The following is a 288,358-nucleotide window of genomic DNA, read 5'->3' as shown; positions in this document are numbered from 1 at the left end:
GACAGAAGCCATGATAACTTAAGACATTCTGGGGCCGTATATAATAGCAGCCAAATCGGGATTCTTAGAGGGTATGTGATCATCACTTCCTCATAAGCATTTTCCATCGTGTATATAAATAAACAACATCTTAGACAAAATACAAATTTAATTGAAAATACATGTACACCTTTTCTTCCCACTTGCCTGTTTGGTCCATTAACCTCATGCTTCCCCTGTGTTATTTTTTATGTAATTGCACTGTCTGAGCTTTGATCTGCTCTCTTTCCCCCTTGTTCTTATGTATTTCCTTTTCATTCCTTCTCTTATATAGCTCCCTCGGTGGTCTATATATATAAAAAAATCATTTTGATATTTGTCTTTGGCACTGACATCTCTGTCAGTGCATTTGCTGGTTGCTTAATGAAAATATTTTTAAAAAATAAAAGATGGCATGAAGTGGCTTTGTTTTTATTGATGCTCTTTTAATAATTGGCATTTATATGTTCAGTAGTTATATAGCTCTTTACCTATAAGTCATCTACAGTGTGCTGTACATAGAGGGAATTCTTAAAATAAAGGATTAAAAAACCATGTCCGACCCTCCAAGCATTGCAGCATTTTTGTCCATTTTGACATCACTTTCCTACATGTTTTTAAAAGCAAATATAGGGAAGATTTGGGGCCAGAAGCAACTGCCATTATTCCATTCAGGAATTTCATGATTCCTGGAAAATAAATGGCGCTAAATATACATATACCTGTGAGAGGTATATTTAATTGGGGTGATGGTTCTCTGACTGTTGATATGATGAACTTTTCAGGAAGGCCAAACAAGCACTTTCCTAGATGTGTCTTAGCAACAGGCCAACGTTGGGTTGGGGCTAATGCCCCAGATAACCTATTCAGCAGGTGGTCTGTGAATGTCCATCATGGATTTTGGTGATGGTGACAGGTATAAGTGTGTTCCTTCATCCAAGCTTGGGAGGCAATTACAGATGAAGGAAGCACGTTTGCAAAACTCAGCTCATCAGGAGAGCAATCCTTGTTGTGCTAATATTCTATTTGCCAGAAACTTAGTGTGTGTGTGTGTGTGTATTCAAAAATGATGTCTCCCACCTGTGGACTGGTGTCATATCCAGTTCACCTTGTCTGCATATCATGCCCCATCCCATCCAAAAGAATTTTCAAGAGTAACAACAAAAGAATGATCATTTTCTGCAGCTCCACCAGGATTCTCTCCCCAGGTAAGCTCACTTGGCGCTGACTCGGTCATCCGTCTGCCACAAAGAAAAAAGGCATATGGTCATTATGGTTTAGCTTCTAGTGTCTGTTTCATTTATTCATTCCTGTGTTTGGGAGAGCAGGTTGGGATGACATTTAGTTTGTCTGCATTGTTTCAGTGAATATTTTAGGATATGATTTTGTATCCTACTTCTCTTGTAAATAGTTTTGGGACTACTCCTTTGGGAAGTGGGAAATATGTTTAATAAACTAAGCGAACCTACATCAAAGCCCACACCTAGCGATGAAATATACACCCTGCATATTTATTACTGGTACTTCAAGCACTGTCTGCTATAATATCTAAACTAAAAATGTACTTCTAGTGTCGAACGTACCAGTCCCTGTTCTCTCAGTATGGAGCTGGATTAACATTTTGTTAAGCAGCCTATTGTAAGAGATCAGCCTTATGGCATCAACATATAATAGCAGCTTTTGTCTTTCTCTGTATGCCTCCATAATTACTTCATGAAGGATATGTACTTGTAGTACTTTGAGAAATGCTATTCTCTTTTCTTCAACCCCTGCCTCTTGCCCCCCGCCTCAAGAGTTACTTACACAGGAAACTCGAGTAACAGTAGTGGTTTCCTTTCTATATATTCTCTCTTTCAGTTCCCACAGTTTGAGCTGTCCCTACTACCTGCATCTCTCTCATACACACACACACACACACACACACACACACATACACACACATACTCCTACCTTTCTTGGGGTATTACATCTAATTTCCTCTCCTTGGTAAAAGAACAACGCATAGGGATGTTGAAAAGCAGTCAGCAAAGCAATTTTCACCTGCTGAAGTAAACTTTGCTTGGTATTTCCTTCTGCCTTTTCTTCCCGTGCCCAACCCGACCTCATTTCCCTGCAGTGCTCAGCACGAGCAGCATCTTGCAGGAGCGGAATGGCTGCTTGTTCTGTGGTGGGAGTTCTTTCAGGACTTGGCAATCTCTCTATTTTAATGATTTGCTTTTGCTGGAGAAAGTAGAGGAGAGGAGAGAGGGTTAACGTTAACACCTCTCAGAATGAGAAACTTTTGAAGTACTGTTTTTAACAATGCCGGCTGAAGGAGGCAGGGACAAGTCCTCGGTTTCATGTGAACCTACGTAACTCACAGTTCCTGAGGCGATATGCAGAATGAAACAACTTTCCTTTGAAACCCATACTTCTCTGAATGTTGTGGTGCAGTTCTCCAACCAAAAGATGCATACAGAATGATGTCATTTACGCTACGTTTTCAGCACCAGGTGAAACAGGCAGTGTCAGGTATTAAAGATGATGGCTACAATTCTCAGTTGAATCATCAATCACTCTTGCTAGGGAACTCCGGGAATTGTAGCTCTTGGGGGGGCCAGGGGTCTCTTAGCAGCTTCGAGCACCTTTAGCAAACTACAGTTCCCAGAATTCTCCTGGATCATAGCGATTTTCTGTTTTTAAAAATGGGTCACAGTTGGTAATACAGGCATTGCACAGACAGCTTGATTTTTAAGCTTTTTCAGGATCAATACAAGACCCAACAACATTCACAGAAAACTTTGGCGATAAACACATATCTTTACTGTTCAGGGTCTTTAATAATTAAGAGTATGTGACTAAGAGTATGTGATAATTAAGAGTATGAGAATTAAGAGTACTGAGGTCCTTCTCGATCCCATTCTGCAGCATCTAGTAAATCATGCTAAAATGGTTTCTTAGCGGCACAACCACAAATGGAGGGGGCGGGAAATCCTCTTTTAAAAGTAAGCAAATGCAAATGTAATGTGCAATAAGAGATTGGCACTACAGTTCTGTGAAGAAAAGCAATGCACTAGAAAAGCACAGCTACGGGAAAAGCAATTTACACCTATATTTTTCTAAACTAATTATAGTTTAGGTTCAAGCCTTGGGTGGTATTCAGTATAAGTTCAAAGTACACCCATTTAAAGGTGTCTAATTTAGTGCTATCAGTTTCAGTGAGTCTACTGTGAGTAAAACTTGGTTGACTACAACCCATTAAATGGGCTTTCCCACGTTCCCCTGGTATTGTTGCAAAAGTCTGTACATTCCTAGGCAGAGCAGCCCTAACTTGGGTGGGGGCAGTTTCAACACTGCAGTCAGAGCCCAGCTGCCTCCTGACCACAATGCAGAGGTGCCTGGATTGATCCCATCTCAGGTGAATGGAGCAGCTTTGGATTTGGCAAATTGTCCATCATGATTCAGCTGGCTGACATCTAGATGAGGCAGCAAAAGAGGACACCACCTTGTCCTTTGCCTCAGGCAGCAAAATATCTTGGGCCTGCCCTGACACAAATAGTACAAAAATAGCACTACTAAAATAGTACCAAAAAATAGTGCAGGGGAAAGAATTCTGCCTCAGCTCCCCCAAGAATTTGTGGTAATAAGCAACATTAAGGGGAAAGAACTGAAAATATGAACCCACCCAAGTCTTCATTCTGTTCTCAGACTCCTAAACACGGGTTACTGATGCCTTTGAAATAGGTGGAAATCATCTTCACATTGCTCATGAAATGGAGGCATCAGCTTCATCTAAAACAGAGCCATAAAAAGGAGGGTCTAAAGCACAAAAGCAGCTAGGGATCTTTCAGACACTTTAATAGCTGGGCAGGAAAGCTGAAAACAAGACAGTATTTTTGTATCAGCTTAAAGGGATACTGTCAACTTAAGTTATAAAACCTCAGAGCATCAACAGCCATGCCTTCTAGAAGAAAAAGAGCCAGAGAAAGCAGCCCATCTTGGTTACTTTTCCATGCTGTCTCCTTGTGGAGATTTATTTGTAAAGCAGAAGTCTCCGTTTCACTTGAAGCTTGAAGAATGTACACAAGGATGACATATTCAATGCAGAGTTTCCCTTGATTTGCAGTATTTATCATTATTAATATCACAATGGAGATAGGATAGAGACACACCTTGTCCATTAAAGACCAATCAGGTCCACATGTAAGAAGGCAGTCCGGGTCATAAGCTGCTTAGGGCTTTTTTGGTCAAAATCTACACCTTGAATTTCACACCAGAACAGACTAGAAGTCAGTTAGCTGTTCTAAGGCCGCTAATATGGTCCATACACCCAGTCCTAGTTAGTACAAAGTATGGCAGCAAGATTACTAACTGTAGTTTCTGAACAGTCTTCAAGGGCAGCACCAAGTACAGTAGTGGACCACCAGATGTTGCTGAACTACAACCCCCATCATATTTAACTACTGGCCATGTTGACTGGAGCTGATAGGAGCTGTAATCCAGCAACATTAGAAGAGCCACAGCTTCCCTATTCCTGCAACAATCTACACTGGACACCCCACAAAATGTAGCAAGGTTCTTGAAATTCACGTTCCCTATTTGCATAGTCAGGCAGCGCTCAGCATGAATTTACAGCCCCCAAACTTTTTCATTTTTACTGTATTATTTGGGAGCTCTGGGTGTTTGACTTGGTCAGCTTTCCTCTCTTACACTTACACACACACACACACACATACACACCCCTCTCCTTATTGTAGTCAGGTGTGGTGGTGGGGTTTATGATAAAAAATGAACTTGTTTTTGTGAAGAACAGGGGGAAATAAATGCTATTTCATTGGAATGCTTTGCATAAGTAGACATCACATTCAGATTTTTTTAATAAAAAAAGAGCACCAGGGAGCACAGTAATTATTTGTGTAGCTTGACAGGGATGGAATGCTAAACTGCTACAACACAAATTCTGTCTGAAGTTAATGACTGCAAAGTGGGATTGAACAGCTAAAATCAACATGATAAGGTCCTGTCCCCAGTTACCACACAGGGTGCATTCAAATGGGTCTCCTTAGAGCTAACAAGGAATAGATTGTGGAAAGATTTCCTACATCAATAGATGATTAAAACATTAATATTAATAGCATGCCCCATAATTCTGCCCTGTGCCACGAGATATTTCAAAACGACAATGCTACAAGACTCACTCAGAGTACCTGCTTAACAATCATGAAAACACAACGTCAGCAGGTGGTTTCATTTTTTATCATAAGAGATACTTGAGGTTGCCCGGGTGTCTGCTAATACCAGTTAGCTTAACACAGCAATTTTCGGAGCTTTGCAGAATTTCGGTGGAGTGTGTTTGCATTAATAAAGTATTCATTGGTGAAGATACTGTAATAGGATTTGCACTATGCAGTTTTAAAACTCTTATTTCATACATTTATATCCTGGTTATCTAAAAGAAATAAAAATAAAGGTGGTGAGTAACACATTCAAACATCACAATCGTGTTAAAACATGCGGCAGTACCCATTTCAAGCCCAATCATAAGATCAAAATATTAGCATATAACTTCAGTATGGAGAAGGGCCTGGCATCTCTAGGCAGGAAGAGGCTGCCTGTCGGAAACCCTGGAGAGCTGCGGTCAATCAGTGCAGACAACACTGCGCAGGGTGGACCACTGGTCTAAGGCAGCTTCCTATGTTCCCAGAAGCACTGCAAATCCCAAGACAGCCATCAGAAGTAAAACATCAGAGATAAACCTGAAAAAATTAAAACTAATCAGCCAAAGGTCTTTTTAAAGACCCCTGACCGTTAGGTCCAGTTGCGAACAACTCTGGGGTTGCACTCTCATCTCGCTTTATTGACCGAGGGAGCCAGCGTACAGCTTCCGGGTCATGTGGCCAGCATGATTAAGCCGCTTCTGGTGAACCAGAGCAGTGCACGGAAACGCAGTTTACCTTCCCGCTGGAGTGGTACCTATTTATCTACTTGCACTTTGACGTGCTTTCGAACTGCTAGGTTGGCAGGAGAAGGGACTGAGCAATGGGACCTCACCCCGTCGCGGGGATTCGAACTGCCAACCTTCTGATCAGCAAGTCCTAGGCTCTGTGGTTTAACCCACAGTGCCACCCACATCCTTTACTTGGGGATAAATCCCATTGAAATGGGTAGTGCTTAGTTCTGAATCAACAGACACAGAAGCATGTGTCGTCTCTCCCCTTCCCCTCCATGTGTGTGTTTATTCTTTCAAAAGCTTATTCCCTCTTCTGGACTTGCTACATTACTTAGCATCTATTGATGGCTAAAGAATTATCACCAGACCATATAATTTGTTTAGATCCCTGCAAGCAGAAGGTAGAAGCTGACTTTGCTGCACCTCCGCACAGATAATTTTTCAAAGCCATCGAGATTTCTTCCGACAGGTGATACATGAACCTGCACTTAATGAAACATGCAAGCTTCAGATCTCTCCCCCCCCCCCGCTTTTCTGTTAAAATCTCTGTTCATCTATCAAAAGCCCTTTTAGTTTATCTACCCTGCTCTCTCCAATTTTATTTATTGGATTATTTATTTGATATGCATTCACTGCCTTCTGATAGATAAATATCAAAAGAAATTGTAAGCTTAGCTTTCAGCAGTATATGCGGTCATTAGGACCTATTGCCCTGACACAAGCTGTTTCTTTTCTTCTTCCTTGGAGATTCACTCCATAGGACAGCGGGGGTTAACCTCTAGCCCACTTTCCCCAAGCCACACCTGTTAACTTGTGGGTGAACATATCAGACGACACAGAGATTCTTCAAACAGCTCTTGTTTATTCACAGGCCAGAACAGAACTGAACTGAAGGGTTCAGCCAGCCTGCTTATATAGAGCTCCATTAGAACGCAACAGTAACCATTTCCTGTAACTATCCAATCACTGAACGCCACTTTCGATCCCTTATTTGCATATGTGGACCTGAACTATCTACAGTATCCCCCTGCTGGCCCAGGGTGAGAACTTCAGTACATAACAACACCCACCTGCCCTACATCTGATGTCATATACGGAGACAGATGTGGGGAACGGAAAGACACAGCTGTCTTAAAAATGTGAGCCCAGTTGCTCCCTAGAAAGCAGCATTCGAGAGGACTTCCGGGTTGACGCGATCGGCTAATGGCGGATTCCCTCCGAGCTCCGGAGGGAATCGGCTCCGCTGAGGACGGGTCTCACCGCGCCGGCGACGCGGGGGCCCTCAGAAACCACAGGTGCGGATGCCTGTGGACTTGGTGACTCGGTGGGCACCTTAAGCGCCCTCCTCGACAGTCGAAGAGCCTTTTTAAAGGCTGCGGAGAAGGTACGAGGAGCGGCGTGGTGCTGAGAGTAGACCGCTACCTCAGCGGAGCGAAGCCGCAAGCCATTGCCAGAGAGCGTCAACTTCCTTCCCGACATTTGGACTGGAAACAAATACCCCGTGAGTAGAACGAAATTCGGATTTTAGAAGAAATTTACCCTTAATCTGGAACGAGCGGGGGGGCTGTGCTAAAGGGAAGTCCGCACCCCCCCTTTTATGCAGATAATCTGAAGCAAGGAACGGAAACCTAAGATCGGATTAAAAAAAATTTTTTTGTGCCTTTTGGGACTGACAAGAGATTCCATTAATTTGTGAGAATAAGCTTCTATCTTTTTATTTAAAGCTGTGCTGGAGGAAAGAGGTGTTTTTGGAAAGTTTTTTATGAACCCCCCCCTCCGGGACCCTGGAGTGTCCCATATCAACTTAGCGTGAAAACACGGGAGTTTGACAGCTGTCAATTGAGCTGTCAAACGGCTGGATCAAGATAAGAACTGTATCTCTATCTCTCTGACTAAAAGGTGTTACATTGAACTAGATGAGATTGGAAACAAAGTAATAACAAGTACAGTGGTGCCCCGCAAGACGAATGCCTCGCAAGACGAAAAACTCGCTAGACGAAAGGTTTTTTCGTTTTTTGCGACGCTTCGCTAGACGAATTTCTCTATGGGCGTGCCTCGCAAGACGAAAACGTCTTGCGACTTTGTTTCCTTTGTCTTAAAACCGTTAAAACCAAGGGTGCTTTGCTTGAACAGCTGCAGTTGCGACTTGACTTCGAGGAGCAACTGTTAGCACGCGGTTTGGTAGCCTTTTCTCAGACTTTGCTCATTTTTGAAGCTTTTCCAAAACTTTTCCAGAACTTCTTCTGCATCCATTTGGTAAGTTAAACTTTTAAAACTTTTTTTGGGGTTTTTGGATTTTGGGTTGGGGTGTTTGGGATTCAAGGACTTGGTGTTGGGGGGGGGGTTTTAAGAGAATCTGGGAACTTGTGGGGTTTTTTTTATTTTTTTTGTTTTTCTGTGACCATTGGGCCATGTGGTTGTTTTTTTAAATTTTTCTGAGTTTGAATTTCTGTGTGCTGGGTGGCTGGGGGAACAGTTGGGGAGGTTTCTGCAGCAATCTGGGAGCTTGTGGGGTTTTTTTTTTATTTTTTTTGTTTTTCTGTGACCATTGGGCCATGTGGTTTTTTTTAAAAATTTTTCTGAGTTTGAATTTCTGTGTGCTGGGTGGCTGGGGGAACAGTTGGGGAGGTTTCTGCAGCAATCTGGGAGCTTGTGGGGGGTTTTTTGGAATTTTTTTGTTTTTCTGTGACCATTGGGCCATGTTGTTTTTTTTTGAAAATTTTTCTGAATTTGAATTTCTGTGTGCTGGGTGGCTGGGGGAACAGTTGGGGAGGTTTCTGCAGCAATCTGGGAGCTTGTGGGGGGTTTTTTTGGAATTTTTTTGTTTTTCTGTGACCATTGGGCCATGTTGTTTTTTTTTGAAAATTTTTCTGAATTTGAATTTCTGTGTGCTGGGTGGCTGGGGGAACAGTTGGGGAGGTTTCTGCAGCAATCTGGGAGCTTGTGGGGTTTTTTTGGAATTTTTTTGTTTTTCTGTGACCATTGGGCCATGTTGTTGTTTTTTGAAAATTTTTCTGAGTTTGAATTTCTGTGTGCTGGGTGGCTGGGGGAACAGTTGGGGAGGTTTCTGCAGCAATCTGGGAGCTTGTGGGGGGGTTTTTTGGAATTTTTTTGTTTTTCTGTGACCATTGGGCCATGTTGTTTTTTTTTGAAAATTTTTCTGAATTTGAATTTCTGTGTGCTGGGTGGCTGGGGGAACAGTTGGGGAGGTTTCTGCAGCAATCTGGGAGCTTGTGGGGGTTTTTTGGAATTTTTTTGTTTTTCTGTGACCATTGGGCCATGTTGTTTTTTTTTGAAAATTTTCTGAGTTTGAATTTCTGTGTGCTGGTTGGCTGGGGGAACAGTTGGGGAGGGGTTTGCAGGAATCTGGGAGCTTGTGGGGGTTTTTTTAATTTTTTTATGACCATTGGGCCATGTTGGTTTTTTTTTAAATTTTTCTGAGTTTGAATTTCTGTGTGCTGGTTGGCTGGGGGAACAGTTGGGGAGGGGTTTGCAGCAGTTGGGGAGGGGCTGGGGGAGCAGTTGGCTAGGGGTTTGCAATTTCTGTGTGGTATGTGTGGCTGGGGGAACAGTTGAGGTTTTTGAAGACTTTGGTGATTTTTTAAGCTTTTCCAAAACTTCTTTTGCAGCCATTTGAGGTTTCTGAAGACTTTGGTGATTGATTGTTGAAGCTCTTCCCGAACCTCTTTTGCATCCATTTGGTTAGTTAAACTTTTAAAACTTTTTTTGGGGGTTTTGGATTTTGGGTTGGGGTGTTTGGGATTCAAGGACTTGGTTCTGGGTTTTAATTTCTGTGTGGTGGGTGGCTGTGTGCTTCTGAATTTTTTGGATTTGAAGCACATCACTGATTTTTTTTTTCTTTTTCTGAGTTTACAAAGGAGCTGTGCTGCCATGGGACCCAAGAAGACTGCTGCTGCAGAGGCCGGCGAGAGGAAGAAGGAGAAGGTGACGCTGGAAATGAAGAAGGAGATCATCCGGAAGCACGACGGCGGAATGCGTGTGACGGACCTCGCCAGGGAGTACGGCAGGAATCCATCGACCATCGGGACCATCCTGAAGATGAGGGAGAAGATCATGGCGACTGATGCGGCCAAGGGAGTCACCAGGATCATGAAGAACCGGCCAGCTGTTCTGGAGGAGGTCGAGAAGTTGCTGCTCATCTGGTTAGAAGAGAAGCAGCGTGCAGGGGACACTGTGACTGAGGCCGTCATTTGCGAGAAGGCCAAGGCCTTGCACGCAGACCTCGTCCAGGATCAGCCAGGAACCTCAGGCGAGCCTGAAGTCTTCAAGGCAAGCAGAGGTTGGTTTGACCGGTTCAAGACAAGATCCGGAATCCACAGCGTGGTCCGGCACGGAGAGGCCGCCAGTTCTGATGTTCCTGCGGCTGAAGACTTTGCAGTGGAGTTCCTGGAGGTTGTGAAGACGGAGGGCTACGTTCCACAGCAGGTCTTCAACTGTGACGAGACCGGGCTGTTTTGGAAGAGGATGCCCAAAAGGACTTTCATCACTCAGGAGGAGGCCAAGTTGCCTGGCCACAAGCCCATGAAGGACCGTCTGACCCTGCTCTTCTGTGCCAACGCAAGCGGCGACCTGAAGATCAAGCCCCTGCTGGTGTACCACTCGGAGAACCCACGGGCCTTCAAGAGACACAAGATTGACAAGGAGCAGCTGAGTGTCATGTGGCGATCCAACAGCAAGGCTTGGGTCACACGTGTGCTGTTTGTGGACTGGGTCAATCTTGCTTTTGGCCCTGCTGTCAAACAGTACCTGCTGGACAACGACCTGCCGCTGAAGGCTTTGCTTCTGATGGACAATGCTCCTGCTCATCCTAAAGGCCTTGAGGTGGACTTGTTGGAGGAGTTCAGCTTCATCAGCATCATGTTCCTGCCGCCTAACACCACGCCACTGCTTCAGCCGATGGATCAGCAGGTCATCGCCAATTTCAAGAAACTGTACACCAAGGAGCTTTTCAGGCGATGCTTCGAGGTGACTGACTGCACCACCATCACCCTGCGGGAATTCTGGAAGGACCACTTCGACATCGTCACCTGCTTGAAGATGATCACCACGGCCTGGAACGGGATCAGCCAGAGAAATTTGAATTGCGCTTGGCGCAGCCTGTGGCCGGACTGTGTGGCACCAAGTGACTCTGATGCACCAGAGTCAACAGTGGTGCAGGACATTGTTGCCTTGGGGAGGACCATGGGACTGGAGGTCACAGAGGAGGACATCAGCGAGCTGGTGAAGGAGCACGACCACGAGCTGACCACCCAGGAGCTGGTCGAACTGCAGGCAGAGGCTGCGCAGGAGTGGGCCTCACTGGAAGAGGAGGAAGCAACTGAGGAACGGCTGTCCTCCGAAAGACTGAGGGACATTTGCCAGAAGTGGAAGGAGGTGCAGACTTTTGCAGACCAGCACCACCCTGACAAGCAAAAGGCACGTGACTCTGGGAACAGTTATGATGCGACGGTCATGTCTTCTTTCAGGGAGGTGCTGAAAAGGCGGATGAAGCAGCAGACTATGGACAGGTTCTTGAGCAAGAAGCAAAGAGTGGAAGAGGAGCCTTCTTCGAGTGGTCCCCCAGAGTCTTAGAAAATGTACTGTACACTTTGTTGATTTTTAAATGTTTTTCTGTCATGTTTAGAAACTTAATTTATTTTTCCTTCAATTTTTGAACTGCTCTTTACAGTATGTGTGACTTTAAAGAGCAGTTAATAAACTCTTGTTGTACCAAATTTGGCTTTGTTTGGGCTTTTTTTGACCATAGGAACGCATTAATTGATTTTCAATGCATTCCTATGGGAAACCGTGCTTCGCAAGACGAAAAATTCGCTAGACGAAAAAACTCGCAGAACGAATTAATTTCGTCTTGCGAGGCACCACTGTAACTATAAAGTAAAGGACTGTTGGTGGGGAACTCTGAAAAATGGCAATCCCCCTAGGGGAAACCAGTGATATTACAATGGCTGTAGAAGGAAAACTACTAGCAGAAATAGAAAGAGCTTTCTTTCTCGTGGGAACTTTACAAGAGCAAGAGATGGTTATGGAAAAGCAGCTTGTGACCTTGATTTCTAAAACAAGCAACCCTGCTGGTGGAAATGAGGAGCTGATCTTGGAAGATTCTACAGCTGAACCAGAAAAAACATCTTTAGAGCTGGTGGAAAAGGAGTCTGGAGGGAAAAAAGTGCAGGAACATGAATTTGTGCAGCCAGGGAACAGAGAACCCTCTTGGATTACAAGTTATGAGAGGAGAAAAGCAAAGGAGGAAGTCCATGGATACTATGGAGTCAAAGTTAAAGGAATAAAGAAACATAACTGGGGCTTCCTCCTCTTTTCTGGCCTTGCTGACTGTGATCTGGGGGAACCTTTGGCAGAACCCTGGCAGCAAACTCGATTGGAATTCGACTGGAGAGAAAGCGAAGAGATTGTGTTAGACATCCCTCGAGACTTGGAGATCTACAAGAAGGACTACCAACATAACAGGCAAAGAGAGACTCAAAGGGACTTAAAAGCCTCTGATGTGAGAAATCCAGGCTAAGAGGTCTACAAGAGGACAGTGATCTGGGAAGGGACAGATACCAGGGCAGGGAGGAAGGGGGGGGGAATTTTACTTCATCTTATGACTCTTGGATTTTATAATTTTAATCTATATTTTAATATGAAAAAGTGGGAATTTATGGTATAAGAACCTGGATCGATCTTAGAAAAAGGATTTAATGTATATAAGAGAAGTAGACAAACAAATTGGACTTAACAAAGGGAATTAACTTTAAGTGTAACAAGATAGGTTTAAGGAGTGAAACAAGAACTTGCTGAATTTTATAGAAGAATTAGGATGCATGGGGGTGGGGTGGGGGGAAGTCAGGGAAACAGGGTTATGAAAAAATCTATATGTTTTTTTCATTTTTCTCTTTTTTCCTTTTTTGTTTTTGTTTGTTTTTTCTTTGTTTTGTGTTGTTTTAAAAATGTGAAAACTCAATAAAAAATTTATAAAAAAAAAATATAGAAAGCAGCATTCGTAATCACAGTCTTTTGAATTTGGTGCCCAACACAATCCCTGCTTGGACTGATTCCACTGAGGAGTTCCGAGTCTAAGCAAATCCCTGCCCAACTGTGGGACTTACTGGTGCCACTGATCAGCTGGATGGCAATGGCTGCAAACACTGCTTCCTTTCCCCATGTGGTTTGAAATCAAACCACGCAGGCAAAGGAACATCTTTCATTTGCGGACTGGCTTGAATTGATGGTGATGTCATGGTGACTTCAGATGCTTGATAGCTGTGCAGCTCTGACTTCCTATCAAAGGGGCCCGTGGGGGTTGGGGAACATCAGGACTGATGCCAGGATCCAGTTCCCATCCCTGCTGCAGGAAGAAAAGACTGAAACTGCATCTCAACATGATGATTTACCTATCGAATAATTTCACCTAAGGAAGAGCAGTTACATTGTACAGGTTTTGGCAGGGCCTGACCCTGCATTTAGGCCAGGTGTGTGGAACCTTGACCCTCCGGATTAATGCTGAACTACAGCTCCCATCAGCCCCTGCAAGCATAGCCAATGGCCAGAGGTGATGAGAGCTGTAGTTTGGCAACATCTGGAGGTCAAAAGCTTCTGCACACCAGTACTAGGCAGAGTATTAGGTAGTTGATTTGGAATGTCATGAAAGAAAAGCAAGAGTCTATTTATTTATTATTTATAATTGTATTTTTGCTGCCAAGGAACAGAAGAGACGTGTGTGGGATTTTCTATCCCCCAAGTACCATCCACCTTGACTATGGTGGGCCCTCATTTGCTGCTCCAATTCAGATAGCAATATGACATGTCTTGGGATGACTCTGCATATTGGGAGATTTGCAGGGAGCTTTTAAATAAGCATGCCGTGCATCCCTGGGCATTGCCTTCCCTCCATTCTGAAAGAAACCGAGTTAGGCATCAAAGAATGGAGGTTCATAAAAGAAAGAAAAGGGAGAAACATCTGCATCAGTGCATACCTAGTGAATTCATAAAATTCGGAGCTCCAAGCCATGAAATCCATATTAAATCCCATCTGGCGTGAATGCTAATTGACTCAACTAAAGGGAAGGAAATGTACAAAGCATCAGGCACAGAAAACAATAGCAGCAAAGAAATGACAGTGTGTCTAATAGATAGCTGTTGCTTGCTCCAGACAATGGGCTGGATGGGTTGGATCCCCCCAGGGTAACCGAACTGTGTTACTCCACCCTGACAACCTAATCCGAGCATATAATAAAGAAACATTACCCTGCTGAAATGTTGCCATGGCAAAAGTGGGTTTTTTTTAAAAGCGCCAAGACTACTGCAGCTCTTACGTTGCCACTGATCCTTTCAGACAAGACATAGGGGAGAGTGAGAGAGAAAGGTGTAGGTAGGGAATTCTGTGCGAACCCACTACCTGCAGTATCTTAGCATTGCAAAAGATTTGGCCGGCAGCACAGTGAAAGCAAGCAAAAACAAAGGTGGGCTTCAGCAAACAAACCTCTGCATTGTTCTTCTGGGTGACTTCACCCGTCACAAGGGAAGATTTTAAGATTGATTGAAGAATTGCATCAGCCAAGGACTATAGCAGAAACTAAAAGTGTTCCACATGCAGTGCATCAAGTAACTGCAACATCGCATGGTAAAAAGCAAGCATAGCATAGCCGAACCACAACAGGCCCCTCGCATCAAAGTGCAGAAATGATGGCAGGCAGCTGTCATGGGAAATTGAGCCATCTGTGGAGTGTGCATGGCTGAGTGATCAGCTGTGATACCCCCTGGTTCAAACCTTGCCTCTGCCAAAAAGTCACTAGAGGGCCTAACTGCAGATTACACACAAGCTCATGTAAGGAAGCCCACACTGGTGTGTTTTTGTTGAGAAAGACAACTTCTGGTGGAATGTTTTGTTTTGTTTTTTAAGTAGAAAAGCAGCTAGGAGGAAGGGCTATTTAACTCTTTCTGCACTGGTCAATTGCTTGCTCCAAATTGCCTCAGAGTTCAAGGTATATCTTTGCATGGGTAAGTAGTACATACCTAGAAAAACCATGGGAGGAGAATGGCATTTTGAAATATACTCGGAGTCCTGTAGTGATTTCATGCCCTTTATTGCAGCTTGTAAAACAGTGATTGAATTGCCCCCCAAACCTCAGGCTTTTATATACATTATTTACACAATGAGTCCCGTCTGATTGGCTGATTCTGCTTCCCTCCTGGAGCCTGATTGGTCTTTTCCTGCAGGCCAATCAGTTGTTGCATTCTACGATCCTACCAGCCTAATAGGCTGATTAACTTCTTCCTGGAGCCGGACTGGTCTTCTCCTGCAAGCCAATCAGTTGTTGCATTCTAGGATCCTACTTGCCTATTGTTCTAGAATCCAAGCTTAGTACATAACACATATGGAGTGAAGAACAGCTGAGCAGAGAAGCAGCTGGCAGGGAAAGGATTAAGCACACCTTGCCACCTACCACTTCTCCCCTCAAACCTGCCCTTCTCCAAAGATGCTTTTATTTGCAAACAGTGGTCATCAGGGCCTCATTACATTTGTATATACCTGCGGGATCAGGCCTGTGGCCCATCTAGTTCAGCATCCTGTCCATACAGTGACCAGCCAGAAGTCCACAAAGAGGACATGAGCACAACAACACGCTTGCTACTTGCAATTTCCAGCACGTAAGTTTCCTTCACAAGGCACTCTTTTCTCTTTGCAATATGTTGATAATAATGCTACCCTATGTTACAGGAGTGTTGTAAAGAGTACTGAGCAAAAGGATGTGAAATACTATTGTGTTCAGTGCGATTATTAAATTTCCCTTTTGCAAAATCCCTGGAAACTGTCAAAGCGGGTACAAGTCACATGCAATGTTTCCTCTTTGTAACATGCTCTGTGGCTCAGCTCTCCCCAACTCATCAGAGCATTTAAGCGTGCAACAGTGTCTTTCCTACCTGACAAACAGGTTAATCTTTAGAGTCCAGGTGGGAAAACCACAAATATAGAAGTGTGAACATCTAAATATTACAAACAAACACGCTTCAGAGGTATTTTGAGCTTGACAGAGATGAAGCAGTTTCGCTCTGAGGCAGGACAAGTCAATGCAAGGGCTCTTGAAGAACCTTGTGGCACCTCAGCAGGCCAGCCATTGAAAATAATGCAACCCACTGATCCAAAAAGGTTGGCAACTCCTGCTATACAATATATGGAAGCACATTCAGTTCAGTGTTGTTTACTCTCAGTATATGGGTATAAGGTTACAGCTTGGCCTGTCTAAGTTTGCATCATGGAACTGTGGGGGGTGGTCTGGACTCTAGAATAAAAATCCAAATGTTTCAGATTCCAGTTCAACACTATTTCCCTTTTTCATACTGTCATTTAAACAGTCATTCCCACATTTGCCAATATGTTGATAGAAATTTATGAAGGGATTTTCTACTTGCCACAAGAAAGCCTCTAAAACCATAAAGCCAGGGATGCCATTCATCTATAGACCTTATCTACGCATGACATAAATGTTATAAATTAAAATGGAACCAATCCATTTTGCAGACCATTTTGGCTAAAGAACAGTCTGTATCCGTGCATATACGAAGAAAAGAGTTGTAAAACTGGTAGGAAAATGCTAAGATACATTAACTTCTGCAAATCTGGTACAGCTAGAACATATTGTGAGATCTCCAGCCAGGTAAGGCTTTGTAGGTTAAAACCAGCACCTTGGATAGAGTCCATAAATGCACCGGCAGCCAGTGCAAGCAAATGAGAACCTTCATGATACAGTGGTACCTCGGGTTAAGTACTTAATTCGTTCCAGAGGTCCGTACTTAACTTGAAGCTGTTCTTAACCTGAAGCACCACTTTAGCTAATGGGGCCTCCTGCTGATGCCATGCACGATTTCTGTTCTCATCCTGAAGCAAAGTTCTTAACCTGAGGTAATATGTCTGGGTTAGCGGAGTCTGTAACCTGAAGCGTCTATAACCTGAAGAATCTGTAACCCGAGGTACCACTGTATGTTCAAAATGCCTAGTTCCCATCAGGAACCTCACTGCTGAATTCTTCACCAGCTGAAGTTTCCAGACTATCTTCAGCAACAGTCCTGCATATAATATATTACTGTTACCCAGATGGGAGGTTATCAGAGATTATGTCATTGCTGCCAGTTTATCCTCATCCAGATATGGCCACAATTAAGCCACCAGTCTTAGCCCTGGAAGCTACCTGTGCCTCCAATGACAGTAATAGATCTAAGAGTATTCACAAACTCTAAACCAAATCCTTCACAGGGAGTGCAGTGCCCTTCAGATCTCATAAATATAGAACCAATAAGAATTAGAAAAAAATTCATTTTTCCTGAACAATAATCAATAATCGCAGCCAATCCATAAACTTCTACTGCAGTGGAACCTTGGTTCTTGAACGGCTTAGTTGTCGAACAATTCAGCTCCAGAACGCCGAAACCCAGAAGCAAGTGTTCCTCTTTTCGAACGTTTTTCGGAAGCCAAATGTCTGATGCGGCTTCCACTCAAGTGCAGGAAGCTCCTGCAGCCAATTGGAAGCCGCGCCTTGGGTTTCAGACAGTTTCAGGAGTCAAACAGACTTCCGGAATGGATTAAGTTTGAGAACCAAGGTACTACTGTATTGGGAGAAGCTTTTCAGCTTGGAAAAGGTGCAATTTCCATGTAGGTTTCTTGCATGACTTCGCTGACAAACTGTGGTTTGTTATTGACAGGTGAATTTGTTCCATTTCATAATCAGTGGTGTTCCACTAATAAAAAGCAATGTGGATAAAACCCAGTTAAAGGTGTTCAGCCTGGAATATCTTGCACACATAGGGAGAAGTGAGGCTTCTGACTTATGCCAGCACTGAGCCTTGAGTACAGGAAGTGCAGACTCATGTTCAAAAGTATACAAGCTGCATGCAGCTTTCCCCCCAAACCACAATCAAAACAGAAGACGGAGGGCTTTGCAGTCATCAGTTTCCACATGCTGATGCCCTGATGGAAGTTTGCTTAGGAGGTTTGCCTATTGATATAGAAAACTGATGAACCCTGGAAAATTGTACAACAGATTCATTAGGGATCTCTATAGTTGATGGCTCCTTGTGGCAAAGAACACAGATGAAATAATACACATCTTCTGCTGGCATTTGCTAGCTAATGCAATATCCACGAAATTACAACTTAAATCCACCAGGACTGTCTGCTCAATTTATCCCTACCCTTCCTATCAAGACCAGCTATAAAATGCACTTCAGTTTCATTTTATGTAGATTCTCTATAATACAGAGCTGTTCAAATAATATTCATAAGGCCAGTTCACACACATTTGCTATCCAGAAATGGTGACAAATACATGCATGGCTGGAGAGCCCAATGTGCTCATTCACTGCTATATGTGGTGATTTTTCCATCCCGTTTTGGAGGCAGAAAGAAAAGGGGATTAGTCATACAGCCATATGGATACCTACATAAACATCTTGCATCATATTTCTGGATGGCATATATGTATGTGAACTGGAGATATTATCTACTGTTAACCCAGCAGCAGGGCTTAAGATTTAGATCAAGGATGATTAACCTGTGACCATATTCCAACTCGTGCCAGCCCCACCCAGCAGGGCTAATATCCAAGGATTATGGGAGCTGTAGTTCCAGAGCAGCTGGAGAGCCACAGGTTCCCCACCTCTGATTTGGATCATGTTAGGGTGTGAAACCTAAGACGCTGGCAAGTTAGCAATGCCATGTGACTTTAAGTAGTCAAGCTCGTTAAGTTGTTAAGTTGCTCAGTATATAAAGAGTGTTTGTTTTCTCTGCCTGTGGGGCGTGAAGCAAAAATGTCTGAAAGCTCCGGAGGTGTTTCTGTTATCTTTCTGCAATAAACCTGTCTTTGGAAAGACAGGCTTCCCTGTGTCGTTATTTCTTTGCTGCTGAGACTCTGAAGCTTGTACTGCAACAAGAATCTCTGCACTGGACTTAATTAATGCTCTGCAAAGAGAACTGTTGCTGGTTGCGCAGCGGAAGCGTTTACTGGACCAGTACACAGACTCTCTTAGATCATTCTCCTAACTTTTGAAACCACACATACAAAATCTCAGATGAAGCCAACATAATTTCTTGGATATTAACATTTGACATTAGAAGTCAAAGGACTTATTCCCCAAATAAATTTTATAATTAGCACAAAGTTCCTTTTTAAAATGCAGGACAAGCAAACGCTGCACAAAAGATTGTGTTTTTATTTAGAGCTATCCGTTTGTAGCTGCTCCCCCCTGGTTCTGGACTCACCACTACTACTCTGAATATGAATACTCATCAGCGACAAAGTGGTTTTCCTTGAACTACTATGATTTTGTTAGGAGCTAATACAGTGTGGTGATTAAGAGACAGACACCAGGGTCCTGTGCATTGCTTACTCACAAAGAAATCCCACTACGTTCAATGGGACTTGGAGTAAGAACCTGAGATTTCTTTGTGAGTAGACAACTCAGAACAATGAGTTCAACACTGCAGTGTTAACTAGCGTCTCCCTAGCACACAGCTTGGAGTGCAAACCTTTGCCAACTTGGCTGGCAGTAAGAGTGCGAAAGATATTAGGCTAAGCTGTGTGATAGTTTGTACCTCAGTGATGAATTCACTAGGCAAATTCACATTAGCTGCTAGTTCTCAACTTCAGCCTTGTAATATGGAGAGAACAATATTGAACTCTGCAAGTTTGTTTTTAACTGGATTATAAAAGGCTGTATGCAATGGTGTCCCTCTCCAGATAGAAGGCTCTTTGACCCAGTAGAAGCTTCCATCAGTGGAACAGAGAGGGAGGTTCTTTTTCCAAGCTCCGCCTACTTCCTACAGCACCTCCCATGCTGTTCCAAAAGATCCCCCAACCCTTTGGAACAGATTGTGGGAGCATAGGGTAACGTGGTATAAGTGAAAATAGCTTTTCTCCCTGCTCTTCTAATGGAAGCCTCTGCTGGATCAGTGGACCCATTGTTGCTTTGACCAGTATATAGATGACAATGATTAATTATTTTAATAGGCCTCTAAAGTAAGTTCAGATTGTGAGTGGAATATTTTTACAGAACTCCATAAGATTTTGCTGGCACCAGGTATTAGTTTATTCTCACACATTTTCACCACTAATCACCATTCCAAACATAAACAAGCATTGAAGCGGGTAAATAATATAATTTTACTGCTCCTTTATGTCCCTAATTTTGATACAAATGAATGATTAAAGTATTATCATTCATGTCTTCATTATACAGCACCTAATAATAAAAATAATAAACCCTACAATAAAAATATATTAAGGGGAACTAATCTGTGCTGAAAGTTACCTGTATGCCTTGGGAGAGAGTAACCATCGACTAAGGAATATAGAAAAGGAAAACCAATAGATGAGAAAAGTAACAGATTCCTTAGAAGTGACCATGACAGGTTTTGTCAATGGGATATTCAGAATAGCAAATTCCGGGATTCCCTCCTGAATAATCTGCTATCTGAATCCAGACCCCTTCAATGTTTGGGCACAGTTCAGTACCACCATTAAACTCCTGACACATAGCCCTCATCAAGTTGATGGCTTGTACAGTCCTGGGAGTATGCAGAGGAGCATGCTTAAACCCTGGATCTTCTTGTGAGCATAAAGTGGACAGTCCATTGATGTCGGGAAGCATGGGAAAGGTAGCTTCTTGTACTTTCCACATCTCTAACAATTGCAGGAATAATTGGGAACGACATTTGCATGTTGAGGTCCCCAAGCCACCCCACGTTAACTCACACTTCACACAGAAATTTTTGTTTAAGGTTTTTGGCATAATTTTGGCCACAGCTTTATTTAAATACACAAACGTGAGTGGTTGCTTAGGCATTGGTTACGACTTGACTTCCGGATTCCAGCGGAAGCCAGTCAGGGAAAACAATATTGGGGATCAATGAAGCTGGGCAACAGACCCTCACCTCTCCCCGCATGCTCCTAGGAGCTTGCGTGGCCCAAACCCGATGCCAGGGATTTGGACGAAGGCATGGCAAGCCCCTGGATTCCTTTCACGGAATTCCCTTGCAGCACCAGCATTGGAGGGGTAGGCACTTACCCCTCCAACAACCAATTTTTTAACCAATGCCTAACCGCAACCTTGCAAGTTGTGACGATTTGCTACGCAGTAGGCAAAAACCAAATGGCACCAACCAATCAGCCAAATGGACAAAATTCCTACCAGGCCCCTGCTCCAAAAGCAGGTGACCCCATGACAGGCATAGCAAGGTCAAGCGAAATAACCCTCATTTCAGGGAGAGTGGGCTGGTGATCTGGTGCACGTATGCAAAAGAGAAAGTCCAAAGCTGTGTGACCTGTATTTAAAACCTTTGTGTCCTACCCCCAAACTGGCAACATGAAAATCTCCCCAGAAACTCAGCTGCCCAATGACTGCCTGCGGCCATCCAAACAGATCTGCCCAGCAACAGTGGGGTGGCCTGCTAGACCCCACCGCAACACTTGCTCTGTTAGGGAGAACATGTTTTCCCATACCTGATGACATCAATAGACTATGCAGCTTATGTTCCAAAAAATACCCTAGATTTAAGCACGGGCCCTCTACTGCTACAAGCCCTCCTGAAAACAATTTCTCCTTATCAGACTAAATCTGACAGGACCAGGTTGGTGGCAGTGCTCAGTGGAAAGCTCTACAATCATAGCACACAGAACAGAACAGAGGAAGATCAATTCCAGAATATCTGACCTGTGGATCAGGGTGATGTGGCATGCCTCTGAAGACCAAATGCAGGAATCAAATAACCTGTTGCCTTCATGACCTGTTTCTGCATTCCCTCCAGATAACTGGCTGCCCACAGTTGGAAACAGGATACTAGGCAAGACAAATGTTGGCCTGATCCAGTGGGACACTTCTTATGTTCTTCTGAAGACATTACTAAGAATCAGCAGCTCCTCTTCTCTTATGCCATCATCCTTCTTACTACTCCTCTTTCTGAGGGAAAAGAGAGGTGTCATTTGAACATGATGTGGAGAATTGGAAGTTAAGGATCTTGGAGGCTTGCTTGCCTGTGCTACCATTCTTTTGTGTGACCTTGAGCAGGTGACTGTTTAAAGTCTTTAAACAGAGACTGCCTTTCCCCCCCTCCTGATATATTTTGAGCAGATGAGAGAGAGAGAGATAGGACAGAGAGAAGCTTTCAAAAATTGGGCTTGTGCTAAAGAGAGAAGAAATCCCAATCAATAAAGCATTCTGTCATATGCAGCTTGACACTGTCTGCCCTTGGGGTTATCAGGCTCACGGATGACAATGGAGCAAAGCCTCCTCAGTTAATGTGATATACGGCATGGGGCATTTATATATTGGTAGATGAGATACTGTTAGGGAGAATTAATGAATCTGTAGCCATGTTTATGTCTAGTGGCCATTAATGCTTGGCTGTGTCTAGATAATTGCAGAACCTCCCTTCCACATCATCAGTGAGGGGATTAATAATTATTCTTTGACTGTAAGCTCCGCAATTGCTTTGTATTTTGCAGGATAGGCTTAGGGTCTTGAACACTGCTTTTCATGCCTCTGCTGTATGTTAGGGGCTTTAACAAGGCTACATGCACACTATATCTTGACAACAAGTTTAAAGCACCTTTCTCCCCCTCAGAAAATTCTGGGCACAGTAGTTTATCCCTCATAGAGATAAAATTCCCAGCACATTTGGCAAACTACAGAATTCTTCAAGGGGTGTAAATATGCTTTGAATGTGTTTTAAAGTTATAGTATGTCTGCAGCACTAGTTTCTCAAGAGGGTGGGTAAAGGTAAAGGACCCCTGGACAGTTAAGTCCAGTCAAATTTGACTATGGGGTGTGGTGCTCATCTCGCTTCAGGCCGAGGGAGCCAGCATTTGTCCACAGGCAGCTTTTCTGGATCACGTGGCCAGCATGACTAAATTGCTTCTGGCACAACAGAACACCATGACAGAAGCCAGAGAACATGGAAATGCAGTTTACCCTCCCACCATAGTGGTACCTATTTATCTACTCATGCTCAAGAAGGGTTAATCTAAATATGACACAGCTTGGGCTGCTTCTGAAAATGGCAGCCACACACCTAGATGCCCCCCCCCTCCTCAGTTAATGTCTAATAACATCACAACATACTGCATTTTTTCCTGCCCTCCCACCGCTATTGTCTGCTGACAGGGAATGGGAAAATGGGAAACGCATCCTGACTTCAAGACATGGGTAGGGTCTACATTGTGGAGTAGAAGTGTTTGTTATATACAGAGCTGCCATTTCAAGAGCAGTCTTACGTTAACAGATCTGGGCAATAAGAGACAGGTGTGTTTCTGTTTTATGTGCTTCCCAATGTAATATTGGGGGCTGTACCCAGTAACAGAGTGTTGGTGGTGTTGCTTACCTGGTTTCCCCAATACAAAGTTCACTGCTGGTAACTGGTGGGGAGGAGGTGTGGGGAGGTGTGAGGAGGTCAGTGCAGTGTGGGCACAGCAGCTTAGCCAGTTCAATGCTCCTGCCACTAAACCTGCACCATGCCAGCCTCACCACTGCCTTCCTCCCTCATATGTTGGGCAGCAAACCTCCACATTTGGAAGGCAGGTAACCAACATCTCCACACCCCATTGGCTGCTACTGGTTGTACCCACATGTGGAGCACTGTCTCACCAGAAGGAAATATTGCACAAGGGTGTTTGCCATCCCTTCATGCTTCCCTTCATCTGTGGGCATGTAACATCAGCCTTAAAGGACACTTCATTTGTGACAAAATGTCTTATAGGGTAGGCCTCTCTGTATCAGAATGAAGATGGTGTGCATTCATATTTGTATGGCGTTCTGAAAGGATCAGTCAGATGTTTTTACTTATTTCTGGCGTTTCAGCAGGTGATTTTTCAGAACTAATAGTACAACCCTTTGTATTCCTACTCAGTGTTAAATGGGGCTTTCTCCCAGGTAAGTGTGTTTAGGACTGCAACCCTGCGGCTAAAAAACTAGCATAACAAAACAGCAGCATTTCATTACCCTGAAGAGGTTTCCTGCTGCATTTTATGCCATCTCACTCTACTACACCTGCAGTCATGAAAAGCACATCATTATAATCTATCCTGAAGTTGATGAAGACAGCCTCAAGACATGGAAGACACCCTCAAGAGATTGCTCCTGCCTGAGCAGAGCAGAAACGTCCATTTGCCTGCTCGTTGGGACAAATGCATTTTGATAACATATTTTGAAGTTTATCCTCCAGGTTATAGCATTTGTATCTTGAGGCGAATAAGGTTGTTAAGAGTTATTGCATCAAGTACTGACTTTTTAAACTTGGGCCAAGCCCTGGTAAAGTATTGATCCTGAGCACATTTATAATTTAAGGTGAAAGAAAGGGTCTATTCCTACGCGAGAGTGATGAAGGACCTCCTGCAGAACAGGATGCAGTGCTGCTCAGGCAGCATTTTAAAGAGGATCCATGAGGGTTATAAAATATTGAGCAGAGGTAGGGAACCTTAGGGCTGCAGGCCAAATGGCCCTTAGAACTTTCCTTGCTATACCCCTCATCATCTCTACACTGTGACTTACTTGAGTACTTTTGCCTGAGCTGTGATAATGCTTCTTGCTTCCCATGAACTGAATGGGACGCGGGTGGCGCTGTGGGTTAAACCACAGAACCTAGGACTTGCCAATCAGAAGGTTGGCGGTTCGAATCCCTGCGATGGGGTGAGCTCCCATTGTTCGGTCCCTGCTCCTGCCAACCTAGCAGTTCGAAAGCACCTCAAAGTGCAAGTAGATAAATAGGTACCACTCCGGCGGGAAGGTAAACGGCGTTTCCGTGTGCTGCTCTGGTTTGCCAGAAGCGGCTTAGTCATGCTGGCCACATGACCCGGAAGCTGTCTGCAGACAAACGCCAGCTCCCTTGGCCTATAGAGCGAGATGAGCGCGCAACCTCAGAGTCGATCATGACTGGACCTAATGGTCAGGGGTCCTTTCCCTGAACTGAAGCTTATTTAAAAACCTGTAGCTTTTGTGTGGCTGGAATGTACCCTACTGTACACAGATTAGAGTCACATCTATTGCTCCACCCACTTTTGCCTCCGGCAACACCCACTGGCATGCATCCCTCCAACATTTCTCTGATAAAAATAGGGACTTCCTATTCAACAACAACAATGACAATTTTATTATTTGTACCCCGCCCATCTGACTTGAGTTGTCCCATCCACTCTGGATTGCTTACAACATATATAAAACACAATAAAATATTAAACTTTTAAAAATCTCCCTATACAGGGCTGTCTTCAGATGTCTTCTAAAGGTTGTATAGTTACTTATCTCCTTGGCTTGTGGGTCGCATAATTTCACACTCCCGGCGTTTCTCTGATGGAAATAGGGGACGTCCTTGTTCAAGTTAGAAGGTGTAACTTGAACAGTCCTAAGAAAAAGCAGGACATTCCGGGATCAAATCAGAAACCAGAATGGCTTCTGTAAACGTGGGACTGACCCTGGAAATCCAGTACTGTCCCTGGAAAATACCCAAACTTAGAGGGTCTGCATCCCCATAAGGTTGCTCATAGGGAATTCAGCCCTCTGGCTGGAAAATAAAGGTCTCCACCCCAATGTAGAACAAGGCAGAAATACAGTATTTCAAGCCACCAGAGGGAGCAGTAGAGTTTACACAACACTTTTGGGAAGAAAGCACTGGAAGGCTGCTGGTCAGTTTCTGCTGTTTCAAAGGCAAAACAGTATTGATCTGCTTGTGAGAGATCAGAGGAATATCAGTGCCTTCATTTGTTTTTACAGATATTATCAGAGCTATGTGCAATCCAGGCCCTCAACAGTAAATCAGACCTCTAACTAAGTACTGCTTTCCCCATACATCATGCATCTAGGTCCCAGTGCAATTGACTCAGACAATACGATATGAGATTATGGGCATAGATGCTCAGCATGCGCACGTAAGCCATACTTCAGCTCCAGATATGTGGAAGTTTCTTTAATGACGGTGGTGATGTTGCTGCTCACAGAGAAAAGGCATCTATACTATTTATGGTTAGCAGATCAAGTAAGAAAAGTCAAACATATTTATAAACATGGTGTTCAAGTGTGCATGAAAAGTGCAGCCGATGTGAGCTGCCAAAGGCAGGCAGCGATGAAAGAGGAGGGAACAATGATGAAAGAAGCAAAGGAAATTGGATGGAACAATTTCCCTACCCACATGAAGGCGGAAAATGTTGCACATGGCAAATAGTTGTTTTTATTCTCCTGGAAGAGTCTTACATTTTAAAATGAAACAAATGGCTCCAATAGCAGTTAAACAGGCCCAGGGAAGGAGGGAGGGAGTATTTTTACACAATGTAGAGGCAAGATGTGCCGCTGCCGGCACAGGAGGGGTGACATTGGCGAGGAGAACAACTGTGAAGTGATAAAGAAAAATGACCAGGGGAGGAGGAGAAAGAGGGTGAGGAGAAATGGAGCAGGAACAGCATTATTTTGTGTAAATGAAATTTAAATAAGAAAAGATGGCACTCGCTCTGATCTTGTCAGGCTAAGGCATTCTATTCCCAGGGCTTAGCGGTAATAAGAGAAATATACATACACCAAGTGCCACCGGCCTGTCTCTTTTTGGGTACTAATAACAGAGCTGCTGCTGCACATTTGTCAGGAAGACAAATAAACTGGGGGAAAGAGTGGCCAAGAAAAATACAACAGTCTATTTAAGTGCATATCCTTGGTGATTGCACTAAGGTAAGAACATATGTAAGAGAAAGTCAGGAAGTTTTTTTAAAAAAAATATGCAGCAGACCTTTGAGAGTTGCCTCTTTCTTGACCCGTCTTTACAGTGTCTGTCAATCTTCCTTTGAAGCTGGGCACGGGATGGAATGTCCTTTGCTTTGTCCTGCAGTTCCTTTGCTGCTGTACAAGTTCCCCCCTGATCTAAGGAGTGCAGCAGCAGATGTCTTCAAAGGCAAAACCACTCCAGCTTAAAGAAAGGAAATGACCTTAGCCAGGACTTACAGGAAAGGCTCTTTGAAAGCTAGGACCTTTGTGCCTAGCTTTTTTTTTCCAGCAGGAAGTCACCAGAACTCAGTTCTGGCACCTCTCAGCTCGGCGCCATTGCCATTCTAAGAGAACGAGGGAGGCATTCATGGTGAGTTCTGGCACCTCTTTTTCTAGAAAAATAGCACTGCTGATCACTATTGCACTGTGTTTACAGTAGCATGCACCATACTCTCCTGAGTATCCAAAAAGTTAAATGGTTTGGGAATCCGCAAGATGCCCACAGGAAGAGTTTCCTGCTGGTGATACCTGGCTGGAAGGGGCAATAAATGCTAATTAACTCAAGGACTGAGTCACTTACAATGCAAACCAAAATAGGTTTTTTACTGCATAATGGCAGAGAGGTCATGAATGCTCTCTGGCCAATAAGAACCCACCACCAGCTGACTGAGTTGTCCCTTGTGAGGAAAAGGCAGTTGTGCTTTCTGAGGAAATGCAAATTTAGACTCAATCCACCCATAGAATAAGAAGTGTGTAGAAACCACTGGCTATTGAAGAAGAAGAAGAAGAAGAAGAAGAAGAAGAAGAAGAAGAAGAAGAAGAAGAAGAAGAAGAATAGTAGTAGTAGTAATAGTAGTAGTAGTAGTAGTAGTAGTAGTAGTTGGGATTTTGTAGCACCCTGCTTGTGGTTAACGCTTAGCTGGAATGAAATATTCAACGCAGCAACAGAGAAATTAAAATAATAATTTATTTGTCAGACAAATAAATGAGAGGCTCAGTGGTATATGGTTACCAAGCTCTGGCCTGCCTCCTGCCATTATGGCCAGCACTTATATTCCCTTAATCCAGCCCCCTTTGCTCCTCCTGGGGCTGCCTCTGTTCAATCAGCCTGGTTGGATTTCCTATTGGCTGATTGCTATAACTAATCACAAAAAGATACACCCATTTCCTTCTATCCTTATAAGGGAGACAAAGAGCTATATATTTGACATATAAGTAATAATATATCTTACATGGAATCTTAATTACCAGCTCACCTCTTGCCCTATTGCCTTCTAAAACAAATGTTTAATCTTACATTTTTATGTTCAACAGATGTCAAGGATCTTGAGTTCACATCAACATTGAAAGATTTCCTTCATTTAAGGTTTCTAAACAAATGCCTGACAACTATATATCAGAAGTGTTCGATGGCGTCTCCTGTCTGGCAAGGGGGGCTAGGCTCATTTGCCCCTCTGGTCTCCTATTGCAATATGACTCTATGAATCTAGCATTTCTTAAATCCTTTGCATAATTACATTTAAGCCAATATATTTAAGCTAATATATTTCATACATTATCATATATAGCTTTTTAGAAGGATAAATCTCCTCAAAGTAAAAGGAAGGAACAGTTTACAGCCTCAAAATAAAAAGTGAAGAAAAAGTCTCTTCCCCTGTTTACACTCCCCCCCTTCTCCAGCCAGTTGTTTTTCAAAACCATTTGCTCTTGGCCTTTCAACCTTAGGAAGAAGATATGGCTCATTTTACTGGGAGGCACATTGGTATTATTTTACTATTTACCCATTCTTAATAGTGTTTTTTCAGCCTTGGGGCAGCATATGTAATTTCCCATCAATGGGGCCCTCTTGTCTTAGGAGAAAACCTCTTGCCAAGGTTTTTTTCTGCCTGGCATGAAACCTTTGAAAATCTAAGCCCATTTAATTTAGGAACCTGATCAAGATATAAGCCAATATAAGTCTTGATTAAAAATGCAGTCTATATTCAGATGCCACATTCCCCCCTTTCAAGCTCAAGGACCTTGCTTACCAAGCGTCCTTGATAGCTTGATCTTCATCATATTCCTGAGGTAAAGCTCTGTATAGGGCCATGATATGAGGTAGAGTTTCATTCGAAATCATCTTGCTAATTGTACTTCTAAAACATGAGATGATACATGGCACCATACATAAAACCATTATTACTACCGTCAAGAAAAACAAGCAAGACAATAATATCCCTTTGAGTCCCGCAACATTAGGTAACCAATTGGTGAGCCATCCCATATCCCATCCTTCCCATGTTTATACTTGGACATGTGCTATATTCTCCATCTTTGTAGCCAACACACGGATTGCCTCACCATTATCAGAAATGTTAAAGCAACAGGCATTCCCTGTCAAGTTCAAGACTCCACATAGGCCTCCCTGCCTGGCAAGTACATAATCCATTCCCATTTTCAGCTGCATAATGGCGGCTCTACTTTCATCCAACTGTTGTGCAATAAGTCTCAAACTCTGGGCCGTTGCATTGGTTACAAGTTCCACTACTGCTTGCAATCGAATTATTCTGTTTAGATTATAAATAGGATCCCGTGCCCCTTGTATGAGCTCACCAGGATTCCAGGAGGCAGGATCATAATAGGCTATAATGCGCTCTGGTGGCCAATCATCAGTACCGCTCCAACTTTGGGTACTTCCTCCTGCTATACGAGAAATATCAGCATTCCTTCGTGTTCGCTTAGCTGAACTAGTGGGCATAATCCACATTGGTGGTAATACCCATCCCAGGAAACAAGTCCCACTCCATTTGGAAGGGAGTTTCTTGTATGCCCATTCTCCACATATCCACCACAACCATCGGGTCTGAGGTTTTTGGTACGTGGAGTACAGAAGGCGAAAATATCAAAAGAGGTAGAGAGTTCACAGTGCAGTATGTTAGATTGCCTTTTTCTGTCACAGTTATGTTCCACACCACTTTCCATGCATAAATAAAAGGAGGTGCACAGGGCAAGGTATTCCGAGTTCGATACGTAGTACCGTTTGCCCAGGTTTGACTATTCTTAATATAATCCCAAGTATAGTGGCAATGAGAAGAGCCTATCATGGTAGGGTCAGCTGCATCTGATGATTTATGCACACAGATTTCCCCTTGCACAGGTATAACTCGTATTGGTTTAGTTGAGTTCCAACCGGGGAAATTCTGTACTTCTGTTTGGTGTGGCATTTCGCTTACCATACCAATGGCACTTAATGGTATTGGTAATAAGGGCATACCTCCCTCTGAATCATCTGGCCCAAGAGAGCAAACAAGGCAATTAGTCCTATTTGCAACATTGGCTATCATCTCAGCTAAGCCTACCCACATATTGTGGTCATGGCGGAATCCATATTTAGCAAATTTGGTCAGATTCATGGACCCTTCCCCTTCCCAAGGGATCAGGATTAATAATAAAATCATGTTGATGTCTAGCATATGCATTCCTTCCACAAAAGATTACCTTATTGTGATAGCAAATAATTATTAGTCCCAATATAATTCCCCCAGTGACAGAAATGGGGAACCACCAAGACCGAAACATATATCCCGAGGATCCCCAATGAGTAATATCACTTATAATTGTTCCACAAGGGGGCAGTCAATCAATTGTATAAGAGAATCTTCCCGTTCACAATTGCTGGTTTAGACGCTCCTCAAGCTTCAGGCGTGCGCAGGTCAGCCAGCTTCCAGGTTGTGGCTGCAGCAGGCCGGTCGTCAAATGTTGCCCGTGACCTAACCCGCTCCCGGTAGGGCTAGATACAGGGGTTTTTGGAGAGAGTCAGTTTTAAAGGATTAGAGGGGTCACCTTTGCATGTCCAACTGCCTTCAGACTTCTTTAAACGAGAGTGATGAATCCAGGGGGTCACCTCAGCTACCTTCACCGCTGTTAGAATAGAGAGCAGGACGGTGTAAGGTCCACGCCACTTAGGTGCAAGTGGATCACGTTTCCACTCTTTCACCCATATGCTATGCCAGTCTGGAGCTGATGAATCGGCTTGGCAATGCTGCACGGCGTGTGCTTGAGGGCCCACCTGTTAAGATAAAAAAACAAACAAACACGGGAGAGAGACAAAAACACGGGAGAGATTGCACTTGTCCCTGTGTCACATGGTCTCCTATTTGTTTGAGGTCAGTTGGAATATCCTGAACAAAGGAGGGCGGCCTCCCATACAGGAGCTCAAAAGGTGACAACTTAAGTCTTTTTGTGGGTGCGCACCGAACACGAAACAGTGTTATGGGTCAGCAAGCACATGGGGATATTAAAGCAGCCTGTGCTTTTCCTTTGCAGGCTTGGCACAGCCCGGCCTGGTCCCTGGGGTGCAGGGCCGTAAGAGATGGAGGCAGGCTGGGCCCTCTCCCTCCTGGGTGAAGCACCTGCCGGAAGCCTCGTGGCAATCATCCCCCCCCCCCGGGGGCACACGCAACAGACACTGGGGCCAACGGAGCGTGGTGGGTTAGGGTGGCAAATGCCTCTCTGAGCTCCGCAGAAAAGCTGAACTTGCACCAGAGCCGCCTCTGACCCACATAATGGGCTATTGCCAGCTTGTATTTTAGGGAGCTGGTTTCTTGTTTTCAGCCTTGCAGCAGCAGTACCCGACTGCACACACTTAATGTGATCTCACAACAATCCTAGGAGGTAGGCCATGGTTATTCCCATTGTAGAAGAGAGGAGAAACGGAGTGATATAATGCCAGCAGTAGTATAAATATGTCCCCATACATGCACCATACAAATAAAGAGTGGACACATAGTCCTACAGATACAACCGACCCTTTGAGGGTGACCAAACTGTTGGTGCGGCCCCCCGATGAATTTGAGTTTGACACCCCTGCTTTAGACATATTAGTGGGCTTCTGGCATGCCCTGCAGATGCCTTGCACAAGTGTCTGGCGGTAGGTAGTAAGCCTGGCCAGGTGAATTGCATTGTTTGGATCCCAATTAGTATCTTCCAAGGGAAAGTTGTCCTGGAGATGATGGTCAATATTATAAATATTTCCCACTCTGGCCTGCTCACGCAAATATATCTGTGCCTTTTCAATTATGTCTCTCCTTTCCTCAGTGGTGAAAAGAGTATTCAGGAGCTGGCGACAATCTGTCCAAATAGGACTATTACTATTGAGGTCACCAAGTCCATCATAGCCTGAGGTTTTTCTGCGAAAGATGGGGTGTTTTCCAATTCATCAGATCTGTAGTTGTGAATGGAATACATTGCAGGGTCGAAGTTCGAGGTGGCCGTGGTCCAGGTTGCCCATTAACCAGCACAGGCTCCTCAAGTGCATCAAATACTCTTCTAAGAGGGGCTACTACGTGACCTTTTTCTTCACTTTGCTCTAGGGGCCTCAAATCATAGGGGATGGTATTTGTCCCAAGGCGTTCTTTTAGCAGCTTTATACGCCTGGCTGTATTGCTTGCTGACCGATTAAGGTCTCCCTGTAACTTCTGTAATAATTCTCTAGGACTTGGATGTACAGGGGTTTGGGGTAGGCAATCAGTTGTTCCACTAAAAGAGACTGTAGATGGAGTTCTACTGGGACTCACAGGTGGAATAACCACTTCTGCTTGGGCTTCATTATAGGACTCCAATGCCTCCTGAAGATATTTATCATAATCTATCAAGGAATCAAGCTCTGTGACTCCACTCCCATTATTCATTCCAGTTTCTTGCCTTGGGGTTACAACTGGTGGAGTGTTTGGATTAGACTCCCTTCGTTGTGGAGCATAGGGTGGAGGTGGAAGCACCTCTTCCTCTGGTCCCTCAAAAATGGGTTTAAGTTTATTTGGCAAGATTCCTTTCCTAGCTTCGGCTTTTACAGCCAATAATTTGCATCGTTGGACTTTGCATTCCCTTATCCATGGAGGATTTTTTTTTTTTTTTAATGTGCTCAGCCAGGAATCTATATATGAAAATTGTTCTGGGCACCCTCCAGTTTCTTTGGTGATGTTAGACCAAAGTTTGCTTACTAAATTTATATCAAAGGTTCCCTGGGATGGCCATCCAGTACTTTGTTTTGGCTACCCTAATTCACATAACGTTCTCAAGCGCTCTGGCGTCATTTTGACTCCATATGCCCCTGAGAAGGCTTTCTTAAAATTATTTAACATACATTCAAGAGGTGTATTTCCCCCTTTGAACCCCCAACTCCCATTGTATGGCCCTGTGAAGTATCCACTCAGTCACTCACACACACGCCTTACTGGGAAACGAAGTAGTACTCACTCCACACTTAGGTCAGCTACACATTGTACTTTCTCACACATGCAATGCACTAGATACTTCAACCACACTCTACCTCCCAATCTTCCCTTTGCCCTACACCAGATCACCATCTGATGTACCCAGCCACCTAGCGTACTCAGTTCCCCTTTACTGAGACGCAGAAGTTTGATCAGGACTTCTCTTCCTCCCAATTAATTGGAGGGCCAAAACCCCTTAGTGCACTTACCCTTAGCTGGTTGCCTGTTTATTTCTCTGGTCCCCCCCGGTCCGTCGCCGTCAGTGGGCAGGGTATCAGACAGACGAGACTTCTGCGTTCCCCCTGGAAAAATTTACCAGTGCGCGCTGGGAAGCAGTTTAGAGATCCTCTCTCTTGTACCCTGTCCAATAGGGCGAAGGGGCTGCGTTCCAGCAGACCACTTATCCGAGTCGCAGGCACCATAAAATGTAGCACCCTGCTTGTGGTTAACGCTTAGCTGGAATGAAATATTCAACGCAGCAACAGAGAAATTAAAATAATAATTTATTTGTCAGACAAATAAATGAGAGGCTCAGTGGTATATGGTTACCAAGCTCTGGCCTGCCTCCTGCCATTATGGCCAGCACTTATATTCCCTTAATCCAGCCCCCTTTGCTCCTCCTGGGGCTGCCTCTGTTCAATCAGCCTGGTTGGATTTCCTATTGGCTGATTGCTATAACTAATCACAAAAAGATACACCCATTTCCTTCTATCCTTATAAGGGAGACAAAGAGCTATATATTTGACATATAAGTAATAATATATCTTACATGGAATCTTAATTACCAGCTCACCTCTTGCCCTATTGCCTTCTAAAACAAATGTTTAATCTTACATTTTTATGTTCAACAGATGTCAAGGATCTTGAGTTCACATCAACATTGAAAGATTTCCTTCATTTAAGGTTTCTAAACAAATGCCTGACAACTATATATCAGAAGTGTTCGATGGCGTCTCCTGTCTGGCAAGGGGGGCTAGGCTCATTTGCCCCTCTGGTCTCCTATTGCAATATGACTCTATGAATCTAGCATTTCTTCAATCCTTTGCATAATTACATTTAAGCCAATATATTTAAGCTAATATATTTCATACATTATCATATATAGCTTTTTAGAAGGATAAATCTCCTCAAAGTAAAAGGAAGGAACAGTTTACAGCCTCAAAATAAAAAGTGAAGAAAAAGTCTCTTCCCCTGTTTACACTCCCCCCCTTCTCCAGCCAGTTGTTTTTCAAAACCATTTGCTCTTGGCCTTTCAACCTTAGGAAGAAGATATGGCTCATTTTACTGGGAGGCACATTGGTATTATTTTACTATTTACCCATTCTTAATAGTGTTTTTTCAGCCTTGGGGCAGCATATGTAATTTCCCATCAATGGGGCCCTCTTGTCTTAGGAGAAAACCTCTTGCCAAGGTTTTTTTCTGCCTGGCATGAAACCTTTGAAAATCTAAGCCCATTTAATTTAGGAACCTGATCAAGATATAAGCCAATATAAGTCTTGATTAAAAATGCAGTCTATATTCAGATGCCACAATTTGATATCCCGCCTTTCATTCCCTTTAAGGAGTCTCAAAGCGGCTAACATTCTCCTTTCCCTTCCCCCACAACAAACACTCTGTGAGGTGAGTGGGGCTGAGAGACTTCAAAGAAGTGTGACTGGCCCAAGGTCACCCAGCAGCTGCATGGGGAGGAGCGGAGACGCGAACCCGGTTCCCCAGATTACAAGACTACCGCTCTTAACCACTACACCACACTGGCTCTGGTATGTGACCTTCTGAACTAGAGGTAAGAGTCACACCCATTGCTCTACCCCCTTTTGACTGGTCCTGTTGGCCTGTGGTCACATCTACAAAGAGGTTGTCCCCAGGAAATGTGGCTTCAGGCTCATTGGGGCTTACATGGTGCCTAGAATACTATCACCATTGTCTTTTCTGTCTGTGGAAACCTCAACTAGAGAACATGGGCACAATTCGAGACCTGGGAAGAAGCAAATCTCATCTCCTTTTCACTTTTTTTTTAAAAAATCTACCCTACCGAGCTAGAAAATATATATGGTAGTCCAACACTAACTGTCCCCAGGAGTGTCTGTGGAGTGGCACATTTACCCAATCCACATTTCAAATAAGAGCAATTTTAGGACCACGGGATAAGACACAAAACAGTTCAAAATCTAGGCAAAGGAGGTAGTTTCTTGCTGTTGAGCTTAACTTCCTTGTAATTTCCTATGCAAGGCAGCTTAGAGTAAACAGAAATTCTGCACTACATTTCCCAGTGATTTATTTTCACATGGGAGTGTTAATGATATCATTTACAATCATAGCTGTAATATTAGTTATGTGTGTTATTAGGGAGCATGATTTATTTTCACAGTCTTAATGATATGTTTACACATATCAATGACATTGTCATCAGCAAGTAATCTGACAAATGACACCAGCCTTTTTAAAAATAAAAATAAAAAACCTCCTGAAAGGAAACATTTAGATAAAATATTGAGGAAACTGCTTAGGAGAGAGCATTAGGCTAACCAGCAGCAGATTGTAATTTTTGAATTAGACTTCTAATATCTTTGTATGTTGAAGGGTTTGTTAATGCCTAGAACTGAAGTTAAAATCTTGAACTCCTATCACCTTCCCTGTCCCGAGCTTTTGGGTCTGCAAGCCAACCCATCTACTAAGACAGTGTTCCCCAACCGTGGGCCTCCAGTTGTTTTTGGACTACAACTCCCATAATCCCTCGCTAGCAACACCAGTGGTCAAGGATGATGAGAGTTGTAGTCCAAAAACAGCTGGAGGCCCAAGGTTGGGGAACACTGTACTAAGACATCAGTCTTTGAGGGGTGGGTCCAAAGAGGACTTAGAAAAGAGTGGGTCCTAAGATGGGTCACACAGTGGCAATTTTTATGGTGCTTTCTAAAAAGTTGTAACTATGGTAGGGAAAAACACAGAAGGGGGGCGAGAGTAGGAGGCAGGGGATAGAATCTAGCATGATTCAACGTGTGGAAGATAATTTTAAGGTGTGGCTTCATCACCCCTGTATGACAAGTTTCCCCTGCAAAAATAATCCATACCATTATTAAAAGTACAGGACTCATCCTTTGTATGTGTGTGTGTACATATACATATATAGGTACAGGGTCAGGTACAGGTAAAGGTAAAAGGTAAAGGACCCCAGATGGTTAAGTCCAGTCAAAGGCAACTATGGGGTTGCAGCGCTCACCTTGCTTTCAGGCCAAGGGAGCTGGTGTTTGTCCACAGACAGCTTTCCCGGTCATGTGGCAAGCATGACTAAATTGCTTCTGATGCAGTGGAACACCGTGACAGAAACCAGAGCGCATGGAAACACCATTTACCTTCCTGCCACAGCAGTACCTATTTATCTACTTGCACTGGTGTGCTTTCGAACTGCTAAGTTGGCAGGAGCTGGGACAGAGCAATGGGAGCTCACTCCATTGTGGGGATTCCACATACGCATAAACATACACATATACTAAAGAGAGAAGGATGGGCATATATAATAATAACAAAACTGAAGTTAATGAATCCCTTGTTGTTGCAGCAGTCAGAGCTGAGACATGTCCAAACTCATTCAAATGAAGGAGTTTTTAAGGATCCAAATTTTGCATAAGAAGTTAACTGTAAAGTAATCATAAAAACTAGAATGTTTCAGAGCATGTGCAGAATGTTTCAGAGCCTATTGGTCTCTGATCAGCCTCAGCTCTTTAAAGGATTATGGGGCAGGAGGTTTCTTGGTCTGAAGTTGTTAATTCCAGGGTCAAGTTTAAGGTCAGTACCATTGAGATGAATACTTTACTGCCAGAGCAATGCATACCACCCCCCTATGCACTGAAGGAGGTTGGGTTAAGAGGAGGTGCCCCTCTGCCCAACACTGTTGCTATCAGTGAAATCACTCTGCCAGCTCAGAGTTCTCCCTTCCACCCACCAAACATGTCAGTGGGCTGAAGTGCCGCCAGCAAAATCTTTGCCTTTTCGTGAGTTGTGCCATGTTTTTATTATGTGTGTACAATTTTGTAACAATAAAATAAAAAATAAAAATAACATGGAATTTAACTTTGACCGTGAAGGGGGGGGAAATGCTAGTATAGTGATACCTTGGGTTACATACGCTTCAGGTTACAGACTCCACTAACCCAGAAATAGTGCTTCAGGTTAAGAACTTTGCTTCAGGATAAGAACAGAAATCGGGCTCCGGTGGTGCGGCAGCAGCTGGAGGCCCCATTAGCTAAAGTGGTGCTTCAGGTTAAGAACAGTTTCAGGTTAAGAACGGACCTCCAGAGCAAATTAAGTACTTAACCCGAGGTACCACTGTACTGTAATGCTCACACTATGCAAAACAGATGGTCCTAATCACAATAGAGATGTATCAGGTAAATGCTTTCAAATTTGGAGAGACCAACGTCTTTGTCCTTTTCATACCTTGCTTTCATTTTGTATAAAAAATATGTAAATTCTGCTTCTGGGTAAAGTGTTGAAGGCTGGTCAAGGAATGAGATGTGCAACAGTGACATCTAGTGAAACCGGTAGAAAAATAGCAAAGATCTATGCCAGCCTTCAGAGGAAATGAGATAATTAACAGCAGAATGTTACCTATAAACCTAAATTGATTCCAGTCCACACTTGCTATTTTCATGAAGGGGTCAATCAAATGTAGGTTGAGCAATTAAAGCTGATTTGGAGCTGCTGCACAACTAACCGTCGTCCCCACTCTACGCCAAAGTGGAGTGTGGGATAACACTTGCTTGATGATACATTATCTAACCTGCTCACTCTCAGTTCAGAAGGAATGCTCAATGAATAGTGAACATCAGCTAACCTCCTTGCAAACGTTGTGCAAAGAAATCAGGATGAATCTTCAAAAGCCCGATCATCTGGAAGCAGACCTAGAAAAAGCACAGTCACCATAACCAGCAGCCAGTGATGAATTTCCCCCTCATAAATCTGCCTAACATCTCCTTTTAAAACCATCTGAGCCGGTTACCATTAACAATTGTGATAGTGAAATCCATGCATTAACTCTGCAGTCTGTTAAGAAATGCTTCTGACTCTCCTGCTAATCATCAACAACAACAATCTTTATTACGGTCCAAAGACCCAACAAAACATTACAAATCAATACAGAGTTCATACAGCCTGCCTCCAGGTTAATCAAGCACTTTGTTTAGAATATAGGGCTCGTTTGTTCTTGCCACCACCGATAAAAACTTTGCCACTGCCAACGTTCTAGCTTTCGTCCGGTCTTCCAGTAGGAACCTGACATAGTGAGCCTCTGATTTTCCCGGGAAAGGCACCAGCAAGGGTAGTATCAGTTCAGCCCCGGCCTGCTCATACTTCGCACAAGGCAACAGAATATGATTTATGGAATCGATGTCTTGAGCACACGAGCAAAGTCTGTCCTGGTAGGGAACTCTTCTCAACCTACCATCCAGCATTGCAGAGGGGAAGACATTTAGTCTGGCCTTGGTGAAAAGCCTTCGATAGTTGGGTACTGTCAGGTTTTTGTTGTAAGATGTTAACTCAAAGACATACCCATATTGAACTCCTGCTGCCAGCGGACTACAGACTGCATGTGATCAAGATCACAAGTCACTGTGTGCATTGTCCCATAATCTTTGCTTTAAAACCTTTTGGGCGCCTTCATAACCCAGGTAATACAGTTGGGGGGGAGACAGACCAATAGAGGTGGCTTTTTTAGCCATGGTTTTCTGCCATTTGCTGACAAATTCCTCATTGGTCAAATGTTGGTACAGACCCTTCCCTAGATTAAACACTGAAATCCTGAGCCAATGTTTTAGGGCAGCCCACCAGGCTCTAGCTGAAATTGGGCATTCACCAGCTTCCAACAGAATTACAGAGTTGGGGACGCAGTTAGATACCTGCAGCAGAGATTGTATAAATTTTGCCTGAAAGCCATCTAGCTTTGGCAGGTCCCCATTATGCCAGACATTTGCTGCATACAGGTGTTGGGAAACGGGCTTTGCGTTGAAAACCCTTAAGGCTGCTGGAACATATTTGCCGCCCTTTGTGAATAAGAATGTATGTATGGCTAGCTTTGTAATCTCCGCCTTTTGGAGGGAGGTTTGCCAATGGTGCTTCCAAGATCCTGTATGATGGAATGTGAGCCCTAGGTAACTGAAGTATTTTACCTGTTCAAGGTTATGGCCATCCAGCAACCATTTAGACTGGGAGAATCTTCTTTCGAAGACTAAAATTTTAGATTTTTCATAATTAATGGATAAACCATTTCCAGAACAGTAATCAGAAAATTTCCTCAACAGATAATTCAAGCGTGGTCTGGAATGCGAGATGATGGCCGCGTCATCAGCATACAACAACAAAGGGGTCCTTCTCATTCCTATTTTTGGAATGTGTCCATCTGGGTCCATTAAGTTCTCTTCTAGATCATTTAAGAATAGACAAAACAATGTTGGGGCCAAAATACAACCCTGTCTCACCCCCCTAGTCATTTCGATGCTGTTCGATAGCTGTCCCTGTTGACCACATCGGACCTGCAGTTTGGTTCCATTGTACAGGGCTTTTATAAGAAAGAGAAGTCATTTGTCCTGCAAAATCAGACTCAATTTGGACCATAGCTGGGATCTGGGGATAGAGTCAAATGCTGATTTCAGATCCATAAAGGCCACGAAGAGCTTACCCTGTAGAGGTCTGGTATACTTCTCAGCTAGGAAGGACAGCATTAGACAATGTTCTGTTGTTGAATGGTTCTCACGAAAAGCTGCCTGGGCTTCAGATAGTATATTATGTTCATTTAGAAAAGTTGTCAGTTTGCGACTGAGGAAACGGGCATACAGTTTCCCAATTATTGAGAGCAGGCTAATAGGCCTATAATTGGAAGGTACGTTTGGGTGGCCTCTCTTAAAGATTGGAACTACCATAGCATGTTTCCAACTATATGGTACCTTACCCGAGTTATTTACTACCGTAAAGAGTGCTGCCAGAAGTGGAGCCCACCAATGCTGGTTTGATGTAATCAACTCAGCTGGGATAAAGTCTTTCCCCGGAGCCTTTCTACTCTTTAGATTCCCAATTAATGTATGGACTTCCTCCATAGTAACTGGCCTCCAATTAGGGAGCAGTGACAATTCTGCCCTGTCATCCTCCTGTAAGCTGGAAGGTGGTTTGGATTTTCCATAAATATATTTCTGAAGTGGTTCTCCCAAACCTGAGCTGGAATGTCACAGCTGGGGGCTGAGGAACTATTTTTCATAGAGTCAGAGACCAGTTGCCAAAAGAGTTTAGTTTCATTGTTTAGTGAGGCATTCAATAGTAGGGACCAGGAATTTTGTTCGGACTGCCTTTTTTTTGAGGCCAAAAGGGCTTTATACTCTTTTTTTATTTTAAAATAAGATTGAGGTAAGTAGTTTAATCCAACATTTCTATAGGCCAAATAGGCGTTCCTTAAGGCTTCCTTCTTTGTGTGGCACTCTTGGTCAAACCAACCGCGCTAATCAAAGGACTGTGCCTTAGTGTAAAACATCTGTATATTTACCAGAATATGCAGTACTGACAAAACCCTGTTCAGGTTACCCACTCTTGAGTTCTGTCAACACCCCAAAAAGGCAAAATAGAGGTCACGGTTAACTAAGAGAGCCAGTGTGGTGTAGTGGTTAAGAGTGGTAGATTCGTAATCTGGTGAACCAGGTTCGCGTGCCCACTCCTCCACATGCAGCTGCTGGGTGACCTTGGGCTAGTCACACTCCTTTAAAGTCTCTCAGCCCCACTCACCTCACAGAGTGTTTGTTGTGGGGAAGGAAGGGAAAGGAGATTGTTAGCCGCTTTAAGACTCCTTCGGGTAGTGATAAAGCAGGATATCAAATCCAAACTCTTCTTCTTCTTCTAAGGAACTAGACTAGAAAATAAGATCTGTAGTCAGTAATTAAAGATAGCTGAGGTTTGTGCATACAATGATCTGATGCTTCACTTCCCTTTTTTTTGGCCTAGTTTGCCTGGTCTGATAAGGTTAATTCTTATCAGGTAAAAGTACAGTGGATAGCAGCACATACCAACTGTAAGGCTAAAGGTAAAGGACCCCTGGATGGTTAAGTCCAGTCAAAGCCAACTATGGGGTGCGGCGCTCATCTCGCTTCAGGCCAAGGGAGCCGGCGTTTGTCCAAAGACAGCTTTTTGGGTCATGTGGCCAGCATGACTAAACCGCTTCTGCCTCAACGAAACACTGTGATGGAAGCCAGAGCGGATGGAAACACTATTTACCTTCCTGCCACAGCAGTACCTATTTATCTACTTGCACTGGTGTACTTTTGACCTGCAAAAAAGGAGGTGCTGGTATTCTGTACAGGTGAGAACTGTCCACATATACACACACTCATGGAAAATTGCTGTGAGAGGAATTTTGTGGTATTTTATGTGAAGCCATATTTTTTACTTTTTTATCATTTTTCTTTCATGTGCTGTGTGTATCGAAGATGCATTAAAAAAAATAAAATCAATCTTCTTTAGGTTTCCAAAGGAAGCTTTTCTTCTAGCTATGCTATTAGGTTATGTACTCAGCAGCTGGTTCTCAGAGCCCTTTCGCTGTTGTATCCGAATGAAGGGAGCATGGACTGGTGGAACAGTTTTTAGAGATTGGATGACCATAATGTAGAGCACACAGAGGAGGGCCTTTGAATGCAGAGTCCTTATCACACAGGAAACACATTTTTAGAAATTTATTCCAGCAGTTGATGGGAATTCAATACAGAAAAGCCCTATTCAGATAACATATGTGAGTGAACACATAAAGATGTCTTCTATTATGTCATACTGTTATTTCCTATCTCAAGTGCCTCGAAGCGTTCCAGTGTCTTGGGCATGGTCTTTCAAGGTAGGGTCATTGCTCAGTAGTAGAGGATCTGCTTTGCATGCAAAGGTTCCAAACTTCAATCCTGGCATGTCTAGGCAGTGCCAGTAAAGAATCCTGTCTTAACCCTTGAGAGCCGCTACCAACCCATGTAGATAATACTGAACTACATGGACCAATGGCAACTTCTTTTGTTCCTTTCCCATTGCCTGCTATTTGATTCTTTTAGCTGGAGATGCCAGAACTGAACCTGGGACATTTTAGATGCACCCTGCTGTTGAGGGATGGTCTCTCACCATGTACACATGGAGGGAGAATGGAACTGAAGCAGCACGTCTTGGTTGTTTTGTGGTCACTTGGTCCCTAAAGCCAATGGCTTGGCTTGGGGGGTGTCCATGAAATATTATTTAATCCCTGTGCGATGTTTGCTGGACCTCTTTGCCTTCGCGTAGCAGATCATCCACCCACCCAACCCCTTTATCTGCTGTGTTGGCCTTGCAATGGACATTGTTGGTTGCCTGTTTTGCAATGGGGGCCTGGTAGGAATTTTTCCATCTGACAGATTGGCAGAGCCATTTGGTTTTTGCCTACCGCGTAGCAATTGTCACCACTTTGTAAGGTTTGGCGGTTAGGCATTGGATCAGCAATGTGTGGGGAGGGGAGGGGTGGCCATCGCCTGCCCCTCCAAGCTCAAGGGTATTCCGTGAAAGGAATCAGGGGTTGGCCTGGGTCTTGTTCAGAACCCCACAGTAGAGGCTAGGCCCATACCAGGACCCCACAGGGGCACCCGGGGTGAGCCTGAGTCAGTCCGCATTGGCGGGGCTCCCCTGGCAGTGTATCACCCTTTTATCAGATTCCCCATGATGCAGGTGGGAGTCTGATATAGTTTGGATAATTCCAATGTCTAAGCCAATACCACTCACATTCTGTATTCAATAAAGTTGTGCCCTAAATTTTGCCCAGTAACGTAAACTAAAATCCTGTGTCACTGTGTCTTCATTTTTTGGGGGGTGGTTGGGGGTCTTGAAGCGCAAATGGGAGAATTACATTCAGTTTGCCTCAGAAAGTGAACCGACCCCATTCACTGTTTCCAAAACAACATGAAAACCAAAACGCAGTCAGCCTTTGAAATTCTCAGTTCTCTGAAGTTTGCAATGCAGTTCTTGAACCAGGTCATGTGTACAAAAATGCATATACAAAAGTAAAGTGTGTGTGAAAATGCATATATTAATGAGAATAAGATGCAAAAAATCCTATAAGGAGAAAATCACAACAAAATGCTGCTGGGTTTTCATGAGGATTTTTTTTTTAAAGTTGTAAACTGATGCAGAAATGCAGAGTGGTAAGATTGTTAAAAATGAGAAATTGAGAGCAAATCAAAATGGACAGATGTGCCATTCCATACCAATTTATGGGGGTTTGTGATGAGTGGCCTTCATGTACCTCATCTTTCTTCAAGTAGAGGTATTTTATTCCCTCCACCCATCCATAATAAACCCTGAATGTGTGCAACCTCAGATATTGGGGTGCTACAATTCAGGTCATGGAGCAGCAGAGGTCAAATGTAAGTAAAACAGGATAAAGGCTCTGACAATTGTTGCACTAGCCCATATTCCATTTTGAGTGTGCCTGCCTAGAATGCCTATGTCTGCTCCTTTTTATCTTGGCTTGACTCTGAGCAAAGGCTCCCTGGGCTTTAAAGAGAGAAGGATTCTGTAGGGAGAAATGCATAAGAAAATGAGCATGTATTATTAAATAGTTCCAACTTTGATCTCCTCTCCTCTCTGTGGGCAGTGTGTTTCATAATTCTACCTGGTGACATTGTTCATTTGAGATTCAGAATTTTCTCCTAACCACACAAACCTTGTTGTCATCTCCCTGTCATCCTGAAATAATCATGCTTTGCCAGAAGGTGTTTTACTCATTGATGCCACACATAACATCAAAACGAAAAGTTCTATAAAGAAAATGTTTACCACACATTCATAAAGCTGCGGAAGGAAGGGTTTTGGGGTGTTGTTTTTTTAAGTGACCAGTTCAAATGTGATAAAGGGAGCCAGCGTTTGTTCACTTACAGCTTTCTGGGTCATGTGGCCTGCATGACTAAACACTTTCTGGCACAACGGAACACCGTGGCAGAAACCAGAGCGCACAGAAATGCCGTTTATCTTCCACCCCAGTGGTACCTATTTATCTACTTGCACTGGTGTGCTTTCGAACTGCTAGATTGGCAGAAGCTGGGAGTTCACATCATCACGCTGATTCAAACCACCGACCTTCCAATTGGCAAGCCCAAGAGGCTCAGTGGTTTAGACCGCAGCGCTACACATGTATACATACATTCATACATGGATTCATACATGGGGCACACAGTCCACTTCCACCAGTGTCCGTGTGCATGTGCAGGGGAGGAGGCCAGCAAGAAAAGGGAAATTAATTACAGGAAGGCACTTACACACATGCTGAGCTGCTCATGCAACATAGATGGAGCCAAAGAGGTACCCTCATGTTAGAAACATAAACAGATCTCTTCTTTATTTGAGAAGTGAACAGGCACAAAGTGCTACTGTGAATGTAGCAATTAAAACTGCAAATTGCAATTTTAAACATGGGTAAATCACTGTAGGCTATAATCTGCAAGCCCCACCCCCCCGCCCTAGAATCACTAAATTTTGGTTTTAGTGATAGGAATTAAAGACTATAACTTGAGGATGTAACACGATTAAAATCCTTGTGGCTTTGACATGAAAGATAAAATGCCTTTTACATGGAAAATATCAAATAGTAAGACAGCATTTGATTCATAGTGGGTCTTTGTGTGTTTGTTTCTGTTACAGATAGCTCACCACAGAACTAAAATAAAATAAATAAAATAAAATAAAAAATAGCAGACTTTTTATGAGACTACATTTATCTTCTGTAGGTGCATATAGTGGGAAGAGAGAGATAGGAGCTATGCTCAGAGCAGGATAAAAACAGATTACAGCTTTATTAAATCAAGAAGCTATGCTAGGGCAACATATCACAGATGTAATATTAAACTGCATGGACAGACAACGTAGAATAGAATTGTAAAATTGCAAGGGACCACAAGGGTCATCTAGTCCAGCCCCTGCAATGCAGGGATATTTTGCCCAATGTGGGACTCAAACCCACAACCCTGAGATTAAGTGTCTCATGCTCTACCAACTGAGTTGTCCCTCCATATTTTATGGACTACAACTCGACCATGACATCCCTCTGGTCCGTCTTGAGGGGCTGGGAACTGGGAGCACTGTCATACAGTGGTTCCGCTCCTTCCTCCTGGGCCGTGTCCAGAAAGTGTGGGGGGGATGAGAGTTCAGACCCCTGGGCCCTCACTTGTGGGGTGCCTCAGGGTTCTGTCCAAACAACCCAAGCTTTTTAACATCTACACAAAGCCGCTGGGAGAGATCATCGGGGTTTGGACTGGGTGTTCATCAGTATGCGGATGATACCCAGCTCTACCTCTCTTTTAAATCAGAACCAGTGAAGGCGGTGAAGGTCCTGTGTGAGTGTCTGGAAGCGGTTGGAGGATGGATGGTAGCTAACAGATTGAGGTTGAATCTTGACAAGACAGAAGTACTGTTCTTGGGGGACAGGAGGCGGGCAGGTGTGGAGGATTCCCTAGTCCTGAATGGGGTAACAGTGCCCCTGAAGGATCAGGAGCGCAGCCTGGGAGTCATTTTGGACTCACAGATGTCCATGGAGGCACAGGTCAAATCTGTGTCCAGGGCAGCTGTTTACCAGCTCCATCTGGTACGCAGGCTGAGACCCTATCTGCCTGCGGACTGCCTTGCCAGAGTGGTGCATGCTCTGGTTATCTCCCGCTTGGACTACTGCAATGCGCTCTACGTGGTACTACCTTTGAAGGTGACCCGGAAACTACAACTAATCCAGAACACGGCAGCTAGATTGGTGACTGGGAGTGGCCGCCAAGACCACATAACACCGGTCTTAAAAGACCTACATTGGCTCCCAGTATGTTTCCGAGCACAATTCAAAGTATTGGTGCTGACCTTTAAAGCCCTAAACGGCCTCGGTCCTGTATACCTGAAGGAGCGTCTCCACCCCCATCATTCTACCCGGACACTGAGGTCCAGCACCGAGGGCCTTCTGGCGGTTCCCTCACTGCGAGAAGCCAAGTTACAGGGAACCAGGCAGAGGGCCTTCTTGGTAGTGGCGCCCTCCCTGTGGAATGCCCTCCCACCAGATGTAAAAGAGAACAACAACTACCAGACTTTTAGAAGACATCTGAAGGCAGCCCTGTTCAGGGAAGCTTTTAATGTTTGATGTATTGGAATATTTTAATATTTTTTTGGGAAGCCGCCCAGAGTGGCTGGGGAAGCCCAGGCAGATGGGCGGGGTACAAATAATAAATTATTATTATTATTATTATTATTATTATTATTATTATTATTATTTATTTTATTATCTAACACAGAAGTGAGAACAGGGGGAAATCAGACTAGTTCTGCCCCCAGTGTCATTCTCGTCACCCTCTAAATCATGGCGGGCAACTACCTGAAGTAGCAATCTCCAGGAGATCATCAGGGGTCTGGGCTAGGTGTTCATCACTATGTGGCTGATACCCAGCTCTACCTCTCTTTCAAATCGGAACCAATGAGGGCAGTGAAGGTCGTGTGTGAGTGTCTGGAGGCAGTTGGAGGATGGATGGCAGCTAACAGATTGAGGTTGAATCCTGACAAGACAGAAGTACTGTTTTTTTGGGGGGGAGAAGGCGGGCTGGTGTGGAGGTCTCCCAGGTCCTGAATTGGGTAACTGTGCCCCTGAAGGACCAGGTGCACAGCCTGGCAGCCATTTTGGACTCACAGCTGTCCATGGAGGTGCAAGTCAATTCTGTGTACAGGCAGCTGTCTACCGGTTCCATCTGGTACGCAGGCTGAGACCCTACCTGCCCATGGACTGTCTCACCAGAGTGGTGCATGCTCTAGTTATCTCCCGCTTGAACTACTGCAATGCGCTCTATGTCAGGCTACCTTTGAAGGTGACTCGGAAACTACAATTAATCCAGAATGTGGCAGCTAGACTGATGACTGAGAGTGGCCGCCAAGACCATATAACACTGGTCCTGAAAGATCTACTCCCAGTACTTTTCCGAGCACAATTAAAGTGTTGCTGACCTTTAAAGCCCTAAATGGCCTTGGCCCAGTATACCTGAAGGAGCGTCTCCACCTCCATCGTTCTGCCTGGACACTGAGGTCCAGCGCCAAGGGCCTTCTTGTGGTTCCCTCACCGTGAGGTTACAGGGAACCAGGCAGAGGACCTCCTCAGCAGTGGCCCTCCCATCAGATGTCAAGGAAATAAACAACTATCTGACTTTTAGAAGACATCTGAAGGCAGCCCTGTTAGGGAAGTTTTTAATGTTTAATCTTTTATTGTGTTTTTAATATCCTGTTGGAAGCCACCCAGAGTGGCTGGGGAAACCCAGCCATATGGGCAGGGTATAAATAAATCATCATCATCATCATTATCCCATCATTCCTGACTTATTGGCCATGCCAATGTAAGTGATAGGAGTTGTAGACTAGCAATGAACACACATTGGGAGGGGCAAAATGATATGAATTGCCCACAACCTGCGGACATTCATTTGAAGGCTTGCAAAGTTGTGCACAGTTGTACAACTGTAACATGTAACACATTCAAACAAACAACTGGGGCAGGGTTTTACACCATGAGCCCCCACCTGTGTTTAGCGTACACAGACTGAAAGCCTGGAAAGTGCTAATGTAATGATGGAAGCCGCCATGATAAGTACCTCTAAATGTGACGGAAGGGGAAGGTGGTAAATTCTCCATATGGTGGCAACGCTGTCACAAGTGTAGCAGGTAGTCCTGAAGTTTCTCGCTTCCTGGAAACGATAGACCAGGCATAGGCAAAACCTGGCCCTCCAGATGTTTGGGACTACAATTCCCATCATCCCTGACCACTGGTCTTGTTAGCTAGAGATGATGGGAATTGTAGTCCCAAACATCTGGAGGGCCAGGTTTTGCCTATGCCTGCAATAGACTTTACAGATCCAGTTAGAGATGAGACCTGAGACATTAAAATTTCTAGAGCAGGAATGGAGAACCTGTGACTCTTCAGAAGTTGATGGATTCCCATCATACCTGACCATTAGCCTGGATGGCAGGAGCTGCTAGGAGTTGGAGTCCAACAACATCTGGAGGTCCACAGTTTCCCCATCCCTGTCCTAGAAGTTCTATAGTGTTCCCCTCTCTGTGGTGGAGAGTTGTAGGAGAACTCAACTGCTGAGGTTTAGCCACTGTTTCTTCTTTCAGGGCAGTGCTGAGCTGTCACTGACAGTATTCCCAGATACTACATATTATCCTCATTCAACAATATATAAATGTTTCTGCCCACATGAAAATGCCTTGTATCTGTCTGTCTCCTGTTTTTCCCCTTCTTCCCTTTTCTCCTAAATTTGCCACATTTATTAAGGCTTTTATATATTTTTTCCTCACACACTGTTTTAATTGAAATTGGAAAATACAGCTCCTTTGAGGATGGGTCGAGCATTGTCTCCAGTTTTACGCAATACTTTTCCCATTTTGTGCAAAGAAGGGTGGTGCATTCCAATTAAACTGCAAGGAAATTTAGGGAGGCAGGACGTAATTACCTTGGAAGTTGTCCAGGATGCAAGCATTAACTCTCATAAGGGGGATTTTAAATCTGTTAATTAGCTAGTATAGGGGAATGTGAATTTAATATAACTTGCTTAAGACATTTTTAATATGGATTTAAAATAGAGCTGACAAGCGGCTGTATATCTAGAAAAGTCTGGCTTAGCATGCCTGCAACAGAGCTAAGGTCTTGCAAGGAAATCTACTGGGCAATATGGCATTTATTTTATTTTATTAATTTGCAAAGAAGCAAAGGGTCTTATCATGAACTGTGCTTTGACCTAACAGACTAGGTTTAGCAAAGGCAATTAACCAGCAAGATGGATTCTTACAATTTGATTAAGATGATGAGAAGGATTTACATCAGACCCTGCAATGACAAAAAGAGCACAGAATGTGTAATCTGTAGCAAAATAAAGGAAATAATAAGAGCATTTAAGAACTATGACTGCCCAGGTTTAGAAAGGAAGATCTGTGTGTCCTAGCAAATGTTCATACATGATAAGTACTCTTGCTTGATCTCCATGAAATTTTCAACAGAAACATTGTGCACCGCATGAGCTGGATGCTCAACTCCTGGAACCCTTCATGTTGTATTGATTGGGAATTGTGCATGAATTTTCATAATTGGACAAATAATCCATAGTTTAAAGATAGATGTTTTGCAAATGCTATATGCTAATCAACATGATTTATGAATAGGTGCTTATATATTTTGGGAATCCTTTGCAGCATAGGCGATGACTACAGCTACAAGTGAAACCCATATTATATTTGCATATTAGCATATTGCATATTCTTCTCCACAACTCCATATGTTGTGACATGAGTAGCAGGGTGCCTCTCCTCCATATCATTCAAGGCAGTGGCTGCAGCAAATTCCATGTTGGAAGGGGAACTTCTGCAGCAGGGAACCTGCTGAGTTCATGTGGGATCCCTGTACAATTCAGAACCCTGCTCTTCCAGGTTTGTAAACCATGTGGGTATTGAAGTTATTAATATTGCGCATATGGAAGCAAACTGGATACTTAAAAACTGACTCTTCTTCCAATAAAAATTGTCTGGTCCAAACATACAGTTCAAAAGCTCTACTACAGAACTTTACTTCAAAACAACTTGCAACAAATAAAAGTTGCATTCAGATAGTTGCATAATATCATATGCTGATCCCAGCACAGGTAAAATATTTTACATTATGAAATATAGTGCATCCAGAGCTAGAAATCAAAATCCTGCTTCTCCTCCAAACAACCTCCATTAGCCTGAGGCTGTTTTCCTAGAGAGAGAATTAGTGCATCCTTTATCTCCTGTGGCTTCAGAACAAAGACTAACACACCCAAGATGGAGACCTACAAATTATATCATATGCACAGACTTATAATAGAATACTTTTCATGTGACTCAGGCAGCAGAGATCCAGCCCTACTAATCATTAACTTCTTAGGCTCTCTGAACCTCTTGTTTAGCTTCAGTGGAAGTTTCCAGGCCAAGCTACATTGTATACATACAGACATATTACAGAATTATTTTCCATTTCAATGTACAATTAAACAATTACACTTAGCAATGGGGCCTACTTGAGAAGGGAAGCCTTCCCTTCTCATGTAGGCCCCCATTGCTAAGTGTAATTGTTAAGCCTTTCCCTTGCAGAAGTTGCCTTCCCTTAATATAGAAGATTGGGAAGCCAGCATCAGGGCTGTGTGGACATCTATTTTAAGGATCATTCTCTATTTGCATGTTTTCCTGTCTAGATGAGCATCCATTCTAATCCAATCTACCATTCAGTGTGTGTATGCATATGCACACACATGAATGGCCAATGAGTGGGTATAACTGTACACTGACTGAAAGAAAAATACTCAAAATATTAGCCAATTCATTGACGTGCCTATTTACCTGTCATGGCTGTGGTACTCAGAGTCAGGGAAGGCTGCAAGGTGCCCTGCACTCATGTCAGGTGCTTTTTTTATTCTGACACAACTAAATACGATAGCTATAGTTATGTTTGACAAAGTGGAAAATGGGAAATGAAAATTCACCTATTAACTTGGTTCATAACAAAATTGCTTCAGAAGGATAATGCTTTCGTGACTAAATTTGGTACCAACTCACTAAGCAGCGACACTTAAGTCTCGGTGTCTTTGTCAAGTGAAACCACAAAAGGCAGGAAATGGGGTGTCAGATTCAAAGATTATTCTCCATGACTGATTTCAGAGAGAGAAAATGACGGTCAAGTCTTGCCCTGAAAAAAACTCATAATTCGGAAGCCCTTCTTGCTAATTCTAAAAGTATGGTGAATAGGTCAGTGGTGAGGAAAAGATAATGAGCACAGCCTGCATATGATTAATGTGCAATTTATGGAGAAATATGTCCAGTTCCCAGTGGTGGCCCCTCCTTAGCCAACTGCCTCCATGGGGGCTTCTGAAAAATCATGAGGCCCTGAGAAGCAGAGACAACTTCTTGAAGACAATAAGGTGTGGGTGTGGGTGTATTGCAGTGCTTTGATTCTTTAAAAAATGTTTAGGGGTACTCTCATTTTGACTCAAGAAAATCACCATTTTATCGTTCAAATTGGGGAAAATAAATACAGTAAATGGACAAAAGTACAAAGATTCACAAAATGTTTAGGGGTATGCGTACCTTTGCGCTGTCTCTCGCTCTCTCTCTCTCTACACACACACACACACAGATATATATATATATATATATATATATGTATATATATATATATATATCACTATCAGACTTTGAAAAGCTGAATCAAGCCCATCAGTTTTGTTGAATTCATTAAACCAAATAGTTTTAACTGGATTTTGCATAGATGTGCAATTAATTGTTACTGTTTTAAACTTTGTTGTGATATCATCTTCCTCAGTAGGTCATACAAACCACTGTTCTGAATAATGCTTTTTATAGGGTTGGGGGCACTGGGGATGAGTTTATGGAGCCAAGAGGGTGCTGGCCAGAAAAAGTTTGTGAACTGCTGATTTAGACCAATGCGGAACTTAGTTCTGTGGCTCTGCACACCTTCTACATCTAATCTAGTGCTCTGCTGCTTTGCCTGTGCTTGCATCCCCACAAAGCAGCCCCCTTTCCTAGGAACTGTCTACCTTTACACTTCCAAACACGCTATTAAGAACACATAAGTGTTTTTCCTTCTGAACCGTCTGCCAACCGTGTGACAAGAGAATAGGCAGCATTTCCTATGCCATGGGAAGGACAAGCAGACTCTCTGCAAGGTTGGCTGTGGAAGTCCAAATCCAGCTGCCTCCCTGCTCAACAGCATGCTTGGGATAATAGTCAATCCAACCCTTTATGTAAGTAATAACTATTGACCACTGTTATGCTTTGATTCATAGAAAAAAATCCCTCTCACTCCGGGGGATTTTCAGCTGTGTGCTTGAGATTTAGTCCTGAAAGTACTTGTGCTGTTTCAGTTGTAGACTTTAATTTCTTTGAGAACCATTTATACATTCAAGTTGACAGTAACACTAATCCTCCATTATCTATTTGATTATCTTCTGCAGAGACTTGCTGTTAACTGCGGGTGACCAAAGCTTCTCAAAATGAAACATTATTGGCTGCTCCTAAGTGTCAAGGAGTCTTAATTTTTTCCCCTTACTAGATGGGTTTCTCATTCATGCTACCAAGTAATTAAGGGTATTAGAGTCAAAATTGCTTGTAACAGGCCTATTCATCCCCGTTTTCACTTGCGCAATCCAATCTTGATTTCTCATCCCCCCACTTTGAACATTTACAAGGCCAGACAAGTGCATTATCTCTGCATCATATTCATTATCAGACTTGACTGGAACAGGTAGCAACATACTGATGTGCATTTAATGAAACTCACATTTGAATGCATATTTCCAAAGCAAGGAAGTGATTTCTTTTCTAATGCTGTCAAGCCAAGTCAGGCGACAATAGTTTCGGGGATGTGCTACAAAGTCCCAACTGGCATTTTGCTTTCATGTCTCGAAAAGCATGTTGTTGTTGTTGTTTTTCTTTTTCATTTTTTGTTTCCTTCTTCACTGATGTCTGCAGTGAGTGAGTCTACTGGTACACTAATTTCCCCCTTCTCCCTCTGTTCCTCTGTGTGTTTGTGTGTGTGTAGCCTCTATCTAACAGTGTGAAGATGATTAAACTGAATCACAGAGAATAACCACAAGTGGCACAGTGGGAAAACTAGCACGTACAAGAGTGTATCACTCATACAATCCCTCTTGTCCTAGTCTTCTATAAACAGCCATGAGGCAAGTTCATGAAGGCAAATTCACAGGCTCAAATGCGAGCTTCTAAATTTAGTACAGTGCAGAATTTCTTAACTCTCCTGGGATAATTAGATGTGGATCATAGGCTGTAATGGTAGGTGACCTGGTTGCTTCAACCCTTACTTGCTAGTAAATATTATTAAAGTGTTTTAAAAAATAATAATACAGTGGATCCTTTAAATTATATGCCTTTTTATTAAACTATAATTACATCTAAATCACAGAAGGTGAACCCATCACCCCCCAGGTGTTGATGCATTTTATATCAGGGATGATCAGAGCTGAAGATGAGCAACATCAGGAGGGCTGCATGTTCCCTCATTCCTGATCCTGTTAAATAGATAAATAAAGCAAAGGTAAGAAAGGGGGATAAAGGGAAGATAAGGGAAGAGTTATCTTTTAGTATTGCTAAATGTGTCCATAAAGTTTGTAAAAATGAAACCTAGAAGCTTGCTGTGTAAGTTACCAGCATGAATGCACCTTGCAAGAAACAGATATGCTTTTTTTAAAATTACAACTTTATGTGACCTCTGGGGTCCGGATCATGGTGTGGTTAAAAACGTTTGGCCACAATTTTGTTCATGAGGAATACCCAAACAATGTAACCCAGGCAGTGTAAATGATCGTTTCAGATAATACAAATGGCAGGTAGGCTTTACTCATTTTTCACATTCAATTCCCCTTCTAAACAGGCATAGAATTAAAGGTGAGTAAGACAAGGGTTATACTGTGATCTGCACTCTGAAAGTACTACATATAGGTGTCTTTGAAAATCACAGCCCTCTTTATAGGAATGAAATGAACCTCATGGCATGGCCTCTCTTTTCAGGAGAGTAACTGATCTACTAATAAATGTCAATCATCTTTCATTTCATCAACCGATACATAGCCAGGCCAGTCTTACTATTTGCAGGCAAAAGAATGAAAATAGAACTAATGAGCTTCATCCACAGAGACCCTTAGCAATGGTGTGTCAAAGATGGCAGCAAAGGAGCCAAAGGCTTTCCATTAAGTTCTGTCCTCTTTGGCCATGGAGCTCTTTGCTTTAGCAATCAGAATTTTAATCTTAATATCGATGTGAGGCTATATCACCAGCACTGATGCCATGAGCTATACGTTTCCCCAAATTCAGACAGAATATATTACATTGAAAGGTGTTTTGTTTTTGTTTGGTTTTTTTAAAAAGGTAAAGAACCCCTGGATGGTTAAGTCCAGTCAAAGGTGACTATGAGGTTGCAACGCTCATCTCACTTTCAGGCTAAGGGAGCCGGCGTTTGTCCAAAGACAGCTTTTTGGGTCATGTGGCCAGCATGACTAAACCGCTTCTGATGCAATGGAAGACTGTGACAGAAACCAGAGCACACAGAAAAGCTGTTTACTTTCCCGCCACAGCAGTACCTATTTAGCTACTTGCACTGGCGTGCTTTCAAACTGCTAGGTTGGCAGGAGCTGGGACAGAGCAATGGGAGCTCACCCCATCGTGGGGATTCGAACCGCCAACCTTCTGATCGGCAAGCCCAAGAGGCTCTGTGGTTTAGACCACAGTGCCATGTGCGCTGTAAAAGATATATTACAGATATATTACATCTATAATAGATGTATAATATTACATCTATCTAGCTTTTCTTCTATACTCTCCCACAGCCAACACTACACTGTGAGCAATCAGCAATTAATTGGTCAAACCAAGAAGAGAATCGTGATGAATATGTTGGAAGGGGAAGTTTTTAAGCAGAGGTTGAATGGGCATCTGTCATGGATGCCATAGTTGTGATTCCTGCATTGCAAGGGAGATGGACTACATGAGTCTCAGGGTCACTTCCAACTCTACAATCGTATGATTCTGTGTTGTGCAGAGTTACTAGAGATAAATAAGAACCTTCTCTCTCTTTCTTTTCGGTAACAAAAGCAGTCAAATGCAGAAGCAGTTGCACAGTGCTCTTTCTTTGCTCCTACCAGCCATCGTCTACTGATCAGTTCAACCCCCCTTGTGTGCCATGAAATCACAGCACTTGGAAAAGGCACAATCCCACAGTCAGCAACAGATGCAGGCAGGTGTGCTGGGAAACGGTGGGCTGATTTATCCCCACAGGTGACAAGTGTGATATAATGAGGTACTGGAAGGGAGCAAAGCTAAGCTCTGAGCTGCAGGCTGACTCATTCCAGGAGGTCTGCTGCCAATACTAGAGTTTTTCCTTGAATATTAAAAACATCCTTTTGGCTCAAAGGGATAAGGCTTAAATTGTAAGTGCAATTTAGGAGAGGGTCTTCTGTCAGACGGTGTAAAGCCCCAGGCTGTCTCAAAACACGAACACATCTGTACTGTCACCCAATTTACTATACATTTTGAAATGTACTTAAGTAACTCTCTTTCACTGTGGTGGTTATAACAGTCATTAAGCACTCGGCACCGGCACTCCTGTGAGTTTGAAGAGTTGCAGGTTATTACCCAAGGGCCCAGAGCACTGCAATATTCAATAAATTGCCTTTTATTACTACATATAATTCTAAAACATTGGGTCCCTTAATGGGTGAGGCAAAAAAGGGCCCTTGTGAGAATTAAAATAAACAAGTCCTCATATTACATTGTAATCAAACCACCTGAATGTAACAAGTCAGTTCCTTTTACACTATAAAGAGGAGGTATCTTCAATCTGTTTTTTGTTCATCATTTGCCAGTGTAGTCTTTCATATGCCTCACTCTCCATGTGTAGCAGAAAGTTTTAGAAAGATCATTTTAAAAAATCTGTTTCCATAAGAAGGTGTCTTACGGAACTGAGGTGTCTTTTCGGTCATGGTTGGTGATGTGGTTCACAGAGGGACCCAATGGTCACCCTTGCAGGGTGACTGAAATGGGGAACTGCAACCTGTAGCTATAATTATTGGTAGAGGCAGGGGAGATCTTAATCAGCACCACGGATAGGGATGTAAGAAGTCTGAGATTTCCATTCAGGTCTGTACCTCCAGTCCACACGGATTCCATTCTGCTGCATTTTCCATTCTGCTACATTATTTGTCACATTGCTAATTAATGTAACTTATATTTTATTATTATTACTATTTTATTTATTTCAATTTATATTCCACATATCCTCCTGATGGAGCACAGGGCAGCAAAAGCATCCATAATAAAATAATTACAGTGGTACCTCAGGTTACATACGCTTCAGGTTACAGACTCTGCTAACCCAGAAATAGTACCTCTGGTTAAGAACTTTGCTTCAGGATGAGAACAGAAATCATGCTCCGGCAGCATGGTGGCAGCAGGAGGCCCGATTAGCTAAAGTGATGCTTCAGGTTAAGAACAGTTTCAGGTTAAGAATGGACCTCCAGAACGAATTAAGTACTTAATCCGAGGTACCACTGTACATATAAAACATTATAAAACAGTTAAAAACATTATCTCATCCAATGATCTCAGAGCTGTCAGGGAAGTGTTTTTCAGCCATCAAATGTCTGAGTAAACAGAAATGCTTTCAAATTCCTTCTGAAAAGCAATAATGAATGAGACAGATGCACCACATAAGGGAGGGCATTCCACAAATGGGGAACTACTATTGAAAAGGCCAAGCCACAGGTCAGTGTCAACCGGGCAACACCTGATGGTGACGCCACCAACCACGACTCACCTACTGACCATAGGGTCCGAGATAGTTGATATCAGGAAATGTCCTCTTTTAAGTACGTGGCTCACAAGCTTTATATACTACACTGAATGCCTTGAATTTGGTCAGTCAGTGCATCCAGGACTGGTGATGCATTGTCTCATTGCACTGCCCCACCTTACCAGCCTAGCAACCACATTCTGCATTAGTTCTAGACCCTCTTCAAGGGCAGCCCCACATATAGTACATTGCAGTAGTCAAGACAAAAGGTCATCAGAGCATGCACAACTGAAGCCAGACAATACTGGTTCAGGAATGGCCATAGCTGGCAAATCAGCCTAAGCTGGGCAAAGGATTCCTAGATACAGAAACCACTTCAGGCTCTAGTAAAAAGTTGGAACCTAGGAGTACTCCCATACTATGAACCTTCAAGGTGAGGGCAGCCCCTCTCAGAACAAGTCATAATTCCCAGACACAGGAACTGCCCACCCACAGCACTTCCATCTAACTGGGATTCAGCCTCATGTAGTTGTCTCCATCCAGACTACCTCTGCTTAAAGACCCCTATCCAACCGCTTCACTGCCTCTCCTAATTCTGATGGAATGGAGAGACAGAGCTGCATGTGATCAGCATAGCAATGACACCATGCTCCAAATCCCAGAATGACAGCTCCCAATGGGTTCATATAGATTTCAAATAGCTAAGGAGACAGAATGGACCCTTGTGGGACCCCAGAGCTCCAAAACCATGTAGCCAAGCAACCATATCCTGGTGCTACTTTTGGATAGTGACCCTGGAGGTAGAAGTGGAACCACTGTAATACAGGACCTCCCACCTCATTGAATTGCTCCAGAAGAACACCATAGTCAATGGTGTTGATGGTGTCAAAAGCCACTGAAATGTAAACTGGATCCAAGAGTGTTGCACTTTCCCTGTTGCTCTCTTCTGATGGTCACCCATGGGGTGACCAAGGATATTTTGTTGCCCAAACAAGGCCAGAAGGAATCTAGATTATCTGCTTTCTGCAGGTATATCTGCAGCTGGCTGCAGCCACCACCCTCTCAGTCACTTACCCCAGGAAGGGAATATGTGAAACTGAACAATAGTTTCCTAAAATGTCTGGAGTAAGGGAGGACCTCTTCAAGAGGGTGCACACACTACCACCTCTTTCGAGTTAAGGTATGTCTCTTTTTGTGGCATTTGGAGGAGAGACCTGGTGGCTGTGGCTATTGGCAATGGTTTTTATTGTGTTTTATGTGTTTTTAAGCACTGTGTTATTTCATGAATTTTATGTAAACCGTCCTGTGGGCTGTGAAAAGGGAGGTATATTAATTTTCTAATTTCACACTTTTTCCAGGAAGCAGATTCCACTGCAATTTCCCAGGCACCAGCTTTCATGGGTTTAAAAGCAGGCTGTAAAGAAGTCGGTCCCTCCCTGCCCCCATTTCTTTCCCTGCAAGCCATTGCAACTCTGCTGAATTTGATTTACTAAAGACATCTAGGGTTTCTGAACAGCTTCTTATATGAGATAAGTGGATTCTCCTCAGGGATGCCCTCTAATATAGATATTGTTGTTAAGAAGTTCAGTGGGAGATAATCCTTGGTGCTCATAATTCTCTGAAAAGATATTGTGACTTGTCGGAGAGACTTGACCTGAAGCTGAGGAATGTGCTGTGAATCATCAAAACAGATCTATAGATTAATAAAAGGAAACGAAAAGTAGCACTCTGTAGAGGAAAGGAAATGCAGTGACTAAATGTATGTGCTGCCACAAAACTGGGCTTCTCAGCTGATTAGAGAAGTCAAATCTGATATATCCTCTGCATCTTAATGGGTTAATCACTCTATTAGTGGTCAATTAAATTTTCACATTACAAAATTCTCAACGTTGGTATTTCTTTACAATACTGATAAGAATGTGAGATAACTTAGTAAATAAAAACTGTCACTCATCGACAGAAGCAAAGGAATTCTGAAGGTACTTTTGTTTTTGTTTTTTAGCTCTTTTTCCTTATAACACTAGGAGAAAAATAGTCTCCCCAAAAAACAACAACCATGTATTTGGAGAGGCAACAGCTCCATCTGGTGTCTGTGATTAATATAAATCAAACTAAAATCTTAAATTCTATTGAGGATATAGGCCACATTTTGGCTACATACTATCAGAACTTTTATAGACTGAGAATCCAATGGGGGGGGACCATCATCATCATCATCACCATTTTTTATTTGTATGCCACATTTCCACAGGTAAAACAATGCTCAAGGCGGCTTACAACATGACAAGATTTACATACAGTGGTACCTCGGGTTACAGGCGCTTCAGGTTACAGATGCTTCAGCTTACAGACTCCGCTAGCCCAGAAATAGTACCTCTGGTTAAGAACTTTGCTTCAGGAAGAGAACAGAAATTGTGTGGCGGCAGCGGGAGGCCCCATTAGCTAAAGTGTGGCTTCAGGTTAAGAACAGTTTCAGGTTAAGAATGGACCTCCAGAACAAATTAAGTTCTTAACCCGAGGTACCACTGTATTTACAAAAGCCATAAACAATAACTAAACCACATCAAAAAATACACAACCAAATGGAAAACAATTTCCACATAAATCAAAATCTAAAACTAAGACCATAGCATTAATATCACAGTTTAAAATGACATAGGTAAAAAATAACAGCCATGTAAACAAAAAACAAAACAAAACAAAACAGAGCCCTCTCTGCCCAGCAGCAGTGGCAGCATCAGTCCTTTATAGAGCCCATCAGGCCCCACCCTGGGCCAGGTGGTGAGTGATAGGGCTGGGCCCCTCAGGCGCTGAGCAGGGGAGTCCTCCTCCAGTAGTTGTTTAGATAGTGACACAATGGTTATGCTTGCAATCACATGGAAGGAAATAACAGGAAAACCTGCTGCAGCAGAATTGCTAACAGGCTTTTAGAGATAAACAGAAAAATCTCAAGGAACTTGGGTATCGGAATTTCATAAATTTAAAAAAATCCAATTTACACTACCAATTTTAACTGTATGCATGTGTTCTGCAAACTTGGAGTAAGATTTATTCTTGCGGAGTGAAAACTTGGCAGGACCACCAAGCTACCTGAAGGAGCGTCTCCATCCCCACTGTTCAGCCCAGACAATGAGGTCCAGCTCTGAGGGCCTTCTGGTGGTTCCCTCACTGCGATAAGTGAGGTTGCAGGGAACCAGGCAGAGGGCCTTCTCAGTAGTGGCACCCGTCCTGTGGAACGCCCTCCCAGCAGATGTCAAGGAAATGATATTCAAGGAAAAACAACTAGCTGACTTTTAGAAGACATCTGAAGGCAGCCCTGTTTAGGGAAGTTTTTAATGTTTGATGTTTTATCATATTTTTAAAACTCTGTTGGAAGCTGCCAGATGGGCAGGGTATAAATAAATCATTATTATCATCATTATTATCATTGGGATGTGCATATATTGGAATGCATGACTAGAGGAAGAGAATTACATAAGCTGCCTGTTTCATGCAGGGTTAGGGAACTAGTGGCCTTACAGACTCCAACTCCCAACAGCTCTGGCCAGTGCAGCCAATGGTCAGAGGGTGCATCCAAACATGGAGGACATTGTGTTACATTTCTTCACTTGTTTACTATTCTGCATGTCTTAACAAACTGTGCCATTCTGCTTTATGGGTGTAATGAGGTGATGTTACAAACCTGTTGGTGGGTGGAATGACCTATGACGAAGGTAGTCTTATTCAACTATGGGAAAAGAGAGTCCCAATGAAATCAGCAAGGGCATCGTCTGATGTGACTGCACTGGGAGTGATGCTGTGCATTTAGGCATGATGGCCAATGATAAAGCAATGTTTGGAATGGGATCCAAAGCATATGACAGTGGGCAAACAAACACATTTCCTTATATTGCCAAAAAGATTCCAGTTTTTGCTTCTCTAAGAAAAACAAGCATTGTGTGATTTCCGTTCTGAACTTTTCACTACTTAGAGAAGATGGGAATAGAACGACGACTTGGGCATGCTTTCTTATGTAAGATTAATGGAAGCAGACCACCCCTCCCCCCAAAAAAGCAGCCATTTTTAAAAAAAAATCTCTCATTCTTGAGGACACTTAAAACCTGAAAACACTTCAAATGAGTCCACTGAAAACTTATGACAAGGTCAGTGAAAAGTCTTGATACAAGTTTATGTTTCTTCATAAGACTTGAAATGCCTGCGTTCTATTCCATCTAGATGTATTTCAAAGCAGAATAACATGCTTGTATGACTAAAGAGATATTTTAGTTGCCCTGTTTGAAATGTTCAATTATTAAAAAGAAAACTTAAATATGGAAATGAAATGCCCTCTTACTAAACAGACACTTCCTTTCCTTTGAATATATTATATAATATGCAGCAGACATAAGCTGTTGACACTTCATGTTGACTTATAATATAATGTGTTAAATAATGTATATTATGTGGGTACAAGTTCTGGCAAAAAAAAAAATAGCCATCTTTAGATATTTATTTAGATTTACAGGCACAATAAATCTTCTCCAGGAAATTCATGCCATCACTCATGCATTAACATGTCACCTTGAGTAATATGGTTCACAGACATCATTTCAAATCTTTTCCGTGTAAAGTTGGTTGAATAATGCAAGAGGATGGCATGGCCCCTTTGATTTGTAGCTTGCACCACTGCTGAAATGGTTTTGACCACAAATAACCAGTTCAATTAACCACAATGCGACTTCCCTTTTGGGACTAGTTCTAATGCAAACCTCAAAATACTTTAGCAATAAGAGGGGCATGTTCTTCATATCTGCAGGAAGAGACACAATCAAAATACTTACTGCTGCAAAAGGTGATGAGGCAGTTATGGACCACGTCCTATATTAGAAACATTGATTCCACTTCACTAAACAGCTTGCTGTTTCCAGCTCTTTCTCATCCTTTACTACTAACAACTTCTTTTACTGTCAGAAACAGCATATTTGTCACATAATTGAAAAATGGCTATCTTGCTTCTCGGGTCTTCCTTTAATGTAGGTACCCTATGTGATATGCAAAATGTATTCTACCTAACCCACTTGAACATTAAATCTACTCTTCTCTTGTCTGCATCTATCTTCACAGTGCTAGAAACACTTAGATGTTGTTTGAAAAAGGAAACAAAGGTGGACTAGGAATCATTTGTGTAATACAGTCATAGAGGCAGAAGAGTTAATCTTGATCGTTCCTCTTGAAAAAATAAGAATACAGTAATGAGCTCCGTGAATGCCAGGTGGTTACAGCCAGCAAGGAAAGGCCATTTTTCCTGCATTAAAAATATGCAACTTCACTTATGCCTGTGCTTATCACTTTCACATGTCCCCATGTGACGGAAATCCAGCTGTCATGAGATGGTGATTAGCATAGAAAAATGACAAGGAAAGCCAGCTATATTTTCATGATGGTAAGAGCAGCTCCTCTGTCTGCCCTTCTCCGATTTATTCTCCTTTGTTCTCTCCAGCCGCATGGCCGTTTGCCAATCTCATGTTACCTCATCCGGTCAAGCTTTTATTGCACCCATTGCCATATAAGGTCATTACATTCCAGTACATTGTAAAGCTCAGAGTGCTGGTCACGAGGTCCGGAGGTACCCTGCAGTATTTACAAGGCTCTGCCATGACTTTATGACTCCCACACCCATGGTCACTGTAGCCAGGTAATAGGTATGCACGACAAAGAGATAAAAGTAATTGGAAGACATCCAAAGCAGGACACCAGCTAGGTTCAGTTTGTGCAAGGTTTAGGAAAGTATGAATTGGGTAAGTTCACCTGAAAATGCAAACTGGATCAAATTTATCTCCCATGGCCTGCAGACACAGCAGTTGTAAGGAGCTATAAGGAGTTGTAAGGAGCAGACAGATCCCATAAAACCTTCAACTCAGAGGTGTCACGCTGATGAGAGAGTCTCCCTTCCCATGTTCACATAATAAGTTAATTCAAGATGTGATGTTCACAAGCTGGAAACAGAACCTGTGAGGCACAAAGCACAATGGAGATCCTGTAAGGAGCTTTGTAGTCATTGTGGGAGAAGAAATCAAAACAGACACTTTCTGCCACGCACTAGGAAATAAAATACAATATAAAATATGTCCCTCAGCTGAGAAAGGGTAAATGGCTTGTCAAGAAAGAAAGAAATCTGAGTTGTGCAAAGCAGTTTCCTTGTAATTCTGTTTCTTCTCAGTTTATGGCAGCCTGCCACCACCTACCAGATCTGCGGTGAACAATCATGCAAAGCAAAATTGATTGTTTTGCATTCCCGTAGCTGCTGCAAAAGCCACAGCACATACAGTAGAGAACCAATATGATGCATCTATGTAGAAAATGTCACATGACACCTTGGTCTGAAGCTGACAGACCAGGGAGGGTTTTAAATAAAAAACAAAACATTAAAATGCCTTTCATCAATTAGATAGCAGAGCAATGTTCCACAATGGGGAAAGCCTTCTCTGCCATAGTGCTTCCCTGTGTTTAGATCCACTCCTAGATAGGGGAGGTGTGCTTGCTTGTAAACAGAATGAATAATTATAGGAGACAGTCAGTCCATGAATACAGGCAGAGACAGATTGTAATTCCACATGTGAGAAGTCATACAAACAGCAAAGACAGACAAAAAACGAGGATCAACCCACACCACAGAATCATTGGAGGTGTGTTAATTCTGGAATAAAATACTGTAGTAATTTAGTACTGGGAAAAGACGACAATGATTTTGGACTCCCGAAAACATACTTACATTCAATTAATCCCACACACTGGGGGAATAGAACGACATAAAACAACTCCATACCTCCAAGGAGGAAGAAGGCCAGGGGTCATAACCCTAACACCCACCCTGAAAAAAATGTTTAGGATTAGCATCCACATTTTAGGTCAAAGGAACTTGAGAAGAGCTCCATCAGATCACAGCAATGAGATGGTAATGTGTACAGATTAGACAGTAATCCAAAACAAACTTTTTAAAAAAATAATAATATAAAATTTAGATTAAATTTATATCAAGTGATATAAGTTTTAAAGCCTTCTTATCAAAAGGTAGGACTTCTGGTGAAAGGAAGGGTGCAGCACCTGTCAATTTTTGTGGGTGTTGTAGGGTGGTCCCTATATTCTTCTGGCATTTTCTAAAACAAACAAATAAAACAAATGCATAATTGCCTATTCATCTTATGTGCTTACATAGATCATGTGCACATACACCCTAATACAAATTCAGGAACAAAATGTTCAGGCAGATAGTGAAGGCTGGGAAAAGAGTGAGAACACAAACGGCCGCACTGGTTGGGCACATTGTACCAGTTTCATAACAGCCAACAATTTACCCAGCACATCAAGAACCAAGCCAATTATTTGGTACTGTACTTTATGAAGAAGAATTGTGTAAACCTTGTATGACATGTGAATATATCTCCATAACTGTAGATTCCTAGCTGTGCTAATCAGTTTATGGGGCTTTACATGTCTGGTGCCTGCCAGATTTTGGGGGCTGCATCTCATGCCAGGCCCAGCTAGCTTGGAAGGCACTAGGCTGGCAAACTCTGTTTTATGGTATATTTCTCTGGACGCTGCCAGACCAAATTTTCACCCAGGTGTGTCCTTATTCTATAGCAGCAAGTGATTTCTCATAACCTTATTTAGGGAAAGAACAGTGATATATAAGCAGGCACTGAGCAGACTGAAATTATATTCTTTTTCCCCCAAGGACAATGTTTGCAAAATTTGTTTATTAGCCGCAAATGCAGAGTAATTGAATTTTGCTTTCCGGTTCCACGTAGCCGTCATCCATTAGTCATGCTCAATTAAAGACATATGTATTTCATATTGTCAGATATCTCTTAGGCCATAGCTTGCATAGCATTGTGCAATAGCACATCTGTCTCTTTACCAGGTTTGGAAATTATTATTTCTGCAGCAGAACAAAACACATTCTCTTTGCCTATGGCTTTTGCAAGATATTTTGTCTTTTCCTCCATTTTTGGATTTTAATATCTATCTTTCTTGGAGCTACTTCATCTTTGTATCATTGCAGCAAGCAATGTGATCTTCGTTGTATGATCAGCAAGTGGCACAAATATGTTTTAAGATAATTGTGCCCCGCCCCCCATTGCTGCATCGTAATACTAAGATGCTAGTTAGCAGTTGCAAGTTGTTTTTTCCACATCCAGACACACATATAACTTCATTTCCCTTTTTACATTTGCATTGGGATTAAATTATTTGGCATCAATCGCATTTTTCAATTAAGTTCTGTGTCATGATCTGGCAGGACGATGGGAAGGAGGAAAAGGATCCTAGTGAGGGGGATAGCTGCGAATGGGACACACCAGGGCAAGCAGGGAATGGGCAAGAAAGTACTCACAGGATTATGGAGGATGGCAAGGGGATGGAGGCTCATGCACAAGAACCAGAGTACAAGGACCCATCACCAGAGTTCGAAGGGTCCCTGTTTCCACGATCATGGCAGGCTTTGAGGTGTAAGGAGCAGTGGGATTGGTGCTCCAGGAGGCTGAGGCAGGCAAGTGCCCACAGCCCAGCTCCCTAGCTGGCCAGGTGGGGGTCGCTAGTTCTGGGAGGTGGTGTGTGATTCCTCAGCTGGAGTAAGCTTGGAACAGGTGAGGGTCATATTCCTTGCCAAGCCCAGGTGCTGCAATCAGCAAAGTACAAAAGGGAAGCAGAGCTGAGGGTCTGCTCAGCTGCCCATATTGGTGAACCTTGACTTGGGTTCTCCTGGATCTCTATGGGACTTGTGCTTTGGGTTTGACTCTGGACTATATCCTGAATGTGGGATTTCAGACTTGGCTACTGGTCCTGGACTGTGTTTCCTGACCTTTGGATTTTGGATTCTGCTTGTGTGGATTCACCCTCAGGCTTTGAACTTTGGACCGCATACTGACTTGCTGCCAGGTAGGCCAGGGGTTCAGGACAGACGGCATCATTTGGGTAAGTGTTATTTTCTTCTAGAAAATAATTCATTTCCTTTGGCAATGGAACATCTTAATGACAGTTATTCAGTGGGCTGTTTAAAATATTTATTGAATTTATTCCTTTCATAATTTTTATTTACATATTTCTATATGGAACAAGAATATATTGTATAGAATTTGCTGGGAGTACAGTCCACATTTTTTCTAGCATACTGTCTCTTTCCATTTAATCAATTTCACCCAGAGTTTCCAGTAATCAATACCAATTTATTTTTAAGACCTTTTGTTTAACCAATGTATTCACCCACTTGATGTCTTGCACTCTGATCCTAAGAATATTTAATGGAAGTTTATCTTCTCCTTGATTTAGTCTAAATATATATTGATAACTCCACCACTGGGTATAATTCTTCCCACTGCCTTTCTCCCCATATTTACTACATCACTAAATAATTTTACAGTTATGCAAATTATAAAAAGCAGCAAGCTTCCTTCATTGGTTTTCTCCCATTGCGATTATAGCAACCTCCTTCTCTCTCTCTCTCTCTCTCTCTCTCTCTCTCTCTCTCTCTCTCTCTCGCCTAATCTTCTCATACCTCAGTCCTTTTCTCTCTGCCTAAAATTCCACTCCCTGGGCCCATACGTTCAGTCCATATGCTTATTCATGATAGTCTTGTTTTTTAATGTCTGTTGACAAATTACATGAAAACTGTGGTTTGGAAATTAGCAAAAAAGTAAAATACCTGGGTATATGGCTCACACACAAAAAATAATCTATTTCAGGATAACTATGTTAAGATTTTAAGGAGATTAAAAAAGGAATTTGGAGATTTGGAACCGATTAAACATCTCCTTTTGGGGACGAATATCTACAATAAAGATGAATGTGCTCCCAAGAATGATATTTTTGTTTCAATCAATTCCAGTGATTGAGGGACCAAGCTGTTTCAGAGATAGGCAGAGGGACATCTGAAGTTTTATTTGGTAAGGGGGAGAACCCAAGATCAAGCACAAACTATTAATTTGTGAAACTGTATGAGGCGGCTTGTCTCTCCTGGATCCGGGAATGGTTGATACTACAAAACACTGATTTGCTGGATCTGGAAGGATTTGATAATCGGTACCATTGGCACACTTACCTAGATTATGAAAAGGTTAAAGTTCACAAAAGCTTCTTGAACCATATGGTTAGAAAATTGCTATACCTGCTTTGGGCTAAGTATAATGACTTGTTAGAGCCCCAAACGCCATGGTGGTTATCCCTGATAGAAGCATTCTTGGTAAAGAGAGAGAGAGAGAGAGAGAGAGAGAGAGAGAGAGAGAGAGAGAGAAAGAGAAAGAGAGAAAGAGAGAGGTAGGTAGGTAGGTAGGTAGGTAATTGGGCAACTTACAAAGATTTAGAGAAGGAAAATAGGCTAGAACTAAAACAACCTGAAGACATTCAAACCCATTTAACAGATTGGTTACAATATTTCCAGCTAAACGAGACATTCCAAAAAGACAAACAGAAGGGCTTTTCCACGGAATTATCAAGACTTGAGAAAGATCTAATTCAAACCAAAAAAAACCACCACACTCTAAAATGTACAGACTCCTCCTAGACTGGGAGGTCAAGGAGGAAGAAGTAGAATGGGCCAATGGGCCAAAGATTTCGGTTACAATATCCAAATGTAAGCTTGGGAAACATTATGGAGGGAGGACCTGAAATTCACTGCGTGCAATGACCTGAAAGAGAATTTCATGAAAATGCTTTACCGATGGTACCTAACACCTGTAAAACTGGTCAAAATGTATAAAACCAGGTCAAACATTTTGTGGAGATGCAGAGAGGCAGAAGACACGATGATCCACATGTTGTGGAACTGTAAAAAAAATTAAGAAAATTCTGGGATATACCGGTAATATATAATGAGCTTAAGAAAATGTTTCAATTTCCTTCTCCAAAAAGCCTGAGGCCTTTCTGCTGGGTATAATGAGTAATGAAATTCCAAAAAATCTAAGGAGAATTTTTATGTATGCAATAGCCACAGCAAGAATTTTAATTGTAAAAGGATGGAAAGGAGGTTCCATCCAGACCAAACTGGATGGGCAGTTAGCAAAAATGACAGCAAGATTGAGATGATACAGAACAAACATTTAATGGAGTGGGATATTTACAGAGTATACTTAAAAGAACATTGTAAAAATCTAAATTCTTTGGCAGGCCTGGATTGACTTCTGCATGAAATTAAGGAATTTTACAAAACCAATATAACTGAAACAACCTAGGAGAGACAATGGAAAGTGCATAGTCGGAAATGTAATTTAGGAACCACATTGGGGTGATCGGAAGTCATGGTGGAATTTGTTGCATGTGAATCAAATTATTATTCTTATGGTAATTTGTATTTATTTTGGATTGTTTTTGTTGATGGTTTTGGTTTTTTTAAAAAAAATAAAGCATTTTAAAAAATAAAAAAGACAATGTTTAACAAAAGCAGAAGATAGAAGATATCCCCTCTTCTTTCTTCATCAGTCATGACCAAAAACTCAGTTACTACATTGCCAGCCTTTGGGGGCATTTTTGGAGCTGCATGGTGTGAAAAAGTGGTTTTTGTTCTATCCATCTCACAGCTTTAGCCACCTTGTGAAAGAAGTAAAGTCAATAGTGTCCAGAGCGGACTATTAGGAATGAGGAAGTGATTGTCCAGATGTCTTTATTGAGGCAGGTGGTCAATGCCAACTTTGATGAATTCTGCCAACATTAATCATATGCATAATCATTGTATTGTGGCACCCAGGATTTTACCCATTGTTCACTACCTGATCTACAATGCCTATTTCATATGAACTGCAATGTGTATCTTTCCTAATGTTTTTATCGGCAAATCATCTCCGATGCCAATTGTTGCTTCAAAAGGCAGTGGCAAGGCACATCCTGGGCTGGGCATTCTTGTTGTTCTGCAACCCTGTTTATACTTTTGAATCAGTAGTGGCAGTAATGAAAACTGTCACTCTTTGTTTCAAAGCAACATTGGCTACTGTTTAATATTCTGCAGCTGGACACAGTTTCATCCAAGGTCACAACTGCAATGATGTCAGCTGGATTATTAAAAAGTGCAATAATTTATCCCTCGTTTCCATTACAAATGTGCTTTGCATACTGCTGGTCTTGAGGTGGGGGGAGGTTGTGTACTCAAAACAACAAGATATACCCACTTAGTATGCTATAATTAAAATTAAAAGATACAGCACTGTAATGCACACTTTTTAGTGTATCTCATATAATGGTTTTTGTGATGGCTGCAGGATCAGTATGGTACAACATGGAATACCAAATGTAAACACAATTTTTTAGGAAGCCTCGCTGATTTCAGTAAAACATATCTCCCTTAGTCTAAGGGTATGTTTAAACAATAGTTATTACCTCTCTTTGGGGAGTCTTGGGAACATGTTCTTTGAAGAGGGGCCAGGAATCTCTACCACTGATGAATCAGCATTCTTTTCAAATTTGGGGAAAGGCTGCCATTTAGTGGTAGAAAATCTGCTTTGCATGCAGAAAATTTGCATGCAGGAATGTCTCAAATCTTGAAGAAAGGCTGCCAGTCAGGGCATACAAGCTAGGTGGGCCAATGGTTTGACTTGATAAAGGCAGCCTCCTAACAAAGACTCTTTTGGGTAAGCATGAAACTTATACAGTGGTACCTTGGTTTAAGAACAGCTTAGTTTATGAACAACTTGGATTATCATGGAACTTTGAAGTGTCAGGCATAGCCCTATTGGCTTTAGCCCAAACGTAGCAGAGTTTTCCTGCACAGCGAAGAAGCTAGTTGCGGCAGTAATGACTAGTCAGCTAGACTCAGAATAACTATTTACAGGATTTATTAAAAAGGAGAAAATAAAACCAGCAGAGTTTCTGCATACAAATAAAAGCAAAATAAATCCTCTCTTTCTCTCTCTCTCAAAACCATACACAGCACTTCTACTCCTAACACACCTCACTCAAACTGAGCTAGCAATCCCTAGTTAAGAGTTGAATGCTGGTCGTTAACCAATCAGAGTAAGCAGTTTCTAGGTCAAGCTGACCTGGGCTTTCTGCCAAGAGTAAATTGACACTGCCTTGAGTTAATTGTTTGAAGCCAGAATCTGCAAGTTTCCCATGAGAATCAATTAACAGAAACTGAACAGATTAAGGGTGTTGCAAACCCGGAAGTAGGTGTTTTGGCTTGTGAACTTTGCCTTGGAATAAGAACATGTTTTGCTTCCTGTTGAGTGTGTTCCATTTGTAAATTGAGTCCCCCACTGATATGGGAAAGCACACCTTGGTTTAAGAACGGGCTTCTGGAACAGATTAAGTTCATAAACCAAGGTACCACTGTACTGATATAAAAGCCCTGTACTTTTAGAGTGTAGCTATGTCCTAAGAGTATCAAACCCCTCTGTCATTTTTTATTTTTTTTAAAGCCTAACAGCCCCTTGCTTGTAATACTGCCAATGGCTGTGCCTCTGTTCTCTGCCCTCAGGTAGGGTGAACAGCACAGCCAGAGGTTTGATGTTTTATTGTGTTTTTAATATCCTGTTGGAAGCTGCCCACAGTGGCTGGGGAGGCCCAGTCAGATGGGCGGGGTATAAGTAATAACTTTTTATTATATTATTATCTCTTCACAGTAAGGTTGACAAAGTCTGTATCTTTATAGGTGAAAAGCAAGGCCACCATCTGTATTTCTTTTATTGCAGGGATATTCCTGTTGAATACTTAAGCTGTTTCTCAGTCCTTCATTACCTTTGCAAAATCCCCGATTCTCATAATCTGATCTTATTCTACTGTCTGCGCCTGTGTACGGAGATTCAGTACAGCAGAGACAAGACTCAATGGGGATAACTTTTATCCATTTAGTTATTTATCTGCAATATTTATTTTTTCCACTTATTATCCAAACTAGTCCACAGAAAATGAAACAATTAAAACATCCCATCACACACAATAATTCAGCCAACTAAAAATTTTAAACGACAGAGGGAACAGAACAGCTGTAATTAAATGTTTAAGCGTGAAGTTCTTCAAAAGGCAGGGATAACACAGCACAGGTGGGGCAAGATCTCTATGTTATAGTAGGGAGTTATCAAATGCAAACTCATCAATGCAGGAACACTCCCCACAGCTGTCCCTGCATGGACTCAAGCCACTAACCTTCTGGTCAGCAGCCAGACCCACTAACCCATTGTGCCACTATTTACCGGTATCAGAAACCTCTTGATTTAAGAATAGGTTGCAAATGTTCACTTCACATGTTTAGATACCCACTTTAAAAGAATACAATGGGTAAACCAACCTTTAGAGTGATATCTCAAAATACAGTAATAAGAAAGAGACTGGTTTACAATAAAGTCATATTCACTGAACTATGTATGGAGTAAAACCCTACTTTTCAATAAATTTCACTTTCTGAGGATATTCCTTTTTAACTGTGTGAAACTGTGATACATTTAATAGCTCCTAGCTTATTTGTTTGCTGTAAGACGTGAGGCATAGGTCTTGGGTTTTGAAAGTACAGAGCTACAGGTTAGAGGTCCAGTGCAGGATTGTCCAGTTTATGCACATCCAATCTATCAACACAAAGCATTGGGGTGTTGTAAGAAAACGGTATAAGATTTACATTACCTTAGTGGCTCAATGGAGCATGGCTGAAATCAGTGGTGGCTCCTCATTCTGTCGAACACAAAACTGGTTCTAAATGGTTAATGTTGGGTTGAATACAGAGACAGCACATTCAGAACTCAGTGTAAAGAAATCAATTACTTGAAACCAAGTTTCACCTCTGAATTTGCGATGTCTCAGGTAAGACTAAATTACAGTGCCCTACTGTGTATGGGGTCAGCATTTTCCTATGAATGCCTTTTCAGCCTAGTGTACCATGGCAGTCCCAGAGACTCAGAGATGTGACAATGTCTGGAGGTAAGAATTAAAACTGTTCTGGGAACTATTGTTCACCTTGCACAAGGGAGTCAATTTGGAAACGGCACAGAATAGCTTTTTCTTTTCTTTCTTTCGTTTATCTTCAAACACAATCTATATTCTCCAGGTTAACAACTTTAGCATCCTTGGTCAAATGTTGCCTGCATTATTTTTTCCGCAGACTCCTTCTTTTTAATAGCTTTGACCAGTGCTTTTTTTCTATTAAAAAAAAATGTTAAGGGGTGCTGTCATTTTGACTCAAGAAAATCACCATTTTATAGTTCAAATAAATACAGTAAATGGACAAAAGTACAGTGGATGCTCTGGTTGCGAACGTGATCCGTGTGGGGTGCACATTCGCAACCCGCAGTGGCGCGTCTGCGCACGTGTCGGTTGCGATTCGGTGCTTCTGCGCATGCGTGACCGCCGAAACCCAGAAGTAACCCGTTCTGGTACTTCTGGGTTTCGGCAGTCCGTAACCCAAAAAAATGCAACCTGACGCTTCTGTAACCCAAGGTATGACTGTTCAAAGATTCACAAAATGTTTAGGGGTATGCGTACCCCTGTGTCCCCTCAGGAAAAAAAGCACAGGCCTTGACCATTCCCATGTATGAATTCCTTATTTCAGTTTATCTCATGAAAGCCTTCCCATAAGCACATGCACTTGGGAGCTGCTTTTTCATTTTATGCTACGCCGCACCACATGCAGTATGGGAAAAGGTAGCTATTTGCTGCCATGGTGCTTACATGTAGCACACCATTAGAAAGGGGTCCCATAGTAGCTGCTGACTATCACTATACATTCAAGAGCAATGTTGTTGCTGCTATTTTAATGACATGATACCCTCTTTCTGAACCTTGGGAGGAAGCTGTCAACAGAACGTTCTGGGCAGAGGAAATACTTCAAGTCCTCCTCTGAGGGATACAATTCCTAGTTAGAGCCCCATTGAGTTCTGGGTCACCACAACAGGATAACTGAACATGCCCCTGTTTATGGCCTAGGGAATATTTTTGTCTGAGGGCCACAGGCGAACAGAGCCAGAGGCAAAGAAACCAGGCAAAATAATATGTATATTGCCTTGGTAGTAGGCTAGGTCCCCCCCCCCCCCGCAACCTCCATTCAGACAACCATGAGGCATTGCCAGAGTTCAAGGACAGGCAAAACCATTCAAGGAGGCAAGTGATGGGGTCTGTCCTGGGTAGAGAGTGGGTGGCCTGGGGATGAGTCCTAATTCAACAGAATTTTTTGTTGAGAAATATCTTGTGATCTCCAAGAAACTTATGCTACAATAAGACTGAAATCCTGTGTACACTTTCCTTTAAGTTAGCTGCAATGAAAACACAAATAAAGCATAAGTAAACATGAGTAAATAGAGTTGTGCTGCACATTTCTTACTACTTCTAAATGTTAATTATTTTGATTTAGATAGAGGATATAAAATTTGCAGAGCAATCCTATTTAGTCTATTCAGAAATAAGCCCTGCTGAGTTCATGGGGCATACTCCCATGTAAGTGTGCATATATACACTTAATGAATAAGCCCCACTTAACTCCATGGGTCAATTTGCCCAAATAAAAATTTATAGGATAGTGCTTTAAGTTTGCTCTTTCTGGAAACCAACTAACTGCTTGGAATAGTAGTACTGCATAGGTAAAGGTAAAGGTACCCCTGCCCGTACGGGCCAGTCTTGACAGACTCTGGGGTTGTGCGCCCATCTCACTTAAGAGGCCAGGGGCCAGCGCTGTCCGGAGACACTTCCGGGTCACGTGGCCAGTGTGACATCGCTGCTCTGGCGAGCCAGAGCCGCACACGGAAACGCCGTTTACCTTCCCGCTGGTAAGCGGTCCCTATTTATCTACTTGCACCCGGAGGTGCTTTCGAACTGCTAGGTTGGCAGGCGCTGGGACCGAGCAGCGGGAGCGCACCCCGCAGCAGGGATTCGAACCGCCGACCTTTCGATCAGCAAGTCCTAGGCGCTGAGGCTTTAACCCACAGCGCCACCTGTGTAATATACCATTAAAGGAACATTTTATATCTGAACAAAAATATAGGTCAGCGCGTGAAAAATAGAAAATAGTATAATTGTTGGTGATCACGTTGGAATTAACAGTATAACACCGTCTTCCTTAGTTGTTAATTTGTGTGAAGACTTTTCACTTTCACTATATGTTAGCAGGCAGTGCCCCCTGGCGGCACAAAATTAATCAAGTTTCATTTTAGTCACTGGGAAGGAAGTACGGGGAAGGCACTAGCCAATTTACAACTAAGGCACACAATGATGTAGTTGTGGGTTTTTTCCCCTTTGAAAGCATGAAACCTTCTGCATTTAAGAGATATATCTTCTCCCATGCAGGCGAACATCAAAGGGACAGGAAAGAACTCCTTGTACCGAGTCAAACCATTGACCCATCTTGCTAAGTATTGTCTACAACTCTCCAGGATTTCAAGGAGCCTCTCCCAACTGTACCCAGAGATGCTGGGAATTGAACCTGGGAACTTCTGCTTGAAAGGCAGATGCTCTGCCACTGAGCAATGGCCCTTCCCCAGCTGCAGGCTTCTAGATTAGGCACTGACGCACAAAGTATTGTTTGAAAAAACCAAGACTCCTTGCACTCTCCTCTGCTCCCTCTTTCTTTCCACCCAGGGCAGCCCTGCCTTCTGGGCCTCAGTGGCGGCAGCCTCTCTCCTCCTCCTCACCTGCTCTCGAGTAGCCACTACAAGCTGCCCAAGGGAGGAGACCACCACTAGCAGCAGCCAGGGAGAGGCTTCCTTGCCGCTGTCACTCAGGACAAACGCCTGCTCATACACTTTCCTGAGCTTAGCAGTAGCAGCAGCACTGGCAAGAAAAATAGGGACATTCCGGGATCAAATCAGAAGCCCAGATGGCTTTTGTAATTCCAGGACTGTCCCTGGAGAATTGGAATAATTAGAGGGTATGGAGTCATGTGTACTAGGCCTAGGATTCCATAATGGGGGGGGGGATTGGATATAATTGTAAAAGAATAATTAAAAAAAAACACTTATTGGGAGTTAAGCAGGCAGGTATACGTTTGCATTGTTAGTCACTTATATCCACCTAATAATTATATGCTGGCATTGGATCTTGCCTTGAGACACACAATAAATGATTGTTGTTGTTGTTGTTGTTGTTGTTTTATTTTATTTATTTATACGTATCTCGCTCACCTGGCTGGGTTTCCCCAGCCACTCTGATCAAAGCAGCTCCGAACAGAATATTAAAAACACCAAACATTAAAAACTTCCCTAAACAGGGCTGCCTTCAGATATCTTCTAAAAGTCAGAAGAAGAGTTTGGATTTGATATCCCGCTTTACCCAAAGGAGTCTCAAAGCGGCTAACATTCTCCTTTCTCTTCCTCCCCCACAACAAACACTCTGTGAGGTGAGTGGGGCTGAGAGACTTCAGAGAAGTGTGAGTAGCCCAAGGTCACCCAGCAGCTGCATGTGGAGGAGCAGGGAATCGAACCTGGTTCAACAGATTATGAGTCCACCACTCTTAACCACTACACCACACTCGCTCTCAGATAGTTGTTTATTTCCTTGACATCTGATGGGAGGGTGTTCCACAGGGCAGACGCCACTACCAAGAAGGCCCACTGCCTGGTTCTTTCCCGGCTACTATGAAAGTACTGTAGCCTACTTTGGTTCTTTCCAGGTATGTAGACCTGGAAGGGCATAGCAAAGCACCATATGTGTCTTGAAGGATGTGCTTCTATCTTTCCTCCCACAATGACCCATGTGGTGGAAAGGGAACATAGCTCAGTAGCAGAGCAAATGCCTTGCGCTGGATAGGTTCCAGATTCAATCCCTGGAATTACCAGGTAAAAGGTTTGTTTAGTAACTGAAGTAAAGAATTTGGCCCGAGACCCTGAGACAATACTGGGCTAAATGGATAAAATGTCCGCTGTGGTATAAGGTAGCTTCCTTTGAAGCGGTTTTATTCTGTACTAGAACTAAACCTGCACAGGCGTATTTATCAATTCTGCAGTTACAGCCAAATGATAGAGGGGCGAACCAAACCGTATTTCATATTCTGTAGTTTTATTTGAATAAAAAAGATGGCCTTCATTACAGCTTTTCCGTTCATATCCTTTCCAAATATCACGCTTTCTGTCTTCAAATGAGAGATGACAGGGAAGAGACAACTTGTAGGATCTGTGCAGGCTTCTGCTATTCTTAACTGACCCTCATCAGGGTGCATCTCATTTTAGCTCATTTTGCGAGAACTGCTTAATGCAATTAGCGAATGCAGAAGACAAAACGAGGCAATGTCACCAGCAAACGGAGAATAAAAGACAAAGCATGCAGGAGTCATTAGCTCTAATGGAGATGATTTAAAAATAATCAGGAAATTCCTCATTCACCGAACACTATCTACATTGGGATGGTGAGGGGAAATGAGGAAATCTAATACTGCCAGCCTGTTCAGGGAATGGCTTTTGAGCTAGTGAAGGCAGAAATGCCTTTATTTCTGATTCTGTGTGATTTTTCTGATTTTCATGGTGTTCCGGTGGGCTTCCCCAGTCCTGCAGAACAAGTTTTCAGAGTATACTGAGAGCTACGGGAATAAGCAGGAGTCAACAAACATCACCTTCCCTTCTCTTACGTTGGTAGATGCCTCCAAAAGATATTCATGGGTTGTCTTTACAAAGGCTTTTAGGCTCTTGTCTGGAAGATCGTTGTACCTTAATGTTGTGGAATTGATGCTTCTGGTTTCCTATGGCAGGCTTGATGGTTTCATCATAATAATAAAAAATATTTCCAAGTAGGGCCGCAGGAAGCTGTCAGTGTTAAGACACTCAGAAGCCCTCTATGACAGAAAAAAGAAAACAAGGTTCAGAATGGAAGAGAGAAAATTCAGAGGTGCTAGAAAAAGAGGAGGAAGAGTATCTGGCCACAAGAAGGCATATGATAATTATACAGTGGTACCTCGCAAGACAAAATTAATTCGTTCTGTGAGTTTTTTCTTCTTGCGAGTTTTTTGTCTTGCGAAGCACGGTTTCCCATAGGAATGCATTGAAAATCAATCAATGCGTTCCTATGGAAACCGCCTTCAGACCAGGTCTGGGGACAGTCTGTTCCCCGACCTCTTCTGAAGGCTGGGGGGGGGGCAAGGGCTTTTCTTCCCACTGCCAGCCTTCAGAAGGCTGTTCTGAAGGCTGGCGGTGGGAAGAAAAGCCCTTCTCCCCACCTCCCGCCCCGCAAGCTCCGGGGACAGGAGGGCTTTGCTGCCGACCGCCAGCATTTTAAAAGCCCCCGGGACAGCGGAGACTTCTCCGCTGTCCCGGGGCGATTTTAAAATGCTGGCGGGCGGCAGCGAAGCCTCCGCTGTCCCAGGGCGATTTTAAAATGCTGGCGGGCAGCAGCGAAGCCTCCGCTGTCCCAGGGCAATTTTAAAATGCTGGCGGGCGGCAGCGAAGCCTCCGCTGTCCCAGGGCGATTTTAAAATGCTGGCGGGCAGCAGCGAAGCCTCCGCTGTCCCAGGGCGATTTTAAAATGCTGGCGGGCAGCAGCGAAGCCTCCGCTGTCCCAGGGCATTTTAAGATCGCCCGGGACAGCGGGGAAGTCTCTGCTGTCCCGGGAAGGCAGGCGGGGGGGGAGCAAAGACTTTCGCCCCCCGCCGGCCTTCAGAAGAGGTCCAGGACCTCTTCTGAAGGTCGGCGGGGGGCGAAAGTCTTTGCTCCCGACCGCCAGCATTTTAAAAGAGGTCCCCGGAGATTTCCCTATGGGCTTTCTTCTTGCGAAGCAAGCCCATAGGGAAATTCATCTGGCGAAGCACCTCGAAAAACGGAAAACTCTTTCTTCTTGCGAGTTTTCCGTCTTGCGAGGCATTCGTCTTGCGAGGTACCACTGTAATCATAATGTTCTGAGTGTACTATCAACCTTCCTATGGGCAAAGGTAGCAGATTTGACTGGTGTGGTTCTTTGTTGTTGTTGCTTTGCATTATCGGCCCAACCTTTTTGCTCTTTGAAATAGGATGCTCACACATTTGGGAGATACAGGGGCATTTTTATGATATGAATTATTATATGCCTGCTTATGCCTAGATACGATTCCCCTATCAGCAAATAAATGACAAAGGGTGCATTAGTTGTTAGAGGAAGAGATGCATTTCACACACATTTTTCCATGTATAAGACTAGGTTCCCCCCCTAAGAAATAATGTCCAAAATTTGGGGGCATCTTATATATGGGGGCCATCTCCTTCCGTTTTCTTAAACTGGAGTCCCCCAAAATACATGGGGGCGTCTTATAGACGGAAAAATACAGGGGGGTGTATAAAATAAAATATCTCCTTTTTATAAAAGGGCTTCATGAAGACAAAGACAGAAAATTTAGGGATGATGGGGGGGGGAAACCCTCAAGTTTTGAATCCTGAGGCAAGTCTAGCTGTCTCACAAATTCATGTTAGATGCGGAGCCATACTTGAAATACGGTGTTCCTGAACTGCTTAAAGTAAAAGATCCAACCACCTTGGTTTGAATTGGTTTGGTAATTACAAGGTTTCTTAATGAGAATTTCCGGCGGGGGGAGGGGAGAGATGCTGGGGGCTTCCGTCATCATCTGAAAGTTCTCACCTAGCTTGTAATGTTGTACGTAGGGGTGGGGATTATCTGCTTTTATGTTCTCTCTACTATACTCTCACATGGGGTAAAAAGAAAAATCACATGTATTCCAACAACAGCTAATGCAAAATTGTCACATTAGTAATTCATCCTTCTTCCTGAGTGGATGTGCTCTGACCTCTAGTGGCAAGAGAGATAAATTATTGAGTTCTATCCATTTCTGCTCATACATTGTGACATATGACATAATACCTGATATGATTCATACAATAATATAATTAGAAGCCATACTATTAATAATCTAAAAAGGTTAATTATGCATTAAATACAAAAATGGCCTGCAGCTTGATTGGCAATGTTCCTTGTTTTCCTTATCTTCAAAACAATAGAGTTGATATTTTATTTTATTTTAATGTTTAAAATATTATTTAAAATGCAAATAAGTAATAATAAAATTACTACTCCTACTCCTATTTACACCCCATTTTCTGCTCTCTTCTCAGACTGCTGTATAACATAACCATGAAACCATACCGTAAAATTATTTAAACACAACTAACAAATATTTTTTTAAAAAAACAACACAATAATACCTTAAAGACCAACAAAGTTAATTCTTGGTATGAGCTTTCGTGTGCATGCACACTTCTTCAGATATCTGAAGAAGTGTGCATGCACATGAAAGCTCATACCAAGAACTAATTTAGTTGGTCTTTAAGGTGCTACTGGAAGGATTTTTTGTTTTTGTTTTGACTATGGCAGACCAACACGGCTACCTATCTGTAACACAAGAATAAACATGCATACAATATAATCCCTAATTTCTATGAAACATTGCTTGTAAACATACTGAAAGCTTAAGAAACAGTAAAATGCCAATTAAACTGAATGAACAAAAATATTTGTCAAAGGAGGGTGGGATATTATCAAGTGCCTTGTTAAAATAAACACCTTTAATTATACCAGTAAAATGAGTCCAATTCTTGCCTTTTTTAAAAGAAAAAAAAAGTCCCCATAGGAATACTATTTTTTTCCTACACAGAGATTATCTCTATTGACAAAGCAATGCACAGACAATAGGAAGCGGAGTGTTCTGGCTTGTCCTTGCCAGATCCATGCATTCAGGGATATGAGCAGAGTCTGCATGCTTACCTGCTGTTACATATAGACTCCTGCCATGTGACCAGGGGTTTTCCAAAGGTCTGAACAGAGCCTACACAAGCTCTCCCCCTGAGACTGGCCATGTTTCATTCTGCTTGCATGTGTACATCTTATTTACATGTACACCACAGTTTCAGGTTAATGTGTCCGCTGGGTCATTTATCACAATCCTGTTTGCCCTGCTCCCACATGATTACAATCCTGAATGTCACAGGAAGAGTCATTTCTGCAATTTATTTCTATGTAATTGTTTTATGTTGCTTGCTCCACAATAAATTCTCCAAGTGACATGCAAAGCATAAGTAAAAGTAATGCATTGTAACAAAAATATATATATAATGGTTCATAAAATGAACAACTGTCAATAAAACAGCAGCAAAAGTGTCAGCAAGAACAAATCGTCGATTGCAGCAATCAACAAACATCACTGTTGTCCTTCACATGCCTGGGGAAGACCCATGTCTTAGAAGACCCCAATGAGTTTATCATAAAAAGTTTATTGTATATGGCATAGAGGCTTGCCTTAGACATGATGCTGTCTACTCTGACTGGCAGAGCTTCTCTGCAATCTCAGGCAGAGGTCTTTCCTATCACCTGAGATTCCAGGAATCCGACCTGGGACATTTCTGAATAATGCAGAACTTGCATTATGAAATATACTCAGAATTATTATTATTATTATTATTATTATTATTATTATTATTATTATTATTATTATTATAACAACCCACAGGGCGGGTGCCACTACCGAGAAGGCCCTCTGCCTGGTTCCCTGTAACTTGGCTTATTGCATTGAGGGAACCACCAGAAGGCCCTTGGCACTGGACCTCAGTGTCCGGGCAAAACAATGGGGATAAAGACGCTCCTTCAGGAATCACATAGTGATTTCATGCTCTATTATTGCAGCTTGTAAAACAATGATTGAATTGCCCCCCAAACCTCAGGCTTTTATATACATTAATTACACAATGAGCCCAGTCTGATTGGCTGGTTCTGCTTCCCTCCTGAAGCCTGATTGGTCTTTTCCTGCAGGCCAATCAGTTGTTGCATTCTGCAATCCTAACAGCCTAATAGGCTGATTAACTTCCTCCTGAAGCCTGATTGGTCTTCTCCTGCAAGCCAATCAGTTGTTGCATTCTAGGATCCTATTTGCCTATTGTTCTATGATCCAAGGTTAGTACATAACATATTAACTTAAAATTGTAAGGATCTAAACAGAGCTCATGATATTTCGCGCAGAGCAAAACTGTATGACTGGCCAGACCTTTAAGAAGTCAGAAAGCTGTAGGGGAAAAGTCTTCTCAAGCCCTACTTCTTTGGTACATCAGTGCGCACTCCCTTGCTAAGGTAGTGTGGGACACACAATGGTACAAATATAAGGGGATTCCTAAGTAAAGCTGACACTGCAGTTCAAACAGTACACAGAGTACACTGAGCTAGCTAGCCTGACACAAAAGATATCAAGGAGAAATACATGCTCTGCTGCACTTCTGTTGTTATACAGCCAATGCATAGTCTAAATCTAAAAACTACTGGGGATTATTAGAAGTCAATCCTGGCAAGTGTTTTAAACAGGCGTTTCTTTTGTTGCTCCTATCTAAGCAAGACAAGAGACTCTATATAGACAGTATTTTGGTGGCACCTCCGGCGCAGTTAAGAATTATTTTCCCCGAGCATCTTGTCTGCTGGAAAATGATCTCACCGCTAGGTGGCGCGCGGCTCAATTACTTTGCAGGTTTGGAAGTCGTCGAGCTCACAAATGTACAGTACTAATGTAGGAACACAGGAAACTGCTTTATAGGAAGTCAGGGCTCAGTGCTGTCGGTGCATCTCCAGGCCACATTCCGGCTTTCAGCTCTGATCAATCTGGCAGCCCAGCCTGGCTGAGTCTGTTGGGTGTGGAGGGCACCAAGTGGGCACAGGCTGTCAAAAATTCAAGGTGGGTTATGGCAGATTGCTTCTCTAATAACTTGAAATAATTGTTTGATTTGCCACAATTTCAATAGTATTACCAGGCAAGTCTAGTTCATTACATCTGAACGTTATTGACTATCTCCAGTAAGCTCTGACCCACAAGGAACTTATAAACCATGTAGGCATATCTATGGGTGAGCCAAAATGTTAGAAATAATTACTAATAATAAAAAGTGGCTGTTTTTCAAATGCCCCCAAAATCTTTACACCTAAATCCAGAATACTAGAATGGCTATGCAAAAGTCCCCAGAGCCCAGTTCCAAGTTCCTTATGTGGCCCAAGTACAGTCATTTATTATTATTTGAAAATGTTATTTATATGAAGGCGAAAGAATGCAGGAAGCAGCAGGTTAGAGTAGGACTATGCAATGGATCAGAAACACTGTGTATAACGGATTAATTTAAATGCTTTTAGAAGAGTCAGCAAGAGGGAACCTGTGATGAGAATGGTCCCTCTGTTCCTAGGAATGTAGGAGCCCACCAAGCTAACCCTATGGAGGACTCACTTTCACGACCTCCACGTTTTATGGAGTATAGTGAAGCCTTGCTCCGACATAACTGTGTAATGTGCACGGACTGCACTGTGAGTCACTCCAAGATAAATGTGCAGCCTTAGGCAGAAGTCCTACTCACACTTACCTGGGAATAAGTTCTGTTCAATTGGGCTCACTTCTGAGTAGAAATGGATAGGACTACACACTGTTGCATTCAGCTATATGCTGTCAACTGCCTATTTTCAACTACATACTCTTAAGTACGTGTTTTTGTGTAGTCCTGAATACTTGAATCTTTTCTAGTGCTTTCCTGAAATTGACTTTCTTGGCCCAAACTTGAACAAGGTGAATTCTTGGAACATGAAACATCCTACAGACAGATCTTAGAATTAACACATCAGGGCATCAAAGGATGGCCGCTTTTGCATTGCTAAAAAAGAAGAAATGCAACACCAGAAAGGAGGGGAGAAGAAGATGTAGATTTGCATTAAAATCATATGAGCTAATTTATGGTATAAATGCAAACATAGAAATAATTACCATAATATAAATAAAACAATATCTCACCAAAGTGCCTCGTCTGCCAACTGTTGAAGGGCAACTTCAAGCCCCACTTTCCTTTCTTATAGTTCTTTAGATCAGACTTGCACCAGACAACACTTCAGATAGAAGATTATTATTATTTTTTAGACTGAGGACTATCCTCTTTAAAGGAGGATACATGGCCAACCTAGAGAATCAGACACATTTCAAAGTGCATAAGGCCCTTGATCAAATATTAAAGGAAATAATCAAAGAAGTGTGGAGCTCCTCCAATACGTCTGGGAGTATATCCAGAGAGACATGCACACAGCAAAGGTGGTTTTGGTGTGCGCTGTTTGGCATTGAAACATTCACCACATCAAGACACAATTCACTCAAGAGGTGATTCACAAGTGACCTTCACCACTGTGCTAGTAAATAAAACAGAACCTCTCTCTACGTACACACATTTTCTTTGCATAGATGAAAATACTCCCCTGGATCGTGGCCACAGGATTCAATCCAGAAAAGGTTTTAACACTCATAAACACAATACCACAGTGGTTGTCAACCTGCAACTCCCAACCAGCATGGCCAATGGTTGGGAATGGCAGGAGCTGTAATCCACAAATTCTAGAAAACACCACCTTGGTTATCCCTGCAATACCACTCAGGCTTTTCATGCTAAACTGCAAGCCACAGTTTTCATCCTGGGAGAAAATGGGCCCTGCATCCTCTTGTTAACAGAGCCACTTCGCAGGTTGTGCCTGTCTCCTCTGCATGAACTTGACTGTGTTCCTACTTCATCTATGTGTTGCAGGCTGAGTTGAAATGTTCCAGAATTTTACCAGATAGCACTTTTGTATACCAATTAATGTGTATCTCTACATGCAGATCAGCACACATAATGTTCTTATGTGCCGCTGTAAATGCAAGTGTGTTGCTGCATGTTCATGCAGCGTACATGTGCTGGAAAACTATGGTCCTGGGCAATCACATCATCCCTCAATGATGCATTCAACAAAATGCTCTTAGGACATCTGTTTTTATTTACTTTTACATTTTAATCAGTTTTCCAACCTGCCTCTTTGCTTACCTTCAAAAAATCCAGGTGACTTGCAATACAAAATAATTTTCAAAAACAAAAAGCAAAAAGCATGAGGGAAAACCTGCAGTATACTCTTAGGTAAAGGTAAAGGGACCCCTGACCATTAGGTCCAGTCGTGGCCGACTCTGGGGTTGCGGCACTCATCTCGCTTTATTGGCCGAGGAAGCCGGCGTACAGCTTCCGGGTCATGTGGCCATCATGATTAAGCCGCTTCTGGCAAACCAGAGCAGCGCACGGAAACGCCGTTTACCTTCCCGCCGGAGCGGTACCTATTTATCTACTTGCACTTTTGACATGCTTTTGAACTGCTAAGTTGGCAGGAGCTGGGACCGAGCAACGGGAGCTCACCCCATCGCGGGGATTCGAACCCCGACCTTCTGATCGGCAAGTCCTAGGCTCTGTGGTTTAACCCACAGTGTCACCCACTAGTATACTCTTAAGCATAGCTAAAATAGCCTGGTCAGTTTTCCTAACCAAATGGCTTCTGGAATAAGATCTTTATATCCTTCCTGAAAACATGAAGGAAGCAGGCTATGCAGATATCCATGCAGATATCCTCAGGTGGCATTGATGAAGTTGCGCTCTCTCTATGAAGGAGACACTAGGTGAAACTCACGGCTCTGTTTCTGCTCAGTATTCCTCTCCTTACAGCAATCCACTAACAGGATAACAATGGCAGCTATATTCTTTATTCTGTGATTTTGGGTGTATCATATTTCAACGTAGCACCATGTCTAGGGAAAAAAATGTGGCTAGGGAAACTGAAGTTAAGAGAAAGGGGAAGGTGAATTTAGTACTGGGTTCATTTCTTGCTCATGTTGTCATCTTGGAAAAATTGCCAATTCAAGACCACATTCAGGGCCATGTATAACCAAATCAAGAACTACACAATGGCATTTCCAGGTCAAGGTCTCCAAAGACGGCAGCCTAAACTGGAGGTTCTGGAATATACAACATGAAAGATAGCAAGAAAGCAGCACACACTATTCTGTTGAACAGGGTAGGTAAAAGAGAAAAGGAGTAGGCAGAAGGCAGATGTTGATACCAGGCGTGGTCAATTTAGAAGGATCATATTAACTTCTAGACGCAGGGACTAACATTGCATTTCCTTCTGCAGATATTGCTAAGGTCTGAGTTCCCAAGATCCAGCCATATCTCTAAGTTTTGGGCTCAGACAGAGTTGGCCAAGCACTTAGCACTCTCAGGCAGCTGTTGTGGCCCAGATGCCTTAGCAGGGTTCATTGCTGTGCTAATCCTGGACCCTCAACGCTAAATTGCTGAGTATGTGAACCACTCACTATTTTACTTATCTTCAGTGCCCCTGGTGTAGCAGCATGCTAGGGCATTGTAGGAAATTAAATGACAGGGACAGGGATAGGTACTAGAGGAGGGATTCATAATGGGTTAGGGAATGAGGAATTCATTTGCTCCACTTTTTTTTGCAGCAGACCAAGCCAATTTGACATCCCTGAACTTACAGTTGCAGATCCAAACTCAACCGTAAATTGGTTTTCAGACTTCTCTGGATTTTGCAATGCTATTTTTCAGCCCCACCCCCTAAAGCGTGTGCACAAAAATACATTTTGAAATGCATACATTTTACAGGCAGATTGTGTGTGCATTCAGAAGCCTACAAGAACAGGATGAAACAGGCTTATTACGGACACCAGCAAAACTGACATGGGATGGATTTAGGTTAGCCTGTCTATTTCTACTACTGTGTTTCAGGGTGATTTGCAGACCCAGCCACTCAGCCCTTACTGCTGAAGCATATAAGCCTGCCAGAGGGCCCACTGATGTAGGAGCTGGGTCAGAAGATGGCACTTTGCTGGGGACCCCTCAAACCTAGATGCAGTCCTAGAAACTGAGTTTCCCACCTGAAGTTCTGGGGTCCCCTAACACAATTTTAAAACACAGTGCCTTTCTGTTGGAGTGGGTTTCCTGTTGCTATTTCATTTCACAATGCAGCATAATAACTTTATAATAAGCAACAGCGATTAACCCATGGAAGAACATAGGCCATGTCAGTAAGGCTGCATAAAGGAGACCTGTGTAATATAAGCATCATGGGTAACATTTTTATGAGCAATTTAAATGTGAGGATAGAGACTTGATGAATCGAACTGGACAAGGCATGTCACGTCTAGAAATTGCATGCAAAAAATACATTTGGGAACAGTCTGAATGGAGCTAGAAACACTATTCAACAGGACTTACGATTTTAAAACTATAGGAGGAAATGCAACCACAAAGTTGAAAAATATTACATGCGTATATGTGCAACTTGGTGTTTAATCTTTTGCACCAGGGTTTGCAGAAAGGGTGAGATCGTTAGTTATTGGCTATATTGCTCTCACCAGCTACTTCTTTCCCCTTTGAATCGTTTCATCTAGGTAGGATAAAAATGAAAATTTTAATTAATTATGGCAATTATATGTTCAGGAAAACATAGAGGAAAAAATGTTTACGATGGGAATAGTGGCATCTGATCCTCACAAGAGAAGAAATGAAAGGTAAAATAGAAATAAATTCCGGGAAAACCAAAATCTATATTAAAAAACTGAAGACTGTATTAAAAACTATTCATGAGCTAAACATGCAGGTCCCAAATAGCATTCTCAGACTGTGTCCAAGAGTAGCTTCAAAAACTGAAGAAGGGACCTGCTTAAAGCAAGGAATATTTTCTCCTATCAAAAAGAAGGCAAACAAGCTCTATTTTTTTAAAAAACAGAACCTTGGAGGTAAGCAAAAGTACAATTAAAAGAAGAAGAGGAGAAGAGGAGGTGAGCTATAGCATTTAGTGTAGTTTCTTTTTGATTCTGCCACACCTTCAAATGTTTCTGTCTTCTAGTTTGTTTTTTCTCTCACTCTGCCTTTCCCCTCCCAAAATTCTGGTTTTGATTTCCCCCACAAATGTCCTGAGTAAAGTTAAAGCTCATTTTCATGAAAGGCATTGTGTGGGTTGTTATCCTATGCATACCTTCCAGATGTCATGGGAATGCTTGTATCACTACTGCTTAGAATGTTGGACCATGTCAACCAAGGGCTAGTTTCATATCTCCACTAAACCAGATCTCATGCCTGTTGTGAGGGTGAAAAGAGGAAATCATGTGCACTGCTCTCAGGCCTTGGCAGAAGGGGATGATTAAAAATGTAATAAATAAATATTCTTATAGCTGCACAAGAAGCCATCCTGACAGGTATTAATCAAAGGATTACAGGAACCTGAAATGGTGCCTTTATTTTGCTTTGCACTCACAAATTTCTATTTTCACATTTGTGAGTGTGAAGCTGTAAACTAAATACTCTTCTTTAGCTCCAGTGCAAGGTCAGGCTCACACAATCTAAAGCATAATTCTTGAGCAGTGCCTGGGTGCATAGCACTTGCTGGTTTCTAAATGGACTGAAAATTATCAAGCTCTTGTTCTTCCTTATCAGTATCAACTAATTCTGTCGGTATAAGCTTCTAAGCAAAAAAAAGGCAACCAGAAGTTATTTCCCAGAGCTATCAAACATTACAGAAAAATGCAACCTGTGAGATAATGATCTAATTCATAGCAACAAAATCCTCATAATTCAAATCTGCCATTCTCTCCTAACAATTCAGAGTTTATGATATACCTCCTTCTTACATAGAAGGTTATCAGTGGAGTCAGAGAAATAAACGAGGAAACATTCCCAAGAATTTCTTGGAACTCTCCTTCTACTAGTTCTTTGCTTTTGCTAGCAAGCCTAAATCAGAAGAACCCTCTTAAAGCATTCTCTAACTCCCTTCCAGTCGGGATTCAGGCCTCATCATGGGACTGAAACTGCCTTGGTCGCACTGGTTGATGATCTCCGGCGGGCTAGGGCCAAAGGTGAGAGCTGTTTCCTAGTTCTGCTGGATCTCTCAGCGGTGTTTGATACCATCGACCATAACATCCTTCTGGACCTTCTTGAGGGGCTGGGAGCTGGGGGCACTGTCATACAGTGGTTCCGCTCCTTTCTCCTGGGCCACGTTCAGAAAGTGGTGGTGGGGGATGAGTGTTCAGACCCCTGGGCTCTCACTTGTGGGGTGCCTCAGGGTTCTGTCCTCTCCCCCATGCTTTTCAACATCTATATGCAGCCGCTGGGAGAGATCATTGGGGTTTGGGCTGGGTGTTCATCAGTATGCGGATGATACCCAGCTCTACCTCTCTTTCAAATCAGAACCAGTGAAGGCGGTGAAGGTCCTGTGTGAGTGCCTGAAGGCGGTTGGAGGTTTAATGACGGCTAACAGATTGAGGTTGAATCTTGACAAGACAGAAGTACTGTTCTTGGGGAACAGGAGGTGGGCAGGTGTGGAGGATTCCCTGGTCCTGAATGGGGTAACTGTGCCCCTGAAGGACCAGGAGCACAGCCTGGGAGTCATTTTGGACTCACAGCTGTCCATGGAGGCACAGGTCAAATCTGTGTCCAGGGCAGCTGTTTACCAGCTCCATCTGGTACGCAGGCTGAGACCCTACCTGCACGCAGACTGCCTCGCCAGAGTGGTGCATGCTCTGGTTATCTCCCGCTTGGACTACTGCAATGCACTCTACGTGGGACTACCTTTGAAGGTGACCCGGAAACCACAACTAATCCAGAACACGGCAGCTAGATTGGTGACTGGGAGTGGCCGCCAAGACCACATAACACCAGTCTTAAAAGACGTACATTGGCTTCCAGTATGTTTCCGAGCACAATTCAAAGTATTGGTGCTGACCTTTAAAGCCCTAAACGGCCTCGGTCCTGTATACCTGAAGGAGCGTCTCCACCCCCATCGTTCTGCCCGGACACTGAGGTCCTGCACCGAGGGCCTTCTGGCGGTTCCCTCACTGCGAGAAGCCAAGTTACAGGGAACCAGGCAGAGGGCCTTCTCGGTAGTGGCACCCTCCCTGTGGAACGCCCTCCCACCAGATGTAAAATAGAACAACAACTACCAGACTTTTAGAAGACATCTGAAGGCAGCCCTGTTCAGGGAAGCTTTTAATGTTTGATGTATTAGAGTATTTTAATATTTTTTTTGGAAGCCACCCAGAGTGGCTGGGGAAGCCCAGCCTGATGGGCGGGGTACAAATAAATTATTATTATTATTATTATTATTATTATTATTATTATTATTATTATTATTATTATCTAACACAGAAGTGAGAACGGGGGGAAATCAGACTAGTTCTGCCCCCAGTGTCATTCTCGTCACCCTCTAAATCATGGCAGGCAACTACCTGAAGGAGCCATCTCCAGAACTTGTGGAGGTTTCTGACATATTTTAGAACCTTGGAAAATCGGCATTCTAGAATGGGCTTCAGACCCCTACCCTCCGACTTGGGAGAGTGATGAGAATGGCAGTGGGGTTTGTTTGTGGAACTAGCAAGTTTGTCTCGACTGCCCCTGCTTACGTGCTTGCATCGGGGGTTGCTAGCATGTTTCCCTCCCGACATTGCTGGACTCCAGCTCCCATCATCTATGACTATTGGCCACGGCAACTAGGCCTGCTGGGAGTTGGGAGTTCAGCATCTGGAGACTGGAGGGAAAACCACACTGGACATTCCTTCTGCTCTGCAGTGTAGCAAGGCTCAACCAGGTTGTCGCGCAATGTGAGGATGCATAGGCAGAGCTCTGAAGTTGTTCCATCAAGGAACAAGCTGAAACAGAGCCCTTATATGGGCTTCAGTTGTAGCCTGATTGTTAGCAGTACTGTACTGCAAGATGCAGATGCTCAGGTCTTCCAGGATGTTCTATAATGAAGTTCAGAGGATGGCAGTGCCACATCCTTGGGCCACGGGTGCACTGGCCCACATATTCTTCTGGTAGCCGTGCCTCTGCGACTGTCCCTGCATGCCCTTCACCTGCATGTTCAGAGTCCTTGCCTCCATCACCTCATGAATTCCTGGCACCCATTCTGCATAATTGAAGAAGGTTACATCATTATCTTAGTGAGCTTCCTGACATAAAGTGGGGGAGGAAGAGTGTTGATCGTTCAACTTTCTCAACTGTTCAACTTTCTCAAACGCCATAGAGGCAGGTTGTTCCTGGTCTTGTAGCTAAACAGAATTATGGAAGTCTCCGGATATATGGAGATACATGACTCACTGTATATCGGTATGGCTCATATTACTATATTTTGAGTTATTCATATGATCCTTTAATTAATGATATATTCAAGCAATGTTTCTGGCACAAAAATGTTGACTACAAGGAAGGGAGCAAATTGTCTCACAATATGCACAGCAAATGATGTCTTGCTTTATAATTTGCTTACTACCTACTGCCTAGGTGGCAGATGAATTGGCACCATTTATTTTATATATTTCCTAGCAAATTAGAGACTATATGGCCAGCGTGATGACATCACTATGACACTTAGCTAGTAGTATTTGCTTTTGTTACCATGTTAGGGTGATATCAGGGCTTTCTGCCCCCATTGCAACTCATCTACATAACCCTGCTGTGAAAAGCAGTCATTTCAGCTCAACCATAAAGGTAAAGGTAAAGGGACCCCTGACCATTAAGTCCAGTCACGGATGACTCTGGGGTTGCAGTGCTCATCTCACTTTATTGGCCGAGGGAGCCGGCATACGGCTTTCGGGTCATGTGGCCATCATGACTAAGCCACTTCTGGCAAACCAGAGCAGCACACGGAAACGCTGTTTACCTTCCCGCCGGAGCGGTACCTATTTATCTACTTACACTTTGTGCTTTCAAACTGCTAGGTTGGCAGGAGCAGGGACCAAGCAACGGGAGCTCACCCCGTCGTGGGGATTCGAACCGCCGACCTTCTGATCGGCAAGCCCAAGGCTCTGTGGTTTAACCCACAGTGCCACCTGCGTCCTTACGTATTATAATTATACTTAAGCTCAATATTATAATATAATATATTATTACAGTATAATTAATATTATAATTGTACTTAAGCTCAACTTTACATATTATAATTATACTTCATTTGAGATCTGGTAGTATGGATTTGTTGCTTTGAATTTAGTTTAACATGTGTATAATACACATGCAATTAGTGTGCACTGAATATTTAATATTTTTAGCCTAAATATTTTCTGGGTATTGGTCTTTCAGTTGTACACACTGGTTCTTTAGAACCCACCTTTCGGGAAGTGTTTCATAGCAGCAAATAACTAGTGAGAGTTTTGCTTCCTATGATACAGTAGTGTTGCTGCTGCTGTCCCATGGCTTCCGCCTCACATTCTTGATAATGAATTCAGCTTCTTATATGTCGCTATGATGGAATGTGTGGGTTACCTTCCATGTTTGCCTCATTAGAGGGTATATTAGTTCCATAAGAAAGACCCCTCTCTTTGGCATTTTCTGTTATCGTCCTCATAGTTTTAGGGCACCTAAAAGTCAACTATTAATGGTCCCTGGACCAGAGCATAAAACCACTGAATTACTACTAAAGAAGTAAGACATTTTTCTTGCTTCCTCCATGCAGAGAGATCCTATGGGTTTGTGTTCCCACAAAAGGATTAGATGATAATGGGAAGCCTTAGCAGCCCATGCCAATATCCGAGGAGTTACTGTTTCAGAAAGTCAACAGATTAGAATCACTGTCAATAAAAGGAAACGATCTAAAACAATGTCTAAATCATGAAGAGGACAAATACACTGAGCAAATTGATTTAGGGAGGAGAGAGAACTGCTTTTAAGAGATGACATTTTTGGAATGTTTTTATATAATGGAACAAATAGTAAAGCAGAAGCTGAAAATTCAAATCGTAATAAAATTATAAACCCTGAATTAATTATTTGTGGGTACGAATAGTTTATCACAACTGTTTATTTCTTATACAAGAATGAATTGAGCCTCTTTATAACTGTGTAAAACCACTGCGCATAATGCATTGTTTACCATTTCATATTTCATCTTACTCTGCCTCTATGCATGCAGCAGAATGAAGCAAAAGCAGAATGAAAAGGGGGGGTAGAGGAATTGGGGAAGAACACAAAATGGTCATAGTATGCTACACTATACTATATAACCTTAAGACTCTCTCGGCTCCTTTCCACCTCCTCCTGCCATTTGTACTGAAAGACAGTTGCTTACCACTGGCCTTGGTCCTGCATAGACCATATAATAATTATAAACATTTTCTGTGGCCAAGCAACAGTATAATGAAAGAGAAGGTAGGAACACAGAAATATGTAAGTTCATCAATGTGAAAATATTACTGACTTGGAGTTTGTTTTGTTGTTTCCTTTGTTTTTGATCAGGAAGAAGAAAAGTAGCAGCAATAGTAGTTATGGTAATAATAAGACAAGCTTCCTCAACCTAAGCCTCCCAGATGTTTTTGGCCTACAACTCCCATGATCCCTAGCTAGCAGGACCAGTGGTCAGGGATGATGGGAATTGTAGTCTCAAAACATCTGGAGGGCCGAGGTTGAGGAAAGCCTGTAATTAGAGATATAAGAATTAAAACATCTGCACTAGATGCTCATCTACCACTAAGCCAGGTTCAAGCCCTGAAAAAACTGAGGTCCAGTGTACCTTGGGGATCACCTGAACCCTTGTATCTCAGTCTGATGACTGAGATTATCCACTGGAGGTGTTGCTGGTTGTCCCAGGAGACCTTGAGGATCATGTGACGTCAACTCAAAACTGAGCCTTCAATGTTATCAAGACCATTCTGGTTGAAATTCAGCAGGCGTCTTCTGTTGTAATTTTTAAATGTTTGCTGAAAACTTTTATATGCCACTATGCACACAGTTGGAGAAGAAAAATACTATTGTTCATGTTAATTGGTGAGCTATGATTCTAGGTTTTTGTAATGTGTGTGTGTGTGTTTGTGTGTGTGTGTGTTGAAAACTGCTTTGATTTACTGTATTTATTTATAATAAAACCATGGCACAGAAGTATTTTTGTAAATGAAAAAATAGCTTACAATACAACGGAGAACGCACCCTTCCCTGTACCATAGATAATAGATTTTAGACATATAATTGTGTATGTAGCAATTTTTTCTTTTAAATATTTTTTGATAATTTCTTTCTGCACAAAAAATATTAGAATTAGTGAAAATATCAACACTTTGATTCTATAATCACAACTAAAATTCACATTTTTACCCCCCCCTCCTAATTTTCAACTCATTCTTTATATACTGATATTGTGTGTCCTTTAGTTACAAAGAGAGAGGTCTACCTTTAGAATATTTGCTGTTATTAGGTGAATGTATTGTTACATCCACCAGATGTAAGGATGTTTCTTTTAAGAACATGAACAGAGAAGATGAGCAAAAAACAATTACAGGTGTCAGTATGGTATGTAATTAGAGGTATAAGGTACACACTCACTACCCTCCCACTTTTTCCTGACTAAGATGGAGCCTGTGACAAACATAATAATCACTTGGAATGGCGGAACCACAAACACACAGCTAGATAGTTACACTCAAGCAAGAGCTATTGAAATCAATAGGGATTGTTCCAATGAAACTGAGCAGCTGATCACAGGTCAGGGTTATAAATGGGCTGATTACTCAAGTTATAGAGGATGAAATGGGTACCTAGGAGCAGGTTTCAATGTTCAGAAAAAATTACGTGTCGTGATTCTTACGGACCGTACTATTTTAGAATGCAGGGAGACTGCGTGCCCAGAAAATTTATGCATGTAGACAATTGGCATGTATGGGGAAATGCTATTTATCTCTAAGACTGCAATCCTGCATATACTTCTCTGGGAGTAAGTCCCACTGAAATCAATAGGATTTACTTCTGAGAAGACATGCCTATGATTCCACTGTAATTGAATCCGAAGGACTATCTAATGGAATGTGCTTGTATGAGGGCATTTCATCCTGTGTTCTCTCTCTCTCATTCTCTCTCTCTCTCTCTCTCTCTCTCTCTCTCTCTCTCTCTCTCACACACACACACACACACACACACACACACAACCACAGCAATGGATGCATATTTGTCCTGATACAAATCATTTGAACTTTGAGCTCTTGGAAAATGTAATATTACTGCATGAACTCTTTGCAACCACTAAGAGATGTGCATTTATTGCACGAAAAATCTATGTGCTTGTGACCACGCCCGGTTGACCCTGTGTGCATGTCAATCTCACAGCCATTGCCACTGGTTTAATCACAACAGTGAAACTTTTCATCAGATTCCTGTCAAAATATACTACCACAACTGTTATCTGCTGCAGGCATCTCAGTTTACACATTCTGCAGATTGGGGTGTGTGGTAAAGGCTTTTAATCTGGGGGGGGGGGGGGAATTGCCTCCCTAACATACATGGTCTGAATGAAAATGCTAGGCTTTCCTGTATACTTCATCACAACTGATGGAGAATCTTCCACTTTTGGGCGGGGGGTGGGATCTGAAGAATAACCCATAAAGTATGTATTGGCAGCAGCCTGCCATGTTTTCTGTTTTGTGCTGCAGTGCACCAGCAGAAAATGGAAATCTACTGAGAAAAGGCATATATCTCCCTTCACAGGCGCGCACGCTCACACACACATATTATTGGAATAAATCTGCATCAAGGGCATTTATTTTATTTACTTAAAATATTTGCCTTTTCAGCTGAGTGGTCCTCAATGTGGCTCACACCAAATAATAAAATAACAGTACCCTACTCCCACCAAAATATACTGCACTGAATATTAAAGACAGGCTGAAGTTCATCAAGGACTGGACTAAATTTGTAAATTATTTGAAAGACAATTGTAGTCAATCAAACACGTTGGTAGGATTGCAAGAAGCTTTGTAAGGAAAGGTATAAAAATCACTGCAGAGAAGAATAAGAAAATATGATGCTTTGGTGTTTTTTATTTGAAAGCAATCGTTAAGTAGTGAAAATGCAGAAATTTGAAATGAAAGATAGAAAATCATAAGGAAGGTTTGAAGGAAGTCATGGCCCTAAAAAGCCAAATTGTATAATCCTGTATAAGAGGAGAGATTGTAATGGAAAGCATTATTGTGTGGCTATACCCGCCCCCACCCACAGATGAGGTAAGTAAATGACGACACCAGACACAGAATTTAGGTTAATGGGCGAAAATGGCCACAACTTTATTGATTACAGGTAAGAGCGGTATTGGCTTTCAGGCATTGGCCCTAACAGACTATTTGGTCTAACCGGGAAGGGTTAAGCACCAGCAGGGGGAGGCCCCGAGATGCACATCCCTGAGGCGCTCCCCGAGGGGTTACCGCTCGGGGGCGCGCTTTAGGCCCTAGCCTCCATAGGTTTCGGATGAGGTGACGCCCCCCGGAGTCCTTTAACGAACTACCCAACCAGCTTTGGGGGAGGTGATGGCGCTCCTCCCCCCCAACTTCATTTGCATAACAATACCCTTGTCAATGCCTGACCGCCACATGAGCCAGGCTCGCCGCCAATACCCTCAAACCTGTAACTGATCCCTTGAAAAATGTCAGGCAACCAGATAAAAATGCAGAAATTTGAAATGAAAGATAGAAAATCATAAGGAAGGTTTGAAGGAAGTCATGGCCCTAAAAAGCCAAATTGTATAATCCTGTATAAGAGGAGAGATTGTAATGGAAAGCATTATTGTAAAATTAATAAAAATGATATGGCAAAAAAGGCATGCTGCTTCTCGGAGCTGGTGTGTGTGTGTGTGTGTGTGTGTGTGTGTGTGTGTGCGTGTGCCCACGCCGCCTCAACCTGGCTACTGCCCTAGCAAGTGAAAGCAGCTCCACCATTAAGTGGGTGGCAGCATGGCAGGTGCTTTCAGAGGATAAAAGTTGGCAGAGAAATAGATGTGACTCTCAGCTTTGTACAAAGGGTTTCATTCCAGCCACCCAAAACCCAGAGATTTCTAAACAGGCAAACACCCGTCTCTCCATCCACCATCCAGGCAATCAAGTGGGTATGTGTGGATTAGGACACATTGCAGCCAGGAGAAAGCACTCCAGGAGGACACCAAGCAGGCAGGTGAGGGGAGAGTACTGAGGGCTGAAGAGAGATGGCCAGAGGGCTGTATTCTGCCTCAGTACCACAGGATCCCCAACCTTCTTTTCATGCAGTCACATAGCACCACCAGCTGCGAGACAGAAACAGACCGGCTCAGATGCAGGAATGCTACCTTAGTACCACTTGCCAGGGAAGGTGTGGATAGTGGTAGCACAAGTTATTCCCATCTTAATAGCAGCACCCTGGCTGCTGGGATCTTTTTCAGGAAAGGTTCAACTGGCCTCCTTGTTGATGCTTTTTAGGTGAGAAGTTGATACATGTTTTGCCTAAGGCCTTTAACAGGTTTGAGCTGTGTGGTAATTTAGACGGCTGTTGCTTTTTTACTTCAGTTTTATAGCGGTTTTACTTGTTTCCTTAAAAAAAACACACACAATGTATTAAGACATTTTTATCGTTGCAAACCGCTTTGTAGATCCCTAAGGTGGCTAACAGTTAGTATATAAAGGCTTATATTTAACAAGCAAATAAGCCCAGAAAATCCCAGCAACTGCACCTTGGTTCATTTTTGGAGCTGAATGCTTTGTTTCAGAGCTCACACCTCCCAAGTACTTGGCTTCCTCAGATATTAGGCTGTTGTTTTTGTTGCCCATCTCTTTCCCTACTTCATTTATTTAGCTTTTATGTCAACTTTCCACACCGGTCAACATGATGAATGCCTCACTGGTGAGAAGCCCCTCCTGCCTGCTTCAGATTTGTGAGTCAGCAATAAGACAGCTGGACTGAGGTCATAACTCATTCTTTCCTCATCTCTGCACATATCATGTGGCAGCAGCAACAGTTGCTAACCAGACTTTATTCTGCACTGTCACACTCACACACTGTTTCCCCATCCTGATAATTCCAGATTCATACAGCGCAGTGATGACGGCAGGTGATTGGATATTCAGCGTGCAAGGATTTATCCTAGTGCAGGCTGAAAATAAGAAAGGTGGTTTGAGAATCTTAAGCTAAACACACCTCTGGAATTTATTTTTGAAACGAGAAGCTAGTTCAGTGCTCCTGAGCTCCAAATTCTAGCAGCATCTTTCTCTCTGGGTGTGCATTTATTTATTAATAATAAGGCCATCAGTGTTTTATTTGTTAATAAAAAGTATTTATTCACAATAACAGTATGATTTATAGCCCATGAATTTCACAGCCATATTTATTAATAAGATATGTATTTATGGGTAAGAAATTCACATCTCCCCATTCATCCACTTTAATTTAAATGTATATGCAAGCTTTTATATCATTCTGGGACTTTAAAAAGTACCTTCTTCGCCCTCTTTAAATGATGTTAGAGCTGCCAAAATGTTCAAATGCTGAAAGGCAGGCAGCACCAATTTACTTATTACTCCACAAAGAGACCTGAGAGCCCAAATACAAGCAGCTGTAAACTGCGACACAACATTCTAACCTTAAATCGCTTTTGCTATGTTTTGTACTCTGAACCAACACCTATGGTGAAAATGGAAGCGCATGGCATGATCTATGAACTGTGCCTATGTATACAAATAGCAAGTTTTGGCTAGAAAATTGGACATAAATTCAACCTTTAATGGAAGCGCATGGCATGATCTATGAACTGTGCCTATGTATACAAATAGCAAGTTTTGGCTAGAAAATTGGACATAAATTCAACCTTTTAATTGTTGCCACTTGCATCAGGCAAAAGTTGATACAGCATGTTTGTGCCATTCATAATCACATTTTGCACATGTATAGCAGCTGTCAGAGTCCTTTCATACGGGAGTGACATGGATCAAATAATAAATGTACATAGTTGGGTGGGTTACACTAGCCGGAGTAAATAAGAAGAATTAGAAGAAGAATTAGAATTTGAATTTATATACCACCTTATACCCGGGGGGTCTCAGGGCAGTTCACAGAATAAAATCAAGATATAAAACCACAAAATACATAATAAAAATAAAACAGCCCAATAGCCCCCCCCCCCCCGGTGTGGGGCGTAATCCTTACAAATACAAGGCTTACAGAAGTTTTATGACTTAAGAAAGGAAAAGAGTTCTTTTTGTGGGGCAGAACACCACATCTCAGTTTGATATTTTAAAGTTAAAAAATCAGAAGAAGCCATGCTGGTTAGGAGAACTTTAAAACCCATAGTCAGATAATAACTTTATTAGGGCCAACAAAATGTCACAAAAGACAAAGTGAGCTTTTGAGTTCATGGAACTCTTCATTGGGCTGGATGGAAGGGGTGTGATTCAATAAGAAATAAAAGACACAATCTGCTCTAGCACCCCTCTGACTTATCTCTAGGACGCCACATTATCCTAAATTCTAGTTGTATACAAAACAGTTTTCACATATCACAGTTAATTTTGCCACTTGGTTCCTGTAGCTATGAATACGATAGCCTCAACAAAATCAAGATCCCGATAGCCTTCGTGGAATCAAGGCTGCCGTCAAAATTTGGGAAGGATTGTCTTTTGTCTCCTTTTTTTGTTTTACAAAAGAAAAAAAACCTGATAGGCACAAGAATGTAACAACAGACTTTCAAATGAAACATAATTAGGCTTGATTGGCAATGAGGCTTTTAATCCTATAATGTGAATAATAGATTCAAAATTAAATTCCACCCCTATTTGCCTGATTCAGTAGCATTAAGAAAATGCTACGTTTAGCACTCTTTCATTTGACACTCTCTTCAGTGTAGTTGTCCTCTCCTTTCTCCCATGGAATAAAAACATTCAACAGAGTCATCTTTTCCGTGAAAGGTTGTTTTCCTGGAAACCCACAAACTACTGTGTTCATATCAATTGCTTCCTTTTGGCCTGCCTGGTTGTTTTGGAACTACTTAACTTCTGGGATCACTTTTCACATCAGTTTCTTTGCCAAAGGACCCTGGAACATATGCCACAAAATAAAATAATAATATTTTTTTTTATTTATACCCTGCCCTCCTTGGCCAGAGCCGGGCTCAGGGCGGCTAACATCAGTAAAATTACAATAAAAACATAATGGGGGGACCCAATTTAAAATACGGGTTAAAATACAATTTAAAACTCAGCCTCATTTTAATAGTAGCCCATAGATCAAAACCATAAGGGGAGGGAAACGTAAGGGTCAGACTGAGTCCAAACCAAAGGCCAGGCGGAATAGCTCTGTCTTGCAGGCCCTGCGGAAAGATGTCAAGTCCTGCAGGGCCCTGGTCTCCTGTGACAGAGCGTTCCACCAAGTCGGGGCCAGTACTGAAAAGGCCCTGGCCCTAGTTGAGACCCATCTAACCACCTTGCGACTTGGGACCTCCAAAGTGTTGCTATTTGTGGACATTAAGGTCCTCCGCAGGGCATACCAGGAGAGGCGGTCCCATAGGTACGTGGGTCCTAGGCCGCATAGGGCTTTAAAGGTCAAAACCAGCACCTTAAACCTGACTCTGTACTCCACCGGGAGCCAGTGCAGTTGGTAAAGTACTGGATGAATGTGATCCCGTGGCAAGGACCCCGTAAGGGGAACCTCTGGTCGTTGCAGAGGATTTGGTGGGCTGTTCTAGAATGCATGGCCACAGAAATCCTGCCGATCAGGATATCCTTCCTCACATTCGTTGAGAATGAAGAAGCTTTGCCTATAAAGCTACATCAGTATATCCTGACCTTCATCTCTGTAGAGTACAGTACAAGTTTAGTTCAGATGCCTTTTCCATGGATAAACGATTGCAGCCAGGTCCTGTCCTTTGCTTGGAAATTGAAGTGTTCTATTCTTTCAGGTTCAATAGATGAAGGTCAAGGTATATTGATGAAGCTTGCTAGACAAAGCTTAATCGTTCTCCTCATAGTTGTAAGGGATGATATCCTGGTCAGCTGGATTTCTGTGACTAAAGCACTCTTTTAATTTTTCCTATAGCTATGGACTACAATTTCTTCCAAAACCCATGTTTTACACTTTCAAATCTTCATCTGCTTGTTATTAATAGGTACCTTTTTCATTAAATACCAAGAGTCTTAATTTTGTTTGTATGTTGACACTTTAAAATAAATGGTATGTAATGAAAATACTTAAGAGATCTTGTTATTTCAAACATTTCATTCCATGAGTCACAAAATTCACCAGAAGATGTGAATGTTGGTAGTTATACATTTAAAGGTAACATATGTTCATTTAAGCTTTGGACGTGGCTACATTGGCAAAGAAAAAAACAACACTTTATATGCAATGTTTATACATTCTAACTCTGTGACACCAGGTGGCGCTGTGGAGTTCCATTTTTGCCAACTCGATTTCTCATACAAAGTTTGCAAACGTTTCTTTGATGTACTTAGATCACGCATCCTCAACCTTCGGCCCCCCCCAGATGTTTTGGACTATAATTCCTATCATCCCTGACCTCTGGTCCTGTTAGCTAGGGATCATGGGAATTGTAGGCCAAAACATTGGGAGGGCCACAGGTAGGGGATGCCTGGCTTAGATCCAGCGTTTGTTTGCATCTTGCAGTAAGGTACTTTCTTTACTCACTGTGAACTTTAAAATATATATTCAATAGAAGAAATGCAGCCGTATGCAGGACGTACTATAGCCCTCCAGAGAAGATTTCAGGGATATGCAGCGGGAAGATTTGGAAGGAGAAACCTTACTGTAATATATTACACAAGTATATTTTATTTATTTTATTTACTTAAATTAATCTGCATTTTCAGAAAAGTATAAGAAGGCAGGATGCAACATACAAGACTATACTAAAATCAGTAAAAGCATAAACAAAAATATCAATCAAGCAACAGTAAACACTGGTTAGTTAAAGGGGGGGAAATCATACTGTAAAGGCCTGACTAATACAGTTTTCAGAGAATGTCTCAATTAAGGTAGAGGCAATTCTCAAAGAACTTCTGCTGGTAGAATTCAGGGCCTGCTACTTGGTTCCTTTATAGCAGAATATGTGTCTTTGGAAAATATAGTTTATAAATAACCCGACTACAGCTGTGACTGCTAATACAATTTTTATTTTTTTAAAAAAACAAACTTAATATTTGCAGGTGTGTTTATCCCAATTTCAAACAAGATACATTGCTTCAATTGTAGTGCCACTCTGGTTGCGATAAGATATTGCTAAGAGACTGTGCTAATCCTTTGGAAAGTCCACAGAGTTCACTAAGATCCCATTTTTGTGTGAGTGTATGTAGAAAAATAAATAAACAAATACAAATATTAAAAATATAAATGTTATATTTTATATAAATATTTTAAAATACAATTCTTAGGAAAAATGGCTCCTGTGCAAAAAAAATCACCAATCTCTCAACCATGGCACACCAAGAATGAGAAACATAAAACATAAAGCAGGTCAGATAAGAACCACAGTGGCAGTGAAGGAAAGGGCAGCTAGTGCTTAACAAAGTTAGTGCCTTCCCCTTGCTCCACTAACCAACAGACAGAGGTGAGTGCTGGAAAAGATGGCAAAAGAAAGAGGATGGAATAGATAACACACTTTCCCAGAGGGATTATAGTTAAATCATTGCCATTGTCCAGCTTGTCAGGAACCAGCCATGTTGACGGGGTCACATTACATGAAGGTTATGCTGTGAATTGGGAAGGGTGACATTTTAGATAAGGAAGGGATGAGATGCTTTTCAATATGTACCGGGTACATCAATGATCCATCGCTTCCCTGTGGTGGTGTGCTGTCGGGAGTGCTGGTTTAAACCTTTCTGATGGATGAGATGCCTGTACCGCATTATATATTTATCTAACAGTGCGGTGCAGACCCTCGCTATTGTAAAATATTATACTAAAGATGAAGGGTGAATGCCCAAACTGAAAAGATATGGGGAGATTAGAATGGGAAGAGGTTAGTAATAATACAACATATGTTGCCACTATCTTACAATCGGCCATGATCTATTGGCTGCAACCTGATACGCACTTAGGGAGTTGTACAGTTGGTCTATTGTGCAGTTAGTTCAAAACAAGGCCATTTTAAAAACCTTGGGCCCAAATTTATTTACGCATTTAATTTCTATCCTGCACTTTCAATACATTCTCTCCAATTGGCTGGCAGTTGTGGCTTAATCCAGCCTGGCCTTGGCATTTAAGGCCTGTTTCATGAGGTCTTAAGAAAGCTTTCAGATAGTTGATTGAACTAAAGCAGAATGAGCAAGAAGAGATCGTTATGATTGTTAATATCACCTCTCATTTAATACTTCTGATGTCTTTATTCATGTAACTTTATGGATATATGGTTTTTGTTGTTTTAATCATAAGCCATTTGTGATCCAGTTGCATGAAAAATAAGAGGTTATAAATGTTATACATAAATAAATGTTATGATTTAGTAGGCTTAACACTGGTGGGAGGCAGTCTCTGCATGCATGCAAGGTGTCAAGGACAGTTTAAAGATGACTTAACTGTACCTTGATGTTTGTGTGTTCTGCCTTTATCAGCAATTTCTTGTGCTAATCCCTCATTGTGACGAACCCCTCACTTCACCCCATTTTTTAGTATAGTATTTGTTTTCAATCCTACAGATCCCACTGTGTCTTTTTAGTTATTAAATACATTCAGATGTAACCTTTTCACATGTTTTTTTGGTGTGCCAACGCCATTTCACTGCCTTGTTGTTGTTTTTAATTTTCCTAGTGGCCTTGTGTTTGATACTCAAGTTACATTGACTTCAGTGACTGTTTTTGCATAGCAGCCACTGACGGCCAAATGTAGCAATAAGCTCAAATGGATGAAACAGAGAAGTGGTTGTGCTAAAAGAAGATATGATACTGACCCTCTCATTTTATTTCCCTCTACCTCATTTATTTTTCTTTCTTGTCTTTCTTTCCCTGTAATTTGTTAACTTAACCAAGTGCTTTTCAAACTGTTACAGGAACCCTGCTGAAGTACCGTTAAGCAACGAGAAGCTCAATTTATCTACACTTGCTGATTTCCTTACAATCCTCATCCACGGGAGAGTGTTGGCCATCTTCTAGGGCCCACTCTCAGTTGGGTTTGCAGCTGGGTGGTGACTGGGGGAGGGAGGGAGGAAATCCAAGCTTCTTCCCTCTTAAACCAGTAAGTAGCTGAACTTACATTCAAAGCTAAGGATAGCTTTTGACGTAGAACTAAGGAGAAGGTTCCATCAGCTCAAGCGTTTCTGCTTGCCCCATGGAACAATCTCCTCTTTCTTTTCCCCCTACACTGTTCTGCAGGTTCTTGCACTCCTCCAAAGTGAATTTGGGGGAGATATGGGGGCATGCAGTGGGGAGGAGTGAAAACATGGGATTCTTCTAACGGAACCGGGTAGCTGAATCCAGCACTAAATATTGAATGTGGCAGTTGAAATAATTATTATTATTATTATTATTATTATTATTATTATTATTATTATTAAAAAACAGATTTTAATTTGAGTCACAGAAATATTCAAGACTTGTAACACTTGCCTCTTCTTTGAGATGAGCATTACGGCTCTCCATAACTCATATCTGGATTAACAAGCTGGGCTGGCATCTCTAGTTTGCTTGAGATTACAGTGAGACTTGGCACACTTATTTGATATCCAGTGAAAGCAAAGTGCATCCTAAAACATGCCCACATGAAGCAGGAGGTGAAACAGGGATATCACAGCAGACATTCTGAAGCTTGCAGTAGTGGGAAAATCAGGAAGACTCTAATTAATAATAGTTTACAAAAGGCTTATTCATATTTCAGCTAATTAAGTTATGATTTCCTGAATGTGGACAAAGTGAGGAAGCCATCTGAGATAGCAGCTTTGGAGCTCCATTAAAAGGCATCAAATGATAAGTTTATTTAGTTTGCTTTGTTTAGATTTGTATGTAGGATCATTGTTTGAGGGTGATCTAGGAGATCTAAGACCTTGACATTGCCCCCTTCCCCATTTTTTTTAACTTAAAAAAAGGTTGCTCACAGAACTACATATTCCTCTGAAAGTTGACTCAAATTTGCTTTTAGAAAATAAATTAGCATATCCATGTTTTATGCAAATATATGTCATGGATCTGTTCCTCATGGTCAGTGAGGTGGGTGAAGGGAATACTTAGCCCACAGCCAGCAGAAGCACCAGACTCCTAGCTTTCATTGAAGAAGAAAAAAAGCAAGTTGAATGGACTTCTAGTTACAAATCAAAACATGCAGGCAAGCCTTAACTGTCCAAGAGATTTCTGTGAGATAAGATAACCTGGCTACTCCCACCTTCCTGTGCTTTTAGCAAATTAGTGAAGTCAGAGCTGTGACTGACAAATAAGTTGTTCAGACATCATGAATTCTTGTATTCTTACGGAACAGCACTTTTTTTTCTTCCTTCTGCCTCCTTTCCTATTACTTTGAATCCCCCCCATGTTTTTTTTCTTTTGGTAGACTGGCCATTTTTTGTCACTGGCAAATAAAAAAAAGTAGGGGGATGCAAAATATGAAAACTTTGCAAAGAGGCTCAGGCACATCCTCTGCTATGCAGGACCTCATGTCCAGGTACTTATTAAAGTGGTATTCAGCTAGGTTTTACTCAGAGTAGACCTATTAAAATGACTAGCCCTAACTTTGTCATGTTCATTAATTTTAATGGACCTATACTGAGAAAAAATGGAATATCACCCCCAGAATTTACTGTATAATCAATTTACAGTACAATAGTATATATGCCTACTCAGAAGTAAGACTTTTTTGTTTAATGAGATTTACTTCCAGGTAAATGAGTACAGTAGTGTAACCTGGGCTACTTGTAAGAGACAAAAATTGGTTCGTGGTGAGAAAATCCTTTTTTGCACACACCTGTTGGCATCCCTGTGCCAAGTTAAGGGTCGTAACAACACATCTGTTTATACCCCTTATTATTTCACAACACTTACAAGTACCGTAAATGCACCTTGATTAACCACCTTCAGCAGTCAGTGGCTGCTTCCTAAACAGTCAAGGAGGCCGGTCTCTTGACTTCTTGAGGAGTTACTTTCATAACTCTATTTTTTCTACTGGAGTCGCCCTTCCATGAGGCAGAGTGAAGCAGTTGCTTCAGGCAGCAAAATCTGAGGGGCAGGAAGTGGCTAGAAATGTGTGGCATGTGGTTTGTCCTGCAGCTTCTTGCTGCCCTAGAGTGTGATAGAGGACTCAGTTCCATCAGTGCTGAAGTAAGATTCAACAACCTTGTCTGGTCAAATTTTGTGCACAGAATGGGGAATGCACCAACTTGTCCTTTGTTTCAGGCAGCAAGATGGCTTTGACTGCTCCTGTTCTCTACCAACAACCCTTTGTACAGGCCACTATGAGACCTGACGTTTTGCTTCCCCACCTACTCATAGCTGTCAACTTTTCCCTTTTCTTGCGAGGAATCCTATTTGGAATAAGGGAATTTCCCTTAAAAAAAGGGAAACGTTGACAGCTATGCGCCTGCCTCATAACTGTACCAAGATGGATGAGGATGGATAATGCTATAGCCTGAATATAGGGTATGTTCACATTGAAGTCCAATGAAGTTCACAGCTCTTTTCCACCTAGTTGTTCACATCAGCATGGCTTCCCTTTGTTTCTGTTTGTGTATCCACCAGGGGAGATGTCTTTACCCCATGCAAAGGTGTTAACACCTTGCTTAGAGGTGGATGAAGGACTCCAAAGTACAGGAGACATACACATTTTGCTGTGGGAACAGAGATTAAAAATACAGCAGGAGAAACACAATGAGTGCATAGTAAAAGAGAGTGTAAAAATAGCCATGGTATGCCCTGCTTCAGACCCATGTCTCCTGAAAGGGGGAAACTAGAAGGCAACTTAGTAAAATGTATAAAACAGTAAGCAGGATTTATTTAACCCAGAAAGCAATAAAGGAGAGGAAGTAAGAGGCACAGTTTAGATTAATATATTTGGGGGAATAACTTTGCTGGGAGTCTGAACCTGTGTGTTTTCACCTGGAGTCTGTTAAGCTGACTGGGGCTGTCTGTTCTTCTTCTCTTCAGGTGACTTTAAAAGCTCAGGCATTGGCAGATGTGCCAGAGTTGAAGGGCAGGATCTAAAGGGATCTAGTTCTGTGGCTCTTCTCCTAGGGCTTGTGATATCTATGAGGAAAGAGAGCCCATAGCACACCTACTGAGGGATTGTGGGAAGGGAATCCTAAGGGATTCTAGAATACCCCACATGGAGAAAAAGCACTGCAGACAAGGGGGGGGGGGTCATTGATGGAAGCTGTTGTCCCACACCCTCTGAAAACAAGTAATTGAATTCTCTCTTTGAGGGTGAAAAATAAGTTGAGATGAAATAGTATGAAAGATATTGCTGTCTCTGGGAATGTGCTGCTGCTGCTACACTGGATAAAGAAGCCCCTCCCCAGAGAGATAGAGATAATAATAATAATAATAATAATAATAATAATAATAATAATAATAATAATAAAAAAAATAAAATTTATTTGTATACTGCCCATCTGACTGGATTGCCAACTGGCACAGGGATAGTGCTCAGCAGCTATTTCTGATATTTTGAATCATAAGGAGTTTGTACTGAGTTGTAATAACTGTTATTATTATTATTATTATTATTATTATTATTATTATTATTATTGCTTTATTTATATGCTGCTGTGTTTTTGATATTATAGCAATTGCAATGTTTGTTAATTTTTAATGCCACTGAGCTTTGAGCTTAGCATTTGTTGTTGAAAAAGTGGAACACCAATATTAAATCAAAATTTTAAAATCAAAATATGTAAGTTAAGTTAAGGTTCTAAACTTAAAAAAAAAAATGGACAGGATTGAGTCCAATAAATTATTTCTCTTTAGGTGAGAGATTTGTCTCTCAGGTCTGCTTCTCCTCACACTATCCTGGGCTGGAGTGCAGCCCTAGGCTTCAGTCTGTCACTCCCTGGCTGTGGAATTGTTGCTGAATAAATGTTTTGGGAGGGTAGATGGTTACTGTTTTTTCCCCTCCATTATTTTCTCTGGATGGTTTCTTCTTATTCACCCTCTTTATAATCTACACACAAAGCCCCCTATTTCCGATCTTCAATTCTAGCAGCTCCTCCAGATCAAAAGGCTTTGACCTCCAGGCAGTGGCATACCATAGGGGGACACAGGGTTGGTTGCCCATGGTGCAAAATTGTTAGGGCCACAAAATTTAAATATGCCTCAATATAGATGCATACTTCTGTTGCTGGGCTCTGTTGAAAACGGCTTCTCCATGCAAACTAGGAAGTGATCTCTCCAAATAACAGAATGATTCTTCTTTTCTTATCTCTGCAGCTGCACTCTCCTGGGTGATGTGGATCCTGTTAGGCAGTTGAATGTGCATGTGTAATCTGTCCGTATCCCTCCCCATCCTCTCCACATGGCCCTGGTGCTGGCAACCCACGCTATGCCACTGTCTCCAAATATCTTTTAGGAGGCTGCACTTCACAGGGCTAAGTTTACTTGAACATAAACTTCATAGTTGTATATTTACCATACAAAAGGATTTTGACCCTCCCCCTCAGGTAGCCAAACACCTTGGGGTGGCTCTGTAGCCCAAGAGCCAATTTACTTTACCTCAGCATATTCTCACTTAAAAGCTCGGCATTTATTGTGGAAAATCAGTGTTCTTTTAAAATGCTGGTGCTGGTATCTCTAACAGCCAGCTTCAAAATTCAGAAGCATGGCTAGACCACAGTAAGATTGAGAGCTCAATATGTTCTCTAAATTCTCACCATGATTCCACTCCATACACTTTATTAGAAGTCATATTCTATAGAACCTGTTGAATAGAGTATTTAGATAATGAATGGTTAAAAAGGTAATTGGTTTTTATCTATTGATCATTGCTCCCGTAACATAGTGACTATAATTTGGCACACATTTATGCAAAGTTTAAAATGAAATTCTATATAAAGTTTCCTGGCAGTAAGTGCCATTGAAGTCAGTGCAGCTTACTTCTAAGTCAACATCTATAGGATTGCACTGTAAATCCCATTAACCCCAGTATAATTTATGCATTTTTTTTTGCATACTCGATTGCTATCTACACTGAATATAATTTTACATGAGTCTACTCCCCATCCTATACATATGATGAATGACCTAACCAATTAAATACACCAATTACTTAATAAATACACTCAATATAATGTTGACAGCTAGTTGTTAGCAGGAATATATAGTAGAGTTTGTTGTTTCTATTCAATTTTCTGTTGGACTCAAGCAAAAATATACTATAAGCCTTCAAGCAAGGCTTCACTATTTTATTGCTATCAAAATTCCATCATTGAGGTGTGTAGTGGCCCCAAATTAATCAGGATGGTCAAATCCCAAGAAGACTACAAAGAGGTCCAGAAGGATCTCCTGAAACTGGATGAACAGAAAATGATTTAATTGGTAAAAAGTGAGGAACCAAGGGGTGAAAACCCCTAATTTCATAAATACACTTAGAAGATTAGAACTGGCAGTAAGAAACCAAGAAACAAATGGTGGATATTAGGGGGAAATGTCATCCAGTTTTCTTAATATTTTGTACACTTGTTGAATGATCAAAATTTAAGCTTTTTACCACATCCCATTTTTTTACTTATGAGGGTTTGACATTTCAATAAATTGACAATTTTGGCCCTGTCAGACTACACAAAAATCTTAAAAAGCTCAGCCCAGCATTGAGAGAAGTCAAAACTAAAAACACCAATCTCTTCAGAACTTCATGGACTTTAATATATGTCACAAGATGGACTTACTTTAAATTTTAAATTTAATTTACAAAAATTAAAATTATAAAAAGTGATTAAAAATATGATTATTTTTTAATAAAAATTGTATTGATCTACCTGCAGAATTTCATATTGGGATCTCAATGGGATCACATTGGGGGAAAATATTTTGTACATACATGTCTGCCTTATTGGGTTCTATTTAGGGTAAATGGGTTTTCTTTGAGTAAAATATAACAGAAGAAACAAGACTTCAGACTAGTATAATATCAATTACTTCAGGCACTTCTCTAGAAAGTTATGCAATTAAAAGGTATCTGAAATGCTAGTCAGACTTTTCTTTTAAAAACATGTTCCAAAGCAGAGTGATAGCTTGTTTGTTGCATTATAGAATTGACGATGTGAAAAGAATTCTTGTTAGTACTTCATTGTAATATTTCCCACAGTGTTTCAGATTTTTTGTTTAGAACAACAACAACAACAACAGGAGTTTATACAAGTTTGTAAAATTATGCAAGGTGGGTGCAAGTCACATAGTGATGTGGGCGGGAGCCTTGCAATGATGCAATCGCAACTTCTCTTGACCCCTGTCCATCCTGGCTGGTGAAAGCCATTCTGGTGGGGAAGTTATGAACAGGTGGGTCCAGGGTGTCGTGAATGCATCCCTACACAATGGAGTTGTGCATCTGCTGCCCTTCAGCAGGTGGTAGTATGCCCAGATCGTGCTGGAATCCATTTCCCGTCAACGCCACCCAGCGGGGATTATGGGAGTTGAGCATCATTTGGAGGTTCCTGAACTCTTGTTTATAACTATTGCCATCTGGTTGTGAATATGCCCTTTTGGGGGTAAGGAAGTGGAAAGCGGGGGGGGGGGGCAGTTGCAGGAATTCCTGGTGGATAGAGATTATCTGGATCCATTTCAGTCTGGGTTCCAGCATGGTTTGAGGATTGAATCAGCCTTAGTCAGCTTTCAGATGATCTGTCTTAAGAGCAGGATCGAGGGAGTGTGATAGTGCTTCTTGATCTTTCAGTGGCTTCTAGTACCATTGACCCATGGTATCCTGTTTACACAATTCCCTAAGCAGGCATTGGGTTGGTCACTGTCAAATTCAGCAGGGTGCTCCTTACATTCTCCCTAATCCTAAGCACATTGCAAGTTAATATTATAAATCTTAAGAAGGGTTTGTTGTACTAAGTTGGGAGGAGAGCAATATTTAACTTTTTCTGCTTAAATATAATTATATAATTGAGCCTGAAGTAAGGACATGACTAGGCATGTATAATTTTTTTCTCCTAAATTGTTTTTTTTTATAGTAGAAAATCAAAATAAAATCAAAAGCAGGCCTTAGCAAGCTTCATCATTGAGCAAAGGAGCAGCAAGGACAGAAGGAACTTGACTCTTTCTCCTTGGGCTGTTTCCCTGCTCACAATACCCTTGCCATGCTTGTGAAAAACTAATCAAAAGGCAAATGGTTAAGCCTTCTGATTATTCCCACCTACCACTTTCTCTGCTCTACTGTTTCTGACATAGGATGTTTTCAGTTTTAAAAAGGGAGAAGTTGGTAGAAAGGTACGTGCAACTATATGTGTCACATCTAGTTTGGACTTAAGTCTGGGTAAAAACAAGGTATGCAGTTGCATCCACAGTTAAAGGAGAAATAAGGAATCAGGCATTGTGAAAACTGACGAGACAATGAGAAGAGAGGGGCAAAGGAAGAAGGAGGCAATAGGCGGCAGAGCAAATACTGACTGCTCTTTTTCGACTTGCTTTCTCTTAGACATGAAGGGTCCTCTGTTCCAATGTCTGCGTGGGATGACTCAACAGAAACAAAATACAAGGGCAAGTCAGCAAGAGTTTTCTCACAAGGAATAATGTTTAAAGCCCACAAATCAAATCAAGTTTTAATGAGCAACAACATGATTAACAGAGAAATCCCTGGATGTGGTGTAATACAAAACGGCTGTGCTGCAAAGTTTACCCAAAGGCATTCTCTCGCTCCCTGGCTCCATCACACAAAACACTAGATCTACTGGAACGGTATCCTTAATCATCCCCACCCCACATGGACAGGACCATTCAAATAAGCATCCATCCATCAACCCAGCATCATGTGAACCACTATTAAACCGTTCGTAAATTTGATAAGAATGTTGGTGTATTATCCCATCAGAATGTTTTTATGTCCGGTGAGTGCATTTTGGGGCTGATATTTTTGTGTGTGTTGTATAGCAGACACACAGAGAGACTACAGAGAGGCAGTTGGGAGGCAGTTGTGGTTAGGGAGAATAGTAGCAGCTACTTCCTTTTCGATAACTACAGGTCTTCCTAGTAAGAGTTCAGAGAAATCTGCTTTGCCCCCTGTGCTATAGGTAGAATTACAGTAGTAAGAGATGCTTGATAGGCATTGCCTTAGTCAATCTGTCTCCATCTTCCACCAGTTAGTCTATATATTGCTGTTTCAAATGCTACGTGCTATGAGGTTGTGTCTCACAGGCACCTACTGTGACACACAGCAGATCCGCACTTCCCAGCTTGCACTATTTTGTGAAGTGTAAAAAGTAGCAAGGTTTGCTGTGTATGTCTTCTCCCGCTGGGTAAAACTAGGATTCTGCTCTGTGGTTACATTTGATTTAAAAACAAAACAACCCTCACTCCCCTGCAAGTTTAGGAAACTTTGCTTGAAATTTTAAATTTCCCTTTTAATTTTCTTGCTTTATAGGCCAGTGTGTAATTTCAGGATTGCCATACTCACCCAGTACTGCTTCTAGAAAAGAAGTTCTGAATACCAGCAGTAAGGAAACCCCACACTATCCTGGATGCTGAGCTATTGATGCAGGTTCAAAGCTTGTGCAAGCATCATGCTAAGCTAAAAAGCCCATTGTTTTTACTGTAGGCCAGGAAAGCCTGAAATCTGTCTTTTAAAGGGAGAGGAGAAGGTGGGGAAGTTCCACTGCACAGCTAAAACTCCTTTCACAGCAATAACGAAGCAGAATTCCAGTTGTAAAACATCAATCATGAATATGCCAGATGCAAGAGCCTTTCTTGCATCTTTCAGGCCTTCTTAATGGTTGGGAGCAGGTAGCTTTCTAAAGCCCATGCAGAGGGTGCCCTAGCAACTGGCTGTCGCCCAAATTTTCTCCTCAGTCTGCCCACACAAATATTGAAAATGCTCTGTGTGAGGGGGATGACGCGATCTTCTTTATTTCTTATTATTACTCCCGTTTTCTTTTGAATTTTTGCGCCCCTAAGATTTTTGTGCCCAGAGCAATCGCCCCTGCAGCCCCACTCACGCTATGCCACTGAGCAACAGTTACTACTGGACTGAGGTATTTTATAGTCAGGCGTGGCCCACCCATGAGATATTCACTCACCCCCTCTTCCCTGGCAGGAAGGGAGGACACCGTTGTGTAGTTTGCCTCAGGTGCCAAAATATATTGGGCTGGCCCTGTTTATATTGTTAATCTGACAAAAGTCCTCCTTGTCTTCGTTAGGTCCCTACCTAAGTACCAATATTGCCACTGCCACAAATGAGATCATGCTTACCATTAATACAGCAGTGTTTACTAGGCAAGGTAAATGGATAGCCTCCCTAAGAAATTCTTTATAGGTCTTTTATCTGGGCTTGGACATGTGGGGGGTATCTTACAAGAAAGGTAAAAGAAATTGTGTTGGAGGAGCACTTTAGGGGCAGGGACACCGGTCTTGTGAACACTCTGGATCAGGCTTCCTCAACTTCGGCCCTCCAGATGTTTTGAGACTACAATTCCCATCATCCCTGAACACTGGTCCTTCTAGCTAGGCATCATGGGAGTTGTAGGCCAAACATCTGGAGGGCCCAGGTTGAGGAAGCCTGCTCTGGATGCGTGCAAATGTTATGACTCAACCTGTCCTAGCTTAGTTTACATTTTGAACCTATACCAGGCTATGGGGGCCTGAGTCACAATTCCTTTAGATTATTGTAAGTCTGAGGCACAATTTCTGAACGTTGTAGACTTGATGGTGTATTTATTCCACATGTGTCAGAGATTTGTCAGAGGCTTTATAACACTGTGCATCTAACAAAAAAATATGGCATTTTGTAATAGGGATGCTTAATAAATATAACTTAGGGAAATTCTTATATGAAATCTGCAGATCTTGCACTATTGTGTAGTTTGAAACACCAGCTTTGCCATTTCTCCTGAAGCTGTGGTGCAGTTCTTGGCAGTTTTATCTATCAAAAGTCGTGCTGAAATATTACATTGAGATAAATACACATTAAGATGTACTTAGAGATAAAATAAGCATTTCAATCTACATTTTGAGAGAAATACGTGTATTCAGAGAAAAAATAACAATTCAAATTGTACTTTTAAAGTTTTTTTTTCTTTTTAAAAAAGACTGACAGATTAGTGGGAAAACAGAACTGAATTGAATTATGGATAAGATTACACTAGATATATTGGAAATAGTCAAATTTAGCCATAGCTACTTTGTACTATCTTTTGCACCTAAAACCACATGAAAGTCGCTAATTGACCGAATGACAGACTTACCTCAGGATACAGTATTAGCAAAAGTGTGAAAATCACTATTCTGTATTACATCATTTTGGGGGTACCTATTTCGACAAAGTCGAGAATCATTACTTTTCATAACAAAATATGGCTATTTTGTTATCATAACAAAATAGCTTAACGGGAGTATATGTAGGCCATTAAAACAAAATATATTAACACGTGTCTTCTACAATCTGTGTATGTGGGCTCCAGGCAAAAAAAATTCTAAGCTTTAAAGACACTGTAACTGCTCTACAAAGTGTTACATGTTGAGAAAATAAGCAAGACTGTGGATATGTCATGCAACTGGGAGAGAAAGCATTGTACAAATAAAAGGTGCACTCCTCTGGCAGCCTCGCAGTCTCCCTTCTCTAAGCACACAATGGCCTTTAATGTAGCTGGCCATGGTAGCAGCTCATATATAAGGCCTGCAGGCTCAGGCAGCAGCTGGATGGCTAATGTTTAGCATCTCTCATCATAAAGCATGCAGCACTACCCTGAAAGATCATGGTACTGCAGAGGCACCAATGGTCACCTCTGCCCCGGGCAATGTGAGAAAGGGGTGGAATAATGAAGCATCTCTTAAACGCCTCAATGAATTTAATAAGCTTCAATTTCTGAGTATTTTTTTATAGAAAAGAATCCTGTTTGTTTCTGAAGGAAATTGGTGGTATAGAAAAATGACGGTGCTATTAAGGACAAGGGGTGAGGGGAAAAGGAAGGCAGTGAGTGGGATACAGTCTTCCACTGCAATAGTATCTTTCAACTTTACCTATTTCACATATAATAGCTATAGCTATATAGTTTTAATAATTAATAGGTATAGCATCTATCTAAGTATGTGCTTGTGCATAACTTGATGAAGAAATTATATAGAAACACACATATAGGTTTGTCCCCTATTATCTTAAACTGGAGTTCGAAACAATAGGCTGGCACCTAGATTCATTTAACAAATGTTACGGTATAACTCAGACTTTCCCCAATGTGATGTCACCCAGATGTTTTGGAATACAACTCCCATCAGCCCCAGCCAACAGGAAAGTTTGAGGGGGGCAGGAGAGAGACTGAAATAAGTAAACAGAACATAAGCTAACTAGGGGTAGTGAAGTGATTATCTAAAGCAGGGAAATGAAACCAGTGGCCCTCCTGATGCTACTAGACTACAACTCCCATCATCCCCTGCTAGTGGTCTGGGATGGTGAAATTTGTAGCTCAACAACATCTGGAGGGCCACAGGTTCCCTTTTTCTGATCTAAAGAATGTAAGGTGGGATGCAGCCTGAGCACTGCTTTACAGATCTAGCCAAAATAGAGAACTGCAAAGAGGCCAGATACAAGGAACGCTCCTTCAACCGATGAACCAGATCTTGATACGTAACTGTCCCTGGTACTATAAAAATCTCCCCTGTCAGGCCTGCGTCCAGATTGAGAGACTGGGTGATGCTGCTCACATTGATGACAGATTGCCTGCTTCTGCCTTGACACACCCTCAGTTGCACAGCAGCTGTATCTGACAACATATATATATATATATATATATATATATATATATATATATATATATATATATATATGGCAACAACAATAGAGTGATGCAAAATATTTCAATAGTGACAATAGACACCCTAAGAAAGATGTGTCTCTGCATTCTGTATCATTTTCTTTATACTACTCATATTTGCAGCAATGAAATTTAGCAAAATGTGATAAGTGTAAAAGTGTGTTTTCAGGACCCACCCTATTCCTGAGAGTGTAATTTCTTTTAACTGTTTTTAATGGGTTATAATTTCAATTCTTTTTTAACAGAAGGAAGGAAACTAGCCCTTGGCCAAGCTGAAGAGAAAGCAAGATTCTGACTTAGCCAATGCTGTCTGTATCTTTCTATCTGAAGAGGAGAGCATTCTGGGTAGAATCTGCATGTATCTTAAACTCTGTGATCAACTGGCTTCCTTTAACACACAAAGTGCTAATATTTTTCACAAAAAATTAGAAATAAATCTACATAGAATAAATCTCCTGCAATGCAGGAATCTTTTGCCCAATGTGGGTTTCTAACCCATGACCCTGAGATTAAGAGACTCATGCTCTAACAACTGAGCTATATCCTAGACTTCCTATAGCATGACTCTCAGATTAACAGGTGCTTACCTTTTCTTCAACATATATACTATCTCACATTACCATCTCATGTAGCTTATCTCCACAGTAATTCCTAGAGTGTTCCATTTTTTGCCATGTTATACCCAGATACAGTGGTACCTCAGGTTGCAGACGATTTAGGTTACACACTCCGCTAACCCAGAAATAGTACCTCCGGTTAAGAACTTTGCTTCAGGATGAGAACAGAAATCACGCGGTGGCAGCGGGAGGCCCCATTAGCTAAAGTGGTACCTCAGGTTAAGAACATTTTCAGGTTAAGGACGGACCTACAGAACTAATTAAGTTCTTAACCCAAGGTACCTCTGTAACCTTAATTTTCTCCATCTGGTCACACACAGGCCCACCTGGAAAATGCATAAGCACCTCTTTATACAAGGATAGTATAGCAATTTCTGTGAGCCGTTGCCCTTTTTGCTACTGTGATCAAACTGCACTTGTCCCTACTCTTAAATCTATGCATAGTATGTAGAAAGTGGACAGTGCTACATCCAATATTATTTTCCTGAATTTCTCCCTTGTTCTCTTATAATAACAATAGCGCCCACCTGAGAGGTGCCAGTACTGAGTTTTGGCTGGGGGGAAAAAAAGCCCTGACTACATCTTCTCCCTTTTTCACAATGATTTGCAGGAGATTTAGGTCAAACAGACCTTCTCCCCAATACCTTTCCACATGAATATATAAATTAAAAAATGGAATTTTCTGCCACAAGATTTGGTGATGGCTTTAAAGGGGGTTTAAGGCCAATTCACAGGATAGTTGTTCTATTTTTTATTCCATTTTTACATTAGTTCATGAATTTAAGAAATATCTCAAAAATACTATTTTGATATGTATTTAAGCAAGCATTTTTTTTCTAAAAATGCAGATTTAAATTAGCATTTTCTCTTAAACTACATATTAAAAAGCCTAGAAGTGCTCTACAACATCTGGCGAAGTGCAAAAACGTTTGGATAGCAAAGTGTCAAGCCACACATAATTCAGAGAGGTCGTTTTCTATAGGAATTCACAAAAGACTAAAAACTTCAAGCACCCGTTAAACATTTCTGCCATGGCAGCCTTGTTTGCTCCAACTCAATAGATTATGGTTATAATATATATAGTTTAGTCACTAGTTGGCAATAGACTTAGTTGTGTCTCGATGGAGTTAGGAGTTTCCTGATGTTGAGCAGTTGTGTAAGAGAGAGTACCAAGTTCCTGATTGTTGAGCTCTCTAATATTCACGATATGTCAAGTGTTCTCAAAACATTTATGTCATGGCTGCTTCATCTGGTACACCTCAGGTATTCATTGCTGACATGACAAACCATGGGGGTGTTTCAGAATGTCATTGACACGTGACAGGTTACGCTGCTGATTTCATGTTCCTAATTAGACAGTATATGGTGATGGGGGTGTTTAGGGAAGTTTTTCATATTTTGATGTTTTATCGTGTTTTTCATATTCCATTGGGAGCCGCCCAGAGTGGCTGGGGAAACCTGGCCCGATGAGCGGGGTAGTAGCAGTAGTAGTAATAATAATAATAATAAATAATAGGAACTTTTCTTTGACCCCCCCCCCCTTGTCATAGTCAGAGCATTTTCATGTGATTCTTAAACTTAAGCAATTATTTTGTTCTGCCAGTGTGGCAGCTCTATTTATGGGCCACCCTTAAAGGCATATGGACTCAGAGAATTCTGAGATCCCTGCTGCTATTGCTGGTGCTCTGTAGGATTCGGGACACTGTTAACACACTCATTTCTAAGTACCATTTAGCAGAACCTGTTTACTCATTATTTTAAAATAAGATGAAGCTGTTAGGGAGACGGACTGAACACAAGTGGCAGGAAACTCTTATGAGCCTAACTTATGAGCCTGCTCTACACGGGTGATAGCAGTGAAGAAACAATATTTTGCCACCGCCATCTAGTTGGGGTAGTGCTATCCAGCAGAGATTTTTTAGGCAGCTTGCAGCCTTTTGCAACCTAGTCTTAAAAAATTATATAAGGGAACTTTTTATGCATTGTTATGACTACTTTGCTAAACACTTGGATGATAAAATAATTTGCATCCACCTCAGCCTACACACTATTTTGTTCAGTTGATGAATATGTCCTGGGCCCACCCTGGTCCTCCTTTAAAAAAAAAACTTAGTTGTAGTGACATAAGGATGTGAAAAGAGTGCTTGGTGGAGTGCAGCTTACCCTTTGTCTTGACCCCTTTCTCTCATGCTTGTTTACTTCTAGTAGAAATGATTGGCTGAGTCCAGGATGTTAATAGTGTCTCCTTCTGTGAGAGACAGCTTTTTAGAAACCCTCTGGAACCCAAAGACTGGGTTGGTTGCAAATATCACTTTTGTGGTCAAGGAACTTGAGCAGATGGTTACTGCACAACCCCCACACGATTGGATTAGACTGATTATCTGGACTCATTTTAATCTGGTTTCATGGTTGGCTTCTGCACATAAAATGACTTGGTCACATTTTGGGGTGACTTTCAAAGTAGATTCTCCTGGACCTCTTGGAGGCTTTTGATACCACTGACTGTGACATGCTTTTGGACAGGCAGGCTTGGGAACTGGGGACACTGTGTTGTGATGGTTCCTCTCCCATCCAGTGGCTGTTTTGACATGATATTGCTCAAAGACTTAGAGTCCCATGCCTTTTATGCTATGAGGTCCCACATGATTGTAACTTGTATCCAGTTCTGTTCAACATATTTGAAACTGCTGAGTGAGATCATTTGGATCTTTTCTTATCTGATTCAGGTGACCCTGATGTGAGGGTGTTCTTAACGGCAAAGTACCTGGGTTTTTTTTAAAAATAATAATTTTACCTTCCCACTGTACCAATTAGGTTATCATAATTCAATGTCTTAAGAAACTGAATTTGAATTTAACAATATTTCTAATGTTTACCTAATTAGACTGATATGTAATGTATCTCACTATAAGTTACCAGTTTTCCATTGAAAATTCCATTTTCAGTCTCTAGTATCTGTGATTAAAGTATCCAATACAACAGGTCTGGCAAAGACTTTTGCCTGAAGCCTAGAGGATCAATGGCTAGTCAGAGTTGATATGACTGGGCTAGATGGATCATTGGTCTGTTTAGAATAAGGCATCTCTGTATATTCTAAAATTATGACATCAAGAGGTACAAATGTGCTTTCTGAATTCTAGAGAAATGTCTGAAGTTAATGTTTCAGAAATTATTTGGCAGGGCATAGAGATGGCTCATTTATTTGGCTTGCTCACTATCATAATATGAACTTGTTTCTCCAATGCTTGACAAATGCACTGTTTTGCTCTGAGAAATGTCAGAGAGCATGTGAAACAGTGTCTTGTTTCAGATATGTCTATTGTTTAGCATTACAGAAACTAACTTGCATTTATGCCTCACCATTCCTCATATAGTACAAGAGTTTGAGTCAAATTTGAGGCCCTGAGTCTGTTCAAAGACAGGTGCCTCTAATGAGTCAAAAGTTCACCTATTTTTAACATCCATGAAAATAATTAATGGAAAATCAGTTTTACTTGAACTTACCAAAATGCTGAAATACATCTACAGTTTGCTTTGCTGCATATGCATCTGATTGAATAAACCCGCCCAAAAGGGGGAGGGGGCTAGATTCCTACTCCCTCACCCTCATTCAAACCATATCATACTGTTCCTGAAGCAATCCAATAGATGTCAGAATCCCAAATACTGCTTTCAGCTTGTTCCATAGACTTGTTATAAAAATATGTTTTAATGAACAATAAAAGCAATTTTAAAAGATGTAAATAAGATAATTTATTAAATATGGATGTCTTAAATGCTAAGAACTATCACTAAGATTTTTCACAGGTGATCAGCAATTTTGGGATGTCACTAAATCCATGTCGAAACAAAATGAAACAATAAATAAATAAATAAATAAATTCATTCCAGTAGCATCCTAGTAGTTATTGGTATGAGCTGTCGTGTGCATGCACACGAAAGGTCATACCAATAACTGACTTAGTTGGTCTCTAAGGTGCTACTGGAAGGAATTTTTATTTTATTTTATTTATTTTATTTTGTTTCAACTACGGCAGACCAACGCGGCTACCGACCTGTAACTAGAACTAAATCCATCAAAATGCAGGTGCTCATATATTTTGATTTAATTTAATTTTTCTGAATGTCAAGAACCAAGTATTACAGTTATCCAACAATGTTCTAAAAGGCACTGATGAGATAACTGTAATACTTGGTTCTTGACGTTTGGTATTTTGGTAAAATATAAGCATCTTTAAAACAATGATGCAGTTCACAGGATGAAACAACTAAACAACTTGGAGAGGGGAGGATGAAGGGGGGGAGGGAAGCAGAATACCAGTGTCACACTATTTATGTGTGCACATACAAAACATGAACACTTTTGCAAGTTGCAGAGCAAATAAGTTACAACAAATTAATTAAAATTGTTAGAACACTGCGGACAAACCACTGAGTTAAAAAATAGTTTACTTTCCAACATATCAAACTTACACTACAGCCTTAAGCCCTTGATCAAGAGCCATAAGGCAGTCAGTTTGTATGCAGCATAAGCTTCTGCAGACTGGAGTGCACTTGTGAGATTTTAAGGCACCTCAGGACTCTTTGGATTTTGTCTAGAGAAGCAAAGGTGTGCACTTCTTGGAAGCTGCCTACACACATAAGAGTTTGCCATGATCAAGGTTCTGCATAAGCGGGAGTCAAATATGTGGATCTAGGCTGGCCATTTTCTTTCTGGCCTGCTCCTAACACAAATAAATTTAACATGCAAACAATTTTATGCCTGTTTACTTAAGTAAATCTCACTGTGTTCCAGTGAGGCTTACTCTCAGATACCGTAAGTAATATTGGATATTCTCGGCTCTAGCCTATGCCCAGTTACCTGAAAGCCTCATTGAACTAAATAGGGCTTACTTCTGAGTAGACATGTATAGGATTGCACTGTAAACTTTTCATCATTCTATGTCCTGGAGAACTTTACTTGCTACATATGTATCAATTTTCAGTTATTTATTATTAATTGCCACTAATAAGCATACGACCACCCCATCGCTACCTAACTAGCCAAAAAGCGCTCCTTGCTCCCAAAGTGCTTTTAAATCAAAACAGTTGTGTTATATATCTTTGTCAAAATGGTTGCTTATCAGCTGTAATGTGACCTTATAATCTATTTCTTCCTCTACCTCTCTCTGGTCCTCATTGTTATATAGATATAAAAGGGGGGGGGGAATCTAACAGTTTTAAAGTGAAAAGTCATAGTGCATTTTCACTGTCTAGGAGGACAGAATTAAGTTCTTCATATTCTTAAATGGAAACAGCTTCTGTGCTCTCAGGAGCACAGAAATATATACTCACATCACAGATTTACAGTTAGAAAAGAGGATTGTGGGGCCTTCCGTGCTTTCTTTCGATTACAGAAACAAGAACTTTTAATAGGAAAAGAGACTACATCTCACCTCTCTCTGGATTAATATGTACTTTTGTACGTATGGGAAACTAAAATGAAAGAACCGATAAACAGGCATGTATTTCCAAAGAAAACCTGTGAACTTTGGAGCTGATCTGGAGTCTTTCTGTTCCTAGGGCTTCTGTTGGTATCTACTTTTCTATGTGTGAATAGCATCAGATAAGGGGATATGACTATGCAGAGGTCATACAATCTTTAAAATGTAAGAGTAGTCATTGGATAGGCCTGAAAACGTGATTTAGAAAACTGATTGAGAAGCTGCTTCAGTTATAAATTGTTGTTTGTATATTTATTATTATGTTACCATGTAATGTACAAGACTGTGAAAGCTTTACAGAAACCTGACCAGTAGTTGTTTCTACATATCATACTGAACACTTTAGCATAAAATGCAGAAAAATGGATGCCATAGGACTTTCTCCACACCATACGATATTGGCACTAATTTTATTTTAAAAAAGAAGTGATAGATTAATCCTTGTTTGAGGCATACATAAGTGCATCCATACTGTTATCTGCACTTGCGATGCCAAGGTATACACATGTAATGCATAAAACAAACATGTTGTTCAAGCATACATCCATGCCATCCTGCAGACAAGACAGTTTAACAGAACTTTAAAACCTGTCAGGGAACAGACATGTAGCCACAGGCCATACTGTCACCATTGAGCGGCTGTAATGTTTTCTTACAATTTCCAGAGGGGTAGCCTCGTTAGTCTGTTGCTGCAAAAAATAATAGTCTTGTAGCACTTTAAAGATTGAAAAATTTATTATGGTATAAGCTTTAGTGACATAGGTATTCAGCATGATACATGGAAGCAGCTACCGCAAGATGAGCTATACTAGTCCACAAAAGCTTAAGCCATAAGGAGGTTGAGTCTTTAAGGTGCCACAAGACCCTTTTGCTGTTTTATTAAAGCCATCCATCCACTCAAGTAATAATTTAAAGAGAGCATCTCAATATGAAGTCAATACTGTTTTAGGTCCCTGTTGTGGATCACCAGCCCTCCCTAGAATCGTGCTGCTGCACTGTTGTTGACTGAGAGAGATTTTGGGAAATGATCAGCCAGTAAAATCAGTATTTCGCACCGTCCCCCCCCCCCCACCTCGTCACTGGGCAGACTTCTGTGTAGCTAAAAGTATTGATCTCTCAGTTGGGCAGCGCCCCTGAAAGGCATTTTTTTCCCGGGCGCTGCGAACTTCTTCTCTGTGAGGTATTCTTGGCCTCTCCGTGGGATCAGCCCAGCTAAACAGCCAGATCACCACCAGCCACTGAAATCCTGCCCCGTGGCAACTGTCTGCCAGCTCCCCTTGGCAAATCGTCACACAAAGCCCTGCTTTTCCGCGGGGCTCTACACACCGGGCGAGCAAGCGCCCCACTTCGGCGCCCAGCGGAGTTGGGAGTTTATGACCACAGGAAACCTCCCATGTCAGTTAATGGACACCAGTTTCGGGCATGTTTTTTCTTCTTTTTTATGCACCGGCGCGGCTGCTTCCCCCTCCCCTCGCTACTTTGCTCTTCCCTTCTACTTGCCCTCCCTCCACCTGACCAAGAAAAGAAAAAGCTGCCTACAGGTCCCGAAACGCCGGGTTTTCTGTTTTTGTTTTTAACAAATACGCGATAATATTTTTTCTGCGGGCGTGTGAGTTTGTGCACGCGCTCGCCAGTCTGTGCATGTGAGGGAGAGAGAGAGAGAGAGAGAGGGAGTGTGTGTGTGGTTGCGTGCGTTTCTCTTCGGGTGTAACAGGCGAGCTGTATGGCTGGCCAACCTGCCCCTCAGCCCCGCGAGCCAATGGCAGGCTGCCTTATATAAAAAACGAATGTTTTCGGTCTTCTCCCCGGCTTTGCAATGTACTGTAGATGTGGGGGAAACAGTGTACAGTGTGGGCTCTGCTTGAGAGCTGCTCTTCTCTCTCTCCTCACTTTCACATAAAGAAACACTGACTGGCCACGGCCGCCAACACTCAACAGACACTCATTCACACACACACACACGGGCACACAGTCGGAGGTAAGTGCAGCCAGCAGCCTCCCCTCCCTCTCTCCACCCCGAGCCAGGAGGAAAGGGCTCCCCTTTCCCAACACTTCCCTTTCTATTATTACTCACTTAAGAGCATGGGGGCAGCAGCCCCCAAGGACTCCTCCTCAGCCGGCAGCAGGGTGGACTCCCTGAGCAGGCAGGCGCAGACCTCTCGGCGTCCCCGCTGCCCACCATCCCCATTCACTTTTCCTGCCTCAAACTTTGGATGGGGAGGGTCGAGGCGAGAGAGAGAAGGTCAGGGGTGGGCTTCTTCGCAGCCCTTGCGCGAGGGGAAGCCGCAGCTCTAGAGCTCTCTAGATTATATAGGGCAGGAGTGGTGGTTGTGGGGCGCTGGGAGAAGGTGGGGGGGGGGGGAGAGAGGATATGAAGAGAGGCGGAGGAAAGAGGTGAGTTGCAATGCTATGCAATGCATTTAGCAGGAAAGGGAGAGCGAGCGAGGGAAAAGAGCAGCACCAACCCAAGGGTAGGCCAGCCAGTGCCAGGCTGCGTTGGAAACCTCACCACCGCACGGAGGCAAGAGCAGCAGCAGCAGCAGCAACGGTGGGCCGGGAAATATAATAACCGGGACTCCCACAGGAGGGATTCGAAACAACCCACCCCCACCCCCACGCATCCCTTCCCCCGCGTGTTTGTGTCTCTTTGACAGGGGCAGTGAGAAACGAAAGTTCATTGTAAGAGGGGGAGGGGGCGACGATGTCGTCGGTGCGTTGATTTATTTGTGTTGCGCGGCGGCGGCGGCTCGTGTTTTGTGTCACTGTGGGCGAGGGCAGGGTAAGGGGGGTGCGGTGGGAAGCACCCCCACCCCCCGCAGCCCCTCCGCCAAACGGGGCTCAGTTGCTCGGGCTTCGAGAGTTGGGAATCGTTCGTTTTCCGGTAGCGAGCGAGAGAGAGAGAGAGGATCATGTCTTGCAAGGCACTTTCCCTCCCTCCTTCCCTCCTCCTGCTTCCTTCCACACAAACAACAACATCAAAATGTGCAATTATTAGAGGGGAGTTTTGTTAGTGTGTTGCTTTTTAAAGGAGGGGTGGGAGGGAGAGATTTTACATATATATAAAAATATATAAAAAAGTGATAGTGCAAGCCGGGAGCAAGGAAGAATAAAAGAGATGGGGGGGAGGGACGGACGGAGGAGGAGAGAGGCTGTGTCAGGATTTTGCATGAATGTGGGATTATGTTGTGTCAATAAGTTTAAGGTGGAGAGAGAGCGAGGCTGCGAGGGGAAGCGGGGGGAGAGGAAGGCCTTGGCAGTTTAAAGTCCTGTTTCTGAAGGTAAGTTGTGACACCGGGTGGTCGCGATGACAGAAAACTTGCAGGTCGTTTGCACAGGGAGGGGGACGCGTGTCTTCCGGGGGGGCTACGGAGCCACCAGCCGGCAGATGGGTGTCGAACTGTTATTTGCTGTGCTGCGAGATCGGGTCGCTGGTAAATTACAGAAATCAGACACTCCTTCTTCCTTCACCAGCCCTCCCCTCGCTCGCTCTCCTTCCTCTCTGGTGTTTTATTTGCGAATGTATGAAAACTTGCATGGCTGGATCCGGCATAGGAGGTTTTTGAGAAACAGAAAAAAAAAACCCCCAAAACCAACGCGCATTTTTATTTTTTTTTTTGCCAGGGAGGTGGGGTGAGCAAAACAGAAACGTCTCGTTAATCCTGGGATCTGGAAAGCAGGAGGAGGTTTGCGTTCGGAATATCTCTGTGAACAATCCGCTGCCGCTGAATGAGGAAGGTAAAATGAAACGATGCAAAAAGAAGCTGAGACAACATGTACGACAGAGAGCGGGGGGGGGGGAGGAGAGCGAGCGGAGAGCCATAGGCAAGCTATTCTCTCCCTTCACCCCCCCCCAATCCAGCGCTTTCCTTTTCTGTCGTGGTGGTGGGGAGGGGGGCGGAAAGAAAGCGCCCTGGCGGGTTGTGGGGGGATCTGGGAGAGAGTTAAAGCAAATACCCGGTTCGCGGCCACTCTTGTTGCGAGCTGCGTTTGGTCTTCTGGGGTTATTTCCGTTTCTCCCCCCCCCCCCCCTTTCCCGCCGCCGCCGTCGTCCCCAGCACCCCGAAAAGTGCGAGGGGTGGAAATTAGCGACTTCTCGCGGGTGGATCTTGTCGGAAAGTTTGTCAAGAGAGAGAGGCGAGCGTGGTGGTGGGGGAGCAGGCTGCCGCGGAGGATGGTCACTTGGCCTGGGGCTCTGAAACCATTGCCTGTCCTGCTCATGACACGTTCAGATCCCCGGCTCCGTGCACGGGTGAGGCCGAGGGGGGCAGCTTGCCACCCACCCAGACACCCACTCTCTTGGTGCTGGTCCCCCCCTTCTTCTTCGCCCCTAACACGCTGGAGATGGAGCAACCACAAGGATTCTGGGCTTCCATGTGGCTCCAGCAGCAGCAGCAGCAGCACCTCCTCCTCTTTCCCGGTGGCAGCAGCCGCGGGATCATAGCTCGGGCCCGCGGGGAGGAGGAGGGGAGCAGTGGTGGCGGCGGCGGCAGCGGCAGCAGGGAGGTGTTTGCTGCCAGTCTGATTCACCGAATCTCGCTGGGGAGGCAAAGGGTGTGGAGGAGGAGGAGTGGGGGGAGATCCGGCAGCAGCCCCCCACTTCCCCCGGCGCCCGCTTCTCCGGCTGCCTTCTTCTGCTCCAGGCTCTCCTACAAGGTGTTGTGCAGACTTTTCCCCTCGGGGAGGTTTGAGATTTTCTTTCTTTCTTTCTTACGTTATATTATTGCTCCTCGCTCCTTCCAGCAACACTCTCCCCCCCCCCACCCCGCAAGATGGACTCTCTCTCTTTCTCCCTCCCTGTGTCTTGTCAGCCTTTAAGATCGACATTTTGTAACTAAGATGCAAACTTGATGCTGACCAGAAAGAAGAAGGGAAAGCTCTGGGCTTGCTTTATCTTCCTCGCGACACTCCATGTTTAACAACCTTCGCTTTCACCCCCAGAACCCAGTGGCCTGCCTGCCTACACTTTGCATGGTGGGGTAGGTGGCTGGCCGGGTGGGGGTGGCTTGCAGGCGAATGCTCTCTTTCCCCGTGTGCTGGAGGAAGTCTGGTCTATATAATATTTCTCTCTCTCTCTTTGGATTGCGATGGCGAAAGGAGGTGGGAGGGGGATCTTATCAAGAGGGATCGGGAAATGGGGACTACCTGAAACTATGTTGCAACGTCTCGTGTAGACCTGCAGTCTGGGTCTCAGATTTTGTTTTGGAGAACGGTGATGATGTTGCTTAAATTCATCCACGAAACTGACTAACCGATTACATGTGCACATCGAGGGGCTTCCTTCCTGTTTGATTCCCATTTGCAGTTTGAGTTCAACTTTCTCTGTATTTGCCATCTTGGGTGTGCTGTTTAATGGGGGGGGGGGAACCTGCCCTAGTGATGAATCCCCCATACAATTTCTTTCACTTGTTCACTCCCAGTGCACTTTATAAACACTCTGCTGGTTTTGTTTGCAGTTTAAACTTGACAGTTTTGTGTGTTTGTGCGTTTTCCTTCTGGAGGCACAAAATTGCTTCATATTTTAATAAGAACTTACTGTTGGGTGGGTACAAAGGGGGACAAAAGTAAGTTGCAATTTTGGGATCCCTCTAGCCTTGCTGCAGTTTTGGGCCAGCTGCAATATTGTAAAATCATGATGTGCTGATGATATGCCTCTATTTGATACTTTATAGGTCACTATCACATGACAAAGGCTTGGAGACAGCTTCATTTTCCTCTGCCTGTAATTTCCATTTGCCTTCCTGGGTAAGTATGTAAACTGTACACACACAGAACAAGATTGATGTTAGTGAGATACTGGCTACCTGTCTCTTACATTCAGATGTAAGGTGCTTGTTCAGTTTTTAGATTTCTTAGAGAACATGTTTTCTTTAGACACAATCAGAAAATGTGACAGCATGCAGTGTTTGTGGGGAATAGGGGGGCTGTGTTGGTATGTGGGGTTTGTTAATCAGGAAATTAGCATGTAAAAATGCCCACGCTGGGCTCCCAATATTCGTTTCACTAAGCTGAATAGTTTTAATGGGGAGGGGAACCTAAAAATTGCAAGTAATATTTTATAACAGAAGATGTAGTTTTTTTGAGAGATGCAACAGGGTTTATAAACACTGTCCAAACCTAAGAGTTAAATCTAAACTCAATATTCTGGAAGCATCTTCAAGGAGTTGGGAACGACATCCATATGACTTTAACATTTAAGACATTCTCAGCACAAATTTATACCTGTCTACTCCATTAAAATTTAGGGAGGATTAATCCCAGGAAAGTATTAATCCCAGGTATAGGATAGCAGCCTCGGTGTTGTATCACTTTTCTTTGGAAATTCCTCTTTCCTTCTATTTATTTTTCTGCAGTCATTAATTTAGGTCAATTAAATAGCTATTAAATTGTCACTATTTGCACAATAATTTTTTACAGCTGTAGATGTTTTAGGGGAATTTTGAATTATGTAGATCTATTGTGTGCAAAAGAAGATTATAGCCAGCAAAATATAACTTTAGAATAATGAGTGACTGTCCAAAGGCTATTCTGTTTGAACCTAATGATTATACTATGCTGTATTTATGCACTAATAGTGCAAAACAAAGCAGAACTATCCTATGACTTACAACAGAAACATGTAATTAATGGTGGTGGTGGGGAGTATAATGGTTTATGTTTTATATTCAGTGTTCATAAGAATTGGTGATTAGTAGCTGTATTCCAGAAAGAGGTATTCAGAGGTAGAAACAGTGGGGTCTATTTCAAGCTTACAGGCTCAAGAATTACTCCAGATAACCTTGATCATTGAGAATCCCTAACGAGAGCATGGAATGGGTGACCTCCTCACACTGGAACTACTGCAGCCTCTCTGTGTTGACATTCCAATCATAGAGTACGAGATTGCATGCCTTGTTAGAAGTTAGGAGAAAGGAAAGCTGTACTCCCACTTCCCTTGCCCAAGGCTTCACATTTCCTAGCAAAGATAGTTTTCTTCAAACCTCAGTTATTAACTCACTGAATTCACAGGAATGTAAGTTGTATCTTGTGTCCTAAAATGCTGACTTAAAAAAAAATGTTACTCTTCTTGGAAAACTACTTCGTATGTTATAGTTCAGTTGGGTCAAAAGTAGGAAAAGTTCATAGAAACTTGGGGTAGTCCTAAACCCGTCTAAAGTTAGGTTAGGCACGTCCGTTTACTGCAGTAGATTTACTCTGAGTAGGACTATTGTTGACTACTACCCTTACTTATTAAAACCTATGGGGACTGAAGTGTTTATGTGAAGGAGCAAGGGTTTAATCTGTACACCTCACCACTAATGGTAATAATACCACATACAGTCGTACCTTGGAAGTCAATCGGAAGCTGCGGAAGCCCCGTTGGATGTTCGGCTTCCAAAAATAGTTTGCAAACTGGAACAGTCACTTCCAGGTTTGCGGTGTTCGGGAGCCAAAATGTTCAAGAACTAAGCTGTTCGAAAACCAAGGTACGACTACTCTGGTGTAGCTTAGTGGCAAAGAGACTAAGTTACGTATCAGGGATCTTTCCTCTCACTACTCCTAGGGTAGCTATTGTCTTCCTTTGGAAATAGGGAGATGACCTGCCTTACAGGATTGGTTGTAAGGGTTGCAGCAAGATAATGTATATGAAATACTTTGAACACAAAGTGCTATGTACATGCTTACTGTTGCTATTACCAACAGTAGATTAAAGTAAAGGTAAAGGTACCCCTGCCCGTACGGGCCAGTCTTGACAGACTCTGGGGTTGTGCGCCCATCTCACTTAAGAGGCCAGGGGCCAGCGCTGTCCGGAGACACTTCCGGGTCACATGGCCAGCGTGACATCACTGCTCTGGCGAGCCAGAGCTGCACACGGAAACGCCGTTTACCTTCCCGCTGGTAAGCGGTCCCTATTTATCTACTTGCACCCGGGGGTGCTTTCAAACTGCTAGGTTGGCAGGCGCTGGGACCGAGCAGCAGGAGCGCACCCCGCAGCAGGGATTCGAACCGCCGACCTTTCGATCGGCAAGTCCTAGGCGCTGAGGCTTTAACCCACAGCGCCACCTGTGTCCCAACAGTAGATTAGATTTAATCAATATATAAAACTCAATCTGGGTGTTTAAATAATCCTGCAGTATATAATTAGATTCTTTGCTTGAAGTTTGGTGGGGTTTTATAATGGGGAAGGCTGTTTTTTTTTTTCTGTGTGTCTGCGTTTTCCCTCTTTTCCTCACTGTTGTGTTAGTGAAGTTTTCAGAGAGGACTGGCTTAGCACTGAAAATGATTATATGTGTACTGTCTAGCTCTTGATTGCCATGCTAAAGGGATACGTATACTTCTGATTATTATGTATCCTAAATTATGTGTGGCTGTCAAAAAACTTTATAAAAAGACAGTTTAAAGTTTCTTTCTGTTGGAGAGCGGCTCTGAGTAATGTTAAAAGTGTCACCGGAACCTAAAAATGATGATTAAAGCTACAACATGTTAAAAAGTCCATATAAAAAGAAAAGAATAATTGAATATCCTTGAAAGAAAGCACTGAAGTAATTTACTTGGAAACATAATAGAAGTGTCTAAAAACTGAATTTTCTTCAACTTTGTACATACTCTGTTGAGCTTTTTAGTGTTTGAATATAGTTTCTTTCTAAATATATTTGTCTAATACATTAGTAAGTACACTTTAATAGCAAAATCTACAGATAAATCCCAAGTGTTGGCTCTGATCCTGACAACTTTTACATGCTGTTCCAGTTGGATAAATGGACATGAATCTGTGTAGGCTTGAAGCCACTGGGTTCAATCCAAAGAGCGTTAGGCATGCTTAAGCTCCACTGAAATCAAAGGGACATGAGAACATAGTTAAGAAATGTGCAGGTTGAGTTTATATATGTTTATTTGGCTGATTTTACCAGTTAAGTATGCATAGGACTGCATTATTAATTTCATTGGGGAAAGTGTCCCTGATCTTGTGCCCATCGGATATCAGGGTGGTGGAATACATGTCACTCAAGTATTAAAATCCATTACGGTTCAAGTCTATTAGCAAATCTGCTAAAAATCTTTAAAAGATTGGGCTTTGTACACAAAGCCATTCTGCCCCCTCAGTAATGAATTCCTTTGACAGTCTTAACAGGAGAGCTCTTTCACACCTCTTAAGAGTCAGGGTTACACTCAGTAGTCAGACTTAAGGAAACTGGATAAACTAGCAGGTTAATGAGTTCATTTCAACAAATCATAAAGAAAGGAGTCAAACATAAGATAATGTAAAACAGTTTGTGAAGCTTTATACTTTTAAAAAGAAGATTGGGCTTTCCTTGTCCTCTTATGGGCCAGCATTTTGGCAAATATGCATTTGTTATGTGAAGTGCCAGGAATTCAAACCCGGGACTATGTATGGCAGCTTGTCAGAGGAGGGGTCTGCTAGCTTGTGGTTTGGTACCACTAGTGTTTGTAGGCCAGAAGAAGCTGAAGCAGCCTTTGGGCAACACGAGAGTCCAATGGAGTTACATCTCGGACTCTGGCTCTTTATTCTGAGCAACTTGTTGCTTGAGTCAACACCACTCTTCTCTCATACTGAGCCCAGGAGCCTGTTGCTTTGTGTTCTCACTGGTCCGTGCAGAGCTTGCATTGCCTCTAAACTCCTAAATCGGATAATAATCCTGTGTCTGTTGTGCATATGAAAGAGCTGCAGGGATCACAGGCAGTCAATGGAATAAATGGAATCAGTAGAAAATAACGTATAGTTTTTTGTTTTACTGGATATGGACAGAGGAGAGCAATAACCTTACTGTTTTCCAGCTGCTTCACATATTTAAAAGGCAGCATGTTCTGCAAGACTGAAAGTGGATAGGGAAGATTGCAGGGGCCTTTTATACCAGCACAGTACTATATAAAAAATGTGTTCCTCTGGTGAAGCCATCTAGGTATACTAGTGCAATGTTTTCCTTTTGAGCATTGCTAGGCAGTGCATAGGGGACGCAGGTGGCGCTGTGGGTTAAAGCCTCAGCGCCTAGGACTTGCCGATCGAAAGGTCGGCGGTTCGAATCCCTGTGGCGGGGTGCGCTCCCGCTGCTCGGCCCCAGCGCCTGCCAACCTAGCAGTTCGAAAGCACCTCCGGGTGCAAGTAGATAAATAGGGACCGCTTACCAGCGGGAAGGTAAACGGCGTTTCCGTGTGCGGCTCTGGCTCGCCAGAGCAGCGATGTCACGCTGGCCACGTGACCCGGAAGTGTCTTCGGACAGCGCTGGCCCCTGGCCTCTTAAGTGAGATGGGCGCACAACCCCAGAGTCTGTCAAGACTGGCCCGTACGGGCAGGGGTACCTTTACCTTTACCTTTAGGCAGTGCATAACTATGATATGGATGGAGAAGATAAGATGGTACAAATGAAACATTGAAGTTAATGGCACCAAATGAAATTATATCTCTGTGGACAGGACCAGGATCCTTCCTTGTTCTGGTGGAATGTTGCAAACAGAACACATCAGCATGAGTAGAGATATTTAAACCCCCAAAACTACACACATGAAGAGTGTACATAAGGGGCAGTGCTATAGAACACACCAGTAGCATAAGAGACTAACGTAAATAAATCTTTCCCAATGACACCAGTTTTCCCAGGGACAGAGCAAGAACAGTGAACAAAATAGTAGAATTCAAACTATCTTTCCTTTATCGTTGCAGTAAACTTTGGTAATAAGCTGTATGTTGTATTGGTAATATCTTCTAGATTTGAAAGTAGTGTTCTTTAGCTAACTTATTCATTTTATTCACTCTGGTATTGTTCCAGCACTTAGCAAACTGGTATTTAATTCAACTAGTGTATAAACTCAAATCCGGTATGTTTCTTCAACAAAATTTGGAATATTGCTGATTGTTTTAAAGTAACATGTCATGTCCATGCTTTAGGCATCATTGGGTAAAATGTCCTGAGGCTTGGCAGGTATTATTACTCTTGCATACCCATATATATATATATATGACAGCTATCAGAGACCACTGCATTATACAAATAAGTGTGTGTGTGTGTGTGTGTGTGTGTGTGTGTATATATATATATATACTTATTTGTATAATGCAGTGGTCTCTGATAGCTGTCATCCATACACTTTTGAGCTTCTTGCTTATGGATGAGTGTTGTATAGCTGACTGCACTTATCCTTTGCACTTTGTCGCCATTCTACCTTTTGAACGCCTGTAAGCAGGCATCCTGAAAGGGAACAGTAGCTCCACTGCTAGAAAAACTGTGTTTCCTGTTTCTGGGGTCTATAGGCACATAGTCAGCTTGTCCACTATTGCTCCCAGATATGATAGCCATGCAAAGCCTCAGAAGATTCTCCATGTCTGGATTACTGCAATGCATTATATGTGGGGCTGTTTCTGAAGTCGGTTCTGAAACTTCAGCTGGTGCAGAATTCAGCAGCCAGGTTACTCACAGGGGCATATGTTCCAATCTTGCCCCCTGACTACATGGGCTGGCAATTAGTTTCTGCGCCCAATTCAAAGTGCTTGTGTTGACATATAAAGCCTTACATGTCTCATACCCTCAGTACCTTAAGAATTGCCTCTTCCCATATGAACTGCCCTGGACCCTGCACTTGTCATCCAATGTGCTTTTCCATGTTGCTTCTCCTGAAGAGGTTCGGAGGGTGGCATCACGAGAGTGGGTCTTTTCGGTGGTAGCTCTCCATCTGTAGAATGCTCTCCCCAGAGATGTTCTCCTGGTACCATCATTACATATCATTAGGCATCAGGCTAAAACATTCATTCCTCTTTACCCAGGCCTTTGGCCATAAAATAATTACAGCCTGTTAAAGCTGCCGGTGGGGGCTGTTGTTGTTACTACTATTAATATTATTATTACTATTCTGTTGATCATTATTGTGCTCCATAAAATGTGTTCTTTTGATAAAGGGAGGTATAAATCGAATTAACAACAACTTTAATCAAACAGGTTGCTTACCTTAAACCTGACAATATTGTTACATTTTAAAAGGAAGTGCAGTAGTTTCATGGTCCTGCACCTCCAAATTTGTACTTCAGATTTGTGCTTTACTGAATGTGTAGGCAAACATCAGGCGGGCATATTTTTATGACTCTTATGGCTCTTCACGGGTGGAAACCAGAGCAAATGAGGCTTGTCTCACTGAAATCAGTGATATTTAGTACAGTTAAGTAAATAAAGTTGATTTCCTATGTACATTTCCTTTGAAGGAAATCTTATAGAACTCTATGGGATTCTGGTGTATCTTACTTTTCTAGATTATGTCCCATGGGCATAAATGCATAAATAATATCTGCAGATATTGGTGTAGGTGGGTATAACACTCAAATCAATAAATGGACCCTCAGGCATCTTTGATGCATAACTATTTAAGCAAATTATAGTTTAAGGTGTAACAGAGAAGAGAATGGTGAGATTTTAGGTCATGTAAGACTTGTGTCCAAACCCTCTTCCGGCTGTCAATACGGTAGTTCTGAAAGCTTCAAAGGTGAACTTTGCTAATAACTGACTTAATTTGTCATCGTCCTGCTGTAGGCCTTTTGTGCTCAATTTATTGAGCAACTTCATTGTAAGTCAGCAGAAGCTCCTGAGTGTAAAAAAAATGAAGATTCCATATCTAGGTTATTATAGGAGTTTGCAAGTACAGAGCAGTTACTTGAGAAGCTTCGTTCTGTTTCAGAATGACCCCTAGGGTTAGAAAGTAAATGCCCTGAGATGAATCAAAGGACAATTGCTTTTAGACATCACGGAGTTGACCCGGAGGAAATCCATATTTAGACTAATTTAGGATAATTTTCCAGATGTCTGAAAGCAGCTTTAAAAAATACATTTGAAAACAGGCTTTTATCTCCTTGTATTACGTATTGTATTGCCAAAGTAAAATAGAGAATTGTGCTCTTCTGCTGTATAGTTTGTTGGGCCTTGTAACTGAACATTTGATACCTACGATGCAAAGTGTTTCATCAGAGATTTGTATAAATCATTTTGTAATGATTTATATATGTGCAAACCATATAAGAATTATTTATATTTATTTTCTAGTGTTTGTTATTTGTGCACATATAGTGGCTGAGGTGAAACAAATATATGTGTAATTTTAACTTTTGCTCATTTCCCCTCTTGATTTTTATTATATAAACATATAGAATACAACATCTTTGTATATAATTCTCTACCCATTATAATCAACTAACAAAAATAAACTCATAATTCCCGTTTTACATATCATTCAATACATAGGGAAAAAATGCTATATTATTGCAGTTTATTTCCTAAACCTATATTAGTGATATCCAGTTCCCTTTTAATGTACAGAACTTTTGATATTCATTTGGTCATTTTCCGTTTGCTTACTTTATTGGGTTGCATCATTGCTGTCAATTTTGTGATCTAATTGCTCCCAGATTTTCATCACTAGTAAGGAACTATTGCTACTTAAATGTGTGACTTGGCTTGATTTAAACAATTCATTGTATATTTGAGAATCTTTCTAGTTAATTTATTTAGCCATTTAGCCCTATAGATATATTTTCTTGTATGAAATGGGTTTGACCCAGACACAGTCATTTGGAGTAGACCCATTGAAATCAAGAGAATTGTGTTCAATATATAGTATTCAACTAAGTTTTACTAGTGAAATTACGACCTGTAATCTCAGTCAGTCTACTTTGAGTAAAACTTACTTGAATACCACCCAGTAGGCCTCTTTCAACTACTACTATGTCTGGATTCAAATCTATGGTGTATTTTTCTTTAATGACTGTTGCATCCAATTGGTATCCCTCTGTTGACTGACAGAAGGCTCTTAGAACCAATACAGATATCTGTCAGCAGGACAGGGATTTGAGGTGACCTTCAGCAATCCCTTCCACCTCTCCCCAGCCCTCCAAAATCTGTTCTAGATGGTTGGGGTACCCTTTGCAACACAGTAGGAGGTATTGTGGGATGGTACAGAGAGAAATATTGCTTTGTTTCTTATTTTGCCAATGGAAAATCCAGCTGGATCAGAGTCCATCAGTGGATGGACTCCAACTGGATTCATTCCTACAGTAAGCTATTAACAGATAGAAACACTGAAGTGTTATTTTCTTTTACAGGTTAAAAAAAAGCAGTGCAAAACAACATTACAGGTCTTCTAGGGAGTTTACAGTGAACTCTATCGTTAATACTTTAGTTCTAAACATTTGCACAAGTGAATACACTTACAGTGTGCCATCTATAGTTTCTGATATTTTATTGGTGTAGTGGGCATACTGCATCTAATGTATTTGTATGACCTGAAAACTCATGAAGCAGAAACCTTGGGAGAAACTTAAGATAAGCAGGTCTGGCTCTAGTCTGTGCCTGTATGAGGGATAATCTTATATAATTTCCAGGGGTATATACGTAAGGCAGGGTATATACACAATGGTAAGCCAAATTAATTGCCTAGTTCTTGGACCAGAGTTGATTTGTTTTCATAAAACTCAAAGGAAATAGGCAGGTTTAATTATAACCACTCTACTTTAGAGGTAGCTAACTAATGGGCCCCAAACATTTGCCATAAAGCAACTTTATTTCCCTACTCCCTGCATGCATCGACATCAGTCCCAAGCAAATTTTAATCAAGGTGCAGTAAAAATTTGCATTCACAGTTAACTTGAAAGGAGAAGATAGGACTGTTCAGCCCTGGACAGGTTGGCTGGGAAATAGAATGACCCCAGCGAATGCTCTTCGAGTTTAACTGGTTTGCGGGTCCTAATTGTGCACCTAAATGTGAGCATTCTTTTTATAAAGCTTTATTGCCTGGTCACCTGCAGGTAACTATTACTGTCCACGGGTTACCAAGCAAGTGGCTCTTTCAGGCCTGTACATGTAGCTATTTCAGCATTTAACATTCTTCCCAATCTTTATTCATTGTCACAATGATCATGTCATGTGAGTTCTTAGGACCAAACTATGTGCTAGTTTGCAAACTAATGCAGACTTGCAGTTATTATGTGTTCTTTAAAAACAATAAAACTGAAATGGGGATAGCAAGTAGATAAAAATGATTTAAAAACAAGGATCCATAAACTTTTTAAACATTTTATTAAAAAGAGATAAAGTGATACAGGAAGAAAAGGAGGAAAAGTGAATAGCATTCCATTAACCTGGCAGGACAGTGCTTGCCAGAAAAAGTCGACTGCAGACTGTGATAGGCCAAACGAGGTGGTCAAACAGAATTTCATAATTTAGGTGCAACTTCATGCACTTTTGCATTCCACCCAGTCAGGCCTTAGCTAGCACTAGGGGTCAGGGTGGAGCCTGTCCAACAGTTCATAATGAGTGGGCAGGATTCTGTGGGTGAAGGTGGTCATTGAAGTATATTGGTTTCAAGCCATTTAGGGTTTTAAAGGCTGCTTGGAAATTTAAATTTTGCTTGGAAATAGAATGGAATGGAAACCAGTGCAGCTTTTGTAAAGTGGCACTTTGATGCTCCCAATGGCAAAAGGCTATCTGTTGCATTCTTGACTAATTATTGGTTTTGGAAACTTTTTTGAGGTAGTTACAGTAGTCTAATTACAGAAATCAACAAATCTCGGGGGGGGGGAATGTAATACAGTCGTATCTGGGTTTTCGAACAGCTTAGTTCACGAACAACTTGGAACTCGAACGTCACAAACCCAGAAGTAGATTTGCAAACTTTGCCTCGGAAGCCGAATGTCCAGTGCGGCTTCCAATTGGCTGCAGGACGCTACTGCAGCCAATTGGAAGCAGTGCCTTGGTTTCTGAACGTTTCGGAAGTCAAACAAATTTCCAGAATGCATTCTGTTCGAAAACCAAGGTACGACTGTAGTTATTTTGTGACATTTTGTCTACACAGGTGATGCAGGCATAAACACATTGCTTTAGGGCAGCCTACAACTCCCATCATCCCTGACCGTTGTCTAAGCTGACTAGGCATGATGGGAGTGGTAGTACAATAGTATCTGGCATCAAGCCCTTTCCCCACAAGGTTCTGCTCAGTGGCAATTGCAGCTGATCCTGCTCACACTGATGAATATTCCATTATGATACATATAGTTTCAAGTATTTAGTATCTCACTGTAAATTCCTGCTCTGCAAATTGTGCATTGAAGTATAGACTTTAAAATGCAATATATGAAGAGGCCCATTACCTTAGTTGCTTAAAAAAGATATACTTTTACTAAATTTTTAATCTTCAGGCTACAGCTCTGGTGCATGTTCTTAGCATAAAATTATGTATCCTATAGTTCTACAGAAATATGAGTTACTTTAAAAGTTAGATATAGTTGTGTAAATGTGTAAAAAATAAATTGGAATAAATACCATTAGCATAATAACCCATTCTTACATACTCTGTTACTTCCTGGTGTGCAGTTTTCTGAGAAGCAGGTTTGCTCCGTGCATTTTTGTATGTATTTGGGTTTTTCTTGAATCAGTGTTACTGGCTGTGAGTTGTCAGGACCTCCAATTTAATATAAATTGAGTTTCAGAACCTCTTTTATTCCAAAATTCATTTTAAGACTGTAAAGAAAACAGCTTGGAGTTATATTAGAACCAGCATCTTACTATTGATATGCAGTTTTTCTTGTACATATGCCACAAAAATCTGATAGCAGTCACAGATAGGTATCTAGATGCCAACACACAGAGTTCATGGGCACTGTATACTTTCAAAGTGACTCCTGAGCCATGCAGTTTTGAATGTGTTCTCTTTGTTGGATTTCATCCTCATAAGCATTTGAGGCATTTTAAGTTTTCCATTGCACAACCAATCTAGAATCACTATGCTTAAACTTTTTGTATCGTGATGTTACGTCCTCAGAATTATGAAGCGTATAAAGCATGAAATCTGAAAAACTGATAGATTTGTAGTGCATATAATTTGCCTCCCGATTCTCAGCCTTTCAGTTATGCTTACCTGCAAAACCGTGATGCCTAATGAAGTTTTTTTTTTGGAGGGGAGAGCACACCTCAAAACAAAATCTGACATTCTTAAGATTCCAGCAAGATTCTCATTTATGCTTGAGGGGCTGGTTTAAAGTCTGCAGACCATATGTTTCCTAGATACTGCTTTGAAAGATAGATCTGACTCTAAGGCTAGAAATACTCCAACAAATGCAAAGTTTATAATAAAGAGAAAAGCTGGCAAAGTATCATTATCTTTAAAAATATATTGGCTTTTGCCAGCCTTGCATTTTGGTGGACCCGTGTAATATACCAAGCCATGCTGCTGACCCAAGAAAACACAGCCTTTAAAGCTGTGCTTTCCACATCTCTCTTGGTGTACATTCAGAGAGCTAGCCTGACTGCAGAAAAGATGATGACCAGTACTAAAATGACATCCCAACGTAGAGAGCACCTTGCCCAAACATGTTGGCTCAGTGATTGCTTTAGTTTCTTTTAGGCACTAAGTAAAAACTGAGCATTTTTACTCAAACTTTTAATGGAATAGAATTATGCAGTTTATTATGTGAGTCATTATTATCTACTGTGAGTTGTTAGTTGTTTTAATTGCATCACTTGTCTAAGTGCAATACACTTCTACACTACAGGCTGGATCTTGCATTGACTTTGCAGAGTGTGACACAATTGTAGATACCTGGTTGTAAAAAGCTTCCACTAGCACTTATGGAAAAGTGCTACAACTTAATTGCCTCCACTCACACCTTTCTGGATCCTGCCCTTTATATTTTATTCTTGCTACACTTTATACTTATTCTTATTATAATGTGTGGCACATGCACATTGAGGACAACTTGACTGAAAGATAACGTATGAATCTTTAAGATGGATAGAATGAAATTTTCCCAATTACATGTTGCTTCGTAAGATGTTACACATGTAGGTATCTGCATATATCATGGATGATATTCAACTAAGTTTTACTCAGAATGAAAACATTGAAATGAATGAACATGACTTAAGTTAGGGCCATTAATTTCAGTGGGTCTACACTGACTGAATACAACTTAATTGACTACCACCCAGTACATGAACTTTTTACTCCAGCCTGCTCTTAGTCCTTGCTTCCGAATTAAGCCCACCCCCAATGTCTTGAGCCCCCCCCCCCGAAATCACTTACTTTTACTGGTTTGACCGTTGCGGCTGACATTTTTAGGGAAAAATCAAGGATTAGTAGAAAGATTCCCTTATGCATTTCTGAATGTTTATCGCTTTGGGAGCAAGACATTTGCATTGTAGTGTAGAGCACGATCAGCAGAGCCAAGTAACTTCCTTCATTAAATGGATAATATATATAAATATAGGTGGATAGGGTAAATCAGGAGCAGAACAATGTTTTGTGGGAGAACAAACAATCTAAAACTTTTTGCACTGGCTAATTGATCTGAAAGACTTCAGACTTTGTGGTAAACATTTTAAAGACTCTGGAGTAACATATTTAGATGGATTGTTTGGTGGATATGCAGTGAGGAGAACATGCATGGTGGATGGTGGATAGCTATCAATAATTTTTCAGTACAGTAACTGTTTTTCTTTTTTAGCACTGGTGTATCAGAGAAGTATGAATCTTTAGCATATATTTTTACTATTTCAGAAATGTCATTTACTTTCCACATGAACAGCATGGAGGTGGGGACAGTTAAAAAAAGTAAAGATTTGCATGTTCAAAATGCCTATAAGTTGACGAATTACCTTCCCACAGACATGCATCTGACACCTTCACTGTACAGCTTTCAGTGAACACTCAATGTTTACCTGGGCCTTTGACACCTGAGTTGTGCATCTTCAGGACGCATGCTATTCCTGAGACAGTAATTTGTTTAACTATTTTTTATTCTAAATTTTACATTGTTGTAACCTGCCCTTTGATCTGTTGAGGAAGGGTGGGTAATAGATAAATCTCATAATACTATTAATAATGTGCTGGAAAATGTGAGAAGTTACTTTCTTTCAAGGTGGTCTTGCGCAGCCTGATCTAGTAGATCGATTTTAGTTGTGGCAGCGTCAGCAAGTGCCTTTTCCCCCCACAGGAAAACAACATTCAAACACTGGCAAATGGGACATATCTATCTGATACTAAGCTAGGAAAATTGTTCAAATGATTCCTTGCATCCATAAGATCAATGTATAAACCCTAGTGGACATTGACTACTAGGATCATTAATGCTGTACAGTAGTAGCACTTATATCCTAGTGACAGCACTCTGAATGGAATAAAAACTTCATTAATGATGATGATGATCATGATCATGATCATGATAATAATAATAATTTATTATTTATACCCCGCCCATCTGGTTGGCTCTCCCCAGCCACCCTGGGCCGCTTCCAACAAAGTATTAAAATACAGTGGTCTGTTAAACAGCTGCCAAATAATAACTAGAATTTGCCTGCAAAAATAACTGATACTGCCTCATTTTTATCAATTACTTATTCATTTCTGGGCCTAGTTAAAAATGTTAGTGATCTTTTTAAAATAATACTTTCAGGCTTGGCTCCTCCCATTGGACATGAGAGGCTTGGCTTCATGTCCCCTACCATCTGAGGCATGGTGGTTTGGCACATGATGAAGTAGAGTCTTTTCTCCTGTGACACCTCAGTTGCAGAATGCTGACCCTAGGGAGGCCAGATTTCCTCATGCTGTTGGGCCATTGCATTTCCTGAAGTCCTTTAGGGAAAATCAAAGGTGATGAAGGTGTAAAGCTGTCACTGCTGATGGAGGGGCTGTTTTTCCTATATTATGGCTGGGTTGGATATTTGTGTTTGGTTTTTGCATAACTTTGGGGTGCGGTGAGTTTTTTATTTTGTTACATTTATGCTGCTTCTGATTTTGTTGATTTTGATTTTTGTTTTGTATTCAAACTGGGCAGCATCTCATGATGTTTGTCTGCTTGTATGGTGGGAATCAACCTGCACAACAAAACTTCCACTTTCTCTTCTCTGCCCTCCAGCACCCCACTCCCCAAATTTTCCCCAACCCAAATGGCAAAAAACCCCTATAAATATCTCTAAAAGGATAAGTCCTGTTTCAACAATTATTGTTGACTGCCTTCTAGGCCCTCTGTGTTAGAAAGGTAGGTTAAATTATGAAACTAATAATGCTAATAAATATAATAAATGTAACAGACTTATGTTATTTTGCTGCATGTGCACCTTGAAAGTGCATTTGTGCAGCAACTGCATTCAGTAGCAGGAAGTAAACATAGAACAGCCCATGATGTTGCTTGCTTTTTTGGTTGCCTGCTTAAAACATTTAGGCAAGTGTATCCACACGTGAAGCAATTATGTATGTTCTATCTCTTTTTAGCTACTGTTGGTTTTAATAATCTTTTGAATGTTTTCAAATACCTGTTTTTAACCATTTTTTAATCAATAATTTTGTTTTGTTTTATAATTTTGTTAACCACTTGGATGTTTTCTTAAAATCAAGTGGTATGTCAGTTTTGCTAAACAAACAAATAATGTAGGCTTTCTGGTAAAGTTTGAATTGGAAAATTTTCTGGTGCAGGTTACAATTATTTATTTATTTTACTTTTTAAATTTTTTTTATTTTCAATGCAGAATCATAACAAATATTACAAACATTGAATCCAAAATAATACTATACAAACACAAAAAACTGGAACATACAAAAAAAGGAAAAGAAAAGAAAAGGGAAAAAACATAAACACAAATTGACTTCCTTACTTATATTTAGTAAACAAAGCTAAAAAAAATGAAACTACTAAACCCACCTAATATTTATATGCATTTGGCATCCATACATGGTTACTAAAAGAATGTATGAAATGGGAAAAATCCATAAAATATAAAGCACTGTAAAAGTCACCCCCCCCCAATCCCAGAGTAGAGCTGTGATGAAACTTGTTTATTTTATGCTGGTTTTGGGATGAGTATATAGTACTCTATCCTATAAATCGCTTTGCTGATGGAACTGATTCCATGGTGGCTATAATCTTAGGGGAAAAAATGTAGGTGAACCACCCTGAGATTTTATGAACAGTAGTAGTAGTAGGTTGTCGTCTGTTTTCTTTTAAAGACTACAGATTGCAGCACAATCCATTACTGATTTGAGGCAGGTGTACCAATTAGTGAGCAAATTAAATGTTGATATTAGATTTCCAGGTTTCATGGGAAATGTATGTGATGAAAAAGGAATGTAATGATTGTAAGTAGAAATCATCAAAGGTAGAAACAGGAAAAAATATCTATATGATGACATATTATTCATTGTCCTATGCAAAAATTGGAAAAAGGACTGCATCTTGGAGTTGCTTCCGTTTCTTCAAGATTTCTGGCAGAATTAAAAGAAAATCACTTACTAAGCCATGCAGCTATTAAAAGCTTAGGTGCACTTGCTATGGGGGGACTTGGCAGTCCTTGTTCTTTTCAGGAGATGTTTCTCAAAGCATATATATCAAGCTATATCAGCTATAAGAAGCTAAGAAGAGGTTTGCTAGATCAGACAATGGTCAGCTGTCCACAAGCATAAATAGAAGATTATGAAATCAAATTCTGTATTTCCATCAAATCCATGCTTTTTATTTCAGTTTTATTACTTTTCTGCCAGACAGTATTTCATATGTATTTCACATAGTACTTTACCCTGCTTGTCTTTATTACTACTGCTGGTATGTCACTGGTGATACTCAATGGCAGTGGTAATAAACCCTTACAGTAATTAATGCCAAAAGTACACCAGTGGGAACTGGTTGAGGACTGTATCCCGTAGTTTGTGAATAGAAGGTAGCTCACAAACTGATTATTCTCTTTTGACATAGCCAAGCCAAATTTATGGATTTGAGACTAATGCCAAGTAGCAACTTGTCCATGGTCTGGCTTGATCCCGAAACCCAAACCATGGGGCACCTTTGTACTATTAAACATTACTATTTCCACATGTGTTTTATGTACAGGATTTGGAAGTTTGTGTAAGACACTGTTGTCAGAGAAAGTAATAAGCCACAGTTGTCCATGCATTGGTAACCCCGGTTGGATTACTGCAGTTAGATTCCTGCACAAACTTTGCTCCACTCTATATGGAACTCTGTGTGGGCTTGATCCAGAAGTTCCAGCTAGTGCAAAATGTAACAACTAGATTACTTGTGGGACAAGCTGTCGCCAGCATATAACACCTTGCTTCTCGGGTTTACACTGGCTGCCAGTTTGCTACAGGGCCAAGTCCAAGGTGTTGCTACTAACATGTAAAGTCCCTATATTGCTCAGGACCAGGTGAGGAATCAATCTGTTTAATCACTGTTTGCAAGTTTTCTAGAAGCAACTATATGTACAATCTCCCCACTTTCCCCTTTATTTTCATTTCCTTTACTGTTTGCTTGCTTCCATATCCTCTCCTTTTGCCACTTTATCTTCCAATTTGATGAAATTTGGAATAGCACAGTACAGTCAGAGACACTCACTACTCCCATTGGAGTTGTGTGACTCACACTTCATAAAATGCTGTCACCAATAAGACATGCAAAATAGTTTTGAGTCTGCCCATGCTCTCCTGTTTTCTCTAGTGGCACCCAAAGTTTGAGAAACTATGTCTCAACAAGAATGTGTATGCCGTGATAAGATTAGTTAGGAGCCACAGGAATTCCTAACTTCAGCTAGTGTGTTAAGACTATTTCTCTTAATTATCTCACTCACATTGTTGATCCTTGTTATTTACAACAGTTTCTGGCAATGAATTCCAAAGAGAATTTCTGTGTTGTATGAAATACACTAAATGAATTTAATTTCACTACGCTTTCAGGCCCTTTTGATACATCAGTTCAATGACATTTATAACAACAGTAGAAAGAATTTTCCTAACCTCTAGTTATAAGCAAGAGTTGTTCTGTGAAACTAAATATTTAGTTGAGAAATTGGTGAGAAATTCTGACATTAGTGATAGCCCAGAAGCTGTATTGGGAGATTCCTCCCACTCTTGATTAACTTTTTTACTTGTTACTTTCTCTCTCTCTGAAATATATAAAACAGAGCAGCCTGGATACTTAGGTGATGTGCAGATTTTAAATTTGGGGAACTATGTTGATGCATCATTTTTACATAATATCTAACTGGTTGCCATATTTATATTAATATTTATAAGATTTTTCTTTTAGCTTCGGGTAACTTGCTTGAGACTTTTTTTTGTTGATTTTGCTAAACCTACTCCTTGTTCTGTACAATTGTATTATGTGATACACCATAGTTGTGCTAATGGTGTGCATGATAATAGATATCAACCTCACTGTGAGGTGTCAGTTAGGCTTATTGCCACTACAATTTTAGGCGCTAATTACTACTATTTTACTATGGACAGAGATGTTTTAAATCTTTAATGCAAAAAAATAATAATATTTAGGATTAGAGTATTTTCTTGTTCCAAGCCTGTAATGCTGTATACACTTTCTAAGCAATGAGAGCCCTATTGAGCACAGCAGAACCTAACTTCTAAGTAAATGTGTGCATAGTACTGTGTTATTAGAGTTCTGCCTCTAGACATAGATGATATGTGCGGCATTAGCTGAGTAGACTATTTTCTAGAACCATTGAAAAGTGTTGTATAAGATCAAACTAATTAAACAGTAAGCTTAAATAAATCTTAAAAACAGGTTGTACCAAGGCTGCTGGGAAAAAGGAATTTAACAATGGTGGATTGTTATGGGAATAAACCATTGTTATGTTCCTTCTTCCCTGCAGACCTTGGTGCAACCTGGTACCCGCAAAGCACCTAAAAGAGCCTCATTTGAATGTCTGCTACCTCCGCCCACATTCTGCTTTAACACTTAAAGGTAAAGGACCCCTGACAGTTAAGTCCAGTCGCAGACGACTAGGGTTTCAGCGCTCATCTCGCTTTACAGGCCAAGGGAGCTGGTGTTTGTCCGCAGACAGTTTTTCTGGGTCATGTGGCCAGCATGACTAAGCCGCTTCTGGCAAAACCAGAGCAGCATTTATCTGCTTGCTTTCGAACTGCTAGGTTGGCAGGAGCTGGGACCGAGCAACGGGAGCTCACCCCATCGGGGGGATTCAAACCACCGACCTCTTGATTGGCAAGCCCGAAAGGCTAAGTGGTTTAGACCACAGCACCACCTGCGTCCAGCCTTAACACTTACCAGATGCAAACTCACAGTTTTACTATCAGCCAAAATTCTCCTCTACCCCAACCTCTCTGTTTGCCATCTAGTCTGATGAAGGGTTTTGGAAAACATAAAAACGTATGCACTATTTAGCTGCCTTTACTTTATGTGTGTCTTATACAAAGTTTGCTTGGTGCATGCACAAAATTAAGTGATTATATATATTTGTGTGTGTGTGTGTGTGTGTGTGTGTGTGTGTGTGTAACCCAAGTCATGGCTTGCTGCTTGTGAAACTTGCTTTTAATCATTGGAAGAGCTTTTTGAAAGCCCATATCCCCACTGTTTCTGTAGTAAACTGCAGTGCACAGGACTCCATAGTAGCATTTTCTAATCTTGATTTAAATTGTGATAGTTTAGACCAAGCTTCAAACTAGCTAATGTGACCAGAAAAGTCTTGCTGAAATCAGTGGGTTAATAGGTCATTTTCTGGAGCAAATGGTTTGCAATCTTAAATAATAGCACCAAACGCTTGCCTCAAAATGTCATGGTCTCAGTAACTTAAAAGGTTCACACTGATCTGAAGCCTGCTTCATAATCACTATTCTGCCGGAGTATATCTGTTTTATATTTCTAGTAAATATTTTAACAGTAAAATTATTTTTACCCTGCCTTCCTTTCTGTTCTAGTTCACATTCTAACAGCTTCTGAGATGCATTTTGTAGTAACAACAACAATAATATCCTCAGTCCATGCATGTTATTCTTCTCAAAGTGAGATAGATGGCTCAAGTCGATAAAAAAAAAATACCATAGCAAACCTGTTTTGCTATATGCAGCACATTCCAAACCACACAGCTTTTGGAGTGAAATTTCCCACGCAAGTCACTTGATCCACAAAGAGTACCAACTGCCTAGTTGGTTCTTTCAAAAAAATAATAATAATGAAATTCATGCATTCAAAAAAGAGCAACATATTTACAATTTAGAAATATTGTATAACTATATGTAATAACATTTTATTTCTTTCTGCACACAAAACTATTGCTTGGGAAAGTATGTTGAGGATGCTTAAGTTGTGCTTAATACTGTAGTCTATAGTTCGTTTAAATTTGGTTGGATTTGTATTCTTGCCTTTATACTATGGAAACATTAGTGGGTGTGCTATCTAGAAGCACAGGGAGGGAATTCTTCATTTGTCATTACAATTCAGATTTAGGTTATGGTCCGCTTTTGTTTTCTAAGCTCTTCTAGAAAAGCGGATTGATGGCAGTGTCATCCAAAGACAGTTTGTTGTCTGATGTGAAGGGTAAGATGCCCCCTTCCCCTCCCGTTCAGCATACAGAAGCTGAAGTAAGTTAACATTTGCTTCAGTAATGACAACACTACTGCACAGCATATATTCTACGCTTTGCCTAAGAACAGCAATCTAGTTTAGGGAATGCAGAGCAGGCTAGGTAGCACCCACAGCTTTGCTCTTAAATAACGGGCTGCTGCTCAGTCACTATTCTACCTGATGCCTGCCCACTTACACAGATTCCGCAGTGCCAGTGTGCATTTTGTGAGCAAAGCAACATACACGCTTCCAATACCTGCTGGAGTGCATGGCTTGGGCTGTCTTGTCTTTCTACCGGGTCACTTGATCAGATGATGATGATTTTATTAGTTGTACCCTGCCCATCTGACTGGGTTGCCCCCAAAATATATAAAAACATAATAAAGCATTCTACATTAAAAGAGATCTTTCCCAGGGGGTCTTTCCCAGTTGTGCTGTCATTGGCATTCCGGGAGAAGATGACTAAATGAGTCATCCAGCCATCCCAGGCCAGCAACACACAAGCAGTGCTGCTGGGACGCAGATTTAAGGGATGGGGACAGCCAGGAGCAGAGACTCAGGGTGGCGAGGACAGCTGGAGGATTTCGACCAGGCCCCCTAGCATCTGTGCCAGCTGAGGCAGTCATGTTCTGTCTTTTGGTAGCCTCAGAGTTGATTCACTGACAAATCATGGTTTATATTAGGAATGAGCTTACCTTTTACCTCTCTAACATGTAGTATGCCATTTCCGTAGCATTTTGTCCTGCTTCAAAAGCTACATGACAAGAAATTGAAACCGAAACAGAGGACAGCCACAAACCTATCAAAGAGCTTTAATAATATAACATGAAAGGAACTAACAACACTGAGATAATGCCATGGGCCTACATTGTTTTGAAATCTTTCCGTGGGAACATGTGAGCATTATAAATAGTAGGCCCCAGACTGGTGAGCCTTACCTACAGCATAGCTGTCAACCTTCCCTTCCAGCGCCTCTTCCTGCTGCTATCCCGGATTGTTAGATATCCCGTAGACTGTCTGCGGGACAGGTGAGGGTGCTGATCCCTTATTTTCAAATCCGAAAGTTGACAGCTATGCTGTTGATCCCTTATTTTCAAATCTGAAAGTTGACAGCTATGATCTACAGAGGTTCATCTCTGTATCTTTTGAGCATGTTCAGTTGGAGGGTAAAGACCTACTAGACTTGACAAAACACTAAAGTAGAACTTGGGGAACAAACGTCATGAAACTGGCCTTATGTGCCTGTGTTGTGCCTTAAGCTATGACTTTTGCCACATTTATTCCAGATCAAATTAAATAATATATCAAAGAATTAAAATTTGTTGTCCTAATTCCCCCACAAGGAAGTCAGAATGCTAGGCATATATTTTCCCCTGCTCTTTCAACCACAGTTCTGTGAGACTGAGAGAAGTGACTGGTCTAAGGTCACCTGGTAAGCCTTGTGGGCAATCAAAAATGATAACCTGGGTCTCCCCAGCCTTAAGTCCAACACATTAACCAGTGCTGTTTTTCTAGAAAAGAGGTGCCAGAACTCACCATGAGCTCCTCCCTTGTTCTATTATAATGGTAATGGTGCACACCTGAGAGATGCCAGAACAGGGTTCTGGTGAGTTCCGGATGAAAAAAAGCCCTGACCACGATACATTAGTTTTTCTTTTAAAGTTAGTTAACCACTTAACTTAACCACTTTTGTAGTATTTTAACTGTAAACAAAGAGAAAATGATACTCATGTTAATAAATATGTGCAGGAACAAATGTCAATAAAATTGGGGGGGGGGATAAAAAGAGAATACTGATAACAAAACAAACCACCACCAGTTCACATTATGGGTACAGTACCTGCATCTTAAGTTAACTATATAAGTTAATTTAAGCCAACCAGATGTCCAAATAGGTATCCATACAAAACTAATGTATATATTTGTTTAAATGTAGCCAGAGCAGTGAGGTCCTCAGACCATTGTATAATAGATGGTTGGCTTTTATCCTTCCAGGCTCACAATCTATAAGTCTCTTAGCAACCATAAGGGCTCAAAAAGCCCACTTTTGTTGTCCTGCTGTTATTCTTCATACTACAGGAATATAATTTAGAAGTAAATGAACATCTGCAAATATCAGTGATTTTGCCCCCCCCACCTGATGTGGATAACAACTTCAGTCCAAAGAGAATATATGCCTCAATGAGGAACTGCAGTTTATATCAAGTCATCCTCCGCGCAGGTTAACGCCATTTATTTTGAGATAACATATACAAAGTAAAACTGCAGAAATTGCAGAGTTTAAGAACATGGTGTAATGTAGCACACCAAACAGACAAGATGACAACAATAACAAAAATAAAAAACATAACCAGTTAAACAATCCAAATAGCAATAAGGAAAGTTAAGTAATGGGTGGGGTGGAGAGGGTGGGATAGGAGATCAAGTTATCATAACCGAGTCCCTCTAAAGGCAGTTTTGAGATTGCGGAGGGACTAGTCCCACTTCTACTGCATTAATTAAAAAAGGAAGAGGAATCAAATAGATTTGAATATTTGTTATGGTTTTGTAGTTTGTACACCAAGGACTGTGTGTATTTATTCCTTACTTTGATATTGCAATGTTCTGTCTAATATGGCCCATGATGGTCACTTGAAAGCAGTGGTTGCTGTGCTCTTGAAGCGCACTGACCACATTATTGACAGATATACTATTCATTCTAGAACTGAGTTCAGGGGAAACTGCTTCTGCCTGAAACATTGAGGGAGCCCAGTCTTTTACATTGCTGGTAGGTATATGTCTAGAGAGCAAAGCAAGAGGAAGCCAGGCTCATCCAGTAGTAGAAGGGGGGAAATCAGCAGCTATTTTTAGGTACATTTGGATGCAACCTAGGTGAAGAAAACATGGTATTCAGCCAAATGATCATAGATTTCCAGATTTCAAACTTAATTTATTTGCAGTCAGATACCTAAAATGCACAAGAGAATAACCATATAACTTAATGAGATATCCACATTTGTGAAACCATGACATTGTTACACATAGCACAGTTTTGATAGTCTTTTCTCCTGCACTGATTGTAATTTCAACTAATTCAATTTCAAATCTGTTGCCTTTCGAAGAAACTGAAAACTTCCCAATATTATTAGTATGCGTGATTTGCACAGAAGGTACTTCTAAGATAACTGAACAGAGACAGAAAGCATAGACATTTATTTTACAAAGAAGTAGAAAGGGGTTTGTGGGCTCAAGACTTGTTCCTATAGTGTTAAATCATAGTTTGCCATTATGTCTGGACCATCTACTGAGTTGGGTGATGCTGTTCCAAGGGGGGGGGGAGTCATTTTATTATGTTCTGATATTTAAATATGTATTTTTTATAGTTGGATATATGCGCCTGCATCTAAAAAAAAAAATGTAAGAGATAAACGAGAAGCCAGTAAGATAGATATAAACTGATAGTATCAACTTATTGATAGCATCAACATATTGGGAGAACCTTCTTATAGACAAAATATGGGAAGACATTAAGATTCTCATCTTAATATCCTTAGCTATACATGGAAAGTCTCATTGAAGTTAATGGGCTAAAACACATAAAAATTAGTGCAGAGCTGCATCCTGAATGAATAATTGATCATTGTCAATTTCCTGTACAAGTGTTCACTGAGGGGAGAGAAAATTTCATGCCTGTGAAAACAGATCTTTCATTAATACCCAAAAGCCAGAGAGAACTTACGGAGGGTTTTTGGGTCCCCACCCCCACCCCAAGGACCAGTTGAAAGTTGCAGTAATATACATGGCAATGACCTGGTTCACACTTCACATTAACACATAAGCTAAACTATTGTACACTGGGTGTTGGTACACTGTCCTCAAACATTTTTACAATTCTGTTTCTGCTGCTGCCGCACGATGAATGAAGCAAGCCTGAGTCTGTCTTGTCACCTTATCAAACCTAGGCTTGTGGCTTTACCCCTCCATACAAACAACGAGAAACAAGCCAAAAATGAACTTTAGTTACTGCTCAGAGTTTATTTGGAGAGAGAGAGAGGAAAAAAAACAAGCTTGGATTCTAGACAACACAACAATCCAGACTCTGGCTTGCGATGTCTGGTGCAGCATCATCAAGAGGAGGTGGGGGTGCCACAGAAACTTTAGAGCAGCATGTTCCAGCATTCAGCAAATTCCCGTTAAATCATAGTTTGCTTTCCACCAAGGTTTAATGTGGTATGCAAAACTTATGTCATTTTGTAATTTCAGAACCTATTCATTCTTTATTGCTTGGCATAATGGTGCTTAATTCGTTAAGTACTTAATTCGTTCTGGAGGTCTGTTCTTAACCTGAAACTGTTCTTAAGCTGAAAACCACTTTAGCTAATTGGGCCTCCTGCTGCTGCCGCGCTGCCGGAACACGATTTCTGTTCTCATCCTGAAGCAAAGTTCTTAACCCGAGGTACTATTTCTGGGTTAGTGGAGTTTGTAACCTGAAGCGTATGTAACCTGAAGCGTATGTAACCCGAGGTACCACTGTACATTAGGTGTTGCTAATTGGGGTTTCTCCACAAATTTCTGTGAAATTATCATGTTTTCACCTTCGTGTTTAAGGATGTTTTCATGTCCACAAGAATACTGGATCTGAATATGCACATGTTTCTTGATACAAAAGTGGCAAAGAAAGTTGTACATATTGTACAAGAAGAACATATTGTAAAGCGTAGAAACGTCTTATGCATTCATAACTTCAGGTGTCGTTATATGGCTGTGTCAGGGACAAGTGGCAAGTAAGGTCTGGGATGTCTGGAAGGCTCAGTTTCTGAATCCAACAGAAATATCAGTCTATATCGAAAAGCTTTGCCTCATTTGTGCAATTAATTTTAGCCTACGGGAATTGAAAATAAAGCTATAATTTTTCACAAGAGTCTATTTTGACATGAAACTGCCTTCAGAGCATAAATGAAATGTGTGAACTTGTAAGCTATTGTTTTCCTTTGATACATATATTTTGTTTAAATTCTTTCAAGGATAATTATGTATTTAATTATGAAGGAACTTGCATACTGGGTGTCACTAGTGATTTATGCAGTGCAATATCCGGCCCATAGCACCAGTAAGTGCTAAATGCTCCAGAGAAGGAAACCAGGGCACATAGGAAATGACACATGCCCTGTTGTTCACTTCCAGCTTCTGGCAGTCAGATCTTTGGGGATACGTTTAGAATAAGTGCACATGATGCCTGATAATTATTTGAGCCTTCCAGGAATTTGTCTAATCCCTTTCTGGCTCCCAGTTACAATTTTACTGATCATGGTATCCTAGTGCAATGAGTTCCACAGGTTAATCTGTACATTCTGTACAAAAGTATTATTATTTTGCACCTGCTACTTTATTGATTTAATTTCTTCCAGAAACAAATCTATTGACCTTTACCTTAAACTTTTACAACTCTCGTATGAAAGCTCTTTCATAGGCCTATTAATAAAGCAACAACAAACATGTTTATGCTAGTTGGGGAAGAGTTCCACACTGTGTTTAAAATAAAAGGGCACTCTGGATTAACAAGTGGTGTGTTTTACATTTCAGAATATTTCATAAAATGTATTGTTTGTACAAATCTAGTGCCTCACAATGAGATATCATTACCAATGACATTTTTAATAAGCAGTAACCACTAATAAAGTATTAACACCATGGTGTATTTATTATAATCAACCTATAAGTTTCTATTTAGAGCTTATTCACTTAGAGTAGCTTGCGTATATATAGATGTATAACCTTTATCAGAAAGGTGGGTTATACGTCTGTCAACCTACATTTCCAAGTATAATTAAAGAACATGTGGAACACTCTGTTGGAAGGAACCCCAATATTCATCTTTTTGTATATAGCCCTTAAGGGCATCCCTTATTTAATATAATCATATTTGAAAGAGTTGTCCCCTGTTTCAAATTGCTGTCCACAGGACATAAAAGATTCTCCTGGTGGCAGGTGACCGCTTTAGATGACTATATGACAGGCAGTTCCACGTTGTCCATTATAATTGTATTGATAAAGCAGAAAACTCACTGGATTGTGCAGAGGAGGTCATTTATGTGGGAATGAATAAATAATTACATTGACAAAAGAGGCAAAGGAATGACTTATCTTTGGTATTTAAAGAATGCTAACTAACTTGCTTCCCAAGAGATGTGGACACGTATTTTCCAAATACTATCAAGTCTCTTGGTGATTCTGAAAGTCTCAATCCATTCTGATGTGTGCATCAGAAGCATTGTGTGCACCTAACCACCAGTAGATCACCTATTAGCACCAGGGGAGCAGAGAGTGGGATCTGGCTTGATTCCCCACTCCCGTAAGTATGATGTAATTATTAGATTAGCTGTGTTTAGGCATTTAAACTGTGGCCCTATTAACCCCTGGTGTGTCGGATTCCCTTCAGATTTTACACAATCTTGCATTTCTTCTGCTTGATTTTGGGTGATTTTCCTCCTTCCCCCACCCACACTGCAGCAAAAGTAAGGGGGGGGGTAGAGAAGGGAAAGATCCATTGCACAAGCCACTTTCCACTTCAATGTTCACATGAGTACACACAACCACATATTGTTCTTTCTGTTTCATATGGCATATTCACCTAGTAGCATCTGTGTTTCCAAATAATCTACTCTAGATAATGCACTGGTGTATCATTTAAAAAAGGAATCAATATAGTGCTCAGTTTGCCAAAGTCTTGAAGCATATCTAGCTAGATGGGGGATTATGTGATTCCCCCACCCCCAGTGGATATAGTTCAGTTGTCTACAAATTAAGTAACTTTTAATATCCATCTAGAGTAAAAGTTTAAATTGTTGTACTGGGCTTTCTTTGAAATCACAAATGCATCTGAAATTCTCTTCTCTATAGGTCTTAGATCAACAGTGATGAATTCAGCAGCAAAACTGGTTCACACGGTCACTTGAAGTGATTACCTTTTTAGGTGTAGATTCTGGAATATTTGGCAGTGAAGCTAGTTTTTGTGATATTAATAATAAAAAATAAGTATTTCATTTAAGAGCATGAACTTTGCATTTTGAAGTATCTGAGTGAAGAGTTGGCATAGCCGCAAACTCATCTGATTGCCCTAAGGCAGGCCACTATTTCAGTCTCTAGTCTCAGCCCTCCAGTTATAGTATGAGGCAAAATAGTGTTGACCTAGTTTACAGATTTGTTTTAAGAGCTGCCAAAATAATGTAAATGTTGGGGACTCCAGCTCCCATTCATCCCAGCCAGTCACGAATGATGGAAGTTGCAGTATAGCAGTGTTTGGAGTAATAGTTTCCCCATCCCTAGTCTAAAGTCACCAAGTGAACTCATGGCAGAGATTAAATTTAATCCACAGGTTTGCGCCCACGTGCGTGCGCACACACAAAATATTTTGGTTTCGTTTTGTTGTATTCAATTGGGTTTTTTTCTTTTGCTTTTTTTGTTGGGGAATTTTTTTTGTGAGGGTCTGGCCTGCTTTTTAAAAAATCAGTGTTTTATTTGCTTTGGGATATGTGTAGGTGTTCCACAGGGTGGTTTTTTTTTTAGGGGGGGAGGACATAGTTTAGAGCATCATCAGCTTTCCACCTCCTGTGAAATAGGTATTTGATGCTGACCACAACAGTTTATTAGATTTCTGTATATGCCCTCAAGCTGCTGTAATTATCCTAGAAAAATGAATTGTAGTTAAAAAACCCCACCAAATAATATGATTCCTCAAAATATTTTTTGAGATTCAAAATTTTCGAGTATGCGCTCTGGTGTTTTAAGTTTCCTGCCAAATTAGCTGCTTCTTCCGTTATGCTGTGAACCGAGCCTTCATTACTATTGCTTATGATAGTTAGTTTAATGTTTACTTCTAAAAATGGTTTGTCACATTTGCTATGGTGGTATTTAACTAACAATGGGCACTGTTCTGCAGGAAGTTCTCCTGTTGAAATAAATGCATAAGGGCAGCAATTAGTCAGTTAAATATGCGATCATCAGGCTGGGGTATCCAGTGGTCCCAAGGATAGTTATTTATAGTTTCAATTAAATAATCTTCTACTTATTTTCATCTGTACAGGAACTGTAATAATAAAATAATCAGAAACTACAATACAGTGATACCTTAGTTCTCAAACTTAATCTGTTCCGGAAGTCCGCCCGACTCCCGAAACAGTCAACTTACTTAGGTAATGAGTAATATATGATAGTATGGCCATTATTTGTGATCAGACTTTTAGCATTCCACCTCTCTGTTCACTGACTTGACTCTGATCAAAATGGTATTAGTTCTCATTTTTGTTTAATGGGTGAATCAGTCATGTGTAGAGCAGGTAGCCAAAATGATGCCCTCCAGGTGTTTTGGTCTGAAACTCTCTGCTTCAGCCAGCATGGCCAATGGTCAAGGATGATGGGAATTGTAGTCCAGCAACATCTGGAGGCCTCCCATCTTGGGTTTCCTTGCTGTAGACAAGGGCCATTTCATGTATTACATTTTACAGTGAACTCTATTATACAGGCAACTCTCGTTTTAGGCGCATCCAATATGTGTGTGATTATACACACACACAGACACACACACACACACACACACACACACAGCGCTGAATCTGGAAGTAACTTGGAAACATAATAAAAGACATCACTAAAAGGGCAGGGACAGAACAGGAATAGAAAGAGGAGTCTCACTTGCATGTGATTTCACGTAAATGCTCAATGTCCCAGAACACAAACCCCATGCGAATCGGGGGTTGCCTATACAGGCTTAAAATGTGTTTTATGCTTGTCTGTGCATTTATTAAAGCATGTGTTTTGAAGTATGATAGACCTTCACACTCCTGGAACTTCTTGATGAGCTGTGACAACCAGCAGGAAAAACCAATATAGGAAAACTCATTTTTCCTTGAAGTGCCCCCAAGAGGGTTTTTAAAAAAAGAATTTTGAGCTATTCACCTTGCAACCTGTTTCAAATCTCTCTGTTTTGGGAGGTAACATTAGTGTCACTTAGGGGTAGGTCCTTTTCTGTTGTGGCACCCACCCTAAAGAGTACATTGTTAAGTGAGGTTTTCAGGCCTTAAGACTATACTGCTTTAGGCAGTTGGTGAAGACCTGGCTTTGGGGAAAAAAGGTTTTTGGTTAATTTGGTAATTCATGCTATGTCAGTTCCATTTTCCTCTTGTGTTGCTAGAATTTGTTAAACAAGTTGGATATTGTTAAATGTATTAATTGGATTTTTAAAAATGATTGTTGGTTCTATTCTGTTTTTACCAATATTTGCTAGCTGCCTTGAGTTTATTTGGAGAATAGTTTAGATAGATTTTAAAAATCAATAAATCACAGGTCAACTTACTATATTGTATTATCAAGTACAAATGAATCAAATAGTGAGATCATCCAAGGCAAATGTTTATTCAGGTGCAAAAAACCTCAAGTGAAATTATTCTCTGAAGGTGAAATGACCTGATTTTTATAGTGAAGTCAGAACTAATAGGATTATTCTAGTTTCTGTTTTACTTCTAAGTAAGAAAAATAAGATGGACAGGTTGCTCTAGAGACACCTGTACTATGATGGAAACAAAAATATAGATAACTGTGTATTGAATATGATTCTTGGAATAGTGCAAGAAATTAAGAAAAATTGGCCCTGTTTCCCAGGTGGGCAAAATCCATAGCTGTCAACATTTCCCTTTTTTAAAGGAAAATTCCTTTATTCTGAATAGGATTCCTCGCAAGAAAAGGGAAAAGTTGACAGCTCTGGCAAAATCTGATCATCTAGAATTTGGAATTGATTGGGAGAAGAGAGGAAGCAACAGACAACCAGGGAATGATCTGGACATGTTCTGTAGTTCACCCACCATGTTTTTGTTCTACCGGTTATCTGTCTTTGCCTTTGCATATTTTACCCCGTAATACTTTTCTGTATAGAAGAAATATAACTGATAGCTACTGCACTAGGACTTTCCAGAAGCTTTACTGACTTTCCATGGTGAATCAAAGTGCAATGAGCTTTCTGATTGTACAGAGTGAAGTTTTTACTGTGCTTTATCAGTTATATTGTATTGAGAAGCTTCTGAAGCAAGAAAGCATAGGATTGTCTGCCGTAGGATTTGCAACAGTAGTGGCCAGTGTGGTGGGACAGAGCTGTGGAGCCAACTTCTCGAGACTGGTTTTGTTACAGCTTTTACGTGAGCAGCAGAGAGGTTGGGGCTGCCTGGACAAGCCAGAGGAGCCAATCCAGCATTCCCAAAGGTGTGTCCACAGAGCCTCACCTCACCACTGCCTTGCCCACCCCAGAGATATCCAGGTAAACTGGTGTAGCTGGTGTCAGGATGGCAGCTCCACTGCTCTGCCTCATCTCGCCAATTAATACTGACTTGCAACACTAAAGAATACCAGTAAATTACAGCTGAATGGTTTGTGTTCCAAGTCCCAGTGAAAAGGGCCACTTTTTGAGTGTGTGCTGTACATAGTGATAAACAAATTTCTAGACTTTCTGTATGTGGAGGACATTCTAACAGGTTTCTTTACATATAGCAGCCCTTCCAGAGGTGGAGTTTTTGTCACATCTGTCTTGAACCTCCCAGTGGGTCCGTATGTGTTTCCCTTGCTCTTTCTGCTCACCTGTCCACTGCCCATACTTCTTGGCTGTTTCCAGTACCATCCTTCTTGCAGTGTGTGACCCCAAAATTTGCCAAATAAACTCTTAAGACATATTAAATCTTGGAATCATAATATACTAATGTCAATATAGCTAGTCGTGTTCACCCATAATATTTAGCTAGTCTAATAAAAGATGTCATTAATTATTTCTGTCCTAAAACAAAACAACAACAATAATCTTCTCTGTGCTCTACCAATGTATAATGTGCATTTGGTATGAACATAGGGAGAGGCTTTCACACCTAGTCTATATTTCTTCAAGTTTTTCTTAGTTTATTTTAGATTTTTTGTGTGTTAGTTTTAATGTTTTAATGTGTTGGTTTTTTGCTTAGAATATTGTAAGTTGCATTAAGTTGCTGTGACAAAAAAGGACTAGTAGGATAATAATGATAATGGATTTTCAGTACAAGCCTTCTGGACCTCACTTCAGTTGAGAAAGAAGCATGCCTTAAAAGAGGAGAGGCCATTAAATCTTGACTCACGTTTGAAAATATCACAGAATGTGTGCTGTTCTTATATGTCTATTTAGTTTGAAAAATGCTTCAATACAAACAGTTTCAAGGTTAGTTATTATTATTATTTGCAAAAGTGAAGTTGGGGCATATGCTTATCAGTGCAGACAAGATAATTTGTGAACTGAAAAATTATATGTTTTGACTCTAGGTGATCTGTAAATTATGCTCAGAGCAGATTCATTGAAATTAATGGGTTTAAGTAACTGAAGTCCATTGATTTTATATAGTCTAATCTTTGAATATGGCTAAGTTGGATTTCATTTTCTGCGTGGGTAAATGGTAAAGCTAAAAGGACCCCTGACCATTAGGTGCAGTTGCGGACGACTCTGGGATTGTGGCGCTCATCTCGCTTTAGTGGCCAAGGGAGCCGGCATACAGCTTCCGGGTCATGGCTAGCATGACTAAGCCGCTTCTGGCGAACCAGAGCAGCGCATGGAAACGCTGTTTACCTTCCCGCCAGAGCGGTACCTATTTATCTACTTGCACTTTGATGTGCTTTCGAACTGCTAGGCTGGCAGGAGCAGGGACCGAGCAACAGAAGCTCACCCAGTCGCGGGGATTCGAACCGCCGACCTTTTGATCAGCAAGCCCTGGGCTCAGTGGTTTAACCCACAGTGCCACCCATTGTTGGTACATATTGCTAAAAACAAAGAGATCATAGGCATGTTACTGTAATTACATCTTCAGATGTTTTAGAATATTTATTGTGATGTATCTTGTGTAATAAGAAAAAAACCAACCCAGATCTTATATTCATTTACATTTCAAATTAAGTGATGTTTAATATTGCCCACATACTCAACTGATTTATAATAAACAAATATTTCAGTTTGGGGAAATACTTGGCTTTGATTCTCAACAAGTTAACCATTTATTTATGTTTGTTATAATTATTCATTGCTGCCGTAAACTCTTGTTTTCTACAAAATATGCTGGTATGTTTTGAAAGCAACCATGGCTACTTTCCACTTAATTCCAATCCTTTTTTAAACCAAGTTTTATATTGTACATATTACCTCCGTATAGAAATAAATGTTAAAGGGTATTTTTGAATCGACAGTGTCTTAGAAATTGCTTGTTTTAAAAATGAGTTTTTGGTGAAAAAGCAGAGAGAGATTATTGACTTTTGAATATATTTTTGCAAATTTTAGGAGGCGAAATTAAGGATGGGTAGACAGGCTCTGCGAATCTGGTGAGGTGATGGTAAGTGATAAAGGACTGTACAGCAGCAAGGAATTGGTTATGTCTAATAATCAGTTCTGTAGGAACTAATGAAAAAGCATTTCATCCCTATTGATATGCCTGTGTTTCTGCTGTTGCATCTCTCCCTGTTCTCATGCTGTTTGTTTCCCCTTCCTCCTCATGCCAACTCCTCAGCTGCCAATTTATTTTATGTCACCTTCTCCATTTTGTTGTTCATGAAAAGTAGCAGATTAGCATCCTCAAGAGAGGTCAATCCAGTTAAGAGTCTGAGCCACCTGGTTTTTACTGTCCCACTTTCAATATTAATATTGAGGGTTTTTAGTACTGTCCATAAATCTTTGGGATAAAACCACTGGGAAGTTTCCCCTACTCTTTCCCCTTCACATCTCTCTTGTATAGTGTTCTCTCTTTCCCCACTAGGTGTACACTGAACAGGAATAATAAAATGATAATTTCTTAGAATGGGTATACACTGTGGGTGTCTGCTGACCACAGGATTTTGTTCAGACCTTGATGATGTGCTTTGGGGGGAAAACCTGCTTTCATTTGAAGTCCTTCAGAATCTTTTTTAATTGCGTTTGGATTCCAGCTTCACTTCAGAAAAAAAACAAGATTTTGTTTCCCTCACATCTTTCTTGACTATTACAGTGGTACATCTAGTTGCGGACTTAACTCGTTTCAGGGTGCCGTTTGCACCCCGAAAATTCTGCAACTAGAATGCCTTCTGTGCATGTGCGCAGTGCAATCGGGCGCTTCTGCACATGTGCAAAGCGTGCAGATCACTTCTGTGCATGTGCGAGTGGCGAACCCAGAAGTAAACACTTCCGGGTTTGCCACATTCGTAAGTTGAAAGTCCGTAACGAGAGCAGAACGCAACATGAGGTATGACTGTATAGGTGAGTTTTTTTAAAAAGAAAACTCTCTTTTGGCAGAAGTGGGTAAGATTTGCAGGCATAGTAAACCCTCCAGAAATAGGCAGATTGATCCAGCAGCATTTGTGCTGGACATCTTTGTGTGTGTGTGTGTGTGTGTGTGTGTGTGTATGGAAGTATCTATAACTTCTTTATTTTTGGAACAATGTTATTAAAATTCTATGGGAGCGAATCCTTCCACATTTCAGAAGGATAGTAGCAGTAGCCTTTCCCACAAGGTCTGCCTTCACAGGTATGGGTTAGGTAAAAAAAAAGGAAAGATTTTATTTTTTTATTTTTGTGGGCAATTGATCTGAAGTAGCAGATATGAGAGGCACCCCTAGGAAAGAAAGCTGTCAAATTTTATAGAAAGTTTTGATTGTGGGGGAAGAGAGTAAAAGGGAGCCACTTTCCTGTGATTTCATTAAGGTAAAGGGACCCCTGACCATTAGGTCCAGTCGTGACCTAATGATTTCATTAGGGGGCACCAATTCAGTAGTGTTAGGTAGGTGCTAACAGCAGTTTTATTTGAAGAGTAGCCTGGTGTGTTCCATCTCACGAACCCTTAGTTCCCCACTTTAAAACCTCCATAACTACATGTCCAAGTTGCTTCTTATGTGGAGGGGAGCATGAGAGGGGGAGAGAGAACAAGAGCTGCTGTGATTCCTCGACCTCTAACAAGCCCAGAATCCTTCCGAAGCACCTGACAGCAGTTTAAATTCATCCAAATCTGTTCCACGCCCCAATATACACCCAAGTGGAGATTCTTTCATATTTATTCAACCTACACGTTCTGCACATAGTTCTTATAAAGGGCATATGCCCCCTTCCCACCGAAGAGCCTTTATGCTCACGAAATTAAATGCCTTCCCCTCTGCAGTGACCAAAAGTAGATTCTAACATACCCCATATTAAGCCCATCTGTTTGCCTGCAACCAAGAAGTACCTGATTCAATGGACCACATTCCCTTAGTTTGCTCTCCACATAATAGACCTTTCCAACAGATGCTGAGCAAAATGTTGGACCTCGGGCCTATAACTCCTAGAAGATGTAAAATGAGGTTTCTCCTGGCAGATCAGGACAAAGATATCACTGCTTTAGTAGCTTCCTTTTTAGCCACAATTTTACCCGAAAGGGTTCCCAACGAACCATCATTTCGGGGAACAGACAGGGCAATATCTAGGTGCACACGATCACAGTGTGACCTTACGACCTTTGACAGCTTCACCCATGTCCTTTTAATTATCCCAGTGACCTGAAATGTTTTATACTGTGATGCCAATAAAGGTATTTGATTTGATTTGAAGGGCTTATGCAGACATAACATTTGTGATCCATTAAATACTGAGAAAAGAAATAGTGACTACCAACGTCACTCAGTTAACCTCATGGATGAGCATGACATTCTACAAGAATTTTGCAAGATAATGTTATCAAGTCTGCACTCCGCCCTAACAAAAAAATTATGACTAATTTTAGTAACTGGCAAAATGAGCTAGCTCTTAAAACGCAAGTAAAATTCAAACCTTTTATTTGTTTTATCAAAATGTATTTGAAGGAAATGCAGTCTTTTGATTCTTATTTTTTAGTTCGTTAATAGGGGGCTGCATTTAAATAATTATTACAGAAGACTGTAGTCCCGTGACCACTAAACTGGGTGTAAGTGCCGCTGAACTCATTGTCTGAGTTCAGTATTTGGACAGGGATGGTCTAATTAATAATAATAATAATAATAATAATAATAATAATAATAATAATAATAATAATAAAATTATTGCTTATATCCCGCCGGGCCTTCGTAGCCACCCAGTGTTGGCCCGTGGAGCAGAATGTGCTTTGTGAAGCAAATAATGTCTCCCAAGTCTGACTGGGCTCTTAGGTGCAGAGGCGGCCGATTTCTCCATCTCAGGCGAAACAAGAATTAAGGCTGCCCCCCCACCCCTTCCCACCACCGGAATGCCCTGTATCTTGAAATTTCTCTGAGAGCCTGAGCATTCCGCAAAGGATTGCCGCTCGGCTTCTTACCCCGGGGGCAAGGAAGCCAAATGGCATCATTGCGTGCAGGAGCGCCCTGGTTCTCAAAAAACTTGGCGAGAGCCAGGGCATTCTGCATGGTGTTGCCACTCATCTTTTCTGACGGGGGGGGGGGATTGTTCTGGTGGCAGTGGAAACAGTTGGGCTAGGCTGCTGTGACATATTTATTGCAGAGCTTTTGAATACATGTGAAGGGGATTCTGTGGTAAAACAAACGTTTGTTGCCTGTATTTCTGCGTGGAAAACAAACAATATAGAAGTTCTTCATTTCTAATTTTAACTCGCAGTTGTTTTATTTTTAAATAGTAGACTTGCCGTATTCCAATTCCCCCAAACAGGGTGGCCTAATTTGCATGTAATGCAAATTGTTTCCTAATTATGCACATTTTCCTGTGATTTTTTTTTAAAAAAGAGTGTGAAAATACAACTTGTCTGCAACAGGGTAATGTAGCACAGGTTTTTTGTGCAACTGAGTACGTACTAGGTTTCGACTGGAGGTGGTCAAGAGAGGACAATTTAATAGGCTGACTTGCTGGCTGCTAAAGGGTGATTTGCAGGAAGGATATTTGGCTGAAAATCCAAATCAGCCTAATTGCTACCCTGCAATATCAGTGTTTTATATCACTCAACCACAGCCCTCTGCTCACAATGTTGGATTATGCTGGTGTTGCTTATTCTCAAGGCCATTTTAAAAGTTTTTTTTAAAAAAAGAAATTTCCACATGAAGCAAGGGCTGAGTTCGAAAAAGAATGAAGTCATGTTGCTACTTTTTGTTTGGTGAGGGAGCATGCTGCTGATTAGTAACAGGTATGCTAAAATTCTTGGTCTCTCCACCATTTTATATAAGCAGCTGTCGCTTTCACCCAAGGTGTGGAGAATTTTAAAAGGAACTTGAAAGTTCCATCTCCAGGCAACTGAATTGTGACTCTTGTTTTTCCTATCTCTATGGATATAGCTACTCCTTTTTCATGTCAGTTACAGCTGTGATTTCTGTCATTGGCTACAACAACAAAGGGTGGGAGAGGGCTTATATATCACAAAATGATTTTGCACATTCTTCTTATTTCCGATTCTATAAGAGCTATCAACTTGCTTTATATATACGAAAACTGGGAATCTAGCCTTGCTAATAGGGTTAAATGGGCACCAGCTTGCAAAGCTGAGCCAGCTAGACCATGTGACAAATATTGTTAATAGTGTATGGTGGTGGGGGAATTAATGAAGCAGTATTTCATTTTTGTTTTTACAGTCCCATAATAGAAACATGTTCTAGAAAACTAGAAAAAGACAAAAGATTTATCTAAAAGTTAGTACTTGGTATCCCACATTCTTAAATGTAGCAAATATGCAATTAGATCTAAGTTGTGGATTACTGTATTAGACTTCTCTAATACACACAGGAATTAATTATGAGGAACCATATATCCTGTGAACCAGGACTAGAATTTCAGTAATATGGTAGATGTGAAATCACATAGCCATGGTGGTGTTTGGATATTTTTTCATGTCTGCAAAGAAACTGGATTCTAGATTCAAAGTTCCACAAAATTTCTCACATTTGCACTGAGTTATAAAGGTTTGCAATATAATAGTCCATCCCCACCAGGTGGCCTGTAACCTTTCATGGTATGCAGTTGTTCAGGATAGTACTAGTCGGTATTTGTAAGAGTGATGACTGATAAGAGCAGCGCTGAAACCACTGTGGTACCAGGATGAGCTTTTCCACGTCAGAAATTACTTTCCCAAACGGAAAAAGGGGTTTTGAAGTTCCTTGGTTTATTAGTTGTCCCTTGGCCTGCCCCTCAATCTTATCGATTGCTTCATTTGTTTTTCAAGTTTCCTTTCCTGGAGTTGCGTCTACAACTAGGAAAAACAAGACACATTGAATGTTTATATCAGTTAGACTTGCGGTATTAAGGAAACTTCGACAAAAAACACTGTCCAAATTACCGAGGAAAAGAAGAAGTAGGGTGCCTTGATATTCTGATTTCTATTCTATGAATTCCATAATTTGGCAGTGCCAGTCAAATATTTTTAATCTGCATGGATTTAGGTACATACTGAGATCATACTTCTCTCAATAATATGTATCAGTTTACTAACTTAGCATGCAGACCTGAGTACTGAGGGCAGATGGATTTCCAGGCTGGAGCTGGCACAGCATTTGGGCTCAGTACTACCACACCACAATAGTAGGGCTGGTTCAGAATCCCCTCTACCTCCCACCTCTGGTTTCAGCAGTTTTCATTGGCTGCTGCCTACCCACATGTTCAACAGGTGGAAGGGGAACCTCTGCACCAGCTGGGGGATGCTGCAGTCAGCTTTGCAGTTAAGGGCTGGAGGGCTTGGATGGAAGTTTAAGTCACTTCAACCCAACCCCCAATGCAACACAAAATTGGCTCGGATTGCTCTGTTAAAAATGTTGACCTATGTAGGCAGCTACAAACTTACTTGGGAGCTAGCCCCAGTGAATGTAGTAGAACTCAGTTACTAAGCATGCGTAGGATTGAGCCACACAGTTCTTTCTGTGCAACCTGTAAATTAGTTGAGTTAGGATATTTTTGATTTACAGCTCTTGGCCACATTCACACGTCTAAAGCACATTTAAAACACATAACTTTCCCCAGTGCTTTCCCCCCCTAAAAAAAATGTTTAGTGGTACTCTCATATTGAAATACTGCCCCTCCATGAGGCCAAATGTAGAGTCACAAAATGTTTAGGGGTACGCGTCCCCCCAGAAAAAAGCACTGGCTTTTCCCAGTGAATCCTGGAAATTGTAGTGTTTTAAGGGTGCTGGGAATTGTAGCTCTGTAGGGTCTAAGTTACAGTTCTCAGGATGTGCATTAAATGTCATCTGCAAATGTGCTTTAAATATATGGCATGAAATTAAGAACGATTAAATCAGAGCATTCTCTGTCTAAAGGTTTGTGGATGGCAACCTATATTTCTTACTTCATGTTTAAGAGAAATATTCTCGGAGCCCATAAAGATGCCCTTTTATGCCCTCCAGTTTATTTTTCTAAGCACATATCGACTGTATGCCTTATGAAGTACCTTGTTGTATAATGCAGCAAGATTACTACTATCTAAACTTTTCTGATTGAAAAAACTGATTGTTGTTTTTATTATCTAATTCCCATACAACCAATTGCCAAGCAAACTCTTGTGTCAATAGCTGTTGCCTTTGTCTACAATTCTGATTAGAAATATGTCCTTTATTACCCACCCGGGCCTCCTTACTTACCCACCTTTGGATAATTGAGGCTATACTGCAATATAAAATACGTTATTTATAGCCAAGCTGTTTTTTTAAACAGTGTCTGGCCAGTTTTTACCCTTATAGAAGTTACTATTTGACTTGTTTTGTTAAGTGCAGTAATGCAAAAATGTGGATGGAAAGCTTACATTTGAGAAACGTAAAAATAATTAGAAATGATATTGTTACTTTGAGGAATACTCTGAGGCTGGACAATGAAGTGGCTTAGAAGAAGGTGTATGTGATTAGGTAATTTTGCAAGCTAAGAGGGACAAAACTTATTTTGGGTGTCTGATGCATCCAGGTATCACCTCCAGATTCTACATGAATCTGGCCTCTTACCCATATCAGCATTTTTGAAATCAGAGCCGTCCCCATGGCCCACTTTAGGTGTTACCGTTATAAAAAGGCCTCAGTGGAGAATGTACGTTGAACTGCAGCTGTGAACAGTGACTTGTGGAGAAAACTGCTGCAAATCTGTGCTGAGCTATGGGACTTGCTGGTTGGCCTTGAGCAAGTCACTATCTCTTTCGCCTCATTGTTGTGAGCTCCTTGGAGAAAGGGTGGGATAGCTAAGTAATGCATAAATGTTGTTATTTATTTATTTCGTTTCCAAAACAGGATTGTGGGAGAGCATGCCCTAATGCTTTGTATGTGGGGCTGCCCTTGAAGATGGCTTGGGAGCTTCAATTAGTGTGGAATGCGGCTGCCATAATTTTTATCAGTGCAGCCAGATGGTATCGTGTTACACTGAACAAATCGCATTGTCTGCCCTTTTGCTTCAGAGTCCTGGTGCTTTCCTTTAAAGCCTGAAATGACTTGGGACCGAAAGAGGTGAAGGAGCACTTTTGCCTCCCTGTGCCTTAAGATCTTCAGAGCAGGCTCTGCTTCATGCCCCACGTCAGTTCCATGCTGGTGCAGGATGGGCCCTTCTCCTAAATAAGGCAAGCAGCTTCTCTGCTATCATTTTGGCCCCAGGTGAAAACTTACTTGTTTGCTCAGGCATTGTAACCATGACTGTGTGGTTTACCCAGTTGCTTTTATTTTAGGTGCCTACGTTACTAAATAGTTGCTTTTGTTTTGATGCATTTGTTATTAGTGCATTGCTAGTGTTTGTGTTTGAAATTGGTTGTTGTGGTGGTTTTGTTGTACCCTACCCTGGTATCGGGACACAGGTGGCGCTGTGGGTTAAAGCCTCAGCGCCTAGGACTTGCTGATCGAAAGGTCGGCGGTTCGAATCCCTGCTGCGGGGTGCGCTCCCGCTGCTCGGTCCCAGCGCCTGCCAACCTAGCAGTTCGAAAGCACCTCCGGGTGCAAGTAGATAAATAGGGACCGCTTACCAGCGGGAAGGTAAACGGCGTTTCCGTGTGCAGCTCTGGCTCGCCAGAGCAGCGATGTCACACTGGCCATGTGACCCGGAAGTGTCTCCGGACAGCGCTGGCCCCTGGCCTCTTAAGTGAGATGGGCACACAACCCCAGAGTCTGTCAAGACTGGCCCGTACGGGCAGGGGTACCTTTACCTTTACCTTTTACCCTGGTATCAGAATCGATGAAGAGTGGGTTACACAGATACAAATAAATGTTACTCAGGCTGGAATCAGAAATAGTTATTGGCATGAAATGGAATTATTGCCTGTCCTGTGCATTATCATTTCTTCTCCCTCCTCCCCACCCCCCACACTTGTCGCCCTTGGATAAAAATGATCTGAAGCGCTGCAATATCCTGTAAAACCTGCCTGCCATAGACCATTACGCCTCTCCTCTACCACCTTGCAACTCTCTGAAACAACTAGAGAATACCCCTCCAGCCTCAGGGAAACAAGTGTACTGGAAAACTACATATCTAGGGCACAAGCCCTGTTCAGTATAACCAGAATTTCGATAGGCCAGTACTCAACTCTGTTTTGATGAACTGTAAAAAAAAAAAAAAAGTCACGTGAAAGAGCGGGTGGGTTATTGTTGTTGATGTTAGCAGTAATACTGGTATGCCAGTAATGCGGTGGCTGTTCGAATGTGCAGCTGAGCATAGACTACAAGAGCCAAGTCTTGTTCATGTTTCATTCTTTAGTGCCTTCTGGCTCCACCCTGTTCTTCTCTGTTCAACTGAAATCATTTTTCCGTGTTTCGTGTTAGCTGCTGTCGGAAGCTAGTACTCCTGCTCAGAAAACAATCATTTTCATAGCCCTAGCAACATTTTTTTTTAAAAAAAACCTGTTGGATTTATTCATCTGTTTCCCTTTTCTGAAAAGAAAAAGCAACAGGCTGGGAAAGTCATGGTGATGGTGGTGCTGATGATTTAGATAGTAATATCCTATTCACTATATTTGGCAGAACGACCTAATCAGAGTTGTAGAATTTTGCACCAAAAATAACGAGGGCTGAATCTGAAAGATGGATGGGTAGATGAATTAGTCTCGGGTAACATATGTCGTGAGTATTTACTTGGAGATGGCTATACACTTGAGGCTATAATCCTTTCCTAAACACACCTGGTAGTGAAGCCCATGGAACTCAGTGGAACTTATTTCTGAGTAGATAGATCTGTTTGCATTAGATTAGGAAGTCGGTGGCTTAATACCAGGGATAGAGAACTGGTGGCCCTCCAGAAATGGCTACAACTTCCAACACCATCACTTGTTACGCACATTGATCATTGACATCCAGAGGACCGCAGATTCCGCACCTCTGCTTTAGACCATCAGTGTTAATATTTCCGCATCTTTTAAGATGTACTTAACAGTAGTTCATGCTTTTGTCCCTTATTAGCATAGCTTTGGTTAAGTGCCCACTTTCCAATGGTAGCCGGCTGTTACTTAGTAAACAGAAACGCTTTAGCAAATACTCATGCGTTGGGCTTTCCCCCTTCTGTTTCCACAAATAGTGCAACCCAGCCCACACACAATTCATTGTGTTGTAAGCTGCTTAAACACAGAGCTGCTTCAAAAGGAGAGTTTTTATGATGGAGCCTGTGAATGGTTTTGTTCAGTGGGTGGTGTGAGTGGTAGAAAAGAAAGCTGCTACACGAGCAATCTGCAGCAACCTTCTTTGGATCGGGCCCGCAGTGATTAAAGGTAGTGTAGTTAGGTATATCCCATTGTACTCAGTGGGTCTTATTTCTCAGGAGGCATGAGCAGGATTGCAATGCAGTAATAGAGATCCCCATTGGCGTAATGTAGTGGCTAGGAGTTGAGCCAGGAGGTCCCTGGTTCAAATCTTACCCCTGCCATGAATTTAGGGGGCAAGCCACTTTTCTCTTTTCCTTGGCTTCAAAACTGCCACAGGGGAACAAGAAAGTGGCCTGCATTACAGGATTGCTGTACAAAATAGTATACGCAAAGCGCTTCAGACACTTGAAAGGTGTTATATAGGCATTAAGTAGTACTCTATTTTTACCGCACAAGATGTAGAAGAGAGAAAATAAGAAAAAACATGGGATTAGTGCAGAGAAAAAGAAGTACAATTATGCTTAAGAAACCTCTGTTGGTAAAATTGAGAGATTGCCACCTGACTGCAAACAAGCATAGTTAAAATGATTTTTAAAACACTGAAGTGTGAATATTATCCTCACTATGTAATTAATTTTCTTTACTCAAGATAATAAATCAGGAATTACTCCAGTACAGTGGTACCTCGGGTTACGTACACTTCAGGTTACAGACTCCGCTAACACAGAAATAGTGCTTCAGGTTAAGAACTTTGCTTCAGGATGAGAAAAGAAATCGTGCCCAGCGGCGCAGCAACAGCAGGAGGTCCCATTAGCTAAAGTGGCGCTTCAGGTTAAGAAAAGTTTCAGGTTAAGTACGGACCTCCGGAACGAATTAAGTACTTAACCCGAGGTACCACTTTATTCTGTCACCTTGCTTTTATGAAGAACTTGCCTTTGCCACAACTACTGCTACCAATTTTAGAAATATTTTTATCAACGTTGACAATATTTACTTATATAAGTTAGCAGCACAGAGATTTAAACATGATGAACAATTTTTCAAATTTTAAATGGGAGAAAGTATTTGATCCCCTGCTAAATTTGTCCATTTGCCCTCTGATGAAGAAATGACCAGCCCATAATGGTAGGTTTTAATGGTAGGTTTATTGTAGCTGTGAGAAACAGAATAACAACAGGAAAACCCTCAGAAACCCAGAAGACAGAAGTCAGGCTTCTGCTACATGTACTGGTTTTCCTGAGTATCTCATAGGGTAACCACTTACACATCACCAACAAAGAGGAAATGCATTGCCAAAAAAAGAAATAGATTTTTGCATAAAATTAGCATAGGGTAATTTATTATACAGGTTTCGAAATGACTGTAATTTAAATAGAAATACAATATAGCTCACCATAGAGGGAATGAGTGTGATCGGGTAACCTTTGCACATGCTCATTGTGCTCTCTAGGTTTGGGGCTCTGCAGGGATCCTTTTTGCTTTTCCTTCTTAAGGGTCTGTATATTTAAACAGAACTTGGACTGGACGGGCAGTCCTCCAGATCAAGAATTGGGGAATGATCCGTAGCTGTGTTCAGGAGGCCGGTTAAGCACATTCTTAACTCTCGTGGAAATTGGAAGAAATTACTTCTGAGTAAATACAAGACTGAGCTTCAAATCCTATTGTGTTCACTGGGGCTTACTGTATAGTAAGTATGTTTAGGATTGCAGTCTCAAGTACTTAATGTTGGTTGAGCTGCACACGTAATTTCAGCAGTTGTCTTCAATGTATAGAGACAGTATGGTTTAGATGCCGGTTTAAGTCAATATACTGCATATCAAGTTGCTGAAACATGGTGTTCATGTCCTCCTCCTATCCTCACTAACAATTAATTACTATAGTTGCTTGTTAACATTTCTTCGGTTTTAAAGTCTACAATGAAACTTCATATTTTCATACAGAGTACTGTATAATTTAGTGGGGTTTTTTTAAGAAACCAAAAACAAAACCAAATGCTTGAATTGCATAATTTTTGATTCAATATTATTTCCTCCCCCCCCCTCCCCCATTTTTGATGTTGTCTTGCAGGAAACTGGTAAAGGGCTTTAGCAGCTGTTAAATTAGTGTGGAATTCACATCACTGTTAGGCTTATCTTCATGTCCTATTTGCTGCTTGATGTGTATCAAGACTTCCTGTTGTATCAAAATGCAGTGGAATCTGAACCACTGACTAAGAAGCATATGTTGGAAACTGGAAACAGCCTCTGCATGATTGATACTTCACATTCAGGCAATAATGCCTAAGACCACTGATCATGTTATTAATATAAATTACCGTATTTTTCTATCTATAAGAAGCACCAGACCACAAGACGCACCTAGTTTTTGGAGGAGGAAAACAAGAAAAAAAAATTCTGAATCTCAGAAGCCAGACCAGCAAGAAGGATTGCTGCGCAGTGAAAGCAGCAATCCCTCTTGCTGTTCTGGCTTCTGGAATAGCTGCGCAGCCTGCATTCACTCCATAAGACGCACACACATTTCCCCTTACTTTTTAGGAGGGAAAAAGTGAGTCTTATAGAGCAAAAAATACGGTAAATAGAGATTCCAACCCTCAGGTGCAAAATACATTTAAATTCCATCATATAAGAAAGGTACACATGTTTATCAACTGCTGCTCTTTTGTTGGTGTTGCTTGGTATAAATTGCCTAGTCCCTTTGACTCAATATTCATGTCTACTGTAACGTTGGAAAGGGAGATTCATAACTATATATTAGGGCTGGGCAATATCAGGTTTTCAACATTGCAGTGTATCGCCAGCCAAACATAGCGTTTTGGCGATATACCATGCTGTTGAAAAGACAAGATGTCTGCGAGACACCGAGGTGAAACTGCCCCAGCTCTCACCTCCAGAGCTGAGGCGGTTTCACCCAGGTGCTTGCCAGCTGAACAACGCAGCTTCAGCTGGGGATTGGGAAGGTTCCCCCTCCCCAGCTGAAACAGCCCCCATGCTGTCACTGCTCAATCAAGCAGTTTAAAGATGCAGAGGGAGGAACAAGTTGTATTGATGCCTCGCCGATACAGCTTGTTTCTCCCTCTGCGTCACTTGAGGGCAAAGTGGGATGGAGGTTTCACTCAGCGATATATTGCGGGTGAAACTGCTGCTGCTCCTGAGTCCCTCTGCTAGCAGCGCCCACTGGAGGAAGGAACTCTTGACTCCCTCTAGCAGACGCTGCTAGCAGAGGGACTCAGGAGCAGTGGTGGTTTCACCCGCAATATACTGCTGAGCGAAATCAACATCCCGGTCTGCTTCTCATCCCGGTCCTGGGCAATATATCGCCCAGCAAACCCCCCCCCCCATATGCATCCCTTAGATCGGACTGGGAACTTTTTTGATCCAGTGGTCCAGATCTTTATCTTACCCGATACCCATAGGCAAATTTTGCCAGATGGGCAGGACCAGCGACCTTTCAGTCATCTGACATCATAATTATGCTCAGCTGACTGATGGTTGGCAGTCTTGCCTACCTGTCAGTGTTGGTCCACAGAGATGTGGGAAGAAACTAATGAGTGAGGCAGCAACTAGTAAGCTTAAGCCCTCCACTCACCAGCTGATGCTCAGAGTTCAATCTTGCTCTCTGCGGGGGTTAAATCCTACAGTTTTGGCTGCAGGAGTAGACAACACAGGACTGGACCCTGCACATCAGAGTGATAGTTAAAAGGCCTGCTGAAAACTTTTCTGTTCTGCCAGGCCTAAAGGTAAAGGGACCCCTGACCGTTAGGTCCAGTCACGGACGACTCTGGGGTTGCAGTGCTCATCTCGCTTTACTGGCCAAGGGAGCTGGCGTTTGTCTGCAGACAGCTTCTGGGTCATGTGGCCAGCATGACTAAACTGCTTCTGGCGAACGAGAGCAGCACACGAAAACGCCGTTTACCTTCCCGCCGGAGCAGTACCTATTTATCTACTAGCACTTTGATGTGCTTTAGAACTGCTAGGTGGGCAGGAGCAGGGGCCGAGCAACAGGAGCTTACCCCATCGCGGGGATTCAAACCGCCAACCTTCTGATCAGCAAGCCCTAGGCTCAGTGCTCTAGACCACAATGCCATCCGCCAGGCCTATGCAGGCAATTAAGAGTCTGCCCCCCAAAATGATCTATTGAAGTTTGTTTTTAACCTTTCATTATGTTTTATGGTACAGTATATACTGATAGGGGATTTTTAAAATGGGAAGTGTTGATGATGTCATAACCTAAACTAACTTGTTTTTTCTTGGGTTGTAAATACTTCCCTTAGCACCTAGCTAGTGCTGCTTGCTGCTAAACTTTCTGTCCACATAGCCTGATTGGTAGATGCTAGGCACAGACTATCAGGAATTTGTTCTGTACATCACTCAGTAAAGCAAGTCCATTCTACATTACAGAAGTTTTGTGTGTGTTGTGAATGTGAAATGTGAAATGTCTATGTACAGCTGGTTGGACAATTGTTGTGTTGTTTTTTTTAAAAGTATAATAAAATGTAGGTTATGAAATTTACACTTAAAATTATTTGAACATAATCATATATGCCCATTTCTTTTCATTTGAAGAAGACAAATAGGGTTTACATTTCAAAGGAGGGTTAATTGACTAGGAATGCATTAATGTCTTGCTTTCATGCAGTGGCATTTTTTTGCAGATTTCTGTAATAAACTATTCTCATTCATAGCTACAACTTAGGTACTTGTAAAACCACTCTACAAACATAACAAATGTTTTAGGTCACTGTGCTGTCTTTGGAATTGTGCTTATTTTAGGTGTATAGCCTGTGATCACACTTTTTTTATATTGATGCTGATGAGCAAGACAAGCTTATTAACTTGTAAAGCATAAAAAATACTTGTTTTAAAAAAGCAAGTGACTTTTATTTCCTGGTTATATAGAGCATATTTCAGAAAAGTAGGCATGCTATTCTGCAGACAAAAACCAATGTGGTACCTTTGGAGTTGGTGATTTCTTGTAATAAGATGCTCCATAGGCCCTGCTGTTTATGAGCTTTCACAGGATCAGAACAGAAAATAATGTAAGTGCCAATAGTCTCTTTGGCCACCAGAGGTCTCCTGTTCCCTTCTGTAGAAAACTATAAAACTGGAGAACATCATTCAGATTTCATCCTACGCAAAAAAAAGAATGGCATGAGTGAAATGTGATGTCACTGTTTTCCTGAAGATTTCTATTCAGGCAAACCTGCATGACTTGCACATCTTGGCTAGATCACAAGCATGTCTCATACTTGCTACCTAAAACTCAAACTCCACATGAAAACATTCCCGTCTTCAGATTTCCCTAGGTATGACTTATTGTCGCATGTATCTAAGAGAGATTTGCATAACCATTCATCTCCATTATGAATGAATATTGACAGAGCATAGTGATGCTTTAAGTAAAGCAGCCTTTGGCTTAAAACTTCATTCCACACTTAAGTATCTTCAATGGCATTTGCTTACATGCGCATCTTGTTCTTAATGCTACCCCTCTCCTCTCTATTGCTTTCCCCCCTTGCTCCCCTCTTTTCTTTCTTCTATCTACAGTATTGTTTCTTTCACTTTGAAAATTTAGATGCTAAGCTCCACTGGGCAGGGTCACTGTAACTTAAAAAAAAAAAACATTATTCCTTTTCTTCCTATGATATTTTAGAGGGCAGGGGGAGTTTTTGAGCTGGCTTACCGTGTTAGACACTTGACCTAAAGAAGCGTCATGAAATAATTTCATATTGCTCCATTTCTCTTTTAGTTTTTGAGATAAACACAGAGAAAATTACTTCTGATATACGCTAAAAAATAATAATAGTTCTTAGTATTTCCTTAAATACTTAACAAGCCTCTATATTCTGCAAAGAAAATCTAGGACAGTTCTTCCTTTTGAAATTCCATTTTAGCGCTGGGTCATACTTGAGTTACTGAGGGTTTCTCATGTGTGCCAGTCTTCTGTAACCATTGCACTTTGATTTAAAGTTGAATTTACTTGGCGACAATGAGGAGAATCCCTAAATGCAGGACTCCATAATTCAGCTTTTCTGTCCTCCATTCAAAATTACGATGGCTGCAACCTTGTGCGCAGTTTAATCCCACTGAAATCAATTACATGTAAGCTGTCTGACTTCACAGAATTGCAGTCCACGTTTGTGGGAATCTCAAAGTACATTTTATTTTCAATATAATTGCTGTGCTCAATACAAAGTGGTTAATAAATGAAAGGATTGTTGTCAACAAGGGTGTGTCTGCACAGGGACCTCGTACACTCCCATTCAAGCTAGAAAAAAGCTAAATTTGCTGCTGTTAGTCTTGCAACTTTAATATGTGAATCAAGTGTTCGTTGTGTGTAAAATAAACATTGTGATGGAATCCAGTGGGGATGAGTTTGCTAGCTCCTCCCTCCTGTTGCCATTCCAAGCTCCCTCCACAAGTACAGCCATCTTTCTGCAGTTTTATGAAGCAGGGAGCTGGTTGTGCTTGTGGAGACCCCCAGGTGTTTTAGAAGTTAAGGCATGTTAGTGAACATGCACTGGTGGGGGGGGGGGAGGGAAAGGAAATGCATTGCTGTTGGTTTGCATCACAGTTTTTCTTCAAGCCTCTGTGGAAACATCTTGTCACCTTTTCAGTCACAACATGTTGCATGTATTTCCTGATTGGGAGATGGAAAGGGATTGACCTTATTTGTGCCTAGCTGGGCATTTGAGGAGAGAGAGTTAAAGGATTCAGTCGCACCCTATCAGATAACTTGAACACGGGAATAAACCATGCCCCTGGCTCAGTACTTTTTACCATTTTTTTGTACCAATTGAAAACTCGGAATGTCACCAGTCTGGGATTTCAGGAGGAGTTGCTCCTTCCTCGAAGACATAACACTCGCCCTCATCTGTGATGAAAGAGTGAACTGTTTGAGTATGCAGGCAGTGTCAGTCCTGCAGGATAGTTCCTACCCCTGATGATTGTGTTAATGCATAGACAATACGAGGCTGATAGACATAACCGAATTTATTGTTCTAACCAAAGGCCATGACAAACTTGCAGCAATAGTATCAATAAAATAATACAGAACATACATCCACAATATATGGCAACACCCTTGTTGTAAGAGAGATGATATCAGAGACACCAGCAAGCTTAAATCTAGCTTGATTTCAGATTAAACCTCTGCATCACCGCTACAATTTATAGTGATTTTTATCCTTTGTTTTGTTTTGTTTTTTGCAGCCAGTGCATAGAGCAGGGGTAAAGGTAAAGGGACCCCTGACCATTAGGTCCAGTCGTGACCCACTCTGGGGTTGTGGCACTCATCTCACGGTGCTTTTGGGTCATGTGGCCAGCATGACTAAGCCGCTTCTGGCGAACCAGAGCAGCGCACAGAAACGCCGTTTACCTTCCCACTGGAGCGGTACCTATTTATCTACTTGCACGGCATACTTTCGAACTGCTAGGTTGGCAGGAGCAGGGACCAAGCAACAGGAGCTCACCCCGTTGCGGGGATTCGAACCGCTGACCTTCTGATTGGCAAGTCCTAGGCTCTGTGGTTGAACCCACAATGCCACCTGTGCCCTTTTTATACCTACCGCCCACTAATGCATCTTTCTTGATGGTAACCAAGTGCTCACCAGTGCTCAATGGAAGGAGGATTCCGCTTGTGCCGTAGAACCCCTGCCACCCACCTAGAATCCTGAAACGCCCACTAGTGGGCGCTAGGGACCAGGTTGACAACCCCCTGGCATTGAGGGCTACTTTGTGTGTTATGAGGTGAATATTTTCACTCAAAAGAAACCAAACCGTTTCTGCTGGGGTGGATCTGCTTGCTTGTGCATGCAAAGGTTTCAGAAGCAGTTTCTTGGGTCTCTCTGTAAGGGGCAGGCTGTCAGATAATGAGTGACATAACAGAATGATGCAGTTACAAAGAAGCTTTCCGTTTAATTTTGTGGGAGTTCACTATGTTCTCAAAGTGAGTTTAAGCGCATACCAGTTTCATTTTAACCAACTTTATTGTGGTCATATGCATCACCAAAACTGGTGAGGGGTGGGAACATGGAGCATGCAATTCCGAAAACCCTAGTTCACCACAGCTTCTTATTTAAGCACTAGGTTGGTAGCCATAGGCAAACTGGTAGAGGAGGGATGAGACACACAAGAGGTTTCTCACTCTTCAGTGCCCTGCATAGAAATGCAATAGGCTGCTTGTTCAGGAGCAGAGCTCTAAGTCTCTCCTTTGCCAGCCCTGAACAGCCTAGTTGCTGGTGTGTATTACTACTACTACTACTACTACTAATATTAATAGTATTATTAGAATTTATATACTGCCCTATACCTGCAGGTCTCAGGACAGTTCACATAAAAAGATCACAGTATATAAAATAAAAATAAAAGCAATAAAATAATACCTCCCCAAAAAGAGCCACATTTTAAAAGGGTATGGGATGTTGACCAGGTCAACCAAAGGCCTGGTTAAAAAGGAAGGTTTTTCCTGGCGCCTAAAGGTGTATAATGAAGGTGCCAGGCAAACTTCTCTGAGGAGAGCATTCCCCAGATGGGGAGCCACTGCAGAGAAGGCCTGTTCTCATGTTACCTCCTTCTGGACCTCTTGAGGAGAAGGCACATGAAGAAGGGCCTCAAGATGATCTCAGGGTCCAGGTAGGTTCATATGGAATGAGGCGGTCTTTGAGGTATTGCGGTCCTGAGCTGTTTAAGGCTTTATAGGTCAAAACCAGCACTTTGAATTGGGCCCGAAAACTAATTGGTAGCCAGTGCAGTCGGACCAAGATTGGTGTAATATGCTCAGTCTGTCTTGCTCCAGTGAGCAACCCGGCCGCTGAATTCTGCACTAGCTGAAGTTTCTGAACCATCTTCAGAGGCAGCCCTACGTATAACGCATTGTAGTAATCTAACCTTGAGGTTACCAGAGCATAGAGAACAGTAGTTAGGCCATCCCTGTCCAGATAGGGGCGTAGCTGGGCCACCAGCTGAAGCTGATGGAAGGCAGTCTGAGCCACTGAGGCCACCTGAGCCTCGAGCGACAGCAAAGGATCCAGGAGTACCCCCAAGCGACGACTCTGCTTCTTCAGAGGAAGTGCAACCCCATCAAAAACAGGCAATCTCCCACCCATCTGATTTAGGGAATGTAAAGGCAAGTAAGTCCTGTGGGCTTCTTTACAAGGCTCGGTTAGGGAGACACAGATTATTTTGCACATAGAAAAATGTATTTAAGTAAGGATGACCTCTGTGTAGACAAAACGTTATACAGCAACCCTGAGAAACCAGCTATTGTAGAGAGGTACAAATGTGTGTGAAATTGGCCCTCACTGACCTTTCTCACCAAAGCCTGAAGCAGGAAGGATGATAGAATGAATGTAGAAAAAGTGACCTTAGTCGCAAGATAAAAGTTTAGATTTAAGCATGGGAACTATCTCACAACTGATTGTTGTGAGCTTATCTTGGACCATTGTCCTTCTGAAGAGTAGGATAAAAATACATTTAATAAAATAAAGACTAAAAGGGAAGGGATTATACCCCTCTGGAGAATTTTAACATCTATTTTAAAAAGGTGTTAATAGTCAAATGCAGCTAAATACTAGAAAGTTTTTTTCCATTTCTTAACGGTTAGTTAAAACCACAATTCTTTTCTTGAAATGAGTTTATTTAAGGAGTTGGTTGCTAATAGTGAATAAAGAATTGTTGTACTAAATTGCTGTCCTTGAAGTTGCTGGATTACTTTGGTGATAACAGTTCTTTTGGAACTTGCCTTGTGATATCTGAGATCTGTAAACTTGAGATCTGTGCAGTTCAGACAAAACAATCCAAGTCTGGGAATGAGCTGGGTCTTCACACTCTCCCTCCACCTCCATCTTTCTTTCTTTCTTTCTTTCTTTCTTTCTTTCTTTCTTTCTTTCTTTCTTTCTTTCTTTCTTTCTTTCTTTCTCTCTCTCTCTCTCTCTCTCTCTCTCTCTCTCTCTCTCTCTCTTTCTTTCTCTCTTTCTCTCTTTCTCTCTTTCTCCCTTTCTCCCTTTCTCTCTTTCTTTCTCTCCCCCCCCCTCTCTCACAGACCCCTAGCTTAGTTTGGTTTGATATTCTGATTTGCTGGTAGCCCTTAAACTATAGTTTCCTACAATGGTCATATCATACGAAACTTTTTTAAGGATCTAGGATCCGAATAGTGTATTTTGTCTGAAATCCTACATACATGTACTTTGAGAAAGTCCTGTTGAACTCAATAGGAATTGCTTCTGTGTAGACATGGATAAGACTGCACTGTAAACTATTTATTTACCGATAATTGCAGGGATATTATTATTCATAATTTAGTGAAATACCTAAATATATTGCATCCAGTCAGTGTTGGATACATGAGTTAGGCACCAAATGGCGCCTTAAAAACTAGGTTATGGTCACTGCAACAAAATGTCTAATCGCAAGTGGGTTGGGACTAGATAACCCTTGGGTTCCCTTCCAATGCTACACTTATACAATTCTATGTTCTTAACTACGGTGTGCTTGACTGTAGCTTACAACAACAATTCACTTGTCCCAGTATGCAAGAAGGAGAAGCACACACAGGGGAAATGGAAATGGAAATGGTATTAACCATTATCTATGGCAGAGGTTTTTAAACTATGGTTGCCATCCTAGCACCCAGAAATCTCCACACATTTGGACCTGTATCAGTAGCAAAACGTGCCTGGCATCTGGTGAATTTCGAATGCTGCACCGAGTATATAAAGATGCAGTATTGTTCTGACTTTTAAAAAAATTCCTCCTTGCAGTGTATCAGGTCTCAAAACGTTTTTTAAAAAAACCTTGAGCCCAATTGATGGTGAAATCCTAGACATGTTTGTTCAAATGTAAGGTCTGTGGAGCTCAGTGAGGTATACCGATTTTATCCCTCACTGCTGCTGACTTGCACACATTTATTTGGAAATAAGCTCCACTGAAATTCAGTTGAACTGAATGTGTTTTTGATGTAGACAGGATTTGCTGTCCATCACTATAGAAAAAGTTTGTGAAAATCGGAACACTAGATGGCAGGCTGCAACTTAAGTTAATAATTTAGGTTTTCTAAGTTGGAACACTGTTGAATTACTATAAAATGTAAAGTGAATTGATGCATGACTAGAAATAGGTACAGTGCTAGCTTGTGTGTTTATGAACTGGGAGGGAAGCACTATATTCCCCCTCCCCCCCCCCCATTTACATAAAGGTTTAAATAAGATTTTATAAAATTATTTCTGAAAGATTACTTTCCAACGTAACCAAAAAAAAACAAATTATAGTTGGGTATCCACTGCAGGCTTGAACCCTTGGAGGAAGAAGATTAAATTGGGAGTCCTGGAAAAGGCTGCTTCTTCTTGGCTTGTTTCAGCCTCAAATGGGCACAGAGTGACACTTCTGTCCTTATGCGTCATCTCATTAGGCCCACTTGATTCTTAGATGGGGAGAAATAAATCAGCTTAAATTCAAATTGTTCAGTTTCACTGGGGAGCGGTAGTTGTTTTCCCAGATCTAAAAGAAATTGAAGGTCAAAGAGCTGAAAATGCTTTCACTAGTTGAGAGAATCAGAGTTTCCGGAACTCGTCTGTCAGCTGTAGTGGGGAATGATGCTGTTCTAATGCCAGGTGTCACTCTTCTTAATTAGAAAGAACCTAGCAGGAGGTAGAGAGTGATACCTATGCAGGTCACTGAGGATGGTATTAGGGGCTTAATTTACCCTCTGAAACTAGTTAAAGGGCTTCCTTTGACATCAATAAATGAGATTCTAAAATCCAAAATTAAGTTATGCAGAACATGAATATAAAGCTTTTGACAGTTTTAAAATAAAGCCCACTACCATTGCTTTGAAAAGCACAAGTGGCAATATTCTAACTAAAATAAAATGTTTACTTTCTTTGGAGACCACCAATTTGTAGATTAATAGTAACTCAAAATGGTTCTTAACATTTCCAAGGCTATTTGTTTTAAAGCTTTGCTTCTCTTCCCCCTCCCATTACCCTAAGAACAGACTTATTAATAAAATATGATAATAGCAATTGATCTTTCCAGCTGTGTCCTGGACCATAAAAAGGAGACTGGTTTATTGTATGTTACTTCAGAATATCAAAAGAAGCAGAACAGCTGGTTCTTAATGTGTGAAACCAACTTCTTTAGCAAAATTAGGCTTATGGAAGGAAACTTCTGATTGGAAACAATGCTTTGTCGTCTTGGTTTTTGACATAGCACTTTGCAACTCAAATTATTATTAAGTTGTGACGCATTAAGTTATATTATCAAAAACTCCAGAATAAGGCTTTGAAAGTGATACTGGTAGTTTAATTGTTATGGTTCTTTCCTATAAAATTGTGCCTTTATTTCATCTTGTTAGTACAGTACAAATAAAATCTTACACCGAAACTATGCTTTTATAAATACTTCAAAACTATTGAAAAACACACTCAAAGCAAATAATGCACAAAATAAAATTATTAAATGGTGCAGCAGTAAAACTGCTAGTAATTATTTATTTATTTCCCACCCATCTGGCTGGGTTTCCCCAGCCACTCTGGGCGGCTTCTAACAAAATATTAAAATACAATAGTCCAATAAACATTAAAAGCTTCCCTAAACAGTACATTTGCAAAGCTAAGCAGGGTCTGGTATGGTTTCATATTGGATGGGGGATCAGGTGTTAAGCTTCCTATATTACAGGGTGTTGGGCTTGATGATCTTTCTGATCCCTTTTAACTCTACAATTTGGTGATTCTATGAAATGCAGTTCGTACACGTATTGTAAATTGGTTTAAATGTGCTCTCTTTGTTGCTTGTATATACAGTCCCTGAAACATTCATGTGTGGTTTTTAAAAAGAGCTGCACTCCTTCTTTTTTTCTGTAAAAGTTGGAAAGTGTTCTAGAACATTGAATCTGCAATATTCTAGATCACAATGTGCAGGTTAGTGAGGGTTCCTGTATGTTTACCTGATTAGATTCCTCCAGACAGCAACAGATCAAGGCCTGCTGGTCCTGCCTTCATTAGTACTCTACTCAGAGCAGATAAATGTAAGTTACTAAACCAATTGGAATATAGTACTTCTTTACACTTCATTTCATTAACATTTCTAGAAGTACCGGTAATTGCTTATTTCCTGTGTGTTGTGACTAGCTATGTGCTGTTTTATGAACAGGGCAGGGAATGGGGAATCATAACTGCTATAGTTCGCTGTTTCTCCGCTGGAATAATTGAAAGAGAAAATGTAACTCGGTGTCAGTCGCTAGCATTAAATTTACAGTAGGGATGGGGAACCTGTGGCCCTTCAGATATTGCTGCACTACATCTCCCGTAATTCCTGTCTGGCTGGAGTTTGTTGGATTTGGAGTCCAACAAATCTGGAGAACCATAGTTTCCTCATCTCTGATTTTTACAAGTATGCAGTTTTATGCTTTATACTAAAGCTATCACAGCTATCCCTCGGGAATATTTATAGGAAGCCACCTAGATGCTGCTCCCCATTATTCCTTGTAATGCTGAAAAATGGATCCCTCAACTTTTAGATTGCACACTGCTCTTGAAGGTAGAATATTCTTGGGCTGGCCCTGCTGTTGTACTGAAATGCTATATGATGAATTAGCATTGTTTATTTGTTGTTGAAGACCAGTTACTATTTTCCTGTAGGGTTCTCAGAATAGGATCATGTTTAACCCTGTATACACATATTTTTAATGGTCAGTTAAATGTCTTGGAAAGGCATGGTGAGCCATATGTAAACCTTTATTCTTAATCCAGGACTTCCTTGTAAAGAAATGTTAAACACTTAACCTTTTCAGGATGCTACAAGTCTCAAAAACTTAATGTCATACATTATTTTATATTCTTCCATTTGGAAAGATTGCTGTTACTGCCTCTGTAATCAACTCCATCGTTTGCAGTCATTGCATTCCTCAAGAGAAAAAAACATGAATATGTGAACAGGGTCAGTTTCTAAATGAGCGCTTTCTTTTGGTCACAGCCACTGTTCAGTTGTTAAGCTGAGCTGAGGATATCTGCTGCTGCAAAACCTTTGGCAGATTAGTACATTTGATGCGGCTATTCACAATTGGTAATAACGTTATTATTATTCGGGAAGAGTAAGAATAATATTGCCAATTGTAGATAGTTGCATCAACTTTGTTAGCATCTGCCATTATAACATCACTGTATTTGAACGTAATCTGCCCCGGAAGACTGTTTGACAGCCAAGGCGCAATGGGTGGTCAGCAATTTCAATGGAGAAACGCACCTTGGAAGCCATTGGACTTCCAAGATATGTTCGAAAATGGAAGCATTCACTTCCAAGTTTTTGGCGTTGGGGTTCCAAATCGTTTGGCTTCCAAGATGCCCGAAAACCGAGGTTCCACTGTAGTACTGATTTGTTGTCTACTGAATCATGAACGGCTTTTGCAAGGTCCATAGCTGATTGGTAGGCCACATGCTTAGCATGCAAAAGGTCCTATGTTTTCCCCATCTCCAGTTAATATTGGTAAGGGATATCTGCTTGAACACTGGAAAAGCCATGCCAATTAGAGTAAATAACATTGGGCTATAAGAGACCATGAAAAGAATTTGGGCTCTTCACGTATTCCCTTAGATTGCTCAAAAATCCTTGAAGGGGATTTTGACCATTTGAAGGAGACTTGAGAAACTAAGTTGTATATTTATTCAGCAGCTTCCTACTCTGCCATTTCCCAGCCTTCAGCACAAACAACCCTTGAAAAGAGGAAGGAGGTACCAGTGGTGGCACAGGGTTGCAAAGAGATAGGCTTATGTCTGTGAATCTTACCCACTGCGAGATGCCCCTTCTGTATTGCTAGCTGTCCCCTTACTACGAAAGGCGAACCAAATGACCAGAGAGGATACCTGTCTGGCTTAGATGAATATGATCATTTCTTGCTGGCATTGTGGAGTTTGTAGGTTTCTATGTTGCAAAGGGGAAAAAAGGAAAGAAATTTCACAATTTTTGTAGTAAATGACTCATGGACATGCCTAAGAGCATCTTTTTTAACATAGATCAGGCAGCTGCCTGCTCTGGATCTGGTTTTCAGTGGTAAGGGGAGAACAAGTGGCAGGGATGGTGGATAAACAGCATTAGTCTTGAAGGGTCTTAGAGTCAACTTGAATCGAGTATGCTTTTATGAGTAGGGAGAGTCTGTGTTTCAAGACCCATTTACTCAAATTTCATCAGCATCACTAATGAAAAAGACACTCTAGCCATTTTTATTCATTGTTTCTTGAGAGTTTACAAGTGCATAGGGCCTTGTGCAACCACCATGATAATCATCTATCTCCCAGCAGTTCCACCGCAGTAGGGAAGGATGGGTGGATACTCATGCAATTCCAACAGAGCTATAAATTGAGGACTGGGTTGTAAATTTCCTAATTGCATACGCCAACCTTGCAAATAAATCTACCGAAGTTACTAGCTTACAATAATGTTTATTAGGAGATTTTATTAGCCCACAAAAAATCTCAGAGTCTACAAATGTTTCCTTCACTGGTAGCACGCAGGTGATTCTTATCATAAGTTACAAGGTAAATGCCTACTTAAAATGCCTACTTATGCCACTTTAAAAGTAGTCAGATTCTAAACAGTCTGTCAGAATCACTTCATGTATTACATTTTTAGCATAATATCTTAGATCCTAAGTTTCTCTCTCTCTCTCTCTCTCTCTCTCTCTCTCTCCCCCCCTCTCTCTCTGTGTGTGTGTGTGTGTGTTAGTGGGGTGGGCAGGGGAAGGACTAGACCATGTGAAAAATGAACATAATATTTTAGCTGCAGTTCATTCATTTTCAGTGTTGTATTCTTGTTATAAAAAAGCGTGCCTAGACATTCCGTTGTTGCGCCCTTAACCTAGGCTTAAGGTGTCATTTAGCTCCCAGCTTTCATATCTCAGTTTCTAACACTGACCCTGATGCTGCACCTAGTACCCAGGTGGACAGAACTGGGAGAGATCAACTCTACTCTGCTCACCCACCCAGGTCTCAGTGACACAGACCAGACCAGCCTCCTCATCCACAATCAGATCATGGATGAGGGAGGACTTATTCAGAGCCAACCTGGCATTCAGCAACAGCAGCCACAGACCCAAGGGCTGGTTGATAGGACCAGCACAATTCCCCAGGTGGGATGAGGGGGCTGGCATATGGCACAGTCACTAAGTCCCTGTGCTATGTGCCCCATACCTGTCCTGCCCCCCCCCCACCCTGAGCTATTGCAATTGGGGCCCTCCCTGCTCTACCCAGCTCCTCTGCTCCACACTAGCAAAAGCTTCTTCTCCCACATAATAGCGTAAAACCTCATGCAAAAGGGGTGGGGGTGCTTTTGGGCGGTCATGTGGGTGGATATCAAATGCTACTTGTTTTCAGAGATTTTGTGCTAGGCCTTTATTTTCATCACTTGTTATTATGTTGTCATTTGTGGTTAACAGAGAAATTCACTCTGAGAATTTAATAGCATATTATTCTAAGTTGTTTATTAATATTAAGAGTCTGCTGTTTTTGTGGAAGTGTCTGCTGGATATTAATTTTCTGGCTGGCGAAAGTCTTCAAAAGACTGATCTTGTTTTAGTTCCCTTTGTTTGGTTTACATTCTGTAAAGGTAAATTGATTTTTATTTTGCACATTTCTACCCAGCCAATTCAACCAACCAGAAAATCTCAAAGGTTAATTAAAACCAAAACAGCACTATAAAAATCATACAGTGAGAACTGTAATAGCAGTGGCAATCTGATCTTCTTTGCCAAACCACAGTCCTGAAGACTGATAACACAGAACATTTTTCACCATTATTATTTTTTAAATTTAAATTCCAGTTCTTCATGTGAAAGAAAGGAAGGTTACTTCTCAAAAACACCTTACATTTCCAATGTTCAGATAAGTATTAGCAGGCTTGGGGGATTTCCAAGATTTGGGGGAATTCCACATGAGGACACAAGCCGATAAGGACTCACAAGCCCAGTACAGAATGCAGACAGACTGTTTTAGGGGAAGGGGGTTAGAAAGGGAAACTGGGTAAGTTGGGAAATGGAATGGAGTATAGAAAGAAAGGCTAAACAGGAGCACTCGGCAGTGCAACACTTTGTTGCAGATGCCACTTGTTCCCTCACATTTAAACCAGCCTCATTGGATGCTTCTGATTCAATGTTAACTAAAGATTGGGATTGTATGGCATATTAATCCTGGCATACTTTGAGAGCTAGATTATGACAATAATGGCCACTAGGTGGCACCTAATAGTCATGCAATGAGATGGGTGGCCCACCCTCCATTCTTTTTACTAGTGTGTTAACAAAGGAGTTTTGTGTGACAGGACACTATTTTTAAAATTCAGCATCACATGCTTTTCAATGCTTTTTTTTATTTCTGCAGCCAATTTACAGCTTTCTAAAATGGCTACAAAAAGAAAAGAAGTTTCACGTAGGGTTTTTGTGGTTTTATGCAATCATTTGTACAGTACGGTCAAATAAATAATGAGTGTTAATATGTCATGTTCAGGTTTTCTGCACATGCATCACCTTGTACAAGTATCAACAAAATTACGAACACACTGGGTGAACCGGAATTAGCATCTGCTTCAGCCATCTCTTTTACCTCTCCACATAAAATATTTGTTGGCATCTGTCTGTCTCAAGAGACAATGGAAGAATGTGTCTTTGGGGATAAAGTCAAGTCATTGGAGAGTTACAGCGCCTGCTGTGGCTGTAGAGACTGATACAAGACAGACCTGTTTTAGTCCAGGTGGGGCAGATAAAGGTGTCCGGTTTTGCTGCTACAGGTGCACCATGGCGTTTCTTCTCCCTCTGTTCTCCTCCCAGCGGTTATTTGTCCTCTGATCACTGCTGTGGATACACAACCTGACCGCCTGTCTCCAGGCACTGCCATCATCTGCACGGGATTCCCACATGGCGGGGTTAATGTTGTCAGCCTTCATGCCACGTTTGCAGACATCTGTGTAACGGAGAGTTAGTCTGCCAACATCCATTCTGTGTACATATCTTGATTATGATAATACCCTATCTTTCAAGTTTGCTATCGTAATGGCTGAGGTGGTATATGTGACACATATCTGATGTGCTTCGTGCACTTATGAGACTCCCAACTGTCCCAGCCACCATGGTGAACAGCCACGGGCAATAAATTACAATCCAAGAACATCTGGTGCTGGCTGTTGCTTTAGCAGACTGATCTGTGTGGTGGTGGGCAGATGGAGCTGCCTTATGATGGCAGGATTGTACCAAATGACTGTTTAGCTGTTCAAACTCCTGTTGTCTTTCATTGTCTTCCGTTGTCTTTTCTTGACGGCTTAATTTTCCAATGTGTTGTCCCACGATTGCTCAGGAGTCACAAATCTTCACAACACATGCAATCTAATTTCTTAACAGGCCTAACAATGCAACCCTATACATATCAAAAGTAAGGTTACAATTCTAACCCCACTTACATGGCCTTTTGAAATCATTGGGACTTACTTCTGAGTAGGCATAGCTAAGATTGCATTGTAAGGATTTAGTTAGTCCAATTTAGAGTGGATCCGTGGACATTATAAACATGACTAATTTACATCCATTAATTTCAATAGGTCTACTCTAAGTTGCAATCCTGAGTTCAATGGGATTTAATCCCAGGGAAGATTGTAGTTTAAGGCATGCTTTCTGTGTTCTATTACCTTTCCCATCTTTACAGTATTCACGTAATAACCTGCTACAGTGGTGCCTCGCAAGACGAAATTAATCCGTTCCGTAAGGCTCTTCGTATAGCGGTTTTTTCGTCTTGCGAAGCAATCCCATTGACAGTTTAGCGGATTAGCGCTACAGCTGTCAAGCGGCTTCCAGCGATCAGCTGTTAAGCGGCTTATCAGCGGAACAGCTGATAAGCGGCTTAGCGGCTTAAGAAAAGGGCGAAAAAAGCAAAAAAAACCCGCGGGGGGATGCAAGATTTTTTTCGTCTTGCGAAGCAACCCCATAGGGGAATTCGTTTTGCGAAGCGCCTCCAAAACGGAAAACCCTTTCGTCTAGCGGGTTTTTCGTCTTGCGAGGCGTTTGTCTTGCGGGGCACCACTGTAATGTATTGGATAGGCACTGCCTCTATTTGAAAATGCCACCAAACAATGAAGCAATTTCTTTCTCTTAAACAAGATAAAATGTGTTAAAAGTAAAAGCACATAACAAATTGATTCTAAACAAACCTAGTATTCTTAAGTTTAGTAATCATTAGATTCTGCTTAGGCAGAAAAGGGAAAGATATTACAGAGTTTCTTGTGGATTTAATTCCTTTCTGCCTTTGATCAGGTCTGGCAGTTTTTCCTTGTATCCATCAGCCGGCTTTCCAAAGAAACAAACAGCTTGACAACAGAAGTGTGTACATCATAGATCTAGGAAGGAATACCTGCCATAAACATTTCATGGCCAACCTAATGTAGCCAAGAGTTATCTTGAACTTTAAGATGTGATTAGGTTTTTGAATATAATATTATTGATGGTTGCTGCATGTGGACCTAGCAGCTGTCTGGAATGGAATTGATGTGGAAGCCCCATTATTCTGTTCCAAAGTTATTTGGTGAGATGAAAATTAAGTGCACATTTCCAGGTTGTTAATTAACTATTTCCCCACTACTTGGTCAGAAGCAGCACTTCAAGAAGCAAGTTGTCTTGACTGGATGCTCCTTGAAATGATGGGTCCTTTAGAAAAGATATGCTGCAGTACCTAATGAACAAATCACCCTCCTTGACTTTCTGCTGTTAACAGCCATGAGAGCAACAACACTATACATTGAAATGAGAAACAAGACTCAGGAAAAAAAATCAAGGGAGACTTTTACTCAGCGGTTAGTTACTTCTGACAGCACAATTTATCATAAATCTCAGCTAGCAAACTGTATTCCATTTGCTCACAGCATGTTCCCCATTAGACCACTAATTCTATGAAAGTTAGAAATGCTCATTACTAGCTCTCTGCTGTGAAATGGTACAGAATTGATTCACTGTCTGGCCAGTAATTAGTACCAAGTAAATGAGCTTTTCTCTCTCTGCATTTCATAGGCTGAAATTTTGTAAACGAGTTTTCCAGGAGTTAAGAACCCAATTACATTCTGTAACTGTCTTCTGAAGTTTAAATATGTTTCTTTTCACTAAGCCAAACCGTAGAGAAAGCTCTGCATTGGCTCAGTAATGCAAAAAGAGGTACAAGTCTTGGGGATTTGCATTTCAGCTTTGTCATATTTTCCCCATAGTCCTTATCCCCTAGTCAGAAAAAAAGTTTGGTATATGTAACTGCATTTGTTCACATTTGCCCCTTGTTAGTCTGCTTGCCTTATTCCTCTCTGTGGTGGCAATTTAAACAGAGCTACCAGCAATTCAAAGCGCTCCTCAGGAAAACACATGACTCTTACAGCATTAGTGGGCATTGGTAGCAAAAGCACTGCAACCTGCAACATGCTTCAGCAAGCATCCTTCCATTTTAAGTACCTTTCAATGCTCTGCCAGACCATTGCTCTGGAATAGCATTGCAGGAAATTTTAAAATGGCTGCTGGGCCAAAAAATGAAAACGGGAGATTCAGGGAAGGCAGGACCAATCCTGAGAGTCAGATCCTTGGCAGCTGGCCTAAAGATGTAGAAAGCAAGTCACTTGGACTGTAATATTCTAGGGAAGCATGAGAATGTTCATCTAAAAATGTGACTAATGACCAATCTCCTTTGCATTGAGCGCTGTCATTTGTAATTTGGTGGTGCAACTCTCTAAACAGGGTAAGTGTGTGGTTCATATTGTTAGGGCTCCCAGACTCTCCAAGTCTATTTTCCAGGGACGTCCGTGATTTAGAGAAGTCATCCCGGTTTCTAATTTGATCTTGGAATGTCCTGGTTTTCCTTAGGATGTCCCTATTTTCATTGGAGAAATGTTGTAGGATAGGGAGTTATCCTACACCTGAGCCATCTGAAGGCAGCCCTGTATAGGAAAGTTTTTCAGTGTTGAAAGTTTTATTATGTTTAAACACTGTACGTTGGAAGCTGCCCAGAGTGGCTGAGGAAACCCAATAAGGTATAAATAGGTATAAATAGTAAAATTATCATTATGGAATGGGACATCCCTATTTTCATTGCTAAATGTTGGAGGGTATAGGCTCCACCTCTTGCTGTTAATGGTAATACTAAACTTTTTTTGTGGAATTCTTTTGCGCCTGTGAAAATAGAGAATGATGAAACCCACACTTGATGCTTTTTCGTACAGTTATTGTGTTATGTATGATCTGTATATTTTAACATAATATGTGAAATATCACCCTGGAAGTATCTCTTTCAGTGAATCTGGAAAATTGGCCCTGACACAAATCCTCTGGTGGCGATACGCAGTGTTTACTTCATATAATATCTGCCCCTTTTTATTGCTATCAGAAAATGTAACAGGAGGATGAAACAACAAAAAATGAAAACTAATTTGACAGAATTTTAATTGCACACTTCTGAAATAAGTAATGCAATAGTCTTGAAAATTTAATAAACAGTGTGCAGTTTATTTTGAAGAATGCTATCCATACTTTTGTTTGCTGGAACAGATTTCTTTCCACCTTGTATATATTACTTATTGTGTATGCCCTTGACAGTTTCTTGATCTTTAATAAGATTCTTGGAGAATGTGTTGCTTCTAATTTCCTCTTAGTGAACATATCAAAATGGTTTATATATCTGATCAGGTCTATTTCAGGCTGCATATTTTGGACTAAGTGCAGGAATTCTGCCTTGGCTAAAGCTGTGGATGTTTTATCTTCATTTGAGTTTATTAGAGTAATTTATACTTTCTTTCCCATATGCGTGACTTTAATATTTTTAATACTAAATTGACAGATTACATGGGCCTGACGCCATCACACATTCTTAGCAAAATGCCTCTGACTAGCATGTGTGCTCGCAGACCAGTTCTCTATACAGAACAGCATAGTAGTGCTGCTACATAGGATTCAGGATTTAGAAGACATCTGAAGACAGCCTTGTTTAGGGAAGTTTTTAACGTTTGATGTTTTATTGTGTTTTTAATATTCTGTTGGGACCCGCCCAGAGTAGCTGGGGAAACCCTGCCAGATGGGCGGGGTAATGTTGTTGTTGTTGTTGCCGCTGCTGCTAATATTAATTCCATTTTGGTGCATTTTCCAAAGGGACATGGGCAAGATTTTGGGCAATGAGCAATGTTTGGAGCAATGTTACATGATGCCTAACAGCACAATCCAAACCCAAGATCTGCCTGGATGAGTGTTTGGGTTTCGGTGGATCTTGGGCTTTCCTGGATGAGTTGGGGCAATCCCAGTGTAAGTCCTTCCCCAGTGCTGAACTGCAGATAACACTAGTTTAAGTCCCTCACCCTGACTCAGCTGGCGATCAGACAGCAGAAACTTATAGCAGTGTAGGTCCCCCGAAAAGAGTATTCTGGGAGAGTGGCCAGGGCAGGAGACACAAGGAGAGATCTATACTTATTCCAGACTCGTTCAGCTTAGTCATGTGTCCATACTCCCCTTCCAGAAGCAGAGTTTGGAATAGGGGTAAATTATGCTGGTCTAAATTACACTGGCTTCCTATAGACAGTATTTCTTTTGACAAGAGCATTGGGGGGGGACCCGATATCCTCCCTCCAGAGCACCTGTATAATTGATTGAAACCAGAATCCAACCAGAATCTTGAGGTCTTGGAAGGGGGTGAATGAAGTCTGCTGGGAAAGAAGTGGTTGAGGTGGGTTTAGCATCTGCACATTTTGCTCCTGAAATATTCTGGGGAGTTTCACAAACACGCACAGGTGGGGCAATTATTTGCAGCAGGGACGTTCCCAAATGCTAGCTGGGCCTAGTAATGTTAGTACTGCAAGGCATTTTACTTTCATTTGAGCTGCCAGACTGGGTCGTTGAACTACAAGGGCAACACAAATCACAGCTTTAACTAATAAACAAAATAAACTCCAGGAAATGCAATCTGCATATTTCACCCTTTCAGTAAAGCACAGTAAAATATTAGATTCTGTTAATTGGGAAATTAGGTAATTAGATTCCGAGCAAGTCATTTGCAACACATAGAGCAGCGTTGGGAAGGCTGTGACCATTGAGTTGTAGGCAAAAAGCAGGAACAGTCATTTGCAATGCACATTACAACTTCCATTATCTCCCGCTATTGGTTATGCTGACTTGGGCTGATGGAAGCTAAAGGCCAACAATTTGGGGGGCAGCAGTTTCCCCTGACATAAAGACTCACAGCAACCATGGCTTGAAAGCAAAAGGGACTTGATGGAACTTAACTAGTTACTCATTTTTTAATTACTGATTTTAAGTATCATTGATTTCAATGGTTCTGCTGTAAGTAAAACTTAAGTCCGGATCTAGCCGCATGCCACTGTAAATATCTCCCGTCTGGGTTTAGAAAACCCTATTAACTTTTTTTGCCGATTGGTTTTAAGCAGTACGTCATTTTGGAAAATTCACAAGTACAATAATAGAGTGCTTAGAATCATGCTGTGGAATTACTTATATTCTGTGAAGATTTTCTTAATCCTATTAAATGTAGGGAACAGAATAGTGCCAGTTTTGGTTGGTTGCAAAATAGTAACAATTCAACACTGCCTTTTCGTGTGAGATTGTTTTGTATGCTACTTTTCAATATATTTTTCTCTTGAAGGTTTTTAGTATTATTTCAGAATGATTGGATACTTATAGCAACTGCTGAATTAAGTGAAGAGAAGCACAATGACAAGTTTTCATTTTTAACATCACACATAAAACAATATAATTCAACGCATCAGTTACTATTATTTTAATATTATTTATTACATTTGTATGCCACCCTTCATCCAAAGATCACATAATAAAAACAAACCAATAATCCCTCCCAAGCCAACCATGTTGCTTTAAAGTATCAAATAAAATTCTTACATGTCTCTCCAAAAAATCTTTCCACATAATACTATGAGATATCGGGAAGTTATAAACGCATTTATCTTGATACATATAATCAAAAAACGGTTGCCACACATTATAAAAAAGATGGGGATTAGAATTCCCTTTGGTTGCACAAACCTGGCACATCACCTTTTCAGCCAGGGCTATTATCCATGTTCTGACATGCTATGCTTCAATGTTCAATCCCAAGACAGTACACCACCACATAGCTATTTCCATACACACCGTCATGCAGAGGAGGCAGTGACACATTAAATGTTCTTTATGAGCAACTGGTGGAATAGGCATGTCCTGAGTATTCTGAGTCAAGCAAGTTGAGGAGATGGTTGTAGGTCTGTTTGGTATAATACACCCAATTCTTTATTTAGCAAAAGCCAAAATGAGTGAACAGATTTACAAAACCATCACATGTGTATACAAGGTCCAGTGACAATGAATATTGAGTCCATAGTTCATTACAGAAGTTTTTTTTCAGTTTCATGCTAAACTGTGGTCTAGACATGTGCTAAGAAAATTTCATAGCACCTGACTTTTGATTCAACAAACACGGTTTATCCACATCTTTGTCCTGAGTCAGCGGTATATGCTGAAAGAGAATCCAGGAATCTGGTTGTCAACTTGTGCCATTCAAGTGTTTTTTTTTTACTAGTGTTCCATGCATAATGTGCTGTATGAAGACTACTTTCAGGAAAAGCAGGCACACAACCCAATCCAAACACCTTTTCTTGGAAGTAAGAATACATTCGTAAGTCGCAGTTTCTAATGGTGGTAACGTGACAGCCTGCTCTGTAGGGAACATGGAAACTTTCCACACAATTAGGGTGATTTGCATAATGGATAGCTCTCAGGTGTCACAGATGCCACCAGTTTTCACATGGCAGCTGTAACTTAAAAATAGACAGTTCCTATACAGGGTCAGACAACTTTTGGCTCTTAATGATGTTGGACTCCCATCTGTCAAGGCAGCATGGCCAATGATCAAAGCTGATGGGATTTGTAGTCCAGCAACATTGGGAAGGTCACAAGTTGCCCATCATTTTCAGCATCCCCCTCTTTTTTTTTTACTGTGCCATGAACTGAACAAACACTGGTGTTGTCTGCTTACATAGGGGACCAGGGCTTCAAAAAAGTAGGGGCATGGCAAGTTCCCCTCTCTTCTATCACACATTTCCTCAGCTTCATCCCCACGAAACTCCACATACCTGCTGTAGGTAGTTATCAGCCATGAAAATTTAAATGGAACCTATGTTGGGATTTCAGTTCCCACCAGCTGCCAAGACACAGCCAGGATGTTGACATCAGGTGATGTTGCTGCCTGTGGGAAAGGAAGTCTGAGCCAGTTCTCAGACTGTCCTGAGTGTAACCGGAGGGAGTTACACTCTCTCTCCCGCCTCTGGACTGAGGCAGTGATGAGTCGGAGAACTCTGAAGCTGGACTGCTCAGGTAGTGCAGTCGTGTGTGTTTTGTATGCAGTTTTAATAAAGTAGCCTGTGTCTACGAACTGCTCTCTTTCTTCTGATGCATTGCCAGGAGGAAGTTGGTGTGCTTCTCTCAGGAGGGAGAAGTCGCCAAAGAATGACCACCGGATTGATCGCCCCGGAGATCTGAGAGGCTGGCAATGCTCCTGGGCGGGCGTGATTCCAACAACCTAAATGTACAGATTGAGTTTATCAGGGATGGCCCTCCAGATGTAGTTCGGCTGCACTGGCCATGTTGATTGGCATTGATGGGAGTTGGGAGTCCAGCAGCTTTGTCGGGGGCACATTGCTTCCCCATTCCTTCGGTATAATTATCGGATGCCAGAAATAAACACGGCATGGCATGCTGCTGCTCTTGTGCTCTGTTTGTCAGCTTCTCGGGGAATATGTAACTGCCCAGTGCTAGAAAGAGAGGTGCAAGGCTTGTCCAAGACCTCAGTCTGAGCACAAGTCAGAGGTGAATGCTGAGCTCAAAAACAACCCCACAAGTGTTGCTGCAACATAACATCCAGATTACAAAAGACACAACGCTAACAAGTGACTTGCCCACAAACTGAGAGGTAAGGTCTAAAACCCAAACATCAAACCCTGAAGATAAATCCCCCTTCAATTAATTTACTCCAAAATATTGAAATTCCACCCAGAGCCCCCCAATCAGTTCCTTTTTGCATTATTGCACCAGTTCAACTGGCTAATACCTTGTTTCCCGAACGCCTTGCAACTCAAACGTTTTGGCTCCCAAACGCTGCAAACCTGGAAGTGATTGTTGCGGTTTGTGAACGTTTTTTGGAAGCTGAACGTCCGATGCGGTTTTCTTGGCTTCCGATTGGCTGCAGGAAGGTCCTGCAGCCAATCGGAAGCCATGTATTGGTTTTTGAACGGTTTCAGAAGTCAAATGGACTTCAGGAACAGATTCTGTTTGAGAACCAAGGTACCACTATAGTGTGCTTCTTGTTCCAATTCAAGATGCTGTTTTCAACCTATGAAGTATGACTGGGACATACATACCATCCCACACACATTGGACATGTAAAGAGTGCTTCATTAGTAGGAGGGGAAGAGGGACACACACACCTCAGCCCTGCTCCCCAGCATCTGTGCATTGAACTTGAATGTCTTACAAAGAGATCTATGCTCACTTAGAGCTTTCAACATGTAGGCTTCCAAGCAACCAGGTATTGTAATGTAATCTGAGTCCACCAGTGTCCTACAAGGAATTTCAGTAAGGACTGCTGAGGTGTAACATTGTTGTGCCAAGCCTTGTGCCGAAGCTTCAGCAAACTCTCCCAGTGGCCTTCTTGAGAACAAAATTACAGGACCTCCCCCCCCCCCCCCCGATGATGGCTCAACATTTTGTGTGCCTATTAAAGGAGCTATAACAACGTGCCTCTACTATGATAAAATGAATTTTCATGTTTGGGTGAAAAGTACTATGTTGCCTAACTTCTCGCGATTTACATTACTGCTAAATTTCTCATCCTTTTAATATTAACATGCACTTTCTTATTTTTGAAAAATGTAAAATAAAAATGAGGGCTATAGTTTAAAAAGAAAAGTGTATGAGTTTTATATATAATTAGCATTTATGTGGTAATATCATGTTAACATGTCAAAAGGTTTTAATTAAAATTACATCGGCAATTAAATATATTATTCTAAAATGGTGGCATAAGGTAAAGGCAGCTCCTTAGCAACAAAAATATAAGAGTCTTTTTCATGTGTTTTTTTTATCTGGGAGTGAAAATGAACATTCTCATACTCATGTATGAAAACAGCTTTCCATATTCACATTTTGCAACCTGCCTTCTCTAATCTGGGCCTTTTTTAATATGCATTTGTGAGCTGACTATTTTTTAAAAATAAATTTCTTGGTTTGGCTTTTTTGAAAATAACATCTCCCTTAACAAAAAACTTGGAAGTATAAGCATAAAAATACACAGTCAGTAGGCTAAAGCATAGAATATGATTTAACCTAGAGTAACTAAAAAAGTTGACTGCAAAGGTTAAAGATTGTTTTTCTTATTTATGCAATCAATACAACAGTACTAGTCATCTGAAACGAGTCTTTCTGTCTCTAGCTAGTCATATTTTGTTGGTCAGCTGGGTTGGTCACCAAACCCAGTTAAGCCAATTTGTCCAAGACTTTCCAAAGCCAGGGTATAACAAGTCTAACTGCTAATGACAGATATCCAGTAAGAGATTTAAATGAGAGATCAGCGTTCTGGCCCTGAAATATATTCAGTAAAGTTAACCCAGCGGACTGAATGACTTGTTGACCAGTGGTATTAGGTAAAGGTATCTATGAAAACCCTGTTTTTCGAAAACCTGACACCTTAACATAATACCACCATTTATGCTGCCATGTTTCCTTCATAGAATCATAGAATCATAGAGTTGGAAGAGACCACAAGGGCCATCGAGTCCAACCCCCCTGCCAAGCAGGAAACACCATCAGAGCACTCCTGACATATGGTTGTCAAGCCTCTGCTTAAAGACCTCCACCGCGGGGCGGATTTCACATCCTTGTGAACAAAATGGTTTAAGAGAAAGTTGCATGTGTGTGAGATAAAGAGTTATGAAGTGCCATTTTTGCAATGTTTTTAGGACTGTTTATTTACTGGGCCATTTCTTCAGGCTCTCCTGTGTTAATATGCTTATATTTAGCACAAAAGATTTTAAACCCTGAAACACTGTGGGTAATATTTCCCCAGTGCCATGAAGTTCAGTAGGGAACTGCGATACCTTGCTCCAGAGGAATAAATTATAACTTAGTGAAGAAAGTAATGAGCTGCTACCAAACTGTTTAAAGTCACCTGTGTATTGGGGAACTCGTTTAAATATGTTAGGGATGCCCAAATTAAAATACTTCTGATTGCATATGAACAGCAGGTGCATTGAACTTTCACTGAAAAGTTATCCAGTTTTTGATGAACACAATGATGACCTAAAGTTATAGTTCTAACTTTAGCTTTAAGTATTTTTAAGGGTTTTTTGGGTTAGCTCTAGGCAAAAAATCCAGATCATACTATCAGATGCCATTATCAGATAAAGCAGAAAACCCTTCCACTCCCTAGCCAACTAAATCTTAAGCAAGAGCTCCTCTTATAATCCTGCTGCACACATCATCCTTCTGTCTAGTGTGACTAGTGGTGTGACTTGGTTAACTCTGGCTAGTGAATGAGCGGACAAGGAGGCTTTATTGTGAGAGATTAGCATAGAGGAAGTCAGAATGAGGAACTTACTCAAGCAAAGGTAGAATACTTCTTTCCTTTGATGAGGTTCCTGCTTCATGCCAGCAGATTAAATGGTAATACATCTTTGCAAGGTTGCCTGCATTTCTAATTACAAGGTGAATGCATCCCAGATACCTGAAGATCTTTTTTAAAGCTCAGAGTGTTTTGCGAGTTGAACCGATACAGTGAGAAGTATGCACCACTGGATTCAATAGAACTTGCACTCAGGAAGCCATGTACAGAACTACAGTCATGCTGATTCTAATAAAATGTGTCTTATTCTATATATTTCTGCTCTTTCATGGCAAATCTATATGATAGATCAGTGGTGGGCAACTGAATCTGGTTCTTCCAAATGGAACATTTTCTGTCGACAGAGGAAGCATTTTTAAGGGACACTGGTTTGCCTCATGGACCAAACTGGGATACATATTGGACCTAATTAGTCCCAAGAGCTGAAGATTCCCCACCACTGTGAACACTTGACTTTCCCTTGGAGGTGTTGCTATGGGAGCTGTCACAATATGCTTCTGGGATTCAAAATTTACTACTACACCACTAAGTGCATCTTGAGACATGATAAAAAAAGAAGAAACATCTGTCACAAATCCATAGACTGCTAGTAGTAATCTGGTAAAACAAATGTGTGCATTCTCCTACCTATTTTGTACTTGGCTGCTCATGCAGATGTTCCACTAAAATCTACAGAGCTTATTCATTCATAACGCAGTAGGACTGCATCTGTCAACATCCTTTGGGTAGCATATTATCTATTGGGGATTGAGATTAATAATTCAGCATTCGGTAGTAAAAGCTGAAAAAGTGTGTTCAATAGCATATTTGTTTTTTATGGGAACATTTTATTTATTTCTGTTAGGTCACAGTAATGAAAGGCAGCAATAGGAATAAAGATCATTCAACAGACGGAGAGGGTACCGGGAAACGACCAAAGAGAAAGTGTCTTCAGTGGCATCCACTACTTGCAAAGAAAATCCTTGACTTTTCAGAAGAAGAGGAGGAGGAAGAGGACGAAGAAGATATTGACAAGGTGAACCTAGGTTGTCAAAAAGAAGAGCTTTAGTATGATATACGTTGGAGATTGGTTGCCTGTGCAAGCCTTCTAAAACCCATTTGGAAATCAAATTCATAGGTTTCTTTAAATATCAATCAGCATGACTATCGTGGTTTGCCCCCATTCATATTGAGTAATATCTAAAAAGAGTATCTTTTCCAAATGTTAGACGAGCCCCACACTGTATCATGCCCGTAGTGGTTAAGAGCGGTAGTCTCGTAATCTGGGGAACCGGGTTCGCTTCCCCGCTCCTCCACATGCAGCTGCTGAGTGACCTTGGGCTAGTCACACTTCTCTGAAGTCTCTCAGCCCCACTCACCTCACAGAGTGTTTGTTGTGACGGAGGAAGGGAAAGGAGAATGTTAGCCACTTTGAGACTCCTTCGGGTAGTGATAAAGCGAGATATCAAATCCAAACTCCTCCTCTTCTTCTTCTTCATCTTCTTCTTCTTCCCAACTTTGTGTGCCCACAGAGTAGCTCATGAATGAAACAACTCTATCCCATTTAACCATCCAGAAGTTGATATGCAGATACATAGGTCTTCTGAATAGAGATTTTGAGCTACCATTGGTAATATCTGCGGATAGGACTATTGTCCATGAATTTGTTTAATCATTTAGTAGCCATTGCCACATTCAGCAAATTCCAAAAGTTAATTATTTGTTGTGGAAATTACCATAAATTACATTATTTTTCATAATAATTCCTTTTTTTAAAAAAAAATCCCACCCAAGGCAAATTAATAAACTTTAAAATAATTAACTTTAAAATAAAAGCATTTAATACCCTATATTTAAAACAGCATTGGGGTAGTAAATATCTCTTTTGCCCACCCACTAAAACAAGTGGTCATGCTTCCATCAACAAAACTGTTCAGTGCAACAATTTAAAGCACAAACCAGTGCAGAACCTTAAAACCATTCAGATCACAAAAGCATTTTAAACAGGAAGACTTTATTTACCTAGTTAGAAGGCCATTAATGAGGGGTCAAGACAAGTCTGCCTTGGGGGGAAGTTCCCTAGTCTGGGCACAGATAGATAGATTTCTGTCAAACCTCACTTCAGTCTCTGAGTGGAATCTGTCTTTCATCCCACAAAGTGTAAATGCAAAGCTAATGTAATATTATTTGCTCAGACATTTTGCTGAATTGATTGCTTCACTGCAGGGGATTTGCAGGTTTTTAACACAGCATATTAAGTTAGATGTTGGAGCGAATATCTAATAGACACGAGAAATATCCATTACATCTGTAGAATTTTTATTTGTAAAATAGGTCCATCTTCTTGGTGCTGATGGTCTTGAGCACGATGCTGACGAAACAGAAGATGAGGAATCTTCAGAGCAACGAGCTCGCAGGCCGATGAATGCATTCCTTCTGTTCTGCAAACGCCACCGTTCCCTTGTGCGGCAAGAACACCCCCGTCTGGACAACCGTGGTGCTACCAAGATCCTGGCGGATTGGTGGTCTGTTCTAGACCCTAAAGAAAAGCAGAAATACACCGACATGGCCAAGGAGGTACCCAGTGACATTATTGTGCCACATGTTTAAATGGTGAACATTTGAAAAACAGCATCATGCTTAAAATCCCTTCCTCCCCCCATCTGTGTCAGGTTTTGCAAGGGAGAGGATTAAACAAGAATTCAAGAAGGAAAGGAGCTTCGTGACCAAGCTAAACAGTTCAGTTTATACATTTCATACAGTGTTTTTTATATTGTGTTACTCTGACCTGAACTACCTGATTCAAAAAAGCAGGATTACTAAATTTTTACTAAATATACAAATTTTTTTATCTGGATTCCCCCCTTTTACAGAGGCCTGTTCCCATTTTAAAACCCAAAAGGTGTTCCAGCAAATATGTTATAACTGGTTTCTTAAAAGCAAGAGAAATACCTGTTTTACTTTCTAATATTTCCCTTTCCAAATTACTGCTACTGAAACAGACCCAAAGGGTAGATTTATTTTAATTAAGGGTTTTCTTGACGACTAGCTATTTGCTGGTGATACGCTTTGAATTCTAATCAGACTTATTTTATTAAAGAAGAAAAATACCTTGCAACAACTTGAGACGTTAGAAGAGCATACTTTTTTTAACTAAAGCTGATTTAAACTATTTAATTTATCAATAATTTGATAACCTAGACTACCATAACACCTGATTTGGCTCTCTAAACACTAACGCTCATTGGCTACATTCAAATGAAGGGAAACTACTGCATATCAACCTAAGCAAGTTGTGCTTCCTTTTTCTTGTTAATTGGCTATAACTTTTGATAGAATACAGATAATTGAACTATCTTTGTTGCGTTACATTCTTCATTAAATTTTCTTTCCATTGGTATATAATTTCATGGTATTACTCCAATAAATGTGGAGTTGTGAGCCATCAAACCTCAGAAATACACTTTTTCCAAAAGGTTTTCACAATTTTGGCCAGTAGTGTACCTTCACTGTCAGAGGCAGTATGTCTCTGAATGCCAGTTTCTGTGAATCACAGGTTGAGATTGTTCTGTTGCTTTCAAGTCTTGCTTTCGGGCTTCACTGCTGTGAAACAAATGCTCGAACTCCAGTAAGGAATGATCTCCCTGCAGAATTTATAAAACTCGTATTTATAAAATAATGTTCTGCTGCAAGGAATCTCTCCTAAATTAATCTATAAAGGTAGCAGATAAGATCCAAAATACAGCATGCCGTGATAAATAAGAAGTCTTTCACCATGCAACTGAACTTTAATTCAGGGAAAGCTTCTTGGGGACAGTGTATCATAACTGGTGTGATACAATCAAAAGCCCTCTTTATATTTATTCCGAATCACCCCGTAGTGGATAATGTCTTTAGATATTCTTCTTTATTGATTCAGAATAACAAAAATAGTTTTCATTTGGTTTTTTCAATACTGAAATTAGGGACTTATTATTTCAACTCGTCGTAAAACAACAACAGTAATAATAATGGAATCCAGTAGTGATCTGGAAAATTGGAGAGTTGAATTTATAGGACAAAAATGTCTTTTGGGATTTTTAACTTCCCCTTGAACCTTTGTCAGTGGGGAAGAAGAACAACTGCATAACACTCCTGTGAAAAGTGACAATTAGAAACTTCTAACAATAGTGTGTTGAAAACTGCTATGCCTATGGCGAAATGATTCACACAAACCCTCCCTCCCAGGCTTGGTTCTGAAAGCAAGTCTCACATTTCTCTATTGAAAAGGAACAATATAGCCAAGTGTGTTCAGCTCAGTAACATTCATTCCAAGAATGTGTATGAGACGTGCAATTAAGCATATAATTTTTATTCTTTCTGTAGTTTAGCTGTGCAATAGCAGTAATTATGAACAAAAACTTGCCACTGGGTCCTCTTAACAATTTTTTCCTGGTAAAGCATTGATGAAAATACATACAGGAGAGAGAGGGTTTTCTTTTTAATTGCATTTTAAAAATTGTAGTTATAATTTGGCTTCATTATGAACACTGCCCAGACATAATGCACAGCTTAGAGCGGTGGCCATACAATGTGTCTCTTGGAGCTAGCCCTCAGGTTCAACAAGGCTATTAAAAAAAAAAAGATCTTGGAGCAAGCCCAAACTTCAAATCTGGTTTACACCCAGCTCTCTATATTGCAACCATTTTTTTTAGTATGGGCAAATGATACAAATATTTATACCTTGTAAGAGTAATTAGGGAAACCTGACAATTTCAATTTCATTAGCTGAATGATCTGAAATGCAGAAGCACACAAAGGCTTAAGTTGTTCTTTTACCCAAAATATATTGGATAGGGCTCAGTGCTTCCAACTCAGACTAGACATACTGTAAATGCAATAGGCTATCTTTGTGATCAGGGACGTGGGTGGCGCTGTGGGTTAAACCACTGAGCCTCTTGGGCTTGCTGATCAGAAGGTTGGTGGTTCGAATCCCCGCGACGGGGTGAGCTCCGGTTGCTCGGTCCCAGCTCCTGCCAACCTAGCAGTTCGAAAGCACCTCAAAGTGCAAGTAGATAAATAGGTACTGCTCCGGCGGGAAGGTAAAAGGCGTTTCCGTGCACTGCTCTGGTTCGCCAGAAGCGGCTTAGTCATGCTGGCCACATGACCCAGAAGCTGTACGCCAGCTCCCTTGGCCAGTACAGTAAAGCGAGATGAGTGCCGCAACCCCAGAGTCAGCCACGACTGGACCTAATGGTCAGGGGTCCCTTTACCTTTACCTATCTTTGTGATCACATAGCACAACATTGAGAAACCTTAATCAGGATCATAAGAAGAGCCTGCTGGATCAGGCCAGTGGCCCACCTAATTCAGTAACCTGTACTCACAGTAGCCAAGAGCTGTGGGAAACTTACAACCAGGACCCAAGAACAAAAGGAATCTTCCCTCTAAACCACCCCTCTTCAATTAAAATTTGTTAGTCTTGGTCATATTTCCTGGTCATATTACCAAGATTTCCTATTCTTCAGGTTGAGACCAAATTTTTCACTTATTTGTTAAGAAATGAACATTCTTTTTTAAAAATTTGTTGGTATAGTGCAGGTGGTTGAGAAAAATAGTTGAGCCATTGATGCTTTGAGAAATGTTTTTATGGAGTAGCTTGGCAATCTGAGATCATCCATAAACTCATATTTTATAATACAGGTTTTATAGCTTTTCTGATGACAAACATAAGCAATGAGTGCAACCCTGTGCACATTTATATGGGAGTAAGCCCAATTTGACTTGAATCAAAGTAAACATTCAAATTGTTGTATATTGCATATCCCAAAATCAGTACTTTGTAAACCACTTAGGTTTTTGTTCTGTTTTTTAAATTGCCGTATTTTTCGCTCCATAAGACACCTAGTTTTTAGAAGAGGAAAGCAAGAAAAAAAATACAGAGCTCGTGAGGGAGAATATCCCCCTCCGCTCTGGCTCCTGGCTGCTCTCATGCAAGTCACAGAGCCCCTCGGACGTAGGGAGCTCTAAATAGAATGTTCTAAAGCCTCTTCCCCCGCCTCACCTCTCCCCACCCCCTTGCACGGGCGGGGAACGCTCACATTAGGACACTCGCACGAGCGGCATGCCACGCCACGCCACTCTGGGAACCAAAGCCCCCAGCTCCGCCGCTGCCAGGGACCACACATTCGCTTCATATGAGGCACAGACATTTCCCCTTACTCTTTAGGAGGAAAAAAGTGTGTCTTATGGAGCGAAAAATACAGTAAGTGGTGTATAAATGTTATGAAATAAATAACTATGAATACTAAGTTGTTACATTTCCCCAAGGTTTTCTACAAAACTGTGCTGTCCCTTGACGCAATTTTTTCCCTTTCCTCTTCATAGTACAAGGATGCATTTATGAAAGCAAACCCTGGCTACAAGTGGTGCCCGCCTACAAATAAACCTGTGAAAACCCAGTCATCTACTGTTACTAACCGGAAAAAGCTGTGGGCTTTCCCATCAGAACCTGCAAAAGATTTGCCAAGTCCGAAAAAGTTAGTGAAGACAGAAGAAATGCCTCAGCTGAATTTTGCAATGGCAGGTTCGTTCGAGATCTCTTTTGACATCAAGCCCCAAGTCTCTGGCCTACAGTATGTGACTGAATCAGGCCTAGAAGTCAGAGGTTTCAACAAGATTGTACTGTATTTCATTAGAGTCAATGGGAATATGTTTTTGTTTTATTATAATCATGTAGAGTGGAACCTTGGTTTTCGAGCATCTTGGAGGCCGAACAATTCGGAACCTGAAAGCTGAAAACCCGGAAATAATTGCTTCCATTATTGAATGCACCTCGGAAGTCGGAATGGCTTCATTTTTCCCCCAATGGAATTTGCCAACCACCTATTGATCCTTGGTTTTTGAACGTTTCGGAAGTCGAACGGTCTTCCAGAACGGATTACGTTCAAAAACAGAGGTTCCACTGTATTATTAAAATGGGTTGATTCTTGCAATCATTTTGAAATAATGCTATAGACTGTTACTCTTTTGTAAAACATGCCTTCTGTATATTTTAATAAGTTATAAGATACATAGTCAGTGGAACACCTCATTCCAGTAATGACTGCAACATTTGACCCTGCTACATCCTCTTATGGTACAATGTTCACACAGTACAAAATACACAGTCCCTGTTGTGACTGCCTTCCTGGCAATGGGATGGATACACACTAAATTAGTCATGACTTTAAATCCCATGATTTCAGTGGGAACTGACTGTAACTAATTACTCGGTGGGATCCAATGCCGTGTATACATGGATAGATTATAGTACCTGTCAGGGTTTCTGGGAGAGAGGAGGAGATGACAGAGGAGACGGAGAGCGAGTGGGAGGAGGGGCAGAAGGATGAGGAAGAAGATGACGGAATTCTGAGGGAATCCACGAGTCTGAGCAGCGAGTCAGAGGATTCTCAAAAGGGGGTTACCTTAATCAAGCAAAGGGGAGGAGAAGGGAGAAGCGGAGAGGAGCCCAGTGGAAGACAGAGGAAGCAAGAGACGTCTCAGCCGGAACGGAGTAAAGGGGGTGGAGTCGTCAGCCTCTCGGAGGGAGCAGGATTAGGAGAGAACAGAGAGAGGGGGTTGGAGCAGGGTGTTCAGCCGGAAAGGGTGGAGAGCAGAGCAGGGGGTGGTGTAGCGGTCGAAAGAAAGGTCAGCAGCAACGTACGCGCGCCAAGTTCAAACGTAGAGGCGCGCGGAAGTGGAGAGAGCTCAGGGGAGGAGCCCGGCCCTAAAGCCAGAAAGAGGGGGGAAGAGGCGGCAGAGGATTCAGCCTCAGGCGAGTCACGGAGAGAGGGAACCCAGGGGGGCAGGAAGACCCTGCGGAAAAGAAAGGAGAGGAAGAGGTGGTCTAGAGCCAGGCTATTAAGTTGGTGCGGAAGAGGGGAGGAGTCAGAGGGGACTTCAGCGGTCTAACGTGGCAGACGTACGGCCACAATGCTGAACTGTATGAGAAGCAGAAATCTTCAATAAACTTTTCCTGTAAATAAGCTGCAACGGAGTGAGGTCTCTTGTGAGCTGGGACCAGTCCTGGGTGGCCGTGACAGTAAGTCCCCTCTCAGAAAGCAAAAATTTTTTTTTGCGAAGCTCACGAACGGGAGCAGCCATGAGCGCTGAGGAGCAGCTGGTTGCATTGCGGAATCAGGTTACCGCTCTCACATCGGCAGTCATTGCTTCGCAGAAGAAGAATGACGACTTGGAGAAGACGTGCCAGGATTTGCAGGCAAGGTGGGAGCGCGCGGACAAGGCGGGGGCCCCAGGATCCAGAGCGGAGGGCATTGCGCTTGGACGGAGGGGGGGTGCCCTAGTTCCGCATTTTAATGGCAACTTGCAAGACTATCCCAATTTCAGAGCGGACGTTGTATATGCACTGCACTTACTCCGTCACGATTTTAAAGATGAGGAGGAGAAAGTGGGGTTCATTGTTTCGCACCTGCATGGGGAGGCCAGGGCTTGGCTACGCAATTTGTGGCGCGAAGATGGACCGGCCCGTCGCGATTCAACTGCGTTCATCAAAGCGATGGATTCTTGTTTTCAATCCTCTGTGGATGTGGACATTGCGCGCCGTCAAATGCACGGGCTGAGGCAGGGGAAAGCGACTGTGCGCCAATACCACTCTAAGTTTTTTGCATTGCTCACCGCCTTAGATTGGCCAAAGGACAGTAAGCCGGTCAGAGATCTTTTTTGGGAGGGATTGAGCCCCCCCATCAAGGATGAGATCGCTAGGGGGGACAGACCCCAGACCCTAGAAGACGTGGTGCACCGGGCTTTAGCTATTGGAATTCGACATGAGGGGCGTCCGTGGCACGAGGAGGACGGGCCCCAAGCGCGTGCGCAAGCAAGGACTCTCCCTTTTGTGCACAGGGACTTCAGCCGTGCGCACCCCTCGCCAATGGGGAAGGACAGAGAGGAGCCAATGGAGATTGGTGGTGCTAGGGCTCAGAAGCCATCCCGGAGCCCTGTCCCTGGTGCAGCCAAAGCGAAGCCTCCTAGAGGAACCAGGAAGTGTTACATCTGTGACAGTGCGCACCATATGGCGAAAGAGTGCCCCCAGAGGCTCCAGAAGCACACTGCAGCGCTGGCAACTGTAACAGCAGAGGTGCAACCAGGGGAGCAGCTTCAGGGAAACGACAGTGCCTGGCTGGAAGCAGAGCTACTGGGGCTCAGCCAGGCGGATCTGTAGACAAGCCCCCAGCATCACTGCAGAGCGTGGACCCTTTGCCTCCCAAACCGGCAGTTCTGCTCACAGCAACACTCCAGTTGCCTGATGGGAGACTCCTCGAGGTTCCAATAACGATCGATTCGGGAAGCAACGCCGACTTCATGGGACTGCAGTTCGTTAAGCAGCACAACATGGCGCTCCTGCCTGCAACGACGCCTCTGAACGTGGTCACGGTGGACGGCAGGAAGTTGCTGGGGGGGCAAGTGGTGCAGCAAACCCCTCCCATGATGATGCAGATTGGCAACCATCGAGAACTTATTAGTTTCAATGTCACCCACTTATCGGACACACCCATCGTGTTAGGCATGAGTTGGCTGGAGAGGCACAGTCCCGCGGTTGCGTGGTACCAGAGGCAGATCAACTTTTGTTCATCGTATTGTGCTCAGCATTGCTTTCAGACCGATCAGGGAGGAGAAGCTGAGCAGCCATTGCATCTGGGTATGGTGCAAACAGTGCCTCACAAGTACCAGGAATTCTTGGAGGTTTTCTGTGAGAAGGAAGCTGACAAGTTGCCGCCTCATAGACCTTACGACTGCGCGATTGATTTAGTGCCAGGGGCGCAATTGCCTGCTGCCAAGCTGTACTCCATGTCGGAGGACGAAATGCAAGAGCTTCGGGAGTTCATAGACCATAACCTCAAGCGAGGTTTCATCCAGGAATCTAAAGCAGCGGGAGGCAGCCCTGTTTTCTTTGTGAAGAAGAAGGACACGCCCCAAAAAAGGCTTATAGTGGATTACAGGTTCATCAACAGCTTGACTAAGCCCAAAGCTTTCCCCATGCCCAAAATTGACGACCTTTTAGCGACCGTCAGGAGGGGCAAGATTTTCACCAAGCTGGACCTACGTGGAGCTTACAATCTCATCCGCATCCGGAAAGGAGATGAGTGGAAGACCGCCATGTTCACCCCTCTGGGCACATACGAATACAGAGTCATGCCTTTCGGCCTCCAAAATGGCAGCCACGTTTTTCAAGCATTTATGCACCACGTGCTAGCAGGTCTCCTCTACAAAAAGTGTGTCTGCTTTCTCGACGATATCCTGATTTTCTCGGAATCGCCGGAGGATCACGATAAGGACGTGAGGGAGGTCCTGCAGAGGCTGAAGGAACACAGGCTGTACGCCAAGTTGGAAAAGTGCCAGTTTGATGTCAGAGAGGTTGCTTTCCTTGGCTACAAGTTGTCCGACGAGGGACTGGCCATGGACAGGGCTAAGGTTCAAGCGCTGTTGGACTGGAAAAGCCCTCGAAATCGGAAAGAGGTCCAGAGGTTCATCGGCTTTGCCAATTTTTACCGCAAGTTTATTAAAGGCTTTGCGAACGCGACGGCGGCGATCACTGACACCCTCAGTTCCAAGAAGAAGAAGTTCGTCTGGACCGAACAAGCGGAGCGGTCCTTCCGGACGCTTAAAGGTCTTTTCGCCTCCGAAGAGCAGCTGCTCCACGTGAATCCCGGCAGACCCATGCGGGTAGAGACCGATGCGTCAGATAGAGCGGTTGGGGCCGTTCTTTTGCAAGAGGATTCACAAGGCAACTGGCGACCGGGTGCGTTCTACTCCCGGAAGCTCAGCAAGACGGAGCGCAATTATACCATATGGGACAGGGAGTTGTTGGCCATTCATGCAGCTTTCAAAGCGTGGCGACACTTCTTAATAGGAGCCAAGCACACGGTGCAGGTCCGCACGGATCACAAGAACTTAGAGTATTGGCGGACGGCTAAGTTGCAGACCCAGCGACACATGCGCTGGGCGGAGTTCTTTGCGGACTTCGACTTCAAAATAGAATACATCCCAGGAGACTCCAATGTTATTGCAGACGCGCTGTCCCGAAAGCCGCAATACTTGGAGGAAGCAGCTCCAATCGCAGCAAAGCACATTTTCGCACCGCAGGCGTGGACGTGCGCTACCATCGCAGTCGACCTGGACGCGGTGCGACGCGCGTTGCAAAGGGATCAGTTTGCACAGTCTAAGATGGAGGAGCTACGCGGAGGGTCGCGACACAACGATGAGTTTCAATTACAAGATGGACTTTTGACTCGTAAGGGTGCCCTTTACGTGCCCACCGACGATCTTCGAGCCAAGGTTTTGCAACAGTTGCATGACGCCCCTAGTGCAGGCCATTTCGGCAAAGAGAAGACGATGGAGTTGGTGGCTAGAGACTTTTGGTGGCCCCAGATGAGAGGAGAGGTGGCGGACTACGTCGCCAGGTGTGATATCTGCCAGAGGTCCAAACCAGTGCACCAGAAGCAGGCGGGGTTGCTAGAACCGCTGGAGACACCGCAGCAACCGTGGGAGAGGGTAGCGTTGGACTTTGTTACAGACCTGCCCAGCTCCAGAGGTAAGACGGCGGTGTTAGTGGTGGTGGACTTGTTCACCAAGATGGCGCACTTCATCCCTTGTGCCAAGGTGGCGACGGCAGAACAGACCGCAAAGCTCTTCATCGATCACGTCTTCAGAGTGCATGGACTTCCGCAGTCCGTCTTGTCCGACAGGGGGCGCCAGTTTGTTTCCACTTTCTGGCGAAAGCTTCTGGGCATCTTGCACGTCAAAATCAACCTGACATCGGCGAGGCATCCACAAACCAACGGTCAAGCGGAGAGGGTCAACGCGATCATGCAGCAGTACCTGCGGTGCTACGCCAACCAGCGACCTGCGGCGTGGGTGGACTATCTGCCGATGGCTGAATTCGCCTACAACAACACGAAACACGCTTCCACCGGGGTGACGCCTTTCTTCGCGAACAATGGCCGTCATCCCAGAACCTTCCCGAGATTTGCGGCACCAGGAGGGGGGGGGCCTCAAGATGCCGACCAGTTTGCAGCGGAGTTGCAAGAGGTGCACGAGGAGCTGCGGAGACATTTGGAGCTGGCAAAACAGGCGTATAAGGTGCAGGCCGATAAGCACAGGAGGGCGGGAGAGGACATCCAGGTTGGGGACTGGGTGTGGTTAGCAGCCCACGCGATGCCGGCCAGGTCATTGGCCAAGAAGAAGTTAGGACACAGGCAGCTAGGGCCATATCAAGTTGAGGCTAAGATCAATCCGGTGGCTTTTCGTCTAGCCCTTCCGGAAGGTTCCAGGGTGCACCCGGTCTTTCATAGGTCGGTGCTCACTCCCTACAAAACCCCACACAGGTTTCAAGAGTCAGGAGCACCCCCAGAGCCACGTAGGAGGGCGCCTGAGAGGGGGGAATCGCCAAGACCAGAACCTCTTAACGAGGTCACAGAGATACTGGACTCGAGATGGGGGGAGGAGGGAGTTGAATATTTTCTCGCCAGGGAGGGCACACCAGCCGCTGCTAATAGTTGGGTGCCAGGCTACGAGTTAGACGAACCCCTTTTGAAAGAAGAGTTCCATGCACTTTTCCCACATAGACCCATGCCAGCTGAGTACTTTGATGACTGGCTTTTCACACCCACATTGTCTGATAGCACGTTCAGGGGTTTCTCTTCCCCCGAGGAAAGAACACCAGAATCAAGCCCGCCCAGGGGATCGTGCTCGGGGGTGGACACGGAAACCCCTTATTGGTGGGAGGAGCAGCCAGAGGAGGAATGGCGTAAGAGGTGGCTGATAGGTCCTTGGCGGGCAGCACCGGAGGAAGTAGCGATGGAAGCAGAGACTGAGAAGCATTTGGGGGAAGAACCCGACTTCGAATACACTTACACAGAACTGCCAGCGGAGAACATTGACGTAGACGACCTGTATCCTGAGCCTACCCCCGAAGAGCCGCAGTTTCCACAACCGGTCCCCGGCGAGCGGGAGGGGGGAAGGGGGGGCTTCGAGGGGGGGATGGATGTCAGGGTTTCTGGGAGAGAGGAGGAGATGACAGAGGAGACGGAGAGCGAGTGGGAGGAGGGGCAGAAGGATGAGGAAGAAGATGACGGAATTCTGAGGGAATCCACGAGTCTGAGCAGCGAGTCAGAGGATTCTCAAAAGGGGGTTACCTTAATCAAGCAAAGGGGAGGAGAAGGGAGAAGCGGAGAGGAGCCCAGTGGAAGGCAGAGGAAGCAAGAGACGTCTCAGCCGGAACGGAGTAAAGGGGGTGGAGTCGTCAGCCTCTCGGAGGGAGCAGGATTAGGAGAGAACAGAGAGAGGGGGTTGGAGCAGGGTGTTCAGCCGGAAAGGGTGGAGAGCAGAGCAGGGGGTGGTGTAGCGGTCGAAAGAAAGGTCAGCAGCAACGTACGCGCGCCAAGTTCAAACGTAGAGGCGCGCGGAAGTGGAGAGAGCTCAGGGGAGGAGCCCGGCCCTAAAGCCAGAAAGAGGGGGGAAGAGGCGGCAGAGGATTCAGCCTCAGGCGAGTCACGGAGAGAGGGAACCCAGGGGGGCAGGAAGACCCTGCGGAAAAGAAAGGAGAGGAAGAGGTGGTCTAGAGCCAGGCTATTAAGTTGGTGCGGAAGAGGGGAGGAGTCAGAGGGGACTTCAGCGGTCTAACGTGGCAGACGTACGGCCACAATGCTGAACTGTATGAGAAGCAGAAATCTTCAATAAACTTTTCCTGTAAATAAGCTGCAACGGAGTGAGGTCTCTTGTGAGCTGGGACCAGTCCTGGGTGGCCGTGACAGTACCTGTCGCATTTTCCTGCATGATCATAGATGGATCATATTGCTGCAACTCTTCCTACCTAGGGCTCTTTTAAGCTACTTAAATCAGCTTAAGATAGATGTTTTGAGCAAAAAAAATTATACACGAGACATTTCTTGTGTCTTTAATAAAGTAATTTCCAAACACCAATAGCTTTTAACTTCCAATAGCTGCATAAGTAGCAGCACTAGGCACAAATCATGTTTTGCTTCGTTGTTAATAGTTCTCTATTTCGAATGGAAGTGAAAGACTCATGGTGAGTCTGACCAAATACAAGTTACAATCCATTTGAAAGCATAGTCCATTGTGATTGGAGGGAAGGTGTATTTTTGAGTGGCAAGATCTAAAGATACAAGTTGCAGGTGATGGTGTGCAAGACTCTGCTTCAGCAGAGGGAGTGGGGGTTGAGGAATGCCTTTTTCAGGCATTCTGTCTTAATTTCATGGGGCTAGAAAGTGGAGCCATATGCCCACTATGGCATTCACACCAGCCCTTTCCTCCTCCTCCACATTGGCGGAGACATCTGAGGGAAGAATGCTAATTGCATGGGGTTCTAAACAGGGAAACCTATATGAGTTTTCATTGAGTCCTATTGTCAAACTTCCCTTCCCAACATGGGGGAGAGAGAGACTTGAGTGTGATCCCATGCAATCCCATGTTGCTTCACATAGAAATCATAGAATTGTAGAGCTGGGAGAAACCACTTGGGTCATCTAGTCCAACCCCCTGCAATGCAGGAATCTTTTGCCCAATATGAAGCTCAAACCCACAACTCTTGAGATTAAGAGTTTAATGCTGTACCAACTGACAGTTGTATGCAGGAGGGTGCCTGAAGTTTCTTGTGTATATTGTCTGCACTTTGTTGTAACTCTTAAAAGTTACCAGCACTAGACTGAGATTTTCTGAAAAGAGTGACTTTAGGAATAGCTTATCATGATATTATCAAGACTTCCTTCCCACTCCATTTTTTAAAAAGATATATATATATATGGTGTGTGTGTGTGTGTGTGTGTGTGTGTGTGTTGATTCCTTTTAAGTAGTCTTTGTTAAAAGATGTAATCTTTATAGTTCCTTTCAGTGCTGTGGCCCAGTATGTTTAAGACCTGCTCAAGCTGGCTCCAAAATAAAACATTTCTATCAATATATTTTTATTCTCTGATAGATCCTACACAAATGGGAGGCCTCAGTATGCTACTGTTAGCAGGAGAACATGCCTTGACTGCACAAGAGGTAAGCAGCTATCTTGCCTGCTTCATCCTTTCATTAATGCAATGCATGTTTGACAGATATGTATAGTAATGTAACTTCTGCTGACAACTATTTGATAGGTTTTGTATCTGCAGTCAGTGACACAGTTTTGCCATTCCGTAACTATAGAACCTAATCATTTGTGCCAGTTGTACAATGTGAAACACTTTGGTGTCAAGTACAGTGGTACCTTCGGTTGTGGACAGGATCCGTTCCGGAGCTCTTGTCGGATTTTGAGGTCTCCGCAACTGGAGGTGCCTGTTCTACACGCGCGACGCGATAGAGCACTACTGTGCATGCGTGCGCGGTGAAACCCAGAAATATACTTCTGGGTTTGCTGCGTGTGTATCCCGAAGGATACGTAACAAGAGGGGCACGTAAGCAGAATGTATTGCAGAATGAAGTCCTTTATATCTAAAGAGTTTCTAGTAAAGAGGAACTATAATCAAGAGGATGTATCTTGAGTCAAACTGTCTGTGAATGTAAACAGTTCTGTGAACTTAGAAGTCCCAGCCTTGAGAGCAAAATCCATTTACTTTGTATATTGTCTGATACATATTTGTCCTTCCGCCATTTTTAATTTGAATACCATAGAGCAGTGATGGCGAACCTTTTAGAGACTGAGTGCCCAGACTGCTACTCAAAACCCACTTACTTATTGCAAAGTGCCAACACGGCAATTTAACCTGTATATCTCATTTTTTCTGTGTGTTTCGCGTTTCTTCTTTATTGTAATAAATAATCCTTCATAAAAGTTACTGCATTAAATCATCTTTCTATTGATATATAATTTTGTGGTATAACTCAGTGCTTTTTTCAAAAAATATGTTTAGGGGTACACTCAGTTTTACTCAAGAAAAATCACCACCGGGGGAAGAATAAATAAAGTTCAAATTGGGGAAAATAATTCATCTACCGTTAAATTCACAAAATGTTCAGAGGTATGCGTCCCTTTGCGTCCCCACAGAAAAAAGCACTGGTATTACTCCAGAACAAAGTGGTGTTATGAGCCATCAAACCTTGGAAATACAGAAGGTTTCACAATTTTGGCCACTAGTGTACATTGGGGGGCTATACTAAGAGCCACCCTCTCCCAATCTTTAATATAAGATAATAATGATTGTCTGTGTGCGCACATACAAATATATATAAATAAATAAACCCAGCCAGATGGGTGGGGTATAATTTTTTATTATTATTATTATTATTATTATTATTATTAATAATAATAATAATAATAATAATAATTTGCTATTTTTTTGGCTGCCGTTTGATGGCTTACTCCATGGAATGAATTTTTCTGTTGGCTTCTGCAGGAAAGCCCAGAGAACATGTAAACCCAGCAGCCCCTTCTTATGTTGCTTACTGACCTGGGAGTTAAGCCCTGCTGAACTCAAGGCAGCTTACTCCTGAGTAGGAAAAACAGACTGGCAGAAATCAATGCCTGCTCAGCCCCTCTTTCACTCGCCAGGCCCTGGTGCCGCATGCTTTGGACGGCACATCCAAGCCCCCCCGCCCCCCCGGCATGGAAGCTACAGCCCTGCTGGGGCGTTGGTGTGCGTGCCCACAGAGAGGGCTCTGAGTGCCCTCTCTGGCACGCATGCCATAGGTTTGCCACCACTGCCATAGACTATTTAGAATAACGTGACCAATATTTGGTAGCGTTATTTTAAATGCAAAAAGCATTTGAAAATATAGTTTACATATAGATCCCACTTTCCTAATCAACACAGGTAACTCAAAGCTACTTAAAATACCGTTGTAACAAATAATTTTAAATACATTATCTCAGTGATATTCATCATCGTCAAACCTTTACTGGCATCACTTACAAACATTCAGAATAAATAAGCCAGTGTGATCTCTTTGCCATTTACTCGGTAATATTTACTTCACTGCTGCTAACGTGTTGTATCATTACCTCCCATTTTTCAAGTGCGGGTTGGGACATTGCTTACACGGCAGCACACTTGAGCCTAGAATCAGGAGTGTTGGGCTCACAGCTCATGAAGTTCACCGCCGTACCACAGCAGCTCAGTTTAAAGTAGCCATCCGCCTGTTTACATTTCACCAGCTTTGCGATACAAAATGTATTAATCTGGCAGCTTTTAGCACATACATGTTGAATTTCTGTAAGAAGTAGAATGTGATTTTGTACTGGTAGTGGCAAAAGAGTATCATGGTTCAATATAAACACAATAACATTTTGTAGCATCTTGTGCTTCAATCAATCAATCAATCATTCATTCATTCATTCATTTATTTATTTATTTATTTATTTATTTATTTATATGCCATGTTTCCAAAGTTAAAACATGTTCTAGGTGGCTTTTTAGAAACTACAGCACTACAAAGATAACAAAAGTAGTCATAAACAAAACATCAAAAAGTACACAGACTGAACAATTTCCACATAGAGCATAAGATACAAAATAAAGATACAAAAAGACGACAGCAACAGCCCCCATAAACAACAAAACCCCATAAACAATGCCCCAGCCCAAGATTCTGTTTGGCAGCTTCAGCTTTTATAGCTGGAGTCAACCGGGCCTTGCCTCTCAGGCCAGGTGGGAAAAGGCCTACAAGGCAGGGAGCAGATCTTGCAGGGCTCAAAGCAAAGATGATAATAATAATAATATAAGAATTATTTATTATTTATACCCCGCCCATCTGGCTGGGTTTCCCCAGCCACTCTGGGCGGCTTCCAACAAAATAATAAAATACAATAGTCTATATCAAACATTAAAAGCTTCCCTAATCAGGGCTGCCTTCAGATGTCTTCTAAAAGTCTGGTAGTTGTTTTTCTCTTTGACATCTGGTGGGAGGCCATTCCACAGGGCGGGTGCCACTACTGAGAAGGCCCTCTGCCTGGTTCCCTGTAACTTGGCTTCTCGCAGCGAGGGAACCGTCTTGGCACTGGACCTCAGCGTCAGGGCAGAACGATGGGGGTGGAGACGCTCCTTCAGGTATACTGGGCCGAGGCCATTTAGGACTTTAAAGGTCAGCACCAACAATTTGAATTGTGCTTGGAAACATACTTGGGAGCCAATGTAGGTCTTTCAAGACCAGTGTTATGTGGTTTTGGCGGCTGCTCCCAGATGGTCTCTTAAGCAACTTTTTATGGACTTCAGGCCACTTCATCAGATGAAAATTATTTGAATAACTTGCTGGTCTGTGGGGACAGGGGAACATTTGCAAACCTAAGATTTAACTTGAATCATTTTACTTGTAGCTTATATAGTCCATCCTTCATTTATACAAATACCAGGTACAGCTTATAAACCAAAGCAACCAGAACAGTAAGCCATTCTGAACAAATAAAAACTGCTAAAAACACCATAATAAGCGAATCAGCAGCTTAAAATGCCTGGGCAAATAAATAAATGTTAACCTAGTGCTGGAACAATGACCACATCAGCCAGGCAGACTTCTGAGTGGAGGGCATTTTTGACAGCTTATGTAGCCATAATGCCATGAGTAGGAAGTAACATGGTGCTTGTTAAGCCCTTGTTTGCAAGCCTGGTGTGTCTACCAGCCATTTCTTATGAGAAATCCACTTTCACAGCTCCTTCTCAAAACATTCTGGGCAGACATTTGGCTGGCAAGTGAAGCATGCAGTGGTAAAAAAAAAACCCTTTTCATTTTCTTCAAAGAATAATCAGGCAGACATTAAGGAGGCAGTGTGTGTTTGAGTGTTAAAAGCAGACAGAAGGCCATGTTTGCTATCTTTTCTTTGCATTTAATAATACATGGGCAAGTATTATTCTGATACATTGATCTCTTATTTCTTAACGCTTAATTTGATTGCATTAATGATATTCCATCTTCTCAAGAGTTGTATTAACAGTTGTTAACTACGCTGAATTTTTAGGAATCTCTTATTGCCTCATGATGTGAGTGTGAATGTGTTATATTGTGTCCCAGCCATGAGAATGAAATGTAAAATCAATGCTGGTGTTTGCACACTTGTTAAGTGTCAAGTATGCCATTATACTCTTAGAACAGATTATATTACATGATTTTATAGGGCATTTTTCTGTATTTAGCTCATCACAAAATAATTTTTCCCTTAATGAATGGATGGACAAATGAAAGGTGATCTCTTATTGTCATTTCTTACTTGGTTCCTCCCTTCAGTCTTTAGTGCTTTCCATTTTTCTGCATACCATACCAGTGGCTGCTTTGTGCTGGCAATGCTACTAAAAAGGCAAATGGCGACTCGTTTGCATATGTACCAGCCTGCCTGCAGGGAAGCATCTAATGCCCATCCTTCCCATTTCTGATCTCTTTTTCATTTTAAATTCTGCGGCTCTTTCCACGCTCCTTATTTTACACGTATTTCTCTATCCCTTCTCTTTTCTAAAATTGGCTTCTGTTTCCCTAAAGCATTCTGTTTAAATTTCTTTTGGCTTACAGTGCTTTTGTACACTTTCTCCTCCTTAACTTTTCAGTTCTTTCTTTCTCTTTGCTCCTTCTTTTCCCCTTATGTACTTCTAATCAAACCCAAAACCTGACTATTACTTTTCATTGTTGCTTTTATCTGTTGTTATTCTACAGCTCTGGAATGCACTGGCTACATGGAATGTGCTCCCTATCGATATTCAAGCAGCTCTGCCAATTTTGGTTCTTAAACAGCTTCTAAAGAGCAATCTGTGCTCTGAGGCTTTTCCTTGCTCATTAATCCTTCCAGGTTTCCCTTCCTCTTGTGACCATTTCCACCCCCTCCACTTTTTTTTGTCTGATACATTGTAAGCCTCCAGGCAGGGTTTGTCATTACTTTTATCTCTCCTATGCCATTTTGATTTGAAAGTGCTTTAGAAATAATAATATATGCACACACCACTTAGCAGTAAAAGCCTGCAACTCACAGGCAGGCCCCTTTCTAATTGACACACGAAGCAGAATGTAGTCCCTAAAGTTTCCCCCCCAATAATCTTTGTTTCAGATTTCTTCAAGTACATGCCATTCTGATGCATCCAATTCTACTGAAGGATGTCTAAAGTCGCCGTTGTTTCAATTTGCTGAGGTGAGCTTTTTCTAATTTCTGGATTTTTTTGGTTTTTTAATAAATAAAAAAAGAACACTAAAGGCTTTCAGATAAGCTCCAAAAATGCTTCAGTTAATTTATCATCCATTTCAGCAGTGGTCACATACATATTTACCTGAGGATTATGGGTGACTTCTGCATCTTTAATGGCACTTAAATATAGTTAATTAATTAAATGCTTTATATGATGCATTGCATTAGGTAGGCATTCTTGAGCAGAAGCAATAATTTCTTTCGTATATTTAGTGGAAAGCATCCTGAAGCCAAAAATGTGCCAGCTAAGGACATATTTATTTAATTAGCAGCTATAATGGATGCCCTCTTCAGGCATCAGATCTTGACAGGCTTCATCAGGTGGCTGTTCAGGTTAAAGTGTGGAAACACTCTTTCAGTACTAAGTCAAGGTCAGGACCATCCATTAGCATATTAGGTAATAATAATAATAATAATAATAATAATAATAATAATAATTTATTATTTGTACCCCGCCCATCTGGCTGGGTTTCCCCAGCCACTCTGGGCGGCTTCCAACAGAGATGAACAATACACTAAAATGTCACATATTAAAAACTTCCCTAAACAGGGCTGCCTTCAGATGTCTTCTGAATGTCAGGTAGTTGTTTATCGCTTTGACATCTGATGGGAGGGCATTCCACAGGGCGGGCGCCACTACCGAGAAGGCCCTCTGCCTGGTTCCCTGTAACTTGGCCTCTCGCAGTGAGGGAACCGCCAGGAGGCCCTCGGAGCTGGAACTCAGTGTCCGGGCAGAACGATGGGGGAGGAGACGCTCCTTCAGATATACTGGACCGAGGCCATTTAGGGCTTTAAAGGTCAGCACCAACACTTTGAATTGTGCTCGGAAACATACTGGGAGCCAATGTAGGTCTTTCAAGACCGGTGTTATATGGTCTCGGCGGCCGCTCCCAGTCACCAGTCTAGCTGCCGCATTCTGGATTAGTTGTAGTTTCCGGGTCACCTTCAAAGGTAGCCCCACGTAGAGCGCATTGAAGTAGTCCAAGCGGGAGATAACCAGAGCATGTACCACTCTGGCGAGACAGTCTGCAGGCAGATAGGGTCTCAGCCTACGTACCAGATGGAGCTGGTAAACAGCTGCCCTGGATACAGATTTGACCTGTGCCTCCATGGACAGCTGTGAGTCCAAAATGACTCCCAGGCTGCGTACCTGGTCCTTCAGGGGCACAGTTACCCCATTCAGGATCAGGGAATCCTCCACACCTGCCCGTCTCCTGTCCCCCAAAAACAGTACTTCTGTCTTGTCAGGATTCAACCTCAATCTGTTAGCCGCCATCCATCCTCCAACCGCTTCCAGACACTCACACAGGACCTTCACCGCCTTCACTGGTTCTGATTTAAAAGAGAGGTAGAGCTGGGTATCATCTGCATACTGATGAACACCCAGCCCAAACCTCCTGATGATCCCTCCCAGCGGCTGCATGTAGATGTTGAAAAGCATGGGGGAGAGGACAGAACCCTGAGGCACCCCACAAGTGAGAGCCCAGGGGTCTGAACACTCACCCCCCACCACCACTTTCTGAACACGGCCCAGGAGGAAGGAGCGGAACCACTGTATGACAGTGCCCCCAGCTCCCAGCCCCTCAAGACGGTCCAGAAGGATGTCATGGTCGATGGTATCAAACGCCGCTGAGAGATCCAGCAGAACTAGGAAACAGCTCTCACCTTTGTCCCTAGCCCGCCGGAGATCATCAACCAGTGCGACCAAGGCAGTTTCAGTCCCATGATGAGGCCTGAATCCCGACTGGAAGGGATCCAAATGGTCCGCTTCTTCCAGGCGTGCCTGGAGTTGTTCAGCAACCACTCGCTCAATCACCTTGCCCAAGAATGGAAGGTTTGAGACTGGGCGATAATTGGCCATCGTGGCCGCATCTAAAGATGGTTTTTTAAGAAGCGGTTTAATAACCGCCTCTTTCAGCGGGTCTGGGAAGGCTCCCTCGCAGAGGGAAGCATTCACCACCCCACGAAGCCCATCGCCCAGTCCTTCCCGGCTAGCTTTTATAAGCCAGGATGGGCAAGGATCCAGGAGACAGGTGGTTGGCTTCACTCGTCCAAGCAGCCTGTCCACATCCTCGGAGGTAACAGATTGGAATTGATCCCACACAACTTGACCAGACAGGACTCTAGCACTCTCCCGCCCCGGCCCTGCTCCCACGGTGGAGTCTACTTCTTCCCGAATCTGAGCGATTTTATCTGCAAAAAAAATTGCAAAATCATTGCAGGAGAACACGTGGCCCGTACTGGGCCCCGATGTTACAGGTGGTTCCGCTAAATTGTGAACCACCTGAAAGAGTCTCCTGCTGCTGTTTTCTGCAGATGCAATAGAGGCGGTGAAGAAATAAATAGAACTTGAATTCGTTGCACCCAAAAACCCACTCCTTTGTTTTTGATGTCCATAATTTATGGATGCTGCTCATTGCATCGGCCCATGAAAGTGGGTACCTGGTCAAGGAATGTGTGAACTGTGACCCTAAGGTGCTGGTGGAGCCCCATTAAAATGTTCAACCCAAGCACAATTATATAATTGCAATCTGAAACACAGTTACTAACGATTAAGCACCACTGAATATACCACCACCATGGGTGGCAACGCAAGAAGAGATGCAACAGGAGACTTGTGGAGCCAATGTGAGCACCACTCAGCGATGTAGCAAGCAATGTAGTATTCACAGTTATGTAGTTTTTTCTCAGAAAAGCTCAGTAAGAGATTAAGATGCGACCGAAGAAGAGAATACAAACATCAAAGTATAGAGGGTGCCCAATTTTTTTACCCCCAAATATTATTTTAATTAGAAGCCATTGTTTCTAATAGATTTTTTTCTCATCTGATATCAGAAAACCAAGAATGTGTGGATAGTTGGCACAATCCAGCTGAGATTAAGCACTTTTAAAACACCAATTATTTTCAATGGGTGAGTTAAGTATGTAATTTTAAGCCCCGTTGATTTCAATTTGAATGTTAAGCATGTGTTTAAATCTTACCTGTTGAAATCAATGGAATGTAAAAGTGTTTCACTTTGACTGGATCGTGCTCATTATTGTCCTGAAAACAATCCAGAATATCATAGTATTCCAAATTTTCATGGACATTTTTGACCAGATAGTTAAGATTGCTGTTAACAGGTTTCCAGCCAGCACACTTGAACATCTCAGCGGTGAAAAATGAAGCCAGAATCATAAGGCTCTCATTTAAAACTTCCTTTTAAATAGGTTTCTTTGAAATCAGTGGGGTTTATTTCCAACTAAGTGAGTTCAAAATAATATTGCTTATTTTAGACTGGAAATTCTGATTTCTTATACAGTTCTTTCAGCATGGTACTGATCATTTTGGTGCTTTGTATGCAATTAGTGTGTCAGGTGAAATGCTTAATTTGCGTCTGTCAATGCAAGGGATCAAAGCCTTTGGCTTAGCTCCAAGCCGTGTGATACTTTATTTAATATTACCATTGTGACTTTTCATTGTTTTATTTTGTTGCTCTGATTATGGCAAAGGTTTCCCTATGAAAATGATGCTTGTATTTTTCATAGTTTGTCATTTACAATCCATTAGAAAAGTAACTTATTCATAACACTTTGTGTCCTGAAGAGCGACAAGTTTTGCCATTTCTGCAGAACATGAAAATCAGATTTGGCTTAAACAGGGTGTTCTAATGGCTTTTTTTTTAATGTGCCCCCCCTCCCAGATTTCTTCAAGTCCATCACAACCAGATGCCCCTGCAGATTCAAAAGAAAGTGAGGAATCAACACTATTTCAGTTTTCAGAGGTATGACAGATCTGACTTTTAAAAAAATAGAAATACAGTGTGATAAAGCAAGATGGCTTCAAATGTTGCTGTCCTTCTGAAGTACACAATTGAAGCATATAACAATTAGTCTCTCCAGCAGGTTTAATTTTTATAATGTGCTAGATACAACTGATATGTGGAAGTACATAGCAATGCCTCCTTCAAGGAAGTAGGATTTCCCCCACAGAATTAGGCTGGAGACTCTCTGCATGCAGTCATCCTGGGACAACAAGAATGAACCCAACAAGGGGCTGCATTCACACATTATGGTAAACCATAGTTAATGTTATACTGGGAACTGTAAGTTGGCTCCTACTTGGCTCCTTCATTGGCTCTGGTGGGTACAACAAACCATGATCCCTGGTTTGTCGTTACATCTGAATTAGGGATTGTGGTTTATTTTAATCCCCCAAAAACACAATCAGGAAGCCAGTGTTTGTTTTTGGACCATGGTTTGTTGCTCCCACTTGTTTTTAGGAGAGGAGAGGTTTTCCACCTTAGTATGACTTCGCATGAGACTGCTGTAGAGCTTCTTTCAGTGCTGAGGCTCAGCTGGGAAAGAAATAAGGTAGTAGTAATAAAAAGAGTGTACACAGTGTGCTTTCCCTATTATCACTGAGTAACTTAAACTAGCAGTTAGTTTTTGGGAGGAGGAGCACACTTGTCAGAAACTATGAATTCAGATAGACATGAGCCCCAGCACCTTTCAATTAAGAAGATCCTTAACGTAAAGGAGGTGGTGGGAAAGATCAAAACACTTCAGTAAAATACAAGATTTTTCTTCTCACAGGTGCCTTCAAGTCTCTATCCTACCTTCAAAATGCTACCTGTGTTCTAACCCCCCCCCAAAAAAAACCCCCATGCCTTCACACCAATCTGTTTATTGGGATAAATAGGTGTAAATCAGTATAAGGCAACTGCTTTGATTGTGGGGAAAGCCATCATACCTCTATCATTCTCATCCCTTTTCTAAATTGCAACAATTAGTGTTTCTAAAGTCCTTATGTTTCTTGACCAAAGGATCAGTGGTTTTACTTCGTTGTGAAAGGGGATGTTCTATGGCAGTGATGGGGAGCCTTCTGGCCCCGATCCCAATTAGATCCTACATGTTATGTTCTGGTGCATTGCTAGATTTCATGGAGAAGGAGGCAAGGCATGACACGCCAAAGCCCCTTTGTGACTGACTAGATTCTTAAAGCCCCTGATCTAGAGACAGGCACTCCTTTGTTCCCTAGCCTACTGCCTTACATGCTTCCTGCACTGCTTGAGGTCCCGGGGAAGGCATTTCGTTACTCCGCCTCAATGGAAGGTACCTGTGAAGGTTCTGACCCTGACCCAAGAGGTTCTTCCTGATTTCACATGTTCTCATGCTCGGTTGTTTCCTGATCTCTATCAGCAGACTTGGAGCCCTGCACCTGGTCTGGCTCCTTAGCTGGCAAGTCTTCAGCCTCTGACGCAGGAGTCTTGATTGCTGCCAGCCTCTGGGGTCATGACACTAAAGGCCTCTGGATTTGGCCAACGAAACTGTTTGGGGCAAACTATGCAACCTTTCCCATAGTTCAGTCTGCAGCTGCAGAGTGATGATTGACAGGAGCAGCTTTGGAAACACCTGGGATATGACATCAAGCAATTGATAGGGGAGCAGCCCTGGCCACCTGTCAAAATGGCCGCGGAGAGTTAGCCATAGAAGTGGCTCCCCATCCCTGTTCTTTGGGCTGGCAAGGAATCTTCCTTGTAGGGTATCCTTCATCCTTTGCACAGACTTGAGCTTCTGTACAGTACAGCCTTGTAGCTGTATCTCTCATCAGCCAAGCCTACATCATCGTTAAACCAAAGGAACAGTATACTGAGATCGCTGCCTGTGATTTTCATCCCCCCTTAGCTTGACTATATAATGTAGCTATTCAAGGCACAAAACTAAAATATCTTAAGTTTAAATAAAAAATCAGTTCTGGGATGAATTTGCTTCTGAATAGCAATATCCCAGGAAATGATAAAGTAACCTCTCATAGCCTCAGATGTCTGTCAATGCCTATGAATTCTGCTACAGAGCACTTCTCTCGTCATTGCCGGGAACTGCTGCAGCAGAGGCAGCGAAGGAAGCTTCAGCTATACGCACATTTCTCCTCTTTGTGTTACGATCATGAATTTAGTAGGCTGCGAAGATATGTAGCACACAGTTTGGTGGCTTACTATGAAGCTTGGTGCTAGTGCAGTGTTGCAAGTCCTGGTGTTAGGTATATGCAGTGCTTTTTTTCTAAAAAAAAAAGTTTAGGAGTACTCTCATTTTCCTACTCATATTGAAGTGCTGCTGCTCAGTGAGGCCAAACTTAAATTCAAAAAATGTTTAAGGGTTTGCGTACCCCCAGGAGAAAAGCACTGGGTGTATGTAACTTACACAAGATGTGGCACTAGAGCAGCACTGCCACAAACCACTCTGCTGACACCCACATCCAACTGTGCTCAGGGTTCCAACCCTTCATTTGAGGCCCCTACTCAACATTCAAGCACTGCTTCTCTCTGTTAATCACAGAGCACAAGATGGGGGTGATTCCAGCATTGCCACTTCTTCTTTGTGCTCCGTTCCCATGATGCTCCAGAAACATGTATATATAAGTGATGGAGAAGGGGAATGAGGAACAGGGACCCTGGGGTCCTCTAGTCCAAACCCGTGCAATGCAAGATGACATGGTTACTTATTGCAGCCGCCTTAATTTGGGCCAAGGGCAGTACTGCAGCAAGCACAACATCCCAGACCCACATTTGCCTGGGTAATGCAATGTGGGCATAAGAGGCAGCATTTCTGGGTAAGAATCAGAATAGATAGGTGCTTAGCCCTCTCTATGGCTGTGTTCACATCTCATGTTAAAGGTAAAGGTAAAGGTACCCCTGCCCGTACGGGCCAGTCTTGACAGACTCTGGGGTTGTGCGCCCATCTCACTTAAGAGGCCAGGGGCCAGCGCTGTCCGGAGACACTTCCGGGTCATGTGGCCAGCGTGACATCGCTGCTCTGGCGAGCCAGAGCCGCACACGGAAACGCCGTTTACCTTCCCGCTGGTAAGCGGTCCCTATTTATCTACTTGCACCCGGAGGTGCTTTCGAACTGCTAGGTTGGCAGGCGCTGGGACTGAGCAGCGGGAGCGCACCCCGCCACAGGGATTCGAACCGCCGACCTTTCAATCGGCAAGTCCTAGGCGCTGAGGCTTTAACCCACAGCGCCACCTGCGTCCCACACATCTCATGTTAAACCATGGTTAATGTTTAACTCTGGTTTACTATGAACAAGCAACATGGTGGTGCATGCTACTCAAAAGTCCTTGCTCCACTCCTTCCCCACTCCTGGCTATGTTGGGAGCATGACTAAGGGGATATTTCCCACAACAAACCCAGACTAGGGAGGTTATTTCCCACAAACGCACCACAAAAACCAACCTTTCCCAACCACCTTTTATTTTAATCATCAGATTATACGTAATAAAATACCTTTTAAAATATTTTAAAGCATATTGGTAGCTACACTAAAATAAAGCCGTTCCCCATTTCAATTATAAATAAAAACAAAGCTAGATGGATATCATATATCCAAACAGTCAATACTTTGTGAATCCATGATGACAATTAGGTGAAAAAACCTGTTTTCTTTTACAGTAATCAATACACTTTTGCCACTTTACCAATAACTTACCTTGTCTCGCTTCTCATTCTTGATATCTTAAAAAATGTGTTCTTAGCCATAGTTGCATACTACCATTTTTTGTCTCTCCATTCTTTAATTGTTGGTGTTTTATGTGATTTCCAGTATTTACATAGACCGTTCTAGCCACAACTAATAGATAAGAAACAAGTTCCCTACATTCTGAGATAACTTACTGTTTTACATAATTTAAAAGAAAACGAGCAAAATGAAACATTGTATCTTAAAATATTTACCACTTGGGTTTTAAAATCATTTTCCATTTTTTAAAGGGGGAAAAAACATATCTCTACCACATATGGGGAGAATCTTTCTTTTTATTCTTCCAACATAAAGATAAATAATTTTTATTCATGTTACTTATCTTTTATGGCTTAATTTGCAATCTACTCATTATTTTACAATTATCTCTTAATTCCTGCACATAAAGAGAACTTAAAAGCTACTTTCAAAAGATTTTCACATACATACATCAGGATTCCACCCGCTGCCCCCAGTATTTTGTGCCCATTTCACAATATATTATTTTAGTTGTCCCTGTTCTGTGTCATGTTTAACCAAAAGTTTATATATCTTTGCTAATCTATGTTCTTTAATCTTCACAACTTTCTTTTCCAAATTCTGTATGTTCTCTCCTCAACCCAGTTTTCCTTTGATATTCTTGCACTAATGATCTTACCTGACAATATTCAAACCAATTAGGGGTTTTTGCCCTGCATTTTTCTTCTAACCTCTGAATATGAAACCATCCATCCTGCTTTTCTAAAATCATTAATCCTGAATAAATTATTGTTCTTCCATGCATGAAATCCCACCTCTACATTTCCTTTTATGTATTAATTTTTCTAAAGGAGACTTGGACATAACAAATCTTTAATAAATCAAATAATAAAAAAAAATTAATAATAGTCTTCGGTCCAAATTTCTTATCTCCCCCAAGTAAATTATGTAATAAAGTTCCCAAAACCTTTCTAAAATACTGTAACTGAATATGGTTCTTTAATCCAATCTACTAATGAGTTGAAAACAAACCTTGGCCTCAACTCATGGTTTGATTAGAAAGAAAGAAACAAACCACGAGCCCAGGATTTTATTGAGTTACTTATTTTTAATTGTTTATTTAGACCATTTCCATACCACTTAATATATAAAAATATAAGCAGTGTACAGAAAACTAAAGCAACAACAAAAGACAGCTAACAAATCTTACAAAAATACAGACAGTTACAAACTGCTAATAAACATAAACTAGTATCAGTTCATTCTCCTTCCAAAACAACTCACTTCTCAGCCTCCATCATGGCGCAAACAAACACAGCTTACTCACTAGATGTCATAGAGAAAAGGACATCTGAAACCTGCTGACGTTACCCTAATCTCTCACTCCAGACTTGCTTTTGCAGGCAGGCACAAAGCTTCCTGAGGCTGCCCACAGCTTTGTCCCATTCAGCAAATTCCACACCAAGTCCCAGCATATAGCAAGTTTGGTGAAGGATAGGCAATGGAGCACTCCTCCATTCACAGCTCTTTCTCCGGCCTCTGCACACTTCTCCGGCTAATTTCTTTGCGTGCCACAAGCAAAATCGTGTGGTTTGTTACTCCCAGTATGGCCAGGAATGGTGAAGGAGTGAGGCTATAGCTTTTGAGCACCCTGCACGAGTGCACTGCTCCATGTTGCATCCCTGTTAAACATTAAGTATGGTTGACTGTGATGTGCAAATCAGTGCCAGGGCTCCCCTGCCATTGCTCTCTCAGGTGTTGCTTTCCCTTGCTCAGATGTCCTCCTCTTTCCCCCATTTTTGGGGGAGGAACAGCAGTGAGAGCATGAAAGATAAAGCATATTCAACAGTCTGTTGGTTCTCTCCTGCAAGCTTGCCTCTCTTTATAACACATTGCTGTGCTCTAAGGTACCAGCTGCCTTGAACCAGTTTTAGAAGTTGGTGTAGCAACGGCTGCTCTTTGCAGACACCATAGGATTATTTTTTTTTAAAAAAAGTTTATACTTTTCAGGTATATATATTTCACTGATTTCACAATCATTTTGACATTTTAAAACTTGACTTCCTTCCCCCTCTTTCTGTGGTTCCTTAAATTTATTTTTAATATCTTCTGCATATCCAAATTAACTCATTTATTTTTCTTATACACACACACACACACACACACACACACACACACACACTCTTACATAGCTGCAGGTTATTACAATAATCATGCCAGTGTTTTTATCTGTTTACAATTTATCTGTAAATATTCAACAAACCTCAAAGGATTAAAATTAAGACGATAGCCAGAAAACTTTCTGTTTGTCTCATTATCTAATTGAGAAGTACACTTAATTCACCTCTTGAAAATGTGGCGTTACAAATTGCACTCTCAAAATTGCTTTATAGCCTAAAGCAAAGTTCTTATATCTCACTGTATTATTATTTGAATTTGAAGCTGGAGGTCTTAGGGCGGTTCACAGAATCACTGTAGTGATTCTCCCTAGAAAAAAGTTCTTTTTGAGCCTCAAGACTTTTTCATTTATATAAAGCATGTCTCAATTGCCCAGCATTAAAAAAGAAAATGATGGCGATTACAAAAACCCCCCAAAATAAATGCAAAATACAAAGTTAAAATGATAAAATTACATCGAATCCATCTGCAAAACTATCATGAACAATATTCAACAATGTTGCTCAGAAAAGTGCTGGTTGAATAAGCAATATCCTGAGGAGGCACCCAAAAGAACAAATTAACAGAATGAAGATAAGCAGTCCAGCTGCTGGTCTATAATTGTGTCTGAAGACAGGCAGAGTAAGAGGGAAGATGCCAGCTGGGGCACCCATCTTGCTCTTCTACTGAAGTCGCCATGCTGGCAGAAAATAATTGTTCTCTGCTATCGTTGCCACAGGATAGCCTTGGTAATGAGCTTTTACATATGTTTGGTCAGACTTGGAGTGAGTTTTCTACCACTTGCATACTAGCTGTCTTCCTTTCTTCTCCATTGTCCTTTGGTCTCCAGTATACCAAGGAGATGAGTAGACTTTGCAGGAAGGGAGAGCACTTTGAGAGGATTCCTGTCAATCATCATCATATTTATTTATTTATTTATTTATTTATATTTTAATATTTATAATTATATTTATACTCCGCCCATCTGGCTGGGTTTCCCCTGCCACTCTGGGTGTCTCCCAACAGAATAATAAAAACACGATAAAACATCACACATTAAAACTTCCCTAAACAGGGCTGCCTTCAGATGTCTTCTAAAAGTCAGGTAGTTGTTAATTTCCTTTGTTAATTTCCTTGATGGGAAGGCGTTCCACAGGGCAGGCGCCACTACCAAGAAGGCCCTTTGCCTGGTTCCCTGTAACCTCACTTCTCGCAGTGAGGGAACCATCAGAAGGCCCTTGGAGCTGGACCTCAGTGTCAATAATAATAGGACAAGCTTTCTTTCAAGGAAGCTTGTCTAATGGATCAAAAAATCCCTATAAGCTTTCAATGAAGCCCTGGCAGCACATAGTGAAAACCTCTAGCCTAGAGCAGGGTTTCCCAAATGGTGGTCTGTGGGCTTCATCCAGGTGGCACATGGTGTGTCTGTGGATTTGTGGTTGAAAATTGGCACACCCATCACATTAAATGCTCATATTTATTTTTAATTGTATTTTCATCAGCTGCTCCAACTTATCCCATTGTATTCTATTGCATTGCAACCCAAACTTTATGGAATTCTAACTGAAAAACAACAAAATACAACACACAAGAAAAGAAACAAATATGCTATCAAAAAATAATGCAGCATCTAGCACAGTGCATTACAATTGCTATAACAGACAACCCCCCGCCCCCCCAAAAACCAGATAGAGGGTCTGCCAAGACCCTCAGCAATTTTCATCCGGGCCATGGCAAAAATGTTTAGGAACCCTGGCCTAGAGTATTCACCATTTTAAAGCACGCATATCTTAATCAGTGAGAGAATGTAGAACAGCAAGTCTCTCTACACTGAGTTTTCATAGAAGTCTGGAAGCATGAAAAGCTTGGAAACAATCAGCTGTGTATTAGTTGCTGAAAATTAGAGAGTTATCATATATTTTACAATATAAGCTCTTGTAATGTTGACTTTAGAGGCCATTCTCTGCTATAAAGCAGTCCAGAGCCATATGGAAATGTAAGAGAATCCTTTTTGTGCCAAATGAATTATCTTTGGAGGTAGAACTACACTCATTTCCCTCAGATTAGAGTGTTTGGAGAGAGCTCTGAGGACACTTCATTGATAGAAAAGATCTTGAACTTGTTCAGCAGAGCTATTCCCCCGAGTCAGCCCAAGCGGTACTTTGCAGAGTGACTCACATCTTTCTTTGCGAGAGAAGAGGCTGTGGTTTTCATCCTGAACATGGCAGGGTACTTGCTTTTAGATTATTCAAGAGAGGAGCGCACAAAATCCTTACTTCAGCTACTGGAACCCATGTGTCTTTTATTAGCGCAAAGCTATCATTCCCTCTGGACATCTTTGGCACATTTTGTATGCCAAAATTACCCTTTTCCCCTTCCTTTTACACCCCCCCCAACTTTCAAATTTCCCACTGAGAAAAGTATTGCTGTACTTTGCACGCGGAAAGCAATCTGTTGCAGTAAAAATTGTACAGTGGCTGTAAACATGCAAAAAATCCAGCAGCACAACCGTCTTATGTTGCCCTGGGACCCAGAATGCCTGAGGATTCTTGGCAGTCGTCCCAGACAGCGTTTTTGTTCAGCCTGGGTGTTCTTCATATGTTTCCTTTCTCTTTATCCCTTTCACCGTAGGAGAGAATAATGTTAAGTCTTTGTGAAAGGAATGATACCATCAAGTGCATGTGTCATTCATAATGGACAACCTTTAGCCCAGGAATAAAAGTCCCCTGTCAGTCATGCATACTCCATTATACAGTATGACACTCTTCACTGTCATCTCCATATGTTTATCACCCCTTTGCTTACCCAGTGGCTGTGTTGTTTTCCAGTGAAAACAAATGATGTGGCTAATAGGAAAGGTGTCCTTTCTTCTCGCGCTCAACCATGAGACTAGTTAAAATAGCAGAATGATGTGCAGAGATGCCTTTGTATCCTGTGGAATCTCAGAATCCACATCAACAACGCTACAGCTTATTGTGTTGATATTGACAAACTAAAATGTCACAAAGGGCAGCTGTCTGCTTGCCTGTCTGCCTCACCCATTGTTGAAAGAGACTTTCTCTGCATTTTGTTTTAAAAAAATCATATCCCTTTCTTCACAGTTGGCGAGTCCTGAACCTATAAAGCACTGTAGGAAGTCAGCACTCTTCCAGTTCGCTGAGGTAAGGCACCTTTTTTATGCATGTAAAAAGAAAAGAAAAGGGATATTTTTATTAATAATATTTTGAATTTAATACGGACTGCAGAAGGTTGACACCAGAAGTATCTTTTAGCAAAAGGTGTTGGAAGAAGGAGCTGTGTAGATAAGCATGGGATTTCTGCAAAGATGTATTTCTTATAGCTTTTATGTTTTCATATACAAATGAAATTACAGGTGCAATTCGAAAAGAATTAAATGTGCCTGAGATGTGCTTTCCCATATGACAGATAAAGCTAGGTCTCCACATTTTCACAGCTTGTCAGTCTCATATTTTCTGTAAGTTTGAAAGGGGATAGCTGTACAGAAACTGCCACCTGAGCATTTCCTGCTTCTTGCTACACTTACATCTCCCCTTGAATGGGACAGAAAAGATTTGATTGACATTTTGTTGTAATTCAGGGAGCTGGTTTTTCTGCAACATGCCAAGTGGCTCTGTGGCCCATAGGTTCCAGCAAAACTTATAATTTTCTGTAGCCTGTCTTTCAGTTTCCTAGAAACCAGAAAGGGAAAATATCATTGCTACACTACTTTAATGTGGCAGGCAGTCTGGAAAGTTTGTTTCCCATGTTGAAGTTGACTGCAGTATTTGTTCACCTTATACTAAATGAACCATTAAAGAGCCAACTATCTGTTTGGTTATAAAGATGGGTCTGGGAGCCGTGGAAGCTGAGAAGTGAATGGGGGTGTTTAACATCTTCCCACCTGCTACTTTCCCCAACACTAAGGCCAGTTTTTGCTAGCCGGGTGCTCACCAGGTGTCTTGGACTACAACTCCCACCAGGGCTTTCTTGGGTGGGCATTGTTGCCCAACAGAGCACCAGACTGGTCAAGGTTGAACTAAACTATCCAGAGGTGTGTTTGCTATTTCAACTAGGCAAAATTGATGCAGCAGAAAACAGCAAGCAAAGGAAAAACTATGCCGCCTTGACCACTATTACCCCTTTTAAATTACTACACATACAAACTTTGTACTGGAGAAGCCGTGATCAGGGTTCTTGGACTGATGCTTACTGCCAAATTAATGCTCAAATTTTGTTGACTCTTTTGGTCTGCATTCAGGCATTATATATAGGAGGAATGTGAGACTTCTATGTTTTATAAACCTTCATAAATTATTCTCTGATTTCCTGTAGAACAAAAACTCTTTGGAGTGGTTGCATATATTGTAGCATACAGAAATGTGTTTACGCAGATGTGAGTACAGGTAGCTAGGAACCTTGACCAAATCATTTCAGAGACACATATATTTGTATGGTACATGTGCTTCATTGGTGTAACTTAATATCCAGATACAATGCTTGTATTCTCATGACATATCCAGAGTGACGGAACATGCATGGAGGGGAGAATCTACATGCATTCAGTTGAATGTTTGCATGGCGTTCACGTGTTTAGATAGGTGGCAGTGCTTGCTCTCATGATCCTATATGTGTTCATTCAGAGTAGATTAGTTGCAAAAGCATGACTCCAGGTAACCAATGTGTTGCACAAGGGTATATATTCTTGCACAGCAAAACAGTTATTACTTTTTGCCAAGATACCTAGCTCCTTGTTACAAAATCACATTTGTAAATTAGATCATTTCGCCACCAGCCTTTCAAGTAAAATGGGAGGATCCAAACTACCATACAAAGGTAAAGATGGCCTGATTTACAACTGTGTAAACTGATACAGCTGTAGTGAGTTGAACATAGATGGTCAATGAAGATATATCTGTTTACACTAAAGGAAACACTTGTCCTGTAGTTTTACAGTCTCCTTAGTGATGGCCTAATTCAGTAATGTTTACTGCAGGAACTGAATGCCATACTTGAAAGCATTACTCGATTACTTTCTAGTATTAACGTAATATTTCTTTATATAATTCTTCTCTGTTTGGATCCCCAGCTCTTCCAAGTGTGATTGTGGAATTCGAAATTTCCTTTGATGTTTTGCATTGCGCTTGGAGGCACAACTTTTATCAGTGACATTGTGATATTATCTTCCCCCACCCCTTGCTTTCTTTGTTTCTACTTTAGATTTCATCAAGTACATCCCATTCAGGTCCTCCTGAATTAACAAAGCAGTGTGGGACATCGGCATTGTTTCAGTTGGCAGAGGTAGTATTAAAATCCTGTGGCTTAATTACTACTGAATGATGCTGGTTGCCAAGGTCTGGGAAGCGGAGCAGTAGTACAGTCATAATTAGCATTGTTGTTTATAGAACCGTAAATTACCACGTTGGTTCCAAGGAACAAGATTTACCTTGTCTAACCATTAGGCACACTGTCTCCGTAGAGCCAAGGCGGCAAGTTAAGAACTGCTAGCTTCAAGGTGCAGTAGTGCACTGGGTAGTAGGCAACAGCCAATATGTGAAATACTCCTCTTAATTCTTTTGTTCTTGGTTTTAAAGAATGCTTTATATTTTCCGTGGAAAAGTACACAAAATGAAAATTGCATGGTGAGAGAGTTGTGCTGCTTCTCCCAGTGATGCAACATGCATTGTCCAGTAGAGGAGCCCATGACTCTCATGCAACCACAACCTGCATGTACCAAGTTAGTAGTCTCTATAAAAGCCAGTTCCCACCATTCCATCATTCCCTAGGGAGACCAAAAAAGAGAACTAAAATATTAGGATATTTTGAAGAACAGGCTTTATTTTCAATGAGTGGGATCACTGTGCCCTGAGTAGGTCCATGCAGTGTAAAATCCTCTCTACTGTACATGTTTTAACCATATTCCAATCACAGATTTTGCTTCTATTTAAATAATGATAAATGAATACATATAGAGGTGGCTGTTTTCTCTTCTTTGGTTAGACAAGGCAAATCTGAATTACACTTGGGTTTTATATTGAACTGAAAGCAAAGGCACTCTTTGTAAAATCCTCTTACATGTACAGTCTTTTTTCACTTGATCATGATGAGCGTGGCTTACATAGCACCACTGCTTTCAAATTCAGGATGACACCATCAGGTTAAAAACTAACAAACGACAGTGCCACTTTTCTCAAGTATTTCTTTTAACATCTTTAAGAAGATATTTGCCACAGTTTAATATGAACATAAGGGTGCTCCAGCCCACTACAGTTGGTGGGTTGAGCACATTTAACTTTGTACAGGGACACCTTGTTTTAAAGTGCTTCGCTTTATTGTGCTTCACAGATATTGCTCCTTACGAGAATGCAGGCACAGCTGCAGGCAGTCCCGCTTCCCACCACCACTGCCTCTCTTCTGGCCATGGGTGTGGAACTGGCTGCAGCCAGTTTTTCCCCTGCAGCCTCAGGTGGCTGGCTTAATAGACAATAGTATAGTTTAACATTACTTTTATATGCCACTAGGGGATGCGGGTGGTGCTGTGGGTTAAACCACAGAGCCTAGGACTTGCCGATCAGAAGGTCGGCGGTTTGAATCCCTGCGACGGGGTGAGCTCCCGTTGTTTGGTCCCAGCTCCTGCTAACTTAGCAGTTCGAAAGCACAAAGTGCACGTAGATAAATGGGTACCGCTCCAGTGGGAAGGTAAACGGCGTTTCCATGTGCAGCTCTGGTTCACCAGAAGCGGCTTAGTCATGCTGGCCACATGACCCGGAAGCTGTCTGCGGACAAAAGCCAGCTCCCTCGGCCAGTAAAGCGAGATGAGCGCCGCAAACCCCAGAGTCGGTCACGACTGGACCTAATGGTCAGGGGTCCCTTTACCTTTACCATTAGAAAACCAAAACATTTAGTGTCTAACTCATTCAGCCTTCTCAGGCTCTAATTATGAGGATCCAAGATCAAGGACTTCCCAGGTCCCTCTTGAACTCTAGTGAGGGGAATGTCCTCTTAGCCTCTTCTGTTTCTGAGTTGGAGGAAGGCAAACAGTCCAGAGAAGAGCCTCCAGTCCCCACATAAAACACATAAGAAACCTCATTCCCTTCATTCCAGGGGATGTCCCTCCACCTGCAGGTCCAAAAGCAAATTTCAGGATTCCTGGGTCTCCTCCTGATCCCAAGGCCACTGCAAATCAGGCAGAGGCTTCAACTAATATTGGGCTAAGAGGTGCCAGTTCAAGGAGACCCAGGTATGATGCCTGGAGCCTGCTGGTGGGAGGCAGTCTGCATCTGTTCACAAAGGAGTGTAAATGCTAATTATAGGACCCATGAATGCTGGACAATGTTTATTTATTTAATAAGTTTATACACCACATTTTCTTCCAAAGAGCTTATGCTGGTGCTTCCCTCCCCATTTTATGCTCACAGCAATCCTGTGAAGTGGGTTAGGCTGAGAGGCAGTGACTGGTCCAAGGTCACCCATTGAGTTTTATGGCTGAGTGGAGATTCAAACCCTGGTCTTCCATAGGCCTCAGTAATTGTGAGGGTTATCACATTGTGCTATTAGGATGTGCTCCCCGTTGTCTGGTAATCCTGCTGCAAGTATATAGGCTGTTTAATGTTGAACTGCCAAGAACAAGGGTGGTTTTTCTAGAACAAGTCACAAAGCTCTTACCCAGCTTTGCACTAGAAACATGAAATTAATGTTTTACCCTTGTTTTAGATGTGCCTTGCCTCAGAGGAAGTAAAAGTGAGGGAACCAGGGAAGGGAAAGCTAGAAGCATCCAGAATTATCAAAGCCTTGGAAGCACCAGAGGAGATCAAAGTTGAAGAACCAGAGAGGGTGAAAGTAAAAATCGAAAAATCTCAGAAGGTGAAGGGCCAAGAGCATGAGAAGACAAAGATTGGAACGTCTGAGGAGGTGACAAGATGCAGTCACATTGCAGATCCTTCTTTGGACAGCATGACATTAGTTGGACCTGACAGCACAATTGCAAAGGATTCTGTATGCCATTCCCAAGAACTGACAATGGCTGACATCAGCACCTTAGGATTAAGCAAGCCGGAAAAGCTAAAGAAGAAAAAGAAGAAGAAAAATAAGCCGGACCAGCAAGCACTTGAAAAATGTACCCCTAAGAAGGCTTGCAAAAAGAGGCAGTCTTCTGAGTCAGACATTGAAAGCGTCATTTATACTATTGAAGCGGTTGCAAAAGGGGACTGGGGGGCAGAGAGACTCACAGAAGTGCCCCGTAAGAAAGCCCGCCCTTCCTCAACGGCGAAGGGGAACATCTTGGAAACAAAGTTACCAAAGAAAAAAGTGAAGTCGAAAGAGAAAAGAGCTCTCAAGGAAAAATGTGTAGAGACCACCAAAGAATCAAAGCCTCCTGATTTTTTTGACGTTGCCGACAACAAGGAACTGCCATGCGAGGTACCCGAAATCATCAAATCGGAACCGCTCACCCCAACGGAAGAGATGATGCCACAAAGCTTACCAGAGCAGGTCAAAACCGAGGACAGTGACTGTAACAAAAAGACAGAGACATGTGGCTCGAGGAAATCTGAGAGAGCTTGTAAGGGTGCTCTGTACAAAACTCTGGTGTCAGAAGGGATGCTGACATCCCTGCGTGCCAACGTTGACAGAGGTACGTGGCTTTTAACCTGCCTATGTTTGGCATGTCTGATACAGGCAGTGACTGCTGCTGTGTTAGCATCTTGATCTGGAGTCTCTTCCAACAGCACGAGAAAGAACAGTGGCAAAAGCCTAGGACAAGGGTAGGGAACCTCAGGCCCAGAGGCCAAATGCAGCCCTGCTGCCAAGCTCTCAGGCCACACCCCCTCAGTAGCCATGCTCCAAACCATCCCCGGGTGCCTTTGCATGGCTGAAACTGTGATAATGCCTCTTGCTTGCCAGGATGGGATGCTTGTTTGTGTATGATGGCTGCAAAAACCCGATATTCACATAGCTGGAATGTAGCCTACTGTACAAAATAGGAGTCACGTCCATTGCCTTGGGCGCTTTTGTTGAAAATAGGAATTGATTTAAAAATCATTTTTAAAAGTGATGGATTAATTTGGTTGCTTAAATCTGATGTTTTTCCTTGACAGACTCAGCCTTAACAAGGTAAAGGTACTTTGAGATTCAGGATAATTAATTTAATCACACTACTTTCACAAATATATGAGGAGCTGCTTGGGAGTTGCAACATTCAATAATAATTTAAGTTGCATGAGTTTTGCAGGTACCAGTGTAGGTGCCCATCTGCCTGCCTGTCTGCCCAGCTTCCTTCTGTCTTAATGTCCCGTGATTCCATAACAGGTTCTATGTCTCCTAATGTCTTTCCTAGGGAAACGAAGCTCAGGAAAAGGCGGCAGCTCTGATCATGAAGGATGCTGGAATGAAGAAAGCTGGGCATTTTCCCCTGGTGGGGCAAGTGGGAACAAAAAGCTTAAAAAACCTAAGCCAAAGGAAGAAATAGTGGTGGGGTAAGTGCTATAATGTGCAAATGTGCCATTTTGAGTATGCAAACTTTTTCAAGCTTGTTTTAAAGCAAGTAGAAATTGCCTCATTTTCATAGGTTTATGTGCTTTATGTCACTTTAGTAAAAGATAGTCTTCTAACAAAAGGAATGCAACATTAAATCACCTATTCAAAGATATTTTCCACTTTCCCCTATGGTTCTTGTTCACTATCAGTCTTGTGCTGGTATTTAGCCTTAGACAGAGTTTACCACCAATTAGGGGCTGCATTCCCTAGCAGTCGAAAGCCACAGTCCCAGCAAATGAGGCATCCCCTACCAACCTCATTCCGTTGGCTGTGTCTCAGTTAGAAGGCTTGAACTCTCCAGAGTTGAATCACCTATTCAAACCCATTTTTATTTCCATGTTAGCCTTAAGCCATACTAGAAATACAGCACATAGACGATTGATATATGTAAAATGATTAACAGTATCTGTACAGATGCGTATAGTAGACTAGAAGTAGGTCAACCAAAATTGTCATTACAGCAATTGTGACAGCAGTTCACAAATGGGGGGACTCAACAAAAGCACCAATAGTGAATAAGCTCTCATTCTTTGTTGACATCTGCTTTTAAAGAGTCAATCCTTTGTAGGAGTGATGAACTCTAGTCAAATCCAGATACTCCAAAATTGGATCTGATTTTATTCATTCTGTGTAAGGATGCAGATACCCTGCTCAAAAAACACACACACAGACAAAACACACGCACATTGGAAGGCTACATGTACACGACTGCATACCATGGATAAACATTTACCTAGTAAAGCATACACACTTGGGTGAGGAATCCCTACAGATTTAGAGTGTGTGTGTGTGGATGTGTTTTCAGGTTGCTGGTATAGTCTTTACTGCTGCATGCTGGTGTAGCCAAATACATGTTTTCACCCACAAATTGCAGTTGTTGAATTGGAGCCAATTCACCATTTCTTTTGAGCCACTTTCCCATTTGAGACTTAGTCTAAAGCCATTGTTTGAATGATTCATAGCTACAGGGAAAACCAATAATACATTATGCTTAACTGATCTGATAAAACAGAGGTGTTCATCTTTATAACTTCTTAATGGAGCAGACTACTAGCTATACTCCATTGCGAGGCTGGGAGTTTTCATTTCTCAAACAAACAAGGAAGATTAACTTACTGGCAAGCAATATTTCCATTCCTATAATGCACCACTGGGTAAGGGATTTTTGATTCTGCCTCACCGTAAAGTACTTGGATTCCTAGCATTAATTATCTTCTTTCTGTTGTTGAGAGGTAGGGAGAGATAATCTGTCTTCGCAAGTTGATTTTTTTTTTCTATATGAAGAATCACATCCTATTTCTTTTTGCTAAAAAAACTAGTCAACCCTTTTCTAATTTTCCCTGTATCATATTTTTTTATTTGCTAGGAATAATACCCAGATTCTTTGTCCCACAGTAATCTGCAAAAATATTCAATAACCTTTCTAATTCTATTGAATTCCATTAAATTAATGATGCATTGTCTGCACTGTAATGACATTTTTTCAAACATTGTGAACCTAAAATTTCTCACCCCCTGTATATGAATTCAGATTGTCTTGTGGCACCCAATCTGTTTTTAAACAACATTGTGGAACTTCTTATTCCATTGTAAAGCTGTTAGATAATGTCTCTCCTAAACCAGACCTTATGGTGAAATATCTGTGTTGTTTAAAAATGTATACAGCCGTACCTCAAAAGTCGAACAGAATCCATTCCAGAAGCCCGTTTGATATGCAAAATGTTCAGAAACCAAGGCACGGCTTCCGATTGGCTGCAGGAAGCTCCTACAGCCAATTGGAAGCTGCAGAACCAGCATCAGATGTTGGGGTTCCAAAGAAAGTTCTCCAACCGGAACACTCACTTCCGGGGTTGCAGCGTTCAGGAGCCAAAACGTTCGCGTCACAAGGCATTTGACTTCCGAGGTACAACTGTATTATTCTTTATCTAGTTCCTGTCAATTTTCCCCACAATTGCCTTCAACTCCCTTTAAATCAAAAGTCGTGTAAAGCTGCTCATTCTTTCTGTACCTTTGGTAGCCCAATCCTGTGCATGATTACTTGGAAGCAAGAGTGCTGTCCTTTACATACCTACTGAGAAGTAAGACCCATTGAGTTCAGTGGGACTTATTCCAGGAGAATGGGCGAGGAATTGTAGCCCAACAGTTTAATCCATAATCCAGTCAGGCAGCAATGGGATGGGATAAAGCAGCATAGCAACATCCACAGCCTTGCTGCTTAACACCAGGGTGGTAGATAGACAAAATGTTGTTCTGCATCTGAAGGCAGCCCTATTTAGGGAGGTTTTTAATGTTTAATGCTGTATTAAGTTTTTAATATTTGGTTAGGAGCTGCCCAGAGTGGCTGGGGAAACCCAGCCAGATGGGCGGGGTATGTATGTATGTATGTATGTATGTATGTATGTATAAATAAATAAATAAATACATACATACTATTATTATTATTTGCCTGGAATCACATGACAGCAGCTGGGGCCAGCTCAGGATCCGTTCCATGCCTCATTCTATTCAAATCCCACCAGCAGTACTTCTGCCCACTCATTTTGTTGGGCAGAATGGGGAGCTCAGTGCTGGAAGAGTGACACTGGCATGGCTGTTTGGGGCTATGCAGAGGGAAGCCTCTGCCCAGTCCACACACACAAAACCCATGGGGGATCAGGGTTTTGGATGGCAACCTAAGTCCCATTGCTGGTATATGACTTCCTCCCAGGTACTCCTCCCATCTTTGTTTAAAACACAATCCCCCTAAATACAGTAGGATACATACTTCCAAGTAATGATCCACGCAAGAACAGTGTCATAAAAGCTTTACTGCCCTTTACTATTGTACAATTTTACTGAATAAAAGTGACTTACTGGTTTATGTTGTTATTACAGGCTTCACAGCAAATGATTAAGTAATTGTCCATTTTAATAGTATTATTTTAATACTATTAAATACTATAGTAATATGATTGTTCCTTTTCCCAAAGCTTACCTGGCAGTTTTTCTTAATAATATTGTTCCTTTATGACTATATCCATGTTTCAGTTTGTCTCACAGCTGATTGCAATTTATTAACAAAATGCAGTAAATTCTGTGTTCTAAAAATAAAATAATAATCTATGAATATTTGAGGAAATCCCAGTAAATCAAAGCAAAATTCCAAATGAAACCACCTTTTACCTGGAAGTGAGTGCCATTGACTCAGTGGGACTTATTTCTGAAAGATTGAGGTATTAGCCCTAGTGTGGCAGACTCTTCAAATTGTAGGCACAATTTCATGTGGAAAGCTGTTTGGTTTTTTTAAAAAGTATTTCCACATGGTCTGACCTGTGGCTCCATCTTGTTGATTTGGTCCTGTTGATCAAAAAAAGAGTAACAACAACATATTTTTTTTGCCTTCCATTTTCTAGCTTAGCAAAGCTGGAGGAAGAATTTGAGAAAAAATTCAACAGCCTCCCTCAATACAGTCCTGTCACATTTGACCGGAAAAGTGCATCTGTTCCAAGAAAAAAGAAGAAGCTTGGTAGCTGCTCAACAGACCAACAGAAATCTAACAAAGGTGAGAGGCTTCTGGATAATCCATTCCCAGTTATTAGCAGCCACCCTGCTAGGCCAGAAGCTCTTATAGTCTCACTTCACTCAATGTATGCATGTTTGAGCAAAGATACATATTTTATTTGATCATGTCAGACTTTTCACACATTCTGCTTATTGCTTTTCCATTGATGCCTGGTTCTATGTGGGAAGAGGACAGGCAAGTTATACCTCAGGAAAGAAGGCCTACTGTTTTATTTAAAAATACTTCAGTTTTGCCTGCTTACTATCTTAACTGCATAAACTTCTAAGAATAGTTTGCTTTAAATTTTTATTTTTATTTTTACAGCTTTTCAAAACTTCTTTATTTTCTGTTCTAGGTTGAGAAAATAGTAAGATTAGCCTTGGGCATATTTGGTAGTCTTGAACGAGCTTTTTAATCTCTCTTCCTGAGACCTTGTTTGTGAAATAAACAGAAACATGCCCTATTGCACATGGATGATAAGAGGAGTAACAAAATAAAAGTATAACTTGTTTGTGCATTTGAAATGTAAATAATTTCTTTAGAGAGAGAGAGAGATTGGCCACAATCTTGCAGTGATTGAATACCATCAAAATCAGTGAAACTACAGGTTGCTTCCATGCTAAGTTGTGTTGTTATTGCTTTTCTGCCAATCAGCTAGAAATGGCGCCTAATATTCCATTATATTAACCATAGGCTTCTATAATATTTACTCAGAAATAACTTTGATTCAGCAAAGGTCTCCTATATATTTCATTAAAGGTTTCCTCTTGTGGGGAAGAAACCTGTAATTAAACACCACCACCCTGGTGGGGTCGGGATTAATTAACAGTTATTGTAGTCACACACACAAATATATGCCCTTATTTTTAGATGTAGTTATCTCCCTCACTTCAGTTTTGAAAGAATAGTACTTTTTCCAGTTAATTCTAGATAGACTGTCTCTGCACTTGTGTTTGAAATGAGGGGGGAAATCAGCGTAACAGTGGTGAAAAAAAGATTAGTAGACAGTTATTGAAAATACTAGGATGCAACAGGCTGGCAACAATCTCAACTAAAAAAAAAAAGTGAATGTAGAAAAGATAGCAATTTCTGACCAAATGTCTAGCATGGAGGCATTCTGAATTTCTTGATTCTCTTTCACTTGATTTCAGTGGCACTTAGCCACCACTAACTGTTGGCGGATTGTGCCTGTTAATCAACAAAAAGTCACTTGCAGAACAACAATAATGCAATCAAGGGAATAATTGACTTGTTTCAATGGAAGATGTTGACAGGCAGAAACTTCTGACCGCCTATACTGCAAGCCTAAATAGAAGCCCACCTCTGACATGGTGTGTGTGTGTGTGTGTGTGTGTGTGTGTGTGTGCTCCTACACTTACCTTTGACTCCTGGCAAATGGTTAGTGCTGTGGGTGGTCGGTTGTGGAAGTGCCAGTCCCCAGTTGGACATGGGAGAAAGGAACCAGGCTGCCCTTTGCTCTCTGCACTGTCAGCCTATGTTGTGATCAGCACAGTCACATTTAACAACAGGGGTTGTCTGTAAGATTGAAGTGACAGAAAGGGAAGCTACTGTAGCAGCAACCATGCAGTGGTCAGTACAGGAAAATCAGAATTCTGTGTCTCTTCTAAATATTGCAGAGTCTGCGACAATGCAAGAACCTTTGGTTGGCAGCCAGAAGAGAAAAGCAAGGAAAACCAAGATCACACACCTGGTTCGAACTGCAGACGGCCGAGTCTCACCAGCAGAAGTTCTGGGTAAGAATGTGACTGATTATTTTTTTTCTATGTAGTTTTCAAAATTCAAAATACTTGTTCTTTTGTTTTTGTTTCTTAAAAATAAACATGATTTGTGGGCTGGGTGGGCAGGAAATAGAGTTTGGGGTTGAGGACAAACAAGTCCTAAGTTCTCCTCTGGGAGATGTATTTCTGCCTCTACAGGGTACAGCTATTGTCAGAAGAGAAGGAAGAAGAATTCAGTGCCTTCTTTGCTTGTAGGCATCCTCTAGTTGGCATTTATTTATTTCATAAAACTTATATACCACTTGATTGTAAAAAGCCTCAAAGCAGTTTGTACTCCTGACAAAGACTAATATGGGTCTGTTACAGAGAATATATTTTCAATTTTTGAGCATCAGTTTGTAGTCTGGGATCTTTCCTGCCCCCACTTTGTGCCCCAAACAGTACCTGTTCAGAGAAGGAAGAAGCACTGAACAAGGCTGGACATTTTGAGCAGGGAGGGAGGAATGTATGTCTCCAATCCTTACAGCTTTAGGAGTCCCTTCAGCTGTTGTTTAAAGTTTACATTTTGCTTTCACTTTAGAAGAGAAACCAAAGGAGCAACTGCAGAGTAGTCTTTTGAAAGCATCGAGTATAGGGATGGACTGCAGCGAGGAATCCTTGCAAAACAGTGAATTGGAGGAAGGTCATAGTGTTACACCAGACATGCCATCTGTCTCTGCATTCTTTAGCCTAGCTGCTCTAGCAGAGGTAGCAGCGATGGAAAATGTGCACAGGTCAGTATGTGCTTTCTTCACCCCTTTGGCTTGTAACAACTCTTCATTGTAGCATCTGTACTTCTATTTGAAATAAAGCACCCAGATCAAGCAGCACTTGAACTGTCTGCTGTGATCTACTTAAGAGCACCTTATTTGGTACATATTACTTGCATACACTGTTGTGTCCAATGCAGCATTCATGCAAGATGAGCTCACACACAAAAAAAGCAGAATTTCCTTCCCTTCCTCCCCACTGCAGCCCCGTGACTCTTAAAAAGCTTTCCTAAGGGCCAAGGAATCGTCAGGATAGGCCTGGCAGTTGGGACAGGGGGTGTATAGTGAGCAGGAAGGCTGTTCTCATTCCTGCTGCTGCCACCTGAGGCAGTATGCTTTTGGAAACTGCAAAAAGGAAGAGTGCAGCTGTGCTCAGGTGATGCTTGCAGGCTTCATTGATTGCTTTTACTTATATGCCACTTTTCCACAACAAGCTGTGCCCAAAATGGCTTGCAGCAAACATAAGAAACACTGAAATAGAGAACATTAGGAATACAAATATACAAAATACAATGTCAGTAACTTTTCAAAACAATACCAATCAACAATCTAGCAAACACAGAATAAATACAATGTTACAAAAAAAGAGAAAGCCACCCAGATCTGGGCTTAAATACATCAATACAAAGCAAAAACAAAAGTTTACTGACAGTAGAGTTTCTGGTACTGGTCTTGTTGCACTCCAAGGAGCCTGGCTTAAATACAGTTCAAAAAGGAGTGGTAGATTACATACAGCTGGCCTTACAGCCTAGGTGACATGTGGCTGGCTCCTACATCTCTCATCCAGAGCAGACTGACAGCACCAAAAAGCAAGTGTTGGGAAGAGCGATGATAGTAAGTCTCTTCCCTAGCCTCCTGGAAATACCACCTGGTGGTGCAGGTCTTTTGGCTTCCCATATGCATCTGATTGGCTCCTGTAAGAATAGGATGCTGGACTAGATGGGCTGCTGGCCTAATCCAGCAGGACCTGCTTATGTCCTTACAGCAACTTTTCTCACTTCTGAACCTTTCCTGGGGGTTTCACATCTCACATCCCTGGCCTTTTTAGGGGGTTACAAGGACTGCATTGAGAAGGAGGAGGTTGGCAAGTGCTGCATTGGATACAACCCACAGTCATCTTTGACCCCTTATTTGTAGGTGAACCCTTTAGTCTCACTTGACTGTTTAGCATAATTTGTTCATAGCAAGAAACCAGGCTAGTATGTGGTGGGGGGTTTTAAGCCACAGTTTCTGTGTGCCAAGTTCAAAAACCAACTCAAACTGCATACTCGTTTTCTAAAGAAGCAGGGAAATTCAAAATATATCATGCTAAGCTGCTTTCAAGACAGAGATATCAGAAGAGAAGTTCATGTGCACAGTCGGAACAATATCTCCCTTGAACACAGAGATATCTTAATGAAATTTGGTGTGTAGGTTTGCAGCATAATTTTGTTTGAAATTCAGACCTCAGTGTGACTCCTGCAACTGTTTTATGGAAGAAAAGAGACAGAAAGAGATAATACAAAATACCGTATTTTTTGCACCATAACACTCACTTTTTTCCTCCTAGAAAGTAAGGGGAAATGTCTGTGTGTGTTATGGAGCAAATGCCTATGGGTGGCGGGGGGGGGATCTGCTGCAGTCGTGAGCAGAGGATCCATGGTTCCCCTTCCTTCCCTCCTCCGTGGCTTGCTTTGAAACAGCAAAGCGGGAGAAGAGCCACTGAGTGGGGAGGAGAGAGGGACAGAGAGCCTGCTTGCTTTAAAGGAGCAAAGCGGGAGAGGAGAAACCCCTCTCCTGCATTATTAGCAGCATCGTTCTCCACACACCCCATGCGTGTTCCTTGTCCCTTGAGTGCTTTTCCTTCCCTCCCCACTTAAGACGTGGTTACAAAGCATGGATCCACATGGATCCTCAGGAGTTTTGCACCGGGTCACCCGAAATTCACCATCAGATCACATAGCATGTCCATGGCTACATCTTGCACCAAAAAAATCACGCACCCACTGTTGCCTGAGGCCGCAGTGGTGCAAAAACGTGGTTACAAAGCATGGATCCACATGGATCCTCAGGATTTTTTCATTGGGCTACTCCAAACTCACTGTCAGATCACATGTCTGTGGCCACAGCATGAACCACAAAAATCATACACCCACTGTTTCATTTAGAATATTTTTTTTCTTGTTTTCCTCCTCTAAAAACTATGTGCGTGTTATGGTCGGGTGTGTGTTATAGAGCGAAAAATACGGGTACATTTCCATAGTGAGGCTCTCAAGCAATCCGCTTTACTAGCGAGCACGATGGGAGCTGTGTTTATTGACCAAGCTTTCAGTGAGGCCTTTGTATTCATTTGACCATTCAGCATTCCATTTGTTACTGCTTGTTGGTTTGTAATGCGTTAACTCTCTCGAACCCTGAGACAGCAGAGTGAAATTTGGAATATGCATTCAGGAATTAAAGTTGGTGTGTATGTCCAGGACACAGCATGTCAAGTTCAGATCCCTCAGGTTAAAAGGAAAGAAGGCAGATGCAAAGTAAGATTGTGATACAGAACAGGAGCAAAGGTCTCCTGAACACTGCACTTTCCTTGTTTTTTAATTAAACTTACTTCAAAATATAATGAGCACTGAGGATCCTGATTCCTAGTCAGTGGAAGAGATTGTCTTTATAATTCCCAAGCACGTGTGATCCAAATTTTTGGATGCTGTTTTAAGCAGCATCGAGAATGCAAGATTCCTTAAAGGAGATATTAATAAATCTGTCAGGCTTTGACAAGGGTCTAGGAACCAGGGCTTGGGGAGATGCTGGCTGTTAGTCAAAGTGGGCCAGAAGCAGGTGTATAGTCCGAAAGAGTTTGGAGAGGCACATACTAAAGTAGAAATGGAGGATCAAGAAGGCCAGAAAGCAGTCGGTAGTGAAGGAAGGCAAAGTAGGTGTCAAGATGGATTTAGGGACTAGAGGCTGCTGCATGGGCTTGGAAACGTAACTTTGCAAATTAATTCTGGGTTGACATTCCATCTGTTTTTCCTTTGCAGAAATCAGAGGACGGCGCCTCTCCCATGTGATGGACAGCCAAAAGAAATGTCTCAGGCTCCAGTGCTTATTTCCTGCGCTGACCAGTGAAACTCTACCCTATTGTAAAACGTTGTGCTTTACCTAATATCCTAGCCTTGTCTTTACCAACGGATGCTAGTCAGTCCATGTGATGGAGGAACCCATAGACTGAAAATGTGTGGTTTGTGTTCAGGGTAGCACAGATTTCGCTTATAGCTTGGGTCAGGTTCCCTCCGGTTTGGGGCACAAGAATCTGCTACAAGGGTGTTGTTGTTGTTTTCTCTGTTAAGCAACAGAAATGAAAAGATCCTGGAGCTTTGCTTTCTATTGAAGGTTTTTAAAGTGGTAAATACATAGTTACATGGAAGAGGGCAGACTTTACTGTAGCTCACACAGCATCTGTTTTATCAACCAGAATATGGAAAATAGTTTCATATAATAACTAGCTACTCTAAAAGAAAAGAAAAATACAGAAGAGGAAAGGGGGAGAAACTGACGCACTGCACTAGTTACTAGATATTCTTAGTCCTTTTTGTACATGAAGATTTCAGTTCGGAGATGGTTTATATAATAGGTTATGCCTACATTTATATATTTTAGAGTGAATTTAAGAACCTGTTTGGAGAATTCAAGAAAGCGTGGGGCAAGCGTACCATTGTTAGTGGCGTATGCGCGGCCCTATGGCCCCTAAGTTCTGCACTTTTTTGTATTTGCCACCAGGATGGTAGAGTTTATTGGCAAAAAATGTTGACAGACTTTATTTTGCTTGGGGTTTTTTTTTTAAATTAAGCATAGAATAATGAGGATGATCTGCATTTGAAACAAAGGTTTGGCATATTGAGAAGAACAATTCTGCAGATTACTGATTTGTCTTTCAAGCCTTGGAGGGTTCATTTATTTTTGGATAGAGGTCTAAAATGACTATGTGGGAACTAAAGCAGTGAAACAGGAAAAAAAAATACTATTAATATGTTGTTCAGAAGTGACCTTAGTATTACTTCACTCTTTGGGGCAGGGCGGGGGAATTTTCAATTGACATGCACACTGATGAACATATTATACATTTTACAGACACTGGAATTGTCATAAATACTATGCACAGTCTAAATTGGCTTCATTGGTTGTATGAAGTGCCAATGCTAGTTTGGGATAGGTAAGTGCTGAGTGTTGCGTAAGTGAGTGATGACTGAGAAATAATGTTCCTAAATTTAGGCTGTCGGACAGATACCTTTCCAGTTCATGTTCCTTGTCTTTACTCTATATGTTCTAACTTACTCCCATACACACATCTCATGCCAGAGCAGATTCCAGCTTTCTTTACTTTTTTCTTTCTGTTTCTTAACCAGTTCTCTTTTACCAGTTGCCTACAATCCAGTACGGCACACCTGGAGCAATCAGTGCTGCGTGTGCACAGAGCCCTCAAGAGTTAGCCCCACAAATTAGCTGCTTGATGTTCAACAGCCGATTGGCAGGATTTTCGCTTTGGGGGTAGCGCCCCCCCCAGCCCAGCTGTTGGATCATTAAAGGGAACTGTGCACACAACACTTGTTTGTGCCCCATCCAGCTAGGGACACACAAATAGAAGCCTGTTTCTTCATCCATATAGCCCCTGGCTGGATTGAGGCAACATTGTTCCTAGCAGCAAAATATTCATTTGTTATTAGAATTTGACATGAAGTTACACATTCAACACAGGGTACTTCTTCCACAGCACAAGATGTTTCCCTGCATATTTTGCATCATAGCACAAAGACTTAACCAAATGCTATTGACCAGACCCCAGCAATAATTTTCTATGAGTCTTCTTCTCTCTGGTGGGATTTTGATAGTGTTCAGTTCAGCGAGACCCCTTTTTTATTGATTAGGTCTCTAAATGATGAGAGTTTACACAATTTTATCAGGCTTTCTTAATTTATACTTGACAGAATTGATAACGGATGTGTGCTTTGGGATTTTTTTGTAATTGGATTTAATAGCCATATGAAAAGTGACTCTTAAAACTTGATTGGCTTAGCCTTTAATTGTTGTAACCAATGCATGTATTTCAGTGTCTGTGTCAGAAACAACATCAAACAGATCATACTCATTGTAAAAATTACGACAACTTAAAAGGAAAGTGTCACTTCAAGCCCATGTAAAAACAACAACAACAAAAAACAGACTCCTTGAAAGATGCAAATGGTGACTTGGATGAAGGAAAAATGCAACTTCAACAGGAATGAGACAGTTAAATGCTTTTTTTTTTTTAGAAAATTCAGGTAGAAAAATCTTCCACATGCTGCCGGAGCATGTGGTGCTATTTTAATAGCTTGATTTTGTTAACATTTTCTAAATTATTTTAACAAAACAAAATGCTGCCATCATGCCATACTGTTGGACATATATTGTGGTGGCTTTGGGAATGTCAGGCCATGTACTGGCTATGGTTTAAAACATTGTAAGTAGCTGAAATCCAAATACCTTACGGTGCAGCCTCTTCATCTTGACAGTCGTACTAACATACAAACTCTGTTGAACCCATTAGAATAGATGCATTTTTGCTGGAGTACCACCTTCTGCCATTTAAATTTCAATATTGTTCCTAAAATATTTCTTTATATGAATGGTACATTTATAAAAGATGCATAAAATTAGCTTTTTTCTATGTGAATTAATATACCTTGATTATCTTCCTTTCTTAAACCTCATGAACTTTCCCTTAGGCAAGGGACTGGATTTGGGTCAATTTACTGAAAAGGAGTGTTTTCTGATGCTTATAAACCTTTATGTAGATATGCTTAATTTTTAAGCAGTTAGGCACTGAGAGTAGCAGAAATCCTGCAAAGCTTTGTAGTCCATTCGAAGCGCAGTCCACTTCAAAGTTCTCTTTGCACAAACCCCATTGGAATGAGCAGTACATGTTTTTCTTCAGTTTCCCGTCATTTCAGTGGTGCTTTTGCAGGAGAATCTACAGCTGGATGGTGCCCTGTGGCTTTCCCCCCCTCGGAATAATGTTTTGATTTCAATAGAGAGATTTGCTGTAGCGCTGAATTTGTTAGAATGGGTGTCCCTAATTTCAGGTAGAAAGAAAATTTGTTAGCACAGAAAAATTCAAACCAACAATGTACTGTTTAATTGTTTATTTGTTTTTTTAAAAATTTCCATTGTTTTGTGTTTTTGTTTTTTTAAAAAAGAATTGCGGCATGTATTTTCGTATACCAGCAATGTCACCCATCAACTTATGTCCATGAATTCATTTAGAGACAGCAATGTTGCACCTTAATTATTTCAAATGAACCAAAATATTATGTTCTCTGCTTTCATGTTTATTCTGACTCTATTGTATTATAGTTTATCAAGCCCATTCTAACTTAGCAAAAGCTATCAGTATTTATGCATTTAACCATATTCTCTAGATTTGAACCTGTGTATGTCTTTCTTTTTTACAAGAAAAAATTTAAATAAGATAAAACAAATTATTCTTACCCTCCTCTATGGTTTCTTAATGGAAGTGAGGATATATTTCTCAGTGTGTAAATTTAGCACTATCCCATTTTCTTTGTTTTTGTTTATTTATTTAGTGACCTTTGATATTTCATGTAGTTTTGAGGTATATACATAGAAGCTGATACTGCAAGCATAGAATCAGCTGGGAGAAGGATACTGTAATGTCATTTTCATGTAATTGTGTTAGTACTGTATTACAGGGGGGAGGGGAGGGGAGTTCTGCAAAGTATTTAACATGTACATTTGATTTTGATTCTCCCATTAGGTTGTATTCCAGATACAAGACCAAATTTGATGTAAAATCTTGTGGAGCTTATATCATGCTGTTGTACTTATGACAGTATTTTTCCCTGGATTGTACTGTGATTCCACAAATAGGATATATTTATTTAAGAAGATATAGTATGCTTTTTTACTAATACAATATCCCAAAGCTATGAGCAAAGGAGTTCTTTCTTTGTCTCGCTGTCCAGATTACAGTTCAGTCAATGATTTTCAGAACCGTTTTACAAAGTGTTGTGGATGTGGTGAAGGCAGCAGAGATATACTGGCCTCTGTGACTTTTGCTACTTTTTTCTAAACAGCTTACGTAGCATAAATGTAGCTGCTAGTCACTTGATAGCTGCTCGCTCCATATATTCACCTGCAAACCAGTACAAGTTGTATATTGCGCTTCAACGAGGGGAACATACACAGGGTGGAAAATGCCTATCAGTTTTTTTAAATGGTGCATCCCAAAGGGTCCATTCAATCTTTTAAAAAGAGAAACGTCGTTGTCTCTGCTCAGAGGCACACAAGAGGAATAGGTCTGAGAGTCGTCCCTGGCACGCAACATGTGCTTGGAAAAAGGATAGGCTCCGTGAATGCAACGAAATGTCATCTACATCCTGCTGTCTGCAGGTTTCTGGTTAAGGGCTGGAACTGCACATGGACTGTTGGGACTGGGGGAAATCTACATGCTTGCAGAGCACAGGTGTTCCTTGTGCAGAGCCCGTTTTGCAGATTTTGGGGGTCCCTATGTAGTGAGATTATAACACAACATTGTTGCCTGGGGTGATAAGGAATTGCTGTGTGTTTTCTACTGACTGAATTTGAAACGGGCTGTAAAAATTTAGTTTTCTGATCCAATAGTGGCATCACTGTCCATTGCACACTGAACCCTTTCAGACAACTGAGTAGCACTGTATTCTCAGTAAATGATTATCTGTGGGGGTTGAAAAGGGGGAGGGGGCTGGTTGAAGCTACCCTTAGTGTGAAGCATTAGAATAGAACAATTTTTCAAATGTGCTCCGTGCTTAGGAACTGCAAGAAAAGTGTTGTTTTTTTGTGCTGAAGGGAATAGCCTTGGAATTGGGTTAATCAAAGAGAAAAAAGGGGGGCATTATTGCCACATGAGGGAGTTATATATTTTCTTAATCTCTGAAGGAAAAATGTGGTAAAGACTATAATGATTGTCAGGTTTGCCTTGTACTATTGTGTATTTATGCCTCTCAGCTGCACTCTGTTCTACAACTAATTCTAATAATGCTACCTCTATTAAAGGCTACTGCAGTTGACTTCCATTTGTTTTCAAGATTCCTCATGCAGTCTTTTCAAGTTGGTGGGTATCTGTTTTGGATCACGCTGTTTTATTTTCTAAGAAGAGCAGTTTGATAGAGGGAACAACATACATCTCAAATTGCTATCCGTACTCGTACTATTCATAAACAGAGCTACTTGACGAGTGTAGCTTTTGTGTAATTTTTTTCTCTGTAAATTGATAGGTTTTTTTGTAAACAAAAACAGCTTCAAATACATCATGCACAAGTACTTTCTTTTCAATGAGAAGATAAATGCTCTGTATGCAGAAGTATGGGATGCTGCACTGAGCGCTTGTCTTTCATTGAATGTAATGGGACGGCCTCTTTGCTTGTAGAATTCCTCAGGCACAAGTGGGCAATCTTCTGTGACATTCTTCACTGTCCACAGTGTGAGATTATTATCATGGGAAATGATCATTAATTGTTCCCTTTACTGATACGAGCTATATAAAGATTACGATCTACACTATACATGCTCATTTTGTTTCTTTGGGTGGGGTGCTAAATTGTAGAGTGGTTAAATAATCTGTCATACTTTCCTTCCTTTCTTTTTCTTTGCCTGGCTTAAATACAAAACCAGCACCAGCAAATATCAAAACATAAAGACATTTCAGTGAGAAGGCAGCTGCAAACTAAGGCAATAAGAGAGGTCCGTGCTTCTTGGTTGTGGCTAAACCTCAGTAAAATTACAGTTTGTTATTCTTAAATGTGCTCTTAACATTATTGATTGTTGAGCTCCCACAATGTCTCTGATTTTATTTTTATTTTTTTTACAAAACACTTGGCTCCTGGGCGTTGCAAGCTATAGTTTGCATAGTGATGCTTTGATCCAGAAAGGCAAGTGATGTGGTAATCAGATGCATTGAACTGTGCTCTTCTGAATACAGATTAATAAGAGCTTCAGTTAACACTGGATTGTAAAACATGGGCTGATAGTCTTTAACCCTGTTGTTCCAAATAATTGTTTTCTGATGAGTAGCTTGTCAAGCAGTCATCATCCACTTACAATGGGGGGTGGGGTGGAATAAGTATTACCTTTCGAAGTAGGTTTTTTGGACAACAGTACTGTGTTTTCTTAATAAAGATTTTATCTGCCCTTTTAAAACCACATAGATGGAGCAAATTATTTTTCTTTTCATTATTTGTGGATGAGATCCAACATTGCACCAGCGGGTGCATTGGGATTCCCTTTCTTCCCCTCCTCTAGCAGCCTCCATCTGCTCCAGTGGGTTACTCAACCCAGTATAGTAGATTACCCTGTTTGCGAAAGCAGAATTCCATTGTGCAGATGGAATGCCCCACTTGTATATTTATAATTTATATCCTATTTTTTCTCCATGGACCCAGACCATCTTATCATGATTGGGCTTCTCATATATAGGGCACAGCTACCTGGAACTGGGCTTGCACAAGCCCCTCTCCTCCCTTTCAAATGGGCACAATTGTTTTCTTGCACAACACGTCACTGAGGTTTGTGCAGGGGAAGCCTATCTGTGGATTGTGGGCTAAAAGTCTAATAATCTCCTTAGAGAGGCTCTGTGGCCTTTGCTTATTAGATTTATCAGGCCATATTTGCCATTGCTGAATGTTTCTTTTTGGTTGCCCTAGTCTACTAGCAGATAATTCCACTAGATTCTAACCCAGAATTTGGTTTTATTTTTTGTGAAGTTTCAATGTAAAATATGCCTTGTAAAACGCATTCCCTCCAGTGGTACAATAGAGTTACTGCATTCTTAGCTTTTGTGTAGTGCACTTAGTAACTTAGTAAAGCTTTATACCTAGGTGGATCTGCAGATATATTATAAGTACACATGTTAAGTCATGTGTATTCCATGCTAAAGAACATTGTGATACCGAATATGGAGCTATTATTTAATAAAATAAATGATTTTTAATAAAAAAATAATAATTCAGATATGTTCACATTTATATTCGCATTTTCAGGTCTCTAGTGTATATTGAGAAGTTCTTCCATTTCATAACAGAATGGCTATAAATACCGTAATTGATGGAAGCATATTTTCTATTTTTAGGTGATGTTGGGCCACAAAATGGGTGCCTAGTACATCAAGGACCAATTGAAATCATTTTAATTTTCATGTAGAGGTGACTCCAATGGGATTTAGGGACACCTAGATTTTTTGGGATTGTACCCCCTGGCTGTAAATCTATGGTACACAGTATATAGCTGTTAATGCTTTTTATAATCTTGGATATGCAACATCACTGGCGTAGGCTCTGACTCAGAGAGAATGTGTCATGATTCCCTTTACGTATTCATGCAGAGAGAGAGTCATTTCCTACTGTGTGTGTGTGTGTGTGTGTGTGTTCTAACCATATCATCTGGGCCCATGGAGTGAGTTCATCCCACCAGATCAGTAGTCAACTAGAAATGAGAATAGGAGCTATTCATTCAATTGGCCCTACCCATGTGTTTCCAGAATCCACACACAGTCTGCAGTTTCATAGACAAATGTCTTCCAATACAGCTCAACATGTTTGTGAAGGACACTGGAGTCCAAGCTGATATCAATAGAGCAGGGGCAAAACTAGGCTTTATTTCACGCAGGACAAAGACTCAGTTTGGCATCCCCCCTGCACATTTGTGTACACACACACACACATATACACAGAATCTGGGAGCCTCAGTGTCTCCCCTCTGGAGGCTTCACATGGGGCAGAAAACATGGCTAGCACCCCTGTAGCTACGGCACTGCAATAGAGTAAGACAATCACAACTAAATTTAGCTGGAAAGAGGCCTTGGTGTTTAATATGTGACAGACTTAGAGACTGATTCACTGTCAAAACAATACTCTGTTTTTTTAAAAAATGCATGTTCTGTTTGCAAACATGGTATTTCAAATTAAGTGTTGTGTTACAAAAATGCTAAGCTTAACAAGGAATTGGTGAAACCAGTGGCTACTTCACACAAATCCTTTGGAACCTTAATCAATACAAGGTTTAGTTCCTTCTACTACATGTTTATATTATTGAGAGGAAATTAATTCCAATGTAAATAGGATTTTAACATTGAAAAGGTAGGCTCCCCCCTTTTTCGTAACGTTCTCAAAAATCCTGTTTTCCTCTTGAATATATACTGTGTGTCCAATAATAGGTACTGAAGCCAAGGAGACCATAGGGTCATTTCTCTACCATGCTATTAAGCATCTCCTCCATAGAGAACCCCTTTCCCTGCCATCCAGTTGGAATGTAGCATATAGTGAGCAGGGACACAAATTACCGTGCTGGAACAACCCTGCCTGTATTGGGTTTGCATCACCATAGCAGAATAAAGGGAATGTTCTAGACCAGGGATTTAACTACAGCGCTCAGGAAGCCGGCTATATCAGTGACACCCTAGACACTTCATATTTGCTAGTAACCTCATAATCAGGTTGCAGCTGAAAAGCATATGAGCACTCTCCGCTGCTGTTGCTCCTTTCACTGTAGTCACTTGATAGGTTGTCAAAGCCTTACTTATCTTTAGAATTGGACTACAAAAAATGCTTCTAGCTTCTCCACTCTTTTTTACAGTGAATTTTAAATAACACCACCATTAAGATTAGCAGGATTAAACATTACATCTTTTTTCATTTATACTTTGCAATAGAGAAGCATGATAACCAGTATGTCTCAACTAACATGCTAGAAAGCTGGAAAATTCAACTGGCTGCAAATACTGATTTTTTCTTTCCATGCAAAGAATATACCATCATTGATGACATTCAGTTGGCTGTAAAGAGAGCAAAAATGTGTCTGAGCACTCTGTTCAGTATTCTGATTTATGCCCGACGACTTAGCATAAGGTTTACCAAAAGCTTTTCCATCACATTGTATGATATTGTGTCAACAGTGTATTGTTAACCTCACAGTCAGATTCAGCTCTTTCAAAATTGAAGGGCCATCAGCAGCTGTCATTTATTTCCATGTCAGTTTGAAGGGGAATGGCTGTACAGGTAGTTCAGAGAGAGAGGGCATACTTTGCATGCCAGTCCCTGGTCTTTCTAAGTTGGACTGCAAAAGTGCTCTCTAACACCGTGGGAAACTGCCAGTCATTGTTGACCCAGGGTGATGAACATGTGGCCCTCCAAATGCTGTTCACATATTTCCTAGCAGTTGGCCATGCTGCATGGAATAGAAAGCTAGTTTATCTCAAGATTGGTGCTCTTAGCTTTGTATTGTAATCAGAAATGGGAAACCTGTGGGCATCTAGTTATGGTTGAACTCAACTCCAATCAGCCATCCAGTATGGCCAATTGCTAGGAACTGTGAGAATTGCAACCGAAAAACACTGTGAACTTCCACCAATGTAAATGTGCCAGGCAGCATCCAGGCAGGTGTTTTCCTTCATATGTTCTTTTGCTATTAAAGGTAAAGGTACCCCTGCCCGTATGGGCCAGTCTTGACAGACTCTGGGGTTGTGCGCCCATCTCACTTAAGAGGCCGGGGGCCAGCGCTGTCCGCAGACACTTCCGGGTCACATGGCCAGCGTGACATCGCTGCTCTGGCGAGCCAGAGCTGCACACGGAAACGCCGTTTACCTTCCCGCTGGTAAGCGGTCCCTATTTATCTACTTGCACCCGGAGGTGCTTTCGAACTGCTAGGTTGGCAGGCGCTGGGACCGAGCAGCGGGAGCGCACCCCGCAGCAGGGATTCGAACCGCCGACCTTTAGATCGGCAAGTCCTAGGTGCTGAGGCTTTAACCCACAGCGCCACCTGTGTCCCTCTTTTGCTATTAGGCCACCTTTAATCTCACTTCCTAGTACAAACATTTCAGTACCTGAGCTCAACAGAAGTATTGTGCCATCTCTTTTTCTGGCATCAGGTTCTTTTTTTAAAAAATGTGTGTGCACGCTCATGCATGTAAATTTGGATTTTCCCACCCATTCACCCGTGTTCACATGAACGTATGAGGATTTAAAATGTGGCGATGGGCATTGATAGAAGCTCCACTCCCAGTATCTCTGGGTGCATAGGCAAAGGGTTTCTAAGCACACTCAACCAAACACAATTTGAACCCCTGTTCAGGTCTAAATGCATGAAGGTCTGCAGAGAAATTATTGTGGTCCAAGGGATGTTGGGGTGTGGGACTTTCATGCGCATTTCTCCCCTCTCCCAGCAATGTTTTAAACCTTCAGATGTTCAGAAAAAAAGGGTTACAGGCACAAAGAGCCACGAAACACAGTTGAATTTATTTGCTAGCACTGTGCTGCACATCTGCTAATTTATTTCCAAGCATCAGTTAGACTTGGCCACTTCAGAATCTTTTTGTGTTAAGGTTCATCCTTCCTTCGAGACAGCACGTTTTGTCACATAATATCTGAATTAATGAAAGGTGAATGGATGTAATTATGCAAGTTTGCGCACGTCTGACAGTTTGACCTCTGCACAGTGAGAGATGGTCTTAATCTTTATGCTTAAAATAATGTGTACTGAAAGCTATGCTAGCCTTCTCTCTCTCATATAAAATTGAGACCTGCAGTTTAGAAAGAAGGAATAGAGAATGTGTGGGGAAATTAGCAGACATAATGAAAAGAAATAAAGTTAAATGTGGCAATGAGTGCTAGTTTCAATGCTGTTATAAATTATGCTACCAATAGGAGGAGGAATTATTTGTCAAGGGTCTAAGAAAACTCCACGTTGCAGAAGTGCAAAAAATGAGAGCCCTGACCTACAGAACAGGCAAATACAGTATAGTGGTACCTCAGGTTACAGACACTTCAGGTTACAGACTCCGCTAACCCAGAAATAGCATCTTGGGTTAAGAACTTTGCTTCAGGATGAGAACAGAAATCGTGCGGCAGCAGGCCCCATTAGTTAAAGTGGTGCCTCAGGTTAAGAACAGTTTCAGGTTAAGAACGGACCTCCAGAACGAATTAAGTTCTAAACCTGAGGAACCACTGTATTAAAAAGGACTGGGGGGGGGGCAGATGAGAGCAGGCCTGATTCAGCTCAAAATACACGTAAACAACACACACCTTAGTACATAGATAGAGATTCATTGAAACACATATTGGAATGTGCATCTCATTTGAAGCAGCCGAGCATTCACACTTGCGTGCTCATTTGGATCTGAATGTGCATTTAGATTGTGCATGCCTGCACCATCTATCATGTGACAGCAGAAATTGCCATGGAACTCAAAAATAGGAAGGTGCAAATTATGTAAGGCTCAGGTAGCCTTAGAACTGTAGAAATGGGGAACTGAGAAAGTCCTATCATCTGGTTCCCTGTTCGGAGCCAAACGTCCCTATGAACCAGTGCTTAAAAAATTAGCCTAAGATAGCAAGGTTAGAATACACCACAAGCTGAGAGGAGGAAAAGTGACATACACCAATGTGATGTCCAGATACATTCAGAGAAATGCACCCAGATGTCTGCCTCAAGCAATCGCACTGAAGAGCATGTGGCTTCCTCCTGCCTTGGCTGCCATCCATGAGCAAGGAGTCAGTGTAATTAACTGCTAATCAAGCTAATTTTCACCCTGCCTTATAAGATGCATGGTAAGAAGAAGAGAAATGATGGGGAGCCTGTGCCCAGGATATTGTTCTTAGCATGGCGATTCATACGCCTTCGCTCTTACATTGCATCACGACACAAGAGAGTCCTGTTCATCCCATTGAATGAATGAACTTTCAAAAAACAAAGCTCCTGTGGCCTTGATTCTGCTGGCTCTGAAAATCTCTGGATAAGAATTGTTGAAGGAAATAGCGTTCTGTGGAGGGTACGGCTACACCTCTTAGGCTGTCTGTGTAACAGAGCCATTCCTAAGGATCCCACTGGGACGCCTCCCACGATGTTGGTGGTTGGGAAGGTTGGTTAACACTCGCTTACCACATTCAGTGAGTCCTTGGTGAGAAATGTGTGAAGAGTGAAACTTCTTTTAGGGGTCTTGGGATTGCAGGCAAATAAACACTTGTAATAATGAGATGCTGCTTGAGCAGTGTCTTCTATACGCTCCCACATCCCACTCCACCCCTGTCTTTGACCCAGTCATTTTCATGTCTGGAGTCCCTCATTCACACATGCCATCCTGTCACTCGGATCAATGGAATTGCATGGACTACCCAACATGTATTTTCATTTAATTAATTTAATTTCAATGTAATTTAATCAGATCTGCATAAATGTGCATGTGAGTCAAACCATAGCACTGAAGGAAAAGGCATTCTTTGTTTTTACAGAATGTGTCGCAGCAGGCACCATTTTCAAAGAGGGAATGCTCTTCTAAGATGGTGCTTACTTTGGATGGCACATGTGCGCATTGTTAAAAAACTAAATAAGATTATTTTTAATTCACCCTGGAGATCATTCTATATACTGCATAATAGGAACTACCAGATTAGGGTGTTTGGAGTTTTTGTTTCTTTTGTAACTCCCCTGAGTTTTCTGGTGTTAAAGGAACAGACGCGATCTATTCTAGCCAAAGAGCTAAAGTGAAGCAAGTACATAGTTTAGAAACAGCTGCCATGGTTTTGTTTCTGTGCTCGGGGCAATAATTTTCCCATCAGCAAGAATGCAGAAGACAGAAGTGCAGTGCATATTCTAAGAGAAGACTGTAGCCTCTTGATTAAATACGTATTTGGCTCATTGAGTGACTGCAGTTAACAAATGCATTTGTTTGCATATTTCATAAACAAAATCAAGTGCTTACTGTGGTCTTAATTACAGCCTAAGCAAGTTTTATATAACAGGCTCCTGAAAATATGCTGTTCGTTGCTGGCAGATGGTATCAGACTTGAAATGCACTAGGTGCGTAGAATGTGCCATTTCTTATTGGTCTCCAATTAGAACTTGGCTTGTAACAATGGAGTGCAAGGGCACATTCGCTTCAACAAAAAGGGAAGTGGAGTTGGCAGGCTTCAAATGTGCTTAAATGTGTCCTAGGGCCAAATTAGATATGACATTAAATGCATAGTTGCATTTAACATACTGGGTTTTGTTTTGTTTCAGTGAAAATAACAGCTGGGAGGGGGTGATAATTAACAGGACTAGCAGGCATGATGGTGGTGGGGGTAACCATATCCTCACCTGCTGTGATCTGTGGTGGGGAAGCCCCCCATTGACACCAATGCGGGATTTCCTCCCAATACAGACACCACCATCAGAGGAGGAGTTATCATCAGGACCGCAGCAGTAGAGGAAAGAGTTAATTCCCCTCTTTCCTGCCTGCTGTCATCCTGATAATTACACACACCACTCTGCATGTTAAATGCAAAGACATTTAATATTATATCCAGTTTGGCCCCTGCTGTTTCTATATGACATAGGAACATGGCAAAAGAAAAGTGAGTGTGTTTAGAGTCTTGCTGAGCTGCCATACACAATGCTTTGCTTGGGGGTTTGCAGGCACAGCCAGGTTTCTACCCACTCCATACCTGCTGTCATATATGATGTCATGTGCCGGGCAGGTGGGTGTGGCTTGACTGAAGTGGTGGCACAGAGCAAATGGGGAGGCCTGGCAGACCCAATTAGACCCCCCCCCGGGTTAGAATATTTGGTAAAAATCAAATATTCTATATATTTTGGAAAGTTGTCTTTGGACACCTCTTAATATAGACCAAATTTTGCCAGATAGTTCCTGAGACCAAGGAGCAGGTTTTCATTTATGTTTGGATATGTTTGGAAGCCATTTTGGATCCAGATAGTGGACTGAACTATCTAAAACTGCACTGATTTCAGAACTGCACTGACTTCCTTACACTTCTTGAGCAAAGTCTACTGGTAATAGAATCACAGAATTGTAGAGCTGGAAGGAAACCTAGGGGTTATCTAGCCCAAGGCCATGCAATATAGGGATCTCAACTAAAGCATCCATGGCAGAATAGAATCATAATATTTAGAGTTGACCACAGATCTATTTTAATACTGTATCTGTCAGGTGACTCTGTAATCACTTTTCCTTTACCAGTGACCACTGGGATGGAATTGCACATTAGGGGAGAGAAATTGCATATTACCGGGACACACACACACACACACACACACACACACACACAAATCCCACCAACATGGCTGCCATAAAAACAGCAGGCCTGCATTTAGTTTTCCCTTCCATCTCCATATTGTGCATGTTAAACTTATGGCATGTCCTGTGATTATGCTGAACTGCCCCAACTTCATAGTGGTGTCTAGGAGGAGCAGAAAATACTGAGCATAATGGCACCAGGACAAATGTATGTTGAATTATATGTCACAGAGTGTGATACTGGATTCACAAAAGTTAAAACAAACAGGGATAAAACAGGAAGAGAAACATGGAAACAAAATGGATAGAGGGAACCATCTCATTGTCATTTTCTGGTTCACACTGAGAAGTTATTTTTGAATGGCCCCAGGGATGGATGTGAGAGCTGCCTGCAGAAATCGATGGAGAAATCCAAGGTTTTTATATGAACTGTAATTGAGCTAGGGAAGGGGACAGATGTGTCAATGCTCAAGAGAAAGAAAAAGCAAAAAGTAACGAGAGGAGAAGAAAGAGGGAGGCCGAGAGGAGAAAGTCTAGATGGATGTTAGGTGGTGGTGAGAGAGATGGGGAAGAAGATGGGTCGGCTGGTAGCTCCCCTGAGGAAAACAAAACCATAACTCTTTGTGAAGGCAAGCTTTCTCCTTTGTGAGGGGACCCTAGGGTGCCATCCTTCCACAGAAGGACAGGTGTTCCCTCAGGCCTCACCCGCTTCAAGCCACAGGCTTGGGTAATGCATACCAGCAACAATTTGCTGTGGTGCCTCACTTGTATCCATTATAATCGCCACCAACCCAGCCTGAGGAGGAGGCTGAATTTGCCCGCTGAGGTGGCTGCCTCATCTCGCCTCATGGGCAGGCTGGCCCTGGTTACAGCACAGGGTTCAAAGCCCTCATCAATCTACTCGCCCCAATGAGGGTTGATTATAATGGAAGCTGCATACGATAAACAACTTCAGCACTGATGGCTATGTTGACTTTATTTTTGTCTCAGCTTTTCTCCGAGTAGCCCAGAGAAGCCTCCCAAGAACCGTGTGAGCTGGGTGGTGATATAGCGAGCTTTGCCAACTGAGAAGAAATCTGAATTTTGGATTCCCATCCTCAGCACCACCAGTCAAGCCATTGCAGTCTGACTAGTAGACTTTATCCTTCCTCAAAGTAGGGATGAGGTGCCTCAAGCCCCTCTTGTTTCTACTTTGCACCTTCCCTTAGTGTATTTGCCTGTGTCCTTGGATGCTGATAAGACTTCTTGCTTGCATGGAAGGAGGAAAGAGAAAGCTGTGTGGAAAAGGAAGCCTACAGTACTGAGGTAAAATTGATCGTTAGTTGTGCTGCCAGCATGTGGCCCCTCAGAGTTGCCCAGAAGGGAATGCAGCGCCTGAGCTGAAAATGGTTCCCCGTCCCTGCCTAAGGCCTCTATGTCTTTGTGTCCCTCCTAAATAGGGCTTTTTTCAGCCAGAACTCAGTTCCAGCATCTCTCAGGTGGGCACCATTGCCATTCTAAGAGAACGAGGGAGGTGTTCATGGTGAGTTCCAGCACTACTGTATTTTTCTAGAAAAACAGTGCTGCTCCTGAATAAGTATACTCTTGTTTTTGACTTGAAAAATCTGTTTCCAGAAGTTTCAGGTTTCTTTTTGCAAAGACAAGTCAGTTGTTACCATTAGCCATGTAGCTGAAAATTCACAGCAACCTCACTCTGGAAATTTTATCTTTTATAAAAAGAACACTATTTGTCTATCAAGTTTGGGCAGCAAGCATAAAATTTACAAAGCTCAGTCTTTCACCACAAGGCTCCAGAGGAGGAAACCTCAGCCTTGTACTTTGTGACAAAATCTTTCGCCTGAGATTTCAATTACTTGGGTAGCAAATGACATTTTAAAGCGCCCTCCTCCCAAAAGTTGAGCTGTGCTTTTCCTTTGCCCATCACACAGCTGTGGTTTGACACAAGAACACAGGGAAGGAAACGGATTCACATAGAAGCTGAATGCCTGTGGGCTTAACTACACGTTATTTGATGATTATTTTATTTTATTGCCTTGTAGCCATACTCAGAGACTTTTTCGATCCTAGGTGGGCAGGTGGAGGTATGGGGGAAGAGGCAATTTCCATTGAGATCACGGGGTTTTAAAAAAAACCCTCAGCTGTGACCCCAAAGAAAATTACACAAATAGGCCTCAATTAAATTATTGGGGTGGGGGGAGCTCCCCTTAGCACCAATGGAAGGATTTCACCCTCCGTCTCTAAATGTAGTGTGAGGGGAAATAGTGAAGGAAGGTTTGAAAATCTCCCCCACATCTAGAATCCCTTTTTTTTATCCCCTGACCTGGCTGCAAGCTACATAATTAACACAACACATGCAGGTCCTTCAATGGGCGATTCCTGAATTTATCCTGCGGTAGCCAAAATGGTGCCCTCCAAATGTTTGTAGACCAGAACTCCCCTCATCCTCACCAGTGGCCATGCTGGCTGGGGCTGAGCCCAGCAACATCCAGAGAGCACTATGTTGGCTATCCCTTGATTTGTTGTTGTTGTTTAGTTGTTTAGTCGTGTCCGACTCTTCGTGACCCCATGGACCAGAGCATGCCAGGCACTCCTGTCTTCCACTGCCTCCCGCAGTTTGGTCAAACTCATGCTGGTAGCTTCGAGAACACTATCCAACCATCTCATCCTCTGTCGTCCCCTTCTCCTTGTGCCCTCCATCTTTCCCAACATCAGGGTCTTTTCCAGGGAGACTTCTCTTCTCATGAGGTGGCCAAAGTATTGGAGTCTCAGCTTCAGGATCTGTCCTTCCAGTGAGCACTCAGGGCTGATTTCTTTAAGAATGGATAGGTTTGATCTTCTTGCAGTCCATGGGACTCTCAAGAGTCTCCTCCAGCACCATAATTCAAAAGCATCAATTTTTCGGCAATCAGCCTTCTTTATGGTCCAGCTCTCACTTCCTCCCTCGATTTACCTCGCTGCAAATCCTCCACCGTTTTCCTATTTCCCACCACGAACTTCCATCATTTCATCAACATATAGATCATTCTACTAGAATCAACATCTTGCATTAGCCTTAAAAATGGCTGCTGAAAATGGCCACTTGGGAAGCCCCCACTCCCTGCACACCAGGAGGGGGTCAGGATTCTATCTCTTATATGGCCTACCGCCCCCTTTTCAGAAAAAAAAAATACTCAATGCCCCCCTGGGAGATCAACCTTCTTTAAGTGAACAAACAGAAAGATGCAGTGAGAAATTTGCGTTCTTTTATGTATCTATATTTCTACCTATCTCCTACAACATAGTAAAGAAAGATGTTGTAAATAAGTCACCATTAAGCTTAAAATTAGGGGACGCGGGTGGCGCTGTGGTCTAAACTACTGAGCTTTGGGCTTGCCGATCGGAAGGTTGGCAGTTTGAATCCCCGCGACAGGGTGAGCTCCTGTTGCTGGGTCCCAGCTCCTGTCAACCTAGCAGTTCAATAGCACGTCAAAGTGCAAGTAGATAAATAGGTACCGCTCCGGTGGGAAGGTAAATGGTGTTTCTGTGCACTGTTCTGGTTCGCCAGAAGTGGCTTAGTCATACTGGCCACATGACCCGGAAGCTGTACACCGGCTCCCTCAGCCAATAAAGTGAGATGAGCACCGCAACCCCAGAGTCAGCCTTGACTGGACCTGATGGTGAGGGATCCCTTTGCCTTTACCTTTAAGCTTAAAATTATAAATAGGCAAACAAAGAGCCAGAGGATTTGCTGGCCTGCAAAGCATTGCCCCACCAACCTCGCTTTGATCTCAGCCAACCCCCACCTGCCCACCTTATTACAACCAGAGGGTAGGTCTGCCTGTCATTGGCTCTGGCTTCACCTACTGTTGGTCTCCTGTCCATCCAATAGGCAGCAGCCACCACTGCTTCAAGGCTAGCACCACATGCCAAAGGATTGCTTAGGCCTGGGCTAGAAAACAGTGGCGTAGCGTGGGTTGTCAGTACCCGGGGCAAGGCAAGTAATTTGTGCCCCCTAACCCGTGGATTTTAGCAGGGGGCAGAGAGCTGCGAGTGCGAGCACGCCCTCCCAGATGTTGCGCCCGGTGCGGCCGGCCCCCCTCCACCCCCCACGCGACGCCACTGCTAGACAAAAAGCAGATCGTTTGCTGTAACTGTTCCTAGAGTCTACTACTTCAGACTACAGGGTCTGAATGCTTCCATAGTGGGTGGAGGAGGCCCTACACAAAGGAAGCTAGGTGTCAGAAGAGGCTAGGCTAGAATCCTTATGCCACATATGAATTTTATAGTTTGTTACTAATTTGATTTCTTAGTTTTATTTTCCAAATTTGTATACCACCTTTCATCCATAGAGCTCAGGGCGATTCACAACATTAAACTACAATATGTTGTATCATTTTACTGTTGTTAGCCGCTCTGAGCCCGGCTTCAGCTGGGGAGGGCGGGATATAAATTAATTTTATTATTATTATTATTATTATTATTATTATTATTATTATTATTATTATATAATAACCACAAAATACATTTGAAAAAATTAAGATCAACAACAAACCAAAAAATTGGTTGCTGTTGCGTATTTGGGAAATATTCAGTTATGTGAATACTCACCTGCAGCTTGAAATGGAGGTCCAGGAATGTTTATGCCACATGATCTGCTGTTTGTATGAACAGATCCTTAGGCATTCTAATCAATATGAAATCATTTAAGTGAGCAAAATCGATCCTTCATCTGCTAAGCAGAGTGCTCCCTGCTATAGATGGAGGCTCATATTCCATTTATGTCCTCCCAGCTCCTTGCAGACTTGTGTTTATTGAACTGCCCTGCCTTTAAAGTACTCAATACAAAGGGGGAAAATTGTGTGGTGCTTTACAAAAACTAAAATATATTGCTTAAGGATATAATAGGAGCCTGTTAAGCCTGGCACTATGGTCTTAGAGCTAGAGCATCTGCCATAGTACCCTGCTTTTTCAAATACCGATCTTCTCTTGTGTAGCCGCTGGTATTCCTGATCACCCGTGTGCTAGTGCAAAGCGGTTTAGGACTGGGCTGTTAGGTTGCCCCATAAGCCATTATGTATTATGTTTTTGTCAGAGATCAGCTGTTAACTGAAACACATGTACTCCAGTCCTATGCCTATTTATTCAGAAATCAGGCCTCGTTCTCAGAGTAATAAATTTGTTTATAGAGACTCTACCACTGCAGTTGGGGTTCACAAAGTTGAATGTTCCTCTCTCTCCCCATCCCAGGCATAGGCAAACTCTGGCCCTCCAGATGTTTGGGACTACAATTCCCATCATCCATAGCTATCAGGAGCAGTGGTCAGGGATGATAGGAATTGTAGTCCCAAACATCTGGAGGGCCAGAGTTTGCCTATGCCTGCCCCACGCTCTGCTTAATCCCCGCTTCACATGGAAAATTATATGTTAATGAGAAAAGCCTGGGGTTTTTTTCTGATACACTGGTTTTCTGTATAAATGTTTTCACACCCATAGAGGAACATAATGTGAACCCCCACCTATGGTCTGAGGCTAAGGCACAGATTTACAACTCAGCTGCTGGTTGTGAGAATTAGGCCAATATTCCACTAGATTCAGTGGGATTGACATTTAAGTAAGTAAGCACAAGACTTAAGTCTTAGGCAGCCTATAGGATTGGGTTTCATGTTACAAAAAATAAAAAATAGTAAGCTCTAACCCCATGTGAATTTACCAATTGAAGCCATTTGATTTAAAAAGGGTAATTGTTCTTTCTTTTTCCCCATAAAAGCTTACTGACATTGTACAATTTTGAGGCAGGTGCTCAGCGAGTCTTGTCAATCTTGTCTGAGATGTGATTGACAGCTTGACGAGTCTGCCTGTAATATCCCCAAGCAAAAGGAAGTGTGTCACGTTTTGAAACGTCCAGCCACCAGTGCAGATGTCGGCATGCCCCATCCTCTATGCTTCTCGTTACTTATTGTCTGTTGGACTATAAAATTTCAGCAATTTTGAAAACCCACCAGAATGAATAGCCATTGACGAGAAATCTCTCAGCAAAATCTGAAAGCTAAATGAAAAAAACATCTGCATTCTATTCAGGTTGTCACAGCCTTTTCAGTGGCGTTTGAATAGTTTTCCAGTTGCTAACACTGGAGGCCTGGAACACCATCAGAGTTACTATAGGGTTTTTGATGAGGATGATAAAAAATGAGGATGATTTAAAGGAGACTCGCAGTGGTTTTGGTTTCATTGACTTTGTCCAACTCACCACTGAAACAAAGCCCAAGCATGTGCAACTTGCCCTTTCTTCCTTTCATTCCTTCTTGAACTTACTTCCCTCCCTCTTCCTTTGTTGCCTGTCTCCCCTAGGACTAAATTTAGACTGTGGATATGGAGCAGGGGTGCATTTAAGGCAGTGCTATGCACTGGGTACTGACGCTGAGCCAAGGGCCTTCTCAAAGCCCGGTAAATAAGGCACTGGGCTTTGCTAAGGAAGCACAGGGGGCTCTGAAAGGGTCCTAGAGTCCTCCTGTCTCCTTCTCAAAGCCTAGTTAGTGCTTTCCCAGCTTTAGGAAGAAGGTGGGAGGGCTCTAGGACGCTGCCTGACCCTTCGTGCGTCTTTCCCAAAGCCTGCCCTCTGCCCAAAGTGTTTGCTGAAAGGGGAATGTGGCCAAAAAATGAGTCCTCCCTCTGGTTTGCATCTGGCATCCTTAGGCAGCTGCTGGAGCCACAGCACCCCACAAGCCTGATGCCTGCCCTGAGCCTGCAAAAAAACCCCACCCAAATCCTTACATGGTACTCCAAGCAGCACTGGGCAGTCAGGTCCAGCTGGCATACCACAGTCAGCACACACACCTGCCAAGTCCCACTGATGGAATACTGTTTTGTCCAGGGCTCCCTGTAAAGTGTTATGTGTGTTGATGGTGCTATCTAAACCCTTTCCAGCGTCTGGCATCTTCACCCTAACCAGTTGTGGGAGCCTATTTGCCACCATTGCATCTCTGCTTTGCAGGCTTCCATCACATTTAGTTTACATGTGGTTATCTAGAAGTAAGTTTAGTCAGGACTGATTTCAGAGTATGAGGATTTGGGACTCGGGTGCTTTCAAAATTAAATCAATCAACAATCTGATGGCATCTCATAACTATAGTATCCAAAGAACATAACACAAAATCAGGTGCATCACTGGTGGGATCCAGTTTACCAAATCCTTGTGTTGTCTCTTTTCATCTTTTTCTGACTTAGAATCATAGAATTGTAGAGTTGGAAGGGACCCTCCAGTCGAACCCCCTGCAATCTTTTGCTCAAATCCACAACACTGAGGTTAAGAAACTCATGCTCTAACGACTGAGTTATTGCAGGACTAGATTCCTCATCTTTCTACATATCTGGTTGAAAATGGGCAACTGGATTTTCACTCATTCTTAGGAGCCCAGTGATGAAACAACTGGAGCACATTCTAATTATTCGTATTATATCACCGAAAGGAACACTATAGGAGAAGACTCCTGTCTGAAACACTGGAGAGCAACAGTCAATCAAAATAGACTATAATGAGCGATATGAAGAAATGAAATTCTGGCCTGGAGTCAGGCAGCTTCCTTTGTTCCCATTTCTCGTCATAAACTACTTTAAAAGTTTCCTTGGATTTAGACAAGATTTGCCAAGTGGCATGTGGGAATGAGAATGGCCACCCTTCAGTGAATCCATGCAGAACTACATGCAACATGGTACATCCGTCGGAAGCTTTTATTCCTCGAGTAAATTTTGCAATCAGGCTATTAGAATTATAAACATAAGAACAGCCTGCTGGATCAGGCCATCTAGTCTAGCATCCTGCTCTCACAGTGGCCAACCAGAAGCCTGTGGAGAAACCAGCAAGCACAATTTGGGTCCAAGAGCCCACTTCCCCTCTTGTGGTTTTCAAGTGGTATTCAGAAGCATTACTGCCTCCAACTGTGGCAGCAGATCACAGCCATCATGGCTAGTGGCTCCTGATAGCTCTTTCCTCCATGAATTTCTCTATTTCTCTGTCCTCTATGTATTAAAACCCGTTAGATATCCAGCTTCCACCCTATGCTAAAGCTCTCATACTTAAACAAACAGGGTGAAGTTCTCCCAAATTCGTGCATGCATCTTAAGTCCAATAATTGCTTTGTGATAATCTCTTCAGGGTACTTAAACAAAAGCCGGCCCATTAACTTCAGTAGAGTCAGGCTTGCTCTTGGCATTATTCATACTGTGCAGTTAAACATTCAAGGCAGTCTTAGATACATACTGGATTTTTAAATGTTAATGATATGATATAACCCAACACTTCAAACAACTCAAAGAAATAATTAAGGGAAATTCCATCATTTCTGGATCATCATTTTCTTCTTGCTGCTGGATTGCTTTTCCCATATTATCAAAGCTGAACAGGTTCTCTGATTTTAAACATGTGCTTCACATTTTTCAGCGTATGTATGTATCTGGGATGGCTGGAATCATATAAGATAGAACGAAAAGACAATAGACTGTCAACGTGTTAATGTCAGCACAGTGAATGAAAATGAATACTTTGCTTCCAAGAAACTTGGGGTAGTTTGGAGAGAAGGAATAGATTACCTAAATACATTTAGGTACTGGGTTCAATTTAGAATATTTTAGCTTCACATTAATGTGATCAAAGGGATTTCAACACAACACAAGAGTGCATCCTTTGGACATGTCACCTGTGTTTGATTCCTTTCTCCAGCTAATCCAGATCAGTGTTTCTCTGTCTGGGAATAGATCAGAAATTCAGTTCAGATTGTGTTTAAAGGAGAATATCCCAAATGCACACTTTCCAGAACACAGCCATTCTTCAAAATTCACACTTCTCCAAATTTTGCAGTGTAGTCATCCAGCCAAGCAATGTGTAGAAAAATGCATATACTAGGGTAAAGTGTGCCTAAAATGCACATTTTAGTGAAAAGAACATAGTAAAAGGCATTGCATTAAGCAAAAAAACGTGTATATTAGGCAAGATTGCATACAAAAATGCTCTTATTAATAGGAATTTGCAATGAAATGCTGGCTCATTTTCATCAGAACTTTATTCGGGTGAGCAATTAAACCCAAACAGATGTGGAAATGTGAACTGTATTTAATAGTGGAAAAAATGAAAAATGGAGAAGAACCAAGATTGAGAGATTTACCCTTCCCAAGATCAGATTGCAGTTATCATGTCGTGTCTTGAATCTTAATCACTCTCTTGAAGATTGGTGATGGCCTACCAAACCACTGGCAGAAATCTCACCCAACCACTTCATTGTGGGCAGTTTATATGAATATTGTAATTTAGACTTGGGGGAAACATGATCCACTGTGACAGCAGAAGGTCTGAGAGTTGGCCCTATGATTCTTTGGACTGTGCCTGTTGCCACTTCTTTGATACATCACAGTGAAGTCAGCCTCGCGTGCTATTCTCAGCGGTAGAAAATAATGCTTACCCTTGTCACGAAAAGTTATGAAAAGTCCAAGAGCAATTCTGTTCGAACAACACACCTCCACAAAACTCCAGAGCTGCTTCTGCAAAATTCACAAGGCTGCCAATACACAACTGCACCCTATGATGCCTTTGAAGTCATCTGCCCAACAGCTCAGGTGCTTTAAGAGAGGACACTGAAGGCATTTTTGGTGTTGCATCGCTTGCCATTATTGCTATGCATGAACTGCCCATCAGACCAGAGTGGCGTCAGCGTAATTTGGTACTTTGTAATAGGGCGCAATAGGAGAGGAAAGGCTTCCATTGGAAAAGTGTGGGCCATCACACAAGAAGCTATTTAGAGTTCAGTGTGTGAAAAATTTATAAGAGGTGATTCACACAACACTTCAATATTGCTACGTCAAGCCGTGGTCTATGAATCACTCTTTTAGCAGCGTATTTCCTCTAGAGAGCCATTTGAGAAATGCCAGGGTGAGATGCTTTTCAGAAGTGCAGAGCTCTGAGTGAGTAATCTATATTTCAATTCAAGCACAACTCTGTGTTTTTGTACATTCCACATCTCCCAACAAAATGCTATCGCACCCTGAGAACCCATTGCAGTTTTCATTTCAATATATACCATTAAGTGCAAGAAGTTTAGCCATTGCAATTATGACAAAATAAATATCAAACAGAATGCCTGGAAACATCAGGTCTGATGTTGATGGCAAACTAAAGCCATAGAAAGGTGTCTGAAATAGACCAGAGACTTGGGTGACAGGGAGGACAAATTTATATGCCGTTTTTAATATAACTGCGCAAGCGCAAAGCTTCAGAAAAGGTACACTGCCTCTTTGAAAATTAGTGTAGGAACTACAGGTAGTTCACGTTATTTTTAAAATTGTATATAAAAGTGGATGCACAAAATTCACCAGCCTGCATTACGAAAGGCTGCTGATAATGTTCTGAGCAAATACTATATTACTGTGCACTTTGGTTTTGTAGATCTACTCTTAGATTGTATTTGTTTTGCTCCACAAAAGGTGCCTATGTATATAGTTCATTTGTATCGCTTTCTGCAGAGTCCCTGACACACACACACACACACACACACACATTTATTATAAGAATAAATGCTGTGTACAATATGAAATACAGAGGTTTTGCTACAGTCACTGAACCCTATAATGCCATTAGGAAAATAAAGGCTCATTTTTTTAAAGAAGAAAAAAATCCTTATTTATATTCTGTATGAGTTATCGCCTAATGAATTGTGATGCAGTATTCCTTGTCTTTGCCTCTTCCGCAACAATGTTTACTCTTCGCTATGATTAATTAACAGGTAATAAAGTCTATTTTGTGTTTTGAAGCCAAATTGTCTACTAAGTTCTTCAGTGCTCCGTCACTTGGGGATAAAATGCTAAACCACAAATCCAGGCTTTAGTTTCCAGGCACGCATGCTGCCATCACTCACCACCATAGAGGGATAGAACTTTGAGCACTAGTGACTTAAATGAATCGGGATGCCGTTGTGAAAGAGGAGCTCTGTGGGAGCAATGCAGCTTTGAATGTGTAGCAAAGAGATGGATCAAGCTGCATGGATTCAGCCGCAGTCTTCTAATCATCTTCGAGATAAGAAACTAAGCTGATTCTTGCTGGATCAAACCAAAGGCTCATGTCGTCCAGCATTCTTTCTCCCACAGTGGCTAACTAGGACATAAAGACAAAAACTGTGTGTTCAGGCTTTGTTTGTTTTTAATTAATGTGATACAATTTTTTATGGTTCTATACTGCATGTTAATGATTTCTGCTGTTGTTGCTTGTGAGCCACCCAGATAATTTCAGCTATGGGACAGCTATACAAACGGGATTTTTTACTTTAGAGAAAAAGTGAGAAAGAAGCTTAGAATATTACATATGGATACAGAATAGTTTTTTCTCCCTTTCGCATAACACAAGAACTTGTGGACATTCCATGAAGCTGAATGGTGGACGATTCAAGACAGATAAAAGCACGCATTTCTTCATGTCACATACCGTTAAACTATGGAACTCACACTTGCAGGAAGCAAGTAATGGCCACCAACTTGGATGGCTTTAAAAGAGGACAAATTAATGGAGGAAGCTATGGATAGCTACTAACCATGATGGCTATGCTCTGCCAGCACAGGAGGTCAGAGTGCTCTTGTGCTCGGGATCTGCTTCCAGATTTCCCACATGCTCTAGTTATCTCCCGCTTCGACTACTGCAATGCTCTCTACGTGGGGCTACCTGTGAAGGTGACCCGGAAACTACAACTAATCCAGAATGCGGTAGCTAGACTGGTGACTGGGGGCAGCCACCGGGACCACATAACACCGGTCTTGAAAGACCAACATTGGCTCCAAGTACATTTCCAAGCACAATTCAAAGTGTTGGTGTTGACCTTTAATGGCCTCAGCCCAGTATACCTGAAGGAGCGTCTCCATCCCATCATTCTGCCTGGACACTGAGGTCCAGCACCGAGGGTCTTCTGGCGTTTCCCTCACTGCGAGAAGCTAAGCTACAGGGAACCAGGCAGAGGACCTTCTCGGTAGTGGCGCCCACCCTGTGGAACTCCTTCCTACCAGATGTCAAAGAGAAAAACAACTACCTGACATTTAGAAGACACCTGAAGGCAGCCCAGAGTGGCTGGGGAAACCTGGCCAGATAGGCAGGGTACAAATAATAAATTACTATTACTATTATTACTATTACTATTACTATTACAGGCACCTGGCTGGTCACTGTGAAAGCAGGAGGCTAGACTAGATGGGCCATTGGCTTCATCCAGCAGGCTCTTCTTAAGTTCTTATGAGTAGTAGCCAAAATAATAATAATAAATAATAATAATAATATCTTTATTGTCATTGTACAACCTGTGCACAATGAAATAAGATACTCCAGGAAGGTATCTAATCCCCCTTTAAAGCACTCTTAAGTTAATGGCCTTCATCAAATCTGGTGGTAACAAGTTTAACTATGAGCTGGGTGAAGAAGTACTGTACTTGGAAGACACTCTGAGGGCAATCTAATCTGATCCCCTGCAATTCAGGAATGTCAGCTAAAGCACCCATGACAGATGGCTATCAACCTCATAGGAAGGAGAGTCCACCACCTTCTGAGGCAGTGGCGTAGCATGGGGGGTGCAGGGGGACCCGGCCGCACTGGGCGCAACACCTGGGGGTTAGGGTTAGGGGGCGCAAATCCACGGGTTAGGGGGCGCAAATCCACGGGTTAGGGGGCACAAATTACTTGCCTTGCCCCGGGTGCTGACAGCCCACGCTACGCCACTGTTCTGAGGGAGTCTGTTTGGCGGTCAAACAGCTCTTTACCCTCAGGAAGTTATTCCTGATGTTTAGTCAGAATCTCCAAGTTTTAATGGCTGACGGGAAATTTTCTATGCACTTTCTCCATACAGTGCATAATTTTATCGTGTTCTCGATTATTTGCCTCTTTTTTCTAAATCAGACGCTGTAACATTTCCTTATGAGGGAGTTGCTGCAGCTCCCTGCTCATTTTAGCTGCCCTCTCTTGGCACCTTTCCCAGCTCTGTGGTATCTTTTTTGAGATGCAGCAACCAGAACTATACACAGTATCCAAGTGCAGTCGCACTATAGATTTGAATAATGACATTATGATATTGGCAGCTTTCTTTTCGATCCCTTTCCTAATGAGCCCTACCATGGAATTCATCTCCCTCACAGCTGTTACACACTGGCTCAACAGCATACCTACGCTACCCACCGTGACTCCAGGATCAATTTCCTACTCAGCCATTGCATCCTCAGACCCCCATTCAATGAGTGTGCATCTCTTTACATTTAATTATGCTGAACTGTTTGCTTACACTGACCTTGCATTTGCAATTTTATCGATCGTTCACCCATTTGAGAGAGTCCTTTTTGCAGTTTTCTGCAGATCCCTTTTTGTTCTTATCACCCTGAATAATTTGGGTCATCAACAAAGTTGGCTACCTCATTGCTCTTCCCTAACTCCAGGTCATTTATGAACAAGTTGAAAAAGCACCAGTCTAAATCTTTGGGAGACCCCACTACTTAAACTTCTCAAGAACTTGGGATCAGGTTAACCAAAGAATCACCTCGCTCTTGTTAAAGCTGAAGTGGTGGTGGGGTGATGTTATTGTGATTTTGTTATTATTCCGCGGTCTGTTATCATGCTTTTTATTACGTTTTTATTATTGATGCTCCATAAAATGTGTTCTTAATGTTGTACACCGCCTTGAGATCTTTTGATAAAGGGCGATATATAAATTGAATAAATAAAATAATAACAATATCAGATGAGGCTACTGCTGAAAGTACCACATGCCTTAGAGGTGCATTTAGTTTGTACTAGAAACTGGACTTTTTAGTGTTGCAGCTTCAGCCCTCTGGAATCAATTACCAACCAAAATTAAACATACACATCCTGTTATTCATTTATTGAATTTATATCCCTAACTTCCTTCCAAAGGAGCCCAGGGTGGGATATAAATTCCCAATGAGGTGCCTCCTAAAGAGGTTTTCTTGTAAAATATGAATAGTGCACCTGTAGAAATAGTACTTTTCATTCATAGAGTGTGTAGGAAATGCTTTAATTGTTTTTTATATTTGGGGTTTTTTGTATTTTCTTTTATTTATAACTCATATACCACTTTGATGGCCTCAGGTAGTTTAAACATTTTAATGATACAATCTCTCCATTGTGAAAACTGTCCATTTATTCCTACTCGCTTTTCTTTAGCCAGTGACTGATCTGAATGATGATCTGCCCTTTTACCCACGACTATTACGTTTGTTCAGGAAACTTTGTTGAGAAGCTTTGTCAAACATTTTTTTATAAAAGTCCAAGATCTAAGTGAAGCGGATAATCCTTATGCACATGTCCAAGATGGAAACTTCTGGTGAATTCTACAATGTTAGCAAAACAGGACTTGCCTTTGAAGAAGCCGTGTTGATTCTTCAGCTTCATGGGAACTTTGTTAGAGTTTGTTAAATGTTGACATTGCTAAGACATAATGGTCCCGAGGTAGCAAACTGAGTAAAAGCACCACAGCTTTCTCACCAGATGAAACACCATTATCACTATGAGTTTTAACACAATGAGAACAGAATGAGTGTCTATGGAAAAACACATAGATGGGTAATCTCTTCCTTCCATTGAAACAGAATGATTCAGTAATAAGAGACAGAGCAACAACTACCAAAAAGTATCAAACCAACCTTGGCTGTGCATTTCACAATGTTTTAGGATGCATTTAAGGAACGAGGAAACTTCTCCACATATGCTAAGCTGGTCATCTGTTTTCACATTTCCTGCTGAGGACTGGAAATACGGCATGAAAAGCTGGCATTACGTTCACTTCAGAAAGAACCATTTCCATCCTGCCAAAGAGACAGGCAACATTTCTCAACCAACCCATTATCTTAAGAGCTCTTCACATCAGTTGTTCCACAGAAGAATTTTTTTCTTAGCCTCTCTGCGTAGTCTTTTAATTTATGTGCTGGGTGCCAGTTTCACTCTGCTCTACAGCTTGGAAGCCAGTTTCTTGATTAAAGGCAGAAACCAAAAATACACATTGGAATGGAGCTTCAGAGAAGGTGTCCTCATCCAAGAGAACAGATGTATAGCAAAAGAATATGGTGGAGATCCAAAGTGCCTCATGTAGATGCCTAAATGCTATCGTGCCCTACAGATGTCCCATCCCTAACTCCTTGTGATTATTGGAGGCTGTCCCAGGGCTTCCCTTCTGTTCTGACACAGCTTTGCAGAGTGTTCAGTAAGAAGGGAACATCAGCAAAAGTCCCTGTGGGTGGATGGCAATTGCGGGTACAGAGACTCCTGAACTCACTTTCACCTTTAGCTCCTTGCCCCACATTATCCCCAGTTACAGAATGGGGATAAGAGGGGCCCATCGTAGCGCTATTGCAAGAATGACTGAGAACATGTGTGAATTGTTTTTAATCTTCAGCTGAAGTGTTGAAGATTAAAAGCTATTTTTAGATGTGTGCAGAGCTGATTTTTTGTTTGTAATACAAAGGGAAGAGACACAGCATGGCATTGTTCAAACCAATAGAACTGCTCTAGAGTAAGGAAGGAATACTTTGGAAGGGATATTCTAGAGGCGGTTATGTCGGAAAATATTTTGCCAGTACTGAACATTGGTTCAAAATGCCCACCTGTGATTCCATGAGATGAGCTAAAGGTCTTGTCAGCTTAGCTTATTTAATTATACATTTCTTTATCTTAGGCTTTGAGACCACTACTTAGGCAACTGCCTCTCAAAGCAGTTTACAACTGCAAACATTACAAATCCATGAAATCAACAACAATAATAGAAAGGCAGAGTTGGATGGGGCCTCTGAGGCCAACCCCCAAATATGATTAAACATTTAAAATAGCCATTTCCTTCCAAGGTGTCCAGGCTACAGCTCGCCATACAAGAAGAGGGGGGAACCTTGCTGGCTTTTGGTTGCCTTGATCTTTATCTCCTCCCAAACTTCAGAACCATTTCAGAAACAGTCAACCACTCAAACATCAATGACACCAAGTGATTGACAAGTGGGTTGTCCCACAAACCTGCCAAAGCTGGTAAGCAGGGGAGGAGATAGTAACCAAGCAGGATTGAACCCTCTGTGCACCAGCTGATGTGCAGGGAATTCAATCCTCCTTTCTGCAGGGTTCAGGTGCACCTGAACAGGAATGAATTCCTCACAATCCAGATTTCTGCAGGGCTGCCACTACTCTAGCTGCCCTGCACCTAACATAAATTGTGATATCAGGTATGGGGCAAGAGGGTATGGTTTTTTTGAGGGGGGAATGGCCTCACACCACAACTGGGGAGGGGAGGCCTGGGGGGCCAAATTTGACCCTTGAGCCAGAGGTTCCCCAGCCCTCCTATGCAATAAAATAAAAAGCTAGTTCTAAAGGACAACATCCAATTTACAGATCACAACCAGGACATAGCAGTATAAAATAGTTTGCCTTACCCCGTTGCACCTCACAGCAGCCCATGCTGGTTAGGACTCAACTGGGGATAACTGTTGACTCGGCAGCACATTAAAGCCCTCTTGAGCCTTATGAAGACTGGTTGGTCAGAACTTCCTATTAGCCTCCCCCGCCCTTCTGAGGAGCTGTCTGTTCTTTTAAAGGACCATTGCCATTGTGTAGCCTTGTTTCCCGTGGCATGAAGGTGCTGAGGGATGAATCAGAAGAGTGTCCTCTGAGCTAGAGAAGGCCACATTCGGTCTTGGGTGCAGGGGTGTGTGTGATGACTCCCCAGATGATATCTCCTTTCCCTCAGAGTTGGTTTCTGAACTGAACAAAAGGATTGTGGCCAAAGAACCGTCTGTTCTCACAACTTTCTGTGTGCAACTACGCAAAGAGGTGCTTTGAGATACACTCTTGATTTCCCTTCCCCAATCTTGACATACAGATAGGTAGCCGTGTTGGTCTGCCATAGTCAAAACAAAAAAATTCCTTCCAGTAGCACCTTAAAGACCAACTAAGTTAGTTCTTGGTATGAGCTTTCGTGTGCATGCACACGAAAAGTGTATCTGAAGAAGTGTGCATGCACACGAAAGCTCATACCAAGAACTAACTTAGTTGGTCTTTAAGGTGCTACTGGAAGGAATTTTTTTTGTCCAATCTTGACATGTTTGGTCACTGAGAATGACAACAGCAAGATGACACCACTACCCTGGGCTCTTTGAATCTCAGCACTGGTCATCCCACAGCTACGCAGATTGATGTTTTGAAGGCTCCAAATTTTCTTTAAGATTGATCTGGCTGTGATAAAGAAGAGCATCTAGTCAGAAAGTGGGAGGGATCCTCCTGTTTCTGTGGTTTCAAAGCCGCGCGTACAGCTCTAAAGAAGTTCTTTGTCCTGACAAATGGATGAATTATTAATGCCTTCACAAATACAAGGTGGAGAGAGATCTTTTTACATCCTCTGACACCCAGAGATATAATGAGTCTTCCTGACAAGCCGCCATAGCAAAGCAACAGCTAGAACATACCACACGTTACAACGGCGTATAAATAATACATGCTTATTAAAATGAAAAGTTGAGGCAAACAGCAAAGGATGGCTACTACCAGTAGGATTACAGTAAAACCTTATTCATCCAGACCTCCCATTTAGGAAGCCTTTGATGCAATAGGCCTCTTTTGTGGCACCTGGTAGCTGCAGAGGGAAGCACTCTTTCTATGAATTGCCAATGTTAATTGTTGACTTTGATGTATTATCTCTGTTTTCATTCCACATGGTCATGCTGTTCTCTGGAGGCTTCCAGGCTCTTCTCTGTAAAGTACAATCTGGGGGTAAATTATTGCAGCTCATTTCCCTCCCTCTCCCCCCGAAAAGGAATCTTGGTTTTTTGCTTGTCCAGTGCAAGGCGTTGAGTCTCTTCTTCCCAGTAGCATTGCTACATTCCACCAATGTGCAACAAACTTTAGAGCTGTGTGTGTGTGTGATCTACATTCACACACACACACACAAATATAAATTTATTTGTTTTTCCCCCAATTAAAGTTTTACAATCACATATCCAACATACAACATATAAAAATAAGATTCCAAAGAATCTTCTGGACTTTTCTCCTCATTTGTGGGTCCTATTGTTAGTCATTTCCTCCTGCATCTTTTATTATAATCCAAATCTTTTACATCTCCATCATATCCAAAATTCACCATTAAACTACAAGTGTTATTCCAATCTTACTAACAATTTCAAATGTTTACAATGGTGTTTTTTTTAAGGATAAATTATAAATTTCCCCCATTCCTTATTGACATTTTGGTATTTCTGATTTCTGAGTCTTCCGGTCATTTTTTGCCATTTCGGCATAATTCATCAACACACACATATAAACACACACACACTAACATTTTTCCATCATGCAACTCAGGTATGTCTTCTATCCAGACCAAAGCTGTTGTTGCCGAACCTAAAGTAATACAAGCAGGATCCTCAGTCTTACAGAAGCAAACTGACGACTATAAGTTGAGGCCTTTTATGATTGAATCTAGAAAAAGTCAGATTTTGAGGATTGGAGCCCGGCTTGGATTGGAGAAGGAATATGGGATATGGACTTGGGCCAGGAGGAGATTGAAGCTCTGGGGGCCTTTGGATTTGGAGGAAGCTTGAAACATGTTCTGAAATACTTTATGGATCTTAATTTTAAGTAATAAATATTATTTGGAAAAAAAAGACCAGCCTGCTTAGCTCTGCACACTTGCATCATGTCTAATCAGAACGCATCCTGATCCCAGGTTAATGAATGGTTAAGGATGGGTCCAGAATTCCTATGGCCACTGGAAGGGTGAGGAGACTACTTGGACCTCAGAGAGAGAGGGGTGCCTTGATGGCAGAGGCTGATAGAGCCAGGCAGGCCTGTGAAGAGGACTACCTCTACCTCATCCAAACCTCCTAGATCACAGAAGATCAGGAGAAGGACTGTGACTCAGTGATACCATGTTGGCTTCCCATGCAGAAGGTCCCAGGTTCAACCCTGACATCTCCAGGCAGGGCAGATAGACACCCCTGCTTGCAACTCTGGAGAGCTGCTGCCCATCAGAAGAGGTAATACTGGTTTGCGTTGGCAAGTGGTCTGAATCAGCCTAAGATGGCTTCCTGAGTTCCTCGGTTTGGATGGCTGTGCCCACCTTGTGGAATTCTGTTAGACTTCAGAATGGACAAGTTTAGAATTTCACTAGGGTAAAAATAGCTTTCGAAAATAGAACTATGAAATACTGACTATTCTTGAGCTCCACAAAGAACCAGATGTAGAAAAGGCCCCCACATACCCGTGTTTTCTCAAACCCCTTAATGCTGCCTTTTGTAACTTAAATCAAATTGGGCTTGCTGAATGTGTGATGGCCTACCACGTGCCCAAACCCTTTGTATAAATTGCTTTGCTGTGGATTCCACTCCTTGGGAACCGTCAAAGAGAAGAAGAAGAAAAAGGCAGTATTTCAATACATGCATAGTATGACGCAAGTTTTAAATTAGATTGGATTTTTATTATCTTGGATAAAAAGCAATGGCAGCTACAAAATCACAATTGTACACCCGGCAGTAACAAACTACTGTAAGATGCAAGGCATGTCCCAGTAACATAAGCAAGTCTCATGGTGTCGTCATTCCACTTCTCATACAATCAGTGATATGCTTCTGCACAAAATCCTGTCTAATTTTCACACTAGAGACAGGGAAGCCTACTGCCTTGAACGTTATGCTGAAAACTGTCCAGACCTATGTTACCTCCTCTGCTCTTTCAGATTGGCTTTTAGAATGCAGAGAATAAAATCTCCTGGGTTTTGGCAGGTATGTTAGAGAGGATGGTCTATGAAGATATTAATTAAAACCATAGAAACAGATTTGCCTTCGGGATTATAATGAGGAAGGAGGTGATGATAGGTTAGCTTAGCTGACAATATTCTCTGAGGGAATCATCTTCCAAAACAGCTCTCTTAGCCAAGGCCAGAAGGAACTGCATTTGCCACCTCCACCAACGTGAGTCACACTGCCTTAATGTATATAATTAAAGTGATATGCACCTCTTAAGGAGGCAGAGGTGAAGCCAAATTAGATGGGTGATGGAGAACATCGCTCAAGTACGGTCCCGTGAGCAATGTGAGAAGTGGTACATTTAATAAACTGCTTAATGAACTTTGGTTTTCGGAGGCATAGGGGAACACTTTTGTCTTAAGCATTGTAAACACAGTAATTGGTAACCTGGCCTTGTTTTCAAAGGTGATGCAGCTGCGACTTCTGCTGAATATGCCCAGGGCTCTGTAGCTAACTATATGCTTTACATTTCTGTGGTCTTTCATTCAAGCCTGAGCCAGTGACAGTGTGGAAAAGATGAATGCAGGAGTGCCTGAACAGCCACTGCCAGCAAGGTTTGGGCCATTGTCATAATTCTGCAAATGGCTTCATAAACACTGCAGGTGGCTGAAAGATACCAACCTGCCAACCTATTTCTGTACACTATCTGCCCAGGTGTTCCTTTGTTCAGGGCTCCAAGGTGCCCAGGTATGCTTCTCTCTGTACTCAACCCTTCTGCTTCAAAGAATCAGGTACATTCTCTAGAAATGTGGTGTTGGAAGAACACAAGGACCACACTGAGAGCCAATGTAGTGCAATGGTTGGAGTGTTGGACTAGGGCCTGGGAGATCAGGGCTCATATCCCCACTCTGCTATGAAGATCACTGGGTGACCTCGGGCCAGCCACTACCTCTCAGCCTAACCTACCTCACAGGGTTGTTGTGAGGCTAATTAAGGAAGGCAAGAGCCATGTGTGCCACTTTGAGCTCCTTGGAGGTAAAGCTTCTTGGTGGAAAAGGTGAGCTATAAATGCAACAAACAAACAAATGAACAACTCCATTATTGTTTCAATTGCCTTAGGAACACAGAATCTGGATTGCGGTCCATTGGTTACAATCACGCCTGAGTGCTTTGAGAAAGGTAGTACATCATTCACAACAAGCAAAACTCACCATTTCTGTATTGCTAAATTTCACTTGTAGTCTCTGGACCAACTCCCACATTTTGCAACTCAAGTACGTTCACACTCATCACAATATGCATTTAATTCCATATGCGGTTATGGATCTGTTTGAGAATATATGATGTAGCAGTGCAGATAGCAATCTTGTATGAACAAATAAATATCCCAAGTCTAAAGAAAAGATGGGGAGCCTTTGACCCTCCAGTTGTTCCTGCAACTCTGGAGGCCTGAGACTGATGGTAGTTGGAGTTCAGTAACATCTGGAGGGCCACTCATTCCCCATCCCTGCTTTAGACTTTGTTTAAAATATTATCTTCATTTGCCAACACAATATTTTTATCTGTACTACTAATTACCAACTACAAGTTGAGTCCAGACTTAATCATGCTTTTAGACTCCTTGAAATCAAATAGTCTTAAATTAGTCTCATTCATTTCATTAGGTCTATTCTAAACATGGCTGACTCCATACCAATTTATTCCTATGTTTCATGCAGTGCATATATTTGTGTAAATAGACGTTAATGACAAATCATCACTGCTGAAGTCCCCTATCTTTAGTATGCTATTTATTAGCCTCTGGCTGGTCAATTTAAATATGGGTTCTCTTCTCAATTGTTTGCATCTCAAGGAGTCTGGTTAGGAATTTATGAGGCATGATTCTACATGAGAACAATATATTATTATTAGTCTGTGCTCACAGGAATCACATCAATTTAACTCTGCCGTTAATGACAAAATGAGGAAAAGCTGCAGTTGGTGTGGAGACTGCAAAGGCGAGAAGAAAAGAAAACATACAGATCTGGGGTAAGCCATCATGCCTTCTAATAGCAAACTCACCCAATGAGTCCCAACAGGATTGCAAGCAACACACAGCCACTGAGAAACAAGAGGGAGATACCAGCATGCTCAAGGGAAACTCAAGGTTTGCAGAAGCCACTGAGAAACTGAGCAAAGAGGATGTCCAGCCGCCACCCTCTTTTCAATGTCTTACTTCATTCGCTCGTGCAGTTTAATACTATGATCTTAAAAACATCACAACAATTTGGACAAAGCTCCATATATAGTCATACCTTGGTTCTTGAATTTAATCCATTCTGGAAGCCCGTTTGACTTCTTACTCGGCTACGAGTGATTGACAAAGAAGAAGAAGAAGAAGAAGAAGAAGATAATACAGTCATACCTTGGTTCCCGAACGCAAACCATTCTGGAAGTCCGTTCGACTTCCAAAAACATTCAAAAACCAAGGTGTGGCTTCTGATTGGCTGCAGGAGCTTCCTGTACTCAATCAGAAGCTGTGTTGGATGTTCGGCTTCCGAAAATGTTCAAAAACCGGAACACTCACTTCTGGGTTTTGGCTGTTCGGGAGCCGATTTGTTCGTCAACTAAGCCGTTCAGGAACCAAGGTATGACTGTAGTCCAACAAACCAGCCCCATCATTAGACAGAGTGAGGGGGTTGGTATGGATGTTACAAAAGGGCCACAGACTGTTTATTATTATTGTATTTCTTCTGCCAGGGAGAGGGAGGAGCACTTGGGGGACTTTCTGCCTTGGGTGGCAGAATACCATTAGGAACCATTAATTTGTAGAGAGGGCCATTTTTTTTTTGCTGCTCCACCTCAGACAGCAAAATATCTTGGGCTGGCCCTGGTTGAACCTCTGTGTATAAAAATTGCTGTGCCATGAAGACAAGCTCACACTTCCCCTTGTGGCCAAACGTAACAGCACAGGCATCACCATAAGCCCAGAAGTGTCGCATGGAAGCAGAGTTTCAATTTGTTAAAATGTCAGTTATAATTAGCGAGTAATCAGTTCAACATTTGTAAGTGACATTTTTACACGTTTAAAACATACTGGGAGTGAAGCCCTCTGTTATTTACCCATTATTTTTTTTCTGGATGCAGTGCCACATCAGAGAGCTTTGCAACTAGAGAGAAGGAGTGATGCAGCAGCACCTACAACAAATCCAGGATGATGACTGCACCACAGCCTGTACGCTGCTTGATCATTAGCCAAAGTCTGCTTTCTGAGCGAGTGTCAAAGGCAGTACGTGGGCTCTGAAAGAAGACAGGCAGAATGTTGTCTTCCACTGTGCTGAGACGTGCAGGGACACACACGCTTCTGTTCCCCATAATACTGAAACCAGCAGCTGTTAACAAGGAGTGGGATTAAAAGCAAAAAAGAAGAGGGTGGGGGGAGGAGTGGAAAAATATGATCCTTGACCAGAATTCTCAATTCTGCGTTGCTGCCTGAACCTAAAAATAGGCCGTAAATAAGCAAAGGTTTTCAGATAGTGAGACTCTTTCATATGGAAGCGTTGATAGGATTCATACCTGGGAGCCTTCACAACATACTATTGAAGCACATTTGAAGCGGATGACACCACACCCATGCAAACAATCCTGGGAACCATGGTTTGTTAAGGGTGCTGGAAGGTATAGCTCTGTGAGGGGGTAAACTAGATTTCTGTTGATACTTTGTGGGAGGCAACGAGCTTTAAATATATGGTGTGTGCCCAGCCATTGTCAGTACGGAGGGAAAAGCCAGAGATTTTTTCATTTAAAGGTGCCAGTCTTTTTGCTGAAAAACAGAGTGTTGTTGCCATGTATTGGTGAAACAAACTGCACAGAAATGGAGATCCATATGCATTTTTTAGGAATGTTTTGAAAAGTCTGCTGAAGTAACTTGCAGAGCTTATTCTGATGTGTATAGGGATATATTTTATGTATCCAATGTATTTGTTCTTTAAAACTATTATTATTGTTATTATGTCATAATACAGTCATATTATGTATTATGTAATACATAATAGAGGGAAACACTGGCCTGTGAGCGCTCCAGTTGGAGTACAGCTTTTACCAAAGGTGTAATGGGCTTTGAAGACACTCAAACTCAGGACGCAAGGGAGTAACATGCTAAGGGGAAGACATGCTTGGCAAATCCACACCGTGATCAACTCCTGACCAAACCAATGTCCCCAATGTTGAAGGGCATGTGGATCCAGAATTGGCCTCCACAGTCACTTATGGACCCATTGTTAAAACCGTGTTTATGGAAGACAATCCTACTCGGCTACAATTGACAAAGAAGAAGAAGAAGAAGAAGAAGAAGAAGAAGAAGAAGAAGAAGAAGAAGAAGAAGAAGAAGAAGACGACGACAACATCAACAAGAAGAAAATAGCACTATATAATGTTTGGACTCGGTACAAAGATCTGTTGGAAAATAAAACCCCCAGGTGGCTATCACCAATGGAGGCCAAAGAGGTGAAGAAACTTAATATGACAACCAATTGGCCAAAATATTCCGAGATTTTAGAATTTGAAAGTGGTGAATTTAAATTACAGAGTTTTGAGAAAATAAAGTGCAAGGTACGAGATTGGCTCCATTATTTTCAAATAATGGAGGCTTTTAAACAAGACAGGAAACTCGGATTCCAGGTGGAAAAATCGAAATTAGAAACTGAACTGCTAGAACCCAATACTAAGAATTTATCAAGAATGTATAACTTGCTGTTGAAGTGGAATACAATTGATGAGACAGTTAAATCAGCTATGATTAGATGGGCACAGGATTTAGGCCATGATATTATGTTTGCTGACTGGGAACAGTTGTGGACCACAGGTATTAAATTAACGGCTTGTAATGCCTTAAGAGAAAACATTATGAAAATGATTTACAGATGGTACATGACCCCAGTCAAGCTCGCGAAGATTTATCATTTGCCCAATAACAAATGCTGGAAATGTAATGAGACCGAAGGTACCTTCTTTCACCTCTGGTGGACCTGCCCAAAGATTAAGACCTTCTGGGAAATGATCTATAATGAAATTAAGAAAGTACTCAAATGTACTTTTCATAAGAAACCAGAGGCTTTTCTCTTGGGCATGGTTGGCCAATTGGTGCCAAGGAGGGAGAAGATCTTTTTTATGTACGCCACAACGGCAGCAAGGATTCTCCTAGCACAAGACACAAGAGCTACCCACGCTGGAAGAGTGGCAGGCGAAAGTGATTGACTACATGGGACTGGCAGAAATGACCGGCAGAATCCGCGACCAAGAGAAAGAGACTGTGGAGGAGGACTGGAAGAAATTTAAAGCATATCTTAAAAATTGCTACAAATTTGAGGAGTGTTAAAGTGTTAAGGGAGAGGAAGATGTATAATTACAGCTATATTTATCTTCTTTTTTCTTTTTTGATTTAAAGTGAAATTGAAATGAGAATAAGTTAAATTTTGATTGATTAAAAGGGTTGCTGAAAAACTGGAAAACTAGGATGCAAAAAGGGGAAGGTATGGGGAAGTCTGAGAAAAGAGGCTTATGAAAATGAGGTTAAGAAAGCAAAATTTATGTTTTGTCTGTGTCTGTTGTTGTGTGTTTTGTTTGGTGTGGTTTTGATGTAAAAATTGGGAAATCAATAAAAATTATTATTAAAAAAAACAAGAAGAAGAAAATAATACAGTCATACCTTGGTTCCCGAACGCAAACAATTCTGGAAGTCTGTTCGACTTCCGAAAACATTCGAAAACCAAGGTGTGGCTTCTGATTGGCTGCAGGAGCTTCCTGTACTCAATCAGAAACTGCGGAAGCCATGTCAGATGTTTGGGTTCCAAAGAAAGTTTGAAAACTGGAACACTTACTTCTGGGTTTTCTGCATTCTGGAGCCAAAACGTACAAGTATCAAGGTATTTGAGATCCAAGGTATGACTGTACTGATATATTTATCTAAGTGGAAGTTGCTGGGAACCACAGAAAGAGAGAGTGCTCATTTCAGTCCTGCTTATGGGTTTCCCACAGGCTTTGCCACTGTAAGAACAGGATGCTGGATGGATCATGGACCTGATCCAGCGGGCTCTTCTCATTTTCTTATCAGAACTATACTGGGGAGATTATTCTGACCAGTTTGTGGGGTGTGTGTGTGTGTGTGCGTGTGTGTGTGTGTGTGTGTGCTGCTTCAGTATTCAGTATTCCCATCTCAGTGGGACTAACAGTGCAATCTTATACCTTTCTACTCAGAATTAAGTCTCAGTGTGTTGATGGGGTTTACTCCCAGGTAAGTGGGCATAGAAATACAATCCCAGCTCCTTGGGTTTATGAAATAGCCATCAAGCTATGTGATTTTTTTTTTTTAAAAGGTGTTCTGGAAAACTTCCAATGTGACTAAGAGTGTTTTATTTCTACATATCACTTCATTCTGATGCTATATATTATCCTATTTCCATGGTTACAACGTAGAGAATTGCCATGAAACATCTCACAGATTTTAATGAAGAGGTGGCTGCATTTCATTAGTTGGTATAAAGACCTTTCCTGTGCGATGCAGCTTACAATTACTTTATAAAGTTTGCTGAGTGCCTTCCCACAATAAGCACTGGCAGCTGAAATAATTCTATATTTACTTGCCTTTATGAATGCCACACTAGTAAATACCTCACCACTTTCTTTAAAAGAAAAAGAGAAAAAGCTTTGTTGCAAATGTCCATATTGTCGTCTTTCATTTTAAAGATACCTTCTTTACGTATTATTGGTCCAAGGCTACAATATGGGTTTTGCTATTAATAAAACCTTTTCTTATCCACATTTATCTGAACCTGAATGGTGTTCAAGGACTCACTAGAATGCAGCGCATAGAAGCTGGTCATCTTCCTGTGCAGGCAAGAACAATCTTTTCTGTCCTGGTTCAGTTGAAATTTAATAAAATAAGGAAGTGTATGGGGAAAGAAATGTTCTCTCCATTACTGAAAGAAAGCCTTTGGTTTGCAAATTGACCATCCATATGCCAATATCCTGTACCAACACGTGAGGGTTGAACCAGACTAACAGTGTAGTCCTGAGCATGTCTGCCCAGTGTAGTCCTGAGCATGTCTGCCCAGACATATCTTCTGTTGAATTTAGTGAGGCTTACTCTGTGGTACGTGGGATTAGGGACACAGCATAAACCATGTTTAGAACAGACCCGTGTAAATCAACGGGACTTAAAATAGTCATGGTTTCATTTCAGTGAGTCTCCCCTAAACATAGCTAAGTCTGTGGAATCAACCAAGTGTATATAGTATTGAGAAAATGGGACCAGAGCTTATGTGTAATTTTTGTGAACCTTGAATAAAGTTTTTCTTCTTCTTAAATGACTGAATATTTCTTGGTAGAAGCTTTCAACCAATAAGCAGCCGAGACAGTTGGAGCCTGTCTGCCTTCACGAGACAGGGAGTTTCCATTATCTCCCAGGTGGGGGAAAGGATGTGAAGTTGTAGAGAAGGACTTTTGTCTCCAGATGAGGGATGCCTGCAAAAGGTGGAGAGGTCTCTGTTTGTTCACATTTGTCCATCTAGGTAAGCAAAGAGGCATTGTCACAGTTTAAGTATGCTTCCCAGCCTGGCAAAAGCACTCAAGGAGGATGCAGGACAAAGCCAGAGAAGGATAGGACCTGAAAAAAGGTAGTGTGGCCTAGGGAAAGACACCTTGGTTGAAGAGAGGCCTGAGGGTTGGGTAGAGAGGCCTGAGGACTTCAGCCTCTGAGCCTGAGGTTCCTCACTCTTGTTATGGTGAATCAGACCATTGGTCCTGGTAGCTCTACAGGGTTTCAGATGGGGTTTCCCCAGCCATTCCTGGTGGACCTGGATTGGGCTTGAGGCATTTTCAATACAAAACCAAGACTACTGTCTGTAATGAATGCTCTGTGTTGGTATGTGCCGAGTGTTATTCTTGTATGCTAAACCAGCCTCATGTAAGCAGCATGCTTGAGTCTACTGAATGCATGAAGGGGTTACTGCCATAGAGTAAGCTGTCCTGCCAGGCTTAGCCTAGGTCATGTCCCCTCACCCTCAGCCTAGGTCATGTCCCCTCACCAAGCTTTTCTTCCCTCAGTCTACATGTGAACTTTGGTGTGTGAGGAGTGCTGAGCTGCTCCCTCCAGCCACATGGTTTCAGCCAGGCTTTTTTGTTTCAGACAAGAATGGAATCTGAAACTAGTGTTATCCTATAGCAACTTTTACTATTTTGTAACCAAGCAACCTTTTATTGCCTCTGCAACTCTTTCTGACTGCTGTATGGAAAAGCACATGAACCTGACCTTCGGCGAGTTTCTAAATAAACCATTTTTATAACTTACCAAATGTGCGGTCTATCTGTGTGCTGGGGAAGAGGAAACTTTGGAAGGAAATTTAAAAGTGGGATAATTTGGAATTCACCAGAAAGAGCACATTTTAAAGGTTTCACAGCCTATATTTCTATGCTTTCCTTTGCTGCATGTCTTGCCATGTTAAATCTCTGTTGGAGTTCTCTCACCAAAGAGTAGCTGCCCCCAGCCTGGGTCCTGGTTTTCAGGATTTTCCAACAATTCTCTCCTCTCTCTCCTCTTGTGTTCAGAAGCCTGGGATTTTTAGAAATGAAGAACCTGGACTTGGATGATGCTTACTAGGTAGCAGGTTTATTTCAGACTAACTTCCTTGCTTATGTAGATATGTATTTTTTTTTATAAATATTTATTAAGGTTTTTTTAAAAAGAAAATACAATAATAATAAACATTATTGCTTTGTTTTAACAAAGTTTCGTAATATTCTTGAACTCCCTCACATCTCCCGCTCCCATTTACATCTTTAATAATTTTTGTCAAGCAAATTATCATCTTATTTCCAAATCTATAACCACATGCTTAAATATCAATTCTTAATCTATTTTAATGATGGCCAATTATTTATAACCAAGCATCCTTCTTAACATTCCACTAAATCACAATATTTCTGCTGGTAGGTCTTGAATTTCTTCCAATCTTCTTCAATCCTTTCTTCTCCCAGGTCTCGGATTCTGCCAGTCATCTCCGCCAATTGCATATAGTCCATCAGCTGCATCTGCCATTCTTCCAGTGTGGGTAGATCTTGAGTTTTCCAGTTCTTAGCAAGTAGTATCCTTGCTGCTGTTGTTGCATACATGAAAAATGTTCTATCTTTCTTTAACACCTTCTGGTCGACAATGCCCAGAAGAAAGGCCTCTGGTTTCTTGGTAAAGGTATACTTAAACACCTTTTTCAACTCGTTATATATAATTTCCCAGAAGGCCTTCACTTTAGGGCAAGTCCACCAGAGGTGAAAGAATGTTCCTTCATTTTCTTTACATTTCCAACATTTGTTATCAGACGAATGGTATATTTTGGCAAGTTTAACTGGGGTCATGTACCATCTGTATATCATTTTCATTACATTTTCTTTCAAAGCATTACATGCAGTGAAATTCAACCCAGTGGTCCACAACCTTTCCCAATCCTCAAACATAATGTTATGCCCAATGTCCTGTGCCCATTTTATCATAGCCGACTTAACCATTTCGTCTTGCGTATTCCATTTCAGCAGCAAATTATACATTCTTGAAAGTACCTTAGTCTTAGGTTCTAACAGCTCTGTCTCCAACTTCGATTTCTCCACCTGGAATCCTAGCTTTTTATCACTTTTAAAAATTTCCTTAATCTGAGCGTAATGTAACCAGTCTCGCACTTTATCCTTCATTTTCTCCATACTCTGCAATTTCCAGTTGTCCCCATCTTTTTCTAACAGTTCCCAATATTTCGGCGCTTATGTAGATATGTAGACTGGTGTTCTTTCTTCCAGAATTCCCTTCCTCCTTGTCTGCCTACTGTAAGTCCTGAGGCAGAGTTATCTATGCTTACCCCAGAGCAGGGTTTCAAAAAAAAAAAAGGGTTTTCAGTTGTTTTTGGATTGCAATTCCCATCATTGACCACTGGTTCTGCTGGCAAGGGATGATGGGAGTTGTAGTCTAAAAACAGCTGGAGACCCAAGTTTGGGAAGCCCTGCCACAGAGCAAGAAATGGATCAAGAAATAGATCTGTCATAGATATTTCTCCTCCAAAGGAGCTCAGAACATGTTTTCCCTTTTTATCTGCAGAACAACAGCTCTATGAGGTATCATTTTAAGGATGCGATCCTGCATTTTAAGACTGCAGTGCTGAAATGAAAGGAAGTTTCCCTGAATGAAGTAAGGCTTATTTCCAAGTTTTACAAAATTATCCTTTATATTTAAATATTGCTGAACTGAATGTTTTGGTATAGCAGAATGTAAATAATAAGACAAATAATTTCTCTTCCAGCCCTCTCATATTCCTACTACAGACACTCCTGGCAGCACATTCATGCTGGTTCTCACACCTCTGGAACATTCTGCTACAAAGAAGGTTTTCACACAATGTTTGCCACAGAATCAGAAATCTACAGTTCAGCTAATTTCTCTGAGCTCATTTCTGGAAGGTCAGAATTCACAAAACCATAAATGAGAATTCTTACAGAGAATTCAAGTCATCCTGATTAAACTTCAGTTCCCAGACATTTTTGGGAGAAGGCTGCACAATTTAAACAGCTGTAAGTCATGTACGGTGTGCATGCCCTGTGCCAGCAACAACAATAATTTATGATTAGAGCTCTTGCAAGTGTGGTTCTCCTGGCCTCACCCTGCTCTCAGCAAGTGAGATGAAGACCTCTGTATCCCATATAGCCAAAACGGTTTTGAATTTAAGGTGATATGGCAAAAAAGAAGGCATCTAAATATTTTACTGCCTCTTTCTTCATCTACCCTTGATTGCAGCAGTCAAAAACAAACCCCTGTGTTGCAATGAGAACCAGTCACAGAAATATAGACACAGCACATAGGCTAATAACTGTTAAGTCTCTTGTGAAAAATATTGGGTACGT

General features: G+C 41.8%; 1 protein-coding gene across 8 annotated transcripts; it reads left to right on the top strand.

Annotated features, from left to right (window-relative positions):
• The first annotated feature begins 121,600 nt into the window (after positions 1–121,600).
• BBX (BBX high mobility group box domain containing) lies at positions 121,601–248,738 on the top strand. Of its 8 annotated transcripts, XM_081908413.1 has the most exons (18): positions 121,601–121,764; positions 123,408–123,521; positions 125,456–125,528; positions 157,421–157,472; positions 196,130–196,300; positions 197,599–197,841; positions 201,631–201,829; positions 210,236–210,303; positions 215,267–215,347; positions 219,085–219,165; positions 228,139–228,198; positions 230,255–230,335; positions 232,748–233,666; positions 234,369–234,507; positions 237,961–238,109; positions 239,747–239,863; positions 240,429–240,621; positions 243,672–248,738. In XM_081908413.1, the coding sequence occupies exons 4-18, from the start codon at positions 157,470–157,472 to the stop codon at positions 243,757–243,759; spliced, it is 2,592 nt and encodes an 863-aa protein (XP_081764539.1). In that variant the 5' UTR covers positions 121,601–121,764; positions 123,408–123,521; positions 125,456–125,528; positions 157,421–157,469; the 3' UTR covers positions 243,760–248,738. The 8 variants fall into 8 exon arrangements, with proteins under 8 accessions (XP_081764539.1, XP_081764540.1, XP_081764541.1 ...); XM_081908414.1 differs by lacking the exon at positions 123,408–123,521; XM_081908415.1 differs by lacking the exon at positions 157,421–157,472.
• Positions 248,739–288,358: the final 39,620 nt, after the last annotated feature.

The sequence above is a fragment of the Podarcis melisellensis genome, assembly GCF_964234715.1.
Source record: "Podarcis melisellensis genome assembly, chromosome: 4".
Taxonomy (NCBI): domain Eukaryota; kingdom Metazoa; phylum Chordata; class Lepidosauria; order Squamata; family Lacertidae; genus Podarcis; species Podarcis melisellensis.
The sequence above is the reverse complement of the archived record's forward strand: the minus strand, read 5'-3'. Positions and strand labels throughout refer to the sequence as shown.

Excerpts from the sequence above, each read along its gene's own strand:
- BBX (XM_081908412.1), top strand. Across the intron at positions 197,842-201,630 it reads ACACCGACATGGCCAAGGAG|TACAAGGATGCATTTATGAA; the intron begins GTACCCAGTGAC and ends TCCTCTTCATAG. Across the intron at positions 240,622-243,671 it reads GCGATGGAAAATGTGCACAG|AAATCAGAGGACGGCGCCTC; the intron begins GTCAGTATGTGC and ends TTTCCTTTGCAG.